Here is a 288,358-nt window from a genome sequence, read left to right on the forward strand (position 1 = left end):
GCATTTTCACATTTTCTCTTCAGGGCCAAATTCAGTTAATATGGTGTGCTGTCAAATAAATATTTTTTTTTATAGATAATGGATCAATAAAACACTGGGCATGGTTAGCTAGTAGATTTCTAAATCAAGAATATTAAATCAAAGAGTAAATATTAAATCAATTCAACCAATCATTTGCATATGAGTAAGTACAGGAAAGCTCATATTATAAGGGGCAATATAAAAGTGAAGATCTAGAGTTCTGATTCATGTCAAATTGCAGAATTAAAACCAAGTCCATTAAAATGTAAAATGCAATCCCAAGCAACCCTTAGGATATGGCTGATGAATTGTTTTTGTTGAGCAGTTCTGCCCTATAGACAAATCCTAGTGAATCCAGGCATGAAAAAAGGAGCATGCTTTTTGAGGTCCTAAGGAACTCTGTGTCAGGGGCAGAAGCCAAAGGGAATCAACACTGGAATAGAATAGGGTGAGTGGGATAGTGAAAACCTCTCATGGAATCTGGGTCTCAGCCTTTCTGTGAATTGAGTGGGATAAAGGGAAGTGAGGACTTTTCAGCATGGCTCAGGGCTTCTGATTGACAGCTAGCCCTAAGTTTCAAATCACCTGACCCATAGGAATCCAAAACTTAGAGCAGCCTGACCCCCCCTCAGCACGAGCCTCACCAAATAAGGATAAAAGTGTTTCTAAGAGTTGGCATTGGCTAAATTAGCGTTTCCTTGTTTCTTGTATCTGGGTTAGATTTCTGTGCTTAGACTGTGAGCCTGAACTCCACCAATGAGAGTAAAGGCCAGTGGTGGGTCGGGGTTGTTTGCACTAGGGTATTTAACTAAGTTCTGCTTTCTAGGCATTGCCTCTCCTTACCGATTGTCTATTGGTTCGGATACCACCCTTTCTTGTGAGATCGTTGTAAATAAAGACTCCTTTTTCTCCTTTTTGCTTCTAGGAGAAGTCTCTGAATATTACTTGAGTTATCCCACACAAGAGCTACCGGGATCAGCAGTTGACCATGGATTTCTACAAATTAAAATATTACCAATAAACCTCTGACATGTTGAAAGTTTTAATAAAAATTCCAGCACTGCAGTTTGTCCAGTTACTGAAGTGTTGTTTCCATCTCCTCATGGTTCATTCTCTGTTTTATAATGTAGACAGAATTATTTTCAATGTTATGGTCACATATATGTGATCCTGGGTGTTCTGGGTTCAATTTGGTCCTCACTACATCTGGGTTGGTTGGTCTTCAGCCTTATAGGCTCATGGATCATAAGGTTGTAGATTTAGAGCCCGAAGAAACCTTCAAGGCTATCCAGTGTGACCATCTTTATTTTGCACCTGAAGAAACCTGAGGGTCAGAGAGTTGGCTTGCCTGGGAGTAAGAAGCAGAGCCAGGATTCTAAACCATATTCTGTGCTAAATCTAATGCTCTTCTTGTCACCCTTACTTCCCCAATTATCAGATATTTCTTGGCTTGCTCCTTCTGTCACTATTAAGACCATCCCTGAAGGAAGGAGACAGCCTTTCCTTCACAGCCAGTAATTTGGGATCTTTACTCAGTGGACAGTTGGGTGCTTGGATAGCTGATCCCCATTGGTTAAGCAGAAACACTTTCTCAAGAAAGAGGGAGAGAGAATTTTAAGGAGGAATAACAAGTACATTAAATTTCTAGCTCAGTATAAACATGTAAACCCTTAAAAACAGAAGTCTGTAAATTGTAGATAGAATTCTTCACTCTTTTTAAATTTATTTAATATATTAAGTTTGTAGCATTGATTTTCACAAGAGTTTGAATTACAAATTTTCTCCCCATTTTTACCCTCCCCCCCACTCCAAGATGGCATATATTCTGGTCGCCACGTTCCCCAGTCAGCCCTCCCTTCTGTCACCCCACTCCCCTCCCATCCCCTTCTCCCTTACTTTCTTGTAGGGCAAGATAAATTTCTATGCCCCATTGCCTGTGTATCTTATTTTCTAGTTGCATGCAAAAACTTTCTTTTTGAACATCTTCTTTTAAAACTTTGAGTTCCAAATTCTCTCCCCTCTTCTCTCCCCACCAACCCTCCCTGAGAAGGCAAGCAATTCAACACAGGACACATGCATATCATTAGGTAAAACCCTTCCACAATACTCATGTTGTGAAAGACTATATTTTGCTTCTTCCTAACCTATCCCCCTTTATTGAATTTTCTCCCTTGACCCTGTCCCTTTTCAAAAGTGTTTGTTTTTGATTACCTCCTCCCCCTATCTGCCCTCCCTTCTATCATTCCCCCCTTTTTATCTTCTTCCTCCTTCTTTCCTGTGGGGTAAGATACCCAACTGAGTTTGTATGTTATTCCCTTCTCAGGTCAAATCTGATGAGAGCAAGATTCACATTTAGTTACCCTAATACTGAGGTCTCATGAATCATACACATGATCTTTCCATGTAGGAATATAAACAAAACAGTTCAACTTTAGTAAGTCCTTTGTGATTTCTCTTTCTTGTTTACCTTCTCTTGATTGAGTGTTTGAAAGTCAAATTTTCCATTCAGCTCTGGTCTTCTCACTGAGAAAGCTTGAAAGTCCTCTATTTTATTGAAAATCCATATTTTGCCTTGGAGCATGATACTCAGTTTTGCTGGGTAGGTGATTCTTGGTTTTAATCCTAGCTCCATTGACCTCCGGAATATCATATTCCAAGCCCTTTGATCCCTTAATGTGGAAGCTGCTAGATACTGTGTTATCCTGATTATGTTTCCACAATACTCAAATTGTTTCTTTCTGGCTGCTTACAGTATTTTCTCCTTGATCTGGGAGCTCTGGAATTTGGCGACAATATTCCTAGGAGTTTTGTTTTTGGGATCTTTTTGAGGAGGTGATTGGTGGATTCTTTCAATTTCTATTTTACCCTCTGCCTCTAGAATATCAGGGCAGTTCTCCTTGATAATTTCTTGAAAGATGATATCTAGGCTCTTTTTTTGATCATGGCTTTTAGGTAGTCCAATAATTTTTAAATGATCTCTCCTGGATCTGTTTTCCAGGTCAGTGGTTTTTCCAATGAGATATTTCACATTGTCTTCCACTTTTTCATTCCTTTGGTTCTGTTTTATAATATCTTGATTTCTCACAAAGTCACTATCTTCCACTTGCTCCAATCTAATTTTTAAGGTAGTATTTTCTTCAGTGGTCTTTTGGACCTCCTTTTCCATTTGGCTAATTCTGCCTTTCAGGGCATTCTTCTCCTCATTGGCTTTTTGGAGTTCTTTTGCCATTTGAGTTAGTCTATTTTTTAAGGTGTTGTTTTCTTCAGTATTTTTTGGGGTCTCCTTTAGCAAGTCATTGACTTGTTTTTCATGGTTTTCTCACATCACTCTTATTTCTCTTCCCAATTTTTCCTCTACTTCTCTAACTTGCTTTTCCAAATCCTTTTTGAGCTCTTCCATGGCCTGAGACCAGTTCATGTTTTTCTTGGAGGTTTTTGATGTAGGCTCTTTGACTTTGTTGCCTTGTTCTGGCTGTATGTTTTGGTCTTCTTTGTCACCAAAGAAAGATTCCAAAGTCTGAGTCTGAATCTGAGTCCATTTTCACTGCCTGGACGTGTTCTTAGCCAACTACTTGACCCTTGAGTTTTTTGTTGCGGTATGACTGTTTGTAGAGTAGAGAGTACTTTGTTCCAAGCTTGAGGGGATGTGCTGTTGTTTTCGGAGCTATTTCTATACAGCCAGCTCTGCCACACCAGCACTCCTCCTCCCCCAAGAACCGTCAACCTGGACTGGACTCAGATCTTAAACAGGCTCTGTACTCCTGCTCTGATCCACCACTTAATTCCTCCCACCAGGTGGGCCTGGGGCCAGAAGAAACTGCAGCTGTAGTTCTGTAGCTGCACCTCCCCTGCTACCCCTGGGCAGTGCCCCCAACTGAGAACTCCTTCACTCTGTCCCCTGCAGCTTTTCCCACTAACCTTCTCTGTTGTCTTTGGCGTTTGTGGGTTTAGAAGTCTGGTAACTGCCACAGCTCACTGATTCAGGGCGCCATTCTGGCCAGTCCCGGTGCAGCCCATGCTGGCCTCTGCTCCCTTCCACTCCCAGCTCTGGGCGATAGACCATACCCAGGAACCATCCAGGCTGTCCTGGGCTGGAGCCCTGCTTCCCTCTGCTATTTCATGGGTTTTGCAGTTCTAGAATATGTTCAGAGCCATTTTTTATAGGTTTTTGGAGGGACGTGGGGGGTAGCTTACGGAAGTCCCTGCTTTCCAGCTACCATCTTGGCTCCACCCTCCATAGATAGAATTCTTTCAAAGAAGTCTAATGCATTGCAATTCATAAGTGTGCTGGAAAATTCAGTGGAATTGGGTTACTTCTCTTGGGACCAGTAGGGCTTTCTGTGACATGAGAACACAGCTTTCCAAGCAACAGAGAAGAGGAGGAACAGGAAGAGAGAAAGGGTGTGCTGAAGCTTATTTCCCCAGTTGTGAAAAAGAGTGGAGAGAGTTTCTTCCTGTAAGAAATGACTGAATTTGGTTTCCACAGAAATTATATGAAACATAATTTGTGAAGCCTATGAAATCATACTGATGGCCAATGTAAGAGATAAACTGATTGCAGAAGAAAGCAGTGGGGGATGTGGCTCAGAAGGTGAGAGCAGACACTTTCTTTGTTCCTGGGTATCAAAAAAACTGCCAGACTAGGTGTGGCTCACCAAGGATGAGGTCCCAGACACAGGCTTAGATAATGGGACTTTTCTTACAGATATCCTGGGCTGAATCCTCAACTCACAACTTTTGATAATTCTCTTAGCAATTGAGAAAATTCTTTCCCTGTGCTATGGAGGTCATAAAATCTGATGCAGACAATCTGGGATGAGATTAAAATTATTTGTGGCTTTGCATTTCCTTTATTAAATAAAGTATAAAGAAAATATGAGATGTAAGCAGGGGTGTAGACCCATGTGGGGGTGGGGCTTAGGTGTTTTCAAATAGGCTGTGAAGCCTGAAATGTATGGCCAATGGGATACAGGGAGGGAAATGCAAATCAGGAAAGGAGATAAAAGGCTTTGTAATTGTCTAAAAGGGCATGTCTCCTTATGGGTCACCCAGTCTCTTGCCATCTCTGGCAAGAGAATGATTGATAAAATCTTTCCCTAACTCATTGAGGGCCATGTAGCGTTTTTTTGGTAAGATTACTATTTCTCACATTCCAGCTACTTTGCCTACTGATAAGAGTTCAAAGAGAGAGTGAACTCTGGAGACCTCTATGTATCTGAGCACTTGACTTTTGATGTAGTCAGGTCATATATAATTTTCTTTCTTCTGGCTAGAACAATCCCTGAGGATAGCTGCTCCTTACTACCCCTCAGTGATCAGAGGCCAAATACCATCTGCATTCCAAACTATGCTGGGCCTGAGGCTCAGAGGAGGCATTTGAGTTTGAATTTGAATTTGAATCAGTTTTGAATTAAGGAGGGCCAGTCCTATTAATAACACTTTCCTAAGACTTATTATACCAGATTCATTTGAGTAGGGAAGAGGGATCGGTGGTGCTTTTATGCATCTCTTTCTTCAGTCCAAATATCTAGAATATGAGGAGTGGTCAGGTGATAATTATATTATCAATTATAACCAAAGAGGCTCCTAACTGTTTCCAATCAGGCATGTTCAGAAATTCACTTACTGTACCATAAAGATTTCTAAAAGATAGTCTATACATGCATAACCTACTAGGTTATACTGGTGGGAAAAGTAGGTTAAGCTATAAATTATTCCCTGGTTCAGAGAAACTTCTTGAGTGTGCTTAGACAACTTACTACTTTCCTCCCAAGCCAATTCCTCCCCTCCACCTGTGCAAGATGGGAGCTTCCCAATCTGCTCACTCCCGCCAAGAGGTATGGCTTTCCCTTTCCAAGCAAATCATTCCCCTCCCTTGAAACCCAGAGCACTAAAAGGCTCTTTCCAGGAAAAAAAGGCAAAAAGAAAATGCCTGCTTTTTGCTCACTTGCAGACTGAGGTCACTACTAGCTCCTGTTTTTTTAAACTAAGGTTATTGTTTAGTTTTTAAACTAAACAATTCAGTTTCTTCTGCCAGTCCCTTAACATTCAATATTGGCTGTCCTAATGGTTACACCATATGTTCATTCAGAACCAAATGTCTCATTTTAAAAACAAGTGATCCTTCTGTCTTTCTCAACTCCATATGTGTAGACCTTAAGTAAAGTTACTACAAATGTTTTCGGTTTTGGTTGATTAACAATTTTCTCATAATTAATGGATCAAGAAATCAAACATTTAAAATCAATGTTTCCTGAGTCCAGCCCAGAGGGAAACTGGAGTTTAAAGTTGTGAGAAATAATCATCTTACCAAGAATTCTATCTGGCCATGAGTGAATTTAGAAAAAAAGTTTTTTATTTCACATCATTTCAGATGGATGACCTGGCCTTTAACCTCTTGTGAAAAATGGTCCCCTAGTAGGTGCAGACATACTTCAAGACAATTACAAAGCCCTTTTATAACCCATCCTGATTTGAATTTCCTGCCCTGCATCCCGTTGGTCAGCATTTCAGGGTTCACAGAGTATCTGAAAACACCTAAATGCTGCCCCCACATGGGCCTACACCCCTGCTTAAGTTAAGTGGGCAGGTTCTGGCCATCAAAACTTACTTTCCTTTGGAGAGCAGAGGGAGAGGGAGAGGGAGAGGAAGAAGGAGACAATGAGCTGAGTTACCCAATTAGCTGGGTCCCCATCGAGGCAGCTGGGGCTATTCACAGGTCGTGTTTGTTCTTCGTTTTTGAAGAGGACCATGACATCAAGGAAATGATGACATGACTTGCAGTTGACTTTGATTTGAGTGAGGGAGGGGTGTACAAGATCACCAGTCTCACTTTCTCTTCCAGAGCCATCTGGATCCAGTGACCAGATGTTCATCCGGATGACTGGAGATGGCCCAGGATGCATTGGGAGACCCTGGCCCTTTTAAGCTAAGGCCTTTTCACGTACTCACTTAGAGTGAGGCAATGCCCACCTTTCTTGAGAGAAGGCAAAAAGGGATTTTATTGCTTTCTCATGAGAAAGGACACCACCCAAGTGGGGGTGCTTTAATTATGTTTTACATTTATTTGGTCTGAATAAATGGGCACATTCCCTGAACAGAGTACAAAGGACTCAGATGGATGCCAGTACTTTTATTGGCTTCACTTCAAATCTCCCGCCAGGCTCTTCATTGGCCAGATACAACCCCCTGACTGCCTACGTCATGCCATCCTCAAATGGCTCACTTAAGCGTGCCTACAAGCCTCTAACCTTTCACCCCAGAGCTTTGATTAGAACTAGTTCTAACCAGTCACCTGACTTACATTCTGCTAAAGCTGATGGGGGAGGGGGAAGAAGAGGAATGCTTTCAACTCTGTGGAACAAAACTGTTCCCCCATCTCTTACAGCAGTCAGCTATATAATTTCTGTGGAAACAAAATTCAATCATCCCTTACAAAGTGAGCAGAGAAACTACAATACATTTGAAAGGGGGGGGGGAGGGAAGGAGGAAGGGAGAGAGAGAGAGAGAGAGAGAGAGAGAGAGAGAGAGAGAGAGAGAGAGAGAGAGAGAGAGAGAGTCAGTCCTGTTACCAAATCTCTTTGCCTCTAGGCTCTGATCAATTTTGCTGATTTCACTGAAGGCAAAATTCATGCTTGGAGCTTAGATAGCTACTGTCTCATCTCAGGACTTATGACTACTGTTCCTGCTAGCTAAACCTTGCCATCTGCATTTTAGCCTCTGCTTTGTCCTTCCTGCTCTCCTTTCCTACTTCTACCTCCAAGCCCTTTTCCAAGGTCTGGGCCAATGTAATTAGAAGGTGTGTGCAATTTGCCTCCATATCAGGTCTGAGGGCCCTGGGAAGTTAGGGACTGGTGGAAAAACTGCTTGCCAGTAGGCAGCTCCCTCTCACTGCTCCAGAGCCAAGCCTTTTGGGAGGGGCCCCAAAGGTAGGGTACACACGTGTATAGTGTGGAAAAGGCTGCATACTGGTCATGTTTGGTGTGTTCAACTGATGGGGATGGGATCTGAACCCTTATAAGGAAAAGACCATGTCTTTGGGTTCTGGACCCCAAAAAGGAAAAGCCCTGACTTTCCCAGGTGACCAAGATCCCTGGCATTCACCTGGGGCACCCGGCCCTTCCCAGTCCTTCACTGCTACCTCCCATTCACCCCAGACTACTTGGCCACTCCTAGATCACATCCAGATCCAGATCTGTTCTTCTGTATGTAAGGACTATCTTGCCTCCATTAAACTGCTCAGATTCCTTAAAAGTCGGTCTGCTTGCATTAGCGATACAAATGCTCAGATTCCTTAAGAGTCTAGGCAAAGGGGAGGATCCTTAAAATCTTGCCCACCCAGACTGATGTTCTAATAAACCTTATCTATGTCTGAAAGGCCAGAGTCATTCAAGGCAGGACCTGCATTGCTTGCCCTTGAATTTTGGGGTCCCAGAACCCCTAGACCTCAACACAACCACATGAGTGTGCATAGGTAACCAGCATTGTCAACTTCTTCTTTGTATATGGATAATAAATCAATATTCTGGGATTAAAAAGAGAATTTATTGCTAAATTCCAACTTAGAGCTTTTTTATTTTCTGATATACCAGAGTTACCCCAGCCATTTTGTGATAATACTCTCTGCCATACCTGCCATCTGTTCTTTTCAGAACGTGGGGGTTACTTGAATTTTCTCACCTTTCTTGGTGACAAACCAAAACCATTCTCCCTTTAATTCCATTGGGAGATGGTAAGAAGATGCATTTTTTTACTTTAGAAACAGGAAAAAGCAATAAAGGAAGAAAGCTAGAAGAATAAGGTACCCTAACCTTATCTATCTCCAAGTCCCAGGCTCCCCCACCTCCCATTCCATAAAGGGAGTGGGATAAAAGGAAGTGGTCACTGTCCTTGGTGCAAAGGGTAGTTTGGGTTCTTTTGTTTCTGGTGCTTTCTGCTAAAAGGGACTTTAGACTTCAGAAGGTTTGACAGCCAGCTGGGCTCAAAAGAGGAAGGAAAGAGTTACAACAGAAAAGTTATTTATTTTCTTGGACAGAAAGACTAATATAGGGCAAATCACTGGATTTGGGGTCAGAAGCCCTGGGTTCCAGGAGCAGCTTGGCCATTTATTAGCTGTGGGTCTGTTGGCATGTGATTTGAACTCACTCCGTTTTCTCTCCTGTAAAATGAGATAATAATACTTTATCTGTGCATTCTCCAAGAGCATTATCCAGTGATGTGGTATGGGGGAAAGAAGATTGGTTTTAGAGACAGGAGAACTTGGGCTTAAATTCTTTCTTGCCCCCAATTTATTTGTTTCTGTTTTCAACATTCACTTCTATAAATTTTAAATTTTCTCCCTCTCCTCCCCAATCCCTCCCCAAGGTGGCATACAATCTGATATGGGCTCTACACATACAATCCTATTAAGCACATTTTTACATCGGTCATGTTACATAGAAGAATTATAATGAATTGAAGAAACCATGAGAAACAGCAAAACAAAACAGAACAAAAGGGAAAAGAGTCTGCTTTGCTCTGTATTCTGACTCCACAGTTCTTTCTCTGGATGTGGATGACATTTTCCATCATGAGTCCTTTGGAAAAGTTTTAGGTCCTTGCATTGCTGAGAAGGGCTAAGTGTATTAAAATCAGGGGCTGTCTGTGTGTACAATGTTCTCCTGGTTCTGCAAGTTGTGGTATATAAATGTAATGGAATGCTATTGTGCTATAAGAAATGATGAGCAGAAGGACTTCAGAAAAACCTGGAAAGACTTATACAAACTGATGAGTTTAAATTCTTATTCTGGTATTTGCTAGCTGTGCAACACAGGACAAACCTTGAACTTCAGTTTTCTCATCTTCGAAACTGGTATAATAATAGTTACACTCCCTACCTGGAAAGGTTGTATGTCAGGGGACAGCAAGGTTTTGCATTGGACAGAACACAGTATAAAATTCGAGGACTTTGTTGCTGGCAGATGTAAGGCAAGGACTACAGACCTTGAGGGTGGAAGGCAAAGACTTTGTCTTATATGCTTCATTTTTGTATTTGCTTAATTTCATTTGAATGCCTTTCAGAGAAGATCTTGGGAGTGAAATGAGCTTGGCCGTAGCCTCCATAGAGTTACCATTGATTTTGGGAGGTGGCGTGGGGGGGTCTGTTATTTGGATTTTGAGATTATAGGATGGCTATAAGGTATTAAAAGGGACAGCTAGATGGCTCAGTGCCTAGCATGCTGGGCCTGGAGTTAGGAAGACATCTTCTTGACTTCACATCTGGTCTCAGACACTAGCTGTGTGACCCTGGGTAAGTCAGTTAACTTGGTTTGCCTCAGTTTCCTCATCTGTAAAATAAGAAAGAGAAGAAAATGGCAAACCACTCCAGTATCTTTGCCGAGAAAATCCCAAATGGGGTCATGGAGTCAGACATGACTGAAAATGACTGAACAAAAAGAACATAAAGGGTTAAATAGTAAGTATAAGGTGCTTCTAAGGTAGTTAGCTATCCAAAGAGCACCAAGCATAGGTCTGGCTCTGGCTACATGTCTGCATGTCCTGGGCACATGCACCTCTCCATGTATGCCCTCCCATGTGTCCTGTCCACACTGGTTCCAGGTCTCTATCCTTTCATGCATATTCTGTGGCCACACATCTGTTATTTCTGTGTGTGTTCCCTGGCCGTGCCTGTTCTCTGTGTGAGTGCCCTATCCCACCAGTGCTGTGGTTACCTAGAGGAGAATAGACCCTAGAGACACATGGAGGATTTTAAAATGGTCACTCTATTCACTCTTTTCTTCGATTCAGTGTTAGTAGTAATCAAATCCATATTGCCATTTACAGAAAAGACACGCCAATAATTTTCCCTACAACTCTAATTCCTACTTCCTCTGATTTACTTCTCCAGAACAACTCCCTGGCCACCATTCTACTTTCTGTGTTGTCTTGCCCTGTTAGTATATAGGTTTCTTGAAGACAGGGACAGCTTTTTGGCTTGTATTTATATTTCTAGTGCTTAGAATAGTGTCTGGTACTTAGCACCTAATAAATGTTTATTTGTTCATTCATTCCTTCATTCATTTATCCATCTATTCTTTTTTTATTTTTTATTTTGAATTAATGCACACCCCTGGCTGCCTGGTAAAATTAAACACATTAGTGAAGCCTCATGAACTGTAGTTTTGAGTAGGTGTTGACTCGCAGAATGCCTCAGACCTGGGGTTTCTTTTTAGGGCCACTCATAGGAAAAGGGGGGGCAGTGTCTCAGTGCTGCATGAAATAAAGCACTTCATAAATTATTAATTGTTATTATCTGAAGGATGGCAGTGCAAACAGGAGTTCAGTTAAAAAGATAAACTAAAGCAGGGGTGGGGAACCTTCAGCCTCAAGGCCACATATGGTCTTCTAAGTCCTTGGGTGCATCCTTTTGACTGAGTCAAGTTTTACAGAATATATCCTTTTACAAAGGGGATATGTTCGGTGAAGTTTGGATTCAGTCAAAGGGCTGCACTCGAGGACCTAGAGGGCCACATGTGGCCTTGAGGCCACAGGTTCCTCACTCCTAGACTAAAGGCTCTTTAGGGAAAGTCTCCGCTGGGAATCTTTCTGGATTAGCCAAGTACCATGGACATGAAGGTCTAGGCCAGGGGTAAACAACTTGAGGCAACCAAGGTTATCATATGGGTCAGAGACAAGAATTATGAATAGGCTTTTAATAAATGATTACTGAATAGCATTAAATTAAACAAAATGGATCCCCATTGCAGGGGATTCAGATCAACAGAATCTCTTGATACACCCGTTGATGCCATGGCCATGATAACCATTGTCTTTAAAGTCCCTTCAAGTTACAAACATGATTTATTTGAGCTACTTGACTCTTATTCATATTTGAAAAAGGGAGAATGACAGAAGGATGTGTCATTCATTTATGTCCCTCTCCATACATTTATCCATGTGCCTATAGATAACATATACTGAATTGTTGACTTGAATGAACTATTTTAAAAAGATACATTATTTTATAAGTAGCTAGGTGGCTCAGTGGGTAGCATGCCAGGCCTGTAGTCAGGAAGATCTGAGTTCAAATGCACCACCCTCAGATGTTTACTAACAGTGTGATCTTGGTTAAGTCATTTAATTTCTGTTTCCATCAGTTTCTTTAACTATAAGATGAGGATGATAATAGCACCTGCTTCTCAGGGCTATTGTGAGGATTAAAGGAAATAATATTTGAAAAACGCTTAGCACAGAGACCGGCACATAGTAGGTACTATACAAATGCTGTTATTATCTTTCCCACCCCTAGCCCTTTCACCAGATTCCTTGTTCACTCCTGTTTTGATGCTTCACATGGCATGGGGGAGATGTTGGGTTTTTGAAGGTGTTGCTGATGGAGTACCAGCTCTGGCCAAGCTGTACAGGTTTCAGTCCAGGACCAGCGACAGACTGTAGGCTTATCCCTGGAGGCCTAGAGGTTGTGTTCAAAGAGGCTCATCACCAAGTTTGTTGCTGGGTGATGAATTTTTTGGCCACCTCAAGGTACAGAGGAGTTCCAGTCTGCATTGGCAAGGAAGAGATTGTTCTCCCTCCCTTCTCCTTCCCTCTCCCTTCCCAATGGAATTATGATTCCTGGAAGCACTATATTCCTAAGTTCTTTGAAGGTCAGGGACCAAGTGTGTGTCGGAAGGAAAAGAGACGTTATCTTAACTGAGCCTCAGCAAAAAGGCAATTATAAAATGCACTACTTATCTCAGGGTTTTTATGAGGACTCAATGAGACAATGTAAGTGAAAATTTTGTATGTAAAGTGTTCTATAAATGTAAGCTCTTATCCTAATTCATCTTTGCATACCACTTCCCCAGTGTTTATCTTGATACTTTGTGCATAGTAGACACCAGTAAGTGTTTATTGAATGGATCTAAAGCAAAACAAAATAAAAAAAGAAGAAAATTAGTCTTTGCAACTCAGTCAGTGTTAGGTGACTTGCCCAGGGTCACCCAGTTAGTTAAGTGTCAAGTGTTTGAGGCCAGATTTGAGCTCAAGTCCTCCCAATTCAAGGCCCAGTGCTCTATCCACTGGTCACCCAGCTGCCCCTACATATAGCTTTAAGTTTGAGGAAGGAGAGTTCTAAAAATGGAGAGCAAACAGAGGAAAATCAAACTTTCATCACTGAGTATTGTAGTGGGGATTTCAAAAGGGGACTGACCAGGATTTTAGGCTGGAGAACTTCCCTTTCAATTCGCCCAGAGAGATAAGGCTGAGGAAGGGTGGAACATAGCCAGACTCATAGGTGTTTTGATATCTTTAAGAAGAAAAACCTGGATGACTACTAGTCACTTAAATTGTAGAGGGGATCCTGAATCAGGTATGAGATGGACTATTTTGCCTCTGAAAATCTGTGATTGATGGAGATTTGGTTATGGCAAATGTTTAGCAAGGATGGGAAGGAGAAAGAGGCTGGTTATGTTAAAGGTCAGCTAGGTAAACTGCTTTTGAATTTTGAAAAACAGGAGGAAACCTTAGAGTTAGGTTGAACATAGAAATAAAATCAAGGAAACTTATTAAAACTGGAAGCAAGGAATACCCAAGCAGCTAGTGCTTTGGCTGTGTTCTACATCACAAAAGGCATATGTATGGTGCATGGATGTGTGTGTAGGCACCTTAAACTCAACATGTCCAAAACAGACTTATTGTCTCCTCATCTTAATTTCCTTATTCATATTGAGGGCATTATCATTCTCCCAAGTCATCCAGGTTCACAACATCCTCAAAGCCGTTCTTTCTCAACTTCCATATGTAATCTATTGCTAAGTTCAGTCATTTCTACCTTCAACATATCTCTTATATACACCCCCTATTTCCACCCTCCCCTCTTCCCAACTTCTCTATTACTGTCAAGGGCATCGACATCTTCCCAGTCATCTGGGCTTTCAATCCACTTGGGTGAATCCCTGGATTACTCACACTCTCTCTCACCCTCCACTATCTTATTAGCCATTAAGTAGTATTGCTTCTACTTTCTAACCATCTCTGTTTCTGTCTCTGTCTCTGTTTCTTTCTCTATCTGTCTCCATCTCTCTCTCTCTGTCTGTCTCCTCTCTCTCTCTCTCTCTCTCTCTCTCTCTCTCTCTCTCTCTCTCTCTCTCTCCCCCTCTCTGTTTCTGTCTCTCTGTCTGTCCCTGTCTCACTCATAACCCTCCTTTTCCCTCTGACATTATTTCCAGGTACAGGCTCTCCTCAACTCATGCCTGGACTTTACAGCTGCCTCCTGGTTTTTCGCTCTGCATCGAGGTTCTCCCCATTCCAGTGCATCCTTCACTCAGATATCAAGTTGATCCTCCTAACGCTCAGGTCTGACCTAACAGTCCCTTTTTCGGCAACTTCAGTGGCTATCTAGTACATTCAGAATCAAATATGAAATCCTCCGTTTGGATTTTAAAGCCCTCCGTAACTGCCTTTCTAGTCTGCTTATGCCTTACTCCTCTTCATGTACTCTGTGATCCAATGACTGCCCCCTTTGCTATTTCTTTCACAAGATGCTCTGTCTCCTGACTCTCTGCATGTTCAGTGTGCCCTCTGTTCCTGAAATGTTCTTTCTGTGTTTGCCTCCCTGCTTTCTCAGACTCCTTCAAATCTCAGCTAAAATCCCGCCTTCTGCAAGAAGCCTTCCTGGCTTCCCCTCAGTCCCAGTGTCATCCTTGTGCTTTTGTCTCCAATTTATCCTGTATATGTCTGGTTTGTACATAGTTGTTTCCATTTTGCCTCCTCCATTAGAATTGAGCTCCTCGAGGGCAGGGAATGTTTTTGCCTTTCCTGTCATCTGAAGCAATGACTACAATGCATTGACACATAGTAGTTGCTTAATAAATGCTTGATGACTTAACCTGACCTGTTTTGATGTGTTTCTTTTTTTTAAAAGATACTTAGAATATCAAGTTTTTAAAATATTATGTTAGGTATATGTTCTAATAAGCTGGTTGAGGAATAAACAACAATACAACATCAGATTTCGTAATAGACAAAACCCCAAGAAAACAAAACTCTTCTGAAAAAAAATCTTTGCCCAGGAAATAATTTATTAAATTAATCTGACTAAGCATTGTTACCATTGCAAAAGCAGCTGTACTGGAAAAGGATTGGAAAATGCATTGTTACATCATCAAGGAACAATATTGATCATGTGAATAAGACTATTGACAAATGTCATTAAAGCTACCGCTATTGTCTTAATAATTTAAATGGAGCAGATGTGTCACCTTAAAAATATAACTGTGTCATAAACAATTTCTTTTCAAACACATTTATAAATACAGTAATAAAGATTCCTGAGCACCCATTTTCTTATACCAGTGTTCACTAACCAATGTACATATATATTTTTATTTGACTGACGTCCCCTAGCCTTTCCATAAAAAATGTGTTCCATTCATAAAAAATTGTCTATGCTTCAAGTCATTATGCTAGCGTGTTGTTTTTTCCCCCAAAATGCAAACGTGATTGAAAAAGAAAAAAAAGAACACATAACATTTTATATCAGCAGATAAGGGTGGGAGAGATCACTGTCGGTAAAAGTCAGCTAGAATTCCAAGTTATACCTAGGGATGTCGACTGTAACTTGAAGGAATACACTACCTAGGGCAAGGGCTTTCCAACTAGCAGATCCGGATCTACTAACAGATATTGAGGCCTTTCTAAGGCTAGTGAGTCTCTAAATTGTGTTTTGTTTCCTGTCATACCTCCTCAAATCTTGGTATTTGCTGAGATTCCCAGGGGAGAAGGGAGTACAATTAGTAGTAATAGCTTCTCTCTTGCTTTGACCTTTTCAAACAATGCTTCCTACCCTTTCACTTTCCCTTACCTCCCACTTGTTTCCCACCTTTGACCTTCTCCCCTAGCTGTTCCATGGCCTTTGCTATTAGCATGCCTCCTGTCATACTTTCCCCTCCCTCCTTGATCTCTGTCCCTGGGTGATTTCAAGCCTTCAGGGTAAAGAAAAAATATAACTCAACCTCACAAAAAAGGCTTGGGATATCATTATAAAAAGAAGTGAATTGAGAGGAACTTCAATGATAAGATTTGGAGAGATTGGTTTGAACTGAGCTTCAAATAGGCTCTGGGCAAGATGGCGGCAGGCCATTCTTTTTAGGAGAGTGCATGCCATAATCTGGGTGACTGAGCCACCGTTCATCCATCACTCATGATTTGTCCATGGAGTTACAAATATGGCTAGATTAAAAAGATGGGAGTCCAGAAGGACAGGTGTAAAGCTTAAACCTAAAGGATAAGCATTTGAGGACCAGAATTTATTTGAGGGAGGCAAAGCTTCAGCCAGTTGTATCCATGCAAGAAAATTTTCTGATTATACGATGAAAAAATGGAGAATTAAAAGGAGGCCAACCTTATCAGCCTATTTTCAGGACCCATGTTTATAACAGGCAAATCAAAGGGTGGTAAAGGAAGTTTAACATTAACAACCCCCAAACTTAAGAAGATTAAGGCTTTTAGTGGGTACTTATAGTACATCTCCAAATTGCAAGGTGATATTTTGGCAGAGAGCAGCAAGTTAATACTATGAGGTGCCATATTGTCCAAATGGATTCCTTTCCTTTTTTAGCCTTTGTTCCTGGTTTTAAGTACATATGCACACGCGCGCGCACACGCACACACGCACACACACACACACACACACACATACACACACACACACCCCAAAATAGACCTTAACAAGCTAGGTATCACACCTTGATTTTTCTTTAGCATCTTCAGAAAAATGATGGAGAGAAGAGGGAGGCTTATAAGAATACAGGGGTTACACTTCGGGGGAAATGTATTTCATGTACACTCTCTGTCCTCAGAAATATCTTCAGGTAGTCATTTTGGGTTGGAGTTTTGAGGAGTTAAAGGCTATCCTATCTTTAAACTATGTTGCCAAGAGAAGGTATGTTGAGGAAAATAGAGCTATTCTGCTATTAAGATTGACTTATTTTCTTTACAGTTGTCACTATATTTGGGGTGTTCAAGTAACTGGTGAAAAAATAATGATGATAAATGATATCTTTGTTCTTGTAATGACTCTAAATTGGAGAAGGCCACGTTAAAACTGTTCATAAATGAAGTGTGGTGGGTGGGGAAATGGGAAGGAGAAAGCACAAGTGTATTCTGACCAGATCATTGTATAATTAAATATGAAATGTAAAATCAGAGGCCTGTAGATAATTAGCTTTTGGACTAGAAGTTTGCCAGATATGTTAATAGGATAAAAAGGGAAAATTAGTCATAGCAAAGATTATAAAGGAGGAGCCTACTTTCCTAAATAAATGAAACTCAAAATGTGGGCAATAACCAACTGAAGGTGACTCTAATAAGTTTGATCCCCAGTTATTTTTTTCCAAGTCAGCAGAACCACCATACATTCCTTCCCGCTCTCATCAGTTGGCAAGCCTTTTGTCATCACAATGTCAAACTGTAAGTAGTGAGTTGGAAGGAATGTCTGTGCATTACAAAAAGAGGACCAAACTATTGCAATGGTTCATTCTAATTTGCTACTAAACACAGGAGGCCGTTGCTTGACATTTTCTAGGGAAAGAAAAAAAAGCAGAGGTAGTGAGTGGTAGCTTTGAAAACATGGAATATTATGCTATTAAATATGCTTCATTTCAATATGGCTTCACAGAGGACATGCGTTATCCAACAAGCTGGTTCTAGGTTGCTTTGGTTTCCACATAAGACTCTGAAATGGTTTCAAATTAACGATCAACACAGAAGCAGGACCTCATAACGTGAACAATGGCTACATATCATCAGAGGCCCAGAAAGCAAAGCTGTGTTAACTTTTAAACAATTGCCGGACTATACTTAAAACAATTAAACAATGCTTTAAAATTAGTGATACAATTGCATTTTCAACTATTGTAGACAAAATAAAAACATTTACTACATTTACTATTTCAACAGAAATATACAATGATTACATTTTCTTTATTGCAGATTTGCTCTAAATACACACAAACACTTTGATATTGGAACTATAGATGACTAGCTTGATACAGTTATTAAATGATTAGTTTCTGCCTTGTTTTGAGATGAGCTGTGCAAGAAAAAGGTGGCAACATTTTAATGGCATGCACAGCTTGGGACCACTTACAGCAATTTAAATCTTATATAATTGTGATTTCTTTTAAGCCAAGAGTTATATACAGCAAATACAGCAAATACATCACTAAGAAAGGCCAAAGCATAAAAATATTACCTTTCAATGCCTAATGTAAGCTGCTTAATCAGAAATAAAGACATTAGGACACAAAGGGGAGGTAGTTCCTTTAAAAAATTTAAAGTTATTTTTAATGTATCTTATAAAACGAATTACTATGCTTTTCAGAGGTATTTTTGCCTTTTAGTTTTTTCAGATTACATGTGATTAAAAAAAACTGTTGTTTCAGATTCTTGTGGATGTTACACAGAAAAAAGCCTCACAAATAGATCTTGAACAGTTTTTAAAGGTGGAAGTTAGTTTGACCATTTTTTTCTGGATCTGCTTATATCACAGTCTCAGAAACTGAAGTGTGTAGAAGCAATGCTATAGAGTTTATCACTTTACAGCAGGTAGAAAATGAATTTGAAATGATAGGCTGTTGATTGATTAGTATAAATTAATACTCCCTGCAAACATTTATCAGATCAGTCAATTTCATTTTTCCATTTACTACATGTAGCAATGTTCTTCACCTTGAATCAGGGTTTGAATCAAAGAAGATAATGTAGATAGAAACAACAAAAACATCTCCCTTCCACACAAATTTAGAAAATCTTCTAGGATTGACTATACACGGACAACATTTGTCCCATCAGACTTGAGCCTAATGGGCAATTCTATGCAATGTAGGCACACTCTGTGGAATACTGGAAGATGCCAATCTCACCATGGCAAATATCTTATAGTTCATGTTCTCTTTGTTGAAATAGATGCTGTGAGTGTTCCAGACCAAAAAAGCAGCTTTCCACTGTTCTAGCAGTTCTTCCCCCTTACTCTTTGATTTATTGAGAAGAGGAAACTCCTGCTTGACTCGGAAAACTGTGAGATGAGTAATGGTAGCCCTGTCTTTTATCTAGACCAGGCTCTATTGCAGAGAACGGTGACATCACAAACTCTCATATTACTAGGAGTCTAATTCTGATGCCAGTTCTCATGGAACATATTCATGCTAGAATTAAAAGTAAAATTCTTTGTTAGGTCAGAAGCCCTGCGGCAGGGATTCTGTATTTTAAAACATCTATTAAAGATTTCTTACCCTTTCTTAATCACTGTCATATCTTGGATTTCTAGGGAGCCTTAGAAGAAAGGAACGAATGGTGGGCAAGATCTCTCAGCATGTACTTGTGATACTTAACCTAGACTGACTGGCAAATGTTGTAATTGGTGCGGCCAAGTTAATCAGTGGCTCATTTCTCCATAGGGCCAGTCATTTAGTAAGAGAAAGTTGGATGCAGGAGGCTCATTAACTCTCTTAGGCTTCTTGATACCCCGCAGGAGCATCTCTTTTACTCCAAGGGATCAATATAAGCACTGGAGAGAATAGAGCAAAGAAAGAGAATAACCTGAAAGCTCCCTAAAGAGCTTATACCAATATGACTCTGTCTCCTGTCATGTTTCAGACACTGAGCACTCTGGACTGAGGAGATATTGGCAAATGCCCTGACTTCTTGCTTCTTTGAAATTCTGCGCCTTGTTAAGCTTAAAGAAGTCTGGAATAATAGAGTTGAAAGGGGCCTCTCAGATGGCTTAGATTGGTCCTCCTCATTTTATAGAGGAGGTAGAGGCCCAGGGGGGATCATGACTCGTCCAAACACATAGCTAGTTAGTGCTAACTTGAGGGCTTCTGACTTTCAATTCAGTTTACTTTCTAAACTATATTTTGTAACCTCTGGAACTCCAGTGCTGTGCTTCAGCAAAGGAGGAAGTGTAGTACATTGAAAAGGGTGCTCTATTTAGAGTCAGTGGGATTGGGTTCCAATTCTGGATCCGATAGTTACTACCCATGTAACCTTTGGCAAGTCACTCCTTATCCTTTGTGGCCCTCAGTTTCTTTATCTGTAAAATAGGGAGGAGGGATTGGACTAGATGGTCTCAGAGGTCCTATTGGGCTCTAGATTCATGATCCTAACATAGGGCAAAAGAAGGAATGGGTTCATTGAGCCACATGTAAGGTTCTCTCGTCAAGAACATCTCTTCTTTGGGAAAAGGGAAGGGAGAATAATGGAGAAATAATTTGTATATCTATGGCAGTATGAACAATTCTAATGAGTATGTAATACCCCTTCCATTCAGGCCAAAGTACTCTATTTAAGTCCATTCCAAAGTGCACCATGACTTTCACATTGAACCGCAGAGTTAGAGCCTCATCTCAAAGAAGACAAATTCTATCCAGAAATAATTCCTTAAAATACAGTGGAAAGTGGGATATTTCCTCATAAAATCTCCACAGTAACTAGAATCATTTAATCAATTGGAAACTCCTGCAGAAGTTTTGGGATTTTTTTTTTAACCTTTATGATTTTCAGTCATTCTGGCTACTCCTCTGTCTCCTTCTATTTTCTGGCTCCTTTCCCTTTCCTCCCAAAGGTTTCTATAAATAGTTAAACATATTTAAGGTAAATTCCATTTTCCGTCTTTGCCCCTTTCTCTACACACCTCCAATAATTCTTAAAAAAGGAAGAAAAAAAGTCACTTTATCGATGGTGTACATATCAGCCCCATCCTTGCCATATATAAGTAGGTTGGAAAGTTTTGAAAGGTAGGGTCTTACAATAAATGATGGACGGATAGATCCTGGTATCTCGGGGAAAGAGCGCCAGGCAGATTCTCTCCGTGGGCTCAGTCATCTCCCAGAAAGCAGATGCCCAGGGCAGTTAATTCTCTTAAACGAGTCTTTTATTTTATCAGGCTATGTGGGGAGAGGTATTTCCCATCAGTGACAAGGGATAGTACAGAGTGAACAATCAACAAGTGACCTGAAATCATGACTGTCTCCTTCAGGAAATGATTTGCTACTGGGAAGGGAGTTAGGCACTTGGGAGAATAGAGTTCCTCGAACATCAGGCAATGCTATGGATAAAATTTTGGGCTCATATCAAAGTTTTCATAAGGTCATAGACTTTAGAGCTAGAAAGGACTTTTGGAGGTTATCTAGTCCAAACTCTTTATTTTCCAGATGAGGAAAATAAGACCCAGAGTGGTAAAATAATTTGCCAAAGTCCTACGTGAAGTAAAAGGTCAAGTGGGGAAATCATCTAACTCCAAGGGTAGGGCTCTTGCTACTGTCCCATTTGCACCTTCCAATCCTCTATTGTCTTCTCTATTTGGTAGAAACAAACTGTTATTTGGAAGGGTTTGCAAGAGCTCCCAATGAAGTATTCATTGGTAATATGTGGTGCTTTGTTTGTAACAAGACTTTGAAGCTTGAGAATGCAACATGGGTATTATTTTGAAAAAAAAACTGACCTTTTCTCCCTTAGAGCTTAGGGCTCTCTTAAGTCAACTACGAAATGCTGGCTCATGATCTGTGGCAAGCCAACAGAAACCAGATAAAACCTCTGATCTGATCCTCACACAAGACCTTCCATCTCCAGACTCTGGGCATTTTCTTTTCTTTCTTTTTTTGCACTCTGGATATTTTCACTGGCTATCCTCCATGCCTGGAATACTCTCCCTCCTCATTTCTACTTCATGGCTTTCTTGGCTTCCTTCAAGTCCAAGCTAAAAAAATTGCCTTTTTCAAATCCCCTAATTTGATTGGCTTCCTTCTGTTGATTATCTCCAATTTATCCTGTAGATAACTTGTTTGTACATAGTCATTTGCATGCTGTCTCCTGTATTAGACTGTGAGCATCTTGAGAGCAGAGACTATATTTTGACTTTCTTTGTATCCCCAGTGCTTGGCACAGTACCTGGCACATAGTAGGTTCTTAGAAAATATTTATTGACTGACTAAAATAAGAAATTTGGGTCTGGTGACTTTGGTGGAGAATGCTCGTAAGATCACCCTTTTTCAGTACTTTGTTTTCCCTCTATCAATGTCTCATATTTCTCTCTACAAATACACATATTTGTGGCACTTAGAGTGTGTATGTATGATGTTCATATGTCTATAACATGGCATACATATCTGTCATAGCTGAAGACCATCAGGGGCTAATGACATAAAGTGGAAATAACAATTAGTTAACGTATTCATTAGGGTCCTGTTTATAGTTGCTTAATGAAGAATAATAGTTAAGTATAATGCTATGCCATGATTTTAATGTTCATCATTGGACTATATACAAGGAGTCCTGATCGCTGCTAAAACACGAGGAAAAATTTTTAAAAAAATGATTATGGTTGATAAAATGTGGAAACTGGACCCTAATTGTTGTCTTTTCTAATGATTCTATTTAGTGACATTAACCCAAGTTGGGTCTTTAGCCCTGATATATGTTATTTACCCCTGATATATGTTATCCAGGGTTGGGGAGCCTGCAGCCTCAAGGCCACATGTTGCCCTCTAGGTCCTCAACTGTGGCCCTTTGACTGAATCTAAACTTCACGGAACAAATCCCGTTAATAAAAGGATTTGTTCTGTAAAACTTGGACTCAGTCAAAAGGCGGCACCTGAGGACCTAGAAGGCCACATGTGGCCTCGAGGCTGCAGGTTCCTCACCCCTGGTATACCCATGCCATAATGCAAATTAAGTTCTTCAAAAAGCTGGTAGCAGAATATATCCTCACCTTGAGGATATGAATTTGGATGGGACACGTTTAATCCAGATTAGTTCTGAAGGCCACCTTTCCTTTGAGGCAATATCTTCCAGGGGAAAAGAAACTCCACGGTACTTTCCAAAGTCATGGGCCCTCTTTCAAGTCATTAGGGTACCATTCTGGAAATTCCTGCCATCAACAAATATTTTTGATCAACTTTCTATTTGCATACGGTGCTGCTGCACTGAAGTAAATTAATCAAATGAACTTGACTTTTGTCATCCTGGAGTTTAGAATTTGAGACAGGTTATTGTTTTCAGGCAAGAGGGAACATGTTGTAGTGGACAGAAGGGTGGCCTTGGAGTCAGAAAGACACGCTTTGAGTCCTTCACCTGACTCATTATAGCTATGTAACTTTCTCTCTCAGTGTCTCACCCAGCCAATCTTTAATCTAAGACCGTAAGTGGCAGATGAGCAGCTTATCTTAATCAGTGGAGATAATTTCTAGCACCTATGAAATCATAGGTCTTTTCACACCTCCCCCCAAATTGTTTTTATGTAGTAAATTAAGGAAACTAGATAAATTCATGAAACCTTCCAAAATGCTTACCTCACTCCTGGGGAGTTGACGTAGAGGGAGAATACAACCTCATATCAATGATTATTTAGCGTTTCCTTAAGTACCATTGATATACTATCTTCTGTAGAGAATAATGGAGCAGGTCTCTGAACTCTATCTTCCATTCTAAGCGCCATGTTGGAGGGGGCTGTTCAGCTCTGTGAGCTGAGTATCCTTGATTATTCTACAGCAGATTATCCTTGAGATGCTAAGAGATGGCTTAGTGGACTAAACTCAGCTTTTACATGCACAGAGGTGCCACCATCATGTAAAGAGGTGAATAGTGGGTGCTGGGATGAGCAGGGGAGGAATGTAGGATAATAAGGCCCATGACTTTTGATAAGCCTGAGAAAGCCTGCACCTTGACTTGACATCGAGATCCTCAGCTTGAAACATTAAAAATGTACTTGCTTTTTTGTTGTTTACCCAGGAAACAAATAATTGACTCCCTAGATTTTTCTCCTTATTTATTATAGGAAGTCCCATCTATTGGAGGGCATCTTGCCCAGGACATCCTCTGTCTAACCTGAAAATTCTGGGTGGATATAATTTTTGGTCCAGGGAGAGTCCTTAAAATCTGCTTCACTTTATTTCTTTAGAAGTATCATGGTGACAAAAAGAACTGAGAACAACTCATGACCCCCTGTTATTATACTATTATACCCCTTCCTGTTCTTCATTAAACTCTGGTCTTATTCTGGTACAGGATTCTCAAAATAGCATCTGCATGTACTACTACCTACTTTAAATTCTTATGATAACTTTGGAGTGGAAAATACTGTACCTATTGAATACGTAAACAGTTGTACTGGGAGGATAGAAAATATTTTCTTTTATTTCATGTAAGGATAGAAAAATAGTCTTCAAAAATACATTGTCAAGCTTGTGGGTATATTAAAGTAGAATTTGTATTATATACAGTAAGGCAATATATCAAATAGCATCCTTCTGTGGTCGTCTTTTAAATTAAAGTGAACATTGCCAAATTTGTTCGTTCTTTCTTTCTTTCTCTCTCTTTCCTTCTCTTTCTCTCTTCTTCCCTTTCTCCCTCCCTCCCTTCCTTCCCTTCCTTCTTTCCTTCCATCCCTCCCTCCTTTTCTTCTTACTAACAAGTATCTTGGGTGCACAAGATATATTCATTGTGCTGAAATGTAATAGGAAAACACTGAGAGGGATTTGTCCCATTAAGAAGAATAACTGCCATAAAAGAAGCTTTAAATTTTCCAATTAAATATTTTTAGAGGCTCTGGGATACTATGAAATTTAGGAAGATCTTTAAGATAGTGTCCAAACTATCTTAAAAAAACAACAACAAGCCAAGGCATTGTTTTTTCTTAGCACATCAGCAATCCATGTGTAAGAAATGGGATGTACCATAGCAAATCAATAAATAGATCATATTTTATAGGATTTTTTTTCTTTTAGTGCATTCAATTTAGGCAATCCTAAGAAAATGAGAGAGGAATGCAAAGCTTAAGGGACTGGTTTGGAGCTTGGGTTTTCATGGCACATAATCTCCTTTCTCCTTCCTCCCTTCAATAGGAATGCATGGATTATGGACTAGACATGCCAGCACAACTGGGAACCCATGGTCCATGCTCTATGTATGCTTAGGCTCCTTTCTTATGGCATTAAACAATTAAGTCTATTTAGTTTACTTTGGTTATGTACTGAGCCATGAATCCTCTATCAAAATAATGTATCTATTGGCATCCCCCACCAAGAAAACTAAGTGATGTGCTTTTATTTTATTGTACATGTTATTTTATACCTATTAGCAGAAATTAAAACTACAAATTACAATTAGAAAACAAAATAATTTGTTCTGGCATCAATTGTTTGAAAGTAGATGACTGGCTAAAAGTGAAGCAAAAGAAGATGTGAACTGTGGATGAGTTTTAGTTAGTGCCATTTCTAAACCACATTCTTGGACATTCTATGTTTGATTGCATTTAACTTATTCTGTAGTGTTACCTGAAGAAAAATCACATTTTAATGAATCAATCAATTAATTAAAGGAGTGCATAAAACAAGTTGGATCCAGGTAATCCAACCCACCAGTCTGGAGTCTGCAGTCACCTGGTGGAGAGGTGCAGTAGGACAGGTTTTTCTCAGTTTGGTTGCGTTGTAGGGGCTGAGGAGTTTCCTTAGCGGGTTCTTCAAATGTCACTGTGGCCTGGGCTCTTGGGTCTTGCATCAGCACCAGGATGTTATTATCTATAACCCTTGATACCTTGGCATACTCCTTACTGGTGTCAGGAGTGCCGGCCCGTTCTGTATTGGCATTGCTTTCTTTCTGTTTTGGTAGCAATGATAATGCGCCATCTTTGTTGACTTTGTGAATCTCCACATAATCCATGGGCCTGGGAGACATAAAAGGCATTTTCTCATTGGGTAGCAGCCATGTTTTTTCTTGGTTGGCCTTGGAATGGAAGTGTTCCAACTCCTTCTGCTTCTCTGTTGTTTCTTCTCCCACAGCATCAATGGTTGCTGAGTAATTTAAAGCATGATTCTCTTCTTTCTTCAGTGAAACAGCTGGAACATTCACAGTGCCCAGGGCCACCTTACAAATGTCAGCAATATTGTGGTAAGAGGATCTTAGGGTGTGGTTACTGGATTGCTGTGGTATAGGCCACGTTGAAGATTTGGACCCAATGGCATTGAAATAGGTGATTTTGCCTTCCAAGTTTATGCTCTTGGGGTCCCAATTGTGGGTTATTTTTGTTCCAGGATCATCTGGCTTCTCACTGACCTCTGGAATGGTGAAGGTTGGTGGAGGAACCCGGGGTTCTTCACACTTCTCAGACAAGAGAGAAGGACTGTCACAGCTCCCCCTGCCAGAGTCACTGTCTGGGTCAAGGTGTGTAGGCTTCATGCTTTGGCTAGGATGATCTTTTTCATGGGTGGGCATCAGCTGCTGGTCCTCACTGTCATCCACTTCCAGAAACTCTACCAGAAGATCCTCACAATCTGAAGTGGGAGGGAAGCCCTGGCACCCCAAGGCACTCAAGAGTTCTTCAGACTTCCCTTTCTATTAAAATAACAACAACAATACGAATCATTAGAATTGCTCTTTTTGTACTGATTGATCTTAATGACTTATATTTTGTTTTTCCTTTCTTATATGGCCTGGGAGTCACTGGCCTGGAAGGTCAGTGATATAGGGTAATCTAGTTGTTTTTTTTTTAATAGGCAGGGTTGATCAGGCAGGGTGAGTAGAACTGTTGTCTAGTTTATTCAAGTCGATGTAAAGGGGCGTGCCAGAGGTAGTACGGTGGTATAGTGCAAAGGGTACTAGGCTACAAGTTGGGAGACCCGGGTCCACTTTTGAACAATGTGACTGTGGACAACCTTTAGAAGCCTTAGATTCCTCAGCTACAAAACAGTTCTAATAATGTTTGCTTTGAGAAGCAGTGTGGTGTAATGGAGAGCTTTGATGTCATGAAGATGTGGGTTTGAGTCCTGCCTCTGATACATATTAGTTGTGTCATCCTGGGCAAAGGACTAAACCTCACAGTGCCATAGTAAAATTCTCTAATATTACGAATTATACTTGAATTGCTGCTCTGCATTGGTGTAGGGAGTTTCCGTACCCAGAATTCCACACTAATGAAACCACAGGCCCAGAGCAGACACGCAGACACACACACACACACACACACACACACACACACACACACCCCTCAAACCTGCTCTGCACCCCTCATAGAATTTTGATGAGAAAGTAATGTACCTGAAAATGCTTTGTGAAGGAAGTGCTATTAAAAGTTTATCAAAACATTATATGAATATAATTTTTTATTATTCTATTGAGGGATAAATTAAAAGCTTAGGTTTTTTTATCTGAAGAACAGCTGAAATTTTTCCAAAGTGGTGTTTTCATTCACTGTACTTCCTTCCTAAGTGATGTGATTTTTACCCCAAGGTTTGTCATTCACCATGAATCTGATGCAAATCACACATTTGTATTAAAATTGAGCAACTGGTATCCATAAATCTGCTTGCAGGGGTCCTGTCTGTGCCCCTTTGTACAACGGAAACTGAGGTGGTGGCTATGGTCACACCTCAGTGGGGACCTTCTGGACAAGAAGTGTTTTTTTCCTTCCTTTGAATTTATCAGATTTCTAAATGCCCACGGTCTCCAGTCAGTGGCAGACTGAAAGAATCTTGCATATAAAACTACATTTTTGGAATATTCTTCCTGGGCTAACCCATATTTCTCTCCTATTCCCGCTTTGATTACTTTCTTTCCTCTCTCCCCAGCTCTCTTGTCACTTTTGTGACATTGACTCATCCTTGCCCCTTCTCATATACACATTCCTGCTGGGCAGTAAGGCTGGCAGGGACACTAAGGAGCCTGTAAGTGCTCAGTTTAGCCTCCTAAGGTAAGGCAGACACTTTATTGAATCTTCATTAGCTAGTCTCTCTTTTCTTTCAAGATGCAGCCCAGACTCCATTTTCTGCATGAAGACTTTTCTATTCCCCCAACTACCTGCATCTTTCCCCTCAAACTACCTTGAACTATATTTAACTACTTTGAATAGATTTGTCTTTATTCACTTTAGATTGATGCTGTACATATTTTCATATGTATTTGTTGTCTCCCCATCAGAATGTTAGCTCTTTCTAAAAAAAATTATATTTCATTTTTTCCAATTATACATAAAAACAATTTTTAACATTCGGTTTTTAAAAATTTGAGTTCCAAATTTTCTCCTTCCCCCCCCCTCACCCTTTCTTGAGAAGGCAAGAAATTCGATATAGATTGTATGTGTACCATGACACAAAAGATAGTTCTATATTAGCCATTTTAGGATGTTAGCTTTTGGTCAGCAGGAACTGCTTCATTCTTTGTATTTGCATACCAATGCATGACATTTCATGAGGATTTAATAAATCCTCATTGATTAACTATTGCTATCTCAGGTTTTAGGTTTGTGAAAGACTCCATTGCTATAAGATAAAGTCTATGTTCACAGGGGTTTTGTTTTGTTGTGTTTTGTTTTTTTTTGGCAGAGGAAAAGCTTACTACAATAATATACTTTACATGTTACTGAGTTATTTTATGTTGTCATTCATTGTCACTCACTTCCAGCAGATGGGTATCAAATCCTTTTATTTTGGGGCCTGGGACAGGTGGCAGGAGGCAGGTGATCATGCTATAAAAACAGCAGAAAATTTGTGAGGTTAGAAAAACATCATCTTTCCTTCTCCACAGGATTCAAATCATTCCCAAATGTACCTACTTTGCATACAGATAAAGGCCTGTAAGCAAAGATGTAAGGTCTGGAGACAGTGTGAGAGCAGACTGTGGCAGGACAGGTTATTATAGAATTAGCAGGCCCTGAGTCGCTTAGGGGCCTGATGAGGGAGTCTGAGGGTTCCTCAGATCCTGTTTCTCCAGTTTTGTCCCATCTCCACACTTAGCATCCTTCTCAGAGAGAAAAGGGGCCAGATTCAAATAAGTCCATCTTGTTACTTGTTGGTAGTTTTGATTAAAAAAAAAGTTTGATAGGGGAAAAAAAGTAGAACTCATGTCTAAAAGGAGGTGTTTGGATTATCTGTGAGTTATCTCTGCCCTCTCTATTCTTGCTATCTCAGAGAATCAAGATCTGGCAGGGTTTTAAGAGACAGAGACACACCTGTAACCCTTCAGAGCCATTGTCCAGACTATAATCAAACAAACGACAGAGGAGAGAACGGCCACGAAGATCCACACTGTGGTGTCTTTCATTTTGATGTCTAGAAACAAACAGGAGAAATGCTTAAGCCAAACAAATCATTCTCCAAACCAATAAGAGACACTCCCTCTAGACACTGGGGATAGATTTACTCCTCTCCTTTTTACCCATTCCTTTGAATGGGAGACTTATAGAAATGGGGCAGATTGGAAAAGACAATGTCCAGAAATTCTATTAATTTTTTTTCCCTAAAGGTAAGGATGGGAAATATCAAAGTGTTGTAAATTGTCACAACTTTTGATTTCCATAGGATTTTGATTCCAACAGGATTCTAAAATCATTGGATATTAGCATTATAGGGGACCTGTGATGGCCTCTACTTTTAATCCTCTCATTTTCCAGATGAACAAATTAAGTCTCAGAGAGATCAAATGACTTTGCCCAAGGACACAAAGTTTAATGGTAGAGCTAGTGTGAGAGCTCAGGTTCTCCTGCCTCTGATCCAATGCTCTTTTTACTACACAAGGCTGATTATAACATCATTATCCTTGTTTCTGTTTCTACACTGCTTTTTGGGGACCATTAAGATGGCAGCTAGGTGGCACAGTGGATAGATCACTGGGTGTGGAATAAGGGCAACTCATTTTCCTAAATTCAAATCTGGTCTCAGACACTTACTAGCTGTGTGACCTTGGGCAAGTCACTTAACCTTGTTTGCCTCAGTTTCTTCATCTGTAAAATGAACTAGAGAAAGAAATGACAAAACACTCCAGTATCTTTGCCCAGAAAACTCCAAATGGGATCATGAAGAGTTGGACATGATGGACTCAACAACAAGAAAGATGGCATTCATAGGAATGCAAACTATTGTCTTGCCTAGCACTTTGCCCATAATTCTAGCCCTGGAAGTGGGTAGCCTGGTTAACTGGGCAGCTGCTTTATGCCTTGTGGCACCTTCTATTAGGGTTGTACAACCTGAGAAATGTTCTTGGCCAGGGTCTTCAGGGATGATGGAATAGCAGGCCTTAATTGGGACATGAAGGTCTGCTTCCATATCTCCCAAACATAGCACTTGTAGGTAGTTTTGCCAGAGAAACCAGGGCTCAGGTTTGATCACACGGGTAGCAATGATGCCATTCAGGTTGTCCCTGTATTGGGTACAGAGAATTTTAGCCCCCTCCTCCACTCTTATTTCCTTTGGTGCTGGTACCTCCAAATTTCTACCTTTATTTTAATTGGTATGACTGACAAAAAGCTCCAAGGTCACTTACCACTGGGTATCAGAATTGAACTTTCAGGGCTCCACTGACTCCAAGAGCCATGGTCTGGTTTACAGCGAACCTCTACAAGATATTTCTGTCCCAGGTACAAGCTGAAGATTTTAAACTGTGTCTGCTGACCAGCAAAATGTGTCTAGGGAAGAACATGGTAAACAGCAGTCACTCCAGCTCTTTGCCAGCAAGAGTTGAAGGCGTTCCTGACTATCTGAGGACTCAGTCCTAGTAATTGGTCTCAGGAAAGGCCTGATGTTGTAAGTCCTAGACCAGGGTTGGGGACCCTGAGGCCTCAAGGCCACATGTGGTCCTTTAGGTCCTCAAGTGTGGCACTTTGAATGAATCCAAACTTCACAGAACAATCCCCTTAATAAAAGGATTTGTTCTGTAAAACTTGGACTCAGTCAAAAGGTGGCACCTGAGGACCTAGAAGGCCACATGTGGCCTCGAGGCAGCAGGTTCCCCATCTCTGCCCTAGACTCACCTTTTCTTGTCACCTTATCTGTCTTTGGTACCCATCCTTCCCTTTCCTCCCCCATTTTAAAATCAGACCCTTAAATTGGTATCAATAGTAGATAAATATAACTGGGAGTCTGAAGACACAAATACGGAACTGGTCTATGTCATCCTGGGTCCTACGGGGAGGTAGGGTTCAGAAGTTAGTAAGGAAGGCTGGGCAGATTAAGAAATGCCCATAGGAGAAGAGCCCAGACTTTTGAGTGGTATTTTCTCATGCAAATCTGCTCATGGAAATGCTAAGATCCATATTGTCATTAAAACTCAATGTTGGACTAAGGTGCTAAACCTAGTTAGTGGTTATGGGCAGCTGCTCAAATGCTAGAACTGGAAGGCCTTGCGAAAAGATGACTCACCTCCCACTCTGCTGCTTTCTCAGGTTTTAGTCGCAATTCATATTGAAGTGTTAGCCAACCAGACCTAACATCAACCAGGACAGGTGGAGACCATTTCAGCCACAGATATGGTTTTCCATCTTCTGGTTGTTTAACTTCCAAAGTTAGGTTCAAAGGAGGGTCCGGTTCAACTGTGGACATTAAAGTAACTCCTTTAGTACTTGCTGGCATAGAACATTCGATATTTTGCTTATTCCCCTTTGCATTGTTAGCTATCTTCCTTGTGCACAGAAGCTCTCCTGTACATAGTATATTGTAAGCCATGGAGGCCAGGGACTGTTTTTGATGCCCATTCCATGGCTAATGCTTGGCAGAGTGATCAATATACAACATTTAACTGTTAACTCTGAAACTCCTACCTCATTGGTACCCTCTCCCCCTGGGGCCTCTCTGTCCTTCTGTTTGGAGAGGGTAGAGAGTAGGGACTGGAGATCTCTTCCCAGATTCTCCATTCAAGGAAGGGGCCCAGGGCAGCCATATCATAATTTCTCAATCAGCTGTAGCACTTCATCTCCCTCCTCCACCACACATTTTCCAGCTTCTTTTTTGTGATGTCTTTCACTGTTATCAATTACGAACTCCTTTAAGGCAGGGGTTATCATTTGCCTTTCTTTGCATCCACAGCAGTTAGCACAATCCTTGGCATAGGAGGTGTTTAATAAATATTTATTGACTGATTGGCTCATGATGACAATGACAAGAAAATGTGGATGAAAAAAAGCTCAGACTTAACTTACCTGTTTGGGTAATCCTAATGCTTCACCACTGCTTGGACCCTTCTCATGCTGTGGTGACAGATGATAGGATTTCCCAAGGCTGAACATCCCAAAGTCATTTCCCAATATAAAATTTGCATGTGCTTTGGATGTGTGTTTAATTGGAATGCAACAGGGTAAATGCTAAAATGCCCAATTCACTTGGCTAGAATTTTTGACTCATGCTTAGTAAACATGTCTCACTGTGATATAGGGATCATCCTGAGTTCTCAAAGACTAAGTGAGTGAAATATAAGGTCTAGGAGGTTCTCTCATTAAGGAAAGTCTTCAAGAAAGGTTCCAGTGTCTGGATGAATTAGTTATGCTCAGGCCAATTTAGCTAAATACAGAGAAGCATATCACCAGTGACTGGCTGATTGCTAGGAAGTGAATTCTGTGGCAAACCATGAAACAAAGGACATTATGTTTAATCATCTGTAGCCCCCTTTGCCTCAGTGGTGACTATGGTGGAAAAAGGGGCAGAGGGTGCTGAGTTTACATGTTTTTAGACTCTCTGTAGACTTTAATTTAATTGTAGGTATGTAAATGTGAGATCACTATCTAAAGACCAAAGAATTGACATATTATTGGAAGAATGGAATCAACATTGATATTGATATTCTTATGATAAACAAAACTATGTAGCCAAAGGAAGTTGTCACTGTCCGGAAGCATATCTCATAGGTTCTCATTGGTGATACAAATAAAAGTATTGGTGGAGTTAGTTGGTTCAATTGTTTATGGAGGAAATAAAAACTATCCTTTCATGGGACACTTGATCATTTCATATTTCAGTGCTCATGATGAGTAAGTAAAAATAGCCAGCATTTATAGAACAGCACATTCACATAGCCTTTGAAGGGTTGTAGAGAGTCGTACATGCGCTATCTCAATGAATCATCACAACAACCTTGGGAAGCAGATGCTATTATTATTCCTATTTTACAGATGAGGAAACTGAGGTTGAGTGTGTAAAACAGCTTACTCGGTATATACAACTAGTAAATGTCTGAGGCAGAATTTACACTCAAGTCTTCCTGACTCCAAGTTCAGCACTCTACCTACCATGTGACCCAGATACTCTAAAAATAGACAATAAAGATAATTGTACTCATGCTGCAACACCTGTTGCAGAGGAAGAAGAGGCAAAAGAATTTTCCAGAAAACACTGACAAGATTCTTGAAACCAATAACACATATTCTTTGATTCTCAGGAACTTCAATGTAGCCTATATGGAATACTCCCATGCCTCTAGCATGAGTACTTTGCCTGAGAAGAGAATTGGGAAGGCACCAGACTTGGAGGGCCCTGGTCATAATTACAACAAAGTAAATGGGCTGTATCTTCATAGACATGAAATAACTGGTTACTGATAAAATATTCATATCAAAATAAATGTGATCATGAGTTGGTTAGAGCAAAAGCCAAAATCCACATGAAATTAGGAGAAAAGATAAAGATAAGATACTGAGAACAGTTGCATCTTCTTTAACCTGATGTACTCGAATGAATTGTTGATGCTGAAAAATTGGAAACAGAAAAAAACCCTACCAAAATATTGATTTTGATTATCACAATGTCCTATAATAATTTAAGTGGACATAAATCAGCGTCCACAAAGACATGGCAAAGAAAGGCCAGAAACCAACTTGGCTGGGCAAATATTTGATTTTGTTGGGGAGGTCAGAGAGATGGCAGTCAAGAACAATGCTGGTTTAGAATGCAAATTCGTTTGTAGAGCACCATGGTAGGATACTCTGAGTAGTATCACTTTATTAAAATGAAAAGCAGCACATATATGTATATAGATAGATAGATAGACTAGCAGACTATTTTACAGAAAACTTGATTTGAAGTCCAGTGAGCCACATCATCCTAAGACTCTTCCCCAATGCCACTGTCAAGATGACAACAAAGAGGTGGGGCAGAGCCAAGATGGCAGCTGGAAAGCAGGGACTAGCATGAGATCCCCGCTGAGTCCCTCCAAAAACCTAAAAAAAATGGCTCTGAACCAATTCTAGAACTGCAGAACCCACAAAACAGCAGAGGGAAGCAGGGCTCCAGCCAAGGACAGCCTGGATGGTCTCTGGATGAGGTCTATCCTGCACAGAGCTGGGAGCAGAGCGGAGTGGAGCAGAGCCCAGCGTGAGTGGCGCAGACCAACCAGACAAGGAGCTGGGTGGAGTGTGCCCTAGTGCCCTGAATCAGTGAGCTGCAGCAGTTACCAGACTTCTCAACCCACAAACACCAAAGACAACAGAGAAGGTTAGTGGGAAAAGCTGCGGGAGTGGAAGGAGTTCCCGGGTTCGGCTACCGGCCCGGGGGCAGTGGAGGTGAGGCAGCTACAGAACTACAGCTGCAGTTGCTTCCGGCCCCAGGCCCACCTGGTGGGAGGAATTAAGTGGCGGATAGTAGCAGGAGTGGAGAGCCTGCGGAAGATCTAAGTCCAGTCTGGGTTGGGGGTTCTTGGGGAAGGAGGAGTCCTGGTGTGGCAGAGCTAGCGCACCCCCCCCCCCCAAGCGTGGAACATAGTTTTCTTAACTCTACAAGCAGTCATACCCCGCTGAAAAACTCAAGGGTCAAGTTAGTTGGCTGGGAACATGGCCAGGCAGTGAAAACGCACCCAGATCCAGTCTCAGACTCTGGAATCTTTCTTTGGTGACAAAGAAGACCAAAACATACAGCCAGAAGAAGGCAACAAAGTCAAAGAGCCTACAACAAAAGCCTCCAAGAAAAACATGAACTGGCCCCAGGCCATGGGAGCTCAAAAAGGATTTGGAAAAGCAAGTTAGAGAAGTAGAGGAAAAATTGGGAAGAGAAATGAGAAGGATGCGAGAAAACCATGAAAAACAAGTCAATGACTTGCTAAAGGAGATCCCAAAAAATATTGAAAAATACACTGAAGAAAACAACACCTTAAAAAATAGACTAACTCAAATGGCAAAAGAGCTCCAAAAAGCCAATGAGGAGAAGAATGCCTTGAAAGGCAGAATTAGCCAAATGGAAAAGGAGGTCCAAAAGACCACTGAAGAAAATACTACCTTAAAAATTAGATTGGAGCAAGTGGAAGCTAGTGACTTTATGAGAAATCAAGATATTATAAAACAGAACCAAAGGAATGAAAAAATGGAAGACAATGTGAAATATCTCATTGGAAAAACCACTGACCTGGAAAATAGATCCAGGAGAGACAATTTGAAAAATATTGGACTACCTGAAAGCCATGATCAAAAAAAGAGCCTAGATATCATCTTTCCAGAAATTATCAAGGAGAACTGCCCTGATATTCTAGAGCCACAGGGCAAAATAGAATTGAAAGAATCCATTGATCACCTCCTCAAATAGATCCCAAAAAGAAATCTCCCAGGAATATTGTTGCCAAGTTCCAGAGCTCCCAGATCAAGGAGAAAATGCTACAAGCAGCCAGAAAGAAACAATTTGAGTATTGTGGAAACCCAATCAGAATAACCCAAGATCTGGCAGCTTCTACATTAAGAGATCGAAGGGCTTGGAATACGATATTCCGGAGGTCAATGGAGCTAGGATTAAAACCAAGAATCACCTACCCAGCAAAACTGAGTATCATGCTCCAAGGCAAAATATGGATTTTCAATAAAATAGGGGACTTTCAAGCTTTCTCAGTGAAAAGATCAGAGCTGAATAGAAAATTTGACTTTCCAACCCAAGAATCCAGAGAAGCATGAAAAGGTAATCAAGAAAAAGAAAAAGAAAAAGAAATTGCAAGGGACTTACTAAAGTTGAACTGTTTTGTTTACATTCTTACATGGAAAGATGATGTGTATGATTCATAAGACCTCAGTATTAGGGTAGCTGAAGGGAATATGCATATATATATGTTTATGTATATATATGTATGAGTGAATGTGTATATATGTATATATGTATGTGTGTGTATATATATATATGTGTATATATATATATATATATATATATATATATATATATATATATATATAGAGAGAGAGAGAGAGAGAGAGAGAGAGTGGGCACAGGGTGAGTTAAAGATGAAGGGAAGATATCTAAAAGAACTAAAATCAAATTAAGGGATGAGAGAGGAATATATTGAGAGAGGGAGATAGGGAGAGATAGAATGGGGTAAATTATCTTGCATAAAAGTGGCAAGAAAAAGCAGTTCTCTAGGAAGAGAAGAGAAGGCAGGTGAGGGGGAATGAGTGAATCTTACTCTCATCAGATTTGACCTGAGGAGGCAATACCATACATACTCAATTGGGTATCTTACCCCACAGGAAAGAAGGAGGAAGAAGATAAAAAAGGGGGGATGATGATAGAAGGGAGGGCAGATGGGGGTGGAGGTAATCAAAAACAAACACTTTCGAAAGGGGACAGGGTCAAGGGAGAAAATTCAATAAAGGGGGATAGGTTAGGAAGGAGCAAAATATAGTTAGTCTTTCACAACATGAGTATTGTTGAAGGGTTATACATAAGGATGCACGTGGCCTATGTTGAATTGCTTGACTTCTTAGGGAGGGTGGTTGGGAGGGAAGAGGGGAGAGAATTTGGAACTCAAAGTTTTAAAAACAGATGTTCAAAAACAAAAAAAAAAGTTTTTGCATGCAACTAGAAAATAAGATACACAGGCAATGGGGCGTAGAAATTTATCTTGCCCTACAAGAAAGGAAAGGAAAAGGGGATGGGAGGGGACTGGGGTGATAGAAGGGAGGGCTGACTGGGGAACAGGGCAACCAGAATATATGACATCTTGGAGTGGGGGGGAGGGTAGAAATGGGAAGAAAATTTGTGATTCAAACTCTTGTGAAAATCAGTGCTGAAAACTAAATATATTAAATAAATAAAAAAATAAAAAAAAGAAAAAAAAAGAAACATAAGATTTGAAAAAAAAGTTGACAACAAATAGAAAGAAAATGGAATGGCTTTTTCCGCATTTCTATAATAATTTTTTTATCATCAGTTATGATAAAAGCAGTGATAAAAGCAACACCAGGTTTGGACTCTAACAATTTGGTTCCCAATGTGTTGTAGAAGAAAGTTGAAATGGCCCTTAAGGAAAATGAAGTTGAAAAGAATGGTTATAGCAGACCAAGTATACACCAAAGAAATCTGGAAGTGATGTCATTTTAAAGCACTAAGGGATCATTAATAAGCAAAGAGGAGAGAAAATGCCAAAAGAAGAGGAAAAAAATTACCCATGATATTATTACCCCTAAAAAGGTAACTGCAAGAATATCAATACTACTAACCTACATGGCTATTTTTTTTTGTTGATTAAAAAAAAGCATGGGTAGAGCAAAATGCAGTCTAAGATCAGATAAGTTTCTTTGCTATAGAGCCTACTACAGGGATAACTATTTTATTACCCTCTTCTTATTGGTATCTTGAAAGCATAACATGGAGCATGTATGGTTCATCAAAAGTGTTCGCTATTTTCCTAGAGTATATCCTGTATACGATCCAAATGGAAGAGAGATTCTCTGTAGGTGATATGGTTCTCTAGATGCTCCCATTTGTGAATGACATTATGGTGAAGTTCCCGAACATTTTAGGACCTCATTGAGATCCATGATTTCTCGGAAGAGAAATGACATGATAATCCACACAGAAAAACTTAAATGTATGAAAAATACTTAGATTTTGACATGCAGTTTGATAGCTACTCTATTGAGTTAGTACATCAATACTTGTATTTGAGACATTACAGACCCAAAATAAGTTGAGCCAAGTAATGATGAGGAAACAGAGCTGACTAGATTGTATTTGTGACATTATGCAGTGATTTTTGAGAAACAATTAAGCTACTCCCTAGTGTGAAAACCAATCATTCATAATAGAAATGCTCTGGGGGGCGGAGCCAAGATGGCGGCTGGTAAGCATGGACTAGAGTGAGCTCTGTACCCGAGTCCCTCCAAAAACCTATAAAAATGGCTCTGAACCAATTCTAGAACAGCAGAACCCACAGAACAGCAGAGGGAAGCAGGGCTCCAGCCCAGGACAGCCTGGATGGTCTCTGGGTGAGGTCTATTCCACACGGAGCTGGGAGCTGGGAACGGAGTGGAGCAGAGCCCAGCCTGAGCGGCGTGGACAATCCAGACCAGAAGCCGGGCGGAGGGGGCCCTAGCGCCCTGAATATGTGAGCTGCGGCAGTTACCAGACCCCTCGACCCACAAACACCAAAGACTGCAGAGAAGGTTAGTGGGAAAAGCTGCGGGAGTGGAAGGAGTTCGCAGTTCGGCTTCCAGCCCCGGGGGCAGCGGAGGTGGGGCAGCTACAGCTGTTGTTACTTCCGGCTCCAGGCCCACCTGGTGGGAGGAATTAAGTGGCGGATCAGAGCAGGAGTGCAACAGCCTGCTGAAGATCTAAGCCCAGTCTGGACTGGGGGTCCTTGGGGAAGGAGGAGTGCGGCTCTGACAGAGCTGGCACCTCCCCCCCAAACGTAGAACATAGAACTCGTAAGTCTACAAGCAGTCATACCCCACTGAAAATCTCAAGGGTCAAGTTAGTTGGTTGGGAATATGGCCAGGCAGCGAAAACGCACCCAGATTCAGTCTCAGACTTTGGATTCTTTCTTTGGTGACAAAGAAGACCAAAACATACAGCCTAAAGAAGACAACAAAGTCATAGAGCCTACAACCAAAGCCTCCAAGAAAAACATGAACTGGCCCCAGGCCATAGAAGAACTCAAAAAGGATTTGGAAAAGCAAGTTAGAGAAGTAGAGGAAAAATTGGGAAGAGAAATGAGAAGGATGCGAGAAAACCATGAAAAACAAGTCAATGACTTGCTAAAGGAGACCCAAAAAAATACTGAAAAATACATTGAAGAAAACAACACCTTAAAAAATAGACTAACTCAAATGGCAAAAGAGCTCCAAAAAGCCAATGAGGAGAAGAATGCCCTGAAAGGCAGAATTAGCCAAATGGAAAAGGAGGTCCAAAAGACCACTGAAGAAAATACTACTTTAAAAATTAGATTGGAGCAAGTGGAAGCTAGTGACTTTATGAGAAATCAGGATATTATAAAACAGAACCAGAGGAATGAAAAAATGGAAGACAATGTGCAATATCTCCTTGGAAAAACCACTGACCTGGAAAATAGATCCAGGAGAGATAATTTAAAAATTATTGGACTACCTGAAAGCCATGATCAAAAAAAGAGCCTAGATACCATCTTTCAGGAAATTATCAAGGAGAACTGCCCTGATATTCTAGAGCCACAGGGCAAAATAGAAATTGAAAGAATCCATCGATCGCCTCCTCAAATAGATCCCAAAAAGAAATCTCCTAGGAATATTGGTGCCAAATTCCAGAGCTCCCAGATCAAGGAGAAAATACTGCAAGCAGCCAGAAAGAAACAATTTGAGTATTGTGGAAACCCAATCAGAATAACCCAAGATCTGGCAGCTTCTACATTAAGAGATCGAAGGGCTTGGAATGCGATATTCCGGAGGTCAATGGAGCTAGGATTAAAACCTAGAATCACCTACCCAGCAAAACTGAGTATCATGCTCCAAGGCAAAATATGGATTTTCAATAAAATAGAGGACTTTCAAGCTTTCTCAGTGAAAAGACCAGAACTGAATAGAAAATTTGACTTTCAAACACAAGAATCAAGAGAAGCATGAAGAGGTAATCAAGAAACGGAAATTGCGAGGGACTTACTAAAGTTGAACTGTTTTGTTTACATTCCTACATGGAAAGATGATGAGTATGATTCATGAGACCTCAGTATTAGGGTAGTTGAAGGGAATATGCATGTATATATACATATATATATGTATATATATACATATATATACACGTATGTATATATGTATATATATGTTTATGTATATATATAAGTGAATGTGTATGTATGTATCTATCTATGTGTATATGTATGTATGTATATGTATGTATATATATGTGTGTTTATGTGTGTGTATATATATATATATATATATATATATATATGTAAAAGAGAGAGAGCAGACACAGGGTGAGTTGAAGATGAAGGGAAGATATCTAAAAGAAATAAAATGAAATTAAGGGATGAGAGAGTAACATACTGAGAGAGGGAGATAGGAAGAGATAGAATGGGGTGGATGATGTCGCATAAAGGTGGCAAGAGGAAGCAGTTCTATGGGAGGAGGGGAGAGGGCAGGTGAGGGGGGAATGAGTGAACTTTGCTCTCATCAGATTTGGCCTGAGGGGGAATACCATACATACTCAGTTGGGTATCTTACCCCACAGGAAAGAAGAGGGAGGAAGATAAAAAAAAAATAAAAGGCGGGGGGATGATGGAGGGGAGGGCAGATGGGGGTGGAGGTAATCAAAACAAACACTTTGGAAAGGGGACAGGGTCAAGGGAGAAAATTCAATAAAGCGGGATGGGTTGGGAAGGAGCAAAATGTAGTTAGCCTTTCACAACATGAGTATTTTGGAAGGGTTATACATAATAATACATGTGTGGCCTAGGTTGAATTGCTCAACTTCTTAGGGAGGGTGGGTGGGAAGGGAAGAGGGAAGAGAATTTGGAACTCAAAGTTTTAAATCAGATGTTCAAAAACAAAAAAAGTTTTTATATGCAACTAAAAAATAAGATACACAGGCAATGGGGTGTAGAAATTTATCTTGCCCTACAAGAAAGGAAGGGAAAAGGGGACGAGAGGGGAGGGGGGTGATAGAGGGGAGGGCTGACTGGGGAACAGGGCAACCAGAATATAAGCCATCTTGGAGTGGGGGGGAGGGTAGAAATGGGGAGAAAATTTGTAATTCAAAATGTTGTGAAAATCAATGCTGAAAACCAAATATGTTAAATAAATAAATTGCATTTAAAAAAAAAATTCTAGCAAACCTGGAAAAAAAAAAGAAATGCTCTGATAATGCTGTATGGTTATGGCTCTTAGAATACCACAATATCTGGAAAATGGAAGTTGTTGCTGATTCAGAAAGCAATGGAGAGATGTATGGTGGGGGAGTGGGTGGTTCAAGGAAGCTGAAGCATATTTGCTATAAACTATGCACAAGAAGTACTGGAGGATAGGGATTAGACCTTTGATTTCATTGGCATGGGGAAATTCCAGGTAAGGAAACTCCTTTTGCCAATGCAGGATGGGAACTTCTATGCAACTTATAGTCTTATAGAGCTATCTAGAGAATTGAGAAGTTAAGTGACTTGTCCAGCATGACACAGGCAATGTATGTTAGAGGCAGGATTTAAATTCATGTCTTCTGGGTGTCAAGGCTACTTCTTTATTCCCCCTACCACAGAAATGGCAGAAGAGAAATGTGTGATCAGGTGGGCTTGTCATGTAGTATGAGTAAGAGGTGAGAGTCAAATAGACCAAGTACTTCACTGGAACCTAGTAAAAGGACCCAGAAGAAGATTTCCAACAAACTGGGCATGTCCTTAGTTCGGTGGAATATCATGGAGGACATGGAGAATGTTGTTGCAGGATAAGAGGGAAACTATACCAGTAGAGGGAATATTTAGATGGATGAGATCACGGATCTGTTAACTATTGAAGAGCTATACTAAATATGTCTAAGATCTTCTATAGGACTAAGACAGGGTGTCCCAAAGTCTTAGTGCAGTTTAATTTTTTTTTCAGAGAGCAGACTAGATTGTAGTTGTGAAATTATGCAATGATTTTTTTGGAAAACAATTACAAGCTGCTCCCTAGTGTGAAAGCCAATTATTTATAACACATTTTTAAATTTGTCGGCAATGCATGAATATCACTTAGTCAATATCATAAGATCATAGATACAGAGCCAGAAGGGGCCTCACAGGTCAGTTAGTCTAACATCTTCATTTTACAGATGATGACACAGGACAAGAGATATTAGATCTAAAAGATTCTTTGACGCACTATTAATGAATAAACGTCAGTTACTTAGAACAAAATGCAAGTCAAGTATACTGCTGGGAAATATTTTAGATTTATGAGAGCAGAGACTACATCTTAATTGAGTTTATCTTCTAGTGCCCTAATGTTTTGTATATAACAGGTGCTTAATGATTGTTGAATTAATGAATCAAACAATATTCCCCTGAAAATTTGAATTGGATGTTCAAACAATAACTTTCATACATTCTATACCAGTCCGAGGGTTGTTAACAAATATTAATTTTTAAAAGGTTATCTAACATATAGAAATACTAACCTAGTTATATTTGTCTCTTGAACAGTGTCAGGTTGAATGGAAAATAAACCAGCTTTTAAAAAATCGTCATCATTGCATTCTTAATAATCTTTCACATACTGTCAGAAACATAGTTTACAATTGGATTATTGAATAATATGTTAACCACTTTTGAAATCTTACTGTGGTTTTTCTAGAATCAACACATTCTTGCACCAATGTACTTACCTTCCCTGGGTCAATAAGAGTTGGAGTAATACACAGTGGTGAATTAATTTCCTTGGCCAAGCTTGCTGCTATTAAAATTCTTTGTTATTAGAGTCCTTCTTTACTAGAACTGTTTGTTGAAATAATCCTTCAATCTAGAATTGATTTTTTTTTCCATTTTAACTTGTTCTAGTCTCAGATGTGCTGAGTTGGATGATATAAAGAAGTCAACCTTGGTAAGTTGTATTTGTCATTCAGTGTTCTGATAGTGGAGGTTCTATTCTTTGTGTTCCTCAAAATACCTTTATTCTCTCACCAGGAAATCATTGGTTCCTTAACTTACTATATGCTAACAATGATGATAACATCAACAGTAGTGATGTATGTTGGAACAGTGCTACAAAGTTTGCAAATTGCCTCAGTGACATGATCTCATTTGTTTCTCACTACAATCCTGTGAGGTTGGTACCACAGGTATTATCTCCATAGTCAGGTCTTACTGACTCTTAGTTTTGCACTATCATTTAAGAAAAAGGGGCTTTTATTCATTCTGTCCTTGCCCATCTTCTTTTGCCTTCATCCCAACTGGTGTGCTTCTTCATTGCTGAGTGGTCTTGTTTTGGTGTACACAGGGGCAAAAGAGATGAGGCCCAAGTACATAAAATTGCAGGTGGACTCTGAATGATATCCAAAGGGCAGGTGGTAGGGTAAAATGTGCCTTTGTGTCATGTGATATCATGACATGGAAGGGCAAGTGACAGCATTTTGAGTAGTATCACAACTCAAAAGCTTTTTACCATTCTGGCTACCATCTAGGCACCTCCCATACTACCCCCCCCCAAGGACCCCAAGACATTGCCTCCAGTGCCCAATGAATTAATCCAAATTGGTTAGTGGTACATAATCCATTTCAAGGACAGCACTGGGTCTCAGTGACCTTTATGAAACATTCACTATTATGATTTTGGAAAAGCATCTTTTTATTTGTCATTATTATCAAGTATAACTTTTGTAATGGGCACGATGACACTTAACGTAGTAACCGATGTTCAGATGACTATGGAGTACTGCCAATTTATGAAGTGCCTCCTGAATCATCATTGGAGGATGAAATTATGTGCAGTACGATTTTAATGTCAAGTATATTTGATTATCTTGTACTTATGGTAATACTTCAAGGATTCAAGTTTTCATCAGTAGGAGAATTCCCTCAAGTGACATAGCACTTCTATATTATTAGTAGATGCTTTTGTGATATGCCCCTGTCATAGTCAAATCATTCATTGTCTAGTGGCCAATGAACCCTTAAGTTTTGCCATCAACTTCTAATAGTAATCAACCTCTTGTGGTAATGAGCTTTTTACCAGGCTGGCCTTTGGATGATAGCTATATAGTTGTCCATTGCCAATTCAGAGTTATAAAATAGCATGGTAAATATTTGGAAATTAGTCATCCATGGATAGTACACATGGGGCATTGGTGGTTCTTCCCTATTAACCAGGCTGCTTGGTGAACCAAAATGGTCCTCTCTCCAACAATGTTGGATAAAAGGAAGAACATTAAAGTCTTGGAACTCATGTTGAAATGCCCTAAATGGAATCATAGAATACCATAGTCTCTGAAGAATTTTGTCCTCAGTTGAGGCTGATTTAAAGGGTGATGGAGGGGCACATGGCAGGTATAACAAAACTGTGATACACTAGTAACCAAGAATTGCACAGGAGAAATAGTGTAAAGGAGAGAGATGCGTGACCAGAAAAGATGGGTACTGGTCATGGGGTGAGAGTAAGGAATAGCCAATGGATAGCCTGTTAACTGGTATCCATACAACACTAAGAGAATTAGAGGACAGCCCCTAGCATGGAGGATGGACTCCCTTTGGAAGACTTAGAGTCTTCAGGCAAGAGTCCCACAAGTTGGATCTGCAATATTAGGGGAGGACTCTTATCAGTGAGGTCACAATCCTGTAGAAGTATTCAAGTAAGTGGCAGCTATAACTACCACATAGATTCATAAGAGAACCAGGATCACATGGTAGAGTGTGGCAGTTTAAGCAAAGGTCAGAACTAGACTGGAAAAAAGTCAAGAGTAGTAACAAAAGGGCATTTTAAGAAAAGAGCTGAGTGGTGCCCATGCCTATTAAAAACACTAGAGACTAGAATAAATGGAGCTTACCTTAAAATCTTAAGTAATTTTCATCTAAAACCCTCAGCAAGCATTATCTGCAATGAGGATAATGTAGAAGTCTTCCCAATACAATCAGGGGTGAAGCAAGGATTATCACCTCTATTATTTACTATTGCACTAGAAATGTTGTATATTTTGTCCTTTGTTTTCGAAGAGGACCATGACATCAGGGAAATGATGACATGACTTGCAGTTGACCTTGATTTGAGTGAGGGAGGGCTGTGCAAGATCACCAGCCTCATGTTCTCCTCCAGGGCCATCTGGATCCAGTGACCAGATATTCATCAGTATAACTGGAGATGACCCAGGATGCAATGGGAGACCCTGGCCCTTTTAGGCATAGGCCTTTTCATGTACTCATTTAGAGTGAGGCAATACTCATTCAGTGAATAGACTTTAAGAAATGAGTCAAGGGATGGCCTCTTTAGTTAGAAAAAAGAAAAAGAAAAAAAAATCAGGTTACGAGAGGAAGACCCTCAGGGTTGCTGTTCCAAAGAGAAACAGTTACCATTGACATTCACTCTAGGCCAGGAGGGCCCAAAATATAGCCATTAAGTGAAGCTTAAGTAAAGGGGGCCTGAGGGCTCTGAAAGAAGAGGGGGCAGGGAATCAGAAGACCTGGGGTATGGGATCACAGGTAGGGTCTGGGAGGAAAACATTCTAACCCAGATCATGGCAAGGAAGTCAGGGACACTGAAGTGAGAGAAGGGCTCCAGGTGGACATTGAGCCTGGGGAAGCAGGGCGACTGTGTCCTGGGATGTAACTAGGAGCTGGGGAGGACTCCTGTTAGCTATAGAGAGAGGATTCTGGGAAGATGGTGGAGTAGGTTGGAAAATTCCAAGTTCTCTAGATTTCCTCCACAAATAAGACAAAATAGCACCTCAGGGTGAACATAGAGCAGTAAAAATAAACAAGAGTTGAGGCGGAACAGTGGTCCTTCTGGGACAACCAGAGAAGATCCAAGATTTGGTCCCTGTGAAATGTAAACACCTACATGCTAGTTCTGCTGAAACAGCAAGTGGCAAGCCCTGGGGCTAGCTGGGTTGGGAGGCAGCCTTGACTGCAGCTGCAGGAATTTTCACTTCCCTGACAATGTGGAGAGCTCGGCATATGAGAAGGGGAAGATTGAGGGAAGCTCTGCTGATAAGGGATGCCAGGCCCAGCTGTGCTACCAACACACAGCCCTGAGTGAGAAGGAACTAGCATATGCCAGTGGGGCAGGGACTACACTGGCTGTGGGTACTTACAGGAGGGTAGAATTCTTGGTTTTGGTTCCAGGCCAGAGAGGAGAACTGAAGGAGGATCTGAGGCAAGAGGCATCATCCCCCATACCCTAGGACTAGAGGTGATTATAATAATAAGATTCTACAAATTTAAAAAAAATGAGCAGGCTAAGGAGAAAGAACTCAACCATAGAAAGTTACTATGGGAATAGAAAAGATCAGGGTTCATCTTCAGAGGAGGATATTGAAGCAAAAAAAAAGTCTCTCCTACCCTGAAGAGTAATGTCAGATAGTCACTTGCCCAAAAAGAATTCATAGAAGATCTCTAAAGAGACTTTAAAAACCAAATGCAAGCGACTTAGGAAAAATTAAAAAAAAAAGACCAATCCAAAAAAACATGAAGATTATGAAAAGAAAGTCAATCAACTAGAAAAGGAGATTCAGAACCTTAAGGAAGAAAATGACTCCTTGAAAATTAGAATTGGGCAAAAAGAAGCTGAAAAGTTATAAGAGACTAAGAAATAATGAAACAAAATATAAAGAATGAAAAAATAGAAGAGAAAGTGAAACATCTCATAAGAAAAACAACTGATCCGGAGAACATATCAAGAAGAGAAAACATAATAATTGGACTATGTAAAAGCTACAATAAAAAAAGAATCTTGATGCAATAATACAAGAAATAATTAAAGAAAATCATCCTCAAGTGTTAGAACAAAAGGAGAAAGAAGAAATGGAAAAAACCCACCCATAACTACCTGAAAGAGATCCTATGAGGAAAACCTACAGGAATATCATAGCTAGATTCCAAAACCCTCAGCTCAAGGAGAAAATATTACAAGCAAAAAGAAAATAATAATTCAAATATGGAAGAGCTACAATTAGAATCACACAAGATCTAGTAGTGTCTACACTAAAAGACCCCAAATCTTGGAACACTATATATTGAAGAGCAAAAGAACTGGGCGTTGTGGCTGAAAATATCACACCCAACTAAGTTAAGCATAATCCTGCTGAAAAAAATGGACATTCAATGAATTGACAGACTCTCAGGATTTTTGTTGCAAAAGACCTGAAATTAATAGAACATTTGACATACAAGATCCAAGAGAAATATAAGGTAAACATCAAAGACTAATTACAAGGGACCAACTTTTTTTTTATACAAGGAAAAGTAAATTGTATTTCTAAGATTGTTATTAGTAATTGGGTAGTTCGAAACAAAGATTGGTGTGGAGCTGAGTATGATGCAATACTAAAAACTGTCTGGGAAAAGGTTAAAAAGAGTAACTGTTTTATACAAATGACCTGCGGGAAGAAGAACCGACACAGGGGAATTAGATGGAGAAGGAGGGCTGGTTGTTCCAGAACCCTACTGTAATCAGGAATGGATTAAAGAGAGAACAGTACATATGTATCTATAAGGGCATAAAAGTCTTCTAAATTTAGAAAGAAATAAAAGGCTAAGGGGATGTGGGGCAGGGAGGATAAGGGAGGCATCTTTGGGGGCAGGGTAGATCAAGTAATAGGAGGGCAAAGTAGCAGGTAGAAGTAAAGTAGAGGAGTCAGGAGGGAGAGGAAGTAGGAGGTAAACACAAATATAAAATAAAGATTGGGAGCCGAATATATTGGGGGAAAAAGCACAGGTAGTAATCATGATCTCAGACAAAGCTAAAATAGATTTAATCAAAAGTGAAAAATTGAGTAACTATGTTATATGTCATCCATATTAATCTATATTGTTTTAGACTATTTAAAATAACCAGACAGTTTAAAGTTGGATGGAATTTTGTTGTGGTATAGGAAACAATGAGTTGGTAGACTTAGAAAAATATTGAAAGACTTGGACCTACAAAGGAAGACATTATCTATCTTCAGAGAAACAGAAGACAAATAAGTATAGTACAGTCTTACACAGATGCATTTGAATGTATATGACTATGATTATAGATATCTAAGTATATGTACGTGTATATGTATGTATAGTTTGTGTGCATACATGTATATGCATGTGTACATATGTATATATGCATGTATATATGTATGTACATATTGTGTACATATGTGTGTGTGTGTGTGTGTGTGTGTGTATGCTTAATTGTAGCCTTCTTGGGGTGGAGGGAAAAAGAAGGAAAAAAAGAACAAAGTAAAAAGTCCACAGCAGAGAACAAAAGAAAACTTCCAAGGAAGCAAAAAAAAAAAAAAAGACAGACAGCTTAGAACACAATGTATAGTATTTATTATATAGACTTTTTTGAAATGGAAATTTGTGGCTGCATATTTTGAATCCTCTCACGTTCTGCTGTGCACATGGCAATGTTTTTTTCTTTTATATTTGTTTTAGTACTTAAGTTTATAATGTTTCTTTTTCTTTTCTTATTGTGTATTTAAGTTTAAAATAAAATTAGTAGCTATAGTAGTAAGAGAAGAAAAAGAAGTTAAAGGAATTAGAATAGGCAATGAGGAAACAAAGCTATCACTCTTTGCAGATGATGTGATTGTATACTGAGAGAATCCTAGAGAATCAACTAAAAAACTACTTGAAATAATTAACGACTTTAGCAAAGTTTCAGGATACAAAATAAACCCACATTCATCAGTGTTTCTATATATTACCAACAAAGTCTAGCACCAAGAGATAGAAAGAGGAATTCCATTTAAAATATCTGTAGACAATATAAAATACTTGGGAGTCTACCTGCCAAGAAATCCAGGAAGTATATGAACACAACTTTAAAACACTTTTCAGATAAAAGAAGTTGAATCTAAACAATTGGAAAAATATTAATTGCTTGTGGGTAGGCCAGACAATGTAATAAAAATGCCAATTCTACCTAAATGTATTTATTTTGTGCCATACCAAACTATCAAAAATATTTTATAGAACTAGAAGAAATAATAACAAAATTCATTTGGAAGAACAAAAGCTCAAGGATATCAATGGAATCAATGAAAAAAATGTAAAAGAAGGTAGGTTAGCTTTACCAGATCTCAAACCGTATTGTAAAATGGTAATTATCAAAACAATCTGGTACTGGCTAAGAAATAGAGTGGTGGATCAGTGGAATAGATTGGGTACAAATTACATTATAGTAAATGATCATAGTAATCTAGTATATGATAAACTTAAAGATCCAAGCTTTTGGAACAAAAACTCATTATTTGACAAAAACTGCTGGAAAAGTTGGAAAGCAGTATAGCAGTAACTAGGTATAGACCAACAACTCACACTACATACCAAGGTAAAGTCAAAATGGGTACATGATTTATACACAAAGGGTGATACCATAAGCAAATTAAGAGAGCATGGAATAGTTTATCTGTCAGATTTATGGATAAGGGAAGAATTTAGGACCAAAGAAGATATAGAGAACATTACAAAATATCAAGTAGATAATTTTGATTATATAAAATTAAAAAGTTTTTACACAAATAAAATCAATGCAACCAAAGTTATAAGGAAAGCAGAAAATGGGAAAATTTTGCAACAAGTATCTCTGATAAAGACTTCATTTCTCAAGTATATAGAGAACTGAGTCAAATTTATAAAAACACAAGTCATTCCACAATTGATAAATAGTCAGAGGATATGAACAGGCAGTTTTCAGATGAAGAAATCAAAGCTATTTACAGTCATATCAAAAAATCCTCTAAATCACTATTGATCAGAGAAATGCAATAAAACAACTCTGAGGTACTACCTCACACATATCAGAATGGCTAATATGACAAAAAGGAAAACGTTGGATGTTGTAGGGGATGTGGGAAAACTTGGACGCTAATGTATGGTTAGAAGAGTTGTGAACTGATCCAACCATTCTGGAGATCACTTTGGAACTATGCCCAAAGGGCTATAAAATTGTGTATACCCTTTGATCCAGCAATACCACTTCTGGGTTTATATCCCAAAGACATCCAAAATAGGGAAAGGGACCTATTTGTACAAAAATATTTATAACGGCTTTTTGTGGTGGCTAAGAATTGGAAATCAAAGGGATACCCATCAATTGGGAAATGGCCAAACAAGCTGTGGTATATGATTGTAATGGCATATTATTGTGCTATAAGAAATGACAAGCAGGATGATTTCAGAAAATCCTGGAAAGACTTATATGAACTGATGCATAGGGAAGTGAACAGAACCAGTTGAACATTGTACACAATAATAGCAATATTATTCCGTGAGGAACTGTGAATAACTTAGCTATTCTCAGAATACAATGATCCAAGGTAATCCCAAAGTACTAATGATGAAGCATACTATCTGCCTCCAGAGAAAGAACTGATATTGATTGAATACAGATTGAAGCTATTATTCTTCACTTTCTTTCTCTCATTTTTTCCCTTTATTCAAGTCTTCTTGTACAAATTACAAATATGGAAATATTTTACATAATTGCACGTGTATCACCTATATCTGATTGCTTACCATCTCAGGGAGGAGGGAGGGAGGGAGGGATAGAATCTGGAACTTAAAACTTTAAATGAAAATGTTTAAAAATTGAAAAAAAAGAAGAGTTGAGTGGGAAAGGGAAGTTATTTCAAAGAGAGGAAATAGCCTTTAAACTATGCCATGTCAAAGGAGGGAGAGGATTCGAAGATTATTTATGAGGGAAAAATTACAAGTAGATTTTCAGTTCTGCCTTAAACGTGCTATGAGTCCTTATTACTCCTTGTCAGATTGCTCCTCACTTGAGACAGTGGCAGGCAAGGTCTGTCTCAGTTTAAAGAGAATCTAGACAGTTTAATAGTCAGCTGTCTATTTCTTCTGTGAACGGGGGCACAGATCATTCAAAGCTATACAATGGACTTTCTGTTTATTTTCCCAGAAGATTTATGTCAATATATTAATATAGCAAGGATCTGCTTTTCACAAGTGTGGGAACTCCCTCCACTGATGTAGATTAAATGCTGTCTCATTATTCCAAGATGAAGTGACTTCCATGTGATCACACCTAGAAATTGTCAAGAAGAGGCATCTGAACTAAAATCCTTTTGATTCCAAGACCAGTACTCTATTTACCAGGTCTTCCTTCCTTCCTTCCTCCTTCTTCTTTTCTCTATTTCTTTCTTTCTTTCTTTCTTTCTTTCTCTCTTTCTTTCTTTCTTTCTTTCTTTCTTTCTTTCTTTCTTTCTTTCTTTCTTTCTTTCTTTCTTTCTTTCTTTCTTTCTTTCTTCCTTCCTTCCTTCCTTCCTTCCTTCCTTCCTTCCTTCCTTCCTTCCTTCCTTCCTTCCTTCCTCTCTCTCTCTCTCTCTCTCTCTCTCTCTCTCTCTCTCTCTCTCTCTCTTTCTTTCTTTCCACCTTTCTTACTCCCTTCCTTCCTTCTTTCTTTTTTTTCTTTCTTTCATTTTCCAGGCCCTCAAAGTAACTGACTTCATATGTTACCAGATTAAAAGCCTGGGTGATGGTAAAGGTCTATGAGGAACATTCATTGAGGGCCTTCATGCTGTTAAGTTTGAATGGTTTAGTCAGGCCTGGCCTCTCTCTGACATTGCGGGAGAACATTCTTTATGTCAAGACCCTTGTATCTCCAACTTGCTTCAGTGCTTCCTCAAGGGCTTGCTGTGGTGCACAAAATTCCTCCTGTAAAGGGCGTGTGCTTGCTCTCTGTCAGGCATTTGCAGTATTGCTAGAATACCTGCTAGATGGGGATGTTTTTCCTTTCCAACCTTGGCATGCATTATTTCACTTCCTATGCTCTGTGGTCCAGTGAAATAGGCCTTCTCTTTGTTCCTTATATATGACATGCTGTCTCTTTGTACCAGCTGTTCCCCATGTCTAGAATGTACTCCTTCCTTACCTCTGTCTCTTAGAACCCCTCGTTTCTTTTAAAACTCAGCTCCAATGCCACCTTTAGCTTGAGGCCTTTCCCAGTTCCCAAAATTTCCCCTCCCTGACCCAGATGACCTTGTATTTATTTTGTATATGTCTATATTTGCATATGATGTATTCTTCCCTGTAAAATATAAGCTCCTTGAGGCCAGGGACTATTTATTTCACTTTTGTCTTTTTCTCTTTAGCACCTAGCACTGTGCCTGGTACTTAGGGAAATTGATAGGTTCTACATCTGTGATTTCACCAGTATAAGCAATTCTCAGATGAGAAAGCTCCCTCTACTAGTGCAGGTCAGCACCTTCTCTATAATTTTTAGTCTTAGAGAGTTTTCTAGATTTGAGGTGTCAAACATGGACAGGTAGGCAGCATATGGTCCAAATCAGATTAAAATGTAATTAGGAAATTTTAAACAAAATAAATTTAAAAAAGCAGAAAACATAGATAACATTACATTTTAAAATTAAGCATGCTGCTGGCAGAGATCCTTATGCACAGATTAGTGGCCCCATTTTCTATTTGAGTTTGACAGAACTGATCTAGAATATCAGGATATTAAGTTACTTGCCCAGGGTCACACAGCCAACAGGTGTCAGAGGAAGGCCTTGAACTCAGTCAGCTCTTCCTGCTTCTAAAACCAGAACTTCGGCCAAAACCTATCTTCTACCAGGGGTGGGGAACCTGTGGCCTCGGGGCCACATGTGGCCTTCTAGGTCACTGGGTGCAGCCTTTTGACTGAGTCCAAGTTTTAGAGAACAAATCCTTTTATTAAGGGGATGTGTTCTGTGAAGTTTGGATTCAGTCAAAGGGCTGCAGTTGAGGACCTAGAGGGCCACATGTGGCCTCGAGGACACAGGTTCCCCACCTCTGCCACACCATGTTACCTCTTAAAAATGTTTGTTGATTGATTAATGTGGGGGCATACCCTGATGTGACTTGGAAAAGGGATAATTCAAACACTGAGTCCATTGCCTATATATGGGCAAATTCAACCATGGGCAAGTATTGGGGCCAGTTCTGCTGTGAATAATTCGCAACAATGCAGGAACTGTTTAATTTCTTGGTTTACCCTCTTTACTTGATTGATAAGTCTGTGGGAGGCATGCTACTGAAGGGAGTAAGTGAACTACTTATTTTTTCTGGTGACACCTCCAGAATTTTGTCATAAATGTGGCCTCCTACCTGGTATTCTGTGTATTAGAAAACCACTTAATCTAACCACATACATATTTTTAAAAGCACCATACTGTTTGGTATAGAGAAAGGAGCTTCAGACATGGGCCCAGACACTCCATTTGCAAGAAATGGTTTAGAGCAGTGAGGGTCATTGTATAAATCCAGGATTGTGGCAGCTCTATCATGAGATCTACTCCTTCTTGGAACCAAGGTTGCAAAGGAGCTATTCAGGGTCATAGCATGTCTGTTGGCTTTCGGCAGGGCTTTTTGGTACACTGGCCCCTCTCACATTAATATCTGATGTCATAGGTTCAGTCTCATAGCGATATGACAGGGGCTCAATTCTCTTATCTGGTCTTCCATAGAAGCCCATTAAAAAGCCATTGCTATATATCCATTTGACCTCCTCTTCACGTTACTAGGGAGGCCACTTGACTGGTAAGATATCATAACCTTGACTTTCTCTGACATTTCAGACACATATTATCCTTGCCTTTCCTCCTGCTCAGGTTCCTCTAGGTCTATGCTACAGAATAATGCACCTTGACCATTAACTGTAACTTTTAATTATAGTGAGTAGCCCTTAGAGGAATTTCCTGGGACATCTTTATTCCCAGTTGAAAATATCCTTGCTTTGGGAAACTACACAAAGTCATGCCCCATTCCATATGAGAGCATATCATAATGATGGCAACTAACCCAGCACCCAGGATATCTATATATCAATTCCTCCCAGAACTATCTGTCCTCTACTGCCTCATGCCTGCCAAAGGAATGGTTTTCAACTGTACTAGACCTACCCCCCAAAACCAACTTTTGCTGGTCAGTACATGCTCAGCTATGCTCTTTTAACTGACAGATATTCCTCATTATTTTTTAAACCAAATTTGCCTACACAGTCCCTCCCTGAGACCCAAAGCATCTTTATGAAGACTGTTCCCAAGGTAGGACAGTTTCCCCTGACCCCTCCCAATTATTGGCAGACTCTGCTCTACTAGCTGATGATTCCTGCCACATTCCCAGTCAATTTCCTGTGTGCATGTGTGTGTGTGCGTGCGTGCGTGCGTGCGTGTGTGTGTGTGTGTGTGTGTGTGTGTGTGGTTTCCTTTCCCTGGTTCCTCCCAGAGGCAAAACAAATCTGTGTTACACTTGATATTTTCACAGCCTGAGTGACATAGGCTTATGGGTTAGCTTCCTGTTGAGTTGGTTCCCAGTGTTTCTTGTTCTTTTTCTGTCTAACTTCTGGACTCTCTGGCAAAACTCTGACCCTTCTTGCATCTCTCTACTCTATGGTTCAGCTGAATCATTCACTAGGTCTAACATCTTTGCTAAATATTTTGATTCCATCTATTCTAATAACCCCGTAGGACAGAGATCCATTCCTGAAAATCTTTATCATTTCCTTCTCCCAGTTCCCAGCCACCTAAATTCATTAAAACCCTGCTTACCTGCACAAGTTCAATTTGAGCAATAGCAGCTACTAACTTGTGGTTGTTGAGAGCAATAGACTTGGAAGTAAAGTATCCTTGGAAACTGTTCTTGTTACAAGTGTGTGCGTGCATGCGTGCATGCGTGTGTGTGTGTGTGTGTGTGTGTGTGTGTGTGTGTGTGTGTGTGTTGAAGAGGGCACAGCAAGCAAATAATAACTAAATGAAAACCGGGTAATGGTGTTCAGATGACAAATATTAGGCATATATTCTGATCTTACTATTTGGAGATATTTACAGCGGCCAAGAGAAGTCAACTCAGTTCTTGTTTGTTAGCTAATGATTTGAAAAGCTTTTCTTTCCTCTTACCTACGTAAGTCACATCCACATAACGTGGCTCTGACATACTCCTTCTCCTCTGGTTAGTGGCATTGACCCAGATGACCATCCATATAGAGGTGTGCTTCTTGTTAAAATAATAGCTAATGATTTGAAAAGCTTTTCTTTCCTCTTACCTATGTAAGTCACATCCACATAACGTGGCTCTGACATACTCCTTCCCATCTGGTTAGTGGCATTGACCCAGATGATGTAGACCATCCATATAGAGGTGTGCTTCTTGTTAAAATAACAGGAATTAGGACCTCCAGTTTTGTAGTCAGGACATTCATGGGTGAGTGACTCTCTGAAAGGAATAACCAAAAAGAAAGTTAAGAAAATAATCCTGGTGTTTCTAATTTTCTTATTGGAAAAGTATTACTGGCTTTAGGGAATCAAATATCCTAAAGGAAGAGCCATAGTAAAACCTATGCTTTCTGGACTGGGGAGAAAGAGTTACAGAATCAGAATTAGAAATAATAAACAGCAAAGTACTAGAGAAGAGATTTGGGAAGAAAGGGAGTGACTGGGGGAGCACATTATGGAAGTGACCACATTGACAAAAGTAAAAATGAGAGTGGTGAGAAAGATAAAGGGGAACTGCCTACAGACACTGATGTGAATACATGGGAAATTTAATGATGAATCTAGATTTAAGAAAGACTATGGAGAAGGAAGCAAAGGAATGAGTATGAAAGAATGGTAAGAGTTGCATTGGGAATGATAAAGACCAGAATGAGCAGAAGCTGATGATAAGTATCAGAAAGAATAAAAACTGGTTGTTGTTTCTTTAAAGTCATGTTGGGGGCAAGAGAAGGATCAAAAAAAGGGAAATAATTTCTTCTTGGGGTAGAGGGAATGAGAATAAGGAGTTACAATAAGTCTGGATTCCTTGACTCATATTTTCTCTTTTTTTCTTCTAAGGTTAATGATGGTTAAATTGGAAAAGAGAGAACAAAAATGGTTAGCAGGAAGCAGAAACCCAATATAAGGGAAGAGATGGTTAAGCAGCATTTAACCATCCTCAGTGAGTTCAAATTACCACCTCTAAACAAACCATTTCTTAGGTATCAAAAGAATTGGTAGGTGTGATTGTGGAGCAGCTATTGGTGATCTCCAAAAGATCCTGGAGACATAGAACTAGAGAAGGGCAGGTGTTCTTTCAGATGTTATAAGAATATGGTAAGAAGGTATACTCTGTAGTCAACAGGTAAATTTGAATTCTACTCCTAGCAAAATTCTGGAACATACTATTGAGAGGATGGTTTGTAAGCACTTAGACAATGAGCACCAACAGCCAGTATAGCTTCAGAGTAATAACAGTAATAATAATGATAGCTAGTATTTATACAGTGCTTTAAGGTTTGCAAAAATATTATATCATTTTATTGAGCTCCAGGAAGAATAGGTCATACCAGACTAGCCTTATTTCTGTTTTTGACAGGATAATTAGACTGGAAAATTAGGGGAAACTGTAGACATTGGATATTGAAGAATTCAGAAAGACATTTGATGCAGTTTCTTATGCTATGCTAGTGAATAATATAGAAAGATATATAAAAGGTGGTAATACAGATAGATGAATTTCAAACTGGCTGAATGACTAGACCAAAAGCATACTCATTAATAGGTTGAAATTAACTTAGAGGGAGGTCTTTACTTCATTGCCCAAAGGATCAGTACTTCATTCTGTGCTGATCAACATTTTTCCCCCATTGATTTGTATTAAGGTATAGAAGCTATTAGATTATGGATTAACATATGGAAGTCAAGTTTACAGATGACCCAAAGCTCAGGTATATAGCTACTATTTGGATCCTAAAAGAGACCAATGGGTTAGAAAAATGAGATCAACAAAATAAGATTAAATTTAATAGGTAGAAATGTAAAGTCTTAAACTTGCATTAAAAAAGTCATCTTTACAAGTGTAAGATTGGACAAGCTTGTCTAGACAATAGTTTGCCGAAAAAGATCTGGGGGTTTCAGTGGACTGCAAGCTTTGGACAAGGCATTTGTGTGATGTGGGGATCAAAAAAACTAATGTCATCCAAGGCTGCATTAAAGGAGGCCAAATGCTTAGAGCAAAGGAAGTACTAGTTTCTCTTCATTCTGCCTTAGGCCGCATTTGTGGCTCTGTGTTGAGTATTGATTAGTGCATTTTAAGGACAAAAGTGAGCTAAAGAATACAGAAGAAGGTAAGAAACCAGGATATAAAGAGGTATGGAGAACATGTATTATAAACATGGAATAGGGTCTCCCAGATTTTAAAATAACAAAATTTCAAATTTTTTTCTCCAACCTTTTCTTACTTCAGGATACTTAAGATTGTGTCAGTTACTATCATGGTGGTGTGACCTCAGAATCTTGTTCACAAACTCAAGCTCCTCATTTGGCAGTTTATACTTAAACTTAGGTATCTAAATAGAAGATGTATCATGTAGGTGACAGAATTTTTCAGCTAAACATATGTTTAGCTGAATAGATGCTTGAAAGGTGAAAACTGGACTCAATGTTCAGATGTAATGTTTGGTAGGAAATTTTGCTCTCTACATGGGAGTGTTTAAATCCTTAAAAATGTCTTTACTAGTTATTCCTGAATTCACTTTCTCCACCAAATTCTTTCTATTATGTGAATTTCCTATTTACTTTCAAAATAACCCCTCATATCCTCCTTTACAAAGTATTTCCTTTCAGAAAACAAAGATCCTACTAGGATCTAGGTAGGCAGGTCATGGAGTGAGCTGGAGGAGGGATAAGTGGTAGACAGCACTTGAGTTCCACTGGTACCTCTATCAGGTCAGAAGAGCTAGGGGAAGGTCCCCTGTATGACAAATGGACTCACTCCCTGTAGACTGAGGACACGGACAAAGGTTCCACAGGATAAGAAGATGTTGATGAGTTGAAATTGGAACTTTTTTTTTCTGTCCCATTTATTTTTAAATTAAAATTCTAATTCAATTAATAAACATTTATTTTCTGCCCCAAGATTAAAAATACATCGAAGTATCGAATTACCTTCTTCATAACCCCCTTTCAGATTTTGAATATAAAGCCACTTTGAAAAAACAAACTCCGTTTATTTTCACGGATAATGTGGGTTGAGTTCTATACACCCAAGCAATATGAAACTAATGATTTTAGGAAATGAGTAGATTCCATAGTGATAAATGGCATGAAGCACCCCAAAGAAGTCCATAGAAGTACAGCAATGTTGGTATCTGGGAGAATCATACTTAAAGCACTGTTACTAAAAATAGTCATCATTAATATAGTTAATTAATATTAATAATAGTCTTCATTAATAATGACAATCAATATTAAATACCAAATGGATCTAAGTCTCAAGAACTTGGGCAGGAGAATATAGATATAGGACATCTGTCAGTTCAGGAAATAGTAGGAAGATTGGCTCTGGCAATCCCACTAACATCAGACTGCATTTGAATTGAGGATGATTAAGTTTAATTAGAATAAATGAGGAGAAAATGTAACTTTTTTACCCTTCTTTTCTGTAAAACAAAGTGTAGTTGGTAGGAATTCCTCCATCTGATCCTGGTTTCCACCAGCAAGTGAATGTTTCTTTTTCAGGAGAACGACATTTTTCAATCTTAGGCTTTCCAGGGGCTGATTGTCCTAGAGAAAGTCAGACACCAACTGGGGTCATTATTATGCCCTGCACAACTCTTCATACCACTTCTATCTTCAGCAGCTCTTGATGGGCTATGGGAGATAGTGGAAAGAGTATTCACTTCATTGGGAGTCAGGAGATATGGGTTTGAATACCTGGCTTTGGTATTTACTACCAATGTAACTATGAGCTTAGCCTCTTAGTGCAGGATCCCTAATGGATCTGTGGGTAGATTTTATGGCATCTGTGAATTATAGTCATCTCTTCCACATCATGGGGGTTAGGGGCACAACACTTGGAAAACATTTTGGCCCTTCCTTTGTACCAGAGAAGAAGTCTGAATTTTTTTCTTTTATGGGGTATTTATAGTACCTTAATAAAATAATTGGTATTTGGTCATGGGCTATATGTATGTCAATGTTAAGTAAAAATATGTTTTCTGTATCGTCTGCTAGCCTCCCAAAAAATTCCCATTTAATTTCTTATGACCCTTGACGTATTGAAACTGCAATGGAGAAAAATCAGAATGTGGAAGGGATTGTATATCACAAATTTTAAAAAATACTGTGATAATATTTCAATATAATTTGTTTCCTTTGTAATCATATGTAAATTATTTTATGCACTTATAACTTTATTCTGAGAAGGGGCTTATAGACTTTATTAAAGTGCCAAAAGGGTCTACGACACAAAAAGTTAAGAACCTCTGCCTTACAGCCTTAGCTTGGTCACATGTAAAATGGTGATGATAACATTCATCAACCTCCCAGGGAGGTTTGTGAAAGAGGTGCTTTAAACCTTAAGGTAAATCAAGTTGACAAGCCTAATTAAGCACTTAACTATGGGTCAGGTACTGTGCTAGGCAACTAGGGTGTGTTAAAAAAAAAAAGAAAAGAGGTAAACAGTATCACCCTCTTCAAGGAGCTCACAATCTAATGTGTGCCCCATACGTACGGGTGATTTGTATTCTACCAGATTCTACCCAATAGAGACAGCTCCATGGGTGCCACTGCCTCACTGATGTAGATCGAGGGGACTATGGAGCTAACGCAGGCACTATGGAGGCTAGAGCTAATATTCCAGGACTCATCTCCAATCTTGTCAGCTCCAGGGCAGACTGGCTTTCAGGCAGCTGGACAGGAATTCCAGGGGTGGAATTCTAGCTAGGGCATGGCACTTCTTAAACTGGGGTGATGGCAATGGCCTACAGAGGTCCTGCAAGGCTCAGTGAATAAATGTAAAACATTGAAAAATGAATAAATGGGGATAAAAATGAAGACATGGTTATTTGTCAAAAGGGGCAGCCACAATAAGAAGTTACATTGTTGAGCGGCAGCATGGGGGAAGTAGGAAGAAGAGCACTGGATTAGCCTTTAAGGGACCAGAGATGCTAGTTGGAAGGCTACCACCGTTCATAGTGTGCTCGTGGGTGATTTGCTTCACATCTCTGGATCTCAGTTTCCTCCTCTGTAAATGAGAACCGTATAAGTCCCTTGCAGCTCTAATATTCTTTGGTAATAGGGAGCACATAAATCCTAAAATCCCTAGGAGCACAAGTGTGATTAATATAATAAAAATTCCTTGGATATTAAGCACCCTGCAGATGCTTGGCTAATTAATTCCAACTTTCCTTTCCCTGACATTAGTCTGCTCTGCCACCCCACCCCTTCTCCAACACTTACTGACTTCCTTCCAAATAGTTCTGATCTCTTACTTCTTCACCACTGACTCCCCCCTCTTCAGAATTGCTCCTCTGATACTTTCTTCTCTTGACTTTTCCTTTCCCCTTTCACTACCTTCCTCATAATATTTTCTCCCCTTTGTTCTCCTTCCTTTCTGGCTCTTCTCCCAGGCCACTTTCTTCAGTTTCTTGGTCCCTATTCCTCTTTCTCCCCAACTCTTCTTCTACCTCTCTTTTCTGAGTCCCTTGTTTTGCTGATGATTTGTACTTCTCTCTGTTCCATCCCCCATCTGAGTTGAATATACAGTTAAGTAAAGAAACAGTGGCCTGGGACCTCTGACATTCTTGAGGCTCAAAATGCCTGCACTTCCCTCTGCCAAAAACTTCATCACTGAGATTACAGATCCACTGAAATATTGAATTATCTTCCTTATGATTCCCATTCTCCCCCTGAGCATAACAAGTCTTTGAAAATCCAATATCCCTTTATCTGTCATGGATAATGCAGTTGAACAACATGGAGCTAATAATTTCAGGAAAGTCATGATTAATGGCATTCCAAAGCATTCCAAAGAAGCCTACACAGACTAAAAAAATTGAACTCTTCCCATATGACATGCGAAAACCCTCTCAGATGGTGGAGATTCTTGGGACTTCATGATTCCTGAATTCCTTGGTTAAATTCCAGGAGTTGATATGTCTGCAGATTGACCCCACCTTCTCCTCATGAGATTTCTGAGTTAAACTGAGGCAAATTAGTCCAGGTTGCTGATAATTTGTTGGTTGGGCTACTTCAAAGACACACATCCAACTAACTTTACAGGATCTATCTTTTACCAGGAAGCATCCTACCTGAAGCCTGGATTAGGAAATTGGGGATAGCAATACATTTTCATCCCTTATCTCAGGATTCCAAACTCCCCCTTTTTGTTGTCTCTCATACTCACCATTTTTGTACCCTGGCTCAGAAAACGCAATTGGAATTTTATTCTCAAGTAGTCCACAGTCTAAGATGTATCACATTAAGTGTATGTTTCACAAATTACTATATTGTTCCAACTATATACTTGTTCCAAGTACCTCCACTGGGACGTAGTGCGGTATGATAGAAAGGGTTATTTCTTTCATCTGTATATCCCTAGTGTCTATACTAGGTGGTGTCCTGGATAGAATGTTCGACTTGGAGTCAGAAGACCTGAGTTTGAATTCTCTTTCAGACACTACTTACTAGATGTATGACCCTGGGTAAGTTCCCTACCCTCTCAGCCTCAATTATCAGTTATTATCTGTAAAATGAGGACAATATTAGCACATATTTCTTGGGGTTGTTAGGATTCAAGTGAGATAATATATGTAAAGAACTTTGTAAATGCTTTTAAACCATCAACATTTAAAATACTATATATATACTAGTTTTGGAATCTAACACAGTATTCCAGGACTTCTCTAGTAGAATATAAGTTCCCTGTGGGTAGGGACTTTGTTATTTGTCTTTTCATCCTCAGTGCCTAAAACCATGAACTTTGAACACAGGAGGTATTTAATTAATACTCATTTAATGAATGAATGTATGCATGAAGGGATACTTCAAAAATCTTCAACTTAGAAGATCAGGTTTTGAGTGCTAGGTCTTCCCTTTACTAGCTTGGGATTGTAAGTCATACCACATCTCTGAGCTTCAGTTTCTCCATCATTACCCAAGTCTAGATTATTGGAAGCAAAAATGCTTTTGAAGCCATCTGGTGCTAGAGAAACATGAGCTGTTACTATCATCATGGCCACCATCATCACGGCTAGATTCATTTTAGAAAAAGATCTGGTAATTTTAGTGGAATGTATGTTCACAAGGAATCAACAGTATTATATACCTGTCAATAGGTACTAATTTGGTTTTAGGCTTATATTACAGAGATATAGTGCCTTTGAAGAAGGAGGATTCAATAGATAGGTAAAACATTTATTATGCACTGAGTATGTGCCAGGCACTCTGCTAAGTACTGGCAGTACAAATATAAGCAAACAAGCCAATCTCTAACTCAAGGAACTTACATTGTAATGGGGAAAGACAAAATATAAAATAAAGATAGGGGTAGAATAGAGAATGGTGAATGGAGAAAAAGGCTGGCAAGGAGATAGAGAAGTCTAGGGAGCAAGTAAAACTGGTTCCCCATTACTTAGGGTCTTCAAATGAAAGTTATGCAGCCACTTGTTGAATGTATTCACAATGCATTCTTTTTTTAGGCATTAGGCATTAGGCATTTAGGCATTAGACAGTCTTGAGCTCCTTCTAGTTTGAAGACTGAATATATAAATTCAGGCTCTGATGGGCCACATTGGTAGTATTTTGTTCAGTTCCAGGTACCACAGTTTGGGGTGGGAGAGGGCAGTGGTAAGCTATAATGTACCCTGAGGAGGGCAGCTAGAATAGTGACTAGTCTTAAGATCATGTCACACGAGTTTTAGTTGAAAGAACTGGGGATACTAAGCCTGGAGAAGAGAAGACTTACAGAGGATATGGTAGCTGCCTCGAAGTATTCGAAAGGTTGTTATAGGGAAGAGAGAGGAGAGTGTTTTACTTGGTCTCTGAGGGAAGAACTAGGAACAATGGGTACAGACTGATGTCAGAAAAGGCTTGACAAAAACTGTCCTGAAATAGATTGGGCTGCCTCTGAAGATGGTGGAAGTCTTCAAGTAAAAACTAGGCAATGGGTATGTTGCAGATAGGATTCTTTTCAGATATGGGTTCAATGACACAGCTACCAAGTTCTTTCCAAATCTCAGACTGTTATTCTGTGAATATTGGCTATACCTTTTAAAATTAGATCTCTTATAAAGGGAAAAAAAATTTCATAAGCAGCCCCTGAAAAATAATCATACAAAATTACCATATAAGCAAACCACTGACCTTTTGAGAGAAACTTTTTTTTTCTAAAAGTAAATAAATAAGCTTCTGCCATGCAAAATAGAACATCAAGTAAAGTTAAAGGGGATTACAAAAGCAGGACAATTTAAAATGTCGAATGAATATGGATCAGCCTGGTATGGTGGTACCGTATCCCAGTTATCAGAGAGCGTGGGATTGGTGGAGCTCTTGAGTTTTGAGTGTCAGTGTGTTAAGCCATTAGGTGTCTATGCTAAGTTTGGTATTAATATGTTGAGCCTCTTGGAATCAGGAAGCCACCAGGTTGCATAATGAGGACCTAACTAGCTCAAGTCAGAAAGAGAGCAGGTAACAGCTCCTGTGCAAATTAATAGTGGGATCAGGACCATGAATAGCTCCTTTACTTCCAACATGGGTGAGACAGGGAGACCTGGTCTTTTTTTTTTTTTTTAAATGAACATGCAACACAGGGTCAAAGATTTAGAGCTGGAATGAACCTTAGAGATCATCTGGGCCATACCCTTCCCCCTTCATTTTACAGGTCATCAATCTGAGGTCCAAAGTAGTTAGATGATTTGCCAAAGGTAGTACAGATGATACAACCAAGATTTGAATCTCAGTCCTATGACTCTGAATCCAGTGCTCTAGGATGTTGAACTTCTCAGATATGAGGAAAGGTTACTTGCTCTCTTTACTACTTTCCCTTCTTTTGCTCTCTGCCTACTATAGCCCCATTTTTAGTCGGAAAATTCTAAAGCCTCCCTACTTAGTGTATTCTACCAATGCTGCCTCCCTCTCCCACCACCTACTTTTCATATCTGTGGAGATCTTCGTCTACAAAGGCAACCATACTTCTGAGGTCAGGTATCTACAAGTGGAAAACAAAATAAAATGCGATCTCTATGGAACAAAGGACTGGGTGGGGGGAGTCCCCTCCCATTGCATACCCTTCTTCTGGTATGGTTGGCACACCACTAAGAACATCTTCTCTAGTCTTGGAGATGTGAATGAGGGAACAAAAGTAAGTGGCTTTTGCAGTGGGAACCTCTATCCCTAAGGGACTTGGATGTAGGGGGTTATTCAGAGGGCACTTAAAGGGGGCATCAGCTTATTTTACCTTGTAGCACTAGCAAAAGGAACATTCAGAACAAGCTTTTTCCAAGGCCACTAGAATAGTGACTGGCCTTAGTGTGTGTGTATACACAAATGTGTATGTATGTGTGTATATATATATATGTATATATATATATGTATGTATATATATATATGTACATACACACACGCACACACACATACACACACACACACACACACACACACACACACACATATATATATATATATATATATACAAGTGTGTGTGTACACAAGTATGTGTATGTGTGTGTATACACAAGTGTGTATGTGTCTCCTCTACTATGCTGTTTCTAGCCAAGACTGTCTTGAATTCTTGAACTGACTCCAAGTGTAAGCTATTTAAAGGCCTGGGGGCAAAGGGCAGGGGAGGCAATTTTTGCTAGACCAAGGGACCAAAGGCCTTGTACCTTATTGTTCAACCAGGGAAAAGAATTCACACTTAGTAAAGAACTAATTGGGCATTAATACCTCCTTAACACATTAGTACCTAGTCTTCAAGTGTTATATAAACTGAGCTGGGGTAAAAATCAACTGGTCTAATGCCCCCTTCCTTTCCCACCCAAAAACAGATTGGAGATAATTTTTTGGGGGGTGTGTGTGTGGATATGTCAAAATTCAGGAAAGACTTCATGTAAATGGTGGTGCTTAAGATAAACCTTATAGGAATCTTGTTGAATCCAAAAGGTACAAAGATGTGGTAAGGCTACACTGTGGATAAGGACAGCACAGTGGCCAATTTGGCCGGACTGGATAGTACAGAAAGAGAAGTAATGTATATCAAAGCTGGAAAGGTAGATTGGGGACAATTTGGAAAGGACTTTTAAAAGCCAGAAGCATTTATATTTTATCCTAAGTTTCTGGAGAGTTAAGGATTATTTCATTCTTTGTGTTTATATATCCAGTGTTTATCACATAGCAAGTGCTTAATAAATTTCTGGTTGAGTGTTTGATGGATGCATCATAGGAGGTAATAGGAAGCCACTGGATTTTATTGAATAGGGGAACAAGATAGTCAGATTGGTGTTTAAAGGCATTTTGTAACTTTGGCAACTGCATGGAGAATGAATTGGAATGGAGAAGGCTAGAGGCACAATCAGATTATTGCATTAGTCCAAGAGAGACATTATGAAGACTTGAATTAGAATAGCTAGGGTACTGTAGATGTGTGATTGCAGAGAGAGAGATAGGTGCAAGAAGGCAGAAGCAACAAGATTTTGGCAACTGGATATGTTGGGGGGGGGGAAGAGAGGGTGAGGAATCATTCCTCCTCCAATTATTATAACCCTTTGCTTGTGCTTTCATTATCTTTCACCATACCCCTCCTTGTTGTCATATTTATTTCTGTATATTTGCATCTTATTAGGCTGCCATTTTCTCAAGAGCATTGACTCTGGAGCAGGGAGGGTTCTCGGTAAGGTTGTTAGTTACAAGCTGGACTAGATGTGTACTTGGAAGGTCCTTTACACCATGAAATCATGTGACTCTGATTCTGAGATGGGCCTGGTAACAGACTATTGTCAGAATTCTCAATTGACACCTTCTAGTTGTCTGGAATGGGGATGGTAAATAATAACTAACCCCATCCACTCATCTCCAGCCAGAACAACAGGTCTTAGGAAAGTGGGGTCCAATGGGCTTTATGAAAGGTTGAGGAGACAGCTTGTTGTTGTTACAAGGACACCTTTTTCTCTTGTCTAAAGTATGATCTCATCCCTTGAAAAGGAAGTCTTAGTATCACCAATCCTGTAGGCAGTTGAGGAGAAAATACAGGTTCTGGCAAGAAGTAACTTGACTATGAATCTGACCATTAATTGATTAGACTGAAAGAAAATGGAGGTGGGTGAGGAGACAAGGTACAAATTAATTATTCTGAGGTCTTCTGGGGAGGCTCTCACCTCTTTATTTACATGACTTTGCACTTTTGCTCTTGGCCCCTTTCTTAGTAAGTGGAGTAATGGTTGGCAGCTGATCTCCTATGATGGGCAGAAGAGAACCCAGACCCAGAGTTCTTTTCTCTGTCTCTGTCTCTGTCTCTCTCATCTTTCTTCTCCAAGGGAAGCCCACCTGACTGTGTCACAGTACACTCACTGGCCTAAGGGAGTTAATCCAATTCCTTCCTATTTGCTGGAATGCTTAAATAATATCTTTAAGGTAACTCTTAAGAATTTTATTCTCTAGCTAGAGGAGAAATATTGATGGATTTGTATGTTTATTACATTAGATTATTACATTACATTACATCAGAAATGTCCTTGAAAAATCCATGTGTCTATTAGTCCTCATTAAATATCTCTCTCTCTCACTTTTGAACAATATCTGTTCATAAAGTGGGGTTTAGCTGGCTAAGTGTCCTGTTGTCCACTGTTAAAAATATCCTAAAGAGAATGTTTGCCTTTAAAAGATGTGATAGAGAAATGGAGCTAGTATTTATAACAAAATATCTTTAGTTCCTGCCTCTGATCTTCATCTGACATGATCTTGAGGTTTTTTACCATCCTGATTGACATCTTTTGGATACATTTCAGCTTATCATCACTTGCTTCCTAAAATGTGGTACTCAGAACTTAATACAGTACTCCAGGTACAACCTGTGCTCAAAGTTTTGCCATCCTGTTGGATCTGCCAAATCTTGTTCTCTGCTACCACATCCCTCAAGATTCCAGGGTCCCTTCCACACCATGATTATGCCTCAAAGTAGGTGGAGCTTTATATAATAGATACTTAATACATTTTTGTGTATTGAATTGAATAAGTGTGTAACTGTGGATAATGCTTAGGTTTTACATAAATCAGATTTGGAAGGGAAAAATATGGCTTATATTTCTACTAATACAGTTTTACTATTACTATTATTATTATATCACTAATAATATAAAACGATTAATACATTAATATTTATGACCAAACCTAGAAATTCCCATCATGCCTGTGGGAATAGAGAGGAAGAAGATGGACACAAACGATATGACATGCTATTAGCAACAGGACTGTGTTTATGCATGATAAGCAGAAGAAGGGGAAAGAAAGGGCTAGAACTAAAGATAGCAACAAGGTTTTGAACATGGGAAGCTAGGTGAATGGGAGTGCCACAGAGACAATGAGTTAAGTCAGAAGGTGAAGTGGGTTTTTGAGGAAAAACGATAAGCTTAGTTTAGGATACATTAAATTTGGAGTGCAGGTAGCACAGCTATGTAAAGATGTCAGTCAGAGGTGTAGGTCTGGAAATCAAGAGAGGTCAGGGCTGGAGATACATAAATGTTAGAGGTCATCTTGTTGAAACCATAGGATAAAATAAGATTGTCAAGTTAATGAGTGCACACAGAAAAGAGAGAAGAGGAGAAAAACGATGTAGCATTGGGGAAGAACACTATGAAGAGAAAGAAACGGGATGAGTATGAGAACCTAGAAAGAGCCAGAGAAAGAGAAGTTAGACAGGTGATAAGAAAATGAGGAATGGATGGATGGAGGAGAGGGTCCAGGAGAAGGATATGGTTAATGGAGCCAAATGCTGCAGAGAAGTCATGGGGGTGTACAATGGTAGTGAAGCAAATATGCACAGGGGACATGTGGTCTTAACAGCTGATGCCTCTGGTGCTGCAGGACCCCAGAGCCTTTTCTCTTTTTGTGGAGCTCTCACATTACTCCCCACTTTATACAGCTTCTCTTCTAGATGGGTCCCTCAGCTGTACTTCTTGGGACTCCTCTCCTGAAGGGCAGCCACTAATGAATGGGGCTAATTCTCTCTTCATTTCATAGTTGAATATATTTATTTTTCCCCCGTAGCTGCTTTCTTCCCTATGTCTGTCTTTCTGTACCTGTATCTGTTTTGTTTCACTCCTCAATAACTCAAACTATTAGTGTCCAGAGCTTGATAGGCTTAGCTTTTAAAGATCTCTGGGGTAATGGCCAATATTTTTTCACCCAATATTTTTTCACTTGTCAGTCAGAGAACTCCTTCAGACTTTGCAATGGGATAACAGAAAGTGGTATGTTGTTAGCACATTAACAACTATGCTATCTGTCCCTTACTTTCTGTGATTACAACAATTAAAAGTGGGGGGTGGGGGAAGGGAAGGAATCTCCTTTTTTACACACATCTACTTTATGGATATTCGGGTTCTTCTTTCTGCCCTCTTCTGCCTGCTTTGCTATTTTTTGAAGCATTTCATTGCTCATTAGCACCTCTCTAAGAAAACAAAAGTTGTAAAATTCAAAGCCACCCAAAGTTTTTTCTTAATGTTGAAGGCATTTGAAGCTATTGGACTTTCTCTCTCTCACCATTTAACTCAGGTGTGGACTCCATTGTATCTATGCCAGGTTAGCACAGAGAACGAGCTCAGAGAAATGGCTCACATTTTTAGAGCCATCAATAATCCTGTGAATTTAGGTAGTTCAAGTATCATCATGTCCATTTTACAAATGAAGAAACTGAGGCTGAGAGTGTTTAAATACCTTATCTAGAATCCCCTGCTCATACCAAAGTGGAGCCAGATCTCAAACCCTTTGATTCCAAATCCATAGTTTTTTCTACTCCCATCAGTCTGCTTTGTTTTCCATCAGTTAATATGGTACCTCATACTGGTTTAATACTTTGTGGTTTAAAAGTACTTAAACAGGCACTATTCTTATAATACCCTCGTAGGGTAGGTAGGATGGGTATTACTGTTCTCATTTTACAGATGTGGAAACTAAAGCTCAAAGGAGTTAGGGGACTTGTCCAAGACCATACAGCTAATGAGTGGCAGACCAAGGTTGGAAGTCATCTAACTTCCAATCCAGGACTCTTTCTACTCTACCACCAATGTGAGGGTGGAATACATGGATAGAACTCCAGAATTTACATATGCAAATGAACAAGTATCAGTTGCACAATTTCCTTCTAATTTCCTAGCACGTAGATGATCTACCAGCAGTGCAAACAGAGTGAATAATTTTAATTTCCACAAATAAGTTCCAAGAGGTCTGTGATGGATTTCAAATCCCTCCTCCCCTCCCCTCCAGTGCCCCAGGAATAATATAAAGCAAGAAGGAGCTCTTACTTACCATTCAGGAGGGTGGTGTGGAGAAAAAGAAGCAAAAGAAAGGCAGTTGCTGATGTCACATTTTCCTTCATGTTTGCTTCCTTCTCTTTCAATAGGAAAGGTATCAGCGGCTCACTGAAAGAGAGGGCAGCAGGCAGCTCTGGTTAAGTGAGAAGGCTAATCAGGCACAGGAACCCCTTCCCTGAATGGGTTTGTACCTCAATCTGGCTCCCTGCTTGAGGTGAATGACAAAAGGAAAGGACAGGAATGTAAAAGAATGTACCATGGTCGAGCTGGGGGGCATGGACTTGGAGGCGTGTGGGAAATCTGGCCACCAGAGGTCACCCAAAGACAACATACAGGGCCTGAGTTAGGAGCATTGGAAGCAGGTTTTTGGTGCGGTTACCCTCCCTGTTCTTTTTGCTTTGTTCACTTGGGAAGTCCTGCACAGCGTTTAAAGCCCTTTGTTGACAGGGTTCGTCCAAATGCCTGACTATAGGGGCAGGGGTGGCCTCCATTTGACTGTAACTTTGGTTGGAACAGACCAAACAAGACAAGTTATTTGTTAAGTGTTTACTATGTGCCAGGGTGACCAGCCATGTTCTATTATCAGCAGTACAGGTGGGATCCATCAGAAAGGCTGGGGCCTGGGCCTGGGCTCATTGGGCCGCTGATTCTGGATTCAAGTGTAAGTTCAAGGTTCCATAAAGGGACCCTCCTTCTGCCAAAAATGGGGCATCTATCATGGAATCTGCATGAGCCTCCCTCCACTTTTGTTTTATTCTTCTCTAAAGTCTTAGTCTAGATGTCCATCACTACAGGCCTGTCTCAGACCTGTGGGACTCACTGTTAAGTTAAGTTTTAACCTTTCAGGGTTTGAAATTTTTTGTATTTAGTATACTATTCTTAATGCTTCTAAATTTTTTCCTAAGGGGGAAAACCCTCCAAAACTTTTATTTTTAAATTAAAAAAAGTTTTAAAATTTATTCTGACCTTAAATACAAAATACACAGCAGAACATGAGAGGAGTCAATATAAAGCAATAAATTTCCATTTCAATAAAACCTATACAATAAATACTACACACTGTTTTCAAAGATGTCTAGCTTTTCTTTGCTTCCTTGTAGGTTTTCTTTTGTTCTCTGCTGTGGACTTTTTACTTTGTTTTTTTTTCACCTTCCCTTCCCCTCTCCCCCAAGGAGGCCACAATTAAGTGCAGAGATAGATATATACATATAGATATCTGCACTTAATTGTGTGTGCATATATATACATATATACACACATATTTGCATATATACACATATACATATATGTAGACACATATACATATGCACAGATATCTATAAACATACCCATATATATAAATATAGACACATATATGTAAGACTACTATGTTTATTTCCACTTGTCATCTGTGTCTCTGAAGGTGGACAGCATCTTCCTTTGTAAGTCCACATCTTTCCATGTTTTTCTAACTCAATCAGGTCACCATTTCCTATACAAAAGCAATATTCCAACCCAATTACATTCTATCTGAGAGATTGTCTATGAAAGATTTTTCCCCAATTTTCTGCATTACTTCTATTCTTGGCTACATAGGTTTTATTTCTACAAGAAAATTTTAATTTAAAATAATCAAAATTATCCATTTTACACTTCAATAATGCTTATAAAAACCTTATAATATGGTTTTAGATCTGATACTACTGAATCTGCTTCCTTTACATCTTTTTTTCCCCTCTGGTTTCTTTGAAGTTCCTGACCTTTTATTCTTCCAAATGAACTTTGTTATTATTTTTTCTAACTCAGTAAAATAATTTTTTAGCAATTTAATTGGGATGGCATTACATATATAGATTAGGTAAAATTGTCATTTTAAAAATTATATTGGCTTTACCTACCCATGAACAATAAATATTACTTCAATTATTTAGATCTAACTTTATTTGTATAAAAATTGTTTTATGTTTATATTTGTATAGTTCCTGTGTCTATTTTGGCAGGTATACTCTCAGGTATTTTATACTGTCTGGTTATTTAAAATGTTCCAAAACAATATTGAATAATATGGCTGACACATAGTGTAGTTTCCCTATTTTTCTCTTTTGATTAAATCCATTTTAGCTTTAACTTTGTGTTAGGTCATGACTACTATCCCTACTTTTTTACATAATAAATTCTACTCCTGACCTTTATTTTATATTTGTGTGTATTTCTCATTTTTATAGCATTTCCTGAAAGGAATATATTGTTGAAATCTAATTTTTAATCTGCTATGAGTTTCCATTTTGGAGGTAAATTAATCTCATTCATATTCTAAGCTATAATTACTCATTGTATATTTTCCTCCTTCCTATTTTTCCATACTATCCTTCTTATGCTATTCCTATCTCTCCTCACTCCTCTGCTTTACTTCTACTCACTACCTTGCCGTCCAATTTCTTAACCTACCTGCCCTTCCAAAAATCCCTCCCTTATCCTCTCCCTCCACCCTGTCCCTTTGCCCTCGTTTCTTTCTGAATTTAGAAGATTTTTGTACCTTTCTAGATATATATGTTGTTCTCTCTTTAACCCATTCCTGATGAGAATAAGGTTTCAGCACTATACCCCCTACCCCCTACTAGTTTCTTCTGTATCATTCTTTCCTTTTTTGCCTCATTTGTATGAGATAATTGCTCCTTTTTATCTCTCTCTACAGTTTTAATTTTTTTTTAGAATCACCCCATCTTACTTAGCTCAGCCCAAGCCTTTCTTTCAAACTACCCCAGTAAAAATGACAGTCATAAAAGAACTAATATTTTCACGTATGAGAAGCAAACAATTTCACCTTATTGCATCCCTTAAAATTGGTCCTTAATGTTTACTTATATTTTGATGTCATAGGTAGAACTTTCCTTTAAGTTATGCTGTTTTTGTCACAAGTACCTGAAAGTCTTTCAGTTCATTAAATGTCCATTTTTTAAATTCAGGATTATACTTACCTTTGCTGGGTAAGTTACCCTTGGTCATAACCCCAGCTTTTTTGCTCTATGAAACATAGTATTCCAAGACCTATGGTTCTTCAATGTAGTAGCTGCTAGGTCTTATGTAATCCTTATTGTAGCTCTATATAGTTAAATGTTTTTTCTTGTTGTTTCCAATATTTTCTCTTTAATTTGGGAGCTTTGAAATGATATTCCTGTAAGGCTAAGATTTTCCTGTAAGTTTCTCTCCTGGGATCACTTTCAGGTGATTGGTGGATTTTTTTCTATTTCTGCTTTGCCTTCTTATTCTAGAACTTCAGGGCAATTTTCCTTGATTATTTCTTGTAATATTGTATCAAGATTCTTTTCTTTTTATCATAATTTGCAGGCAGTCTGATTATTCTTATATTATTTCTTCTCTATTTGTTCTCTAGATCAGTCGTTTTTCTGATGAGATATTTTACATTCTCTTCTATTTTTTCATTCTTTTGATTTTCTTTTATTATTTCTTTGGGTTTTAGAATGTCATTAGCTTCAATTTGCCCAATTCTAAGTTTCAAAAAATTATTTTCTTCCTTAAGTTTTTGATTCTTTATTTCAAGTTGGTTGACTCTCTTTTCATAATTTTCTTGGATTGCTCTTTTTTCCCTAGTTTTTCCTCAATCTCTCTAATTTGATTTTTAAAGTCCTTTTAAAGTTCTTCCAAGGACTCTGTTTTTTTTGCATTTGGGACCATTTGACATTTCTCATTGAAAAAGGAGTGGCTTTTTTTTTTAGCTCTACTATCTTCCTCTGAAGATCTTCTCTATCCCCATAGTTGTTACCTATGGTTGGGTTCTTTCTCCTTTGCTGGCTCATTTTTTAAATTTTGTTTTGCTTTTAGTAGCTATTAGTGTGATCAAGTTCTAGTCCTGAGATATGGGGAATAATGCCCCATGCCTCAGGTCCTTCTTACTGTTATTTTCTGAGGTCTGTCTCAGAGCTCTACCTTGGGCTCTCCTCTCTACTCCTAAACCATGTTAGAGCTCTCAGTAATACAGTCCCACAAATGATCTTACTCTCTATTTGCTTGCTCCCTTTAGTCCCTTGGTGGCTACAGTTATCCTTTCTTCCCTGGAACTGAAACCAGGGACTCTGCTCTCCTGCAAGTGCCCACAGCCAGCAGGGTCTCTGAGCCTCTTGCTACTACACTCACCAGGTGCTCCAACAGTGGCAGCACAGTCTGGGGCATGTCTGATCAGCACAGCTCTTCTTGGGAGTGGGAAGGTCCTTCAATCTCCTATCAGCCCTCAGATCCTATACTGCCTGTGAGATGAAAGCTTCTAAGGCTGAGGCTGCCTCTCAAATACAGCTGCTTTGGGCTTGTTGTTTGTTGATTCCTCAGAGTTGGCCTGGAGGTGTTTGCACTTGACTCTGGCCTACCCTTTGCCCTGGACGTCAGATCTTTCCTGTGGTCTTCTTAGGTTGTCTTAGGAGAACAATCACTTTACCTGACAAACTGGGACCTGGGAAGGACCTTAGCTTAAAAAGGGCAAGGTCTCCCACTGCACTGAGGCCATCTCTACTTGTCCTGATCTATATCTTGACACTGGACCCAGATGGCTCCGGAAGAGAAAGTGAGGCTGATGATTTTGCACAGCTCTTCTTTGCTTAAATCCAATTTACTTGCAAGTCATGATATCACCTTCCCAATGACATGGTCCTTTTTGAGAATGAACAACAAAAAACAACAATTTTTGATGAAATTACAGGGGAAGGGATGAGTTGCTTTCTCTATTGTTTTTCCTTCTCATCCATCCTCTTCTCTAGAGTTACAACAACCTGTGGTTTGAGACCATAGTTGACATAGACTAGCATTATGCTACTCTGCTTTCAGCTGTAAGCCTTTCTCTCTTTCTAATATAGTACTGTTGTTTTTAAGTTAGGAGAATATACCTATGTAGCACAGCAGATAGAGTGCTGGACTTAGAGTCAGGAAGACTTGAGTGTGAATTCTGCCTCAGACACTTAATAGCTGTTTGACATCCACAGCTGCCTATCAGATATCTGACACTGGATGTGTCCAAAACTGAACTCATTATCTTTCTTCCCAACTGCCCCCCATCTGAAATGCCCTCTTATTGCCAGGGGCATTGCCATCCTCCTCATTACCCAGGATCACACCCTAGTTGTCACCCTTGACTCTTCACTCTCCACCCTCACCTTCATCCAATTTGTTGTCAAGTCCTGTCAATCTTATCTTTGCATCACCTCTTGCATATGCCATTTTCTCTCCCTTGACATTGCCACCATGCTGGTGTGGTCCCTCTTCAGCTCATACCTAAACTATTGCAGTAGCTTGCTGATTGGTTTCCCTGCCTCAGCTCTCTTTCCCCATTCCAATCCATCTTCCACTCAGCAGTCAAAATAATGTTCCTAAAGCATAGCTCTAACCACGTCACTCCCTAATTTATAAGCTCCAGTGGTTCCCTCTAACCTCTAGGATAAAAAGACAAAAAAAGAAATCACCCCTGGCCTTAAGGAGCTCATACTCTATTGTCCATATTTATACATATGTATGTATGTATGTATATAAAATATACCCAAAGTGGATATGAGGTACAAAGGGATTGATTTGTTTAGAATGATGATTTCTCTTTCTTCTTACAACCCTGAAATGCTATGATTCTTATACTCTAAATATTTAAAAGAAATTTTTAGTATCCCAGTGTGGATCTGCTCTCCCTAAGTCTTGAACACATTCATATTTCCAGCCTGTACCTTCTCTTGGAACAACAAGTTCCATCAGCTGACAACCCACTCATGTAGGACATGTTGTTCTTACTTCCATTCATTTGTCCTAAAACTGCCTGTTTGGAGTTTCAAAGGGGGCCTTCTAGTTCTGATGTGCCCAAATGTTTTGTGAATAAGTCTACCTTTGTCCTCTCTTTATTTGCTATTGTTTTGTGAACTCTGATCCTAAATATATCCTTTTTATCTACATTTTTTTTCCAGATAGAATAAAGAGCTTCCATTTTCTCAGCCCTTCTCTTTGTTTATTTTGTTCTCATCAGTGTCTTCATTCATTCATTCATTCATTCAACACGCATTTATTAAAGTGCCCACTATGTTATCAAGCTCTGTGTGATACTGGGGATACATATATGTATAGTACAGTATAGTATAGTATAATATAGATGCATACATACATACATATAAATATATAAAAGACCATGCCTTTAAGAAGCTTACATTCTATAGTTGTAATCTCAATCCACCTACATATATACAGACATGCTTATATATGTACATACATACATACACACATACGTATACAGATATACCTCAAATTTTTTAACTCTAGTTCTGCATCTCCGATTGTTTCCTGGATACCTGTGCTTTCAAGTCTTAGCAATGAAAACATGTTTACTCATGACCATGGGTATTTGTGAAGGAAAACCTCTTTGCTTTCTTAGGGAAAACTTTATGCTTTCTTAACCATTCATTGGGGTCACATTTGACACTTTTTCATTCAGAAATTGCTCACTAAATCTTTTCAATCTTACTGATTTCAGATGCCCTTTGTTGGGAAATACCTGGATATTCCCACAAAGGAAATTATTCATAATAATAATAATATTTATGTAGCACTTTAAGTTTTGCAAAACACTTTACATACACTATGTCACATTATTCCAATTTTTCAGATGAGAAATCTGGAGCTCCAATAAGTTGAACAACTTTTTCATGGCCATACATCTAGTAAGTGTTAGATGCTAACTTTGAAATAAGGTCTTCCTGACTCCCAATCTAGCATTCTTGTCCACTAGGCCACACTCTTTCAATAGCATTTGTCACCAAGACAAAGAATGTTGGTTCTGGGAGGAACTTTTGGGATCATCTAGTCCAATCCTCCATTTTACAGATGAGGAAACTGAGACCCAGAGCCAGAGGATTGAGGTAACTTGCCCAAGTTCAGTGGTAGAAATGAGTGTAGAGATGAGTCCACAAGCTGGCTGCCTGACACTCAATCAGGTGTGGTTTCCATGATTTTCCAGAATTTTATTATCCCATTAGTGGCTGGCAGTATCACATTTGGGCTGTGTTATGTAACTATGAAAATCATTGCCACTGGTCAAGAGAATGGACGTCAGACTCTATCTCTTCACACGTTGAGTCACTATATGAAAACTTCAGGAGAAATAAAAGGTCCATTAGCTTCTAAACTCATTAGAATAAATGGTAGTACCATCTTTTTTTTTAATTGGAAAATAATCTTCAATGCTAAGAGTTTATTAATTCAGGTTTAATTTATATTTTTATTTTAATTTTTTTTAATTTCTTTATTTATTTTTAGTTTACCACATACGGTTCTACATAGTTTTGAGTTCCAGATTTTCTCCCCTCCCTCCCCCCTCCCTCCCCAAGACGGCATGGAATCTTATATAACTGTCATGTATAACTTTGCATTGAATTAATTTATGCATTAGTCAAGTTGTGGAGAAGAATTTTGACCAATGGAATGAATCATGAGAAAGAAGAAACAGAACCAAAAAAAAAACAACCCAAAAACAAAAACAAGAGAGAAGCAAAAAAGGCGAGCATGTAGTGCACCTCGATCTGTATTCAAACTTCACAGTTCTTTTTCTGGATGAAGACAGCATTCTCCATCTTGAGTCCCCTGGAGTTGTCCTTGCTCCATCTTACTGGTGTTTCTTAAGCAAAGGTTTTCTAGGCCAATGTACCTCCCTCTCTCCCTGCCCTCCTTCCTCTCTCTCTCTCTCTCTCTCTCTCTCTCTCTCTCTCTCTCTCTTTCTCTCCCTCTCTCTTTCTCTATTTAAATTTTTGTATAGTGACTCAACATGGGAAGCGATAAAGTATTTCTGAGGCAAATGGGGTTAAGTGACTTGCCTAGGGACATATAGCTATTAAGTGTCTGAAGCCAGATTTGAACTCAAGAAGGTGAATCTTCCTGACTCCAAACCCAGCAGTCTATCCACTGTGCCACTTAGATTCAATACAGCTTCAATACAAATGCTTCAGCTCCAGTACAAATACTTAATCTAACAAAGGCATTAAATATAGAACAACAAGTTCTTCCCTCGGATGGGTCTTTGTGGTCCTTCAGTCAACAGCAGCTCCCTTGTGCTGGTCTACATCTCTCAGAACATCCAGGGACAGGATCCTCAGTCCAGTCTGGGTCCACTCTCACTCTCACAATCTGTTGGCACAGCTTTTCATCTCTTAGCATGCTACTGGCAGTAAACTCCCTGTTCCCTTCTTTGTGGTCCCAGACCTTGTCTCTTCCTCACCCTCATCCCACACTTCTCTTCTCCTGAAGCTTCTGTTCTGTGTTGTTTGTACCTATGTCTTCAGACTATCTCTTTATCCCATGCAAAGGCTAGGATGAGGGGAAGGAAGGGATGGCTCAAGTTCTATGGCATATGCCTGTTATACAAGCCAAGGATAAAACTCTTAAACACTACAGAGTGAAGGACAGATTTCTGGGAGATACATCAGAGACCCCCCTTCCAGGTGACCTGTTAAAGACTGACTACTCCTAGGTTCCAGTCATTCAACAAGTTCCAAATCCAGCTAACTGTACTCTAATTCTCTTGATTAGTAGGAGAAATTCTGTCAAATGCTCTGCTGAAATCTGAGCACACTGTGCCCACAGCACCCCCCTGATCCATCTGTCTGGCAATGCTAGGGTTGGGGGTGGGGCAGAGAAGATGAGCTTAGTCAAGCATTACTTGTTCTTGCTGTAATTGTGCTCTTAGTCATCACTGCTTTCCCTTTTAAATGCTCACAAAGTACTTCTTTAATAATGTTCTATATCAATATCAAAGGGATGCCCATCAATATCAAAGGGATGCCCATCAATTGGGGAATGACTAAAGAAGCTGGGGTATATGATTGTAACGGAATATTATCATACTATAAGAAATGACAAGTAGGATGATTTTAGAAAAACCTGGAAAGGCTTACATGAACTGATGCAGAGTGAAGTGAAAAGAACCAGTAGAACATTATATACAGTAACAGAATATTGTTCGATGGAGAATTGTGAATGGCTTAGCTATTTTCAGCAATACAATGATCCAAGACAACCCCAAAGGACTAATGACGAAGCATTCTATCAACCTTCAAAGAAAGACCTGATATTGATAGAATACAGACTGAAGCATGCTATTTTTCACTTTGCTTCATTTTTTTTCCTTTTATTCAAGTCTTCTTGTACAAAATGACTAATATGAAAATGTTATACATAATTGCACATGTGAAACCTATATCTGATTGCTTACCATCTCAGGGGGTGGAGGGAGGGAACAATAGAATTTGGAACTCAAAACTTGAAATAAAAATGTTAAAAAAAATTTAAAAGTCCTAGAATTTTGCCAGGAATCAATGTCAAACTCACCAGCCTGCACTTTGTAGCCTCCCCTGTCCTTTCTCTCCCTCTGTCTCTCTGGAAAATGCAGACATCTTTGTCTTTATCCAGGCTTGTGACACTTGTCCTATTCTCTGTGCTCATTCAAAGATCATCAATTGTAGTTCAACAGATATTTTCCAGTTTGGTATCCCAACACATAACTTGTTTGTCACTGGTAAATTGAACTCATCAAAGTATTTTCTTAAAATTTTCTCATTTACACTAGATTTCAATTGCCTGTTAAGACAAGGGAGTTGAAATCCAAAGAGCTGAAATTGTTCTCTAAGTCAATTTTTCTATCTTTTTCACTTGCTTTCATATTAAGCCTTGACCTCATAATTCAGGGATGTTGTGGAGTGTTTTCCCCCTAGTTTTCTAATATATATAGGGTAGTTGTAAAAACTCAAATAAGATTATATATGTAAAGGGCTTTGCAAATCTTAAGGCATTAAAGATAGGCTTTATTTTTATTATTATATTATGGTAATCTGTGTTTCTGTCTTAGCCCTTACTTGACTCCGAGCTCCTTGTGGCCAAAGACTACGTCTGCTTTAAACTTTGCTTTTCCCCTGCGCCTAACACAGTGCTTTGCATGTTTATTAAATGTTTACTAAATATTTTTGAGTGAATGGATAGGTTAAGATTAAATGAGCTCTCTCCTTACAAGTGCATTAATGAACCAATCAATTAAGCTAAAGTATTTTTTGAAAAGCTTACTATTTACTTGTTAGTGCATTATGGTCAAGTATAGGGTCTTGGAGGGAGATGTGCTTGGGAGAAACAGCATAACATTAGTAGAACTACTTAGCTGTTAATTCTGGCTCTGTCTTTTGTGTCAAAGAAAAAGTCTTCTTCAGACTGAGAAGGGTGGAAGAAATAAGGATGACTAAGTGGGAATTGAAGATCAAGACAGATAATAAGAGAACACCTAGCTGCTTGAAATGATTTCAAGTATCCTGGCCCAGACAAATTATTTTCCAGGGTACAGAAAGAACATGTAAGTGTGATCACTGAGCTACTGTTAGTAACTTGTAGAAGAGGGAGGTGGGTGATCAACTAGAAACCAAAATGAGTCTCCCTTCTCTTCCCTTTCCCCTTCCCTTTGGATTACTAGTCTAGTCGATCAAGGAAATGTGGACAGAGAATAACAATCCCAGAGTGACAAGAATAGCGATAAGACGCAAAGCCATGTCATTTAACACAGCATGTTACAGTTGACAGAGCTCAAGTCAGAGGCTCTGGGTTCATATCCTCCCTTCCACAATAACTGCCAATGTGGGCAAGTCATTTAACTCCCCCAAGTCATCAGCTTCTTCATCTGTAAAATGAGAGGATTGGACCCAATGGCTTCTTAGGTCTCTTTCAGCTTTAGAATGATCCTATTATCATAGAAGCAGCCACATGGTATAATGGATCAAGTTCTGGACTTGAAACCAGGGTTCAAATTTTATGTCAGACACTCAGGAGCTGCATGACTAGGCATCCACCACTTAACCTGTATTTGCCCCAGTTTCCTCAACTCTAAAATGGAGATATTAATAGCACCGACCTGGCAGGGTTGTTACAAGGATCAGATGGGATAACATTTGTAAAAATGCCTGGCACATAGCAAGTCCTATATAAATGCTTATCCCTTCCTCTTCCATTCTGCATTTAACCTCTCTCAGCCTCATTGTCCTCATTTCCAAAATGAAGATAATAATAAATAAATCCTACCTTATGGGGTTGTTGAGGATGAAATGAGATAACACATGTAAAACACTCAGTAGTCCTCCAAAGCACCATATGAATGCTAGTTATGAACTGGGAGTGTCTAACATGGCGAAGACAGGACTTAGTGGAGAAATGATTGTTATCTTCAAGTAATTGCAGGGGATGATGCAAAAGAGGCAGCAAATATATTTTTGTGGCAATGAGAATAAACCCACAACCAAACAATGGGTGGAAGTTAAAGAGAAAGAAATTTTGGTTCAGTATGAGGAAGAACTTCCCAATAGTTGGAGCTGTTAGAAATGCAGTGAGGTGGTTGCTGACTTCATGAGTGTTGTTTCTTTAGAGCCTACAAGCAGAAGCTGGGGGACTGCTTAGGGGTGGGAGTGGGATGCTGTTGAGGGTCTTCATACTTCAGATATGGAGTTTGATGAGATTAAGGCAGTTTGGTGGCTCAGGGATAGAGCCCTGGGCCTGGAGTCAGGAAGACTCATCGTCTTGAGTTCAAATCTGGCCTCAAACACTTACTAGCTGTTTGACCCTAAGCAAGTCATGTAACTCTGTTTGCCTCAGTTTCCTCATCTGTCAAATGAGCTGGAGAAGGAAATGGCAAACCACTCCAGTATCTTTGCCAAGAAAACTCCAAATGTGGTCATGGAGAGTCTGACACAACTACAACAACAACAGTCATTGGAGGAGATTAACTCTAGGTTCTTTTCAACCCTGAAGGCCTGGAAGCCCATCAGATCTATATTCTGCAGGGTGTCTTATGGTTGTTGCGGTTTGTCCTTCATTAGAAGAGGACCATGACCTCAGGGAGGTGATGCCATGACATGCAAGTGAATTGGATTTAAATGAGGGAGGGCTGTGCAAACTCTACAGCCTCACCTTCTCCTCCAGAGCCATCTGGGTCCAGTGGCCAGATATAGGTCAGGATGATTGGAGATGGCCCAGGATGCAATGGAGGACCTTGGCCTTTTAAAGCTAAGGCCTTTTCAGGTTCTCACTTTGAGTGAGGCAATGCCCATTCAGTGAACAGGCCTCTTTAAGAAGTGAGTCAAGGGATGGCTTTCACCAGAAGCTATGAGAATACAGAAGCAAGTTTCCTTACCTCCTTCATCTGTGTCTATATCTAGGTTGAAGGGACAGTATAAGGTGAAGTGGGAGGTAGGGAGAGGCTACTCTTCTCCCCAGGGAGAGACCTGTTCCAGAGAGGAAAACTTGAACCATTTCCCAGATTCTGAGAATAGGTAATGATATCTAGGATAATACAAACAGAGAATGATACCCAGCCACTTCCCTGAATGAATAAACCAAAATATCCCTTTGAATAAAGAGCATAATAATCACATTCTTCATTTTGAATGACCTCCAAATTGGACATGAATGAATTCATAAACTATATAAATGTATTGTTAAAAATATTAGCTCTTTGCTTACTCACATAGGGGATATTCCTGTGAGACATCTGTAGAGCACCCTCCCTGTCCTTCTTGCTTTTCTTTTTCTTTTCACTGAGACTCTTCCCTTTGCTTTCCTCTCATTTTACTCTTCTACAGTTTTCTGCACTGAAGTAAATTAGCTCCCTCCTACTGCTCTTAGCTTGGCCAGACCCGGATTGAGTACTCACTGGAATTCTCTCCCTTAGTCTGGTTTATATACACATAAAGGCAGTCTATAATCAATGCTGGTTTTCAGTGTGTATGTATACATTGTTTTTCTTTAGAGAGATCTCATTTTAGGGGTGAGGATTATACCTGAGTGAGGTTAATACTGAGATCAATACTGTGCTTATTATCTATGTGAGTACTGGTAGATAATGTTATTTCCTGCCTTCAAAACTAGTAAGGTTCATGAAGTCAAATAACTGCCCGATGAATTAGTTCTTTGAATGCTGCAAACATAAGAACAATAGCAAAACAAGTGTTTCTTCCTCTGCTGCTCCTCCTCCTCCTCCTTCCTACCCATTCTCCTCAAATGTGGCTGGCTGTACCTCTGTGGTAGTCCACGGACTCCAGCAGAGCAGGTTTCCCATTTCTCCAATCTGATGCATTACTTAAAAAAGTTTTTTTTCTGGGTAACAGGAGAGGAAGTGAGGTGTCCTCCTTTATGGCCCCAGAGGTTTGATAAAGGAAATCCCAAGGAATCAATAGACTGCTTAACATAAACTCTGTTTAATTTGTCTGGCTTCAAGTACTCAGTGTCTGCATTTGGCCTACATCCTTTTAGGCCAAAACAACTCAGTCTTGTCTCTTGTTGATTCATATTAAAACAACAACCCACAAATCAAAACCAAAAGCCCTCAGAGAAGAAACCATGAGAACCACACTCAAACAACCACCACTTGACCACTGCACAGTCACAGCCTATAGCATTAAATCAGAAATACAAGGTCCTTAAGTGGCTGCCTGGTGTTATGTCCTGATTCCATTACAGTTTTTGACTGGACTCAATTTCATTGGTGTGGGGAGCTCCCTCTATTAATGCAGATTGGCACATGCTTTACAACCAATGGTCTTAGAGAGTTGCTCTGGGCATTGAGGGGTTAAGTGGTTTTCTCTGGTCCAAAGAGTCAGCATTTGTCAGGGGTAGGATTTGAACTCAAGTCTTCCTCGCTCTGAGGCCAATTCTTTATCCACTATCTGAGGTTGACACTATTAACCTTTAGCTAATTATTAGAAGGAAAGAAACAGGGACCATATGAACCACAGAATAGCTGCTGGGCTAGGAATGAGGAGCTTTGCTTCAGCCCCTTAGGAATGCTCAGGCTAATTATTCCTGAGTCCTTGGTAGGGTTGTATTTCTGAGCTCTGCCCAAGGTCTGACCTGGGCACAACTGTGAAGTTTGTCTTTGGAGTCGTTCCCTCTTTCATCTATCTCCCCAGACATTTTGTCTTCTTTCATCTATTCCTTTCCTCATAGGTGTCCAGCGATCTGATCAGAGGCATAATTATGAATTTTTTACTCTTAGGGTGAGTACCACAAATCTCACCTGGGGCAAGCAGGATCTCAAGTGAAGTGGGGGAGACTAAGACTGCAGGACGCTGGTAGGAGGCTCCTGGGATCAGTATGGTGATCAATACAGGAAGGCTTGCTGGATGTGGCAATATCTCATTCTTTGGCAGGGATGCCAGGGAGATAGAGTGGGGTAGGGCAGGTCCTTACTCCAGCCTCCCATCTGATATCTGCCTATTTTAACTAATTATCCTAGCTCACTAGGTGCTAGAAACTAACAGCAGTAGGGTATGGACGTTATGTCACTCAAAGTGCAAACTTGAAAAGGCCTGAGCCTAAAAGGGCCAGGGTCTCCCATTGCATCCTGAGTCATTTCCAGTCCTCCTGGTGAATATCTGGCCACTGGACCCACATGGCTCTGGAGGAGAAAGTGAGGCTGGTGACCTTGCGCAGCCCTCCCTCACTCAAATCCAAGTCAACTACAAGTCATGTCATCATCTCCCTGATGTCATGGTCCTCACCGAGAACGAAGGACGAACACAACAACAACAAGTAGGGTATACAGAGCTGACCTCAAAGTCAGGAAGTCTTGTGTCATACATGGGGCAGCTAGGTGGCCCAGTGCATAGAGCGCTGGGCCTGGGGTCAAGAAGACTCATCGGCCTGAGTTCAAATCCAGCCTCAGATACTTACTTGCTGTGATGACCCTGAGCAAGTCACTTAACCCTGTTTACCTCAGTTTTCTCATCTGTAAAATGAGCTGGAGAAGGATAAGGCAACTCATGCCAGTGTCTTTGCTAAGAAAACTCTACATAGGGTTGCAGAGAGTCGGACATGACCAACACTACTGAACAACAATGAATAGCAAAGTGGTTGATCTGCATTGGTAGAGTGAGTTTCTTCATTGGGAATTCACTTCATCAATAAAATCACTGTCTAGTCTAAAACAACAATTCATTGCTAATGTCCATTGTTTTTAGCTGCTGAAGGACTTTTGATGTTTTCACTGCTGTCATCTAAATCTGGTGCTGTGGCCACATCCATTGTCCCACCCGAGTTACGGCTGTGGCTCTCATGCTGTCCCTGGCTCATTTGTCATGGAGGAAAACAAATTTATTCATACTCAGTATTAGTGACTTAATAGATTATCCCACTCCAGGTGTATCTCTTCTTTGTGAAAGAACTGGGGAGAGGGTAATAATAGTGGAATTTCAAGAATCAGTGGGGATAATTAATCATTACACTAGGCCATAGTCTAGTCTATATTTTCTGGATCCTCCAACCAATTCTTCATCATTTATAGGTGGAAATGGAAGAGTTGGATCAGCTTTCTTCAATAAAAGAAACATACAGTATTTATGGTGAATCATAGAATTTCTGATTTGGAAGGTACTTTAGAGGCCACCTATAGGAATGCCCTCTAATACAAGGTTTCTTAACCTGGAATCTAGATCTGTGGATAGATTTTTTTTGGCAGGAGGAGGAATGAGGAAAAAAAATCATCTTTACTTTTATTAACCTCTAACTGAAATTTGTTATTTCTTTAAATTATTTTAAACCATGATTCTCAGGAGGAGTCCACAGGCTTCCCCAGCCTGCCAAAAGAGTCCAGGACACAAAAAGGGTAAAGATCCCCCAATCTGGTACATCCTGACAAATGCCCATCCAGCTTCTGTTTGGAAACTGTCTCTTCAATGTATACTATATGCTTTTCCAATTTCACTGGAAAAGGGGCTTTGAGAGACTCATGAATATACAAACAAGAGAGACTGACTCCTCCCCTCCCTCTTCCCCTGGGGGCAGTGTGAATGGTTTTTATTACAAATAAAAAAAAAGAGTTCAATTTTTTTTCCTTCTTCGTATTAGTCACATAGGTTTGCCAACTGTGCACAGAGCAGTTGCTAGAGAATTGTGAGGGTGGGCAGAGGAATGAAATCATTATTTAATTGACTGCCCATGCCCATGTCTGTTCTTTCCCTTCACCCCCAAAACACTCTCTGATAGGAAAGAGATAGGATTGGTTTTCAGTGAGTATTAGAATGTTAACACTACGACAAACTAGAGCTAGGAAAGGGTTCTTACAGATCCTCTGGTCTAATCTCCTCAATTTATATATGAAAACACTGGAGCCCAGAAAGGGCAAAGGCTATCCCCAAAGTCACTGGCATTATTGCGGTGGCATTGAGCAAACGCCTGCTGGGTTCCGGGAAAGTCATGCAAATCTGGAAAATTTGGCAGGCAGAATGAGCAATGAGCAGTAACAGGAGTTAAATATACTTAGTCAAATATCTTTCCTTTCCTGCGTCTTGTTTTCTCCTACAACCTCATCACAGGATCATGTGATTATAGATTTAGAACTGTTTCAGAGACCATCTAGTCCAATCCCCTTACTTTGCAGATGTGGAAACTGAGGCCAAGTAAGGTGAAGTGATTGAAGGTTATACAGTTACCAAGTAGCAAAGTCAGGATTTGAACTCAGGGTCTTTGACTTCGAGTCTAGCACTTTTTTCCATGGAAGCCCTGGAACATTAGGAGGCAATTCGTGGCTTTTAGGGCCAATCACTGGTCTCTAAAATACAACCTAGAAATGCAAAGGGGGTGCTGGGACAGGGGGAAGGTTAGATATAGTATTTAACTAAGTACATTAGTAAAGTCATAATTAGATTGCTATCACCTTCCTCAAACAATTGGCTTATTGCCATTGACAACACCCTTATCATGGTCCTAGGGTGACTTCACACACACGTACACACACACACACACACACACACACACACACACACACACACACAGTAGCAAGCTACAATGGCTATAGAGGGCCATCCCCTTTAAACAGAGCAGGCATTCAATCAATATTTGTTGAATAAATAAATAAATGCATGGTTTTTTATAAGGCAATACCGAGTATATATCATTCTTATCAAAGTTCTTCTCTGTTTACTAAAGAGAACCTGTTTTGCAGCTTCTGGCATTTATCTTCTAGTTAGTAGCACAGAATCTCAATATAACACTGCTCACTATTTCATGGATTGACAGATACAGCATCCAAATTTATTTATTCAAAACTGGAATATCCCACACGTTGCCTATTTGGTCCATGATGCTTTTACAGTATGATTCCTACAGTATCAAAATTTCCCCAAAGTAATTTCCTGTACAGTTCCCTTAATGTGGGGTTAAAAATTTAACCCCAAATTAAGTTGTTCACAGAACCAAATCACAATGTTAGGAAGAGTGTGACAGTATCAATAGAGAATAGTATACTCCACATAAAGTATATTTTCCAGATAACCAAAACTTGTTACTCTCAGTGCCCCAACTTTGAAAATTTTATGTAAACATTTTGAGCAAACTTCAGCTATTATCTAGTTAATTCTGTATCTGAACAGGAATCCCCTCCATGACGTAGCTCAAAGGTGGTCATCTGACTCTCACTTGATGATATCCAGGGAGGGAGGACCCACTCCTCCTTTAGGAAGTCCACCCCGCTCTTCAAAATCCTAATTGTGAGGAAGTTTTGCATGACATCAAGCCAAAATTTGCACCTTTGCAACTGCTACCTGTATTGTTCCTGGCTTTGCCCATAGGACTAAGTCATAAAAGATTAGTCCCTCTTCCACAGGATAGCTCTTCAAATACTTGAAAAAGACTTTGATGTCCCCCCTGAGATTTCTCATGTTCAGATGATACAACCCCACTCTTTCAGCTGGCCCTCATGGCATCATTTTGAAGGCTCTCACTAGCCCGGCTGCCTTCTTCTGGACATTCTACAGTTTAGCAACAGCATTCCGATGCCTACAACAAAACATTTCTCTAGGTGTCCTCGCTCATATTCTGAACTCTGAGTGTCTCTCACTGCAACTAAATTAACCTTTTTGGCTGACACGTTACAGTGCCGATTCATAGTTAGCTTTGAGCCCACTAAAAACTCCAGAGATTTTTCAGATGAACTGTCTTAAAACCATCTTAGACTTTAATCTTCTTAATCCAAGTACAAAACTTTACATCTCTCCCTATTTGCTCCCATTTTTTTAGATCTGTTTCAAGGCACTAGCCTGTTAGGATATGTGTCAATGCTGACTGAACCATTTAGTGTGTTAGTTTTCTCTCCCAGCTTTGTATCATCTTTCATTGGATAAGGATACCATTTAGGCCTTGATCCAAATAAATGATAAAAATATTAAATAACAGAAGGTTAAGCATGTTTCCCTAGGGGACTTCACTGGAGGACTTTTTCCAAATTAACATCAAGGCATTATTTTCTTTGGCCTTGCCAATCAACCAATTCTCAATCCACCTATGGCACTATCTCACTCACATCTCTCCATCTTTTCCATAAGAATAACATGATAATTTAAATGCTAAAATCTAGATAAACTGCTTCTATAGTATTAACATGATGTACTAGGTGGCACAATGAATAGTGCGCTGGGCCTAGAGTCAGGAAGACTCATCTTCCTGAGTTCAAGTCTGGCCTTAGACACTTACTAGCTGTGTGACCCTGGGCAAGTCACTTAACCCTGTTTGCCTCAGTTTTCTCATCTGTCAAATGAGCTAGAGAAGGAAATGGCAAACTACCACAGTATCTTTGCCAAGAAAGTCCCAAATGGGGTCACAAAGAATCAGATAGGAGTGAAATGAATGAACAACAACTAGTCTAGCATATCCCTGTTCTTTTGATGAATCCATGTAGTCTTTTCTAATCACTGCTTCCTTTTCTGAATGCTTGTTAATAATTATTTTAAATTAATAATTAAATTTAATAATAATAAGGTTTATACTATGCTTTACATGTATGATCTCAGGTGGTCCTTACAACAATGCAATGAGGTAGGTGCTACAGACATTGTCATCCCCATTTTACACATGATGAGAAAACTGAGCCTTTGACGCCTCGCCCATGGTCACACAGCTATTAAGGTGTCTGAGGCCAGACTTGAACTCAGGAAGATGAGTCTTCCTGACTCTAGGTCCAGCATACCAGCCACAACATCATGTTGCCTCCCAATAGAACTCTACAAGCCAATCATCCTGAAGAGACACCAGGACCCTCAAGACAGCAAACCATGGGTTGAATTCTCATCTTAGTCCCTGGGGATCCCTTACTTATCTATTCGGTAGCCACAGAAGTGGTGATACACACAGAAGTCCCTACAAGTTTGGTGCTAACTTTGGCTAATAGAGCCAGGGACATAGGTCTTCAATTAGCCTCTTACAATAAAAATGATGCCATTCTGACCAATGGTGCATTTTCTAGACAGCTCTCCCTGTGACCACTGACACAAAGGGGGAGCATGGGACTTAATAATGAAGAGGATTGGCTGTCTCTTGGCAAACTCCTTGCTCTGCATATCCATGGCAATGTTTAATTCCTCAGCAGACTGCCTGACACTCTGACTGCTTCCCAGAACCAAGGCATGGTCTCATGGTCTTAGACCACTCAGCTCAGACCAGCCAAGTCCAGGCCAGTCCAGGCCAATCCAGCTCAGCTCACCCAAGTTTTTTCACCAGAGGGCTCCAGGATCAGAAATCCAGGATGTGCAGGCTGCATGGACTATGATTTCAGTATTTTCACAAAAGAGAACAGACACTGGCAGAGAGAGACAGACTCATACACCTGCCCAGAGTTAGGCCAGACATTTAAAGGTCCACTGGCATAGTAAGTTCGTTGTGCAGTAGAATGCAATCTCCTTGAGGACAGGGACTGCTTGGTTTTTGTCTTTGTACTCCTAGCACTGAACACAATGTCTGACATGTAGGCACTTAAAAATATTTGCTGTATAGAATTGAATGTGTTCTAGCTAATTAGATAAAATCCCAGGTTTTGGTGGACTTTGTGTTATTTACCCAGAGCTTAAAGAATGCAGAATTTTACTACGGACCCAAATACAACATATTAATGTTTTTACCTTAATTTCTACAGCATTATCATACCCATTATTTCATTTGATTCTCTCAATGATCCAGTGAAATAATTAGGGCTGATGTTAATAGTTCCCTGTTACATATATAAGTAAACAGACTCAGAAAAGTGAAATGATTGGCCCAAGACCTCCCAGCCTGTAAGTGACAGAGTGGCAACTTGGAACCCATGTATTTTGACTTTAGGTGCAATCACTGTGCCCTGTGTATAGCATGATGCCCACCCAAGGTTAGGAAGGTAAATCACTGGTTTTTGCATAGAAAAACAAAGCAAGACAAAAAAGACAAAAACCAATTCCAACAACCGCATTTCCACCCCTGCCCCTCAATCAAATAGAAGTGGGTTTTGGATTATCTGGTGTCTTGGAATATCTGCACTACTATCCATCCTCCCCAACACCGCCCCCCCCCGACACCATTAGCCCTGATGAAAAGAGAGGAACTGTATCACATGAATTTCTGAATAATAAAAGTCAGTCAACATGGTGTACACCCTGGGTACTACCGAGGCTTTGGCACTGGCCATGGAGTAGAAGGGATGAATATTTAGGTGGTGGGGTGTCTGATATAATGTGAACTTTTGGATTGCCCTCCCATGTCTGTCTCATTCTTTCTTTCCCTCTATCTCTGTCTCTTTCTCTCTCTCTCTCTGTTTGAGAAGTTGCTTATGTAGGTTTTTCTCAGAACACAGTAGGTATATAACTATCTAATGGATGGATGAGGAAATAATCTAGGGAGTAGTGAACATTTTTTTTAATGCTTGCTAAATTGGAAGGAAGGAAATGAATGAATGAATGAATAAATAAATAAAAGGGCATATATTAAGCACTTACTGTGTATGTGGAATGGGTTACATTGGCAGGGAGAGAGACTGCGGTTAATTCTAAAGGGTGCCATTGTAGATCATTAAATACTGTGACAGGTAAAAAGGAGAGAGATGTTGAATTCTCCTTATAAAGTATTCATTACTGGCCAGATTCTTTCCTGCTTAGGATGAAAGAGGTAGGGATACATTTTGAAATGCAGGACTTTCCAAGGTACCTTTCTGGCACATAGTAGTTGCTTAATAAATGCTTGTTGATTATATTGAATGATTTCTACCAAATGATTAATTGTTGTTCCAGCAGAACGTAAATTCCTTCAGGGCAGAGGTTGTCTCATTTGTATTTTTGTAACACTGGTACCTAGAGCAATGTCTATTGCATAGTGGGGCCTGATATATGTTTGCTGAGCTTTCTCTGCTGCTGGTCATTTTAGTAACAAGTTAGGTGTTTACGAAGTGAACTAGCTTTTTCAGTCCCCAAAAGAACCATTTAGTTTATTACATCATAAAGAGGTGCTTAATCTTTAAAATGAGATTGAATGTGGTGGGAAAAATAGCTCATGTTTGTATAATACGAATGCAACATTTGATGAATATGTAGAGAATAATATTTCTTTATACATTTTTTTCTCATTTGGTTGGCATTGGAAATGTGCCCTTAGAACAGTTTAGCACAAGATGACCTTAACTCCTGGTTTTGTCATGTTGGCAACTGTCCTATGGAAGGTCTTCTCAGGCCATGTAAGGGGCCCAAGGGGATCTTGTGTGTATTTATGGTTTGACTGTGAAGGGCAATCTGCTAGTTTATGAATCTACCTAAGCTGATGGGGGTATTTTGTGAAACTGACATGTAAGGTCATATGATCATAGATTTAGGGTCGGATGATACCTTAGAGGTCACTGAGTCCGACCACCTGCTTTTATATGGGAAGAAATTGAGGCCAGGAGAGGTTAAGTGGGCACATAAACTGGTAGCGACAACAACAACCCGGAACAAAATACCAACACCCTGGTTCTATTATTTATCACTGTATGGTTAGAAATGCAGTCTCTTTATTATATGAAACATGGAAAAATCTGGAACATGTCATGGAAAAGGAGCTGTGCTGCATCGAACACCAATAATAACAACAAGAAGAAGCCAGTTATATGTTTATGTACTTTATACCAAGATTTCATAGCTTGTATCAAAAAAAAAATCCACCAACACAAGAAAGCAATATTTTGGCCCAAAAAGTTAAAAAAAAGTGCCTTAAAGTCCCATGGGCATAAAGTGCAATTTATCAATTTGGTAATTATTGAAAGAACCACACAAAAATGCCACAGCATTTTTCCTTTCTTTTAATTATTGTAAAGACTTGAACCAAATTTTGTCCTTGTGGTGTATTCATGTTATGAAACTGCATACAATCGACTCTTTTAGAGTGAAAACAGTAAGTATCTGATGTCCACATTGAAAATTGTCCTATATTTAATCCATGTCACTAGCATAAGGTCAAGACCAACTGATATAAGTATATCATTGCATAGGAAGACAGTTTAAGCCCATTATGGTTCTGCCTAGCCTTAACGTCATGATTGTTTCTCTTAAATAGAATTAAATGACTTTCAGAACCAAGAGAAAGTTAAAAAACATCTTAATCACTTGATGTATGTGGATAACATCAAGCTGTGGATATAGGGCTCCTCTTAAAAACAATTTAAAGCAGCTCCTTCACCCCCATCTTCCCAATTTATCTTTTTTTTTTAAAACTTCTTCCCTAAGGTTCAGTTGCTAAAACTTTATCGATCATTCCCTACCTCTTTTGGATGGAGATTTAATTTCCAATATTTCTGACCACAGCACATCAGTTTTTTTTAAATGTCTAGCCAAAATCTTCTATGTTGGATGCTGAAATATATGAAAATGATTTCCACTAGGTAGGAAATTATAAACTGCCCTAAACATGAGGAGATGGGTCCTTGAGAGGCTACGGACAGCTCTTGAGCTAACCAGCCTGGGTGGGGGTGGAGTGGGGAGTGAGAGTGGGGTCGTGGTGGGGGCTTATTCTCTACAGTAACATCAAGTCAAACCATTTCAACAGTTTCATGTTTCACAGACTGGTGACATACTGAAAAAGACTGTTTAAAACGCCATGGGGACTGTGACCTATTATTTGACATTTAGCTTGTGACATCAGGCTGAAAGAGATTTCACAGAAAGACTCCTTTCCATGGAAAGAAAGTCCTCAGCGAAGGAAGGGTTGGCCCTGGCTGACTAGGAAAGGGTTTAATAAGCAGTAAGTTCCAGGCGCTCCTTGATGCTGCAGTGTTACCTGTTACAAATGTTCAGCTGTTCAACAGAGGTCTGGATACTGTACTGGTTTCCCTCTGGTCCTGTACAAAACATACGTGTCCGTGTGCGTGTGCGTGTGTGTGTGGAGGGTGCAGGAAATTCGGCAGGATGGGCTGATGGCCCCAGGGAGAAATAAGGTGACTGAAAGCCTGAGACGCCGCACCCCGGGCAGTTGAGTGCACAACTTCCGGAAATCCTTCCACCTCCTTACCTTGAACCTTTTTCTCGGTACAAACACATCTTGTATCTGCCCAGTTCGGATCCCTTTCCCACTCAAGCACAGTGTGTTCTTCTGGTCCCTGCATTCAAAAACATCTCAGCCTACTTATCTAGGAAGATAATTGCTTCTCTTTTTCAAGTACTGGCTTAAACCCACTCTCTTTTTTTTCTTCCTTCCTCTTTCTCTCCTCAGAAGCCCTTAATGCAGGAAAAACTCCCCACCTAATAGAAGATATACTGGTCAGGGTCTTTAGGGTGAAATAAATATACACTTGGAAAAGACCTGGGACTTCTTCAGGTTGAATAATCCTACTCAGACAGGTAGTATAAAAGTAAAGAGCCATCTCCACAGGGGTCATCCTGCACCCATTTGCATACAAAGCCTTTCTAGCGTCGCAGGAATGGCCATAGTGTACGTGCTCTGCTATGGCTCTTAAGAACTCAGGTGCTCCTAAACTTCATGAGGGAGCGGAATAAGACTCTAGTGGTCAGACTTATTGGCACTAGTCCCTCTCACGCAACAGTTCATCTACCCCAGTACTGGGAAGGCACTTTCTTCTCACCTGTGCCTGATGAAATACCTGATTACCTTCAAAGTTCGACTCAATGACCACATCCTGCCTCAAGCCTTTCCTGATTTCCACCTCCCAACTACTTGTATCTCTTCCCTAATAGATTATTTTTAGTGTTCTACTGATGTGGGTTCTAGGTAAAGGTGGAAATTTACTTAAGAATGTTGGGATACCACAATAAAGACAAGTAAGAATGAACATCACAAGAATGCTGATATAACAGGCTCTTTGTGTCTCAATCCTAATAGTTTTATCTGTTTGTCTTAATTCAATTCAAAAGGCATTTATTAAGCACCTAAAGTGTACCAGGTATTTTATATATACGTGTGTGTGTGCGTGAACATATACACACATAAAGATAAAACTAACATAGTCTCTGCCCTAAAGCAATTGCATTGTATTAGGAGATGAGGGCAGGAACAACATAAACTCAGGTAAGTAAAAATAAATATTCTACAAAAACCCAGATTTTTATCTAGCTAGCTATCTATGTATATGTATGTATGTATATGTATATGTAGTCTGGACCTGTGGCTTTACTGATATAGGGAAGTCTCAAAATTCTCAAAAGAGGGAATTCCCCCTATCAATGCAGGCCAGTACCTTCTCTGCAATTTCAGTCTTAAAGAATTACTTAGAACACTGAGAGGTCACATAGTAAGTTAGTTTCTGAAGTAGGACTTAACCAAGCTGTTTCTGACCCTGAGGCCAACTCCATCTATTATGTTGTGTTGCCTTTACAAAATATATGCAAACTAGGAAAACTAATTCTAGAGTTGGAGGAAACACTAATAACTGGGGAATCAGGAAAAGCCTCATTTCAGAGTTAGAGCTGGGTAATTTATATTGGGGCTTATCAGAAAGCCTAAAATTGAATCAGTCTCTCTCTCTCTCTCTCCCTCTCTCTCTCAAATATACATATGTGTATGTATATTCATGTATATATATATACACACATATTATATATGCATATACAATATTATATATGTATATATGTATACACACATAAGTATATATGTATACACACACTATATACACACACCTATGTATATGTACATATTATATATACACAATATATTACATATACATATATGCACACACATATTCTATATGCATATACACATTATATATGTATATACATATATTATATGTGTATTCTATGCACATATATGTATATAACATATATACATGTAGAGGCACACACACATATATACATATTATGTATGTATATGCATGCATATACATATATATACATGTTATATACAAACACACACGTATATGATATGATATATGCCAAGTATAAACAAGGACATTTATGCTGCCTACGTAACCACGTACGTTAAGTACCTCTCACAAAAATAAGTTTCAAGTTAAAAAATAGTCCACAAATGCTTGCTCAAAGCAAGAAAGAGGTACTTAGGCTAAAATGAGTTGAGTATCCCAACTGGCTGATCAAGCTGAGGATTTTATGAATCATCTGAACAATGACAAAAGCTGGCTGCGTGTTTATAGGTCATCCACTTGTATCTGAGTCAATGTTAGGAGAGGCAGCTGAAGCGGATCCCCCTTAGTGGCCATCCTACAAAAGCAGAAGAGTCAATGGATTTCCATGTAAACACTGTTATGAGCTCCCTTGCCTCTCTCCCCCATTTTCAGGATATGGGCAGTTGTCTAGAACAAGGATACTCAGAAGCCAGAGCAATTTTCAGAGAAAATTCATATCCTGAACAATACCTGCCAGGTCCTAGCCGCAGCGTGGCTGCCCTCCCACCTTCTTATGCTTGGTGAGTCACTTTGTAAGGAAGGACACTACCATGAAGGAATCAGTAGGGCTCAAACTGAATTCAGGTCCCAGTGTGGTCTTAATGGACATGACTGTGGGACTGAAAGACTTATGGATACTAATCTCCTTATTGGTTGTATTTCTTTTCAACCTTGTCACTGTTTGAAGCTTTTCACAGCCTTTAAAAAAACAAAACAAAACAAAACAACCTGGATGCAGGCCCAGTTCCAAATGGAGTGACTGTACTTTGCCCATCACAGAATTCCCTATGGTTTCAGAGAGTTGTAGCTGTGATCACCTTGTTCTAAGTGGCCCCTTTTGAATACCACACAGCTAACAAAACCTGCCCTGGGCCACCATAGTGCTTCAAAGAGAAGTCATTCCATCTCAGAGTAGAAAGACCTTAGAGATCAATTTGCCCATTCCATACCTGAAGCCAGAATGTCAATTTTGTCAAGTGGTCATTCAGACTATGCTTGAAAACTTTTAATGACAGGGGATTTACCACTCCCTGAGGCAGCCCATTCCATTTTGGAAGAGCTTTGATTATTAGGGATTTTTTCCTTAGAGTGAGCCAAAATCTGACTTTTAGTACCTCCCACCCATGGGTCCTGGTTCTGTTCTCTGGGGCCAAGTAAAACAAATATCATCCAACTGCCACATAGAGAACAACACGGTCATTCTTGTGTTTGAACAGAGCTTTGGGGACCTGCTGCATTGGGGCTTTATGCACAATAGTTCCCTCTCTCTAACCTTGCTATGCAGTTCCTGTTTTGTGGAGGAAATATGCCTATGGCATTAATCTTTTGAGGTCTCATTGCCAGTCCAAGGTACCAGGTTGGATATAAAGTTGGTCTGATTAGGGGCATTGGTAACTGAAGTTTCTATGCTTTAAAGAGCTAGCTCTAGGCAAAGTTGAAGAATAGGTTTTTCTTTAATAAAAAATCAAGCATTTATTAAGCACTGGCAATGTGTCCAGTATTATGCTAAGTGCTGGAGATACAAACACAACAATAAAAGAGGCTCTGCTCTCAAGGATCATCATGGAAGACAACATGTACAGAAATAAGTGTATAGAATATATACGAAATTAATAGAAAGTCATTTTGGGAGGGAGGGAGGGCACAAGGAACTGGGAGGGAAGTAGCATCAAGAAAAGGTTCAGGTGAAAAGGTAGTGCTTAAGCTGAGAGCTGAAGGAAATAAGAGAGCCTACAAGCTGGATCTTGGGAGGGAGTGCATTCCAGCCATGGGGAATGGGGAAAGCCAACGCAAAGAGTATTGTATGTGAGAAACAGCAAGAAAACCAGTTTTAGTACCCTCTTCCCTTCCCTTCTGGTGCTAGGTCACCATGCAACCTTCTTCAAGGCTCCCTGCTTCCAGCAATCCATTCAGGTATCCTCATCTTGGGTAGTATTCCATGTTCTAGGACTCCATCCTCTCTCTATCTCTACCCAAATTCACATGTCCTGTGATTCATTCCATAATTTACCATGCAGAATCCCTGCTCCCAAATAGTAGGCAACTGCTGTCAGGGTACTCTACTCACTCTACTCACCCCTGAGTAGCAGAGGACCCGAAGTTATACATGTAGAGGATATCTCCCAAAGCCCTAAAAACAGCCTTCTGCTGTTTGACTCAGAAGGCAGTATGATATCTCAATGAATCAATCAATCGACAAATATTTGTTAAATAGGACTTGCTATATGCCAGACAACTTGTTGGGGAGTGAACATACAAAGACAAAAATGAAATAGTCCCTCCTTATCAAAGAGCTTTCACTCCATGGGATATAGTAGAAAGAATAACAGATCTAGAGTAGGGGTTCTTGATCTTTGGGTCATAGAACCCTTTGGCAGTTGAATGAATCCTATTGACCCCTTCTCAGAGCAGTGCTTTTAATTGTATAAAATAAAATGCACAAGATTATAAAGGAAACCAATTCTATTGAAATACAGATATTAACATATTTTTAAAAGTTCAGGGACCCTAGGTAAAGAACTCCTGAGAGAGTCAAATAACCCGAGTTCAATTCTTAGCTTTTCTAGTTATTAACTCTGCAACCTTGGACAGGTTACTAATTTTCCCTAGGTCTGAGGGTCCTCATCTGTAAAACCTAGGTTTGATCTTAAGGTCCCTTCCAGCTCTCAACCTGTAATGTTATGGCATGTAGGGTGGAGAAGTCATGATGTCGTAAAGTGCTGAGGTAGAAGGGGCCTTAAAGATTGTCATTTTAGTCCAATTCACTCATTTCACAGATGAGTAAACCCAGACCCAGAGAGCACAAGGCTACGTAAATAGTAAGAGACAGAGTCGGACTGTCACACAGAAATGAGAAGAGTTATGGGAACATGAGAATATTTGGATGAGTAGAGAAAGCTGAGAAATAACCAGAAGTTGGCAACACTACCCAGGGGGCCTTAGAGTTCTGCCTTTGGGCATAGGTGCCAGTTATTCCCATACCTCTGCTACATCTTCATTTCATTATTTTTGCTGCTATTATCCTGTGACTATGGATCTATTATTATCATTGGATTGTTTAGCAGAGTTAGCGTTCAGGACCAGGAAATTAGTCATCAAAGGACTTAAGATAACTATGTACCACTTAGGATTGGCCATCTCTCTCTCTTTCTCTCTCTCTCTCTCTCAATATAAATTAATTTATTTTTAGTTTTCAATATTCACTTCCATGAGTTTTAAATTTTTTCTTCTCTCCCTTCTCCTCTCCCCAAAACAGCATGCAATCTGATATAGGCTCTACATATATATTCTTATTAAACATATTTTCACATTACTCATATTGTATTGAAGAATTAGAACAAATGGGAGGAACCATGAGAAAGAAAAACAAAACAAAAAAAGACAGCAAATAGTACTCCTTGATCTGCATTCAGACTCCTTATTTCTTTCTCTGGATATGGATGGCATTTTCCATCATCAGTCTTTGGAATTGTTTTAGGTCATTGCATTGCTGAGAAGTGCTAAGTCTATCAAAGTCAGTCATTGCACACTGGTTTTTTATTCTTTTTTTTCCTGGTCATGTCTTATACGTTTTTTTCCCTTTCATTTTCTTTTAATTCCTTTCCAACATGATCCTTACATTGACTTCTTAAAGGTGATTTTATATCACCAATCCTCCATGGACTTCTGTCTAACCCTGGAACCCAGCTGGATTTCTGTTTCTCTTGAAAGGTCATATAGCCAAGTTCAACTGCCTGAGTTTCAGCAACCACCACTGGCACTAGAATCACCCCTGAAAAGTGAAGCTCAGCCTTGGGGGTGAGGGAAGGGAGTGCAAGCCAAGCCAAGCAAGCCTTAGGGCAGAAGGAAAGGGCCTCTGGGCTAATCTGGAAATGGGTGAGCTGACGCCAACACCATGTGATGGCTGCTATCCAGTAGAAGGTGCTCAGTCCCAGACCTGGACCTTTTCAGACACTCAGAAGACCATAATGTAAAGGTAGGAGGGATTTAAAAAATTCTCTCCATCTTCATATCTGTCTCCTGGCTTCTATGGTCCCCTTCAAGTCCCAGCTAAATTCCACCTTCTACAAGAAACCTTTCTCAATCTTTAACACTAGCGCCTTCCCTCTTTTGATTATCTTCAAGTTATCCTGTATATGTCTTGTTTGTACATAATTGCATAATTGTTTGCACACTGTCTCCTCGGTTAGAATGTGAGCTTCTTGAGACTGGGAACCATCTTTTGCCATTCTTTGTATACCCAGTTCTTACCATGTTGCCTAGCACAAGATAGGTACTTAATAAATGCTTGTTAACTGCCTGAATAAGTCACCTGGTCCTGTCTCCTTATTTTACAGATAAAGAAAAGGGAGGCCCATGAATGTTAAATGACTTGTCCAAGGTCACACAGATTGTAAGTGGCAGAGCTGGGATGTGAGACCAGGTGATTTGCTTTCACCATTGGTTACCTCACACTTTACCACTGTACTTCCCATCCTACTTTCTTGAAACCTTTATAAGGCACTAGGCAGAGATTCTGAGCTAAGCCAATGGTCACATCTCTGGTGGAGCCACTTGAAGACAACTCAATGAGCCCATTACAAGAGGATTCGTTGTTTTTAGAAACATTTACCTTTATCTAGTGAGGTCCACTATACTTTAATCCTTCACAGGTCTGAGGTTTCCTCATCACGGATGCTCTCTCCCTCCACACAATTTACCACCCTCTGTGACTTGGTAAAAGTAGTGTTGTGGCCAAACAAAATCATCATTCTTCGGCCAGCCTGGAGGTGAGCCTCTGAAAATTCACAGAAGCTTGTCCCCTGATGACAGAATTCCAGTTTGTGGCTTCCATCCTTTAAGCCTTCCCAACTTGGAAGAACCTACCAGAGCTTGTGCTCCACTCTCATAGCTTTCGAAAACCTCTGTCTCCAAGGAAGAAGTGGCCTGTCTCCTTGACAAGGCCAACCTCTCTTCTTGTGCCCTTGATCCAATCCTCTACTGTCTTCTTCAGGAGTTTGCCCACACCCCAGTCCCTTTCTTTCTGTCTTTCATCCTTATCTTCTTGTTCAGTGATTTCCTTCATGTCTGATTCTTTGTTGACTCCATTTGTAGTTTTCTTAGTAGAGATACTGGAGTGGTTTGCAATTTCCTTCTCCAGCTCATTTTACAGATGAGGAAACTGAGGCAAACAGGGTTACGTGACTTGCCCAGGGTCACACAGCTAGTAAGTGTCTGAGGCTACATCTGAACTCAGGTCTTCTTGACTCCAGGCCTGGCACTCTAACCACTGTACCACCTAATCAATCCTGATCTTCAGTCTCCCTCTATTCTTGGTTCTATTTCTGATGCCTACAAATGTGATCAGGTTCTCTCAATTAAAAAAATAAAAACAAACAAAAAAACCCCAACCCAAAAAACAATGCCAAAAAACCCGTTCCATTAACCCTTCTATCCCTTCATGCTGTCATCCCATATCTAGACTTCTATATTCTATCTCTATAGCCTCACATCTCACTCACATATCTGGTAATTAGCCTCACCCTTTGATTTAAACTGCTCTCTCTCTCTCTAAGGCTACCAGCAGCATCCCACTGCATCCAGGCTATCATCAGTTATCTTGACCTATGAAGAGAGAGAGGCTGATGACTTTGTACAGCTCTGCCTCACTTAAATCAAACTCACTTGCAAGTCGAGATAACACCCTCCTGATGTCATTGGTCTTCTTCGAGAATGTAGGATGAACAATAACAATCCCATAATAGCTGAATGTGATTGGCGTCACTCAGACTTCATCCTCCTTGATCTCTTGGTAGCTTTAGATACTGTTGACCATCTCCACCCACTGGACACTCTTTCCTCCCTCAGTTTCCATGACACCACTCTCTTCTGGTTCTCCTCTCCTTTTCATTCTTATTTTTTACTTGGTTCATGATCATAATACAGTTTTAAGTTTAATCTGTATCACTGACATTTTATTCATCACTTTCTTAAGTCTAGACAATCAACAGAACAATAAATCGGGCCCTGATTTGTAGCATTTGCTCATTTCTCAGGTATAAATGTCCACACTAAAAATTTAACAATCAGCTCTCTAGAATCAGTACAATAAAGTCCAGCACAGCCCTGCTCATAATCTACCTCATATTGCCTTAACATAGGCAGTCTCCAGGATTTTCTCATAAGGAATCTTGTTTGTACACTCTCTGCCTTGAGGAGCGCCTTAGCTTTCATAAGGTCTCTATGCAGTTGACTCCCAAATCTATGTATTCAGCCCTAATAGTTCTTCAGAATTCCAGTCTTATAGCATCAGCTATAAGCTGAATTTCGCCTCTTGGATGTCCCATGGACACCTTAAGCTCAAGTTCCAAATGATACTCATTATTTTCATGATTGAAACTTGTCGCTCCTTCAACTAAGGTCACCTTCAATATTATGTATTTGGGCTAAGGTCACCAACATCCTTCCACTCACCCACATTTGCAATCTTGGAGTCATTGTTAACTTTTCCCCCTTCCTCACGTGCTATATTCAACTTTTTAACCAAGTTTGCTTGTTTCTGCCTCCAGATCTCTTGAATATTAAATAAAATTTATTATTAAATATAATCCTACCAATTTTAGTCTATTATTCTATCCTCTTCTTTAGATCTCTGTAAAATCCTGTACCAAATTCAAAAACACAGTCTTAAAAATACAGAATGAATGCGGCATGGCAGAAAGGTTTCTGGGGTGATTAGTGAAATACCAGCTGAATAGGAATTAGCTGAGTGCCCTGGCAGTCCCCAAAGCTAAATGTCATCCTAGGCTGTGCTGACACAATGTCCCAAATAATGGAGGTGATAAGTCTGTTATTCTCTCTCCTTTTCAAGCCCTTAGCCTCTGGAGTATTATGTACCAGACTAAGCACCTGATTTTAGCAAAGAATTAGATAAGCTGGAATGTGCCCCATACTCTGTGGACCAGTGACAATGACCTCTTTGCTGTTGCTTGAAGAAGATACTCATCTCCTGGTGCAGAGCATTTTATCTGACTGTTCCCCATGCCTGGGATTCATTCTCTCTCTCTCTCTCTCTCTCTCTCTCTCTCTCTCTCTCTCTCTCTCTCTCTCTCTCTCTCTCCCTCTCCCTCTCCCTCTCCCTCTCCCTCTCTCCCCTTATCCTCTTCCTCCTGGCTTCCTTCAAGTCCCAGCTTAAATTCCACCTTCTATAGGAAGCTTTTCTCAATCCCTCTTAATTGTAGTGCCTCCCCTCTGTTGAATTATTTCCAATATATCCTGTATATAACTTCATTGTATGTAGTTGTTTGTGTTGGTTTATTTGCATTCTCTTTAAGCTGAGGCTCAATGACCATTTCTTGGGGATGTTATAGCAACGGATATTGGTCAGATACAGCTTGGATCAGACAGCTTTTGAGCTTCTTTCTGGCTTTTAGTGTCAAATCCTTTGAAAATAGGATTCCACTTTTCTACCACCTTTTAAGATCATACCCAGTGTGTACAGGCTGGCACACCAAAGATGGCATGTTACAGCTTCATCACTATCCAACTCTCCAATTTTCACTTTTCCTTTAACCAAGTAATGCTGGGCACTGAGCAATAAGATGGAGAAGTACAGAAAGGGAGTAAAAGGCAGAAGCAACGTCTGGTTCATCAGTTCCATTATTACTGTTTTGGGATCCAGATATTGTGCTCCAGGAGAGTGCTATTTCTTCTTCTGTGCCCATCTTGTCATGAGCATCTCATCCTATATCTCAGACATGATATAATATCCTTGCTAATGTTGAGTTAAATTTTTGCCCATCTTAGCCCACTGAGATTTGGTGATTGCAAATAAATATTCAGCTTCAAGATAACTTGGGGACCAAGACCCTGGAAGGTTACTCAGGCTTTAACTGTGAATGCCCCCACGGCAAATCACCACCAGAAATCATTTAGTTAGTATCCATGGAACCCTGTAAAGACTGAAAGGGCTTCAGGAAAACTTGGAATTTATTTTGGCTGGACCTTTCCTTAATTTTGACTCCCTGATCTGTCTTACTTCTCAATGACTTTTCATGATTTCCAAAAGAGAAGTATCACTTTATGATTATAGATGTTACTCCACAATCAAAAGTTACAAATTTCATTTTGTTGGATAACAGATGGACAAGCTATGGGCCTCAGTTTTCCTACCTGTAAAATGAGAATAACACTTGTAACTTACCTCCTAGCTAATTAGGGGAGGGGTATAGTGAGGCATGTATGTCAACACATCTATCTTATGAAGCAGTGGGATTTTGTGGGGGGTGGGGTGGGCAAAAGAAATTAACTGAGGGAGTTTGGGGTCCAGCTAGAGATGGCATCAGGATTGGAATCCCTGAAATTTTTCCCTTTTCACCTCAGTCCTTGGAAACCCTCATTCTTTTCAAGGCTCAGCAGAAGTGCTACCTCATAGAAGAGGCCTTGCTTGATTCCTCCAGTTGTTAGTGCCTTGTGAAATTACTTTGTATGTGCATTTATTTTGTATTTACATATCTGTGTGCATGTCCCCTCCCCTTCCCTAATGCAACCGAGGCTACTTGAAGGCAGAGGCTATTTGATTTCTGTCTCTGTATCATCAGTGCAGTGCCTGACCCAAAGCTGGCTCTTTAGAATATGCTTGTTGAATTGAATTAAATTAAATGGAGTTCACAGCAAGAGAAGACAAGGAGGTTATAGTTATTAAGTAGTCCTGGTTAGAGGACTGTTGGAAGTGGTAGAAGGATTGGGGCTGACACCAGATAAAGAAGGGGATACATAATGGAAATTCATGTTTTCATATGCAATTTGTTTTTCATTCTTTGTATATTTAAATAGTAGTGTTTCTTGAAATTTATAACAAAAAGGATTTTTTTAAAGAAGGGGATAAAATACCTAGATTTCATAGTGGGGCCAAAGATCAGAGTTTAAGTTTGGGCTTCCTTATCTGACTGAGAGGAAGGAGACACAGGTTATGGTGATTTTTCATCAAATTTTCCTAGAGCATTTGGTCTGGATCTCTCCTCTGTACCTGCTATTCCTTTCTTTGTATTATACATTTATATTACACATGGCATCAGCGCCTCACCTTCCTCCCTCTCCACTCCCCTCTCCCAGGCATGGAAGCTCTTTCAAGGCAGGGGAAGTTCTGTCTCTCTCTCTCTCTCTCTCTCTCTCTCTCCCTCCCCTCCCCTCCCCCAATGCTCAGCAGAGTGTCTTACACATGGAGAGCCTTAATCAATATTCGTTGAAAAAAGCTTTGAAAGACTTCTGATCAGCACAGTGACCAAACACAATTCCAGAGTACTTATGATGAACTATGCTACGCATCAGACAGAATGGTGATGGCCTCATGGCGTCAACTGAGACATTTACTATTTGGACAAGGACTGTGTGGGAATTTGCTTTGTTTGACTATGCGTATTTGTTACAAGGGTTTTGTTTTGTTTTAATTGGTGTGGGGGAGGAGGTGGAGACAAAGTAGACTTTCATTAATGGAAAAAATAAAATTAAAGTTAAAAAAACCTAAATGTTTGTTGAACTGAACGACCACTTGAGTGTGTCTTAGGGGGGTTGTTGCTCAGGTACGGGTTGGATGGGATGGCCTCTGAGCCTCTTTCTACCCTGAGAGTCTGTGTTTCTATTATTCCATGAATTGAAATGGGAGACAATGGGGCATCACAGGTGTCAACAGCAGGGGTTTATTAGAAGTTGCCCAAGAGAAGGGTAGGAGGACATTATGAAGGCCAGAGGAAGATTACATAGGTCAGACTTTCTGAGGTAAAACAGGCTGTGAAGATGGTGAACACCCTGGAGAATTGCAAGAAGAGCTGTAGAGGATGTTTTGGGGACTGTACGTAACATCAGCACTTGCGATATTGCCAGTCTCTAGCCTGGATAGAAAGGTGGTCTGTCAGGCAGATGGACAAAGACAGGATGGAAAGGAATGCATGATCTAATGACAGAAGGGGGCAGGGAAGAAGGAGAAGAAGAGTGCACACCTTACCTTCTGAGTTGGCTTGTGTAGCATCCTTGGTGTTCTCCTCCATGAACAGGAGATCAGCCAGTTAGCTGTAAGAGGAAAGGGCTCATTTTAGCACAAACAGAAAGCCTTTGCATCAATAGCTTTCATACAGGTTGGTATCTGCAGCATTGTGGAGTCAGGTAGGTGCATCATGGTTTTCCCAGGTCTCTCACTCATGAGAGGAGAATGAGAACTCTTTGAGGACTCGAATGGTTTTTGTCTTTTTATTTTTAGTTTTGACACACTGCCTGGCACACAGGAAACACTTTATAGATGCTTGTGGAAAAGAGACTGGGTTCAGTGATAAAGTTTAACAATATTCTTCTTACAGAACACATCTGAAAGAAATTTGGTGTTGGTGGGTCTTTGATAAAATTAATCGACCAGATTAAGTTCGGGTCCAAAGCAGGCCAAAGGGCATGCCATTTTACAAGAGACCCCTGATTTGATACTACTGTGGTATTACATGTCCTTTGTGGCAAAACAATTTCCAAGTTGTAAATATTGGTGGGGGAGGAACTGGCTGTAATCTGGAGCTGACCTTTGGGAGTTCTGAGTCTTGTTGTATTTCAGCTGCTCTCAGACTCCTCCTCTCAGGAAGGTTTTAGTCTTTTCATTCATTAAGTAGTTATCTATTCACTGCGTTCTTTGAGCTTATCATTTTTCATGGTCTCAAAGGCATTTAACATCTACACTAATATTTCTACTCTCAAATGCATATTTATTCTTCACCTACTTCAAGAACTATAAGATAATAATATTAGCAACAATTCAAATGTATACAATGCTCTAAGGTTCATAGAGTGTGAGGTTGCTCTTTTACAATATCATAAAGCCCAAATTAGCTAGTGTATCTGCAATGCTTAGTGTATTTTAACTTGCTACACCAACAGCAGTTATCAATTACTATTATGGCTATTACATAGCACAAGCAATTTTGCTTCAGTTTCACAGGAGAGGAAAAAAGAGTCTAAGAAAGGATAAAGACCTTGCCATTGGTCAAATACTCACCTCTCTTCCAAACTTCCCTAATTTTGGTAGAGGACACTACCACTTATCACCCAGGATCATCACCCAGGAGTCATCCTCCCTTCCTTCTCGGTCACCCCTACATTCCCTCGGTTGTTATATACTTATTTACTTGTCTACAGCCTTTCTCCTGAATCTCTTTTCCCCCTTCTTTCAATAAACATGGGGACTACTCTGATTCAGACCCTCATTGACTTTTGTCTAGACTATTAATTTTAAGAACCATCTAACTGGGCTCCTTGCCTTACGCCTTTCCTCTTTCCAATTCATCCTCAGCTGCCAAATTGATATTTCTAAAATCAAAGTCTGACCATGACACTCTCCTGCTCTAGAAACTCTTTGTTCCCTCTAGGATAAAATGTGAATTCTTCTGTTTGATACTCAAGTCCTTCAAAATCTAGCTCTGACCTACTTTTTTTTGGTTAATGGTGAATACACCCACAATTTATTGAATTTCTTTTTAAAATTTTTTTTTCACATTTAATTTATTTATTTTTAGTTTTCAACATTCATTTCCACAAGATTTTGAGTTCCAAATTTTCTCCCCATCTCTCCCCCTCCCCACGACCCCCTTTTACAAGCTTATTGCATATTATTCCTCTCCGTATACTCAGCAGTCCAGCCAAACCAACCTACTTACTGTTCCCCATTCATTTTCCACCTCTTTCTCTGTGTATAGACTTGACCCTCAATGCCCTCCTTACCTCTGACTCTTAGAACCCTGAGCCTCTTTCCAGGCTCAGCTTTTCAGTGCCCCCTTCAATGCTAGGTTTTTCCCTATCCTTTTGGTAGGTCCCCCAAGTTCCTTTGTATATAGTTTATATTTGTCTGAGTGCATGTTATTTCCAATGCAAACTCCTTGATGGCAGGGATTCTTTGATTTTTGCCTCTATTGTTAGCATAGTGCGGGCACATAATAGGCACCTAGTAATTCTTGTTGAATCGAATTGAAAGTGACAGAACTGATATTCGAACCAAGGTCTTTTCTGAATCTAAGTTCAATGTTTCAGCATGACACCAGCAAGCATGAAAATATACTTGTATTTAAAAATATCATTTTTTTCAGCCTGCATTTAGATGTGTCTGAAACTGCTTATTGAAAAAGTCAACACCAGGGTACTGTAGCTGTATGTGGTTATCCTTAAATATGCATTTGGAAATAACATACAGGTCTTTTAAACCAATAGTCCTTAAATATGACAAGTATTCCCTTAGCAAATTCATTAAATAGGATTATTTTAACTCTCTGTTTAAGCTGGGCTCCCATGCACTTATTAAAAACAACAGTTTGACACTTGATTATACACTAGCTTGTTCTTGATCTTCCCAACAGATTTTTAAATTGAGGGCAAAGAGGGTGACTTTTGTTTCTTTTGTATTCTCTATACCAGAGATGACAAATACTCCGCCTGACCCTAGCCCACAACACTCTGGAGTGGAGCTTGAAACAGATTAAAAGGGTTCAAGTTTGATAAAAGTAAAAATTTTAAAAAAGGTAATTGGAAAATATAAAAAAAATAAACAAAAATACAACAGGACATAGATAATGCTAATCTGTGGTCTTCTAAGTCAATATGTGGCAGCAGGGATCTTTATGTAAGGTTTAGTCCCCACCATTTCTATTTGAGTTTGACACCACTTTTCTATACGATAATGGAGCTACAGATTGCCTCCATATATAATATATATACACATATGTATATATATATATGTATATACACATACTTATCTATTAACTGATTAATCAGTGGTTTGAACCAAGTAGAAAGGTGGAGAAGCACCAAATCATAGATTTGGAGCTGGAAAGGATCCTAGAGATCATCTCATCCAATTGGCATGATGAAGACAGGACCATGATGTTGCTTGCCCACGTGGCAGAGCTAGGATTGGGACAAAGTCCTGTTCTTAGAACTGTGAATCAGTCAAGCCATTCTGAAAAACAATTTGGAATTAAGTTCCCAAAGTCACTAAACTGCATACTTTTTGACTCAGCAATACCATCACTAGATCTATACTCCAAAGAGATCAAAGAGAGAGAAAAAGGACCCAAATGTACAAACATATATACGGCAGCTTTTTTTTTTGTAGTAGCAAAAACCAAAGGGAATGCCAATCTGTTGGGGAATGGCTAGACAAATCATATGAATATTACTACACCACAAGAAACTACAAAATATACAGTTTCAAAGGAAACTGGAAAGACCTCTATGAAATAATGCAGACTGAAATGAGCAGGAGAAGAATTTATACAATGACAACAATATTATAAAGAAAAAACACTTTGAAAGACTTTAGAACTCTGTTTAATACAACGAGGAGCCATAATTACAGAGGCCTGAAGATGAAGCTTGGTACCCACTTCCTGACAGAGAGGTGACAGACTCAAAATGCAGAATGAGACATACATTTTGGGAAATAGCCAGAGGGAATTTGTTTTGTTGGACTACACATGTTTGATGTGAGGCTTTTCTTCTCTTTTCTTTTTTTAAATTGTTTAGTGGAGTGGGAGGGAGAGAAAATAAATGCTTGTTAATTAGAAAAAAATAATAAAATTAAATTTGGGGAAAATGCTTGTTGAACTGAATTCATGGGAAATCTGACAATATTCTATTTGCTAAAATGCTAGAAGGGAAGCAGTTAGAATTCATTCTTCATGATATAAGCATCACATATATTGTCAAGTCTACTCTAGTGTTTCATCAATGTATAGAAGTGATTGTGAGTTTTCAGGGGATTTGTTAGTAGAACATAAGCTCTGACAGGTCCTACCACTATCGGGATGGCTTCTGTCCCAGGATGGGACCTTTCATGAACTGTGTATCTGTCCTCTGAGGACCAGCCTATTGAAGAGAGGATCATTGGTTGGTTTCAGGCTTATAAATACTGTGTCCAAGAAGGGCTGAGATCTTCATTGCTGGAGGAAATACCCGTCCAATACATATGAAATCATAAATCCTTGAAGTATAACATAGCATCCCAAGTGACTTTTTGTAGAATTAGGTTTTTCAATTTTTTTTTTTGCATTTTGAGAATTCTTTTCCTTTATGTTTAGTGCTTTTGATTATTCTTGTTCTCCCCTTCACCTCAATTTCCCTAAAATAAAAATATTTCTTGTAAACACCGATATTCATTGAGGGATATTATGAAGTTGTGAATCATAATATACTGCCATGCATGTCCAAAGAAGCAAAAATGGTAGGTCACTCCAAGAGCTTTGGAGAGACATATAATAGGGGTGAAAAGGAAGCATCATATTGCTAATATAAAAAAAAGTTGTGTGATGGGAAAAAGGGTTAGGCTCATCAGAAGGAGAGTGAGGGAGAAGAGAGGAATGTTTTATGTGCTGAATAGCATTAAGAATTATAGAGGAAGATCCCTTGCATGTTGGCTAGCCCCACTTTGGAAGGTATCATGGGAGTACGTAGATAAGCACTACACAGGATGAAGTTGCAATCTGAAACACGAAAAGGAATATTCACTTTGCTAAAATCACAACTCCATCAAAGGGCTGGGATAAAATGAATTACAAAGCATTTTTTGGATGTTAGTGGGTATATCCTTATAACACAGCAGAATACTGCCCAAGAGCATTTATTATGTGCCAGGCACTTTTGTAGGCATTGGGGACACAAATACAAAATTGAGATAGTCTCCTCTTCGAGGACTTTATACAGGAATTGGAAAATATTCTAAGAAAAATGGGAAAATATAGATAACCTTTGAATTAAGTGGTTGGCTAGGAGTCCAATTATAATTGATTATAAACTGTAGTGGGCAAACATTTGTCTATTTTGAAATAAAAAAAATCTACTATATTACCAATCAAGATCGATTACTATCAGATCATTTTGATAGTTGGTAGGCAGTGGCCTGCAAAAGGTCAGATGATATAGAATAGATCGTGTACTATTGATGTCGTCAAGAAGCCAATATGGGCAAATTACTACTTTTCTTCCCTTCTTCTGAAGAAGTGCTTTCTAATGCTGTAAGTGAAGGAAGAGATGGCTGGACATGAATAGAGAGGAAGATTTTTCTAATCAAGGGGAAGGCAATAAATAGGAAGTTATGAAAGGAAGTCAACAGAAACTTCACTGGATGAAAACACAAGGAACGGAAGGGAACTAGGAGGGAGAAGGAGTTAGGATGGATAATAGTGGACTGTGGTAAAGCTTTAAAACCATGAGTGAATGGAGCAAATTTGATATTGAGACTCTCCTTTGGAGGATGGAAAAAGTGGGAAAAAAATAAAGGGAAGTTCTCAGCTATACAGATACAGGGCCCTGAAGCAGGACCAAATTCATGGACCACAGGTTAGATGAAACTTGAGCTAGGTCTTAATGGACCATAGTTCTGGGTGTGGGAAAAGGGAGGAAAAATGAAGCCTTGGAGAGATGATAGAGGAAGGAGTAGCATCACTTGGTGGTTGTATGACTGAGGTGGTACAGATAAAAGAGTACAAATGATTGATTTAGAGTGTCTGGGTGTAGAGGGAAGTCAGAGATGATAGGCTGAAGAGTTAACATTTATATTTAAATGGTAAGCTATTACTTCCAACTTAATTAATTCCTACAGGAATCTACTGAGAAAATTTGGGAATCCCATGCTATTATTAACATTCAACCCCAAACTTCTCCAGTCCTCAGTGGTATACATTACCTGACCTTAGGTCTATGGCATTTCTGATGGCCAATTCTTGATGAATATACAACATGGGGTGTTCTCTGGAGGGGAGAGTTAAAACTAAAGCTGGATCAGGGGACTGAAAACTCCAATAGTTACTGATCACAACCAACATTTACAGAGCACTTTAAGATTTGCAAATCAATTTGTACACATTATCTGCTTTGGTCTTCACAGTAGTCCTGAGAGGTTGGGACTATTATCATGCTTGTTTTATAGGATTTTCTATTTTAAGTCACTTGCCCTTGGTCACACAGTAATTAGTGTTGATGTTAGGATTCAAACATAGGTCTCTCCTAAGTATGGCTGCCAAGTGTCCCTCCCACTACATGATATAATTCTTTGAATTAACTGATTAAGAGCAACTGTTGACCTTGCATTTAGATGGTGGCTTTTGCTTTTTAAAGCACAATTTTATAAAGGGGAATAGGGAATAAGCATTTATAAAGCACCTACTATATGCCAGGTATTGTGCTAAGTGCTTTTCAAATATTATCTTATTTGATCTTCACGATAACCCTAGGAAGTAGATACTATTATTATCCCCATTTAACAGTTGAGAAAACTGAGGCATACAGAAGTTAAATGACTTGCCCAGAGTCACATAGCTCAGGCAGTAAGTGTCTGGGGCCAGTTTTGATCTCAGGTCTTCCTGACTCCAGGACCAGAGCTCTGTCTACTCTACCACCTAACTGCCTCTACTGCTACTATAACTCACTATAATGTAAGTCAACACGTCATTTTGTGAACTTTGGCTTTAGTTTTCTTAGCTATAAAATGGTCTCTATATTTCCTTCTAGCCTTATCATTCCAGAACTGTCTGGTCTTCTCAATAGTAGGGAGGGGCAGGTAGGGCATTTTCAGAGTGACAAGGCACTGGCAGAACCAGGACTATAGCCCAGTTCTCATAATTCCCAGCTCCTCATTATTCTTTTGGCTCAAATTGACTGCCTGAGAATTATTCTCCATAATTGGAGCAGGGATCTTGTTTGTACTTCTCCAGATGGGAAAGGGTTTCTAATGCATCTTATTATATGGCCCTGAGTCTTTTCCATAAGCCATAGCCCCTCTCCACATTTGCCTGATAACACTTGGTATATATGGAAAGGAAATGTATTCCTGATCACATAAAAGGATGAGAATCTTTCCAGGCTGGATTTTCCATGCTTGGTAGTAGACAGGAATGATCAAATGGTGAGGTCATTCCAGTCTGTTGCTATAGCCAGGGACTAGTGGTCACCAAAGGATGCCTATGGCTCTGGCTCTGGCTAAATACAGTACCAAGATTTTTTTTTGAGGGGGGAAGGCAAGGCAATTGGGGTTAAGTGACTTGTCCAAGGTCACACAGCTAGTAAGTGTGTCAAGTGTCTGAGGCTGGATTTGAACTCAGGTCCTCCTGATTCCGGGGCCAGTGCTCTACTCACTGTGCCACCTAGCTGCCCCACCAAGATGTTTCTATCCGATGGTCCTAAACAATCAAAGTTTTTGATTATGCAGGCTTTGCTGTCATGAACTCAACTCCACTTCACAAGAGAGGTCAGGAGGCATGGCAACAGGAAATACTTTACTTGTTTAAAAGAAAACTCTTTTTCTCCTAAGAAAGAAACTGTCCAAGATTCTTAAGGTTTTTTTTTTTAAAGTAATTCCCAGTTGATTGCAGTAGCAAGTACTTTCTTTAAAGCTACCCTAACCTTGATCCTCAAATCCTCATAAAACAGTTTCAATAAAAGCATATAATTAAGCACATGAGGTCACTAATGCTGTAAGAAAGTCAAATAGCATAGTTTTAATTAAAATAGCAGATTATTATGTTCTCAGTAATCTGAAGTCAGGAATACCTTTCAACATGTAAAAATGGAAAAATGGAATAGTTCCTGGTCTTAGTATCCAGGGTTGAAGGCTAATTAATATATCAAGTTCAAAATACTCGTATTCCAAGAAAAATAAGAAAATGTAGATAATTTTGAATTAGGTGGTATAGACCCCTCCCCAAAACATTTTGAGCCCCCCAAGACCTGAGAAAGGCATAGAACCTGTATTGTCTAATCAGGTGAGGCATTTTGGTCCACTCTGAGCTTAACCTACCATGGTGCTTTGTGTGCTCTGGTATAGCAGATATGCTTTGCTCTCTGAGCTAACTCAAAATGCCCTTTCTTGTGTCAACAAGTATAAGGCCTGATGAAGCTGACCAGGAGCATTCTTCTGTTTATGACTACCAAGGACAAGGCACCTTGAACCAGACACTATCTTGAACAATGGGACTTTTCTTGTGTTTTCTTATTTTATATTATGTCATGTTAATAGTAAAAGAAACACAGATATCCTGGATCTATAATTTCAACTGACACTTTGATATTCTCCTATCTTACTGCATTTAAAATCTATTCACTTAAGAAATTTCTTTCTCATATCATGGTTAACTATTATTCTGGCTGACAAAGACATCCTGAGCCAGGAAGGAAGGGAGGGAGGGGTGAGAGGAAATTGCTCTCAAGATATCAGGTCTGCTTTGTCTGTCCATCCTTGTTCTCATTTACACAGTGAGCTCCCATGCGTATCTCTATATGTATGTTCTGCAAGCTTTGAGAGAAATAAACCCTCAAATTCAGCCTAATTTTGATTGTCTTTTTAAGAGTGAATTTAGTAATGGTAGACAGTGGCTGGCTAGGAGACTAATTTAAAATGATTATAAACTATAATAGATAAACATTTGTCTAACTTGAAGTAAAAAATATCATGGAAGCCAGACAAATATTGAAGGTTAAAGAATCCGTTATCTCCTTTCTGCATCTAGTCGGTCATCTTCTAAAAGTTAGAAATACTTTTTTGGACCCACAACTGCTCTTGTTTACCCTCTCTTGAGAAAGCACAGCTTCTGCCTATCAATGCTTAGCAAATGAGTAGAAGGAGCTCATGGCGATGGCCATTTGTGTTCTCAACTTGTGTTTTCAACAAATACATTTGTGTCTTGCACATTTGCTTATTTAATAACAGCTATTCACATTAGGAACAACTGAGCTCTTAAATGGATTCCTTTTGCTTGTGTTCTTTAGTTCCCAAAGATAATTTAAAAGCACTCAGCAATATTCTTGCCTTGGATGTGCTATGAAGATAGCTAAAACCTTACATTAAAAACAGCTTAAAGGATCTCTAGGGATACAACATACTAATTTTTGGATTGATGAAGATCAGCCAATTCAATCTTTAGCTCGAGGTAACACAGTTATAGTTTGTGCTGGCCCCTGAAGCAGCCAGAATATTTTACCCACAGCTAGATGACAAATGATTTTACTTTAATGTTCCTCAATCTCCTCATTTATTTTATCAGCTTTGCTTGTCACACACTTTTCTATTTTTGGGGGGGCATTGGTTCCGATTATGTTTCAAATAAAGGGGCAAGTCAAAATCAATTGCTAATATGTAGCAAATAGCTGAATTTCTGATCTGTTGGTCAAAATTTGTTAGCCTGTTATTATGGCTCTATTCGAGTACCTTGTGCTTCTAGAAAACAGCAAACTAATTTGGTCATAGAACATTTTAGAGCTTGGAAAAGAAAGAAAGAAAGAGAAAGGAGGGAGGGAGGAAGGGAAGGAAGGAAGGAGAGAGAAAGCAAGAAAGAAAGAGAGAGAGAGAGAGGGAGGGAGGGAGAGAGAGAAAGAGAGGAAGGAAGGAAGGAAGGAAGGAAGGAAAGAAAGCAGGAAGGAAAGCCTGGGTTTGGCCAATTTGTTCCAAGTTCTATACACTTCTCCATTCTGCCTTTGCATCCATTGACTGACTTGCTGACTTGTATATGTTATGCACAAAACCAATATCAGGACAGCAGGGTGGTGCAGTGGATAGAGTGCTAAGCCTGGAGTCAGGAAGACTTGAGTTCGGACGTAGCCTCAGACACTTATTAGCTTAACATCCTGGGCCAGTCCCTTAACCCTGTTTGCCTCAGTTTCCTCATCTGCAAAATGAGCTGGAGAAGGAAATGGCAAACCACTCCAGTATCTTTTCCAAGAAAACCCCAAAAGGGGTCACAAAGAATCAGACAGGATTGAAAGAAGACTAAACAACACCAAAAATACAAGCAATTTCACAGATGGTGAGGACAGCACTAACATCTGGGGGAGGGTGCGTTGAGATCAGGAAATGTCTCTTAAAGAAAGCAACAATTCAACTGTGGTTTGAAGGAAGCTAGGGATGCTAGTTGAGTTGAGGAGGGATAACATTCCAGTCATGAAGGAAACAGCTTTCATTAAGGCCCTAAGGTGGGAGATGGAATGTTGTCAAATGAGATAACATTTATAAAGCACTTAGCACAGTGCTTGACAACATAATAGGTGCTATATAAATGCTAAGTATTATTATTTTTTTCATGTGTATTAGGAGTTTCACTGGCATCTACATTTTCCCATGAAGGCTTTATTTATAGGGTATGGAGTCCCAGATTTCTCAGAAAACAGTAGAGGAAACAGCCCTTGAAAACACTTTTAGGTTCATCTTTAGGCAAGATTGGAATAGGTTTGGCTACCCTGAGTAGGTGCTGACTAAACTTTAGCCCCAGGGCTTATTCTACAACCCACATTGCCATCTTTCCAATTCTTTTCCCTTTCCCTCTGCCCTGCTGTTCTCCACCCCATGAAATTGTACATAAATACTCTTAATCAAAGATCTGAATGAGAAGGCATGAGTCAGTAAGGATGCTGAAGCAGTGGGTAATGGCATTTTAATTAGAAGTTTCATTCAATGGAAATCATTGCATATTAGCTGCGGGGATCTATGTTCTGCCTGCCTCTTGAAACTGTTGCTTTTTGGAAATTTGGAGATTACATTCTTGGTGCTTTTCATAATAATGATAGTAATAGTAGTAACAATAACAGCAACACAATAATAACCCAGCTTTCTATGGCTATTTAAGATTTGCCAAAGTGCTTTCCTCACAATAACCCTTTGAGGTAGGTAGGTGAATACTCTTAATCAAAGACTAAAGGAGAAGGTATGAGTCAGTAAGGATGCTGAAGCAGCGGGGCGTGGCCCTTTGAAAAGAAGGTTCATTCAATGGAAACCATTGCATACTAGCTGTGGAGATCCATGTTCTCAACCCTGTTTGCCTCTCTAAACTGCTGATCTTTGGAAATTTAGAGACTGTGTTCTTGGTTCTTGACATTGTAAGGTCAATGGGGAATAAGATCTTCCCTGTCCATCAATAGGCCTCATGTGGAGCCCATTAAGAGAAGCTTGCTTGCTTGTAGGAAGGTTTACACACCTTTTGTTAATTTCTAATTAAGCACTGAGTCTATATTCTGAGAGGTGAGCTTTTTCTTTGGGGGCTCACTTACAAGAAGGATCTTGTGACTCCCCTGGTTGAGATCCTGAGTGGTGGTATGTTCAGAACTTTCCTGCTTCTCAGAGGTAAAGGTTCTTGTGATCCAGTGGTGAATGTGAAGGATATGTAGCAGTTTTGCTTTGACTCAGGCAGTAGAGTCCTTTATTTCTCTTCTCTGTATTTTTTCTACTTAATTAAAGAAGAATGGTGACCCCTGAAACAGCTGTCTTTCCTGGTAAAGCGGATAAAAGAACCCACACTAGCTGCCATCCTGGGTGTGCCAGTGCGGTTGCTGTTACAGATATAATAATAACAACAACAACTCAGTTTTTAGAGCTATTTAAGGTTTACAAAGCACCTTCTTTACAATGACCCTTTGAGGTAGGTAACACAAGTATGCCCAATTCCTCCATTCAAAACCAATGAAACTAAGACTCGATCAAGACAAGTGACTTGCCCAGCTTCCCAGGCAGTCGATTCCTGGAATCAAGATTCGAACCCAGACCTCTCCTGATTCCAGGTCCAACCCTCTCTTTCCTCTATGGCCTAATCTCTTGACCAAAACTCCAGTTTCGCGGCTTTGCTATCATCGTTCTGATTTTCCTTCTTCTACATTTTGGAGCAGTTAATCAATAAAAGGGCAGAACCAAGGTGGGAAGGGAGGGAGTTCTGATCCTTTGAACTTTTAAAAGAAACTGGAGGAAGAGTGCTTTGAAAACTGAAAAAGTATTATGTAAGTGCTAAGTATTGTTATCATCATTATTCATCCAACCAGTAATTATAATAATAATACAAATTGTTACAGTGCCAGTAATACCCCATCATCAGCTTCGCCATCTCAATAAATAATAATAAACAGCCAAGACATTCTTTCCCTCCATTCTCTTTTGTCTTTCCCTTTCCTTTACTCTCCACAAATTCTCTTCTGTCTCTGTTTCGTTATTTTTCTTTTGCTCTCTATTTTTCCCAAATAGATCTGGTTTGATCATCTTAAGCTTACTTCCCTAGATTCCTATTCACTAAATACTTGGCAACTTGACAGTGTATGTTTCTGATGTGTTCCTTGGTGAGTAACTCTCTATAGCTTCAAATAGAGTGCCATGGACAGACCCTCCAAAACTGTTTCAATCTTTGACCCATTTGCCTTGGAAAAAAGTGACAGATGAGGATGGATGGTTCTGGATCGAAGAGTAGATATATGAAATAATCACTTTTGCACGTCATGTCATCATGTTTTGAAGGAAGCTATGGTCAATTGTCAATAAAAAAATTTACTGTGGGAGCCAAAGAACTAATAGATAATATTCATTTATTTTCTGATCATGGGTCTTATTTTTTTTTAATGAATAAAGACTCTGAAGCAACCAGACTGAAATATGGAAAGCTAGCAAATATAGAAAACTCAGAGTTATGAGGAGCAGTTTTAGTAATCAGAAGGCCCCTTCACCATGAACATAGTGAAGAGATGAGACCATTGAACTGAAATCACAATTCAGCTCCTGAACTTAGAGAGTGATTCTCATTCTTAACTAGACTTTTCTGCCTCTCATCTGACATTTGCTCTTCCTCAAATTAAGTGCCAGAAAATTTATTTTGGCATCAGGGAATCCCAGCATTGGGTAGTGTGGGCAGAATCCTTAGAACTCTTACTCAGCTATCTTTGTATTCAGGCCAAGAGAATTAAAGAGGAATGACATGAAGGTAATTGGATCTGGGCTGTGGCCACTGATAAATGTGAGGGTTTGGGAGTTCCATTTATTCTAGGCAAGAATAAGAGGATTTGGAACTGGAAGCCCAGAAATCATGGTAGATTTCTAGGCAGCTTGACCATAGTTGAAGCCTCTGTCATTCAGAGGTAAGAGTGATTCTGACAGAGTCAGTAAGATGTGTCTCCATTTTCTAGGTGCCTAGTCATAGATGTAGAGCTGAAAAGAACCTTAAAGACAATTAGATTAAAAAAAACCTTCTTTTACTGAATGGGCACTGAAGATTAGTGGCTTGCCCAGCATCACACAGCTGGTAAATGTCTGAGGCTAGATTTGAACCAGGTCTTCTGGGAACAAGTTTGGTGCCTGCCGAAACAAACAAAGCCTAGCAAAGATATCTGTTCAAATTTTCCTCCCACTCCCCACCTCCTTTTACCCATCCAAACTTGGCTTTGGATCAGAAAAGTAAGAGGCACCCAAAATGCAAGGGATGGGGATTGGGGCTTAATTCTTCATACAAATAGTATCCCCCTCCTGAAGAAACTCTTCCTGATGAGGGCCTGGCACTCACCCAGAAAGATGCTGGACCCGAGATCCAGAGAAATCTTGCTCAGTTTCCAGTCAGGGCACACAAAAATATGATGATTTCCCCTGGGGCAGACAGTAAAGCCTGAGGCAGCTGTGCCACCTGTGTTCTTGCCTGCACTCAGAAGAGCAGGGGGTTGAATTTGCCAGGCTCTCTGTCTGTGCCTGGTGGGGCTCGTGCTTGGCTCTGAACATTGTCAGTGGCCAGTTTGTGCAGCATTAATGAGTAGCAACGTGTTTGCTGATTATCCCTTGGCAAGCAGGCAGACTAATATTTGCCTTGTGACATAGAAGAGGAGCCTCTCTTAAAAACAAAACAAATGCATGTATGTACACTTCATTTTCCCCCAGCTGCTAAACCACATCCATGGGAGCTGGGGGTATACTTTGCGGTTGTAGGAGTTATTTGTTTGTGGGTTTTGTTTTGTATTTTGTTTTGCGGCTCACCTGAAACAAGCAAAGAACCATATTGGAAACAGCTGTGCTTTCAGCAGAGCAAAAATTATGGGGAGCAGGTGTGGGGAAAGGAACCCAGGAGTCCCTATTCCTTGCTTAGTGAGTGTCATGTATGATGGTCATCTGTTCTTAATGAACATTTATTCCCACACTTGCTGGGGCTCCAGGACCTCATTAGCATTGGGCTGTTTCTCCTCCTGGGTAATATGCTTTCCATCTCCTCACTCCCCTCAGCCAGGATCTGTCTCTTTGAAGGGGTGGGGGCAGAAAGTCAACACTTGTGCTGTAGGGTCCCTGCTGCTTGTCTATATTCTACACAAATTCAAGGGAACAAATTTGTATCTCAAAAGTTCTGTAGAGTGAGAAGTCTGGTTACAGTATCAAGGCAAAGTTAATGGGGCTTTCTTCAGTTCAAGTGGACAGTGGATTTGTCCCTGAATGTGACTTTTTGGGGTGGGTGGGTTGAGTGACCTCGTTCCTATTCCTCTTACCCCCTTCCGATCTACACATATTCTCCACACGTCACAACAAATGAGAAACGCTTTCCTGGTTCTCATATTGGATAAAGAAAAGAAGAATAGAAGAAACTGAGTCTTCAGTGAGCTCCTAAGGTCACTACAAAATGAAAAACTTTCTACCTTCAAGCTGTACCTACTTTGGAAGATGACTGGACTCTTGAAACCTGGAGAGTGTTACAGAAGAAATTGACCAGAATGGGGGAAGGTTCTTGTGGTCATGCCCCATGATGATTGGTTGGAATTAGAGATGTTGACCCCAAGAAGAGGAGACTTGTGTATAGGGTTGCGGGGAGGATCCTGATAGTGGATCTTAAGTTTCTGAAAGGTTTTCATGTAGAACATGGATTCAACTTTTTTTTTTTGGCCCAAGGAGGAAGAGCTGGGAGAAGTGGGTGGTGAAGAAGCTTCAGGAGGTAGATTTCAGTCTGATATAAGAGAAAATTTCCTAACAATTAGAATTGTTTAAAAGAAAAATGGGCCACCTTAGGAGGGGATTCCTCCTTATTGGAGAGCTTTGCCTGAAGGCTAAATGACCACTTGTTAAGGGGGCTGGGTATTTTAGAGGATATTCCTACTTGGGTGAAGGTTGAGTGAGATGTATGGACTCTGTGGTCACTTCAAAACTGAGATTCTCTGATGCTCTGCCTGAGTTCTATTTTTTTTTTTCAATTTAGGTCCTTTTAAAATTTCCTAGTCTTTGGTTGGTAGCTTATAACAGCCTTTGTTTTAAAATGGTGGCAACTTAAACATTTTTTGAATCAATTTGGTCGCATAATCTTATAGCATGGTGTAGTTGATTAAGGTGTAGACTAGAGGTCAGAAAGACCTGGGTTCAAATGATACCTCTTACACATAAGTACAAGTCACTCCCCTTTTTAGGACCTCCATCAATATTCCAAAATGATCTTATAGAAAAGTTGCCAATTGTATCATGGGAGAGGCTTACAATAAAGGAGCTGCCCACATCAATAAGATGATGCGCACATGTGTATATATCTATATGTATATGTATATGTGTATATGCATAGATGTATGTGTCCATATATAAGATTATAGGTATGTATAAGTGAGTGTGTGTATATGTATGTGTAAATGTGTGATTACAGTTATGTATGTGTATATATAAATATATATATGCTCACATTGCATGTACTCATATTATTTATCAAGAAAAATAATTTACATAATTTATGCTTCTGGCCTTGGGGCATTCCCCTATCTACCACCCCACCTACTATGACCCCTGACTTCTCTGACTCTCCATCACCTGGGAACTCTGGAGGACACAATATTATACTTCCAATTGGAAAATTTTAAATGAGTCCTAAAAATATGATGTGACAAATAACCTGATTTGTTATATTCAGCTGTTTAATAATAATAATAGCTAATATTTATGTAGTGTTTGCCATATGTCAGATATATGCTAAGTATAATTATACATAATATATGATTATAATTATATTTATTATATAAGTTTATTATATTTATTATCTCATTTAATCCTCACAACAGTCCTGGGAGGTAGGTGTGATTATCATCCTTATTTTATAGATGAAGAAACTTTGACAAGCAGAGGGTAAGTGACTTCCCCCGGGTCATATGGGGAAGTAATTAAGACTGGATTTGAATGCAAGTCTTCATGACTCCAGACCCAGTGCCCTCTCCACTAGCTGCAAAGCCAAAGTCATCTGCCATAAGCTATCATCTGATGATATCAGTAATTCCCACAAGTGTCAGAGGACAAAAGAGATTTGATCATTTCTTAGTACATTTGCCAAACATATGAATTCCCTTCTAATTTTCCCAACAGAGGTAGTGTAGCTAGAAAGCTGGTCTTGGGGCCAGAAAGATCTAGATTTAAGACTTGACTCTGCCATATACTGGCAATGTGACTGTGGGTAAGCCTCCTAACCTTTTGGTGCTTGAGGTGACTGTAAGACTATGAGCTTCAGAGTCATCTGCATTGGTAGAGGGAATTTTCTCACTGGGCATTCTCTACACCATTGAAATTACAGGTCCAGACTAGAACTTACAATTTTTCTGAGCACTATGGTTCCTTTTTCCTGTCTCCCCAATATCAGAGCCAAACAAAACAACAACTGATATCCATGCCATCAGGTTTTTGACTCTTCAAAAACAATAGGAACCATTGAAGAAGGCATCTGGATTAAATATTGGGACATTCCATTCAAAAGCTTACAGATATATGTGTACATGGAATATTCCATGCTCATATAAAGGCAAATGCCTCCAATTGTGGTAGTGGAAAATCATCTTGCTCACAGGATTGGGTACAGGGCCAAATCTTTCATTTTTTTTTGACCTGAGAATATAAACTTTGCAAACACATAGCTTTTCTGATTTTGCACTATGGCGCTACATCTTGAAATTTGATGGTCATCATTACATCTCAGGGTAAATGGACCTGAAGGGGAAATGTCCCTAGTGAGGCACATTAACACAGAATTTCTTTGTTTTTGATCTAAGGGGGGAAAAAACTTTGAGTGGGAGGAGTGAGAAGGAGAATAGTTAGTCTCAGATAATGTAAGGCCAGTTAAGGTGAGATGTACCTTAGTGTTCTTCCACTGGGTGGGAGGGATTGATTGGCTGGGAATTCTGGAGTTTACATGGACTATTTTGTGGTGGCATGCTAATTCCAGACCTGGCTTTGCTGATATAAACTGATACAACAAAGTCATTTAACTATTTAGTTCTGTTCCTTCCTTCCTGCCCCTTATGAACAGTCATACTTGCTCATAAATCATGGAGATAATTATTCCAATCTCAGTATATTAGACTGCCAGGTCCTTGGAGATGATCTAGTCTGACCCAGATCTAATCCTCTTTACAAAGCTCCTGACAGAGGGTCATTTAGCTTCTACCTGAAGCCCTCCATATTGACTGTTTACACTTTGGGACAGGTTTAACTACTGGGATTTTTTTTCCTTTCCACATATCAAGCTAAAACTTGCCTCTGTGACTTTTCCTCATTGGTTCTAATTTGTCCCCCTTGGGATCATGTCTAATCTTTGTTCCACATGAAAATCCTTTAAACTCAGGAAGACAGCTAAATCTTTAATTCTCCAAACTAAACATCCTGGTTTCTTGGCCATCTTGGCCAGCCTTTCTCTGGTCACAAGCCAGTTTATTAATATGCTTCCAAAAATGTGGTGCCCAAAAATGAATACAATGCTCTATCCACTTGCTGCCAAGTCAAAGTTGGGGTCTGACCAGAGCAGAGCACAGCAGGACTGTCACCTTTTAGCAACCTGTACAATACATGGCTGTTAATGGGGGGTACTAGCTCATGAGGTCTTTTAGCTGCTACCTCCCACTGCAGTTTCATATTAAGTTGTGTAGCTCACAAGTCTCAGGCATATTCATGTCAACTCTTGTCTAGATGTATCTTCTCTGAACGTGTTTTTTAAACCAAAATGTAGGACCTTACTCCCTATTAAATTTGTTTTTTTTTAATTAGAAACTAGACAGACATCAACAAAATGATCGTTTTCACATGAAAAGAATATGAAGCCATGAATCTCTATTAACATGCAACTCGCTTTAAAATATATATATTAAACTTTACACCTTATCACCAATACTTCCCTGCTTGTCTAGGTTCCCTCCCAAACTTTCTTCTGTTCTTTTCTGTGTACTGTATTTAAAAATGTTTCATTGATACTCTTTTCGTTTTTCTGGGGGGAACAGCCATCACTATCATTTCCTCCCCTGTTCCCCCATAACTCTCTCCCACATCCTGATTGAATTTCATCTTATTAGATTCAGACTACTTTTCCAGTCTGTCAAGATCTTTTTGGATCCCATTTCTGTCATCCAATGTACCAGATACTCCTCTGAGTTTGTCATCAATAGATTTATCTAAGTCACTAAAGTCGCTTCTAGGTTGATATCAATCAATTAATTGCCACTTTGGGGACCATTTATTTGGTCAATTCTAATTAAACCTAACTCTACTGTAATCCAGCTTATACATCTTTGTCCTGTCCCTAAAGTTATTTTAAGAAATTTTGTCAAATGCTTCACTGAAAGCTTGTTTTATGTTCCCCTTGATCTAATAATCTAGAAACCCTCCTTTAAAAAAATGGAAATGAGGTTAGTCTGGCATGACCTGTTTTTGATGAAAGTGTTCTGGCTCTTTGCAATCACTTTGCAATCTTTGCTTCCTTGTCTAAACTTTCACAAACCATCTTTTCAATAATGCATTCTAGAATTTTGCCAAGAATTGAAATCAGGCTCACTAGACTATTGTTAGAACAATTTACCTTTGTTCCTTTTAAAAGAATCAGGGTGATATTTTTTCTTTTCCAGTCTTGATATACCATAACTATTCTCTAAAATTATTTAAAAATTCAGTGATTGTGGGTCAGCTATAACACCCACAATTTTTACCCCTTAGCTGAAGTTGTAGCTTATTTGGGTCTGGTAACAGGAGAGCTAAGTACTTTCTTGAGTTTGTATTGTCTGGTAGTTATTTTTTGTTCTGTCCTTCACAATCTGAAGATCATTATCCTTTGGTAGAGAAAACAGAAACAAATTGAATAGTTCTGCTTTCTCTTTTCCTATAATAATCTTCTCCTATTCTTACCAACCAGAAGTCAAACTCTGTGATCTTTCTCCTACCCCAACCACAGCTTTACAAAATCTTTTAATTATTTAAGGGCTTTTTGGGACACTGTTCTTATAAGATCTTGTCAATCTCTTGTATTCATTCTCAGGTTCCTGTCCTCCCTTTTATCTCTTATACATGGCCTTTTCAAATCTGAGTTTCTCTGTGAACTCCCTAGACAACAAATCAACAAACATTTATTAAATGACTACTATGTATCAGGCATCTAGTCACTTTTCTTCCTACTTGTAATTAATTGTGACTACCTTACCAGAATTTCGTTCTTGAGAGCCTCTCATGACTCTTTAGCCAACTTTCTTTTTAGAGTCTCTTTAACCTATCTCAAAACTTTTCAAAATTCTCTCTTCTAAAGTATAGTTACATGTCTGATTATGCCAGGCATTAACTAGCACAAATCCTGAGATGGCGTGATCACTTTTCCTTCAAAGGTTCTTGTCTTTTCCACAGTAGTAAACAATTTTTCCTTGGTCAAAATTAAGTCAAGAAACAGCAAGTCTGCCTTGTTACTTCTTCCACCTCCTGAAAAATGAAATTATCAGCAAAGAAAGCCGAAATTCATCAACTATTCTGATTTTTTCAAAGATAGCTTCAATAAATGTACAGGTAGTTATATATCTGTAATAGATATGAGATCTATGTTAGGAATGTATCATCCAATATCTCCGGCTGACCTGGTGGGCTAGCGAATGCTCTTACAACACTATAACTTCTGTTTTTTCCCTCTTCTAACTCTCAGTATGTGCTTACTATCACATTTCTCTCTTCCCCCTTTTCTAAGTTCATGAATCTTTGCACTGGTGAATGAATAGCTTCTTGTTGTTCAATGATACCCTACCACTTTTTTAAAAAAAAAATTCTTCCTTTTTAACTAGGTATGTTCTTTCATTCCTGAAGCCCAGTCATGAGTTATATCCTATCACAGCTAGGGATACCTATAAGAATGCATTTCCCTTGTCATGTTACTATATCTATCACATCTATCTCACTTTATTACCTGTACTCCATGTAACATGTAAGTATTGTTTCTGCCCTTCATCCTCATCATTATTTTCTAGGAATTACTGAGTACTTTTATTGCTATTATAAGTAAAGGGGAATGTGATTTTTTTTCTTAGTTAAGAAAGGAATTTAAGACAGGCAAAACTGCTATTCTGCTTTTCAATTAAGACTAGAGAATATATCATTCTATTCAATAAAAACAACAAATAACTACAGTTTTTTTTATTAGAATCAGTTGAGGGAGAAAGAAGAGCAAGAAAAGGGAGAAAAAAGAAGAAAGGAAAAGGAAAAAAGAGTGAGAGGAACAAAGAAATTGACAAAGTTGGCCACCAGGAACTTCTCTCATTTCCCATATTCCTCATGGAATTGTGGTCTGCTACTCTACAGACTGGTCTCACCGAAGAATGGGTTGCCACAGGAACATGAAAGAATTAAAGAAATCTAAAACTGGGACAGCACAAAGCCTTAACTTAAGGCTCACTTAATTCTAAGACTTTTTTTTTCTGTCCTGCTTGCCAACCTTCTGGCTTTTGACCACTTGCTTGGATTTTGGATGACTCTACCCAGGTGAACCTGTGGTCATACTTGCAGGCAGCCAAGGTACTTTCCAGGCCCTGACTTGTTGCTGGTCTTGTTTGTTCTGAAGCAGACACTTACAAGGATTGAACACTATGTTACTGACCTCCAGTTCTCCAAAAGATGCTGGAATTCAGCCATGCTGCCAGCCTCCTACTGTGGCTAATTTGGCCAATGTACCTGACATCTAGGGCTGTTGGTTGCCTATAGGCTATGGAGACAGTGATAACTGGACAAAGCAAGACAAAGAAATAGGCAGAGAAAGACTGTTCTGTGAAAAACCATATTCTGAAGAACAACCCCGGATGATTCACTGTTAGACCCTCAAAAATTTTTAAAAAATCGATTATAAATACTCCATTGACTAAAGCATGAAAGCAGATATAATAGGGATGGTGTTCTCTTTGAAACCAGAAGACCTGGGTTCAAATTCTGCTTCTGATACTATCTGGGTAACCTTTGGCATGGTATCATCTCTTTGGTCCTCAGTTTCTTTATCTGTTGAAATGGGGGAGAGGTGAACTATGTGATATCCAGAATCTCTTCTAAAAGTCTTGGGATAATCTGAATTACCCACAAAACAAAATTAAGAAGATAGTTCTATTCTCTTGTCCCCTCTCTTCCCGTTCTGAAGGGCACCTGGAGCAAAGGTTTGATTGTAGATGCTTAGGTGCATTTACTCCTTCCAGCCACTAGGGGACTACATAAGCTCATTCAAGAAATAATCCTTTATGAGTCGTTACAGCAATGGGGAGAAACTGGCTCATTAATCTTCTGATTCAATCAAATAAGCAGGAAGAATTATTCTGAATCTCTATTACTGTGAATGCTTTTAGTTTCAATTCATGATCCTCTTGCTGCTCAGCTAGAACAATCCTTTTAAACAGTTATGAGAAGTATGAATGGCCTTTCTAAGTCTAGTACCAATTTGTTGATATCATGAATTTGCAATGGAATTTGGACTAAAGGGTCAGTCATCCCTAAGGAAACAGAACTGAGCAGTTCCTCCAACCATCTGAATCATCAGTGGATAATACTAGCCATATCTATTATAATTGAATGAAAAGGTCTCTTCGACCTGATTGTTCAGTTCACATTTTTTCTATTTGTTCTACATTACTTTTGAGTGAGTTTACTGATTTGGACAGAACTGTGCATGTTACTAAAATGTATCAAGCTATGCCTTGAGTTCACTTCATGGTTTAGACCATTTGAAAACAAAATGGTGGCATTTCAAAATTCTAGAAGATAACACCTTTTGGGAAACATTTAATGGATTTCAATGAGGTTTGGTTGGTGGATGGTTGGTGGACAGTGACAGAGACATGTAGGTAGATGGTAGTTAAAGTGCTAGTTACTGTCCTAATTATTACATTGAGGAAGGGACAGCATGCTTGACAGAACCAATAGTAATACTATATATGCTCATATTTGAAATTCAGTTCAATTTGACATTTATAAAATAGCTATCATGTGCAAGCCACTGTGCTAAGTTACTTTTACTTAGAAGCATCAGTAGTAGTGATATATATATAGTATACATATATATATATATATGTATGTAGATAGACAGATATAGATAGATAAGTAAATAAATACAAGGAAATTTGTGGAGGGAGAGAGAGAACTTCACAAGTAATGGGACCAGGAAGACTTCTCTTGGAAAATGACATCTGAACTGAGTCTTGAAAGAAGCAAAGACTTTTTGGAGGTAGATATAAGGAATCCTTTCAGGCATGGGGGACAGCATGTTTGAGAACACAAAGATGAAGCTAGAATGCTGTGTTTGGAACAAAACTGGTAGTCCAATTTGGCTGGAAAATGGACTCATGAAGGAAAGTAATATAAAATAAATCTGGAAAGGTCAATGGGAGTCAGATTGTGGAGGTCTTTAAATGCCATACTGAGCAATTTGTATTCCATCCAACAGACAACTGAGAGCCACTGAAGGTTTTTGAGGAGGACAGTGAGCATGTCAGACCCAAACCCTAGGAATATAATAATCTTGGCAAAAATATGGTAGATGGATTGGAGAGTGGAGGGAGTAGAAGTTGGGAGAAAAATTGGAGGCTAGCATAGTAGTCTAAGCGAAAAATATTGAGGGCCTGAATGAGGGTGGTGGCCCTTAAAGTATAGAGAATGGGACAGATGCAAGAGATGTAGAGACAGAATTGACAAGAGTTGGCAATGGATTAGATGGGGATAGTGGCAGTGATGGAATGGGTAGGGTTGGGGATGACTCTAGGATGGTAAACCTAGGTGACTAGAAGAGTAGTGGTGTCTTAATGGAAAGAAGAAAGTGTGGAGGAGGGACAGGTTGAGTGATAGAAATAGAAAATGAATTCAGTTTGGGACATACTAAGTTTGAGGTGCCAGAGGAACATCTGTGTACATGTACCCATCAGGCAGCTAGCCACATGGGACTGGGGTTCAAGAGAGCAATTAGGGGTGGAATTAATAAAGGTCAGCACTCTACTACTTAGTTCTTTCACTTTTGGTAAGTGATCAAGTTCAGATGTTTTTATTGGAGAACTTAGTTCAACCCATGGCAAACCTATTTAGGCCTGGAAAAGATCAGGCTGGGGGGAAAAGACTTCTTCACAAGTGAGATTTCTTGGGAGAATTGTAGTGCTAAGTACACTGAAAAAATAGCATGTTGACCCAAAGAAGATGAAATGATGTCTCTGTCCTTTAGTGTTTTCTCTCATAGCCAAAGTTAGTTGGTTAATGTGACATTAGTGTTTAAAATGTTTAAAAATTGGGATATGACAAACTGGCAGAAAGATCCAAAAGCACAATCCTTCTTTCCTCAGTTTATGGCTGGAGGATAAAACTTCTTGTGGGCCTTCCCTTCTGATTGAAAGACCTTTTTGGATGGAAGAAAATGGTGGGATGAGGCCCTGGGCAAGCCCTATGTGTTTTGAGAAGCAAACTCAGCCAAGCAGCTGGGTCATTTGGGGCAACTATTACGCCACCTATTACTGTGGGACAATTAGCATTGGGTGGATCTCAACCAAGTTTCTCAGACAACCATGAAGTCTTGAATGGCTGCCTGGACCTTAGGAGTCTATAAGGAACACAATTAAATGAGGGGAAGTAATATGATTGGTGAAATTCAAGTTGGTGACAATCAGATCTTGGTTTTTATTTTATGTTGACCTGTCTTTTTTTTGGAGATGGGGAAATTATTGATTTTACTCTGAAACATGTGATGTTCTCATCTTCACTAAAAACATGGTGGTTTAAACACATATGTAAAGATATGAAGATAGAAATAGCCATTATCTCATCTATCTATCTATCTATTATCTGTCTGTCATCAATTTCTTGGTCCAGAATTATGAATTATGATCTTACTAATTTAAGAATCTCCTTATGTGGAAACTAACCCCACAAATACAGATTGATATGCCATTTATAACTTAAAGCCTTAGAAAATTACCTGGGGTACTGAGAGGTTAAGTGACTTTTTCCAAGATCACACAATCAGTATGTATCAGAGGCAGGGCAGAAACTCAACTTTTTTCTGACTCTAAAGATGGCCTTCTAACCCACCATATCATGCTGCCTCCCTAAAAAATATTTTTTAGAAATTTGAAATCTGTTATCAGTAGAAACTCAAATTCATTTATTTTTTGTAGAAGACTGCCTTTGCTCCTTCTTTAATACATTAATACTTTAATACAATAATAATACATTAAGACCCTAAACATCCACAAGCCTTGTCCTCAACAGATCAAGAATAGGTTGATAGAAAAGAATGTTTGAGACAGCCAAACAAAGGCTATTTATGAAAAGAGGTGATAGTTAACAAACTGTTAATAACTACATAAAGAGTTGCTGAAATTCTCTAATCATAGAAGTGCCACTCAGGATATGATATTATAGATAGATTATAGATTACATTATAGATATATAGATATATACACTACATACATGTAAAACCCAAATGTTTAAATCTAATGTTAATGGGAATTTTGGGAAAAGAGATTTAGTGCATTCTTGCTGGTACTACAGACAAGTGCAGACACTTTAGAGAGTTATGGTAATATTCAATGAGTCAGAAAAAGTGATCACATCTTTCAAACCAGAAGTTCCATTGCTGGGATTTTATCATCAAAATGTTATTAAAAGGCAGGGGGAGGGGCAGAAGATGGGAAAGGGCCTTTTTCTAACAAAAAATTCACTACTGCTTTCTAGCAAAAAAAAATAATAAACACATATTGCTCAAAAATTGCCTGATTTAATTATGTTAGGTTGATGAATACCACAGAAGCCAAAGAATTAACATGGTGCATCACCCAAAAAATACTTGAACAGTGAATGGTGGGCATGAGAAGGTTGTACCATATCACCAAGGCTGAATCGTGCAGGAGAAGCTGTGTGAAGAATATCATCAGACAGATACATGAGTCTAGTGAAGGCAGGGGATGACAGATGGACAGCACCTGTTCTCCATTATTGTCCACACAGTGTTAAGAGTTCTAGAGCAAGACCCCTAGCATGTTGAAGAAACTCCTGTCCTCCCATGAAGGATTTATGGAAGCACACAGGTAAGAGCCACACAGTATGAATAGGCACAGATTGATTAGGATTTATTTCATTGATGGAATACCTACATTGACAATATCACACATCCGTTGAAATAGCAGAATATATTAATGCAGTAGAATAATATGGCATAATAAAAACAATAAAATTCATACTATTGCTAAACAATTAATGATGAAGTCAATAGAACCATAACATGTAGATTGAGTAGCACACATATACAGTGCATACAGACACATGCACACATATACACATATACACATAACTGTATAATACACGTTGAGTAGCATGCATACATATACACATGCTGAAAGAAAGAGAAAGCAAGCAACCAAACTAAGCTGTAGGAAGTAGAACTTCAGGTATACATAGAAGGGAACAGAAGCATTTTTTTATTTATTTGTTTGGTCATTCATTGGTTCTATCTTGTTAGATACCTAAGGCTTTATAAAAATTTTTTTTCCTATTTTCGATATTTGTTTGTTTCTTTTTATATCTATTAAATTCATAATATATTTTAAATATTCTTATTTACATAAATATAAGTTTTCAGTCATCTGTGTAAATATAACTACATTTATAACATATTTATGCACTTGCTTAAAAAAGAAGGGCGTGTGTGTTGCCTATATGTTATCCTTTTCCATGGACGGAGAACACACCAGTGGCATCTAGTGAGCTTTTTAGTCTTGCTTTGTCCATGAACAGCCCACTTTTATTCAAGGTTGCCCTTGGCATTGCACTATTGCTTTGTTCTCAACTGATTTCAATAATATTGTACACCCAGATGAAGCATCTGACCCATCACTCAATTATCCAGATGCCTCAAAATTCCAAATGTCTGAGCCTGTGCTGTAGAGAACATCAATACGTTTGACTAGAATTTGTTCCTGTCCGTTTTTATCCAGATACTCAGCATCAGGTAGGGACAGCTTCCAACTACTCAGATCTAGAATGTGCTATGATAAAAGACATTAGTTCAATGGACCTTATATACATTTCAGTTCCCAAGCCAAAACTGAAGTGAATACAATATATGTATGTGTCAGGGCTTAAAGCCCAGGAAAAAGAAACAGGAGGAATATAAAATTGAGTAAAGGTAATTTTCTCTTTGTTTTTCAGAGGCCACAAAGGAGGAGCTAGAGTTCTAAAGAACAAACCAAAACAGAAAAAGAGCAATGGGAACATTGAGTCTCTCAAATGACATACGTATATTCTTTACTAGCCTAGTAGGGAAACAGTAAAGAAAATATTAGAAGAATATCCTTCATGCCTTTTGGATTCACAATAAAATATGCAGCATATCAAATCTGTTACAGTCAGGAGCTCTGGAGGAAAAACAAACAAATGAACCAAAAAATAAACCAGCTACTTGGGCCTTATCTGATGGTCATATGAAATTGGTATCATGAACATTTGATGCTGTTACTGAGAGCTCCTTTATCTGACAGCTTGTAATATGTCTGTCTGTTTTTTCAATACCAGGAACTGGAATATCCAACTGACCCAAGGGTCATTCAGCAAGGGAAGTAACAAAATTGGGAAGAAAAGAGGAATTTTCTTCCTTAGCTCCTTTTCCACTACCATCGTTGGCAAAAGCTGGAAGCATCTAATCTAAGTTAGTAGCGATATTGGACCGCAGCATAATTTTCAGGTTAAAATTATATATGTATGTATGTATGCCTCTCTCCCAATTAATATTTACTTTTGGAAACGACATTAAGCAATTGGTTAAGAGATAAGAAATATGCATTAATATTCTACTGTAACACAGCTCGTAATTTGTATGGATGTAAGTAAGCCCGGGGACAAATCTTGTCCCTCCCAAACATAACTGTATAGAGTAAAGGCCTGATGTGATGTTACCATCCTCTAATGGAGCTCCATAGTTTGGCCTCCTTACAGCTGCCAGAGTTAGAGAAAGCTGCTGTTTGTGCTTCCTTAATTTAGGCATTAATATTTTCTTCTCTAGATGATAAAAGCTGATGAATAAAGATTGAATGGAAAGGGCCCTATTTCAATGGGAAGAGTCAGTATTTTGGCTAAAGAAAACTGGTTTCTTTGTTTAGTATATGTTTGTGTAGTCTTTAGACCGTAAGAGCATTACTGTTTTGAGTGCCTACTATTCACCCCTCTGACAAGGTACTTGGAAGAGCCAAGATCTGCCAGGATAATGGGCAATCAAGGTTTGAAGCCTGGTAGCCAGGGCTGCACCTAGATTCTAATTGATTTTGAAGACCATGCTTTCTAAAAGTGGATAAAAACTTTCCGTAATGAACCAGAAATTTAAAAAAAATGGAAAGGCAGCAGGCATCATTGGGAAAGTCATTTTATTGCTTAGTTTCTTCCCCCAAGTATAGTTAGCAGGGCAAGTCAGGAGCCTTGAATTTTGTCCATGCTTAGTAAGCATGTGATAATGATGATGTGAGACAGCTTGCCACCCTAGGAAGATCACTGGATGCATAGTCACAAGGCCTTGGTCTTAATCACAGTAAGACTTAACTATTTATGTGATCTTAGTTTCAAAGAGCCTCAGCTGCTTCATCTTTAGAATGGCGAAAATGATACTTGTGCTCCATACCTCACTGGCTTGATGTGAGAAGGTAAGATCACATATATAAACATTTTGCAAACTATCAAACTTTCTATTAGTGAGAGATGATGAAGAGATAATAGTAATAACATTAGCTAGCAATTATACGGCACTTTAATGTTTCCACAATGCTTTACAAATAGCATCTCATTTGATCCTTACAACAACCCTGGAGATGCGGGGTGGGGTTATTATCTGTATTTTATGTAGGAGGAAGCAGAGATGGATGGAGGTTAAGTGACTTGAACAGGATCCCACAATGCTATGTGCCCATGGCTAGATGTGAAGTCTTTGGAGTCTTTTTGACTCCAGGTCCAGGCCTCATTATCCTCTCCATCAAACCAGAGCCTGCAGATTGACCTGGAGTTAGGTGATGCAGGCTTTCTACCAAAAGAAGGTCATTTTTATTTTTTCGCCTACACAGCCAGTTCATATGACTTTTGAAGTCTGTTGAATTGAAAGACATTTTCCAAAAGACCGGATCTCTGTTTCTAACCAAGAACGTAGCTGCGTAAAGCAGATTGAATGGGACTGAATGAGGTTTCCTGGAGTCACTTCCAGCTCACAGATCTATGCTTCTCTAGCATAGGCCAAAGTCCCCAGCAATGGAAACCTTTTATGGCCTTGGGAAGACATTCCTCACCTCTAGACACCTACATTCCTAAGGAAAACAGCATGTAGGCTTGGGCAGTATAATAAGGCCCTCAGCCAAACATTGTATATCCTCCTGAGAAGAGTTGGGAGAAAATTTGAGACAAATACTATGTTGCCTATGGTTTAAGTGCTTTTAAAACCATAAAATAGTAGAATAATTTGAGTTCTTGAAGTATGGTGGGCACTACACTGAATTTTGAGACAGAGGACCTGGGTTTGAATCCTGATTCTGTCACATTACCTGTGTGGCCCTGGACAAGTCAATTCTGGGCTTTGTTTTTCACAACTGTAAAATAGTGCAGTGGGACTAGATGATCTCTTATGGTCTTTCTAACTGTAGGTCTATGATGTTTGAGCATTTCATTTTGGATTAGACCTGTGATAACCCATGCAGATTAGCACCTTCTCTGAAACTAATAGTCTTAGAGAATTTCTTGGAGCACTGAGAAGTGACTTATCCAGGGTCACCCAGCCAGTAAGTGACAGAAGGCAGGACTTTATATATACATATATATATATGTGTGTATGTATGTATGTGTACATATATGTATGTATGTGTGTGTGTATATATATGTGTATGTGTATATCTATCTATCTATCTATCTATCTATCTATCTATCTATCTATCCATATATATATATTTATAAATTTGGTAGGGACAGAACACTAATAGTGGCAGGAAGTGGGTTTAGAAAAGGGCTCCTGTAGATCCTCATGCTCTGAAGAAACCTAGGGATTCCAAGAGCCTGGGGTGAGGAAGGAGAGTGTTCCATGCATGTGTGACAGCCTGTACAAACACAAGGAATTGGGACTTGGAATATCACATACAGGGATTAAACACTAGCAGGCCAGTTTGGCTGGTGTGTCAAACCTGTGGGTGGGACTCATGTGGAATCAGCCTGGGAAAAGAGGTGGGAGCCAGATTGTGTAAGACTTTAAATGCCAAATCAATTTTATCCTAGATGCAGCAGGGAGCCATTGAACCTTCTTGAGCTTCGTTTTCAGATATGAATTACAATGACCAGATGGCCTCTGAAGTGCCTTCGATTTCTGAAAATCTATGATTCTGTTCTAGGCAAGAACACAGTCTGTGCCCTCATGGACCTCAGAGTCCAATAGTCTGTGGGTTCAAAATAATTCATTCTCCCTCTTCTTTGGGAGGTGGGGTGGGTTGGGGTTAAGTTTAAAGGATCCATAATTTTAAAAAGAATGTTCTTTTGTAAGCCAAAATTAAATTCAGGCAAACTTCATCTATTTTTTCTTGAAGGGGATGTCAACAACCGAAGAAGCTAGGTTTTAGCATTTTTTTCTCAAGTGGAGGCTGAATGGGTAACAAGACTCGATTTAGTTGAGAGCTTTTGTCTACAAGGCATATTCAAGGTCAACTGAGGAAAGTGCTTTTCTTCAAATGGTAACAAAAAGAGTGATAAAACCAAAAATTAGGATGGAAAAAATTATAACATTCTTTTTGCAAGCACAGAAGAAATTAAAATTATTATGTGACTTTCTGGAAAGGAGGCTCGGTTTATATTTAAATATATATTAGCTATTAAGAAAAACCAAAAAACCAAATGTATCTCATTTAGGAGGAAGACTGGAGAAATAGGGAGAATTCATTAGAAATTTAATTTGTCAGTTCAAGGATTTTGGGGGGGGGAGTGTAGATGAGGTTCCAGTTCTATAGGTTCCAGATGTTTTGGTTAAGTACTATGTAAATTAAGTGGTCAATGGAACATTCACTCAGCTAATCTAATGAACACTGAAATTCATCATAGTCCATTTAGAGCCTCCACAGTCTTGCAAAAATTGTTTTCTCTTGAGTAATTATTCTGACTTTTAATGAAATAGAACATTGATCCAATTTTCTGCTTTGCTTCATGTAACACAATCTCTAGAATGTCTGGGAATTGGTACTATCCTATATGATATCCTTCCTTCCTTCCTTCCTTCATTCCTTCCTTCCTTCCTTCTTTTCTTCTTTCCTTCCTTCCTTCCTTCCTTCCTTCCTTCCTTCCTTCCTTCCTTCCTTCCTTCCTTCCTTCCTTCTTTTCTTCTTTCCTTCCTTCCTTCCTTCATTTCATTTATATAATATATGTATATAATATGATATATGCATATATTGTCACTGAAGCAGTAGATGATTAATTTCTTCCTCTCATATGTGGAATAGTGTTGGCTATTCTACAAGTTGTCATGATAATGGTCCGGGGTAGGGTAGGTTGATTCCTTGAACATCATTACTGATAACAGCAAAAGAAGAGATTGTGTTAATTTGCATTTCACCATAACCATTTTCTGGAGGTTTTAGCTTGTCTGCAAAGACACAAATTTAGCTTCAATTTAGGTAAAACTTGTAAAGAATTTAAGCTATCCAAAAGTAGAAAGAGCTGTTTTGGGTTGCACTCAGTTCTCCCTCATCAGAGGTATTCAGGAATTGACTAGATGGCCATATGTCAAGCATGTTGTAATGAGGACTCTTTTGGGGGTAAAATTTGTATAGATGGCTGCTGAGGTGACTTCTAACTTTGAAACCATGATATGGAAATATTCTTATTTTAAAATCATCACAATTATATTCAAGAAGCCAAAATGTTTTAGGATATTGAAATACAAGTTATAAATGTTTGTATCTATTTACATAAATAGATCATATATACAAAAATGCATATGTGCACACATGTATAAAAATTTACATATGTGTAAATTTGTTTGGCCTTCATTTGTGAGGGTGACCCTACGCGTAACGTTTAGGACTTTTCTAGAAAGGTGCTTGTTAAAAGACCAACACTGAATCACATTAGTCTTCAGATTGAGTATGTAAAATGTATAATCTTTATAGACTGGCTACAAAATAACTATAATTTTTAGAAAGCAGAACTTTGTATCGACATTTTGCATACTGGTTAGTTTACGTCTGGTTTACCTCAAAAGACCCAGATACTCAGTCTTTTGGATCTTGAGTTATCTGTTCTGTGTCTACTGACATGTGTACTTGTAGCATCAGAAAAGTTTGCCTTTGGCCTCCTTTTGGCAAAGGTATCATTGGCTTACTCAGCAAACTAAAAACAGTGATAACAATGATATGAACATGATTTTTTTTCCTCCTGAATTTACCTTGCATTTGCTTTGTATGCACTTTTGTTTATGTTTATTTTTCACCAGTAGAACATAAGCTCATTGAGGGCAGGGACTATTTCATTTTTGCGTCCTTATCTCTGGTGGCACCCAGAACAGGGCCTGGCAATGGGGCTTAAAATGTTGACGTTAACAAGTGTTTGTTGATTGGCTGATTGAATGATCTGGCTTTTCCCTGGCATTCGAATTTGATATATAAAAGATATGCCATGTCAGTAGACTGTCTTTGATGATCACCTCAAGGAAGGCAATTTTGCCCTCTGTGATGTCACCTAAAAAGGTGTGGGATGGGGGGGTGGTGATGATGATGATTCTCTTAGCATATGATGATACTATTATCTATAGATTTATCTAAGCCCTCTGGAAGCTTTTATCATAGGTTTTTCAATGTGTTTCATGGGTAGTGTTTTCTTTTATTTGTCTTAGGACTAATTGCAAACATTGAACTGCCCCTAACTCTTAGCCCAATTTAGCAAATACCCCAGAGAAATGAATGAATGAGCCAACGGACTGCTGCATGGCCAAAGTCACCCATTAAACCCACTGCCAAGTCAAACACGCTGACCTGGATTCTGTTTATTATGATCATCATTTGTGCTTTTCTACTGGTCTTTCTCAGCAGGAACTGATGATTGTTCTAGGGTTCCCTAATTGTAATATAATTTTCAAATAGAATTTCTAATGAAATGGGAACTGTCCAGAAATACCATTCCTATTGCTTTTATGGTTTGTTTCACCATCTTTCCTCCCTTCCTTCCTTCCTTCCTCCCTCCCTCCTTTCCTTTCTTCTTTTCTTCCTTCCTTCCTTCTTTCCTTTCTTCCTTCCATCCTTTCATATATGTATATAATATAATACATACATATATTATATATGCAACATAGAATAGATTATATATATATTTCATATATAATTACAAATTTTATACATAATATATACAAATCAGCTATTATTACAAAAGACATCAAAAGCATGAATGATTGGATAACAATGATGGTGATAAAATGATGAATTAGTTTAAAAAAAAAGACTGATCCCTGGCTAGATCCTTTAAGGGAAAAAATGTAGATAAGGAATACACAGAGTGAGAATAGATTGCAATTTGCATTTTTGGAGAGGAGAATGCCCACACTGACAGATTCATAGAATCAAGCACCAACTTTCTGAGAGAACTCAGCCAGAAACAGTTTTCAGCTTATTTGTTTACTTTGGAGGAAAAGAAGTTTCTGTGAGCAGCCAAGTAACAACCATCAACCACTCAATCTACTGATTGAGTTTTATATTATTTTCTATGTCTTAGCTAGAAAAATAACATCACTAGCCTTCCAGGGCACAGCTACTCAGATTCAATCTCCAATGGGGTGGATAACCAAGCAAATGATTTGTTACTTGGTAATTTTCTGGAAGAGCTGTGCTTCAGGTTGAGATAAAGGGTTTGAAGGGGGCATTCCTGGGGAGTTACTTTGAATTTTGGATATTCTTTCATCTCATAGAACCACAACTCCAGAGGCCAGCCTGTTAGGGTTTTCTCCACTGCAGGTGTCTGTCAACCAGCTCACTGCTTCTCTCAAGATTAAGAGATGAAGGGAATCTCTGAAGAAAATTAGCTTTAAGAGAAAGTGGTGAATGCAAAATTGCCCAACCAGAAGTTATGGAATTTATTACTAGGTGACCTCAAGGATAAGATTCTAATTATACGAGCCCCCCAAAAGAGGTATGATTTTTGTTTTAGTGGCACAGTTTGATCTTGATGCTTGCCAGCTGTCTCATCCTGAGAATTTCTATGCTCTTTAGAGGATAGATTGTTGGTTTAGTGATTTCTTTTTCTTTTCCCTATGTTCCTGCCCGTGTTGCTCTGGGTATTGTTAGCCAGTGTTTTATGGCACAGGAGACACCTTGTCCCGGTGGGTGGCCAGTGCCATACTCTGTGCCCTGTTTTCCTAATCTGCCCTGTGAGCTTGCTCTATTCACAAGAAAGGCAACTGATAATGAGATCCTTAGCTTCCAGAAAGGAGTCTGGCTGGGAAATTTTAGAATCAATCACAATGGTAGAAGAGCCAGAGATATTTTTTTTTATTGGTTTTGGTGACATATTGTGAAGATCTCTTGGGACAAATTATTGCACTCAGACTTCCTGAAGGAAAAGAAAAAGTTTGAGCTCCAAGTCTAGGATAATAAAAACACCACATTGCCCAGACTGGCTGAAAGCAATAGTTCTAGAATGGAAAGATAACAAAAAAGGGAGACTCAAATGGTCCAAGTGTTACTGACTCTTACAGACCTAGAAAGGAACCAATGTGGTCTCCTGTCAACAGTTTGGCATCCAAAGATTTGAAATGTTTTATTCTAGTTTCATTTCTATGGAGGGTGATTAATCTAGAGCTGGAATGGAACTCAGGCCATCTCTTCCAACTCCCCATTTCACAGATGAAGAGACTAAGGCCTGGAGATAATAAGTAACTTAAGGTCACACAAATGATAAGCATGAAAGGAAGGATGTGAACTCCGATCCTCTGACTCCAAAGCTAGTGCCTTTTCTTCTATACCAGGATGCCTCCTTACATCTAAAGAGACCATGTAGCATTTAACATATGAAAAGGATGCTAATGAATCACCATTAGCAAGATATGTTTTTTGCTTTGAGCATCTGTGTGACATGGCAGCCAGAGAATGCTAATAGGATCTTTGGCAAGAGATAGTACTGAGAGACAGAATGTCTAGGTCGGCTTAGAGAAGTACTAGTCCCCGTCTGCTCTGCCCTGGTCACTATATCTGAAGGATTCTGTCCAATTCTAGCTGTCACACTTTAGGAAGAGCTATTGACAAACTGAAGTATGACCAGGATAGTGAGGGGATAGTAAACCATGCCATCTGAGGCATCTAGGTGGTGCAGCATATAGAGCATTCGATGTGGAGTTAAGAAGTCCTGACTTCAAATCTGTCTTCATACACTTATTAGCTTTGTGATCCCTGGGCAAGTTACTGAACCCCTCTGTGCCTCAGTGATCTCATCTGTAAAATGAGGATAATAATAGCTCCTATATCCCAGAGGTGTTGTGAAGATCCCATAAGATAACATTGTAAAGCACGTAAATATTTGGTATTCTTGTCATTATTGTGAAAATCATCTGAAAGATATCGGCTTGGAGAAGAGTTTAGAAATGATAGCTATGTTCAGGAATTTGAAGACACGTAAAAGAGGTATCAGTCATGCTCTGCTTGGTCCAAAAGAACAGAACAACAAACAATAGGCAAAAGTTTGATAGAGGTAGGTTTTTTGTTCCAATGTAAGAAAAATAACATATGTAAAATGTATATTTTGCAAACCTTAAAGGGATACATAGATGGCTGTTTTTGTATTTAATGAATGCTAACTAGAAATGGAATGAGTTATTCATTGCTGTATATTATTCTCTGTCTAGAAGGACATCATCAATAAGCTTTCCAGAGCACAGCTACTTGGAACTTATATGAAGGGGACTCTCCATTGCAGGAGGTCTTTAAATGGAGGCTGAAGGACAGCTTGCAAGAGTACTTTAGAGAGAAGCACTGTTTAGTTATGAGTTGGACTAGATAATATCTGAGGTCACTTTCAACTGAGTTTCTGTGGTTTTCTGTGTTTTTCAAATTATGTGATAGGTTTACACTGATTCACCCACACTCCTACTGATTCTTGTGACTGGTGCACATATGAAGTCCAGTGGGACTGGCCAATTCGGAGAGTCCTCAGGTTAGAGCCTCAAGCTCTAACTGATTCAAACAACTGGCCTCACAACTAGATTAATAAATTCATATAGCTAAAAACCAAAGCAAAATCACTTTCAGATATTCACATGAGGGAACAACAGTAACTGAATTAGTGAATTAAAGTTATACTTGTGTTATTCATACTAGTTTCTTAGCAAATTGAAACTATGCCCAAAGGGCTATAAAACTGTGCATACCCTTTGATCCAGCAATACTTCTACTAGGTCTGTATCCCAAAGACAAAAAAAGGAGGGGAAAGGACCTATTTGTACAAAAATCTTTATAGCAGCTCTTTTTGTGGTGGCTAAAAATTGGAGATTGAAGGGATGCCCATCTATTAGGGAATGGCTGAACAAGTTGTGGTATGATTAGGATGGAATATTATTATGCTGGAATATTATGTAAGAAATGATAAGCAGAATGATTTCAGAAAAACCTGGAAATACTTATATCATCTGATGCAAAGTGAAGTAAGCAGAGCCAGGAGAACATTGTACAGAGTAATAGCAACATTGTGCAATGAAAGCTGTGAATGACATAGATGTTCTCAGCAATACAATGGTACAAGACAATCCCAAAGGAGTACTGATGAAACATATTATCTACCTCCAGAGAAAGAACTGATATTGTCTGAATATGTACTGAAGCATGCTCTCTCTCTCTCTCTCTCTCTCTCTCTCTCTCTCTCTCTCTCTCTCTCTCTCTGTCTTCTTGTATAAAATGAGTAATATGGAAATGTTTTACATGGTTGCACATGTATAACCTATATCTGATTCCTTATAGGGAGGGGGCATGGGAGGGAGGGAAGGAGGAATGGAATTTGGAACACAAAAGTTAAAAAAAATCAAATGTTGAAAAGTTATTTTAACATGTAATTGGGGAAAAATAACATATATATTTAAAAATTTACAGGAGATTAAAACACAGATGTATATGAAAAAAAATACTAGTTTCTTCTTTAGTAAAAGTTTCCCTCTTGTTGAGGGCCTTTCCTGAATTAAAATAATTTAAAAGAAAATTCCACACTAGATTTCATAGGCGGCATGGCATAAGAGACAAAGGGGTGACCTAGTCACCTCTAGACTAGGAAAGACCTATTCCTATCTTGATTCATTTTGACTGTGTGATCCTGAGTAGTAATTTAATCTCTTAGTACCCTAGGTAGCTTTTTAAGACCATTATGCTAATGCTAATAATAATGAAATAACAGCGGTCATCTATATTTTGCTTTAAGTTTTGAAAAGTACTTTACACATATTATCTCAGCTTACCCTGATCTGCTTAGTGGAGAGCAGCTCAGAACTTTTTGGTTCAAGAGACCCACAAGCCTCAGCCTCCCCGGATAGCAGGGATTATAGATGTTTGCTACCCATTCAACCCATCTTTTTTTTTATGCCAATATTCTATCAGCATCACTGTATAGCTATAGTAACACTTCAAAAATATCATTCCTGTGTGGCTGTAGTAATCAGGAACAAGCTTAGTTGCTTTAATCCTCCTAACATATTTTATTAGATTATAGCCATGCAAGGGTTATGGTTGGCTAGGTCTTTCCACTTGTTGCTAAAGTGACTCAAGCATGACCAAGACATAGAACCTCTCCTTTTCTCCTAGGCTGTTCTCATTGAAATGCTGCCAACTGCTCAGGCAGCTGTGGTTCATGCTTCAAAAACAAACAAAAAACCAAAACAAAAAATCAAAACAAAACCAAACAAAAAAATACCATCTAAAGAAAAGGCTGGTCATATTCCCTAGTATAGTTCAGGACTAGGGGCAGAGGAAAGCTTAGTTTATGACTGCTCTAATCTAGCTTTGACATTATCCCCTTTTTACTTTGACTTATGCTGGTATAAAGCCCTCAGTCTCTGACAGATTTGAAAGATATCCCATTGCCCAGCTTCTCAGTGTCCTTTTCCGGGATAAATTTTGGTTTGCTGTGCCATCCCTATGTGCTTCTTATACTGTAGAGCACATTTCAAACTGTCCCTCCAGGATTTTCATCTTGTCTCAGTCCCTTGGTTTCAGGTGAGATAAGGGCACACCTTGGAGAAGCTCTCTCTCCTATGACCTAGGGGAGATGGGTTGTAGGGGATATGACGGTGACAGAGGAAGCTCGTTGCCTGACCTTACAGTTCCAGAGACTTAGTGCTTGAAGTAAGTTAGTCTTACATTTTTGTTGAAATTGTCAGGGTTAATTAATCCCATTGTGCTTCTGAAATCTGTGAAATTGAACTCTGTGAGGTTGGCTCAGCCCCTGTGTACTTAAACAAAAGCTTGCAAATTCAAGGTCTGGGTTCCTGAATCAGTCTTTTCTTATCGGAGCCAAGGACAGAACTCCCTGAGTGCTCTAATTTTCATTTCCACTGAGTCTTCTGTGACCTTGACTTCTACCAGGCTTCCCTAGCAGACCACCTTGCCTTCTGCCTGCCAGGGGCCATTTGGAACTCTGGGAAACTGAGCAGGCCTGAACAATTATCTCCTTGACTGTACCCTAGGGTTAGGGGAGGCTTTCCTTGTTCTCAGTTAGAGCTGAATTCGGGCTAGTTTTTCCTTACATTTGCACCAGAGAATCGTTATTTACATTCATGCTGAGTCATCAAAACCCAAAAACAGTGAGCAAGTAAGGCTTTAGCTGGGATCTATTATTGGCCAATCGGTGAGAACCAAAGTGATTTGGGTTTAAAGGCATAGTCAAGTAAGCTCCATTTGAATCCTAATGGGTTTTATCAAAGCCTGGTTTTTCAGAGCTGTATTTCAAGAAATCATAAATGAAAACTATATGAAACTAAAGAGTTAATTGTCCCAGTTGTAAATAGCAATCATTTCTGTTCTGGCCAGAAACTCTGAGGGTTTTCCCCTCCAAGACTGATTCTTTTGTGAAGGCAAACTAGACCATCTTTTGCCTTAATTTTTACCTAGCCTTTAACTAGTGAATGGGTGCGGCCTCAGACAAGCTGAGACCTGGGAAAGACCTTAGTTTAGAAAGGCCAAGGTCTCACAATGGATCCAGGGTCATTATTAGTCATCCTGACCTGTGTCTTGGACTGGAGGAGAGAGTGAGGGTGGTGACTTTGCACAGCTCTGCCACACTTAAATCCAATTCACTTGCAAGTAAAGACGTCACTTTCCTGATGTCATTGGTCCTCTTTGAGAATGAAGGACCACCACCACCATCATCACCACCACCACCGCCACCAACAACAACCAAAGGGAAGGTCGCCTGCTCCCCAGCAGTGTCAGATGTAGAATCTCAGCTTTGATGTATATCACTGGATATGTATCAGGAACACTAAGTATTGAAATGCTACTACAATGCCCTAACAAAGTAAGGAAACTGGCAAGACAATGATTAAATATGGGCTAGTTGAGACAAAATTGTGATGGTCAAGTGCCCTTTCTGCCTTATAATATTTCAGCCCAAGAAGATCACATTCTGTTGACTGTGAACTCCTTCTCAGGAACATCATGTTTCCTGGTGCACTCTCTCTCTGTCTCTCTCTGCCTCTGTCTCTCTGTATATGTGTATGCATGTGTATTTGTGTGCATGTATATGTATATACACATATTACATATGTGCATATGTATAGGCACATATAGATATATGTATGTATATACACATACACGTACATACATATGTATATATCATTTATGTCATTGGCAACATAACTGAGTGGAAAAACCATTGGATTTGGAAGTCAAAAGATGTGAGTTCAAAGCCCAACTTTGCCACTTTTTACCTGTTTGAACACAGAACAGCCTTTTCCTCTTTCTGTGACTCAGTTTCCTCATTTTTAAAATGAAGGACTTAAATCCAAAGACCCTTTTAGTTCTAACTCTGATATCCTATGATATGATCCCCTATCCTATGGGAAAACCTCTTTTTACCCTCCCTACCTCCCAAAATACCTTTTTTGTAACAAAGAAAAACCATTAAGCAAAAATACCCAATTAACTGATACATTTTACAACTTCGGTGTTATTCTGAAAGTTATTTGTCCTCACTTGAAGCCTCACTTGGAGCTTTACAATAGATTTGGGAAGGCATTAAAAGATGTTAAAGTAGTCTTTTTTTTTGGCTCTACTCAACTTTAACCCTCACTTCTATCACCTATAGCATTCACTAATTAATTATCTTCTGTAATGGTGATAATTTTAAAAATGAAATTTTTAACATAGATTCTCATTACATTTTGAGGTTCCCTAAGATAAAAGGTTTATTACTTTAAAACTTTGAATTTGCAACTCTTTATGCACAAAAAACAAGTGGGATATAGCGGAAATGGCCTCTGACTCTCATATCTAAGCTCCAGTGGCTGGAATTTGTTTCTGTGGAAAGATGTGAGCTAACCAGACCTTGGAGGTTTTCTTTGTTCTCAGCTAAATCCTCATGTTTTCTAAGTTCTCACTGTAGAACAGTGAGATAAGAATACCTCCAACAAGTCTGCAATATAACTTTCTCTGAATAATAATAAATAACATACTTATCTCACATGACAAAAGTACTTTATTCATAACAGTGTTGTGAGTTAGTGAAAATATTAATGTCTACATATTATAGATGGGGAAGCCAAGGCTTCAAGAGATTAAGTAACTTGCCCAGTATCACAAAATATTAACTGTTGGAGCCAAGACTGAACTCTGATTTTCTTACTCAAAATATATTTTCCTTTATAGTATACCATAGCGTTACATGCCCTGACATTTTTGCTCAGTGGCAGAGGTTGCATAAGGGACAAGTGAATGTCTCAATTTAATGGATTAATGATTATAATTTTAACTATCATCAGAGTGCATTATATATTTGTAAGGTTTAATACAGACCAGAGAAAAAGTGGTCAAGGTTAGAGTGACCATCTGCAGAGACTGAAAAAAACCTGTATAGGGATTGAATCAAAGACTTAGGTTCATCAGCACAATATTCTGACTCATGGAGCTAACTAGTCAGTCACTATAGCAACAACAAAAAGGATGATAATTGTTATTATTCTTTTTCTCCTTCTTATCTTTCCTCGTCCTATTTCTCCTAGAGGAGTAGCACCCTAACTGGGATCTCCCAACATGTGTCTACATAATTACAATTTCATAAAATTTCAGAATTAGATAAAGAATATCTAGTATAGACCTTACCCAAATCATGGGTCTTATCTACACCATCCCTGACAAGTGGCCATCTAGTCTCTGCTTAAACACCTTACTATATCTCCTCCAATCCTTCATTTTATCCCAAGACAACCCTCTTTTAAATAATAACCATATTAGTAATAATAATCATTTATATTTATTTCATTTTACAAAGTACTATTTTTTTACTACTGTAATGCTGTGAGTTAGGTAGCCCCACTTTGCAGATGAAGAAAGAGAGGCTCCAAGAGATTAAGTGACTGACTCATAATCACAAAGAGAGTAACTCTCAGTGCCTTTGAAAACATATTGTCAAGTGCTTTGCAAACCTTAAGTGCTACCTAAATGCGTTATTATTGTTATTATTAATTATTGTTACTAAATGGAGGAAAGACTCAACTATGGATGGAGCATCCAATGTGGGAGGACCCAAGATGGCCTTTTGATCATGATGCATCTTGACAATGGTCAAACCCTGAGAGTAATGGCAGAAGGCTTAGCCACACACTGAGCAAAGAGACAGTCAATTTACTATATAAACCACTCTTGCCCTTAGATGATTTCTAAATAATTATCATGGCTTAATAGTATGCTCTGTCTGTGGCCATAAAAGCAAAGAGCAAAAAAGGAAACACATGCATTGAGAAAAATAAGCAGATTAGGCTTCTGAATTGGTTAATTTCTGAGATTCTGAAAGAGATTATGGAAATAAAAGGTGGAGCTGGTGAATGGACCTACCAAATCAGGCCCATTCTAACACCCAGGAGGAATTGATGATCATTCTTTGGTTTTGTGAGGGTTGTTGTACTGAAATTGCTTTGTTTAACCACAAATTGTTATAAAAATATGAATTACTGAGAAGTTCTGCTAGGCCTCTCCCTGCTTCTACATAGCTTTTCTGTTATTAAGAGACTTGAGAAAAAAGCTTTATTAAAAGTTTGTTATTGAATATCAATACAACCAACTAAACTTGTTTGGGAAAAAAATTGCATTTAAATTAATTTAAATGCATGTGGTATCATAATTTTTAGTATTTCCTCTAAGTTCAGTGAGGACACTATACAGTCTACGTGTCCTGAAATTCTTGCCATTAGTCACCAAAGGGTTGTAGACCATTTAGATTTAAAATGTCATCCAGTCCCACACTTTCCTTTTACAGATGAGGAACCTAGTCTCCAGGCTGGTTGAATAAACTAGCTCAAGGATTAAAAGGGATAGGAAAAGGCAAAGTCAGCATTTTTGAATTCAGATCCTCCAATTCCCAACCTACTATTCTTTATACTACACCACACTGCCTCAAGATCACATTAGCATTTTTAGTAATTATATTGAAGATTCTTTTAAAAACGGAAAACAAATTGTTCAGAAAATGTAATAGAAAGTCACCAGCAACCATCAATGGTTCAATATTAATATTAAATACTAGTTTGTCAGATTAACCTTTCAGTCATCTAATGGGATCCTGAAGGAGCTCAGGATTGGTAGGGGGAGGACAGATTATAAAAGTTCCATAGCATAGGACCTGGTGTAGGCAGGTCAAAGTGGGATGTTGTAGCGAGAGCGAGGGGACTGTGAGTATGTATGGAGCCGAATCTGAACACTGGTTACTGCACCGGGGTTGGAAACTAGAAAGGAACATGAGGTTCCTATAAAGGAGTAGAAGGGACAACCAAATCCTACTACTCGATTTTATCTTTGACTCCTACAGACATTCTCTGTTGGTGTTTGGGCTGCCTTCATTCTGGCCTTCCTGGAGGCCGTGAAGGTGAAGCGGGCCTTCCACCAGCGAGAAAGCAAGCTTTCCGGCCCTGGCTTCTGAAAGACGGAGGCTTAATACCCCCAGTCCTTAGAAGAGCCTTTCTCTGGGGCACGTACTTCATTCAAGAGAGAAAAACGAAAAGAAAAACTAGCCCCTTTTTTTTTCTGGTGGTTTTTTCCCCATTGTCATCCAAGTCAGAAAACACCAAAACTGCATCTGCTTGCATTAAAACTAGAACACTAGAGGGTTGCTTCTGCCCCCCAGACACAAACAAACAATGTTAGCAGGAGAGGAAGCCCTTGTTCTTGAGGGAATTCTTGGCTGTTACCTTCGGTGGGAAAACAAATCAGGTTTGTCTAAAGAACAGGCTCATCGGAACTCCAACCCAAAGAATGTGGTGTAGTTTTTCACCACATGAATGTGAAATTATTTGTATACAGATTCAAATATTTCCTTTCATTGCAACAATGCAGTCAGTAATCTTAGCATGGGGATTTTGGCATTCTCAGTGTTTTCCCCTTAAACCATGTTAACAAGCAACGCTCTCTCACCCATTATAACTGAGGGCAACGGAAGTTATCAAAACATAGAGATGACAGACATTCACACCCAGGGCTGTGTCTGAGTTTGCCAGCAAGACGTTTCCTACTTAGTTGTTTTCAAAGACAACTTAAGCTGAATCTAGGATGACCCATATTGAATGGATCCTATTAAGGTTGCACTGCAAAAGTGACCTCATTTTACAAGCAGTGGTACGAGACGCAACGGATGGACAGAGTAAGGATTGAATCTACAGCTATGAGAAAATTCAGATGTACATCACTGAGATTAAGGATGGTCATTGATGGAGTCAGAGTTCTTTTGGTAATTGAAATATAACCAAGGAAGGGAGGACTAACCAGAAAATGGAGTCACCCATAAAATTGCCTTAGAAAGTGATCATCTCAGGGCTGTAGTTGACAAGTAGTTGTAATTTTCAGTGCACAGGGAAGGAGAGAAACAATTAAAATCAGAGGTTCTGGACCATGAAGTTTTAAAAAACATTTTTGATAACTGGATTTTAACGTAACTGATTTTCTTTGTATCTTGTATATTTTGTTGATGCACTTAAAATACTATTATGAGAAGGGAATAATAATTTTCATGAGATTGCCAAAGGGATCTGGTGTGAAAAATGTTAACCACTCTTGAATTAGAAGGAAAGAAATGGGACATGGTGAAATAAAATGTCAGTACTTGAAATATACTTCATCCAGAGGATCAAGAAGCTGAAGTCTAGGTTATCCTTTTTAATGGAAGATGTTTACTCACCTGACAAAGCAGTGTTTCCTTAGCACCTTTATAATCATAGGTTTTTAGAGGGCTTAACAAACAAATCATACTCTTCCTCCTTTATCAGTAGGCCAATGGGCTCACAGTATTTAACATCATGGAGTGTGCAGTTGGCAGAGGTGGGAAGGACATTTGGGACTTTCGAAGTTGAGGCATCTATTCTATTCTAATGAGTCAACCTACCCACAGAGATAAGTCTATAAGCATACATGGACATGTACAATCAGTTACAGGGTAGCACATTTGGCCACATCTGTCCCAATGGATGTGTGTGTACATAAATGTAGTGTTCTACATTTCTACATTCTAACTACGTGTTAGTGTTCCATCTGGGCTAGTTAGATCACTGTTTTCCAGCATGGTCCCTTAATAAGGTCAAAGTTGCAAGCTCACTTCATCTCTTATGGGCTAGTTAGTTTTACTCCCAGAATGTTGCTATGAACGACTAAACCTAGAATTGGCTTTGAGGAAGGCAATTGTGATATAAAGAAAGAACAGCCTCAGACACTTCCTAACTATATGACTCTGGGCTTGAATTTTGCCTGCCTCATTTTCCTCAACTGTAAAATGAGAATAGTAAAAGCATTTACTTCAGAGGGTTGTTATGAGAGTCAAATGAGAAAATATCTGTAATATCCACAGCACACTTAAATGCTTATTCCTTTTCCTTATTCCTGTACTTCTATTAACCAACTAAGTGATGAAGTTAGCTGTGTTTAGTCCTTGCTCTGTGCCTTACTTTCCACATCTGTACAATATGGAGGTTGTCTTTGATAATGTCCAAGTTCCCTCCTAGCTGGAACATTCAATGACCTTGAAAATACATGTTGTTGGTCAGAAGGGAATAGGGCAGTAAAGCCCAGATGGCTGGGTACAAATCCATCACCCCTGAGAATAACATGTCAAAGCAGTTAGCCTGCAGATGTGAGGTCAACCTCCCCCTATGAAGCCCAAGGCTCTACTCATCCTCCAGTTTCCTTAACACATTTTGTTAATTTTTAACACTTACATTCACTTTCTCACTTACATTATTAATGAGCATTAATGAGCTGATCCTAGGAACCCAACATGTAGAATGATTGTAGGATCCTTGACTAGACTTACACTATCAAAGTAAAGTAAAGAATTGAAGCAGCTATTGGAATGATTCAGCCCTGCAAATGCCCAAGAAGGCCTAAGCTTCTTGTTTTGAAGTTTGTCTCTTTGTTCATGCTGAGGGGAGAGTTGGTTGGACTTGGATGAATAAATGCCTCAACCCTCTGCTTGGCTTCACTAATGAAAAGTTGGCCACAGTCAAAACATTTGGCATGGGTAAAAGATGCTCTTTTCAAAGCCTTTGAAACTTTCAAACTGGTGACAATTTTGGAAATGGTAGATGCTGTGCATGCCCAGACACTTTGTTATGCTCAAGTATTTCTCCAAAATGTGGGTAAAAAAGGTAAAACTTAGAATTTTGCTTAATATTTCATTTTTCATGGCTCCATTTTAAAAACTAGCAGTTGTTTGAGATTTGGCATCAGAAATTGGTGGTTGCAGTTAATGTGTGTCACTTACCCACTGAAGGATGTGCCCAAAGAATTCCTGTAAACTTGAATTTAATATGTCTCCAGACTCAATAGCTCATGCTTTCTATAGTGCTTTAAGGTTTGTAAAGCATTTTATACAGATTATTTCACTGGATCCTAACAATAATCCTGGGAGAGAAGTGCTATTATTTCCATTTAACAGATGAGAAAACTGAGGTGAAATGACTTGTTCACGGTCACACAGCTACTAAGTGTCTGAGGCAGGATTTGAACTCACTCACTCCAATCTATATTTTCCAGCCCTCTATCCATTATGGCAGGCTTGTTAATGACTTCAACGAACGAAACTCTAGTTGTAATTCAAGGATATTGTATGTGTTGTATATATATGCATATATTTCAAATACATAATACTTATGCTAATAAGAATATCATGATTTTAAGAATTTTCTCATCTTTCCCTAAATCTCATAGGGTCTGAAATACAATATGGGCTTCAACAACACACCACAAAACCTTTGGTTTGGTTTCAACCAAAAGAGTCTGCCATTCAGGTGTACCCATTCTTCATACCTTTCATGTTCTGGAGAGTTCATTATGTGGGGTTTCTCCCACTGCAAACAAGTAGGTATATCTATATCTATATCTATCTATATATATAGAGAGAGTATATGTAGCAGCAAAATTTAAGAAACTTGAGAGTACTAAATGTTTAGCTGTGAATTGATCAGTGCCCTGGTTGCTGATCCTAGGAACCCAACATGTAGAATGATTGTAATGTTTGGAAGAGACTTCAGAAGCCATCTCACTAACCTCACTTTACAAATGATGACACACACTCAGAAGGGTTGAAGTACCCCAATATCATCTCGACTCACTCCCCGGTTCAGAGCTCTTTCCATTGCTCCTCCTCTCCCCTCCCCCCCGATCTAATCCCTAATTCAGAGTGTGTGTTGGCCACTTTGGTATTTCTTCCATGCTGCCTTATAGCATTATTTGACAGCAGTTGTTCTGGTTATTGCTTTGCATGTATGTTCTGTTTCTCCAGCTAAGAATCATAGAGTACTTGAGAGAAGGGATGATCTTCAACTTCTTTCTTTCTTTCCCAGTAGCTTAGCGCTGAGCACTCTGTAGACTTTCAGCAAATATTTGTTGCAATGAATTGAATTTCTTAGCTCAGTAGGAAGAGAGAACAGCCCATATGCTTAAAGATCTGAAATACCCAATTATTGTTTACCAATGGAAGCTGTTTCTGGGACATCCAGAAACTAGCTGATATTTCATTACAATCAGTCTTCTGCTGATCATTCTGTTTATTTAACTGATGGCTATTGTCCTTCGCTGGAGCTGTTAGCACATGGGGTCATAGGTAGCAAGATGAAGTGGAAATAAGACTGGGCTTGGAGTTGGGAGATAGTGTATAGCAATGCCAGGACTGAACTTAGCTTCCCTGGCTCCAAGTTCAACACTCTTTCTTATACTGCCTTGTCTCTGGGGTTTGAAATGGCAAAATAGTGTGGAATGATTCCCCCTACCCACCCCCACCCCTTCTTTTGGTTTTAGAATAGCAATGCACTAAATAGTCCCTTTCTGGTCTCAATGATAAAAGCATTTTCCAAGCACAGGTTTGGGACTCTACCAGTAGAATACAGGCATCGGTAGGTTCTACTCTCCTGTTAAGGCTCCAGGTATGTGGCAGGTAACAGACAGTGCCTGTCGTCCAAGGGGCAGCCCGGATAAGTGCACAGAAGTTCATTATGTGAGACTTGATAAACAAGTGGTGAATTTGTATTGGCCATGGTAAGCCATAAATTGGACTAAAATACAAAATGGCACCCAGTCCTATGCAGAGCTCCCTTGAATATGCAGTCACAGATTAGTGGAATAGAAGAAAAGGGGACAACAATTACTAAGACTCGCAAGTTTCTTATATCACCTACAGAAATACATTAAATTGCTGACACTCAATGTTCAATGTTCATCTAAAGACCAGTGAGATGACAGCACAAGAGAAGGAGCTGAACTGTCCATTCTGACATTGTTACATTAACTGAAACAAGGGACAAGAGGAAGGCTCATAGATTTCCCTTAAAGAAGTGAATAAAGGAATTGGTAGGGTCGTTTCCATTCCATGCCCAAAGGTGTCAAGAAACAGCATTTTAAAAAAAAAATTGTTTTGCTTTTTGGAGGGGAGAAGGGAAGGCAATTGGGGTTAAGTGACTTGCCCAAGGTCACACTGCTAGTAAGTGTGTCAAGTGTCTGAGGCCAGATTTGAACTCAGGTCCTCCTGACTCCAGGGCTGGTGCTCTACTCACTGCGCCACCTAGAGGCCCCAAGAAACATCATTTTATGGGACTCTTGGTCGTCTCATGATGCAGTATCATCATGTGCACAAGCAGACATACTGTCATAATGATAAATGTCGCTTACGCACCAATGTGCTTTGCATGAAAGGATAAAGGAGAAAAAAACAGTTCCATGAGGAACTTGAAAAGATTTACTAACCTAAGTCACCCTTTATCTTTATGCTTAGTGACTAAGGAAATGATGGATACAAGATCAATAGTGAAAAATAACTTAGAAAATATGGTTCAGGATTAAGAATGATAGAGAACGAATGCAAGCAGACTGCATTAGAAGATTTATACCTCTTCATCAAGGATATTTGATACTTTAATCAGTAAGAGAATTAAGGACACAGGATGTGGGGAGTATCCAATGGCACGAATAAAAAATGAAATTGGTTATATCTTAACACACAGGAAACGACGGGTTAAGGATGTAGCAGAAATCTTTGCAGACTCCCCTGCCTGTGTGTAGTCAGATCATCAACTCTTTATAGCAAACATGGAGCACAAAAAGACGGCTACACACTGATAGAAACAAACTCTCCACTCCATAAAATGGGAAATGGAGAAGTGTATGACTCAGACAGAAATATTTTATGTCTTTATCAAGTGGCAAGGACAGCCATGACAGCCAAGGGCAATATGAGTTTAGAGTACATGGTCATTTCCAAAACAACCTGTGGAAGGACAATGAAAGATGCAGTTTTGCCTCACCGAAAAACAAACAAACCTAAAAAACAAAAGAACAAACCCCAAATAGCTGAGAACAAAATGCGCCTGAAGGGAGTTTGGAATAATATAAGCTAAGCCAGGTCAGTTCAAAAACACTTATAGATCAAAACAAAAGGAGGGCACCAAATAGATTCAGAATGGATCAAATCTGCCAACAAATCTACTAATGGTGCAGGGTTCAAACAGAAGGAGGACTCCCTACTGACGGTGAGGTTTTTCAAATGCTCCTGTTTTCAGGTGATGTGGTGCTCAATGTCAATGAAGTTTACAGAATTACAAAGCTCCTTCGCTGAAACTTTTACTTTTGGACCACCTTGATACTCAATGTACTATGTAAGAAAATGTCAATGATGCTTAAGAAGATGAAGTCAGGTAAAATGGTTGGGTTTAATTAAATACTTAGAGAAGAAAAACATGCTAGAGAGGCTTTTAAAAGTACTTGGGAATCAATTTTTATGTTTTCTTAAAGAAGAGTCCAAACAAATGGAAAAGATCATAGATTATTTTTTTAACCAAGTTTTTAAAAAAAAATCTAAGAACACACCAGCAAATATATATTTATATCACTGCTTTTTCATCTATATAAAAATCTTTATGAGAATGTCCCAGGAATACATTGAGATATTCTTGATGAAAGCATGAGAAGGAAACTGGCAGGATTTCACAGCAGGTTTTTGAAAGCATGCCAGATTTTTATAGACACATAACTAGAGGGAGGTGTAGATAGTATAATGTTCCATTGGGTTTATTGTTTACTGATTTCTGAAAGTGTTTGACTTGGTAGAACAAAAAGCCTTTCTAAGAAGCTCTTGGTTTCTCTCAAATATGTGTCAAAGTATTTAAGATTCTACGACAGGACTACAGAGATAACTTTGTTTGGTGAGCTGTGAATACTAACTAGGCATTAAAAAGGGCGGGAGAAGCTGGTATAAAGTGTTTTCCAGTCATGGTGGGTGTCCTATGAAGGGTTCAAATAAATGAATGACTCTCTAGTGATGGTGATACTCTTTAAATGCTCTTATTAACATTGAACACCAGAACACTGGAAAAGGAAGGAAGGGATTTGATAGTAGAGGATTATGTGGAGATGTTGACTTGGGCCACTTGGAAATTGAGGAGAGTGTAACCAGAATTACCCCATTGAAGTTGATTTAGAGAAAACTGGAAGGTTGGATTGAACTCATAAAACCAACTGAAAAGACCCATGGGTCTCTAGGGGAAAAAAAGCAGTAAATTGTGTGAATGTGTTGTGAAATGAAGACCCTTGGGTTATTTTAGCATCAAAGCCTTCTGTCCTAGACCACCCTCCTCTCCACCCCCCAACCCCAACCAAAAATCTGTACTCAGTCCTGGGATTCTGTTTGATCTCCTTATTCATTCCTATTTCTGATCCATTTGCAAACTTCTATCTTAATCCCTTCTATCTCACCACTGATTCCAACTCTGTATGACTAGCCCCACACTTCCAATCCTCTCCATGTGGGCATCTTCTAGTTTGGGGCTTTACTTGTTTCCCAGTCCTGGAAGCTTTAGCCCTTGTTGTATGGAGCCTTTAGCCCATGGAAGAAAGGAAAAGAAGGAAGGAAGGAAGCATTTATTAAGCACCTTCTATTTGCCAGTCACTGTACTAGGTGCTTTCCAAATATTACCTTATTCGATCCTCACAACAACCCTGCAAGGTTGCTAACCTAAATCCTCCATTACCTTCATGCTTGGTAACTAGGGCAATGAAGGATATGAGGCATGTTAGTGGAGCTAATGTTATCCTCATTTTATAGGTGAAGAAACTGAAGCAAGCAGAGGTTAAAAGGCTTGCCCAGTGTCCCTCAGTTAGGATGTGCCTGACGCAGGGATAGAATACAAGGTTTCCTGAGTCTAGACCCAACACTCTAACCACTTACCACCTATAGGCTCAAGAGAAATGGTAACCCTGCAATCTAGAGCTAGAGACACTGAAGTAAAGATACCACTAATTATATTTAAAGTCACACAGCAGCAAGAGTTCTATCCAGGAAACAATGCTTCTGAATATTAGAACCATGTGCTCACTCCTCCCCCTGGCTCTATTCCCACCTACCCACCCCCACCCCACCCCAGGTTGTTTCATGTTAATGCTAATGATTAGATTTCTTCCTAGACAGATGTAGCTGCAAGTGTTGCAAGACAGTATTGGACAAGAAAATAAAGAACATGAAAGAAAGAAGAAGAAGAAGAAACAACCGGTAATCCAGAGCAGCAAAATTCTGTCTCACACTTGGAAGTTCTGGTCCGTGTTTTCCACCCACATCAGATTTCTGAGTAGGAAAGAGGCACAAATAGGAAGAGTCCTCAGAGAAAACCATATGAAGATGATTAGAAGAGTCCCTTCAGTACATATTGCCCAAGCAACCCAATTGTACCCTGAAGCACAGAACTGACGCATGGCATTTCTTAGTGTTCAAAAAAATAAAGTTCAGGTTTTATAGATGATCCAAGGGGAAAGAAAGCAATTTAAATGCTCATACTTGGCATCCCCAAGTCTCCACAGAGGCCATATGCAGTTGCTTGCTGTCTCACTGCCACATTTATTGGGGCTGTGAAGAATAAGCTCATTTTGTCATATGAAAATGGATCATTTAATGCTTATGGCAGTGGTGTTTTCATTTCATGTGCAAAAAAGATGATGCAATTCCACTGGACATTTAGAAAATGTTTTGCTCAGGGCAGCTAGGTGGTGCAGGGAGTACAGCACCAGCCCTGGAGTCAGGAGGACCTGAGTTTAAACCCGGCCTCAGACACTTGACACACTTACTAGCTGTGTGACCTTGGGCAAGTTGCTTAACCTCAATTGCCTTGCCTTCCCCCCTCCAAAAAAAAAAAACTTAGAAAATGTTTTGCTCAATAAGCAAGTGATTTTACTTCTACTATTTCCTGAGCGATGGTTTCATTGAAACAAACTTGACAGGGGTGGGGAACCTGTGGCCTCAAGGCTCCATGTGGCCCTCTAAGAGGTCCTCGAGTGTGGCCCTTTGGGGATTTGTTCTGTGAAGTTTGGATTCAGTCAAAGGGCTTCACTTGAGGACCTAGAAGGCCACATGTGGCCCCACCCCTATGTCCAGGGCTAGCTTTTTTCACTTTATATGACATATTCTCCCATTTACTTTTGTGGGTCTCTATTTCCTAATGAAAGGGTTGGATTAGAAGACCCCTAAGGAATTTTCCAATGATGGAACTATGAGGTTATTATTGAGAGCTAGATGAAACCTTAGTGATTATCTGGTTCAATTCCCACATTTTACAGATGAGGAAACTGAGGGCCAGGAAAATTAAACAACTGCTTAGGTTGTACAATTAATATGTAATAATGCCCAGATTTAAACTCAGGTTCCCTGACTCCAATTTCTACAGCTTTTCTCATACTGCAATGTCTCTGCGGTTTGACATGGTGGAATACTGCAAAATGACTCTTGTCCTTTTTTTTTTCCCTCCTGGGAGCAGTGATACACTAACTAGTCCTTTTGTGGTCTCAATGGTGAAATCATCTTCCTAGCACAGGGTTGGGACAGGGATTATATTCTGGGGACAGGTTCAGGGAATCCCTAACATACAGGAAAACTTCAGTAAAGTTCACTAGTTCAGAATTTGTGGTCATCCTGGCAAGGACTGACCTGAAGTTTACCTTTGTACTATCTATGAAGAGAGGACAGGCTGGATCTGTGCTTTCAATGGTCCAGGCAAATCTAGGGGTGATGAAACTCCTTCTCTCAATGCAGATCAGAACCTTCTCTGTAATTCCTGGTCTTAGAGAGTTCTCTAGAGTACTGATTAAGTGACTTGCCCAGAGCCATCCAGCCAGCATGTATCAGGTGGGACTTCAACCCATGTCATTCTTGTTTCAAGGGCAATTTTCTAGTTGCCCTCTTGAAGAAAAGATTTACAAAGTAAATTAATAATTGCAATAAAATTTTAACTGCCTCCTTCCCTTCTGCCCTTCTTGCTTAAATGATTTCAGATACTATTTACAGGTACATGTGAAAAGGCAGAAAGTTTCATGAATGAACGAGTGAAAAAGCATTTATAAGCATTTAGGATAGCTAGGTGGTGGGAGGGATAGAGTGCTAGACCTGAAAGTCAGGGAGACCTGAGTTCAAATCTGGCCTCAGACACTAGTTGAGTGACCATGGGCAAGTCACTTAACCCTGTTTGCCTCAGTTTTCTCATCTGTAAAATGATTTGGAGAAGGAAATGGCAAATCACTCCAGTATCTCTACCAAAAAACCCCCGAAATGGGGTCATGAAGAATATGACACAATTGAAAGTGACTAAGCAACAAAAATAGCAAGTACTAACCATGTGCAAAGTTCTATGCTAAGGGCTGGAGATACAAATGGAAAAGCAAGAAGGTCCCTGCCACAGACTGGCAGTCAGAAGGCCTGGGTTCTGGTCCCGTCTCTGCCACTAACTAGGTGTGTGACCTTGGGTAAGTCATTTCACTTTTCTGAACCTCATTTTCTTTGACTGCAAAACTCATGCTTATCTATTCATTAAAACACATGAGTATTGTTATCCTTTTAACAGCTATTTCATTGATTTGAGGGCAATCAGATAATCAGTGATCTAGGCTACCTTTTCCCTACTTAATCCAATTTAGTTAAGTTTTCCTGTACCTGCAGAATAAAGTAAACTGGAAATGTTCTCTGTATTGAGAAGCCCTTCCAACAGTGTTTGCTAAGTTTATCCAGACTTACAGAAGGGGTCAAAGTCCAAAGTGGCAACAGGGGAAGCAGTTTCAGAGGAATCACAGTCAGCCCCCAAAGCATTGTTTGTTCTACCTCTTCAGGCAGGGGATTCTCTTACAGACTGGATCTGGCCTACCTGGCAAGGAGTGAAATCTCTGAAATTCAAAATCCTTTTAGAAATATGCCTCTGGAGGTGTCTAAACTTCTATGCAAAATGTAATCCTGGTGTGCTTGGTGGTTAATAATCAGTCCCTCAGTTATCTGGCAATAGCTATAATGCCAGTTACGAGGAGGCTTGTATGACCCAACAAAGGATCTTAGGAGCTTAGCTATCAGGGTTATGGGGTTCAACTTTCTCTTTTCATATACAAAACAAGGGTAAATAAGAATGAGGTAGATAAACCAGGCTGAAGTTCCTAGGAGATTAACCTCTAAGGGAAGAGAGCAGGTGGGGTGCAGTGAGGTCAAGCAAAATCAAATACCAAGACATCTGGAAAGCACTGTCTGGACTGCTCTTTCGACTGGTCTTGAGCTCTACGTTTTATGGGTTGATGGGCACTGTCTTTTTCATTGGGGTAAGAGGATGAGGCAATGCACACTTCACCAAATTACCAGGTCAATACAAGGCCAATACAAGGGGCTTATCTGTTGTTGAATGAGTATGGAGGGTCAGTCAGATTTGAGGCTGGCCAAGGATTTGAAGCAGATGTAATTGCAGTAGCAGGATTTGAACTCAAGGTGTTCTATCCACTGCACCACTTAGCTGCCCTTGGGAGATAAGTTACAGGGGACTATAGATCTTGAGCTGAAAGGGACCTCAGAGACCATTTGTCCAAACTTTTTCCTTTTAAAGATGAGGAAATTAAGGCCTAGGTCTAGGAAGATTAAGTGACTTGCCTAAGGTCACACAGGCAGTAATTATCAACAAAAGGATTTTAACCCAGTTCTCTCCATTCTATAAGTATGTTATACACTAGGCACTATGCTAGATACAGCAAATACAAATACAAAAATGAAAACTCTCCTAGTCTCCTGGAGCTTACCTTCTCTTAGATCTCCATCCCTCATAAGAATATAAAGCTACTCTCCAGCATCAGCCTCTCCCTTGGAAAGCAGGAATTTCTGATAGCCATTCGGAACCTGAGCAGTAGGCTTCAGTCCAAGGTACACGTGCCAGATACCAATCTGTATTACCCTTGTAACTGACCTCTAGAACTTCAGGACTGGATGTTAAAGAAATGTAGCTAAAGAGATTGTAGCCCCATCCAAACCTCACCTTGAATAAAGTGTTCACTTGGCCAGCTCTTCTCTGTCAGCTCATGGTTTATCACTCCAGCTAAGTATCACATGGAGCACAAAATGTAGCACTATTTGCCACATAGGTGAATACCACTGCGGTCTCTTCAGGTAACCACCAAAAGTCATTAGTTGCCCAGCCAAGTGGAAAAGAAGCTGTGTCAGCCCTGTTCAGACCCTGCTTAGTTTTTCAACACCCTGCCCTGTAAATATCATCAATGTGCCTTCTGTTGTTTTAACTCCTTATCTTTTACCTGGAATTCATTCTCAACCACCTGTTCTATTTAACTGGACAGGCTCAAGATTAACATTGCATATTTATTTTTGAAAGGACTTGATATAAAGGTGAATTAATGTGAACTAATTCCTTTATCTCAGTCAATGGCTGCTCCCCAAGCAGCCTGGCATTAAGCTGTCCTCCTGCCTTTGTGCTGATTACCTGGGTTTGAGAAAGCCAGAAGGAAGGAAAATGAGAGAAAAGCAGAAAATAAGTGTAGAGATAAAAAAGGGAGAGGGAAATGGGTGAGGGTATAGGAATACGCATGCCAGGTCAAAATGACAGAAGATTGCTCTTTCTTCAAACTACGCTTCCATACGTTTCCCTGAACTACTCTGCTTTACTATACCAAATGCAAAATGATGCGCTTAATTTTTATAGGCAACCCTGTGTACTAAGCAAAAACCAAATGAATAAGGAAATGAGATGGAAATTCTATTCTGCACTATACCCAAACAGCAAATTCACTGGGAATTAGGCAGGCTGTTTTCTTGTGAAGGCAGAGGGACATCTTTCTCCCTAAGTTTTGGACTCAGAGAACAACATAGATGGAGTTCTTTCCTCTTTGGAAATACTCTAGAAACAAGCATGTTGTAGTAGAAGTGGTCTGATGCCACTGTATTGTGAAAGATCAGCTATCTCCTTAGCCCCAAGTGCTGTGGTCTGTGTCTGACCCTTCCCTCCTGGGGGATGCCTTTGGTTGGGTGCACAGTAGCATCCTGCAGTGTCCAATACTTGGGAGTCACCCCCAGTAGAACAATGGGGCAGGTACCTCAGAAAGTCTGTCATGTAACTGTCAGAAAGTTCCATTTCTCCAGACCATGAGGAAGAGTTGTACGTATAACTCTGGCCAGTTGTGGACAGACATTGAATGTGGTTAATGTACTGTGCCCACGGTTGAATAGGGGGTTAGAAGTAGGAAGAAGGAAAGGAATAAGGCAGAAAAAAAGGAAGGAAGGAAATAACTATTTACTAGGTGCCTACTATGTGCTAGGCACTGTCAAATGCTTTACAAATGTGAATTCATTTGATCCTCACAACAACTCTGTGAGAAAGGTGCTACTATAGACCTTATTTTATAGGTGGAGTAAATGAGGCAAACAGGGTTAAGTGACTTGCCCAGAGTCACAAATCTAGTAAATGTCTGGGGCAGGATTTAAACTCAGACCTTCCTGACTCCAGACCCAGCTCTCCTTCCACTGTGCTATTTAGCTGCCTCAACTTACAGCCTTATTGGCTCCAGGTAAATACTGATTATCATTCAAGAAGTTTGATGCTGAGGGCATCTATTCACCCCTAACCCCTGCCTGCATATCCATCTCAACACCTACTCTAACATTAGCTCTTTTGCTCTTCTCCCCAGATTTCCCAGCATAACTTTCCTGATTTTGTTAGCTGCCCTGGCAGATAAATGCTGAGAAAGGAAAGAATCCTGAGCTAAAAAATAAAGCAGAGAGTGGCACCTGAGGTAATTCCACCAACTCCCTAGAAGCCTCTGCATTTCACTTTGGCATAAAATTCTTATTAATATTCTCTCTCTCCCTCTCCCTCTCCCTCTCTCTCTCTCTGTTTCTCCTTCCCCTCTGTCTGTCTGTCTCTGTCTTTCTCATAAACAGCATCCTTAATTTATTAGGAGACAAATTATATTATGGCCACTAATGCCATAATGTCATTTTATCATAGATTTAAAGCCAGAATGGACTTTAGAATTCAGTTAGTCCAACTGCCTATTTTTATAGATGAAACTATGTCTCAGAAAGGTTAAGTGATTTGAGGAGAATCATGTATGTAGTAAGTGGCAGATAGAGGATTTGAACTCAGGGTCTCTGACTACAAATCTAGTGTTCTTTCTACTGTATCAGGTCCTGTGCCATGGTGTAGAGGTGACACTGGTCACTGGAAGACCATGTCAGCTGAATACAAAGTCTGGTATGGTGTACCATGTTGAAAAGGTTTCAAGTATAGAACCAATGACAACCTGTGTCTTCTTTCTGGGGACCATTATAGCTAAGTACTAAGAGAATTTTTTTGGTGGTCTGTAGATACTGAATCCTTTGGCTATGGCAACCCACAAAACAAAGAAAATGTCAAACATTTTTGTAATGATTGTGGCAGAGTAGTGGAAAATGGCAGGAAAGGATTCAGAGGGTGCTAAGATTCACTCAGTTTTTAGACAGTCTATAATTATGAACTAACTGTTGGTTTGCTAAATGTGAAATCCTTGTTGAATGACCAACAAGTCAACATCTCATTGGAGAAAATGAGTCGTATGAAGGTTGACATTCTTGCTAGAAATCAAGCCAAAAGTAAGTTGTAGATAAACAGAAGGAAGACTGACAGGTTTTCGGTGGGAAGGCAAGTAAAGTAGTTGGCAAAGGTAGTTTTATTTTCGAGTTCAATGGCAACAAAAATCTTCGTGAGTTAACTGGTTAGTTTGCTTTGTGGTGGTGAGCAAAAACAAAAAAGACTGACATTTATGTATCAATATCTCTTGCAGAAGTTTGAGTATAGAAGTTTTATGAAGAATTCAATAAGATTCTCCCAATTAAAAATAACATAATTATCCATTTATGCTGATAAAATGCTTTGGAAATGTTGAAGTTCTCTATAAATTATAGTTATCTATTTTAATGCAATGTGAAGGTAGGAATAATGAGAGCAGTCAAAAAAAAAGCTGGAAAACATGATTCAGGGTCAAGAAATGAAAGAGACTTGTAAACTACTCAGCAGTCTTACCTATATAGAATGAATACTTCAAATCAGGAGACATTGGATGTTGTAGACATCACACATACAAAAAATGATACTGACTATACTTTAATGTACAGGAAATAACTGATTAGCAATGTGGGAATTATTTCCAAATCAGTTTTCTCTGTAAAGTCAAACCACTGATTTGTTTTTAGGATAAAAGATATGATGCAAATTAAAAACAGCAATGAATTGGGGGGGGGGATAATACAAATGACAAGATATGGCCTGAGATGAAAACAACCCAAGTTTGCCTATTTAAACAAGCTAACCACTCAGAAAAAAAAATGGAAAATGGATAAAGTAACAGACATTGACATGAATTCTTGCCATTTTCTATAGATACTTAACAATTGCCATGATGAGGTAGTTATTAAAATCTTTCCAAGTGAAGAGAAAGGGCAACACTGGCATTAAATATAATCTGATATGTAAAATCTTAAGGAGGAAGAATTGTACATGTATATGTGTGGGGTGTGCGTGTAGAGACTGTATTATATCATAAAACCGAAGAGGTAGAGAAAAGAAAATCATTTTATGGGGCATGAAATCCAAATAAGCCAAATCATCCCAAGTTCCATTAAGCATGAAACTGGAAGGAAGATGATGAATAAAAAAATTGGAAAAGATCTCTGCAGTTTTCTGTAACATGCTATTTTCTCCATTGCAGATAGTGGAACCCACCTGTTTAAACTCTGACATCCTCAAAGCACTACATACAGAAATATAAATGGCATTAAAAAGAGCTTATATGGGAAGAGTAGCTGGACCACATAGAGTATACACAAAGGAGATCTGCACTATAAGTGATACCATTTTGAAGGTGTTAAGGAACGAATTCTCAATATGAGAGACAACATTTGGAATGATTTGAAAAATCATGGAAATTATTACTGCCCAGAAATGGGGTATTGAGAAAGTACCAATAGCTACTTGACAACAGCCTACTTTTTCTATAAAATTTTCATGAGAATAACATACATAGGGAATACTTTTTTGTTTTTGTTGTTTTCAGTGAGGCAAAGGTCCTACGACTTCATTAGTATAGGGAATCTCCAATGAAGAAAATGCCTCTACCCATGCAAATCAGCAAGTATTTTGCAACTTAATAAATTGTCTGAATACATTGAGAAATTCAATGACTTGCTCAGGGTAACATAAATAGTATCTATTAATACAGGACTTGAATCCACAGCTTCCTAAGGATGTCCCTCTGTCTACCCTGTTAGGTGGTCTCTCATACTTAGTGGAAACATAAAAAACCCCAAAATAAGCAGGCTTATGTAAATGATGTTCTATAACATTTTAACAGTCACACAATTGATTCCTGTGCTTTTTGTTTGCTGACTATAAAAAAGTATTTGCTTCAATAGACCAAAATGTTGTCTTAGAGGGCATTTCCCAACATGGTGTCTCCCATTCATATGTTGAGATCATGCAAGGTTCCATGACAGACATAATGTGAAGATAATGTGGATGATTTCCTAATTATTAATAACAAGTGAGGCAGAAAACAGGGAGACAAATGCCTGCTGGTGGTTAATTGCCATGGCATTGTCATATAGTATGTTTGGCACATCATCCAAACAGACAAGGAAGTGAGGCCCTTCATATGATCCTGTTTGAGGATGACATTGTGATGACTGCATCAAAGTCTGGATCATTGCAGAGTCTCTAAATGAGAAGCAAAAATACTTAAAAGAGTATGGATTAGCTATGCTAAAAAAAAAGCCAGGTAGATGGAGAATACCTATTGTCCAACTGGGTGGATCATCCATAGGATTAGACCAGATGAGGCAGATGAATAATGAATTGGGCATAGGATTGAATAGGAGAAAGAGATTGGGGTGAATTACATTTAGGACATGCTCAGTGTTGTTAATGAACTCACTCTTCTCCCTGAAACTAAACCCTATATTTTTAACAGCAATGTTCTATTGTTGTTATACGACTATGAAGCAAGGAATATGAAATCTCAAATAAACTGGAGATCAAAGTATCATAGATGTTGAGCTGGAAGATACCCCAAAAGCCATCTAGTCAAACCCCCTTCTTTTGCAGAAAAGGAGAAAGAGTCCTAGGAAGATTAAATAACTTGCTAGCAATTGCACAGGTAGTAAGTGGCATAGGTGGGATTTTTAACCTTGGACCTCAAAATCCAGAGCAAGTACGAATTGCAAGTCCCTAGGGGCAATGGAGTGACTTAAAATGACTATGAATTCTATATTACCAAGAGTGAATTGCATGAAATAGCAGAAACTACATTGTCAGAGAGATGCATGAGAGTAAAAAGAGATGAGTTGCTCATGTAAGGGGAATGAGGGAACAGCATATGGACCCCTCATGTGCTGCCTTGAGAGATCAAGGAAGCTTCCTAACCAGTTGGTTGAACTCCTGTGGAGGAGGATTGAAGGGAGGACATAGACAACAGTCACGCAAAAAGAGAAGGTCTAAACAGGCTGTGATGTACCACATCAGGGTGATTATAGAGTCATCAAAATAAGATATACACTGATTCTAAAGAACATTGCTATCTGACCTTAGTATAGGTCCTTTCTACAAGGCACATACCCTTTCATCCATACACAATCCTTCCTGGTTACTTCTAAAATGATAGCTAAGAAAAAAAACTCTTTTTCAGTGGAATGTTGTAGGAAGGGGCTGGGAGAAGAAGGGAGAATGAACTAAATTCAACAAATATTAAGTAGCTACTGTTATAAGGCCCTTAATCTTCATCTTTACCAAAACAGCCACTGGTTATTTGTTTTCTTAGTTAACTGAGGGGAGAGACACCTTTCATCGTTGAGGCTGAAGTCTCTGTTTACCTGCTCCCTTGGATCAGCATGGATTTTTCTCTCACCTTTCATCTTCTAGGCTGGCTATGACACAGCTCTTGGCTCTGAACCGATCTACACTGAGGCACCCAGAGCAAATGTTGAGCTTTGCAAGAGAGGTGAGCTGTATTGGGTATGCTCCCCACAGGATGGAGGTAGGTAGGGGAAAGAGGATTTACAGGGATCTGGCGGGCTGCATCTGGACAACAGGCTATGTTTGCCAGAGGCAGCCACCGAGGGGAGAGAGGGACAGTGGCAGTCCATAAAATTTCTATATGGGTCTTTACCAATTCCTCTTCCTGGAGATGATTCCCCCTTCCCTCACTCTCGAAGGAGGCATGGGTGGGGGAAAAAATCAGCATGATGAGTAACATGCTATGTCAGTGGGCAGAGGGAAACAGGAGAGTTTCACCAGCTTTCAGCTGACTACAATTTCAAGGTGCTGAGAGCTCCCATCGGCCACAAGCCTGTGCCAAGAGAAGAGGGGTTGCTTCCCTCAACTAGAACATCCTTATTCTTTACTCTTTAGTCCTTGTCCTGATTCTCCAGGCTCTCTTCCTCCCTCTTGCCTTGATGATGGCCTGGCATGCCTGCAGCCTTGGTCTCTGACCATGACCCATCCTCATCATCTTTCTTCTTTCCTGCCCATTCAAAATACTTCCTCCTCTCTTCCCATGGGGGTGGGCTGGGCTGCTTCTCTCACTTGCTCTGGCTGGCTTCTCTTCCGATTTGATTTTAGAGCTTTCCCTGTATCCGTGCCTCCTCAGCTTTATCTCCCAACTCACTCTTTGCCTTGCACTGATTGGTCATGCTGCAGCTCCTGCTTATCAGGCTGCCCTTTTGGTCTTCAGTACAAATACTGGGCTATAATGTTTTCTTTCTTAAACTCCCAATGCCTGGAATAGAGTCCCATGTCTAGTCACCCAGGCTCAAAAGTCTCCATTCTAAAATCCCTCCTTAAGATCCGAGACTGCCACAAAGGCATCCATAAGCACAGCTGTCCCTTTTCTACAGTCTCACCCTTCCTCACCCCTACGGTCTCCCAGCCTCAGTGATGGAAGAGGAAAAGAGGAAGGTGGGAACTCACAAAGAAAAGTGAAACAAGGAAAACCATTTCTCACCTGAGGGGCTCTTGCATTTCCTCACTTCTCCAGTTTCCCTGGCCCTGGATTGCCACATCACTTTTACCTGAATCCTGTGCTTAGAGATCACACTTTCTTTTCTACATTTTGTGCAGTAAGATTCTGAATGCTCCAACTCTAATGCGGCGTTCCTTTACAACCTGATTGCAGGCACAGCCTTTGTTAATTATTCATCTTACCTCCAGCCCTGGAATGATTGCTGAGTTTAGAGTTAGAGAACCAGGGTTCAAATCCCAACTCTGCCATTTATTTCCTGTTTGACCTTGGGTAAGTCACTCAGCCCCTTTGGGCCTCAGCTTCTTCATTGGTAAAAGGAGGGGGCTAGACTAGGCAGCCTCTGAGGTCTCTTCCAGCTCTCTATGTATGAAACAGAAGCCACCTCACATCTACAGGGTTAGAGTACACTGTTTGTTTAGCATAAACATGAGTATCACTTTTATACAGTCTGAGAAGTGAGAAATGCCAATTAATGCAGAAGTTTGTGTGTGGGGCTAGGAGAAGGGGGTGTATGTGTGAAAGATGTCTTTATAAGGTCTTTATTTTTAATAAGCTAAAGGGAGAAAGGAAGTATAGTTGCTTGTGTTATCAAAGTCCTCCAGTATGTAAATTCCCTCCATGTTTGCATATTGACAACTTAAGTTACTATTTTAGAGCTGTGAAAAGCAGGACTTGAACCTGGGTCTTCCTTACTCCAAGACTGGCCCGGTATCCACCATGACTGGCTACATTGTGTTATGTAGTAGCAATACAAAGGGAAGGATGAATATAACTCTGAGATATTCCATCCTAAAAATCACAGTGGCATGTGACTGTAGAAACGTAGAGGGTTAAAAAATCCAGTTCTAATATACTCAAAACACCAATACAGGCAACATGATCTCTGGCACATGAACATAATAACATTCTACTTACTTAACACAACCCTTTAACCAGCGATGAAATTTACTTTTATGGGACCGATTCTGTCTTTGACAAATAGGAGTCAAAATCCACATCTCTGCTTCAGCAGTTACATTGGTGAGAAAAGTTTAACTTCTGTTCAACAAGCACTTATTAAACACTTTCTGTACACAGCACACTACGCTAGGCAGAGGTTAGTTATTTAGAGATAAAAATGAAAAAGTTCCTGGTCTTAGAGAGCTTACTTCTTTCGCTCTGTGGTGCTGGTGAGTCTTTAGAATCTGTACTTTGCTTATTAACAGCAGCAACAACAAACTATAGGAGAATCTTGGGATGGTTCTACTGCTACCAACTCACCATAAGAGAAATGTCAACTTGGATGTGACAATGTCATTAAGACCCATCTACATTCAGGATCTTGTATCACTCAGGTGATCTGAGAGTGATTACAGCCGTAGGATCTTGCCTCAGGACAAATGTATAACTTTCCCATATAGTGAAGTTTTTGGCGTTTGCCTGAGGCAACCCAGTAATCCTCTCAACTAGCCTTTCATTGTGGCCTACACCCAATCTCCCAATTTTCTGTTGCCTAGCCCTCCATTCTGTGTTACCTCCTGGATCAGTCTCCCCAACTCCTTCCCACCCCTGATGCTATCTGGACCTCATTATCCCTTGGCCATGTGGTCTAGGTTCCTGGTGTTTCTGGCCCTTCTCTGTTACCTCCTAGTCATCCCAGACTACTTAGCCATCCTAGGTCCTTCCCACAGTCTTTCTGTATATAAGATCCATCTTGCCTCCATTAAGATGTTCAGATTCCTTAAGAGTCTGGCCAATATGGTGGACTTTTAGAATCAACCCACCCAGTCAGTGTTCTAATAAACCTTGTCTTTGGCTGAAAGAAGGCTTGGATTGAATTTGTCTGGGCAGGACCTGCATGTTGCTATTTCAGGATCTCAGCATCCCTAAACCTCAACATTAAAACAAAAAAAAGAGTGGTGAGTAGGTTTAGACAGCGTAGCCTTCAGAATGCGTTGTAGTTTATCAAATGAAAGTTCATATAAGATTGGATATAGATAGTTGAGGCAAATCTTAAGACATTGCCTAATTAGTGAATTTGGCAGGACTGGCTCATATTATTTAATATTAGAACAGCATGTTGAATAGTGAGAAAGAAACCTCACATATATTTTTGACCAATATCCTCTAACTATCCACTTCAGGGCATTTTTAGTGGTCTGTACCATAATTTGCTTGAGGAAGATGAAACAGGATGGTGCTAATTTGGATAATGTTCCTATCCACAACTTTTTCAGTTGTTTCAATTATGTCCAACTCTTTTGACCCCATTTGAGGTTGCCATTTCCTTCTTTAGCTCATTTTACAGATGAGGAAATTGAGACAAATAGGGTTAAGTGACTTGCCTAGGGTCAAACAGCTAGTAAGTGTCTGAGACTGGATTTGAACTCAGGAAGATAAGTCTTCCTGATTCCAAACCCAGTGCTCTATGTACTGCACTAGTTAGCTGCCCTATCACAAATTCTTTTAACTCAAAGAGAGTGAATACACGCTCATTTTCAGAAAATGTAATCTTGCAAACAATGACATAGATCTATGATTATTGCAGTAGAAGGTTGGAATAGAACTGAGATGCCTTTAAGTCAATTTAGGATTATGTCTTTACAATTCTAGAGATGAAAGGGACCTCAGAGGTGATGACCTCACCAAAGCCCTTCATTTTATAGATGAGGAAGCTAAGATCTAGAGAGGTTAAGTGATTTGTCCAAGTTCACACAGATAGCAAACAACAGAGGTGGAATGAGAATTATGAAGGAGTCTATTAGCATCAAGAAATTCTTCCCTTGAAATGGCTTTGCAGGGTTAACATGGATTTTTGACCAAAGCTTCTTGGTTACTCATGGAAAAGTAGGTAGGCACCCTTGCTGGGGTATGCTTTGAAGTCTGGTATGTGTCACACCACTTTATAGAAATTTCAAAATTAGGATCAATTCCAGGCCACCAGACATCACTCCTAGCCAGGATTTTCATATAAACAATTTCCAGATGTGCTTCATGTATTATGGCCAAGATATGGAAAGACTGCTTTCTGGAGCAAAAATATTTACCTATAAGAGGCATCCTTTATTAGAAGAGAACTCATGTTGACAGCTCTGGAAGACCTGAATTCCTCAAGCAGTTTCTCTACTTGCTTCCTCTTCCATATCCAGTTAACACCTAGGCTAATATCAGATTCCATGTAGTTAACCATTAGATAACCATTAGCCTAAAGAGATGAGTCTAGACGGGTCTTTCAACATTAATACTCTCAGTGGATATGCTACAACATGATCTATAAGGTACTGTGGCAAACAAAATGACTTGTCTCTAAAATAAAAGGACCAAACTGAATGGCATCTAAGGTTCCATCCATGTCTAAAGTCTATGAAAGAAGGGAAGGGAATAAGTATTTATTACATACCTACTATGTGCTAGGCACACCCTGAGCTAAGTGCTTTACGGACATTTCCTCATTTGATCTTCACGACAATCCTGTGAAGTAGGCACTGTTATCATCTCCATCTAACAGTTGAGGAAACTGAAGCAAACAGCAGCTAAGTAGGTTGCCCAGAATCCCAAAGCTAGTAAACATCTAAGGCTGGTTGTAAACTTAGGTCTCCCTGAAACCACTCCATGGACCCCACAGGACTGGACAACAACAATTAATACAAATAGGTAGAAATAAATCCTCATTAAACAAACAAACAAACAAAAAACAACAACAGAGAAAATAAAAAACTCAGTTTGACTCCTACCTAGGTGCCTTCTCCTAAATGAGTGACCATGGGTAAACCATTTCACCTCTCTGAAGTTCAGACAACTTTGTACCATTCTATGCTGGACATCTGCCAGGGTGGAAGGAGTACCTACGTCAAAGAAAACACAGGGGCATCTAGGTGGTACAATGGATAGGGCACCTGCCCTGAAGTCAGGAGAACCTCAGTTCAAATCTGGCCTCAGACACTTGACACTTATTAGTTGTGTGACCCTGGGTAAGTCACTTAACCCTGATTACCTTGCCAAAAATAAAAACCAAACAAACTCAAAACAAAAAAACACCCAGGTCCTGGACACGTCATTCCCCTCTACATACTACATGGTCTAGAAAAACTGTCCTTGTTGTTCCTTACACTTAATGCTCAATTTACATTTTGCACTGGCTGGCCCCATGCTTGGAATATTCACCGTCCTCACCTCTGCCTCTTAGAACGACTAGTTTCCTCACCACACCTTCTGCCTGAAGCCCTTTCTGGTTCTCTAAGCTGCTCTTATGCTTTCCCTGTCCCTGTTCCCATGCATTTGTTTTACACATACCTATTTATACATATATTCTACCCCACTAGGCTGTAAGCTCTTTGAGGACAATGGCTCTTTCTTTTTTGTCTTGTTTCCCCAGCACCAAGTATGGTGCTTGGCATATAGTAGGCACTTAATAAATGCTTATCGATTGCTTGATATTATTGAAAAAAAATAAGAATTCCTATAACCTCGTGAATCTTTCTTATTTTGGTTCCATGGTGATACAATCATTAAGCTATGGTACCACAACTAGAACCACAAATCAAGTTTTTCATGACACATTAGAATATTCTGGGGGCAACAGAAATACCAGTGCAGGTGCTTAATTGGAATGCCACCAGGGAGGGCTTATAGTTCAAATATCTTCAGTAGGATCACTAGTGTTCAGCTTTTGATAAGGTCTGGTAGAGCATAATTTTGCAAGCACCTTGTCCCTACATGTAATGTCGAGGGAAATTTGATTGTTAGACTACAAACAGTGGAGATGAATACCTTAGGTAAAGTATAGTAGCAACAAGCAGATCTGAGGTCAGCTCACCCAGCCTGGCTAAAGAAGGACACAGAGCAGTGCCAGAGACAGCATGACCTGATGAGAGCCCTTGGAGGGCTGGGAAGTCCACTCCAGTGGGAGTGGTAATTATCCCTAGGATGTTGAAGGCAGGCTTCAGCAGCAGGAAGTCTCTGGTAAATGGAAACTAGCTTAGTGCCATTCTGCAGAGCTGGAGAGCCTGGAGCTCAGCAGTCCCCACGTGACAAAGGTGGGTAAAGGGTCTCCTCTTCTCACAGCTGCGTAGGTGGTCATGGTGATATCAGCAAAGCACAGAATCTCACACCGGAAGGGACCTCAGAGGTCATCCCAGTCCAACCGAAACCTGAACAAGAATCTTACAACACATCCAACAAATAGAGATCAGATTCTGCTAGAGAACCTCCAATGCAGAGAGCTTAATACCTCTTGAATAGCGCTAGAACTAGGGATGTTTGCTCCTGGAAGAGGCATCACAAACAAGTCTCAGGATAACGTAAGAGGTCCTTAACTAGAGCTGGCTATCAGTCCTGATTAGATACAAAGTAGACCTGCCAAACAAAATGCAATTTCCTTCCTAGAATGAGGTCTCCTGTTGCCATAATTGACTTTTTAAAATTTAAATTTAAATTTTTTCCCCAGTTACATGTTAAAAACAATTTATAACATTTGTTTTTAAAACTTTGAGTTCCAAATTCTCTCCCTTCCTCCTTCTTCCCTACCCTATGGGTTATGCATGTGTAGTCATGCAAAACATATCCATAATAGTCACGTTGTGAAAGAAAACACAGACAAAAAAAATCAAAAGTAAAGTTTAAAAAAGTACGCTTCAGTCTGTATTCAGACACCATCAGTTCTTTGTCTGGGGATGGATAGCATTTTTCATCAACAGTCCTTCAGAGTTGTCTTGGATCATGGTATTGCTGAGAATACCTTAATTCTTTCACATCTGATCATCTTTTAATATTGCTGTTACTTTGTACACAGTACATTTCACTTTGCATCAACCCATACAAGTCTTTCCAGGTTTTTCTGAGGGCATCCTGCTCATCTTTTCTTACAGTACAATAGTATTCCATCAAAATCACATACTACAGCTTGTTCAGCCATTCCCCAATTGATGGGCATCCCCTCAGTTTCTAATTCTTTACCCCAGGAAAAGAGCTGCTATAAATATTTTTGTGCCTATAGGTCCTTTTCCTTTTTTAAAATCTCTTTTGGGATACAAACCTAGTAGTGGTATTGTTAGGTCAAAGGGTATGCATGGTTTTATAGCCCTTTGGCCATAGTTCCAAACTTCTCTACAGAATGGTTGAACCAGTTCACAACTCCACCAACAAGTCACATAATTGATTCTCAAAGATAGAAAGCCATTTAGCTTCTCTTCCCACTCAGTTCCGGAGTCCCCCTCAACAGATGGCCATTCGAGACAATGCTTGAATATTTACAGTGACAGAGAGCTTACTAATTACCTAAAGAGGCAACTAGTTCTATTGCAGGAAAGCTCTGAAAGAGCTGAGTTGAACAAAGATACCTCCTTATGATTTGGACAGAAGGCAGCAAAGCCACTCTCAGATGGGAAGGGGTGCAGGCATCTCTTCATGAAAGGGAGACAGAGATGCCATGATACCACCCTCTACAATGTCTCTGCTGAAGAGGACAGGCTGTGCCTCAGGAGAAGAAGCACATTATCTGGCAGTGTTTCACTTCAACTAAATAAGCTTGAAAACTAGGTTCTAAAGTCAATCTTTTAAACTTGGAATCCAAGAAACTTGGTTACTGAGGGATGGAGGGAAGTATAATTGAGACAACCATTCAAATATCTGGAGACAACCCTTGTGTGTCCTCTCTCTTTCCTTCCTCCTTCCCCCAGCTCATTATAGGCTGAACATATCCAGTTACTTCAAAGGATCTTTATATGGCATGGGCCTGAAGCCTTTCACTATTCCAGTTGCCCTCCTTTATGTGCTTTCCAGCTTAACAAAATCCTTCCTAAAAGTGTAGTGTCAAGCAAGAACTTAACTTATTACTCCAGATGTGGCTGACAAGGGTAGAATCTAGAGGGATGATTACCTCTTCATTTCTGGATACTCTGCTTCTCAATGTAGTCCAAAATCTCATTAGCTCTTTTTGGCTGCCATGTTGATTCATGCTAAGCTTGTGGTTCACTGAAACTCCTAGACATTTTTCAGACAAATTGCTATCTAGCCGTACCTACTTTCAATGTGTACTTGTGAGTACAAGTATAAGACTCTATTTACTCTCATATGCTGGAAAACTCCTAGTGCCTAGAAAAATCTGGGCGACATGTGTTGATGATATTCTTTCCTCAGGCTGTTCTTGCAGTATTAGTGCCTTGGATGTTAACCACTGGCGAGCTGAACCAGTTCCTTCCCCAAAATCTTTGTGGTTACACCTCCCCCTCCCCCTTGTCATAATAGATGGAAACTTCTCCATGAAACAGCCACACCATCCATCCTTAGCACAGCCTTCAGCAATATCAGCTGGGTGGTGATTGCAACCTTGAGGAATGTATGGTGGCCCCAAGTCTTTGAGAAACGATCCCTGGGAAACTACTGCCAAAGATATATCTCCTGATTGTTGATCCGCCATGGTCTGATCTGACCTCTATCTTGCACTTCCATCCATCCATTTATGAGCATTTTGGAAAATACTGCAATATTTTCAGGAATTTGAAATGCAAAATCCCTGAGTTTTGCTGTCACGTCAACATTGCCTCACACTCAACAATGTGAGCTGCAGTGAAAATTCTCGGGCTTCATTTGGATGTATTATCGCTGGCATGTTCTCTCAGGGTGGAACTTTACGTTGCAGTATCTGCCCACAGCATTCCTCAGATCTGCAGTCAGAGGATTGTTGTGCCCATGCAGAACCTTGTGAAGCCAGGTAATCAATTGGCTGTAGAGACATTCACCCATTGGGTGCTGTTGACCCTGTTGCTAAGAGGATTTTACCTTCATTGGTATTAGAAACTATTACTTTAAATTCTGGGCATTTTAATAGCTCAGAAGTAGCTAACAGCATTTTAAATTCTGTAGAGAGCTTTTCATACATTTTCTAATTTGATTCTTACAACAGCCTTATGAGGTAGGTGCTATAATTATTCCACTTTTACAGATGAAGAAACTGAGGATCTAGAGGTAAGTGACTTGCCTTAGGGTCACATGGTTGGCAAGTGTCTGAGGTGGGATTCAAACCCAGTTCTTCTTGACTTTGGAGTATGGCCTCTTCCCACTAAGCCGTGCTGCTCCTCTCAGTAGCTAGGGCATATTCTTGAGTTGTTATAAAGATCAAATGTAATCCAGTTAAGATGTGTGGTCCCACACATAAAGAACATGGTCCTACAATGTCATTCGCAAAATTCTGCTGACACAGATGGTGCAGCTCGGAAATATGAACAGCAAGGCCTTCATCTAGTTGTTGAGTCCTTTTGGGAAGCATGCATTTTTCAAAACAACATCTGATGATCCCTGCTTGAATTCTTTCGATAAGCTCTCGAGTTCATAAGACATCTCAGTCCAAGGTAAAACAGATGTGGTGAGAGAGTTTATTTTGATGTTTATGCATATCCACAGACTTCTTTTTAAATGTTTTTTAGCTTTATCGATGACTTGTTTTTACATTACAAACATTTACATATTACTCCTTCATCAGAACATCATGAACAACACACATGTGGTTATTCAGGCTTCTCTGTTATAGTCTTCTCTATGTATGGTTCCCAGAATCTGACTGACATCAAGCTCTGACATTCCCCAAGCAGTCATTTCATGTATAAATGATCATTACAGCTTTGCTCAGGTTCCACCATGGAAAGTTGCATTAAATCATTTCATAGCAGCATCGGAGCAGATTTATATTGTCTTCTGTTGTCCAGCTTTATCAGAATGACATCCTCACCACCAGAAGATATTATAGAAAGGAAGCAGTAATAAATCAGCAAGGAAGCAGACGACTGACTCATCAAGATAGTACAACCCTTCTTGAGACTAACCCTGTTTTAAAAGCACTGAGACATTCAACTACAGTAATTCAAGAGCTACAATTGAACCACAGTGTCTCTTGGCAGAATAATGGTACTAACCCTTAGGCTTCCAGGAAAAATAGCTATCAGAGAGTAGAGAGACAATGATGCTGAGGGAATTATTCATCCTGATGTTGGATTCAGTGCAAGTATTTCATTGCATATACATTGGGTACTATGGGGGGATTAAAACACAAAAAAGATCAAGACATAATCCCTACCCTCAAGAAATGTCGCAATCTATTTGGAGAAAACAAGATGAACTAATAAGAAACAATTAATTAACAATGTAAGACAGTATGTGATAAAGGGCCAAATGATTGGTACAGATGATAAATGTTAGAGGAATAGGCATGAAAGGTGGAGTGATATAGAAGATGGAATGCTGGGAGATAGGAAAAAGTGGATTAAAGTCACGCTTCTAATACTAGTTCTGTGACTGAGTAAATCATTGTTACTGACACTTAGGAAGCACTATGAAGATTTGCAAAATTCTCATTTGGGCCTCCCCATAACAGCCTAGTGAGGTTGGTGCTCTAAGTATCACCATTTTATAGCTGAGGAAACTCACTTAATCTATCTGAGGTTCACTTTCCTCACCTCTAATAGGGGGATAATAATATCAGTAGTGCCTCCCTTACAGATACATGCAGTCTGGCTTCTGGTTCTACCACCTGATGAATCATCCACCAGCCTCCTACACTTGAGTGTGCTCCAAGGCTCTGTCCTGGTCCTTCTTCTTTCTCTGCATTCTCTCTAATTTCATTTGTTCCTATGGGTTCAGTTATCATCTCTGTGTGGAGAACTAACAAATCTACATATCCAGCTCTTCTTGCAATCTCTCTCTGTCTCTGTGTGTCTGTGTCTCTATCTGTCTCTCTCTGTCTCTGTCTCTCTCTGTCTCTCTTTCCATCTCTCTCCTTCCCTTTTTTTCTGTCCTCTTTGTCTGTCTGTCTCAGTGTCTCTGTCTCTCTCTGTCTCTGTGTCTTTCTCTCTGTCTCTGTCTGTCTCTCTCTCACCTCTCTTTCCTTCTCCCTCCCCCCACCACCTCAACCTCCAATTCTCCATGACCTTTTGGACATCACTACTTGGATCTTCAATAACCGTCTTAAACTCAGCAGGTCCAAAATGGAAATCATTATCTTTACCCCCAGCCTAGCCCCTTCTTTTGGATTCCCTATTTCTGTTGCAGATGTGGCTCACCTTCCCACTCACTCGAGTTTGGCAATCACAGTCATACCTGACTCCTCACTTCACCTTACTGCCATCTACCCCATATGCTCTCATTTCCCAAGCTTCGTTGATTTTATCTCCACAATATCTCTCTTATTAATCACTTGCTCTACACCCATGTAGCTACCACTCTAGGCCCAGTGTTTTATCTTCTCTCACCTGGATTATTGCAATAACCTCTTACCTGGTCACCTTTACTCCAGTCTTCCCTTCTGTGATACATCTTCCACACAGCTACCTGTGTGGAATTCCTCATCTAGGAAATGGCATTCTGAGTGTCCATGTCTGACCATAAACTCCTCATCTCAGGAAGTTTCAGTGGCATCAGTACATACTTTATGAACTCCTCTGCTAGACATTTTAAGTCCTTCAGGACCTGACTTCTGCCTGTCTCTCCACACATTTCCATGACCCTCAGTTCCCAGCACACTGGCCTGCTAGCACTTGCCTGTGTGTTACATTCTCTGTCTTCTATGATAAGAATGCTCTTCTCCCTAATCTTGGCCCCCTTGAATCCCTAGCTCCTTTCCAAGCTGAGCTCAAGCCCCTCCTCTTCCATAAATCTCTTCTGATCTCCCTAATTACTGGCACTCTCTTCCCTCCCAAAGGACTTGGTGTTTGCTTCCATGTGTACCCACTCATGCCCCCGGGATAATATAAGTTCCTTGATGTCAGATTTTTTTTCATTTTTGTCCTTTTATCTCTAGCACATTGTACAGTGCCTTGCAATAATAGATAATAAATCCTTGTTTAATTTAATAGAACTGAAATGACCTAATCCATGTGAAGCCCTTTGCACATTTTAAATCATATCTAAATGCTGGTTCTTATTAGAGGAACTGAAGGAGGAAGGACTGATCTAGAGAAGTCAGAGTTGTCACTGTGGAGGGGCTAGAACTTTCGAAGGGTGGAGAGTGCTTGGAGAGTCAGAGAAATCAGAGGAGGATGTTGGAGGGAGGATTAGGAGGATATTGTGAGCAAATATCAGTAGGGAGGAGGGAATCAGAATATCCAATGACAGTGAAGAAATGTGCAGTCTGGACTAAGGTTTGTTCTGGAGTGGTGGGAAATATATTTGGGGGTGAGAGCAGGAAAGCTACATCGAGGGGCCTTGAATTCTGGGCTGTAGAGGTCATACTTCAGCCTGGAGGCAATAGGCAGAGATTGAGGGTTTAGAGCAAAGGAATGAACTTTGCTAGGCACAAGGACAGAAAAGGTAGGGCAAAAAGATGAAAACCCCTAAGCAATTTTTTTTAAAAAAGGAATCATCGCTTGCATTTATATAGTCCTTTAAGATTTGCAAAGCACATTACATGCTATATCATGCTTGATCTGAGGACATATTTTTTAATGCATGGCAAAAAGCATTCTATAGGCTATCAGGATAGGGACACCCATGAGCCCATTTATACTGAGACATTTATAGTGGAAATTACATGGCAGACAGCCAAGTCACCCCAGGACCTATCAGAATGCACATAAAAGGAGACTTGAAGCATTTGAAACCGAGCTGCAGGGCCATCAAAGAAGAGCAGGTATTTGCACTTTGCCTGCCTCTCCCCTCCTGAGTCTCTGGTAGCAGACCCAGCATTCCTAGACCACTTGGCACAGTTTCAGAACCCTCCCCCAAGTCTAGCTGGAAGGTGCTGTAGGGAGGATTTGTAGTAGCACAGGAGATGGCAGGGGCTGGGAAACATCCACCCACAGGGAACCATCCCTACAGCCTTGGGTGCCAGCTTCTCTGGGCTCTCAAAGACAGTCAGCTCCTCCTGACAAAAGCCTGCCCTCCTCTCAGCAATACTAAGAAAAATAACATTTTCCTTTTGTATCTAGACCTATATTTTCAGAGATGGAGAGAATTCCTGGGTGAGGAAACTCCATCTACTAATACAGATCAGCGACTGATCTGTAACTTATAGTCTTAGAAAATGGCCCAGGGCACTGAGAGGAGTTAAGTGACAAGACCGGGCAGCATGTGTTAGAAGAGGCAGGATTTGAATCCAGGTCATCTTGATTCTGAGGCAGCTCTGTATCCACTAAATTGCTATGTTGCATCTCCTAATCATCCACCATCATCACTATCTGCAGACAAGATGCTAGAGGCACAAAGTGGTCAAGAAAGCTATAGCTATACATGTTAGGAGACCGGCATCCTGAAATTCACGTTCAATGGGAACAACCTGCTTGGACAGATGAACACCTTTGTATTTCCAGCTGGCGTATGCTCCTGGAACAGTAAAATGGATGACAGTGGATTTGGAAAGCATTTAATCCAAAACCTCCTATGGTGCTAATAAAACACAGGGCCCATCACACCAAGGCAGCTTTAGAAAGATGAGTATATCTTGGCCAAAAAAGATGAAAAGATTGATTGCTGTTCTCAGAGCACACGATCAATAGTTTGAAACCTTGCAGAGTTATGTCTAGAACAAACAAATACCATTTTATACTATCGAGCCCTATTCAACAAATCCCCTTCCTCTGATTGGCTGGTTCCTCCCAGAACCTGCATTTTAAGGTGATGCCCAGGCCAGCTGTGTCTTCTCATCTCTTTGAGCTTCAGTGCTGACTCGCTGGACTTTCTCTGTCATGTAGTACAGGAAATTACATTCTTTCAAAGTTTTCTTCTCTTCTCTCCCTCAACTCCCCGCAGACCTTTCACCTTCCTTTTATGTACTGACCTGCTCCATTAGAAGGTTACCTCTTGGGGAGGAGCCAAGATGGCAGCGGGAAAGCAGGGACTTGCTTAAGCTCCCTGCCCAAATCCTTCCAAACACCTGTAAAAACAGCTTTGAACAAATTCTAGAGCTGTGGAACACACGAAATAGCAGAGGGAAACAGATCTCCAGCCCAGGTGAGCCTGGATGGTCGCCAGGAAGGGTCTATCGCATGGTGCTGAGAGTGGAGGGCAGCCCAGCATGGGTCATGCCAGGACAGACCAGACCCAAAATCAGCCAGCTGGAAGAGGCCTTGGGGCCATGAAACAGTGAGCTGCGGCAGTTACCAGACTTCTCAACCCACAAACACCAAAGACAATAGAGATTAGTGGGAAAAGCTGCAGGGGACAGAGTGAAAGGAGTTTGTGGTTCCGCCACTATCCCAGGGGTAGCAGGGGTGGTGCAGCTACAGAAGTACAGCTGCAGTTGCTTCCGGCCCCAGGCCCAACTGGTGGGAGGAATTAAGTGGCAGATCAGAGCAGGAGTGCACAGCCTGCTTAAGATCTGAGTCAGGTCCAGGTTGGTGGCTCTTGGGGGAGGAGGAGTGCTGGTGTGGCAGAGCTGGCTGTATAGAAGTAGATCTGAAAACAACAGTGCATCCCCTCAAGCTTGGAAGAAAGTACTCTCTACTCTACAAGCAGTCACACCCCGATGAAAAACTCAAGGGTCAAGTAAGTTGGCTGGGAACATGGCCAAGCAGTGAAAACAGACTCAGATTCAGTCTCAGACTTTGGAATCTTTCTTTGGTGACAAAGAAGACCAAAATATACAGCCAGAAGAAGTCAACAAAGTCAAAGAGCCTACATCAAAAGCCTCCAAGAAAAACATGAACTGGTCTCAGGCTATGGAAGAGCTCAAAAAGCATTTGGAAAAGCAAGTTAGAGAAGTAGAGGAAAAATTGGGAAGAGAAATGAGAAGGATGCGAGAAAACCATGAAAAACAAGTCAATGACTTGCTAAAGGAGACCCCCCAAAAATACTAAAAAATATACTGAGGAAAACAACACCTTAAAAAATAGACTAACTCAAATGGCAAAAGAGCTCCAAAAAGCCAATGAGGGGAAGAATGCCTTGAAAGACAGAATTACCCAAATGGAAAACGAGGTCCAAAAGACCAATGAAGAAAATACTACCTTAAAAATTAGATTGGAGCAAGTGGAAGCTAGTGACTTTATGAGAAATCAAGATATTATAAAACAGAACCAAAGGAATAAAAAAGTGGAAGACAATGTGAAATATCTCATTGGAAAAACCACTGACCTGGAAAATAGATCCAAGAGAGATAACTTAAAAATTTAAAAATTATTGGACTACCTGAAAGCCATGATGAAAAAAAAAAGAGCCTAGATATCATCTTTCAAGAAATTATCAAGGAGAACTACCCTGATATTCTAGAGCCAGAGGGTAAAATAGAAATTGAAAGAATCCACAGATCGCCTCCTCGAAAAGATCCCCAAAAGAAAACTCCTAGGAATATTGTCGCCAAATTCCAGAGCTCCCAAATCAAGGAGAAAATACTGCAACCAGCCAGAAAGAAACCGTTTGAGTATCGTGGCAACACAATCAGAATAACACAAGATCTAGCAGCTTCTACATTAAGAGATCGAAGGGCTTGGAATATGATATTCTGGAGGTCAATGGAGCTAGGATTAAAACCAAGAATCACCTACCCAGCAAAACTGAGTATCATGCTCCAAGGCAAAATATGGATTTTCAATAAAATAGAGGACTTTCAAGATTTCTCAGTGAAAAGACCAGAGCTGAATAGAAAATTTGACTTTCAAACACAAGAATCCAGAGAAGCATGAAAAAGTAAACAAGAAAGAGAAATCACAAGGAACTTACTAAAGTTGAACTATTTTGTTTACATTCCTACATGGGAAGATGATGTGTATGATTCATGAGACTTCAGTATTAGGGTAGCTGAAGGGAATATTCATATATATGTATATGTGTATATATATATATATATTTGTGTGTGTGTGTGTTTATACATATATATATATGTGTGTGTGTGTGTGTGTGTGTTTATGTATATATATATATATATATATAGAGAGAGAGAGAGAGAGAGAGGGCACAGAGTGAGTTGAATATGAAGGGATGATATCTTAAAAATAAAATAAAATTAAGGGATGGGAGAGGAATATATTGAGAGAGGGAGAAAGGGAGAGATAGAATGGGGTAAATTTTCTCACATACAAGTGACAAGAAAAAGCTGTTCTGTAGGAAGGGAAGAGGGGGCAGGTGAGGGGGAGTGAGTGAATCTTGCTCTCATCAGATTTGACCTGAAGAGGGAATACCATACACACTCAGTTGGGTATCTTATCCCACAGGAAAGAAGGAGGAAGAAGATAGAAAAGGGGAGACGATAGAAGGGAGGGCAGATGGGGGAGGAGGTAATCAAAAACAAAGATTTTTGAAAAGGGACATGGTCAAAGGAGAAAATTCAATAAAGGGGGATAGGTTAGGAAGGAGCAAAATATAGTTAGTCTTTCATAACATGAATATTGTGGAAGGGTTTTACATAATGATACACATATGGCCTATGTTGAATTGCTTGCCTTCTTAGGGAGGGTGGGTGGGGAGGGAAGAGGGGAGAGAATTTGGAACTCACAGTTTTAAAAACAGACATTCAAAAAGAAACAAAAAAAGGTTTTGCATGCAACTAGGAAATAAAGATACACAGGCAATGGGGCATAGAAATTGCCTTACAAGAGAGGAAGGGAAGAGGGGATGGGAGGGGAGTGGGGTGACAGAAGGGAGGGCTGACTGGGGAATGGGGCAACCAGAATATATGCCATCTTGGAGTGGGTGGGAGGGTAGAAATGGGGAGAAAATTCATAATTCAAACTCTTGTGAAAATCAATGCTGAAAACTAAATATATTAAGTAATTTAAATAAATACATTTAAAAAAGGGAAAAAAAAGAAAAACAAGTCAATGACCTGCTAAAGGAGACCCAAAAAATACTGAAGAAAATAACACCTTAAAGGATAGACTAACCCAAAGGACAAAAGAGCTTCAAAAAGCCAATGAGGAGAAGAATGCCTTGAAAGGCAGAATTACCCAAATGGAAAAGGAGGTCCAAAAGACCACTGAAGAAAATACCACCTTAAAAATCAGATTGAAGCAAGTGGAAGCTAGTGACTTTATGAGAAATCAAGAAATTATAAAACAGAATCAAAGGAATGAAAAAATGGAAGACAATGTGAAATATCTCATTGGAAAAACCACTGACCTGGAAAATAGTTCCAGCAGAGATAATTTAAAATTATTGGACTACCTGAAAGCCATGTTCAAAAAAAGAGCCTAGATATCATCTTTCAAGAAATTATCAAGGACAACTGCCCTGATGTTCTAGAACCATAGGGTTAAATGGAAATTGAAAGATTCCACCAATTGCTTTTTGAAAAAGATCCCAAAAAGAAAACTCCTAGGAATATTGTTGCCAAATTCCAGAGTTTCCAGGTCAAGGAGAAAATACTGCAAGCAGCCATAAAGAAACAATTTGAATATTGTGGAAACACAATCAGAATGATACAAGATCTAGCAGCTTCTACATTAAGGGATCGAAGGGCTTGGAATATGATATTCTGGAGGTCAATGGAGCTAGGATTAAAACCAAGAATCACCTACCCAGCAAAACTGAGTATCATGCTCCAAGGCAAAATATGGATTTTCAATAAAATAGAGGACTTTCAAGCTTTCTCAGTGAAAAGACCAGAGCTGAAAAGAAAATTTGACTTTTAAATACAAGAATCAAGAGAAGCATGAAAAGGTAAACAAGAAAGAGAATTCATAGGGGACTTACTAAAGTTGAACCGTTATGTTTACATTCCTATATGGTAAGGTGATGTGTGTAATTCATGAGACCTTTCTCAGTATTAGGGGAGTTGAAGGGAATATAGACAGAGGGCACAGGGTGAGTTGAATATGAAGGGATGATATCTAAAAAAATGAAACAAAATTAAGGGATGGGAGAGGAATATATTGAGAGAGGGAGAAAGGGAAAGATAGAAAGGGGTAAATTATCTCACATAAAAGTGGCAAGAAAAAGCAGTTCTATTGGAAGGGAACAGGGGGCAGGTGAGGGTGAATGAGCGAATCTTACACTCATTGAATTCAACTTGAGAAGCGAATAACATACACACACAATTGGATATCTTACTCCACAGGAAAGTAAGAGGAAGGGGATAAAAAAGTGGGGTTGATAGAAGGGAGGGCAGATAGGGGGAGGAGGTAATCGAAAGCAAACACATTTGAAAAGGGACAGGGTCAAGGGAGAAAATTGAATAAAGGGGGACAGGATAGGATGGAAGGAAATATAGTTAGCCTTTCACAACATGAGCATTGTGGAAGTGTTTTGCATAATGATACATATGTGATCTATGTTGAATTGCTTGCCTTCCTAGCAGGGTGGGTGGGAAGGTAAGAGGGGAGAGAATTTGGAACTCAAAGCTTTAAAAGCAGATGCTTAAAAAAAATTAAAAAAATTTTTTTGCGTGCAGCTGGGAAACAAGATATATTGGGAATGGGGCATAGAAATCTACCCTGCCCTACAAGAAAGTAAGGGGAAAGGGAATGGGGAGGGCGAATGGGGTGAAAGAGGGGAGGGCTGACAGGGGAATGAGGCAATCAGAATATACACCATGTTGGATTGGGGGGAGGGTTGAAACGGGGAGAAAATTTCTACCTCAAAATCTTGTGGAAATCGATGTTGAAAACTAAAATATTAAATAAAATATACACTAAAAAGAAGAATGTTACCTCTTTGAGACTATCTTTCTGCTGGTATTTGTATTCCCAGCCTTTAGCTCGATGGAGAGATATGCACATGAAACTCAGCTAGGAGGTGCAGTGAATAGACTGCTGGGCCTAGAGTCGGGAAGATGAGTCTTCCTGAGTTCAAATATGGCCTCAGACACTTACTAGCTGTGTGACCCTGGGCAAGTCACTTCACCCTGTTTGCCTCAGTTTCCTCATCTATAAATTTATGGAAGAGGAGGGGCTTGAGCTCAGCTTTGATAGGAGCCAGGAATTCAAGGGGGCCAAGACTAGGGAGGAGAGCGTTCCTATCACAGAAGACAGAGAGGTAAAAAGGAATGTAACACACAGGCAACAGTGTGCTGGGAACTTGGGGTCATGGAAATAAATGTATGGAAAGATAGGCTGAAGACAGGTCCTGAAGGACTTAAAATGCCTAGCAGTGGAGCTCATAAAGTATGCATTGATGCCACTGAAGCTTTAAATGTTTGTTGACTTAATTTGATTGGTGGAAACTGAGAAATAGTAGATGATCTGCCTTTTTAACACAACAATAGGATCTCAAGTCTTCCTGACTCCAAGACCAGCAGGTGATCATTTGTCAGTTGATTGAGAATAGTAGGCAGTCTTTCTCTTTTCTACCTACTCACCAGCCTCTAACTCCTTTGCTCCCCCTCCCTCCCTACTTTCCTTAAATATAACCTAGGTATATGCACAGAGGATACTTAGGGCATAGCCTGGCTCCGCAGATTCCTAAAGGGGGCTGCGCGGGTTCTGATGGCACATGCTACCCTATTCTACTTTCTTGTGGAAACAACCAGAAAGCAAAACTCAGGTTTCTTTTTATTTGTTTTCTTTTCTTTCATTTTGTTTTGTTTTGCTGGTCAAAGCTGCATTGAACGGATGATTTTGGCTGCCTCCAGCTCTTGTAGAATGACATAACAGTACAATGCAGTTTCTACATAGAGGACTCCATTACTTCTTATGGAAGGTTATCTGAGACAGACATAGTTTGGGGCCCTTGCAAAATCATATTTTGAAACATGAACTGGACTTGGCATTGATTCGTTTAATACCCTAGAGGTAAAGCACTCTCTGCCCAGGAGAAGAACAACATTATTCTTTTGTTAACTGACCAGGAGTTTGGGGTTGAATAAGAAAGGGAATACTGGCCAAAAGGAAGACAGGGGCTACTGTAAGAAAAAATAGAACAGGAAACTTATCTAATAAGTTTCCACTTCCTCTGCTATACTATTCCCTGGCTCTCTACAGCAACTCTGCTTCTCTCAGATCTGAATGCCAATGTTGATACACAGAGGATAGGCCAGGAACTCCCACAGGCAGTTGGCCAGCAGCCAGAAGCCATTGAGGCAATCACTCCAGCATGTTTACAAACCTCTTTCTCTTTAATGCTCTGAACCTTTTTTATTGCCACATGACTATCCCTAGGGGATGGAGGGGAGGGGTACAGAGGGGCCCAGTAACATGCTTTAGCAGCATGTGGGCTCTGGAATACTTTCCCATCTTAATGTTTTAAATATTGGTGGTCAGGCTAAAATGAACATCAGATATGATCCAAGAGCTCCAGATCTCTACTCAGAGGACTTAGGCTCAAATTCTGGGCTCTATCACTAGAAACCTAGGTGACTGAGAAAGTCATTCAAACAATTTGAGGTTCAATATCTTCATCTTTGAGACAAATGTCCCTGTCAGAGCCTAGATGATTTTTAAGGTTCCTTCCAGTTCTGAATCTGTGATCCTATATAAGGAAAAAGGTATCTTCAAAGGGCAGTTGTAGGCTGAAGGGAATGAATGGATCTAATCAATTAACCTATAAATATTTATTAAGTACCTATTAGCTGCCAGGGACAGCTAGGTGGTGCAGCGGATAGACTGCTGGGCCTGGAGTCAGGAAGATGAGTCTTCCTGAGTTCAAATATGGCCTCAGACACTTACTAGCTCTATGATCCTGGGCAAGTCACTTCACCCTGTTTGCCTCAGTTTCCTCATCTGTAAAATGAGCTGGAGGAGGAAATGGCAAAACACTCCAGTATCTTTGCCAAGAAAAATGGGGTCACAGAGAGTTAGATACGACTGAAAAATGACTGAACAACGATTACCTGCCAGACTCCCTAAGGGCTGATACAAAAAACAAAATGAAATAGTCCCTACCCTCAAAGAATTTACATTCTATGGAAGCCAGAAGGATCTGTTCCACCCACTTAGCCAGAAAAGTAGGAAAACCGTGGGTTAATCATATGCACATGAGCTCAGCCATTTTTTGAGGTTCGCCTGGCAAAGCCACCTTCTTTGGCACCTCCCACGCAGCCCTAAAGCTGTCTCCCTGAATCACTACCTACCTGCCTGAATCCCAACTCTACCCCTCAGTTGTCGGAACTTATGGGATTGCTTGGATTTCCCATTCTCTCAGAAAAGCTCTTCTAGACGATTTTCCTTGAGAACTCCTCTCTGCTCACTCATCTCCAACAGGTCTTAACATGCAGGTATCATATGGATTCCATTTGTAAAATAAGGAGGTTGGACTTTGTATAACTGTGAAGATTCTCACTTAACTGTTAATTCCTATGATCTGATCAGTCTAACTAATTCAGCCTGTATTCCAGCACTTACCCTCACTGTCTGTTGTTCGAAGGTGAAGCTAGGAAGGGTTAAGTCTTAATGTTTCATAGGAAAGTAAGGTTAACTTTTTTTGAAGCCAACTTGTTTTACTTCCTGAGAAAATACTGATACATCTATGATGCGTTTGTGCTGCTGATTAAACAATACTCTAAGAAGCTGAGGTCATGGGTCCAATCTCTCTTCTAAACCCCTTATTGACACCAGAACCTGGTTCATAGAAGCATAGGTTTAGAGATGAAAGGACTCTAAGACATTACCTTATCCACCCCATCTCTGGTTGTACAGATGAGGAAACTGAGATCCAATTAGGTAAAGTGACTTGCACAAGGTAACATAGTACTAAGTAGCAGAGTCAAGGTTCAAGCCTCAAATCTAGCATGATTCTTCTCTAGAGTGACATATACCCACAACGTTGGCTGACAATTTTGTGAAGGCATGCTGTTTGCCACAAGAAGGAGCCCAAGAGTGTGGATTGGGTGGGTATACAATGATGAAAACTATAGAATGCTATTTGAAATGTCTGCCTTGATGGTGGAGAATCAATGCTGCCATCTTTATCTATGAAAGTCAAAATGATCCATTTAATTAATTTGGAAGCTGTTTCCCATCCTAGAATGCCCTCTTCTTCCTCACTTCTACCCCTTGGAGCACTACAACTTCCTTCAAGGTTTGATTCTAGGAGAGACCTCTTAGGAGAGACTTTTTCTCAGTGGTCCAGTTGTTAATCCTCACCTCTCACCACCTCATTTTTTTGTATTTGTTTTTTAATATATTTTGCATTTGCCCATTGGTGTCCTATTGTTTTCCCAGTAGAATTCAAATTCCTGGTATGCAGGACTGTCTTATTTTGTTTTTTTGTATACCCAGTGCCTATCACAGCGCCTGACACATAGTTGGTGCTTAATAAATGTTTGTTGAATTAAATTTAATATAATTCTGCTCCTTGCAGGTGATCTTGTTTCTCAGCACGGATTAGAGTAATAGTAGGTAGTGGGGGCTTTGCCCCTATGACTCTACTGCTCTTCTCACACAGGGCTGGCATTGGCTTGTCTAAGGCAGACTATTATCAGGTATTCAGGTCCACTTGACATGTCAACTCAAATGCTCAGAACCCTTTACCATCCAGTGTCTTGGATTGAACAGGGCCTTTCCCCCACTTACTTGTAGAGCTGCAAATCTGATAACTTAGAGTGGTTTTCCTGGACATTAGAATCAAGCTCTGCTCCTGTGTGGCATTTACAGAGGAGTCTCTTCATCTAGCCTGTCCTTCCTTTCCTTCTCTTAAGCCAATTTTGATCCTTGTCCCCTATTTCCCTGCAATCTTTGTTGGGAGACTGCTCTTTAATTATTTTTTAAACTATATTTGTTAATTGTGGTCAAGTTAGAGAAACCCATTTTCTAAATTGGAAAGTATTTTGACTGTTGAAAGAACCCTTGTTTTCATTTCCTGTTTTGTTTTCATTAGTAAATTCCACCTCCTCTTTGTGTTCTTCACATCACCTCCCCCTCAGTCACTGAAAAAAAAAGCATAACCATGTTTGATTTAGTTTATAAATCGGGTCACTTTGAGCAGGTTCTCAGAGCAGCTCTGGTCCAGAATCAGACATGTGGCGTTACTGAGTTCTGAAAACTTTTGTACCAATTTGACGGCCCAGTGACCTATTTACAGAAGGAAAAACTGATGAGCTAGCCACCTCTAAGGGCAGTCCTTTGCTAGCTTTGCCGCTCAACAGGCACCGAAACCATTTTGTCCCTTTTTAAAACCTGTTTCCTTCAACAGCAAGGGTAAAAAAAAATCCCATATGCTTAAGTGAGATAAGCGTATGTCAGCTGTCTGTTAAGGTGTTTCTCAGCCAGTCTGGAGCTGTCCCTAGAGTGTCTAGCCTTGAAGCAGTCATCTCTGAGGAAGATATTGTTTCTGAGCATAGGATCAGTGCTGCTTAGTTACCCTGTCTATTCTTTCCTCTGCTAATAGCAGAGGTGAAAACAAGAGAAAGCCCTCTCCTTCCACCCTGTCTTTGCCTCCTCCTTCCTCCTGCCGTTGCTCTGTACTCCAACCCCATCGCTCTGCAAGGGACACCGGCAGGATTCTTAATCTACATCATTTCTATTTCCTAAGGGTAATGGTTGAATTGAAACAGTTTTAGAGTGGCTAGTAATGGTTGCTACTCCACTGAGAATTTGCAGAATTTTACTACTTCATCTCCACATCCCTTTGCTCACCTTCTTCCCTCTCTCTCTTCCTCCCTTCCCCGCCCCCCCCCCTCCTTCCCACCCTCTCTTGCCTATCCCCTACAGCCTTTCTTCTTGTTCAAAACCACCTTGGACAAAGTGGAGACGTGAGTGGAAGTCCTAGCAGTTCTGGCTAGTGCTGGGTCTTACGCATGGTTGATATAGAAACTTGCCCAGAGAATATCAAATGACTGTGAAGCTTATTTTAACCCTGCCTAGAAGCTGGGCTTACATGACACCTGGAGGTCTTTCTAGTATAACGGCTGGCAGTCAATGGTGTGAAGTGGTTTCAGTTACAAGGATCACTTCCTTCTCCTTTTTATCCCCTCAGAAATACGTACCCTACTCAGCTTGTTACTGCCTGAAATGTGATTTCAAATACAGTGCCCCAATTAGGGCCTCATCCCTGTGCCCCTTAAGTTCTATTGAAAATAGCTTTGGGAGAAAAAAAGAATAATACACATTTCAGTGTGAGTGAACTTGTGATACTTTCCTAAAAGCTAGTTTTGGGAGGGAACAGTGGGGAGAGCTTGAAGGTATTGGGAAACCAGTAGATTAGGGGACTTCTGAAGAAAGGACCAAAGGGCATGAAAGGGAGAGGTTGGAGACCCCACAGACAACCTCGGTTGCTTCACAATTTAACCTGCTTAAGAGTATATGATGCTAACTGACTTGGTACTAACTTATTATAGGGTTTCCCCCCACCAGGAGATTGAGAGAGAGGGAAGGATGGAGGGAGTGGGGGGGGAAAAAGATAGGTAGGCTTGGGACAATATCCCAAGGAGTCCCACCATTCATATTTGTTGGCAGCTATTTCTGCCCAACTTCTTCCACTTCATCCTCATGTCAGTGTTCATGGCTTCTCTGTACCTCAGCTTCCTTCAGATCTTTCCTTTTGAATGGATAAGGATACAGATTATGATACAGGTGCAAACAAAACTTCGGTAGGCTGAATAAAAGAGTGTGCTGGTAACTCACATGTCTGTAAGTGCTGCTTTTTTCCCAAATGTGTGCAGATGCTGTTGTGATTAATGGCAAGGCAATTTCATTTCAAAGCATTACTAAGGTCACCATAGCTTTTTTGACATCTTGCATTTTGTCAATCATTAGATGACCCTGGGCTGGTCACTTAACGTCTATTTCCTCATCTGTAAAATGAGGATAATGATAGCATCTACATCTAGACCTCCTTGTCAAGATAAAATGAGATGATGTGTGTAAATTGCTTTGTAAACCTTATAATACATACACGACATTAATAACAATATAGTAATTTCATGTATCAGGTGTGTGAATAGATATGTAGGCTCAGGTTGTAAGTGACGCTTGAGCTGGCCCATCTTTTACACAGAGCAAGGCACACACCGATATTCAACAAGCAAAGTTTGTGTGGTGTGCAAACTACTCTCCAGTTGTGAGGAGTCGTCAGAATTTATGTCGACTCTTCTCATCCTCTAGGATGTTCATGTGCACACACATATCTAGCTACATAGTAGTATACATACTAAATATACAACTATAAATGTTACCTACTTTATTATTGTTACTACTGCTGCTGCTGCTGCTACTACTGCTACCACCGGAGATCTCTGAATGGTTTTCTATTAAAAAAGAAGTCCTCCTATTTGAGGACTTCCCCCCCCCCCCACCAAATCAGTGACATTAGCCTCCCCATCATCATCAGATCATCATTACCCAGATCAGGCTTTATTATCATAATACAACTTAATCTGTTGAACACACACACACACACACACACACGCCCCCAAACAAAAAACAAATAAAGAACTTTGTCCTTGTGTTTCTAGAGGAGCATAATAACTCACTTTCCTTCTTTTCTCTATGACAACAAAAACCAGACTTGTTTAAGTTCATAGGGAGACTAAGTGTGCTTTGAATGATATCCAAGTTTAGGTGAGAGTTGAAACAAGATCTAGACTTCTTTCCTCCACTCAACAGATTTCTTCTAGTAAGTGTTGACTCCAACTCTGAGCAAGTATTCTGAGATTACAAGTGAGTCTTGTTTTAATGAAAACACATACCTACAAAACTTACATGTTAAAGGATCAACCCCGTTATGAGCTCTGGGCTCTGTTAAAAGCTGGAAACACAAGTACAAAAATAGAAAGATTCCTTGCTCTCAAAGGATGCTTATTTCCTTAATGAAAGAGTTTGTCTCAGGGATCTTCTAAATTGTAAGATGCCTTGGGGCATTTAAAATATAATTCAATTCCCCTTTTCCCTCCTTCCTTCTCTTATACTCCCCCACCCCCCACTGATGAACACAAAACTTCGCAAGAACCAGTCACTGGGTATTCATCGGGTGCTTGTGGAGCTCTGAATGTCAGATCCTGGAGACACCCAGACTGAAGGACAAACTATCTGTGCCCCCTGGTTTGTGCCAGAATACAGTTGTCTCCAATTTTGCAGTCATATTTGATAAACTTCTCTTGATGCTGGTACTTGAGAGGGTTCGGTGGTAGATGCTAGTACCTGTGCATGTAAAGTCCATGTATGGGTAGAGAGATTTGTTGTTTTTGAGGAGGATCATGGGGTAGATGTGGAGCATAGCAGTGTGGATGAGAGGGAGTGGGAGAACAGAGCATACCTGTGCATTAATGTGGCAAGTATGAGGGTATCTGGGAGCCTGGAGCCCCAGTTCTGATTTTGTGAATAGAAGAATCTGAGTCAGTGTATCTAGTGTATCCAGTGTATCAGAAATTTGTGTGTAAATGAATAGTGGACTGGAGGGCAGAAAATGTGAAGACTAGAACCAGCATGAACGTTGAGTCCTAAAAGACCGTGTACAAACTCTGGGCCCTAGTCCCTTGCTATGAAGTAATGATGGTTTTGGGGACAGTGATGAGAGGCCAATCAGATTATATATTTGACTGGCCTATTTTTCAGCTTCCTATAATTTTTCTCCATTCATGACTGAATAACAACAACAACCAGGCCCTCTGCTATATAGTTACACTGACCAACTTACTGTTCGTCATTCTTGACACTCCACTTCCCAAACACCTCCTGGGTCTTTGCACTGGCTGTCTCCCATGGCTGGAATATCTTCTCTCCTCTCTTCTGCCTTCTATCTTCCCTAACTTGTTTCAAGATTCAGCTCAAATCCCACCTTATAGGATGCTTTTCTTTGTCCTCTAGCTGATGGTGCCTTTGCTCTGACATAGTCCTCTATACTGTATATCTCTTATGTGTACATAGTTATATTATCTCCCTCATGAGAATATGAACTTCCTGAGGATGGAGATCATATTTTTGCCTTTTTTTATATCCCCAGAAATTAGCATAGTGCCTGGCACATAGTGCCCTTAATAAATGTTTGTTGACTGACTGGTCCTACTTGTCTTACTGCACACACTTATCTGCACAGCGGGTCCAGAAGATGCCTAGGGCTGAGGGCAACCGCTGGGCATCGGACCCATGAAGTTCTTTGCATCTGTTTGGAATATGGCATTCAGGGTGACAATTATGAACTAACAGGAATTAAAGGCGGATTTCCCAATCCTGAATGAGAGAGGGGCTTGGGACAGGGACTTTGATTCTTCTAGAAGAAGGAAGTCAGTTTAAAAGATAGGCAAAGAAATGATGATCTGGTTGATTTTAGAAAAACATGGAAAGACTTGCATGAAATAATGAGGAGTGAAGTGAGCAGAACCAAGAGAATGTTATATATAGTAATAGCAATATTGTTCAAAGAATAACTGTGAATGACTAGGTCATTGTGAATATTGAATATGGTTGATGAGCAAGCAAAGTAACTCTTTGTAGAGAGTTGGGTTTCTGTTGAGTAAAAGAATATAAGAAGATTACTGGAAGAAGAGATCTAAGACAAACGAAGCCTGCTAATTCCCTAAGGAAGTTGAAAATAAATAAATAGGACAGATGAAGAGAATGAGGTTAGGTCTGGGTATGACCCTAGAAAGTTCTAATATGACTAAATGGATGGAGAAAACTGGGAGATAATGCCATCTTAACCAAGTGCATTGCTATAGTCACTTGGGCCGCAGAAAAGCCTCAATTCAACACTCATCATGAGTTGCTCTGAGCATGCATTCTCCTCTGACAGCCCCAGTTGTCGTGTTGGTAAGGAAAATGTCATTCTCAGCATATTAAAACCCTAAGGATAAGTGACGAGCTTTTTGTTTGGTGTCTAAATATTGTCTTGCCCAATACGCACCAAAAGTGCACTGTGTTCTCTATTCTTTGGAAGAGAACACTTAATATCATTTAATGAGCTCCTAGACCACAGAGAAGGACATTGAAACCTCAATAAACCAATCCAAAGATAATTTGAAAAAAGTCATCCTGGGTGTGGACAGGATGGGGGATGTTCTAATCTTATAAGCACTGAGTCACTGCTAGCATTGGATAAAGAGGATGAGAAAAAGAACTTGGGAGCTGAGTTCAAGTCTCAACACTGCCATCTATTAGCTGTGTGACTATGGGGAAGTTGGTTGATCTCTATGAGCTTCAGCTACCTCTCCTGTTAAAATGGGGATGAGGTTAACACTTATATAGGCCCTTAAGGTTTGCAAAGCATCTAATAATAACATCCGTACAGAGTTTACTATGTGCCAGGCACTGTGCTAAATGCTTTTAATTATTATCTCATTTGATCCTTATGGCAACTCTGAAAGGTGGGGGCTATTGTTATCTACATTTTACAGATGAGGGAACTGAGGAAAACCAAGCTAAAAGTGACTTGCCCAACTCTGAGGCTAGATTTGAACTCAGGTCTTCTTCATTTCATCTTCTAGGCACTTTGTTGAGTCCCGGTGATACAAAGAAAGGCAAAGGACAGTCTTGCTCTCAAAAAGCTTATACTCTCATGGGGAAAGACACCACACAGAAGGAAGCTGAGAAAAGGGGAGAGGGAGAATGGAAGATACCTAGCAGTTGGTGGGTAACTGAGAGAGAGCACAGAGGAATGCAACTGGATGAGAAATGAAGAGATGGCTGGTATTGGTGACCTCTTTGTTCTGGGAGGACCCTTCCACCCTTCAATCAGAGGGAGGGGCCCTGGGGGCAGAGGGTACCGATGAGACATGGGTTCTCAGGCTGAAGTGATCTTCCAGGATAAAGTGGCTCCTATTTCCCATCATATAAATGTCAAGGTGGCAGTACTGCTGGGCTGTCATAATCGTTGAATAGAGAGCACTGTGAAGCAGCAGGTGGCAATGGCCAGTCAGTGGGTCATGCAGGAGAATTAAACTAATGATAGTTAACATTTATCACACTCTACTTATTGAATGTTTTCCTTACAGCAATCCTGCTTGCTATACAGGTTTTGTTTTTTACATAAAACCTGTGATTTTCATGGCATAGGAAGCTCTGGCTAAAGGAAACTCCTCTTACCAATGAAAATCTGAAACCGTATTTGTCATTTATTATCTTAAAGAGTTGCTTAGGAAACTGAGAGGTTAAGGGACTTGTCCCTACTATCACATAGCCAGTATGCATCAGAGAATTGAAACCAGGTCATTTCTTTAGTCACCTAGATAGGTCCTGTTCCTATCTCGGTGGTACGGGTGAAAGCCCATTGTAATGTGCTTGATGATTGGAGGTTTTTAGAATTGAGTTGTCAGAAAGTATGGATGCATTCTCTCTTCTATTGCTTAAAAGGTTGGGGCAATTCTACAGTGTTAGGATTCAAGTCAATAACTAAATTTATTCAATTTAATTCAACAAGTATTTATTAATCACCTTCTACATTTGAGGCCCTAGAGATGCAAAACCAAAATGAAACAGTCCCTACTCTTAAGGAACTCAATTCTACTGGGAATTATTAGATGCTGACTCAGAATTTATAAAAGAAATAGGAGCCATAGTCCTTGTCCCTGTCCTTGGTGGGCTTCCAGTCTACTTGGGATTACAGGATTATTCATACTTGAAGTCAATTTCAATGATTCATTGTGAGCAGATATGTGATCAAACATCATGGGAACACTGTGTTTCTCCATTTCGTCAACTAGAAAACGAGCCCAATAATATCTCCTCATCAACCCCACAAACATGTTGAGAGTGTTAATGAAATTCTACCAGTAAAAACTCTGAATTAAAGAAGATAAGTCTGAGATGTTAGTATTTTATATTATCTTTGTTGTATAGTTGAATGGCCTAGAAGATAGAGCGCCGGATTTGGTGTCAGAAAACCTTGGGTTCAGATTGCACTTTGGACACTTAGCTGTTTAATTCTGGACAGGTCATTTAAACGCTCAGTCCCTCAGAAAACTCCCTAGGACTTAGCCACTAAATACAAATTCTGATCTTCATTGGTGGAGGGAATGTCCACACTGGAGTTCCTCATGGTGATGAAACCACAGATCTTTTTTGTATTCCTTTGCATATTCCCATTTTAGCATCATCACTTCCTCTTCTACTTCTCTCATCCAGTCTAATCCAGCAGGTATTTCCCCATATCTACCATATGCAAAGTACTGTGATATGTTCTGGGGATTAACAGACAAATCAAAAACTATTCTCTGCCCTCAGTTAGTTTACCATCTACTAAGAAAGGGGACCAGGAAGCAGAGAGAATCATAATTTTGCAAGAACACAGTGGTATATGATCAAAGGTCACACAGTGAATCATTTGCAATACTGAAAACTGAATTCAAGTCTCTAGTTCCAGATGTAGTGGTCTTTCTCCTATACCAAATCATTCCTAGTTGCTTCCTTTGGCAAAGGCTTCACTGAGGAGGTGGCACTTGGGCTAAGTCTTGAGGAAAGCCTTTGTACATGCATGGTGACAGATTGCCCTGGAGGGATTGGGTCATGGTAGTTGGCTGGAACGTAGAGGAAGTGAAACATGGTTCTTGAAAGTAGATGGGGAACAGATCCACTTTGAGTACCTGCCTAAGAGTCTGTGTTTTGTCTTATTGGCAATGGGAATCCACTGAAGGTTTTTTGAGTCAGGAGTCACATGACTAGATTTGTGCTTCAGTGAAATTATCTTAATGGTTTTTATTTATAGTTCTCCATATTTTTAAAGATTGGAGAGGGGATGGGCCTAAAATCAGGGAGAATAGGTATGGAAGCTATTATAAAATTCTTAGGCAGGAGGTAATGAGGACCTGGACTAGAATGGTAACAGTGGCAGTGGAAAGGAGATGAAAGATTTAAGAAATGCTACAAAGTCAACAGGACTTGGAAACTAATTGTATATGGAGGGTGAGAGAGATGGATACATCTAAGGTAATTCTGTAGTTTGAAGACTGGGTGTTTGGGAGGATGATACCCTTAGCAGAAATAAGGAAGTAATGATGAAGGGCAAGATGATGAATTCTGGTAGAGGCATACTGCATTCCAGATACCAGTGAGACAGCAAGAATCTCTGTAAAAGGTAGCTGAAAGGCAGAATTGAAGCTCAAGGGAAATATCTGATGTACAGACTATGGATAATAAAGGGAACTTGGAAATCTAAATGAAAAAGGGCAAATACAACCTCATGGGTTTCACCAAGACTGGATAGAATTGAACTTATGACTGGAATATGGAAATGGAAGACTTTCTGTTTCAAAAGAAAGGATATCATAGAGCTATAGAGTTGCACTCTACATGAAATATATACAACCCTTCTCAGTCTCTAACTCTATCTCAATCTCTAGATATATAAAGACAGCCACATCTATATACATATTTATATTGTCTACATCTATAATTTATTTTAGTTTAATTCCATCTATTTGGTCAGAGAACTCTGGGGCTGAAAGGCAGTTCAGAGTTACTCTACTATAACCTCCACCTAAAACATAACTCATTATATCGACTCCCCAGAATCTGTTGCTGCCTTTACCGACAAAGAACTCATTACCTAATGAGGCAGTCCTTTTCAGTTTTGAAGAGCTAAGACTGTAGTTTTTGGCAACTGGGTAGTGCAGTAGGCAGAACACTGGAACTGGAGTCAGGAAGACCTGAGTTCAAATCCTGCCTCAGAAATATACTAGCAGTGTGACCCTGGACAAGTCACATACCCTGTTTGCCTCAATTTCCTCAACTGTAAAATGAACTGGGGAAGGAGATGACCAAGCACTCCAGTCTCTTTGCCAAGAAAACCCCAAATGGGGTCACAAAGAGTTGGACATGATTGAACAATAACAAGAAGATTGTAGTTTATTTTCTTATTGTGGAAAATCAGAGTGGTGCAATGAAGGACTTATGGTAGGTATAAAGTTCAGGAGGGGGAATAAAGTAGAATAAAGGAGATTCTTCAGGTTAAAGGCTGGTTAGCCTGCCACTTATTCCTGGAAAAGTACTAGACAGATTTTTAAAGGGGTGTTATTGTTATCCTCCTTTTATAGATAAGGAAACTGAAGCATATCTATGGTTACACAAATACCAAGTGTCCAAGGCAGGATTTGAACCAATGTCTTTCCTAACTGTACTTACCATTACATCACAGGACTTCAGAACATTCCTTTCAGAGAACTAACACTGAGTAGGAGGAAGAAGACTGGACAAGGCAATAGCTGACCCAGGCTTCTCTTCCTTGCCCTGCCACTAATTATCTGTGTGAATTTAAGAAAGTCACTTTGCCTCCATTAGTTCAACTTCTTTATTTGTAATATGAGAGGGTTGACTAGAGAATATAAGGCTGTTTTTCAGTCCCCAACATTCTATGATCTGCTCTCTAGGAATGTTCTAGAAGCAGGGGAGGGCTGTAAACCTGGCTGTGACTGTGTAGGAGAAGAGGCAGCTCTCAAACTGTGATAGTGGAGTTGATAATCACAAGCCTCATTAAGAATTACATGGAGGGTATGTCTTCTGGGGACCTGTGTTGTTGGATGAATGATGGTACTATGAAGACAGATCTTAGATTAAAGGATCAGAATTGTAGAAATTGTTCTGTATTCACTTCACAGAAATTGATTATACTCCTCTGTGTTCACATTTGCCTTCTGAAAGGGTGGACATGAAAGGTAGGAATAGCACATATATAGTTATTTATTTGGGGGGGCTCTATGGGTATAATGGTGCTGTGTTATCTAGACACCTAAGAATTCTTGTCTTTCCATGTACCTCCTATGGCATCCCCACTCCTACCCCCTGCCAAAGTACCTTAGCCTTACCAATAAATCAGATGGTTGCCTATGTGTAAGATATCTCCATCGTCTGGTCACAAACACATGAAATCTCCATTGTAAGAGGCATATTCCTTAAGAGTTAAGGTATTGTATATTCAGATACTGTAGGGTAGTAGAATCAACATTGGTCTTATCAAGAGCTGGAGCTGGATTCTAGTACTGTCTCTGCAATTTATATATGTAGTCTTAGAGGGGTCATGTTCCTAGATTATTAATAAATGTTTGATGAATAAATGGGCTCTATGCCCTAGTCTGCAAAATGAAGAGTGTAGAAGATCCCTTATGGCTTTAAAATTCTGTGACTTCTCTGTCTACAGAGCTTGTCTATTACATGAACACATTCCTGGATGGATAATGCATCAAGTCATTGTGAACTATTCACACCCAAGTGTGAATTAGTTCATCAACTGGTATGAGAAAGTAACTAATTGAGAAGATTGGGGTTTTAACCCAGGACAGACACCAACCTAGGGGAAAGGCATTGGAGTAGGACTGGGGGTGGTGAGAAGGGTTTAAAGGGTCCAGGTCCACCGAGGGGTGACCTCTCTCTGTATCAAGATACTAACCACAAACTTCTAGGGTGCAATGAGCGTTGCATTATTCTCCTGTCACACACCTTTCTGCAATCTTCTAAGAGAACAAGGGCTTGATTCTCTTGGAGACAAGGCCACCCATCTAGTTGTCACTATACTCAAGGTAGGATTGTTCCCTGCACGATCATAGAGAAGGTCTTCCTTCCTTCTCCTTCTAACCCAAATAGATTTGCCCCAGCTAGAGTTGCTCTTGGTTACAACTCTGTTTTCCCTTTTGCTTTTAACTGAAAAGATTACTGAATTTGGACGTAAAAGGCCTGGATTCAAATGTGACCTCTGACATCTCCCTGTGTAACAATGTGACAACTTTTTACATGTAACACTGTGCTAACTTTTCTAGGTCTTGGTTTCCACGTATGGAAAATGAGGGGGTTTGGACTACAAGGATCTTCAAGGTTTCTTTCAGTTATAATTCTTAAGATAAAAGCCCTGGAAGGTAAATTTGGAAGAGGAAGGCTTAGAGTGGTGTATTGGAGATTTTTTTTTGGAGGTAGGGCAATGAAAAGGCAGGAAGATATGCAGAAAAAAGGAGGGAGAAAAAAAGATCAACTGTGCCTGCTCAAGTCTTGCCAGTAGTTGGCCATATACATACACACCCATGATATTCCAAGGGTTTTTTTTTTGGGGGGGGGAGGAGTGGAAGGTTTTCCCACTTCCTTTCCTCTTTCTTCAGCAGAGAAACACTCAGGATTAATTTAAATCATGCTGGAAACTTCTCTTTGCATCCTTCTTAAGGAGACAGGATAGAGACATTTCCAAGGTTTGTTAGAGCAGGAACCTGACTTCTTTAAAGCTGATTCCTTTTATGGCTGCAAATACTAGACTTTTTCATATGTTTTTACTGGCAACACAAGAAACAGATAAACACACAGACATAGTTTTAAGAGCCTAAGACTTACTTCATTATTTCTATTGGACCCTATGGATTCCAAACAGGAGAATCTATTGAGCACGAATTTACAAAGTTCCTACAAAATTTATGAAGTGCCAAGCATTATGCTAAGTACTGAGAATACAAAGAACAGCAAAAACATGGTCTGGCTTTAAGAGCTCAAGTTCAGATGGAGTGACAGCATGTAAATGACTGTGTACCTATAAGATATATACACAGTAGAAGGAAGACAATCTCAGAGGGAATGCACTAGAAGTGGGGTGTGTGGGGAGGAAGATTATCAGGAAAGGGATATTGTAGACAGTGGGATTTGAATTTGAGTTGAGTCTTGAAGGAAGCTAGGAGAGTCTGGAGACAAGGAGAGAGAACTTCCAAGTAGGAAGAAAAGCCAATGAAAAGGCACAGAGTTGGGAAATAGAGCTTCCTGTATGAGAGAAACCAAGATGGCAGGTCAACCAATCAATCAGTAAACATTTATGAAGTTCCTGCTATATACCAGGCACTGTGTAGGGGGTCATCACTTGGTGATCTCATCAATTCCCATGGATTTAAGTACTATCTTTTAAAAAAATTTAAACATTTTTATTTAAAGTTTTGAGTTCCAAATTCTATCCCTCCCTCCTTTCCCTCCTTCCTGAGACAGTAAGCAATCAGATGTAGGTTATACATGTGCAATCATGTAAAACATTTCCATATTAGTAATTTTGCACAAGAAAACTCAAAAGAAAAAATGAAAGAAAGTGAAAAATAGCATGCTTCAGTCTGTACTCAATCAATATCAGTTCTTTCTTTGGAGGTGGGTAGTATGCTTCATCATTTGTCCTTTGGGATTGTCTTGGGAACATTGTGTTGTTGAGAATAGCTAAGTTATTCATAGTTCTTCATTGAACAATGTTGCTGTTACTACGTACAATGTTCTCCTGGATCTGTTCACTTCACTTATGCTTCAGTTCATGTAAGTCTTTCTAGGATTTTCTGATATCATCCTGCTTGTCATTTCTTACAACACAATAATATATTCTATGACAATCATACACCACAGCTTGTTTAGACATTCCTCAGTTGATGGATATTGCTTTGATTTCCAATTCTTAGCCACCACAAAAAGAGTTGCTATAAATATTTTTGTACAACTAGGTCCTTTTCCCCCTTTTTGTCTTTGAGATATAGACCTAGCAGTGGTATTGCTGGATCAAAGGGTATACACAGTTGTATAGCCCTTTGTGCATAGTTTCAAACTGCTCTGCAGAATTGGTTGGATCAGTTCACAAGTTCACCAAAAGCACATTAGTGTCCCAGTTTTCCCACATCCCCGCCAAAATCCAACTTTTTCCTTTATTGGCATATTGGCCACTCTGATAGGAGTGAGATGGTACCTGAGAGTTGTTTTAATTTGCATTTCTCTGATCAATAGTGATTTAGAGCATTTTTTCATATGACTATAGATAGCTTTGATTTCTGCATTTGAAAACTGCCTGTTCATATCCTTTGACTATTTATCAGTTGGGAAATAACTTGCACTTTTATAAAACTGACTCAGTTCTCTACATATTTTAAAAAAATGAAGCCTTTATCAGAGATACTTGTTGCAAAAATCTCCAGTTTTCTACTTCACTTATAATTTTGGTTGCATTGGTTTTGTTTATGCAAAAACTTTTTAACTTTATATAATCAAAATTATCTATTTGACATTTTGAAGTGCTCTCTATACCTTCTTTGGTCCGAAATTCCTCTTATACCCATAAATCTGACAGATAAACTAAGCTATCCCATTCTCCCTTAATTTGCTTATGGTATTACCCTTTATGGTACCAACCGTGAACCCATTTTGACCTTATCTTGGTATACAGTGTGAGATGTTGATATATACCTAGTTTCTGCCATACTGTTTTCCAGTTTTCCCAGCGGTTTTTGTCAAATAATGAGTTTTTGTTCCAAAAGCTTAGATACTAGATTACTGTGGTCATTTACTATAATGTAATTTACTATAATGTAATGTACCTAATCTATTCCACTGATCCATCACTTTATTTCTTAATTAGTATCAGATTGTTTAGAAAATTACTGCTTTATAATACAGTTTGAGATCTGGTACAGCTAGACCACCGTTCACATTTTTTTCATTGATTCCCTTGATATCCTCGAGCTTTTATTCTTCCAGAAGAATTTTATTATTATTTTTTCTAGGTCTACAAAGCATTTTTGATAGTTTGATTGATATGGCACTGAATAAATAAATTTAGGTAGAATTGTCATTCTTATTATATTGTCTCAGCCTACCCATAAACAATAAATATTTTTCCAATTGTTTAGATCTGACTTTATTTGTGTGAACAGTGTTTTATAGTTGTGTTCATATAGTTCCTGGGTTTTTCTCAGCAGGTAGATTCCCAAGCATTTTATATTGTCTACAGTTACCTTAAATGGGATTTCTTTCTATCTCTTGCTTCTAGACTTTGTTGGTAATATATAGAAATGCTGATGATTTATGTGGGTTTATTTTGCATCCTACAACTTTGCTAAAGTTGTTCATTGTTTCAAGTAGTTTTTTAGTTGATTCTCTATACCATAATATCTTCTGCAAAGAGTGATAGTTTTGTTTCTTCATTGCCTATTCTAATTCCTTCAATTTCTTTGTCTTCTCTTATTACTAAAGCTAACATTTCTAGTACAATATTGAATAATAGCAGGATTGAAGGGCATCCTTGTTTCACCCCTGATTTGTGGGGGAATGCTTCTAGCTTATCCCCATTATAGATAATGCTTTCTGATGGTTTTAGATAAAGATGACTGATCATTTTAAGGTAAGCTCCATTTATTCCTGTGTTCTCTAATGTTTTTAGTAGGAATGGGTGCTGTATTTTGTCTAAAGCCTTTTCTGTATCTATTGAGATAATCATCTGATGTCTGTTGCTTTTCTTATTAATATAGTCAATTATGCTAATAGTGTTCCTAATATTGAACCAGCCCTGCATTCTTTTTTTTTTTATTTTGGCAGGGCAATTGGGGTTAAGTGACTTGCCCAAGGTCACACAGCTAGTACATGTGTCAAGTGTCTGAGGCCGGATTTGAACTCAGGTCCTCCTGACTCCAGGGCCGGTGCTCCACTCACTGAGCCACCTAGCTGCCCCAACGATCAGCCCTGCATTCTTAATATAAATACCACCTGGCCATAGTGTATGATCCTTGTGCTATGTTGTTGTAATTTCTTTGCTAGTATTTTATTTAAATTTTTTACATCAATATTCATTAGGAAAATTGGTCTATAGTTTTCTTTCTCTTTTTTGGCTCTTCCATATTTGTGTCATAAAAGGAATTTGGTAGGACTCCTTCTTTGCCTACTTTTCCAAATAGTTTACATAGTATTGGGATTAATTGTTTTTTAAATGTTTGGTAGAATTCACTTGTGAATCCACCTTGTCCTGGGGATTTTTTCTTAAGAAGTTCATGGATGACTTATTCAATTTCTTTTTCTAAGATTGGGTTGTTTAGGTATTTTATTTCTTCTTCTGTTAACCTGGGTAATTTAAATTTTTGTAGATATTCATACATTTCATTTAGATTGTCAAATTTATCAGTATATAATTCAGCAAAATACCTCCTAACAATTGTCTTAATTTCCTCTTCATTGGTGGTGAGTTTACTCCTTTCATTTTTGATACCTGTAATTTGGTTTTCTTCTTTCCTTTTCTTAATCAAATTAACTGAAAAGTGCTATTGAGTCAAGGAGAGGCAAACAACATAGATAAAGTATCTTGGAGGCCACCAGGTTCAACCCCCTTATTTTGAAATGATGAGGAAACCAAGGTCCAGACATATGAAGTGATATGTCCAAGGTTACATAAATAGCAAGTGAATAGGCTGGGCTTCAAGCCCAGATCCTCTGATTCCAAAATCAGGGCTTTTCCCACTGTACCATTCATTGTCAAGGGTGAACCTGGATTAAGAAATACCCAGGTTCACATCCTGCCCCTTCCACTTCCTGATATAAGTCACCAAATGTCTCTGAGCTTCCAGGAACTAGATCAGACATTTCTACTAAGTTATAGACAGTTGAAATCACATAGCCTTGAAGTGCTGACTCAGTCTATGATAGCTTTTTGCCATTCATTATTTTCTCAACCACTGCATACTAATAGTAAAACTATTGGCCTATGGAGGACTATGAAATTTTTCAATGTTAAAAAGTGGACTCAACTTGAACAAGTTGGGAGTCACTAAGGTAGCCCAAATTCCAAATTCCTAACTGCTTTGGGCTTTAATGTTTCAGAGGTAAGAAGGATAATAATTCCCTTCACTCTGCCTTGTAGCAATTTTATGAAGATAAAGTGATATATAGAATATGGGAAATAAAGGAGCTGTATGGATATAAGCCAGTAAATAACTGCTGACTACAGATAAAGGAAATAAAGCCTCATCTATGACCTCCCCCAGTTTCAGAAAGACTAAGAATTTGTTTATTTTAAGAGACCCCAAAGAGGTTAGATTTAATTACTCCACTAACTGAAGTAATCATCCTCAAATGTTTGGATAGGAGGCATTGCTCAATGAATACATTCTTCATTTTATCATCACTCATGTGATAGAATTTCTAAGACTTTTCTCAGCCTGTCTCTTCCTGGTAGCTGGGTTTCCAAAGGGCAATATGTCTGTGGAAAGCTTGAAGACAGCCACTTCCTTCCCAGCAAGCACATGCTTGTAATGTCATGTGCAAGATGGAGGCACCAAATCGGATACATTGCTTCAAGCATATCCCCGGAGGAGAAATTACTTCTTTAGGAAGACTGACCCATTGAATTGCTCAAGCCAAAAACCATTGAATTCTGTAAAGGAAAAAACAACCAAGGCATCAAGGCTGGAGCCCTGTACAGCAGTCACTAGTAACTGGGCTTTTGTCTCATCTATTGTGTCTAAGTCCTATATTATTTCACAGTCTCAAATACTGGGTGTTTAGGATCAATCATTCCAGTAACAATCCACACGAGGGAAATAGGGAAGATAATGATGAAATCACCTTTTCCTATAATTGCTATTTTCAGAAGCCAGAAGATGGTATACCATGATGTCTTAGGCAGGAGGCTCCTCTTTTCTTCCTTGAACTATTCAATCTTCTCTTACTCACTGTTGTGCAGTCAGGATGAGAAAGTCAAGGTTGATGTGTTTTTGAGGGCCCTCATGGTCAGTTGCTTCTCACCAAAGAGAAAAACACAGCTATCATTTGCATTTTGTTGATAAGTAAAATCACCAGTGAGAAGGACAAATGTATTTCTTGGAAAAGTTGTGGTATGGGGCAACTTTGAATCATTGTCCCTTAGGGAATACGTATTTCAAAGGCTATGTCGTATGACATTGACCTTTCTTGTGAGGACTGAAATTTAGTTCTTTACCTTTATCCCTTTACTTAAGAAAAAAATGTTGACCTCAGAAAGCGTTGCTATTAAAAACATGAGTATTATATCATTTACTCAAGGGACTGACAGGTTTTGTGATTTCCCACAGAATGCAGTGACTTGGAGTCCTACTTGGACCTGCTGTAGCCCTGTTCTAGATCAATTGTTGCTGTGTTCCGAAGGCCCTGACCCTGCAGCCCCTGACCCCAATTGATAATTCAACATAATTCTTTTCTGAAGAATTTTAAGAGAATTCTGGGTGGTTGGAGGAGAGGAAGAGCAAGGAGGAGAGGAGGTCCAAGAAAAAAATATTCAGATGATTCTGGGAGATTTCCTTTGAGTCTGTGAAAATCATGGAGCTTATCTCAGTTCCAGGAACCATAGAGCCAGATTTGGAGAGAGGAGACTTGAGTAACATCTCTGAGGTTGATTACTAGCTACTAGTACTCTAGGACCCACTAACTCATACCTCCTAGTTACTAGGTAACTATGATAGGCCTTTTTCAGCTCCATGACCACTTTGAAAAATGAATAAGACGACTATGGGCTCCCAAGTTTAAAACAAAACAAAATGAAACAAAAGCTTTAAGCAGGCTTCTCAGATTCATCGTGTCTCAAACAGAACTTATTCTCTTTGCCATTGTCAAATATTGTCATTTCTACCTTTGTAACAGCTCTCATATACAGCCCCTTCTCTCCACTTGGTCACAGTCTTAGTTCAGGCCCTTTTCACATCTTGCAAGGACTATTGCAATCACCTTCCAATTGATTTTGCTTCAACCAGTGTCTCCCCATTCCAGTGCATGCTCCACTCACCCAATCAATAAACATTTATTAAGTGTATACCATGCTCCATGCAATGTGTTAGCCACTGGAGATACACATACAAAGAATGAAATAATTTCTACTCACAAAGCAACAACATGTACATACATATATGAGTACGTTCAGAATAAACCTATACAGAGTAAACACAAAATGAACACAAAGCAGTTAAATGCAAGATATTTCAGGAAAGGGTTGGTGTTGGCAGAATCAGGAATGACTTAATATAGAAGGAGGTCCTTGAGCTGTGCCTTGAGGAAAGTGACTGATTCTTTGAGGTAGAGGTGAGAAGGCTGTGTACTCTAAGTGGGTGGCACAGCCAAGGCAAAGACCTAGTGATGAGAAATGGAGCTCCATGCGTGAGGAACAGAAAGAAGGCCAGTTTGGCTGGATTATAGAATTCAGGGAGTAAAGTGTAACAAAGATAACAAGGTAGATATGAGTCAGATTGTGAAGAGCTTTAAAAGCCAAAACAGAGTTTATATTTTCTCCTAGAGGCAGTAGGCTCTAGACTTGGCCTGTCTAGGGCTGACTCACTAGCACTTTGTCTCCTGATTGTGAAGGTCTGTTCTCACTTTGTCACCTCTCATTCCCCTCTTCTCACGAAGACAGAAAGTCCTAAGACAAACCCAGGGCACTGGCAAAGTGCCTTCAGCTGTTCTTAATATGGCATGAAACCAAGGTCTTTTAGTCTCTTGGTTGCCTGCTTATGAATGTTCTCCAACTTATCAACATCTTTCGTAAAATGTGCCACCTGGAGAACTGAATATGATGTCCCAGATATGCTCTGACAAAAGAATGTTACAGAACTCTTACCTTCCTAATCCTGGTCACTATGTCTCTCCTAAGACAGCTTAATCCATCCCTCACTCAGCTCTTTTGGCTCCCTATTATCTGTAGGATCAGCAGGCCTCTGCCATTTAAAGTTCTTCATAATCTGACCTTTCATACCTTTCCCATCTTTCTACACTTTCCTCCTCTTTAGGGTTTCTACAATCCAGGACACTGTTCCTCAAACACAACATTCCATCTTTCATCTCTGGGCCTTTCCATTGGTCATCCACCATGTCTGAAATGCACTGCCTGTGTCTAAGTGTCTTTGAGCTCAAATCCTACCTTCTAAAGGAGGCCTTTCCTGGTTAGCTCTGCTATTAATGCCTTCCAACCTCATATCGCCTTTCATCTACTCTTTATATATCTTGTATGTACCTAGTTATTTACATGCTTTCTACTCCGTTAGAATGTGAGCTCCGTGAGGTCAGAGATGGTCATGTCTTCCTTTGTATCACATACAGTGTCTGGCACACAGTGTTTAATATGTTTTGTTTACTGAGTAACTGGGACATGATGAAAGGAATGTATTAGTATAACTGCTTCTGAACAATCTATCCTGCTATCAACTTTAATAAAAAGGTGTTTTCATTTCCATTCTGTCTATAAAGGCATACTTCATCTGCTTCTATAAATTTGTCCTTTGAACTTGAGGGGCTCAGCAGGGCTCCTGGTAGCTACTTACACACAATGAATTTGCTTACCTTTTCAAAATGCCGGTTTTGAACTAACATTTAAAAACAACAGCACATCGATGAGAGTGAGGATTCTTTTATATTGTGAAATGACTATAGTTGGGTGACATGATCTTTGAGGACCAACAGGGGCCTCATAATGCATTGTTCGAAACAGACTGATCCTGAGGCAAAGAAACAGGGGAAGAATATCAGTAGGCTTATTGATAGGTGTGATTAATAGCGATTAATAGAGGTCAATAAAAGAACATTTGAGTAGTGAAGTTGTGCAAATCATGGAAAGTGACTCAATCTGCTGCTTCATCAGCCTTTTAAGTATATGATGAAATAACATTCCATCACTAAAATGTGAGTTCTCCCTTATTACCAAAAGAAAGGCTGGATCACCACTTTCTAGGTATGTTATAGATGGGGTGTGTGTGATGTCAAAGTGTCTTTTTCAGCTCTAATATTCAATAAATCTGATTTTTTCCTTTCTCCAAATTAGCCCTTTCTTACCATTTTTGACAGCACTGACACACAAGTCAAAATCTTACAGTTATATCTGACTCCTCTATAACTAGTCTGCTACCAAGACCTATTGACTCTTCTTTTTTATTGTCTTAGAATTGCTATCCCTCTTTTCTGTTCCCTCTTGCATCCTGAAGGATGGACTGGAAAGAAAGAACTTTGGCTTTGCAGTCAAATGCCATTACTTTCTGAGGAAGGCCATTCCATACTTGAACATCAAATTGTTAGGAAATTTTCCCTTACATTAAGTCCAGCTCTCTCTCTTTGTAACTTTTACCTGTTGTTTCTAGTTATTTCCTCTCAGAAGCAAACATAAAAAGTCAGATTCCTCTTCCATCTTATAGTGCTTCAGATACCTAAAGGCAGCTTCCATAGTCTCCTTAAATTTTCTCTTCTTTAGGCTGAATGTTCTCAGTTGATTGATTGATTATTTCACAGTCATTTCACCTCATCTGTACATGCTTAGATCAGAATTTGCAATTGGCTTAATCCTAGGCACCTAAGGGACTTGCTGTTGGTATGTGGAATTAAACACTACCCTTGAAATTCATCAAAAGTCAAGAATTGCTTGTTGCTCTGCTTGTAGGAGAGATTCATATGCATGAGACTGAACAGTGGAAAAAATGACTTCTAAGATTCCTTGCAGCTCTGAGATTATTTCTCTGACCACATCCCAATCATAGCCCTTGGGTGTCGCACCATATAGGAATTTCTAAGTGAAGCAGGATGCTGGTTTTGTTCTTTTGCATGTCAACACTCTACTGTCCTCTACTGTGGTCACAGCCAAAATTTAAGAAGTTATTAGAAACATGAGCTGCCAGCACCATGGGCTATTGTGGAAGTCAAAGTTTCCCTTTCACAAAGTGAGTTTCTTAATTCTGACAGTCTCCAATCTTACCCTTTTCCTCTCGTCACTTTCTCCCTTCTGACTCAGCCCAGTGTTGCATGTTGCATCGCAAAAGATCAGCACCCAGAATTCTGGTCATCATTAGGGAAGAGAATTGAGATCATAATGGTGGGGGGAAAACTCTTTGTGCTAAAGTATGGCATGCCCAAATTTGGGATGCCATGAATATCACCGGACACTATACCTTCAGAAAGCCATGACAGAACTGGAGAAAGTCCAGAGAAGTGAATTTAAACTAAGTAGAGTCCTGCAAAGCATAGGAGTTGTTGGCATTACCTTATGAAGAGACAAACAAAGGACTGGAAACAAAAAAGATTGCAACTCCAATTTAGAAAGATAAAAACGGAGATTTTTGATCAAAACCTCCAAAAAGTATAGAATGAATACAGACTTGGTATCAAACTTAGAGATACCATAATTAGGGGGAATCCCTTGCAATTGAAAGAGCTAAATTTAGCATAGATAAAATGAAACACAGGTAGCTAGGTAGCACAGTGGACAGAGCACTGGGCTTGGGATCAGGAAGACTCCTCTTCATGGTTCAAATCTGGCCTCAGATACTTACTAGCTGTGTGACCCTGGGCAAGTCACTTAACCCTGTTTGCCTCAGTTCCTCAACCGTCAAATGAGCTGGAGAAGGAACTGGCAAACTACTCTAGGACGTTTGACAAGAAAATCCCCTAAAATGAGGTCACAAAGAGTTGGACACTACTGAAGATCAGGAAAAGGAAGCACATTGACTTTATTCAATTGAGAATAAATTTCTAGAATTTGCTTTATCTGTTAGGCTGAAATTATGAAAGGGTTTTTTTTTGAATTAGGCTTTATATGATTATAATAATCAAGTTTAGCCTTGAAGGAGAGATGAGAAATGTATCACCTTCTTTTCTTTGCAGAGATTTACTCAGTTGAAATATTGTGCAATTTCATGGATTTTTTTCTTTTTTTAAAAAAATTCCATGTTACAAAGGAAGACTCTCCAAGGCAGAGAGGATTGTGTTTGGAAATAAAGGTGATATAAAAATGAAAGCTATCAATACATTTCAATAGGAAGGGATAGAGAAATTAATAAATCACAGATACACAATGGAGTTCTAGGGAAGCTAATCCTAGTTTGAGCACTTAAATAATTCTTGACACTGACCTCACAGAGAATTGACATGGCTTCCATAAAGTGTTTCTTGGAGCCCAGACTACCAGGTTAGAAGGCATTTCTGGTGTTCTTTCACGATGCTGACAAAAAACATGTGTTCCCCAGTGGTGATACAATCAGTACACTTCTGGAACTTTGGCAATGTGCGTAAGGCATGGCTCTAGATGGATTCTGGGAACAGACATAATGAAAAGAGCTTTGGACTGGGAGGGAGGAGACAGGGATTAGTTCTCTGTTGCTAACTCAATGTACAATTGTGGGATGTCTATCTTTGTTTTCCTTATATACAAAACGAGAAGGTTAAAATGAATAGCTTCTAAACTTCCTTCCAACTTTAACATCTTGGGATTCTAGGTAAACGATCAGGCTTTAGAATGTACTTTTTGCTGTTGTTGTTTTGGGGAGAGGCAATGGGGTAAAGGGACTTGCCCAGGGTCACACAGCTAGTAAGTGTTAAGTATCTGAGCCAGATTTGAACTCAGGTCCTCCTGACTCCAAGGCTAGTGCTCTATCCACTGTGCCACCTAGCTACCCCAGAATGTATTTCTAATATCCTTCCAGAGGCATTCTTCTCATGAACTTCTTACCTACTTAGAATCATAGGATCAAAGATTGTTAGAGCCAGAAGAGAGCAACCCTCTAATCCCCTTATTTTTAGAGATGAGAAAAAGAAGCTCAGAAAGACTAGTTGACTGGGTAGCGACAGAGGTATGATGAAGATTCATCTGTCCTGTCTCCTAAGTCATTGCTTTTTTAGGTGTACTATTTATTTCAAAAGGCAGCTAAGTAGTTCAGTGGGTAGAGTGTCAGGCCTGGAATCAGGAAGACCTGAGTTCAAATCTGGCTTCAGATATTTACTAGCTGTGTGACCCTGGGAAAATTGCTTAACCCTGTTTGCCCCAGTTCCCTCATCTGTAAAGTGATCTGGAGAAAGAAATGACAAAACACTCCAGTATCTTTGCCAAGAAAGCACAAGTCATGAAGAGTAAGACTGGACCGAAAATGACAACAACTGAATAACAGCAATTTGGTTAAAAGGCACATTCCTCACAGTCAAATACAAATAGGATCAAAGATTTCAGAAATGACAATCTCTCTGTCTCTCTGTCTCTGCCTCCCTGTCTCTGTCTCTCTGTCTCTCTTCCAAAAAGCCTTTCCATATTCCCCTTTCTGTTAACGGCTTCCTCCTGAGATTATCTCCATTTCACCCTGTGGATAACTTGTTTGCAAGTAATTTTCATCTCCCCTATTAGACTGTGAGGTCCTTGATAGCAAAGCCTTTAAATTTTTTCCTTTCTTTGTATCCCTGGTGCTTAGCACAGTGCCTGGCACATAGTAGGCACTTAATAAATGCTTGTGATTTGACATGACTTCTTAATCAACCCCCTCTCCATCAAATCCAACAATTCCTAAACCTACGTGAAAAATACCCTTAGTAGCTAATATGTATATATGCTTCAAAGCTTTTAAAGACCTTTATTTACGACCAATGTGTGCCTCAGAACTTCTTTCTTTATCAAAACTAGACAAAAATACATTAAGAAATGAGCCATAGCTAATGGTCAAACTCTGCATTTCATAACATTGAGATGGCTCTATCACCAGAAAGGTGCCGTGACTCAGCCCCAAAGTCAAAATAGAAGATTTATTAGAGCACTTCATCTTCCCTGTTGTCAACCTTAATATGCATCAGACCCTCAAAACACAGTATTTACCACTTAGGGGGCAACTCATTCGGCAAAGACAAAGTCTCACTTGCCAGTGCCAGACTTAGAAGGAGTAAGATCACCTACCTTGACAATGCTTCTTATTTCCTGGCTATGTAGCACTTGTTGATGCCACTGAGGGACTGATTATAACTAGACACAGCTCTCATTTTGTGCAATATCAGACTCTCTGAAATCCTGGGCCTAGTGCCAAGGCAGGCAGATGAGAAAAATCCAGTCCATCTACACTTTAGAAAGGGGAAGCTGGTTGTATTTCCTCTGAGCAGGGTGGCTGTGAGGGGTGGAAGCATTATATTCAACAGGTCTTTATAAAAGCCCTGATATTTCCAAGACCGTTATTCCAGGGATTGCCTCAGTGGGAATCTGTCAGTGTCCAGAACAGTGGAAATCAGCCTTTCTGTCTAAAAAGAAGTCCACAAACCTTTGAAGGGATAGAGCTTTTGCTGTAACTTAGATTTCCAGGTATGACACACATTTATTGATTCTCACTTCAAACATGAGATCCAGGATAATAAGGACCTGAAGCTATAGCCAGTCTTTCACAGAATTACAGAACCTCAGAAGTAAAAGGCACCTCAGAAGCCATCTAGCCCAACCTGTTCCTGACCAAGCATCTCTCTATAATAGTAGAAACAAATGATAGCATTTATATAGTGCTTTAAGACTCAAGGAGTACTTCATGAATATTTATTCATTTGATCCTTACAGCAACCCTGGGAGGGAGGTGCTATTATTATCCCTATTTTACAGATGAGAAAGCTGAGGCAGACAGAGGTTGTATGGCTTGTCCAGGGTCATCCAGCTAATAAGTGTCTTAAGCTGAATTTGAACTCGTATCTTCCTGACTTCAGGTCTGGTGCTCTATCCTTTGTGCTACCTGGCTACATTGCTGACAAGTGGCCATATAGCTTCTGAAGATCTCCAGTGACAGGCAACTTGCTACCTCTGAAGACAGCTAATTCTACTATAGTGGTCCTAGTACATCTTTCATATTGAGCTGCTATGTCCTACTCCATTCACAGAGGAGTTTTCATCCAGGCCCAGAAAAGTCTTTGAACATTTGGTAAGAGAAGTTCTCATAAAGATGAAGGTAGAAAAAGACACTGCACTGGAAGGCAGGAGGAAACATGGGTTCTATTGAGCCTCTGACTGGAGGTAGGACTTGATTCACATATTACCCACGTGAATCTTTACATACTGCCCCTGGCTGTCACTAAACCAGCAAACATTGCTGGCACTCAACCAAATCACGGAGACCTTTCTGAGTCAGAAATGATCTGATGGAGTTAAATCTGATTCTTAGTGGGGTCAAAGTGACTCCAAACCTCAAGACAGAGAATCAACATATAAGCCCAAAACACAGCTTCCATATTGGGTGCAGTCAGTTAGCATGAATAGCACCACTTATGGCTCCGTACAGGCATGTTCATGACTATGTGGTAGGGTAGGAAGAGACCTGGACTGGGAGTCACAGGCCTGAGCTCAAGTCCCAGGACTGGGCATTCACAAGCTGGGCAACCTTGGACAAATCCCTTAATTTTTATGCATCTCACTTTATCATCTACAAGATGAAAGGGTTTGATGAGATGTTCCATGGTTGTCTTTTCTCCATTGCCCCTCCCCCACAACAGCTCAGACTGTTTGCAGCTAATGTTATGGCAGAAAGACATCATTTTACATCTCCTATGTACAAATGGTTTATGGTATGTTATAGTGATTTGTGTATCCATTTTCTCCCACTAATGCAATGTCAGCCCCACTGAAAGCATCTTCATATCTGTTTTTGGTACCCAGCACACATTCGTCTTTGTGCATGTCTTTCTTTCCTCCTTCCTTCCTTCCTTTTTCCTTCCTTCTTTCCTTCCTCTTTCCTTCTCTCTCTCTCTCTCTCTCTCTCTCTCTCTCTCTCTCCTAATTTGAAATCATTTCCATCATTTATTTTTGTCTTTCCATTTTACTATCTGGACCCAGACAGTTACTTGGTTTACCTAGGCTTGTGTCTCTGGTTCAGGCAGTAAATAGGAGCGTTTCTTCTGGGAGCAGGCTCTCATTCACCATCACTGACTTTTGCTACTGGTTCTTACTATAACCAATCTGTGCCATTTACCTTGGCTTTGTTTTAGGAGGAACAGGAATTTCTCCTCCTGACTCTCCCTCCTGCAAAAAGCAAATTATCCAGCCAGTACTAGTTCAGCTACTGGCACTGAGGCACTGAAAGTGGGGCATGTGGTAGGGAGAGATGTGGTTCACTTTTTGGCTCAGTCATCTTTGGGGAGCTTTCCTGTCCACTCATCCAATTTGGGATCCTAGCATTTTAATATACTCAGCTCTCCAGATCAGTTTCTGGTGAGAGTGAAGAAACCCCTGGCACACGCTACTGCTAGCCTCTTCTATAACCCTCCCAATGAAGAAGTGCTTTGTTGGAAACCTAGAGTGACATTTTTTGTGACATTCTCCTATAACATTCAGCTTTCTACCACATCTCAATCTGCAAAGGAGCTTACAAAAGTACTGACAACATTGACACAGGCCAAAATGGGGATCTGAGCTGCTGATAGTGCTTTAATTCTATGCCATTGTTGGCAGCCTTGAACCATAATATAGTTGGAAACCAAAGTAATAAGACTAGTTTTCTTATGTGACTCATAAAATGGCCTTGAAAGCAACTTCCAAAGTGGAGTTCCAGAAGTGAGTGCTCTGATCTATCACAAGTTAGCTGGAATAAGTGCACAGCCTTCCAATGGGACTGTTTGGGAGGGGTCAATGTTGATTGGAATGTATAAGTTCTGATATGTTTGTTTAAAAAAAGCAGGTGCATTAATTTTTAGTACTATATCCCATGTAGTTGATGTAGTGGTGGAATCCTAGTCCACAATTTATCTTATTTATCACTGTGGTCAACAAAAGTTGAGTCAATATTTGTTTTTTTTTTTTGTTAAAGAAATATTATGCTTTCATGAAGTTGTTATAAAACATCAGGACTCCTACATACAAAATAATTGATGTATATATAAATTTAAAATGATCTGTGTATTAATTTTACTTGTTAGCTTGACTTTCTAATCTTTAGCTTAATTGATTTTGGCTGCTATATAAGGAGGTTCCCCCTTGTCTGCATAGTTTAAAAGCATAATTCGTTGATGAGTGTCCCTAATTTTCCCTTCCTTGGCTGTAGGATTTACTCCTAATATTAGTGCTGCTTCTCACTTTGTCCTCTTGGGTTCAAACCCGCCTCTATAACAGACACCACTGAAGGCCTGCAAATCCTGCAGCAGCAATTGTCGGTCGGACCTCTACCATTGTGCTGGCTGTGGTTCTGCGGGCATTGCCCCGAGCCTGCAAAGTCACCGCTCATCCCAGCCCAGAACCAGGCTTGGTTCCAGCCCTGAAGACACTGCCTCAGATGAGGCACAGAGAATAGGGAGCACTTGAGTGCCAAGTGACAGTGGCTGCTGCTCAATATTTGTTAATAGATTAGTATATACACACTGGAGTTATAAAAATGAAATTAATGTTAAAACCTTTTCTCTTAACAATGTGACAATGAAACAAGACAATAACCATGACAATTTAGAAAATGTTTCTCAGGCATGACTAATCCACTGATTTATATTGCTGGATTCTACATATTTGTTACAAAAAAGACTTTCTATCCCAGGGTGGGGGTATGTTAATGAGTAGAAACATATCTGTGGTCATACCACCCTGAACACTGATCCTGGAAGTTAAGCAGGGTTGGAGCTGGTAAATAGTTGGATGGGAGATCACCTGGGAATACCAAGTGTATGGTACTTAAAATTTTTCCCCTCCTGGATCATTGCCTTGTCATGCTGGAGGGGTTTGAGAACCTCAATGACACTATGAGCTGTGCCATTTAGGGTTACCCAAGAGAGACAGGTCATAGCGGAGAGTTCAGAGAAAAGCTGATCCATTGGAGAAGAAAATGGCAAACAACTCTTGTATCTTCACCACAAGATATTAAATTATTAAAATGATTATTAAATTAATTAATTTAATTTAATTAATGATTATTAAAATGATAAGAGAAATGACACTGGAAGATGAGCCCCTATGTTGGAAGGTATTTAACACACCACTGGGGAAGAGTGGAGGACAACTACAAGTAGCTAAAAATGAAGGAGCTGGGCAAAAGCCAAAAGAAAACTCAGCTGTGGTTGTGTCTGGTGATGAAAGGAAAGTCTGATGCTATAAAGATCAATATTGCCTAGGAACTTGGAAGATAAGATCTATGAACCAAGGTAAGCTGGATGTGATCAAACAGGAGATGGAAAGTTTAAATATCAGCATCTTTGCAGGTCAGTGATCTTAAGGGGATGGGAATGAGTGGATTTAATTCAGATTATCATTACACATACTACTGTGGGCAAGAATCCCTTAGAAGAAATGAAAGAGCCCTCATAGGCAATAAAAGGGTGAGGAAAGCAGTAATGGGGTATAATCTCAAAAATGACATAATGATATCTTTATGAATCCATAGTAAACCATGGAACATCACAGTAATACAGTAAGTCTATGCTCCAACCACTGATGCCAAAGAGGCCAATTTTTGCTCAATGCTATGAAGACCTACAGCGTCTTCAAGAAATAGCACAAAAAAATTATCAAATTCATCATAAGAGATTGGAATGTCAAAGCAGGAAATCAAAAAATAATTGGAATAACAGGCAAATTTGGCCTCAGAATACAAAATGAAGCAGGGCAGGGCCTAATAGAATTTTGTCGAGATAACTTGCCGGTTGTAGCAAATACTCTTTTCCAACAACCTAAAAAGTGACTCTGCACAGGAACATCACCTGATGGTCACTATAAAAGTCAGATTGATCGTATACTTTGTAGTCAAAGTGAAGAACCTCTATACCATCCATTAAAACAAGACGTGGAGCTAACTGTGGCTCAGATCATGGGTTTCTTATTGCAAAATTTAGACTTAAACTGAAGTAGGTAGGGAAAACTATCAGACTGTATAGGTATGACTTAAATTACATCCCTAAGGAATATGAAGTGGAGGTGATAAATTTAAGAGATTAGATCTGGTAGGTAGAATGCTTGAAGAGCTATGGTCAGAGGTTTGCAATATTGTACAGAAGGCAGCAACAAAAAACATCACCAAGAAAAAGAAGAGCAAGAAAGCAAAATGGCTGTCTAATGAATCTTTATAAGTAGGGAGGAAAAAGGAGAGTGAAAAGGAAAGGAGAAAGGGAAAGATATACCCAACTGAATGCAGAATTCCAGGGAACAACGGAAGTAATAAAATTCTCTTAAATGAGCAATGCAAAGAAATAGAAAAAAATAATATGATGGGAAAGACAAGAGTTCTCTTCTAGAAAATTAGAGATATTAAAGGAAAATTTTATGCAAAAATGGCCATGACAAAAGACAAAAATGGTAGGGACTTAACAGAAGTAGAAGACATTAAGAAGAGGTAGTAAAATTATACAGAAGAACTGGAGGGAACAACCTTAACATCACTGATAACCACTAACTACATTGGTGTTGTTACTGATCTAGAGCCATACATCCTGGAGAATAAAGTTAAGTGGGCCTTAGGAGACATTGCTAACAGTAGTGCTAATGGAGATGATAGAATTCCAGTTGAGCTATTTAAAATCCTAAAAGATAATGCTGTTAAAGTGCTGCACTTCATATGCCAGCAAATTTGGAAAACTCACAGTGGCCACAGGATTGGGAAAGATCAGTTTACATTCCATTCCTTAAGAAAGGTAAGGCCAAAGAATGTTCAAATTACCGAACAACTGCAACCCTTTCGCACACCAGCAAGATCATGCTTTAGATTCTGCAAGGTAGGCATCTGTAGCAATATGTGAACAGAGAATTACCAGAAGAGCAGGCTGGGTTTTGAAAAGGCAGAGGAGCAAATTGCCAAGATTCACTGGATTATGGAGAAAGCAAGGGAATTCCAGAAAGAAAAAAAAAATCTACTTCTGCTTCATTTGTTGCAATAAAGCCTTGGATCACAACAAAATGTGGCAAGTTCTCAAAGATGGGAGCACCAGATCACCTAGTCGTCTCTTCAAAAACCTGCATGTGGGTCAAAAACAACTGAACAATGGGGACATAAACCCTTCCCCATGAAAGAGAACATCAAAAAACATTCTTTAATGCAAAATGAAAATAAAAAAGAAGTGAGGGAGACACAAAGAGAGCAATTCTGTTACTTCCTTGTTACATTTAATATATGGAGAGGGATACTTCTTAAAAAAGCAAACTGTATGTAATAGTCCAATTTTTTTCCAATGCTATTTTATTCTTTGTATATGGAAATATTTGGATTTGATTATGATTAAATTTATGTTTAGAAAGAAAATGTAAAAATTAAAGAAAAGGATTAAGTCCAATACAAAGGTCAAACACAGGGATATAACAAGAATAGGATCCTTCTGGCATGGGGGGATGGGCAGAGTGGGGACATAAACCAGAGAAGGCCTCATGTAGGTGGAACCTGACCTGAATGCATAAAGCAATGTGTCTCAGACTGTATAGATGTTTAGCACATTTTTGCTGGATAAATGAATTAGAATGAATGACTTCTCAACAGATATGTTTGGATGTATGGAAGAGTATGATTAATTGATATTTTAAAGGCTAACCAAGTTTTAATCTCTAGAGCAGGGGTAGGGCTTGACAGGACTGGGTCAAAGGGCCACACCTGAGGACCTAGAGGGCCACATGTGGCCTTGAAGCCTCAGGTTCCCCACCCCTGCAGTGGTTTATCTTAATTATTTTAGATAAATTTTTTTTCCCTTAAAATCCAGCTCAATGTGTTGATGGAATCATCAGCTCCTTGTGGGTATTTAGTGTTGACAATAGACTTTAGGGAATTTCATTCTTTAAATTTATGTTCTACATGTTGCATAAAAAAACCATACATTTTAACTTCCTATTTTAGTTTGCCAAATAATAACATCACTATCGAATGTATGACATAATTAGCATAATATGATAATAAATAAACCAAAACAAAAACCTGAAAAACACATATACCTCCATTGCTACTACTAGTTTATGCCTCCCTGTAGTGGGGTCATATAGTACATGATTAGAACCTTACAATAGTCCAGTAGGAATTGGTTTATCACCTCAGCTAGCTAGTCGCTTAAGTTTCTTGAGTGATTGTTATGCTGATAGGTGCTTGAGGGGAGGAGATGAAGTTAAGCAAAAGAAAGATTCTGGAGCACCCCATGAATGACTGTTAGTAACTTGTTCCAGTTTAAGGGTAATTTAGTATCATGAGGTGTATTAGGAGGGCAGAGTTTATAATCTCAAAGAGGATCATAAACATGTCTGAAAGGTTCAGAACCGCCGGATATAAGAAACTCTCAAAGTAGAAGGCAGAAGAATCAAAACATATATTTAGGCTCCACAGTAACCAACCCATGAACCAGCAACCCCATTTTGATATATTGATCAAAAGCTTCCAGGCCCAATAAGTACTCCTTGAAAGAGTAACCAGGAGGCTACAGAGAAGCATGATTGCATAAAGCAAAATCATGCTTCCCCCTCTATGGTAAAAAGATTACCCACCGGCCTGAAGTCTTTGTTCAGCTTCCTCCCATAGGTCAGCTCTGCTACTGGCAGCTCCTGCTTCAGCTGTGGCTGTGGCTGTAGCAGCCTCTGGCTCCAACGGGAGCTGCTTTTAACCATCCAGCTTCTGCGGGGGTGTAAGGTACGCCGGGGAAAGCACAGGTTCTTTCAATCTGCTTAAGCAAGGTGAAGGGGTTGACTGGGAAAGCACAGGTTCTTTCCATCAGCTGAAGCAAGGGAAGCAAGGTGAAGGGGCCGACAAGCTTACTCCAGTCCAACATACAAACAGCATTCAGTTCAGGGGAAAAAGCCAAACTAGTCAAGGGCACTTGTTGACTAAGTGCTAAGGAGCCCATTTTTGGTTGCCAATACTATCATGGATTTAGCACTGGAAGAGACTTTCATGGTCCTCTTGTCCAACTTCTTCATTTTACATTTGAAGAACCTGGGTCCCAGAGAGGTTAAGCAGTTTGCTCGTAGGTTCCCAAAGTGCACCCACTTATAATGCCCACTTATGCCCACTCTGCCTCCTGCAGAGGGCTGGAATGATTCAGGGGGGGTGTAACAAAATGTTGCTAGTAGCTACTGTGGCTGTGTAAGACCAACAACAAAAGCACACAGAAGGGCTGCCAGCACAAATTCTTTGATCTGCTTTTCTAAGGAAAGCAACTTTAAGGGGTTTACAATCTCACTTTAATCAAACATACATATATAATTCACTTAGTTCAGGGGGAAAATCCAGCACCCTGAACTTCAGAGCAAATACAAACAAAAATAACAAACAGAAAATATTAACAGATCAAATAACACAAACTAGTAGACAGGCTTCTAGCTTTCTGTACAACATCTCAGAACATAGTTACCAGGGAAGCACCAACGTCTGGGTTTTCAAGCGGCAGGGGGGGAGGGGGTCCGACTCACACAACACTCTTCAGTGAGTGAGAGCCCCAAACAGAATGCTAACCTCTGAGTTTATATACCCTTCTTAGGGCTTGAATGCTTCATGCCTAGTCAGCAAAAGGATGTGGGCCTGGGGCTTAGCACCTAGCAAGACTTAATCAAAAGTACTTGATTAGTTTAGCATTCTAAAAGAGAAAACAGTAAAAACAAAACAAAACAAAAAAAAACCAAAAAAAAACCAGTCCCACCTTAATTACCATTACAGGGAGTGGTAGTAGTCTAGGGTACAGCTGGGGGTCATTGAATAAAAATAAAGGGGCAGTGGAAACATAAAGAAAGAAGAGAAGAAAATTTTGAAAAACCGTTTGTACATGTTTCGTCTGTCATGTAACAGAGTTAAAATTGTAGTGATTATATTATTTTCCAAATAAACACAGAAAATGCAAATTTTAACCCATTAGTGACCAAGTTCACCAACAGATCTTAATAAATAAATGTTGACAAGCAAGCATGTTGTGCATTATGGAGAAGCCTAGCATGCATTTGTAGGAATATGTGTTTAAAATACAATACTGTTGGGTACATGATGCAATATTGTATCATCAAAATTTCAATGCAGGAAAAGACCCACAAATTTACAATAAATTATTAAATTTAAAATGCATTATTTAAAAAAATTTTGAAATGACACATCTTTCTAAAAACAACAACAACCATTAAAGGGTTAAAGAAAGTAGATTTCTGGGGAGTGCTGAGTAGTTTTTTTTTGAAAAGGGGGAGGTAGGCCAAATAAGTTTGGGAACCTCTGGGCCCTAGAGTCATACAAGTGGTAATTGACAGAACTATGATTTGAACTTAGGTCCTTTGACTCTCCCCACATTCTTTCTATCTCACTAGGCTACCTCCTCTCCTCAGGGACACGTTAAACAAGGAGAGTCAGGGACTTTGAAAATTAACTTTTTCTAATTTTTCCTAGGGCTATCCCTATTCAAGTCTGTATTTTGGAATGAATTTTTCTATACGTTGCTAAATTATTTAACTGCATGATGCTGTTTCTTTCAGGGATGCTCAAGAACAGTTCTTGGCACTGGGTGAAACCAAAAGAACTCATTTTCTAAGGCCTAAGCCTTAGAGTCTATGCCTACATCAATTTATGGTGCAAATAATTATCCAGTGTGTCTGACTAAATAAATAAGCAACTAATTGCTAGCATTCATTTTAGATCACGTTGACATAGCCTCTGCCAGGTATGTACTGCCTTCTTTGGGGTATCTTTGGCCATCAGGAATAGGGAGATCCCACATACAACAAAATTTCAAGTGAATCCACATTTAGACTTCCTGTTTCCATTTTTGTCTCACCCCTTCCTCTCCACCACAGCTTTACAAGGGCAGCCAACAAGCAGTCAGCTTGTCTGATCATCCATTTCACTCACATAGCTCCTGTGGGTTGAACATTCCTTGCCTCTGCTGGGTAGCTCAAAGTGGGCTTGCTATTGTCTGGAGGGGCCACTTACTTGTCTTCCCTTTCAGTGATGCTGTGCCCTGCTAAAAACCCATATTCTGGTACCCTTGAAGGAGGAGAAACTGAGCCCTATCCTGCTATGATTTGATAGAACCTATCCTAGTATGTAAGTATGAAGATGGCATGATAATCCGTTTCTTGAAAGCATGAATGTGTAAATCCATACACATTGTACCCTGCTAGTTTTCTTTCCCACACCTCTAGGATCTCCATTTCCTCTCATTTCTTTTTCTGTCCTTGGCAGCTGATTCTGCCCTGTTCTGTTCTGCTGTATTACTGCCACGTACCCTTCTAACCACCACTCTGACTACTAAGCCGATTGTTAGCTTAGAGAGCTCTGTGGGAGCCGAAACATCAGAGCAGGGAGTGCTCAGGACCATACATTACCAAAGCAACGTTCTGTGAAATGTGTTTGGGTTTATGCATAGTTTGGCTATGCTATTCAGAGTCCTAGATTTTTTAAGCTGGTACCTACCACCAAATATAGCTGGAATTTTCTTACTTATTGAATATTTACCCAAAACTATTTCATAAAGACCTTATATTTTTGAGTTGCAGATAGTTTGGAGTTGGGTTTTTCTTTTTCTTGGGGGGTGGAGAATGCAATTCTGAGCTATTTGTAGACCATCTGGAGAAGGAAACTGGTTTTTCCACTTGTCCTGATTAACTGATACTATCAAGGTTGGTTCAGTGAACAGATTCAAGTTATATTCTGGCAGCAACTACTTCTGTATCTTCTTGTTTTCCTTCTCAGGTTTTTAGTTTAGAAATTGACAAGAGGTACCTGCTTTACATTTCCATGTAGGAAATGAATGCTTTCCTGGAAAATCAATTACTAAATAAATGATTTGGTCAGATCAGGGAAATGAGTTAGCCCCTTTCAATTAATCTAAACCAACTTCCATAGATAGTTATAAAAGAGTGAACTATTTAAAAAACCACTTTCATTTTGTCGTAGTGCACCCCAACTTTAGAGAATGCAATTAGGCAATTAATTAACTCCATTTCAAGTTTTGCACTCCCATGGCTGAAGACTCTATGTATGAAGTGAAAGGAAAAGAGACTTCTTTTCTTAACATAAATATCGCCTCTCATAAATTGGTCATTGTCATTAGTATAACTGAAGAATGTGGGTAGAGGAAGGTCACTTTGACTCATTTTATGAGATGCTTATAATTTAAATCCAAAGCATCTTGATGATATTTTTAAGACACTAATGAGAACTGGTCTGTGGATTGCTGTTAGAGTTATTAGGCTACTTGGAGCAATTAGGTTAAAAAGAAACTTTAAAAATATTTCTCCACATAATTGGGATGACAAATCAGACAATGCCTTTTTTTTTCTGGTCAGTTGCCTTGCTTCTAGCCCCCTCCATAGGGAAGAACAGGCCTGCATTTTAAAGACCAGGGCTGGAGAACCTGAATGAGGGAGCTGGGATTTGTCCCACAACTTGGGCAGCAACTTTCACTGATTTTCCAAGTTGAGAAGATGGGGGTGGTGGGAGAGATGAAAAGTCCCAACAAAAAGGAGTGGAGTTCTTATTTGACCCTGGAAAGTCTTTCCTGCTCTGGGGATTTATTCAGCTTACTTGATGGGGCCTTCCAACTCTGCTGAGGTCTTTAATTCTTTCTTAGTAGCCAGGTTATACAGTAGATAGTGTGCAGGATGTCAGGAAGACCTGAGTCCAAATCTGGCCTTACACACTTATAAGCTGTGTGACCTTGGGCAAGTCATTTAACCTCTGCCAGCATAAATTTCCTCATCTATAAAATGGGGGTGGTAAAGAGTTGTGAGGATCAAATGAGAAAATTTATACAATGCTCGGCAAAGGTTAAAGTGTTGTATCAATGTCATTGTTGAGTGGAGTAGTCATGTCTGACTCTTTGTGACCCCATGGACCATACCGTCCATGGGGTTTTCCTGGTGAAGACACTGGAGTGGTTTGACGTTTCCCTCACTGCTGGATTAAGGCAAACAGAGGTTAAGTGACTTGGCCATGATCACATAGCTAGGGAAGGTGTGAGGCCAGATTTGAACTCAGGTCTTCCTGATTCCAGACCCAGTGCTCTATCCACTGAGCCACCCAGCTGCCTTCATATAAATAGTAGCTCTTATTTTAATCTTTAGGAATGTTAGAGTTGAAATGGGCCTCAGCGTCCTTCTAGTCTAATCCCTACCCAAAAGGAATACATACGTGGTCATCGAGCATCTCCTTGAAAACCTCCAATGTGGGGAAAGCCACTGTGGTCCAGATAACACATTCCTTCTTTACACCAGTCAATCAGCAAATGTTTAGCAAATACGTCTTATGTGCCAGGGACTGTGGTAAGTACTGGGAATTCAGGTACAAAGAAGGAAACTATGACTATTCCCAAGGAGCTCTCATTGCGATGGAGGAGACAGTAAGTCCATATATGAAGACTTACAGAATCAGTCTAAGTGGAATAAATACAAACAAATAAAAAGTGCTTTCTAGCTAAGGCGATTAGGAAGGCATGGAACCAGCAATTGGGGGGATCAGCTGAGGCTGTCAAAGGGAATTAAGGGCCAACAAAAAGGGTGTTTCTCAAAGCTCTATTGAGAGAAGAAAGGAGTATCAAAGTTGGCATAAAATCTTTTTTGGGGGAGGGGCAGGTGAGATTTTAATAATTTGCCAAAGATAGAAGATAAAGCTGCTTAACTCTTAGTTTGCTTCTCATTTCTCTCCTAAGGAGAGTTATTTTCCCGCTGGATGTGACATAACAAAATGACAAAGAGAGTTTCTTGATAAATTTCTGGCCAAGATGAACCCCATCCTTGGACCTGAACGTACCGTCAGCTGTGATGGCTGAACTATTGCCAATGATATTTGGGATGGAATGGAATGATCATGGAAAATGTACCACAAGATTAGGGAATAGCAAATGTGATCATGATTTTTAAAAAAAGAGTGGGAAGAGAAGAGAATCTCCAGTCAGTGAGCTTCTCTTTTGACAGGTTTGTTAAAGTTGCATTTAAAAGGAATAATGTGGATATAATTTACCTAGACTATAGGAAAGCTTTTGGTAAAGTGTCCCATACTATTACTGTGGAGAAGATGGAGAGAAGTAAATTAGACAATAATACAGAATCAGATGGATTTAGGAGTGATTGGAACGGTTGGACTCAAAGATTAGCTGTTAATGGTCCAATGTCAATATTCCAGTGGAGTATCCCAAAGGTGTGTGCTTGGCCCTTTGCCACTTAACATTTTTATCAGTTGTATGAGAAATGATTATTAATAACCTATATTTTGGGTAGATTCAGAGCTCTCTCCCTCTTGTTCCAAAGTCCTGACTTTAAGTTCAGTTTTATTGTAGGACATTACTGATAATAATAACAATATATGATAATAATAATAATAATAATAAGATTGCATTAACTCTCCCCAATCTTGGTCAGACCCCACCCAACCTTACAAGGAATTTAAGGTGGGCAAGCCCATTGTCTTCTGCTCAGGCTTAAGTGGGGTATACATTCTTTGAATTGATAGCTTAAAGCTATGGGTGGTCTGGTATAGAGATACTTTCCCCATCAAAGAGATACTCAGCCCTTTATTTTAATATGACCCCCCCATCATATTAACCAATTAGATTTGATTGCTATTTGATGGACCACCTACTGTTTTTGAAGGGTACATAAGCTGTGAGTCTGCTGCCATGATTGTCTTTGGTCTAAGAGGATGGCCAAATGACCATTCTTTTATTAATGATCTGCTGGTCTTATTAATAAAATGATTGAATTTACCCAGAAACTATCTCTTGAACCTTTGTAAACATCATAGTTTGTTGGCCCAAAGTACAGCAGATATGCTCATAAAATTTGCAGTTGACAGATAGCTAATGATCTGGTTGATAGAATAAAGATCCAAAAGGATGTTAACAGGTACATTGGATCAAATTTAATAAGTTGAAATTCAATAGAGATCAACATAAAGTCTTACACTTGGGTAAAAAACAAAATTAACTTTCCAAGTACAAGATAAGGGAGTCATAGATAGTCAGTATTTCTTCTGAAAGAAGATTGAGGGCTTTTTGTGGACTACAAACTCAATAGGAGTTAGGAGGGTGGCACAGCAGCCACAAAAACTAATATGATCTTGGGATGCATTGTGAGAGGCATAGCAAGTCCTCAGGAAAAGAGAAGTGATCATTCCACTGGACTATGCCCTTTTCAGTTTTTGTGTGAAGTATTGTTTTCCTTTTGGGTCAACACCATTTGAGAATGACATTGGGAGGCCAAATAGTGTTGAGGAGGGCAATCAGGATTTCAAAGGGTCTTTAGTCCAGATAATAACAGGATCAGTGGAAGGAAATTGGGATGTTTAGAGTGAAGAGAAAACTCAGAGGGAACATGATAGCTGTCTTCGAATATATGGAAGAATATTATGTAGAGAAGCAATTAGATTGGTTTTGTTTAGCCCCTGTAGTATGAACCAGGAGAAATGGGTAGAAGTTGCAAAGAGGTCAATTTAGGCATGCTATCAAGAAATACTTTCTAACAATTAGAGGTGTCAAGCAATGGAATGGCTTGCCACCAGAGAAGGTTGGTATACCCTCTTTGAAGGTCTTCAAGCAAAAGGCAGTATGCTTTGGTGGAGATACCTTTTATATGAGTTGATTTAGATGGTCACTGAGATCCCTTCCAATTCTCAAATGATACGATATTATTATTAATAGTTGTCTGTTCTTAAACTAGCCTCTCTGCTGATTTCCAAAGATAGTGCATATGATGGGGATTAAGATTATTAAAGTACAGCCTATCCAAATAATTCCTAGATGCCCAATTTTTTCCCTGTGGGTTGGATTTGGGAGTGCATTGCTGATAGAGTGAAGTTGAAGGATGTTAATAATTTTAGAGGGAGGAGGACAACTTTTGAAAGAGGTCAAAAGGGGGTGTAAGGGGCTTTAAATCATACCCTTGAACTGTTCAGAAAATACCTGCAAGTTACAGAGAAGAGTTTTGGTAGCAGGAACCTATGGCACAACCAGTCAGTTCTAACCTTTATACAGTCATGATCAGATGATTGGGATCCCCTGTTATCTTGAATGATTAGATTGTGGCATTGGTCCTAGATCTTCTGCATTGAAATAGAAAGAGAAAGCTAATTTAGGTCTCCTTTGTGGGCTAGGAGATCATTCTACTTCTTTGCATTCCAATATCTGGTCTGGAAACCTTGTCCCTTGGATGTCTTGCCCCACTTATTTACCTGGAATAATGAGAATTTACTCAAAATAGTGAGTCTGATTCTGAAAATGAGGGTAGCAATGATATTAGGAAGGGTAAAAAGTATCTCTAGTATCATAGGAAAAAATACCTTTCCAAATATCTCTACAAATAGACATGACACATAAATCCTGCACAACCAGTATGTATCAGAAGTGGTAATGGATCCCAGGTTTTCTGGATTTCTGAATTCTTTTCCCCAACTCTGTATTTACTAGGCCAGACAGTATCTCAGTTCATGCAAAAGTAACACTTTAGGCAAACAAAAATCAGTTCCTTAACTGTACAAAGCAATTTACCTTCCTCAGGCCATTTAGGATGTTAATCTCTATGAAAACAATTTAGAATGTGCCTAGTTGACAAGTCCTAAACGTGCTGATTCTTTGGTAGATAACAACAGCTAGACAGTCTGTTGGTCCTCTAGTAGAGCCTTCCCACCTTCTCCATTGTAATCATATCATCATCATCACCATCATCATCATCACTAGCATTTATACATCTCTTTAAGGTTTATAAAGTGCTTTACAAATAGTATCTCATTTGATTCTTACATCAACCTTGGGAGGCAGGTGTTATTATTATCCTTATTTTACAGAATAAAAAACTGAGGCAGATAAAGGTGAAGTCACTTGCTCAAAGTCACATAGCTAATAAGTGTGTGAGGCTGTATTTGAACTCAGGACTTCTTGTTTCTAGATCCAATTCTCTATACATTGCGCCACCTGGCTGCCTATAGAAACTGACTCAGGTCTAGGTTAGCATTATGAAGGGTAGAGTTGTACTAGGTTTACACATGGCTGTTCTAACCAGTCTTAGGAGATCATCCATGGTGTACGCCCACCACCTAAATGCTTGGATCCTGTCCAAGCATGGCCCCTTTACAGGCAATGTTGGACAATCCATGCTAGGTGGCTGGCCAAACTCCTATCATACTTGGTCACTAAGCTCCTTTCTCCCATCTGCCTGTGATCTTTCTCCCAACTCTTGCTCCACAAGCATGGAAGAAGTAGAGGTTACTCAATGGGCTCTGAGAAAAATACCCAAGTTCCCTGAGGTCATGTATACACAGTAGGTAGATTAGGGAACTTAAACCAATTTGCATTGTAGGCATCTCCTGACTGAACCACCCTGGTTCTCTGATTCTACCATATCAAGTAGAACTTGGGTTCAAATTCTGGTTCTTCCCCTTACTACCTGTGTGATCTGGGAGACGTCTCTTAAACACTCTAAGTCTATTTGTTTGTCTCTCTGTTGGAGTTGGACTAGATTTCTAAGACCCCTTCCAACTCTAAATCCTATGGATCTCTGATTATATGATGAGGGTCTTTTCCAAAACAGAGAAAACCTCTTTATCTCAGCTCTTTCTGGACCACCCCCCTCCCCACCTCAACCATTTTATAATCAAAATGGCTCCTTGGGGTTGAGAGAGCTCCAGACAGCATGAGCAAACTTAGTTAAGATGCCTTAGTGAAGTTTATCTGATACTGGCCCCTGTAGAATATGATTGTATTAATATATTTATTATGTTATTATGCTATAATATTGTAAAATATAGGTATATATGTATGTATATATACATATACATATACATACACACACATACATACACACACCCACACACACACCCACACACACATATATATTTACAAGGGTATGAACAGGAACAGAGATAATTGCTTTTAAAATGAATGAGACAGGAAAGCAGTACATTGGTTAACCAAAGGATATACTGTGTAATTGGGAAATTTAATACAGGGATGGCAGTGAAGCTTAACCTTTATCTTTTCATCTCATGATTATACAAGCTGTTGGCAACCTGCTTTCCTACTGTCTACAGTGAGATTTCAGGAGCAAAATGGCAGGAGCATGGAGTGTCTGGGGGGTTTCTGACCAAGCTACCAAACCTCCATCTTAGTTGAAATCTATTTGATGGCAGACATAAATAATAACATAATTACTTTGGATTGTTTTCTTTGGTCTTATGGCCATAAGACAGATGCTTAGCTGGGCCTGAATAGAGAGTCACTTCTCAGCCACCATAAAACCTCTGGGGGAATTGCTCTTCAAGTAAATAGTGGACTCAGAGACTGAGGGATTGAAATTGGGATGAGATTGATATAATCTGCTTCATTTTAAACCAATGACCCATCATGGCATCCCCTTTTTCCTAGAGTCTGGCAGAACTCAACTACTCTTTACCCATGGAAGAGATATAGATCTTCTCTAATAAACCAAGCAAACAATTTATTTTAGAATGTTATCTCAAAACAAACACATAGCACTGAGTTTTCTCCTCCTTCGTGTACAGGAGACAGAAAGCTATAACCTCATTTTTATGACTTGTACAAACATAGATTTAGATCTGGAGAGGACCTTAAAGGACCTCTACTCTCCTCCCAAGTTCCAATATTGTAGAGAAGGGCACTGAGGTCCAGAGGAGCTTAGTCACTTGTCTGAATGACCCCAGCAGATGTCTTTCATTGTGACTTGTGGCTTGGTCTGAGTTGGAACATGCAGAAGATCTAGGACCAATGCCACAGTCTAATCATTCAAGATAACAGGGGATCCCAATCATCTGATCATGACTGTATAAAGGTTAGAACTGACTGAGTTGGATTGTTGCCGGGATCAAAGAGGGGCTGGCTGGAATGCATCAACAGAAGTAACAGGAAGAGTTATCCACACCCTGAAAGGGATGGTATGATTTTGTATGACTTTCTTGTTGTCTTTTTAGGTCACAAGTAATTAAGATGCTCTTCAAGTGGAGGCTTTAAAACAGGTCCATGTAGAACATATATATATCATGCTGATTTAGGTACCTAATCAATGAACATTAGCAACATCAATCATAGAGACCACCAACAAACCAACCAACCAATCAATCAAAGGGCTTACTATAGCTAGACATATGTTAAATGCCCAGGATACAACCAAATTAGAAAGGCTGGTCTCATCTCTTGATTTCCCTATAGATATTGCCACACAAGGAATACAGTATTTAGTTACAAACAATCAGACCAAGGGCATCAATCGGTGGCTGAGTTCTAACTCAATTCACTTTCAGCCACTAACTTGCTTCATGGACAGAAACTATTAATTAAACGCCTTTAGCTTACTAATTTATTAAATGTGCGTGTGTATGTGTGTGTGTGAATGTGTGGCTTTGTGTAGGGGTGGCAGTGAAGGGTGGCGGTGGTGTGGGAAATATGGGTTATTACAAAACATTAGTTGCCAGGTCTAATAGAAATGAATAAAGTCCCTTTGCCATCACATATATGCAGGGCATGGAAGGGATTATGTGCCTTTTCAGTTATATCTATTCATCAGCAGCAATTTCCTTTGAATCACAATGCATAAGTAAACTCGTATGTGCTATAAACTTTCAGGTGATCCTCACTGCCCTCAGAATAAAGTCTAAAAGTTTGGCATTACAGCCCCTCCCCCTCTCCCTACCCACACCAGCTCTACCTTACTTTAAGACCTTAGACTTGGCATAGGTTACATGGCATGGCTAGCATTTATAAAGCTCTTAAAGGTCTGTAAAGCGTTTTACCAATATTATCTCATTTTTATCCTCAAGACATCCCTATTTTACAGATGAGGGAACTGACACAAGTAGTGGTTAAGTGACTCACTCAGGGTCACATAGTGTCTGAGGCTGGCTTTGAACACAGGTGTTCTTGATTTCAGGTCCAGATCTTTATCCACTGCTCCACCAATGACTATGGGAGAAATGATTATTTCTCTCTTTTATTAATAACTAATTATTGAATCAGAACCAAAGTTTTCCCCCTTTTCTATGACCTCATCCAGAAATCAACCAGGATGGGAAATCTTTCTCAAAGACTATTCCTGCTCATTGTGTTTACTTTGACAGGTCTGGGAAAATGTGGATTCTCACTTTTATCAGACAGGTGATATGGAAATTGATGTCTCTTTGACCAAGGCTTCGGTGATCCAAGTCCCACACCCTCAAGACCCTCATTGGAATATAGCCCAGCTCCTCATTGTAATATTAATTTTCTCATTGATTGTTAACCAATTAGAGTTCATCGCCATCCTCAGGAAGACCTGCTCTTCTAAGGGCGTATAAACTGTGAGAGCACTGCCATGAAACTTCTTTGGCATTCGAAAGTGCCACAGAACTCTTTTTTATTAATAAACATGCTAGCCTTATTAATTATTAATAAACATGCTAGCCTTATTAATAAGATGATTAAATTACCTAGAAACTATGTCTGTCAAACTATTTAAACATCACAGCTCCCTTGGACTTTAGTAATTATCTAGACTAACTCACAGTGCAGATGAGGAAACCAAAGCATAGAGAGAGTTTTCTGTGACTTTTCTGAACTCACAAGGTGGTAAGTGACAGAGCTGGGATCGAAAGCCAGATTCTGAATCTTCTTGCCCGCAGCTCTTGCCAACCTTATCTCCCACTACATCTTTTCACAAATCTCTGCTTGGACCAAATGGCTCTGAGGGATTTGTTTCTCAGAACACCAAGTGTATTTCCTGCTTCCATGTACTTGCTCATGCCATGCCCTCTTGGCCCATTGCCCCATGCCATATTTCCTTCTTTCTGAAGGCCCACATCCTCCCCTTCATAAAGTCTTCACTGGCCTACCTGCCCTGGATGCTCACTCTCTTCTCTAAACTTTTAATCCTTATTGTCGGGACCACTCCCTTGGCACTAAACACACGCTTCCTTGTAATGTTAGTCGTCTTTTTATGTACATACTCTGCTTCCTTTACATTGCAAGCCTCTCCAGGGCAATGATTTTTTTCCCTTTCGCATCCCTCAAGCCTAGCAGCACACCTTGGATATAGCAAGGGTTCAACAAAGGTTGAATAATGATGATGATGACAATGGTGATAATGCAGGCATGATGTTTTTATTCCATAGTTTCCAGAGTCAAACTCTTCATGGAAATGACCAAGATTATATAAATATAATAACCATTACCACTTGTACTAATGGTAGTGCACTTCCCATGGGGCATTACTGTAGCTAGTTAAATTTGCACTTGGAGGCTCCTGTAGAGCCTGTAGAAGCTCTCAACATGAACGCATCGACAATCAGAACTGGAGTCAATGGAGCACCTTCTCTGCCTGAGTCTAAAGACACACCATCTCTCTAACCCTCCACACATCGCTGGGCAAGGAGTTGGGAAGAGCCGCGGTATAAAGAAACATACAGAACAATACCATAGGACATAAAAATCCTAGATTTAGGGTTGTAAGGGGCCTTAGATGTCATTTGGCCCTAACCACCTCATTCATAGATGAGGAAATAGGCCTAGAGAGAGGAAAATGACATAGAGCAAGATAGATAGTTGTTCCCATAATCTCTAGAATGAAACATAAACTCTTTAACCTGGCATTCAAAGCTTTCTAAAACATTGCAAGCCCTATTTTACCCTTCTCCTTTTATATATTCTTTTTGTCGTTCAGTTGTTTTTTCAGTCGTGTCTGACTCTTTGCGATCCCCATTTGGAGTTTTCTTGGCAAAGACACTGGGAGTGGTTTTTTCATTTCTTCTCCAGCTCGTTTTACAGATGAGGAAATTGAGGCTAACAAGTTTTGCAACTTGCCCGGGTTCACACATCTAATAAGTATCTGAGGTGGAATCTGAATTCAGGTCCTCCTGACTCTAAGGTCAATGCTCTATCCACTTCATCACCTAGCTGCCTGCCTCTAAATTTTTATCATTCTTTATCTGAATGCCTTCTTTCCTCTTATCACCCCTTACCATATATTATACTTGAGAGGCAGTATGAAGTAGTGGGTGGAGCACTATATATGAACTTGAGAAGATCTGGTGGTTCAAATCTTTCCCAAGGTACTTACTACCTATGGAGCCTTAGATAAATCACTTAATTTTTCTGAACCACTGTTTTCTCGTCTGTAAAATGTGGATAATCAAATCTATTGCACTGGCTTCACAGGTTTCTCCTAGCACCGTAAATCTAGAGCTGTGAGGAAAATTAATATTATGCCGAATCATTTAATAACTAGTATAACTCCATAATCCATCCTGTTCCCCATTTGGTCAAACCCCATTTCTTTGTCTAGCTCAAAATCCAGTTCCTCCCAGTCTGAAGGAAAGGCTGCTTGAATAAAGTGTTCACTCCTATCCCTGGGGACATTTGCTAGCTAACAGGTTTAAAGTGGGACCCTCGTTTTGTCTACAGGTAAACAAAGAACCAGCTTGGGATGGTTCGCTGCTCACCAGTTCTCCCCTTACCTTATCAAAGTCAGGGGTGATTGGTCTCCAAGGGGAAGGCTAAGGGGTGAGGGTCGGAGAGAATCCTGATGGAGGTGGTTGTGATTTTCCAGCCAAGATTATTAGAGGCAGCTGAGGCCCATAAAGCAATTGGCATTCCTTAATTGTCAGGGACGGGCATGATCAGTCACACCTGAGGGGTAAAGGCCAACCCACTTCCCCAGCTGCAGCTAATCTAAAGGCTTTTTAACTATACATACCTCTCTCCGTCTTTTGGGGCTCAATAGGATCTCATTAAATATGGTATTTTTAGTCCCTTCATGGTTGCTGACCCAACTAAGGCAGGGAGAGGGGAAACAGTCTGAACTACTTTATTATTATTTTTTTTTAAAATTTATTTATTTAACATATTTGGTTTTCAGCATTGATTTTCACAACAGTTTGAATTACAAATTTTCTCCCCATTTCTACCCTCCCCCCACTCCAAGATGGCATATATTCTGGTTGCCCTGTTCCCCAGTCAGCCCTCCCCTCTATCACCTCCCTCCCCTCTCATCCCCTTTTCCCTTCCTTTCTTGTAAGGGAAGATAAATTTCTACACCCCATTGCCTGTGTATCTTATTTTTTAGTTGCATGAAAAAACTTTTTTTTTTGTTTTTGAAGATCTGTTTTTAAAACTTTGAGTTCCAAATTCTCTCCCCTCTTCCCTTCCCACCCACCCTCCCTAAGAAGTTGAGCACTTCAACCTAGGCCACGCATGTATCATTATGTATAACCCTTCCACAATACTCATGTTGTGAAAGGCTAACTACATTTTGCTCCTTCCCAACCCATCCCGCTTTATTGAATTTTCTCCCTTGACCCTGTACCCTTTCCAAAGTGTTTGTTTTGATTACCTCCACCCCCATCTGCCTGACCCTCCATAATCCCCCCCCTTTTATTTTTTTTTATCTTCCTCCCTCTTCTTTCCTGTGGGGTAAGATACCCAACTGAGTATGTATGGTATTCCCTCCTCAGGCCGAATCTGATGAGAGCAAGGTTCACTCATTCCCCCCTCACCTGCCCTCTCCCCTCCTCCCACAGAACTGCTTCCTCTTGCCACCTTTATGCGAGATAATCCACCCCATTCTATCTCTCCCTATCTCCCTCTCTCAGTATGTTGCTCTCTCATCCCTTAATTTCATTTTATTTCTTTTAGATATCTTCCCTTCATCTTCAACTCACCCTGTGTCTGTTCTCTCTCTTTTACATATATATACATACACATATATACATATATAAAAGCACACACATATATATATATACCCACATACACATGCATACATATACACATAGATACATACATACACATTCACTTATATATATACACAAACATATATATATATACATATATATATATATATGCATATTCCCTTCAACTACCCTAATACTGAGGTCTCATGAATCATACACGTCATCTTTCCATGTAGGAATGTAAACAAAACAGTTCAACTTTAGTAAGTGCCTTGCAATTTCCGTTTCTTGATTACCTTTTCATGCTTCTCTTGATTTTTGTGTTTGAAAGTCAAATTTTCTATTCAGTTCTGGTCTTTTCACTGAGAAAGCTTGAAAGTCCTCTATTTTATTGAAAATCCATATTTTGCCTTGGAACATAATACTCAGTTTTGCTGGGTAGGTGATTCTAGGTTATAATCCTAGCTCTATTGACCTCCGGAATATCGCATTCCAAGCCCTTCGATCTCTTAACGTAGAAGCTGCCAGATCTTGGGTTATTCTGATTGGGTTTCCACAATACTCAAATTGTTTCTTTCTGGCTGCTTGCAGTATTTTCTCCTTGATCTGGGAGCTCTGGAATTTGGCAACAATATTCCTAGGAGATTTCTTTTTGGGATCTCTTTGAGGAGGCGATCGATGGATTCTTTTAATTTCTATTTTGCCCTGTGGCTCTAGAATATCAGGGCAGTTCTCCTTGATAATTTCTTGAAAGATGGTATCTAGGCTCTTTTTTTGATCATGGCTTTCAGGTAGTCCAATAATTTTTAAATTATCTCTCCTGGATCTATTTTCCAGGTCAGTGGTTTTTCCAAGGAGATATTTCACATTGTCTTCCATTTTTTCATTCCTTTGGTTCTGTTTTACAATATCCTGATTTCTCATAAAGTCACTAGCTTCCACTTGCTCCAATCTAATTTTTAAAGTAGTATTTTCTTCAGTGGTCTTTTGGACCTCCTTTTCCATTTGGCTAATTCTGCCTTTCAAGGCATTCTTCTCCTCATTGGCTTTTTGGAGCTCTTTTGCCATTTGACTTAGTCTATTTTTTAAGGTGTTGTTTTCTTCAGTATTTTTTTCAGTATTTTTTTGGGTCTCCTTTAGCAAGTCATTGACTTGTTTTTCATGGTTTTCTCGCATCCTCATTTCTCTTCCCAATTTTTCCTCTACTTCTCTAACTTGCTTTTCCAAATCCTTTTTGAGTTCTTCTATGGCCTGGGGCCAGTTCATGTTTTTCTTGGAGGCTTTGGTTGTAGGCTCTATGACTTTGTTGTCTTCTTTAGGCTCTATGTTTTGGTCTTCTTTGTCACCAAAGAAAGAATCCAAAGTCTGAGACTGAATCTGGGTGCGTTTTCGCTGCCTGGCCATATTCCCAACCAACTAACTTGACCCTTGAGTTTTTCAGTGGGGTATGACTGCTTGCAGACTAACGAGTTCTATGTTCCACGTTTGGGGGGGAGGTGCCAGCTCTGTCAGACCCGCACTACTCCTTCCCCAAGAACCCCCAGTCCAGACTGGGCTTAGATCTTCAGCAGGCTGTTGCACTCCTGCTCTGATCCGCCACTTAATTCCTCCCACCAGGTGGGCCTGGAGCCGGAAGTAACAACAGCTGTAGCTGCCCCACCTCCGCTGCCCCCCCCCCGGGGCTGGAAGCCGAACCGGGAACTCCTTCCACTCCCGCAGCTTTTCCCACTAACCTTCTCTGCTGTCTTTGGTGTTTGTGGGTTGAGAAGTCTCGTAACTGCCGCAGCTCACATATTCAGGGCGCTAGGGCCCCCTCCGCCCGGCTTCTGGTCTGGATAGTCCATGCCGCTCAAGCTGGGCTCTGCTCCACTCCGTTCCCAGCTCCCAGCTCCGAGCTCGTGTGGGATAGACCTCACCCAGAGACCATCCAGGCTGTCCTGGGCTGGAGCCCTGCTTCCCTCTGCTGTTCTGTGGGTTCTGCTGTTCTAGAATTGGTTCAGAGCCATTTTTATAGGTTTTTGGAGGGACTCGGGTACGGAGCTCACATTATTGCCTGCTTACCAGCCGCCATCTTGGCTCCGCCCCCCCTGAACTACTTTATTAACATCTATATCTATCACTGTTAATAAACTGTAATCTTGCTGTAGAGAAAATCCTGCTTCAATTTGCCTCAGTGTCATTTAACTTGCCACAGCTGGAAAGGACCTCAAGGCCATACACAGTATTCCAACCAGTTCACCGTATGAATGAAGTGAGGCCCAGAAATATTAAGCAATTTGCAGAAGGTCATATAAGTAGTAATTGACAGTAATGGGATTTGAAGCCAGATCCTTTGAGTACAGGGCCCGTGCTCTTTCTATGTAAAGCACTCTGCAGTCTTTAAGGTGCTATGTAAAATTTGAGTTATTATTATAGTTTTTGTGTATTTTATGCTCTTCCACTTAATAATAATAGCGTTTACATGGTACTTTCAGATTTGCAAAGCCCTTTACAAATATTATCTCATTTTTTTCCCTCACAACAACCTTGGGAGATGGGTACTATCATTACTCCTTTTTATACAGATGGGGAAACTGAAGGCAGCAGAGGTTAAGTGGCCTGCCTGGGTTCATAGAGCTAGTTGGCAACTGAGACTGGATTTGGATTCATGTCTTTGTGACTCTGAAGCCCAGCACTCTATCTACTGTGCCAACTAGTTATTTGATAGTCAGAGCCTTGTGAGCAGGGCCTAAGTCATACCTATCTTTATGTCTTCAGCATTTAGCAACCCATTTTATATACAGTGGGCACTTCATAAATGTTTGTAGAATTAAATTGAAGTCCCAATGCAGAGCTTGCCTCTTTTAGTTCCAGCATCTGAGTGTTCTGCCCTTCTGAAAAATAAATTGTCTAAGTAAATAATATAGTGTTTCAGACTATTAGACTCGAGGATCGCTTTCTCTTGTGCCCAGAAGTCATCAGAGATGTCATCTCCATTTTCTGTGGTGTTTGTTTGCCTGAGGGATCCCTTCTACAAACTCTGCCTGCCAGATGTTGTACCTGCTTCTGGCAGAAAGTGACACGAGAGGGAGAAATATTTCTCATGAGGGTGAAATAGGGGATCCTGAGAAGCTAGGAATGGGGGGAACATTGACTAGTCCTCCTCCTCTTATTCAATAAAGAACCAGGAATAGCAGAGATATTGTCTTAAGAAAGAAGTAATTTTAGAGGTTGAAATCATAAGTATGGACCTTTTTCAGCAAGCATTTCTTATGCATCTATTCTGTGCTAGATGAGGCAGCTAGGTGGGGCAGTGGATAGCGCCAGGTCTGGAGTCAGGAATAACTGAATTCATATTTAGCCTCAGACCTTACTAGCTGTTTGACCCTGGGCAAGTCATTTAAACCTGTTTGCCTCAGTTTCCCCGACTGTAGAATGAGCTGGAGAAGGAAATGGCAAAACCACTCCAGTATCTTTGCCAAGAAAATCCCAAGTGGGGTCAGGAAGAGTGGGACATGGCTGAAATGACTGAATAACAATAAAAATTCTATGCCTGGCACTGGACTACAAACAGAGCATAGGATGATAAAAAATAATGAAGTAGTCTCTACCCTCAAGAAGCCTACATTGTGCTGGGGAGAGGTAAATAGTAAAGTAAATGTAACACATATACAAAGTAATCTGGGGCCCCAGATCTTCCTGAGTATGAATTCAGTGTACTATCCACTACTCCATACTGCCTCTTAAGTGTAACATATGGTAAAGTGTGCATATGAAACCACACAGTCAAGTTGCCAAATCTTGTCATTTCTACCTTCAGGGCCATACCTCATACGCATCCCTTTCCCTTTGTGCCTAAGCCACCACTCTGGCTGAGGTCCTCCCTCATCACCTCTGGACAATTGCAATAATATTCTAATTCATCTTCCTGTCTCTTCTTATTCCAATCCATCTTCTGCCCAGCTACCAAACTGACTATTGAAAATGTAGCTTTGACTATAGCATCACTGTTCGATAAATCCGAGGCCTACCACCAGAATCAAATAGAAATTCCTCTCTTTGGATCTGTCCCTAGCCTTGTCTTCTCATGCTTCATTTTCTTCCAGACACTCTAGTGATACTGACCCATGTGCTTTTCCTCATACACTCCTCTCTACCTTCATGCCTTTGCACAGGAGGCTCCCCATGCCTGGAATGCTGTCTTTCTTCATGTCTACCCCTTGGCATCCCTGGCTTCTTTCAAGACTCAGTTCAAATGCCGCTTTCTTTGGGAAACCTTCCCAGTCTTTACCCCTCCATGTCCTGTTCCCCTCGCCCTCCTCACTTGAGTCTTCCCTTCTTTCTATTCTGCATCTATCGGGTAAGTCCTTATTTATTTACATGAGGCTCCCCCACCTCCACTTCCACTATGTAGAATCCTTGAGAACAGGGATTGTTTTTGTGTTTTTGGCTTTCTTTGTATCTCTTAGCACAATGCCTGGCACATAATACATGGATAATAAGTGTTTGATGGTCTGACAGACTCAGTCTATCTCTATCTTTCTATCTATCTCTTTGTGTAGCTCTCAATCTCTCATCTATCTATCTATCTATCTATCTATCTATCTATCTATCTATCTATCTATCTACCTCCCCTCCCTCTCTAATGTTTTTTTTCACTGCAAATGTGTTAATGGATTTTAAAGTACCTTCAAAATCCAAGGCATTATTCTTGTATCCAGTAAGATGGAGTTGTCATGAGCTAGCTCTCTCTCTCTCTCTCTCTCTCTCTCTCTCTCACTCTCTCTCTCTCTCTCTCTCTCTCTCTCTCTCTCTCTCTCTCTCTCTCTCCTTCTCCCTCTCCCCCTTTCCCTTCCCTTTCCTCCCTCCCCCTTTCTCTCTTCCTCCCCTCCTCTCTCTTCCTCCCTCCCTTTCCCCCTCCCCCATCTAGTGCCTGGCACATAGTAGGTGCTTCCTAAATGTTTATTGATTAACAATAGCATATAGTTAGTGTTGATAAAGCGCTTGAAGGTTCTTATAAGGTAACTCATTTCACTGATGTGATATTGAACATGGGAGCGAGTGGATGAATACTGTTCTGTACTTTGCAAGGCTCTACTTTGCCCCTTCCTGGTGAGAAAGAATCAAGCTGCTGAGCTCATTATTTAATAAGCGTTTATTCTGGAGGACTAGGACCAATGGGGCTTTCATCTCTGTGAGGTGAGTCTTATTTATCTCAGACGGCTATTGGGAGAAAAGGGCTTCTTAAATCAAGTAACTAAATTAAATTATCAGGTCACAAAGGGGGTTAGTGGCAAGACTGTGTCCATCCAGGATACTGTGCCTGAGGCCACATCTCTAGGTTTTTGCCCTCCGAAGATAGGGGACTTACTAGCTCTCCTCACTGTGCTGTTTGTTGCCTTTGGGCCCCAGTTTCAGGCTGGTATAGACTGCATACATTCTGGGCTCATTCTTGGCTGCGCTTTCTCATTCTTTGTGTGGCTGCTGGGGATTCCTAACTGAAGATCATTTCAACTAGGTAACAAGTAGTTATGGAAACCTTTGTTTCCATAACTACTAACGACCACCACGGATTTAGGATCAAGAAGTAAATGTTTAAGCCAGGAAAACAAGACTGTTCTTCTGTTTCTCTCCCTTTCTAAGGTGTCAGGGCTAAGTCATCTATAGGGAAACGTGCAGACTGTACAGGGAGTAGCTGGGGGTACAGTAGGCCTAGAGTTAGGAAAACCTGGGTTCAAATACTGCCTCAGACACTTAGTAGCTGTGAGACTCTCACTTTGTCTTTGTCTGCCTGAGTTTCCACATCTGTAAAATGGAGATAATAATAACACCTCCCTAATAGGGAAATTAGTTGTAAGGATCAAATGAGATAATATTTGTAAAATACTTGGCAAATCTTAAAATGCTATGTAAATTTTAGTTATTATTATTATTATCAATATTATATCAGTCAGGGATTTAGTGCTAAGGGCTCAACGAATTCCAAGGCTGGGTCTCTCTATTCCCCACTCCACAAGGCCTTTCTGTGTTGTTATTTTCTCTCTGTCTCTGTCTTTCTCTGTCTCTGTCTCTGTCTCTCCCCTGCCCCATTCCCCCTGCCCCTTCCCTTCCTCCCCCCATCTATCTATCTATCTAGTTGCAGAGACAGTGCCAACCTCCATTAGGACAAGGAGTTTCTTCATTTGAGAGTTCTATACTATATAAATGAGACTATATTCTAGTTTCTATACTAATGAAATTACAGGTCCCCAAAATTATATATCCTTATAGTTTTAAACAGTTTCCTGGTGGCACCAAGAATTTAAGGGTCATTCTTAGGCTGAGACAGTCAGTATGTGTCAGAGGCTACACTTGAACCTGGGTCTCCCTGACCTCAAGGCTTGCTCTCTATCCACTATACCATAATATTTCTCAGTAATATATAATTATAACGAATAATAGCAATGATGCTTGTGCTACCCCTTTCATAGGGTTGCAGAGAAAAGAATACTTCTAAGGTACTATATGAATGTGAGCTGTTATTTGCTTGAGGTTTAGAAAGAACCTAGCAATGTTTGCTTAAATTTATTGACCCTCCCCACAATATTTTTTTAGCATGCACCAAATGCCCAAGGCCTCATGTACACAACTGAAATACACACTGACCTTTGAAAATAAATAGAGTTTATAATTAAATTTCTTTCGGTGCCTCAAAGCAGTTGGACCTGAGATTTCTTGATTGGGCAAAGGGGCAGCTTTGGGTCATGGGGGTTGGGGAGGGGTGTGGGGGTTCCAATTCTGGCTTGGTTGCTGGACCCTTTAATCCACTAGGACACACTGAACCTCTGTGCACGTTGTTGAATTCCTTCATGACAAAAATGGAGCGGATGCTACAGTTCTATCTACCTAAAGCGATAATAGTGCCTTGAATTTTAAGGTTACTGTGAAATCCATGATCTTATTTGCAGCAAGGAAAATTGAAGAAAACAGCAAAAAGACACGTGGTTAAAAGGGTGCTGACCAGTCTTTCTGTTCTATAGTATGTATATATATATACATGTATATCTATTACACATTTGTATATATCCATATACATACATATATAATGCGTGTATGTAGACACACATCTATAGCACATATATGCACAAAGACACATACATTATAGTACTGTGTATACACACATACACACCCATAGCATGCATATATGAACATATATATATACATGTATATACACATATATAATATTATACATTACTATATATAATAATGTATGTTACATATATAGTAATATATACACACATATCTATAGTACATATATATCCACATCTTTAGTACATGTATATATACACATGAATCAATAGAACATGTATATATAAATATAATACACACATCTACAGAAAATGTCTATATAAACAATACACATATATCTATAGTACATCTGTGTATATATGCACATGACAATAAGTACATATGCGTAGGTTGTTGTTCAGTCATGCCCAAAGTGAATATATATGTACATGTGCATATAACTTAACTATCTCTATCTCTATCTCTGTCTCTGTCTCTGTCTCTATCTCTATCTTCACTTAGGTTTAGAAAGTAGAATCATAATTAAAAAGATATGGAAAAACCTGATTCAGTAGCCGTTCATTTGGAAACACTTTGAGCAGAATGTCAGTTTAATATAAACCTCAGTACATGGGTCTGGTTAAAGAAAAGCTGCTGCCATTTTAGGCTCTGTGAGTAGAACAATCGTATGAAGAACCAGAAAAGTACAGGATCCAGAGCAAGAGGAATGTGTTGTGATGGTAAGAGGTCTAGCCTTTGAGTCCATAGGCCTCAGTTCCACTACTGGTTCTCCTACTTAGTAGCCAAGATGTTTAACTTCATGGAAACTCCTTCTCCTCTATGTAAACAGGGAGGGAATAATGACTCATATTTATGTAATGATTCTTCTTCCACCCAATCTGTGAAGTAGGCAATTCAAGTCTCATCTCCATGTTATAGATCACACAGGCCTCACAAGGTTGGTGGGAAGCTTCATTGATATGACATAACAAAAAGTTCCTTGTAAACCTTGCTTAGAGAACTCTGACTCTTCTCATCCCTGCCTCCCATCATTTACAATGCCAGCCATGCTATGAACAGATTCTCAAGAGGAAAATTACAAATGATTTGACGCTCATTTTAAAATGCTCAATTTTACTAATAAAGGGATGCCAATTAAAGCAACTTTGAGGCCTTATCCATCAGATTGGCAAAAATAACTAAAAGCAACAAAATTCATTGGTGGTAGGGTTATGGAGAAATAGATACATTCACTCATTGCTCGTAAATTATGAACTGGAAGAGTTTGTTGGAGAATAACTCGCTGGAATCATACAGAAGACACAAAAACAGAGGTAACTGGTAGTGCAGTGGATGAAAGGCTGGGCCTGGAGTCAGGAAGGCCTGAGATTCACCTCCCCTCTCAGACACTTACTATTTATGTGACTGTTTGCCTCACTTTTCTTAACTGTGAAATTAGGATAATAATAGCACCTACCTCCTAGAGTCGCTGTGAGGATCAGATAGGATGCTATTTGTAAAAAAGTGGTTAGCACAGTGCCTGGCACATAGAATCATAAAAAATAATTATTCCTTTCCTTTCCCACTAAAACAATCATTTCATTTCACCCAATAATTCTACCGCTGGTAATAACTTAAAATTGTATTAAGAACAGAAAGGCTTCTGTTCGGATTTTCATAACAGCATTAAATGTAATTAAAAAAAAAACAACAACCAAGAAGCCACCTAAAATTTCAACAGGGAAATGCCTAGGTGAATTAAGATCTTTTATGAAACGGAATGTAAAAATACAACTCAGAACAATGAATCTGACAAATACAAAGAAATCTGGAAACATGTAAGAAATAAAGCAAATTTTAGAAAGGCAGAAGAATGGAGATTACAAAAAAGCAAAGCGAATGAGGGTGAATGAACAAAACATTCTGGTAGACACTTGGAATGACTCAAACTTTTTTATACTTTATGTGCTGAAGTTAATTTAAATGTAAAAAAAATTACCAACCCAGGCAGCTAGGTGGCACAGTGGATAGAGTGCCAGGCCTGGAGTCCGGAAGACCTGAGTTCAAGTCCAGCCTTAGACACTAGCTGTGTGACCCTGAGCAAGTCACTTAATCTCTGTTTGCCTCAGTTTCCTCATTTGTAAAATGAGATGGAAAAGGAAATGAAAAACCATTACAATATCTTTGCCAAGAAAATTATAAATGGGGTCACAGAGAGTCAGAAATGACTGAAATGACTGAACATCAATTACCAATCAAATTTGGTTGTTTGTATTGACATTTAATGTTAATTTTTAAATTGAATATTTAATAAAAATGTCACCCGTTATTATTATTTCTCCACTATTCAAATCACATTTTGAATGTTATGCTTAGTCCTGGCCAACACTTTGTAGGAGGGATGCTGATAAGTTGGGGTACATACAGAATGGAAGGCAACTAGAAAGGGAAGGGTACCATGAAAAATCAAATATGAAGAGTGACTGAATGTTGTTGTTCCATTGTTTCAGTCATATCGGACTCTCTATGACCCCATTTGGGGTTTTCTCGGCAAAGATACTAAAGGTGCCTGCCATTTCCTTCTCTAGCTCATTCCACAGAGGAGGAGACTGAGGCGAACCAGGTTAAGTGACTTGCCCAGAGTCACACAGCTGGTGTTTGAGGTCATATTTGAATTCAAGTGAGTCTTCCTAACTCTAGGTCTGGTATTCTATCCACAATGCCACACCGCTGCCCTTAGCGATCTTTAACCTGTAAAAAAGAAGACAGGAAGAATGTGATAGCTTTCTTCAAATATTCTAAGGCTGCCAAGTTAGAGGCGCTTCATTTATTCTACATACATCTAGAGGGCAGATCTATATCAAATGAGTGGGAGTTAGGGGAAGGCAGATTTTGGCTCAATACAGAACCAAATTTTAAAGTTACCTAAAAATGGAATAGGCTGACTGATGAAATAGTGAACACCTTGTTAAGTGTTCAGGCAAAGCCTGGAGGACCATACTAGTCCCAGATTTTGTAAATAGGTTTTCTGTCCTGATAGGCAGCTCTGACTATTAGATGACTCTTCTAAGCTTGAGATTCTAGGAAATAGAAAATTTGAGCATGTGTTTACACTCAATTATTACAGATAATGGAGAGAAGCCATAGTTGAATAATCCAAAAGCAACATATTTGGGTGTTTACTAGGCCAATTTTACTTCACTATTTAGGTTAACATTAAAATTACATGGCTACCTCCTTGTTTTGAAGCTACATGCTAAAGACAGGGATACAGTGTGACATGGATCCTCTTTGTACCTCATTCAAGGGGCCTTAATTACTGAAGTGATCAAAGGGTGTCCTTCCTGGAAAGATTCACCCATAAAAGTAGTAGAGTAAAGTAATATCAGAAAACTCGATTTTAATCTTAACTCTATCAGTGTGATCTCCTGGGCCTCACTTTCCTCATCAGTAAAATGAAAGGGATGGTCATTCCCTAACTGATAAATGGTCAAAGGAAATGGACAGGCAGTTTTCAGAAAAAGAAATAATGCCATCTATCACTTGAAAAAATGCTCTAAATCACTGTTGATTAGAGAAATACGCATTAAAATTACTCTTTGGTACCACCTCACACCTGTTAGATAGGCTAACATTAAGGAAAAGGAAAATGACAAATACTGGAGACCCTAATGCACTGTTGATGGTTGTGAATTTGATCCAACCATTCTGGAGAACAATTTGGAACTATGCCCAAAGGGCTATAAAACTGTGTATAACCTTTGACCCAACAATACCACTACTAGGTCTGTCTCCCAGAGGTCAAAGAAAAGGGAAAGACTTACATGTACAAAAATGTTTATACCAGCTCTTTTTGTGGTAGCAAAGAATTGGAAATTCAAGGGATGCCCGTCAATTGGGGAATGGGTGCAGTAGTTGGGGTATATAGTTGTTATGGAATACTGTTGCACTATAATAAAGGATGAACGGGATGGTTCCAGAAAAAAACTTAGGAAGACTTATTGATGCAAAGTGAAGTGAGTAGAACCAGAACATTATACACAGTATCAGCAATATTATACAATGATCAACTTCAAATGATTTAACAGCTAATAACATCCTTAATAAAGTTTGGATTCAGTCAAAAGGCTGCCCTTGAGGACCTAGAGGGCCACACATGACCTCGAGGCTATAGGTTCCCCAGCCCTGATACTATTCTCAGTAATACAATGATCCAAAACAATTCCAAAGGATTTAATGATGGATAATGCTCTCCACCTCTAGAGAAAGAACTGATGAGTTCTGAATGTATACTTTTTAAAACTTTCTTTATTTTTCTTGGGTTTTTGGTTTTGATTTTTTTGGGTGGGTTGGTGTTCTCTTTTGCAACATGGCTAATATGAAAATATGTTTTGCATGACTGCACATGTATAATCTATATAAAAGTCCTTGCCTTCTCAAGGAGGGGGAAGGGAGAGAGGGAATTTGAAACTCAAAAATTATTTTAAAAAGCATAATGTTAAAAATTGTTTTTACATGTAATTGAGAAAAAAAATTTAAAATTCTTAAAAAAAAAAGGGAAGGACAAGTTGACCCCCAAAGTTCCTTCCAGCTCGGAATCCTAGGTTAGTGATATAAATCTGGAATCAGTCAGTCAACAAGCAGTTACTAAGTACTTAGTATGTGCCAGGCACTATGCCAGAGAACGGAGGACAAACCACATCAGAGAATCTAAGAAACTGGAGTGACTATTCTAGTCATTGGTTACCAGCGCATCGTTCAGGCTGTTCATTTTTTGTTTTTGTTCTTTCCTTTCTTTGTGTCTCCAGTGCTTAGCACAGTGCTTGGTATATAGTAAGTTCTTAATAAGTGCTTGTAGATTGATTGATTAATCCATCTGTTATTCTTTACTTCTGTTACACAGTGAGCCAACTTCTTTTTCCAATCATAGATTTCCCTAATGATATCCCTTAGACTTATATGTACCATGCATGGCTCTGCATCTAGAGGAGCGGTCTTAGAGTCAGGAAGACCTAGATTCTTCCTGCATCTGATATATATTAGTTATATGACCTTGGGCAAGCCTCTTAACCTCTCAGTGCCCCAGGCAATGCTCTAATATTATAACACATGAGAGGAGGGAATTTCTACAATGGAATGTTTCCACACTGATTAATTACATAACCAAACCAAGATAAACATCCCTAACACCAAGCCACTTTACTCTTTTGGATCATTGTTGGTTATATGCTTCAGCATATTTGCACCTGCTCTATCACTTCGTTGTCCTTTGGGTCACATTCAACTTGAATTATTCAGAAATTGTTGGTTTCCAAGATACGTCATACAATTGGATGGCCAGTTCGTTGAAACAGTCCAGATATATCTATACCTGGGACATATGGATCCCAGATCAACAGATCCCTTTTGATTACATATCAACAATGAGTTACATCCAGAAAATGCATTTGAGAAATTCTGTGATTGCCTTCCATAATTCCAAATTGCTTGCTGTTATATACAAATCCATTTAAAAAGTACCAGTGTTCTGATGATGCTATATGTTTGTGAAGCTTGAAATACTACCATTTCTGAGGAATCCATGAAAAGAAATCACATAGGAAATCATTTTATAGAACTTCAACAGTTTATTTACAAAATGCTTTCTCTAAAAACTCTGTCTAAATATCCTTCAAAATCCATTAGAAATAGAAGGCATCTACAAGAAAGGAAGGGAAAAGGGGGTGGGAGGGGAGTGGGGTGACAGAAGGGAGGGCTGAACGGGGAACAGGGCAACCAGAATATACGTCATCTTGGAGTGGGGGGGAGGGTAGAAATGGGGAGAAAATTTGTAATTCAAACTCTTGTGAAAATCAATGCTGAAAACTAAATATGTTAAATAAATAAATCTAAAAAGAAAAAAAAAAGAAATAGAAGGCATAGTACTAATAACATGTGAAAGGCAATCCCTGGCCCAAGGCAACCTTGTAGTCTCATCTTTGGGTTCAAGAACTAAAATTTCCAGTTGTAGCAGGAGGCATCCTACCTTCAGCCCAAGGGCTCACAACTAAATTCCAAATTCGGATTCAATTAACACATTTAAGAGCTTATTGTGCTAGCCACTATACAGTATCAACTTTACATAAGACATAGTCTCTGTTCCTATGGAACTTTCAACAGTTTAGTACAAGAATATGACACAAATGTGGATAATGATAATTCAAAATATTACATTATAAGTACAGTAGCACAAACTGGAGTCCTTTTATGCTATCAACAAAAAGAAAAGCTTCCTGGAGGAGGTAGGAACAGAACTGCAACAGGGTGGAATAGGTGAGGCTTTTTCCCAGATACTGTTGAATTTAAAGGGCTCTCCAATAGTCGGTTCCATGCTGTATCTCCTTCCTGACATGTACCCACAAGAGTTCATGGAAGGTGATAGTAGGAGGGGTAAGAGGAGTAAGTTTCTCAGGAGAGTTCAGTTTGCCTAGCCACTGAATTGGCCCTATTGTAGGCCACCATTGCCTTTCACCAAGGTCTGTGGAAGTTAGAGTCAGGCATCTCCTCTTCCCTCCAAGGTCTGCCATTGTTCCTACAAACTGGGCACTTCCCACCCAAGTAAAGCCTGGAAAGGAATGGAAATAATGGCAAGTCCCAATTTTTAAGCTAGGGCTGGGCTATGGACATGGACAGGGGAGTGGAGAGGAAGCATGGAGTTACCTATTCTGGATTAAACTTTGGATTTGGGTAGAATCTGTCCATTCTGACCCTAGACTGGTCCAGGAGCTTCTTTAGCACTAGAGTGCCTAAGCAGGGTGGTGAGGCCAAGACCAGAGGACCCTCACAGCAGTGGCTCCTCAGTGTCAAGTTTCCACAAGGTTGGGCAAGAGAGAGCTTCCAATCAGTATCAGGGACTCTACCATCTTTAGTTTCCATTCCTCCTACCTTGAGAAAGTCTTGTCTCTGTCTCCAGCAATTGGGCTTTTCTGAAGGTTGGAAAGAAGACAGAGGTACCTATGGTCACATCTGCATATGGAGGACAAGGGAAGATGAGAGTTCTTGCTTTTTGCTACCCAATGCTTGGGTCTAATCTCAACAGCACAAAAAAGAAGTCAGTGACTGGAGTCACAACTCTGTGCTGATGATGGTGATAGAAAGGAGAGGTAGGTGGGTAGAAATGCATGTTGGACTTCCCACTATCTCCATGTCCACCGTCCCAGGTCCCCTGAATTCGCCATTCCTGTTCTAACTAGAAACTACTAGATCAACCGCAGGTGGGAGCTCTATGTTTCCCCTTACTCTTGCATGAATGCAACTGTGGGTGCCTGTTTCTGTCCCCCTCCTTTCATCTACCTTCCCATGCCCTTATCCAACATAAAGCACCCTTCTTTCCTGCCTGTTGTTCTAGGGGCAAAAATTCCTAGTTATCACAGCTGTTGCACTGAATAGGAAGACAACAAAGGTAGAGAAGGAAGACATTCCAGGCAGAGGAAATCAAGGGAGCAAAAAATTGAGCAGGAAAGCCCAGAAAATATGTGGGAAAATTCAGGATTTCTAAGCAGTATGTGTATGTAAGTACACATAAGTACTTACACTAATATATATATATATATATATATATATATACACACACACACATATATATATACATATATATATAATTAGTTCTCAATCCATTTAATAAGTGGCAACTATGTTTACAGCCCTGAAAATATTAAGCTAAAAGCAAAATCAGTCCCTCCTTCTAAGGTGTTTGCATTGTGTATGTGTGTGGAGGGTGGAGGGAATAGAACATATAAACAGATAAATTAGTGCCAGACAGATTGAGGAGGGAGAGTACCTGTCAATTGGAAGAATATATACAGGTAGAGGATTCTCAACTGAGCCTTGAAGATTTTATGAGGTGAAGGTGAGAAAGGAATATCCACAGACTTGGGAGTTAGTGTGAGCAAAGGTATGGAGGTAGAAGATAGAATGTCAAGCTCAAGAAACATTTAGTAGTTCAATTTGGCAGGAATGGAGAGTTTATGAAGGGAAGCAGTATGTGATAAGTCTGGAAAGATCAATACAAGTCAGATTGTGGATGGATGGCCTTAAGTGCTAAGACAGAGAATTTATCTTTTATTATAAGGACAATGGAGAACCAATTGAAAATTTTTGATAGAGTAGCATTATTAGACTTTTGTCAGAAATATTAATTTGGCATCTGTGTGGTAGATAGATTGGATAAAGGAGAGATTGGGAAACTAGACTGTAGAGAAACTATAATCTGGGTGAGAGGTGATGGCCAGAACTAGGGTATTAGTTTCAGAAATGAAGAGGAGACAGATGTGAGGGGTGTTGTGGAGGAAAGATCAGTAAGATTTGACAATATTTGAACTTGGTAGGTGAAGGAGTGGGGAGAGATGACAAACCTTGGTAAGAATAAAAATGGTAGTATCCTCAAAAATACAACAGTTTGGAGGAGGGGAAGGTCTAGGACATGACAATGAGTTTTATTTTGGTTGTGTTGAGTTTGGGATGTTTACATGAAATCCAATGGAAATATGAGATGGACATTTGGTGACATGGGTTCAGGAGAAATGTTATTCTTGGTTATATAGATTCAGGAGTCATTTGCGTAAAATTATAATTGAATCTCTGGACACTGATGAGCTCAGTAAGAGAAAAGTTGTAGATATGAGAGAGTCCAGGACAGAGCCTCGGTGGGCACCCATGATCCAGCAAAAAAGGCTGAGAAGGGGTGGCCAGGCAGGTAGGTGAAGAAATAGGAAAGCAGTGCCCTGAAAACTGATAGCCAGGAGGAGAGGTGATCTGGGAAGTGAAGGATGGTTAACGCTGTCAAAAGCTGCAAAGGCCAGGGGCAAGTGCAAATGGTTATTTGGTAAGGGTGGCGTGACTGAGAGTCCCATGGTATAGTGGGTATAGTGGGAAGAGCATCAGATCTGAGATCTATCGAACTGTTTCCTTGCTATGTGACTATTACTTAACATTCCTCTCTTTCCACTTCTGTAAATTGGGGGGTGATAATAATGCATTTACTTCATACAGATTGCTAAGAAATTACTTTGTAAGCTTTAGAGCACTATGTAAATATTAATTATTACTATTATCAATAATAATACCAATGATATTTATGTAACAATTTTTTTGGAGGGGAGGGTGGGAGTCCAGACTTGTGATTTCAGTGTTGCAGGGAGCTTCCAGTGAAGAAACACCCACTATAATGCAGATTGATATCTGCTCTGCAACCTACGAACTTAGAGCATTGTCAGAGGGCACCAAGAAGGTAAATGGCTTACCTATGGTCACGCAGAGAATTTATATCACAGGCACAAGCTGAACCCAGGCCTTCCTGACTCCAAGGCCAGCTTGTTATGTACTATACCTTGTGCACAGATTTGGAAAACACTTTCATCAATTGTCAGTGGTTAGTTTTTCTGGGTAGAATTCGAAAGAGTAGGGTAGTTAGGGTCATAGAGCCTGAAGGAACAAGGGAGAATTTAGCACTGGAATCCATCCCCAAGATGGTAAAACTTGAAGCCAGGAGGTAGATACATTTGTAGGATCAGCCTTTGGATGGCTACAAATTTGGCCTTGAGCCAGGATCCTCTTCCTGTTTCCTGAACTGGCATCTGGGCTTTAGACACAAGACAATAAGACTGCAAACACAGTGAGAAGTCGGAGCTTTGATGACAATAGAGGCTCATTTTAACTGCAGGTAACAACAAATCCCCATTTCATGGCAAAGGGGATGTGGTACAGCATCAGCATCAGCATTTCCTACGTTCCTGTCTGCCCACCTACCTGCCCAGGAATAATAATGCTATATGCTAAGGGAATCATTCAGGATGCTAATTTCATTCACTCTGCTCTCAAAATGAGAGGAGCAGGGCAGGCTGATAAAAATATATATATATACAAAATGACCATTGTTTGATAATTATGTATAGTACACAACAGTGGTATAACTTATTACAGAGCAGGGACCCACTAAACAGAGTCCCAGAGATTGCCCGCATACAATTTATAGAGGTCCAAAGGGAGGTTGTTATCTGTGTACACCCTACCCTCCAGCTGTTAGACCCTGGCTCCTGCTCTAACATGGCAAAGTGAAACAGAATGCCGTTCAGTCGTTTTTCAGTTGTGTCCGACTCTGTGACCCCATTTGGGGTTTTACTGGCAAAGATACTGGAAGTGATTTGCCATTTCCTTCTCCAACTCACTTTGCAGATGAGGAAACTGAGGCAAACAGGGGTTCAGGGTCACACATCTAGTAACTGTCTGAGGCAGGATTTGAACTCGGGTCTTCCTGACTCCAGCCCCAGCACTCTATGCATTGAGCTGTCTAGCTATCTACTAGATTCCTCATTTTCTCTCCTTCCTATCCTGTCTCCTTCTAGTCTTTACTTATGCTGTCAAATATGATAGTCTAGGTGACTGGCAGTTCTTCTGTCCCTCCTCCTAGCCACCTTGGTGATTTTCTGGCTTCCTTGCATAAAACGCACTTCTCCCCAGCAACTCTTCTTGTTGAAATGCATCTCTTCCTTCAGGGCACTACTTGAGTCCTGGCTGCTCCTGGAAGCCTTTCAGCTGAGAGAGATTTCTCCTTCCACAGTTTTTTCGTGGCACTTCTTTTTGACTATCTGCCCTTACAGGTCGTAGGTCTAAAAGTGGTGCAAGAAGCCATCCAGTATAATTCACTCATTTTACAGATAGGGAAACTGAGGCCCAGGAGGTTAAGTGACTTGAGATCACATACGTAGTAACTGGAAGAGGGAAGATTGATCCTTGACATCCAGAGACAGTTTTCTTTCCATTATACCTTATCATCTCTATCTATCATGTTCTATCTTAAATAATAATAATGATGATGATGATAACTAACATTTATATAACACTACGTGCCAGGCATTGCCCTACATGTTTTATAATTATAATCTCATTTGATCCTTAGAACAACCCTGCAACAACAATTGTGTGCATGTCTTATCTCCTTTTCTTGACATTGGGGTTTGTTTTCATCTTTGTATTCTCAGTATAGATGCACATTAAAGATGCCTAAGTACAGAGTTAAAATGTTTTTGTTGGATTAAATTAAAGAGAAATACCAGGGTGTGTGGTAGACAGAGCTGTAATCTGGGAGGTCAGGAGGACTCTAATCGAGACTGAGCTCTGCAGCAACTCCCATTGGGCAAGTCACTTCCCTTTTGATGAGACCCACTTTTTCCATCTGTAAAACAGGAAGGTCAGACTAGATAACCCTTTTCAGCTAGATTCTTTGATCCTATCAATAACCTTGAGGAGCTGTGAAAAACTCATAGCCTAGCTTAGCTGTGTCAGAGGCAGAGTGGTTTAGGGGGAGAAAGAGCTGGCTTCCAAGTCAGAAAGACCTAGAAAGACATTTCTTACATAAATTGATTGGAACACCCTCTCAGGGCTTCTGACAGTTCCCTGTAAGTGGGAAAATGGATACTGATATGCTCTGGTAGAAGGATTTTCCTAACTAGGAATTCCCTATGCCAATGAACTTACAAGTCCAGTTTTTTTTTTAAATAGCTAGTATTGATATAGAGCTTTTAACAACTTTATATACATTCTCTCATTTGATTATTGGTAGGCAGAGATTGCCATGGCTCCTCCAGGAGTAAATCACTTACTATCAACAGGCTTAGGCATTAGAGGCAGCACCCCTTGCTCATCCCTCTCTCTCTCTCTTTCTCTCTCTCTCTCTCTCTCTCTCTCTCTCTCTCTCTCTCTCTCTCTCTCTATGTCTCTGTTTCTCTACCTATGTCTCTGTCTCTCTGTCTCCCTCTCTCTCCCTCCTCTCCCCTCCCCCCATGATGCCTTGAATAGCCAACAAAGCAATGAATCAATCAATAAAATGAAGTCATCTGCTGGATGGCTGGACTAGTATGTCACTTCCAATGGAAGGTAGAAGTTTCAGACAGCTTCTCCATCTCCAATCACTCCTTTCTCCCCACAGAGTCATATAATTTAACATGTGGAAAAGCCCTTGAAAATCATATGGTCCAACACTCTCATCTTACAGAAGAGGAAACTGAGACTGGGGGAAGTAAAGCCACTTGTCTAAGATCCCACAACTCATAGGGTCGCCTTGCTAGGATTAGAACGAATCCCCAGGGATGACGGCAGCGAGAATGAGCGCAGGGCTCTCTGCCAGACAGTGGGATGAATGGAGATGAATGAATCCATCTGGACTCACCTCGCACGGTGCTTGTTGTCGGGTTTTTTTATGAATTATTGTTTTGCCACATACTTTCAGACCCTGGCATGGAAAACCCTAAGTTGAGACTGTCTGTTATTTAGACAATGCGGATTGTTTGCCCTTGGATACAGGTAGAGGTCAGTAAAAGGATATTTTCCTGAGGAGAGAACTCCTACAATCCCTCAGCCGCCGCCGCTGCTGCTGCTGCCGCTGCTGCTCCTGCTCTCTGGCTTTCTGGCCAAGTGTGTTTGTTTTCCCTTTCTGCCCTCCCTTTTCCTTGGCCTCTCCCCTGTTCACTCACAACGTACTATCCCACTTTTTGCTTCTTTACTTTGTCAGTCTTCTCCTTAGCGTTTGCAAGATCCTTTGCAATCGATTTGCAAATCGATACCTTTCCCTTCACCTGCCGCTCCTCTCTTACACACACACACACACACACACACACACACACACACACACACACACACACATTGTATTTCTCAGGTAGCAATCCTCAAGCATGTAAGTCCAGGTAACTAAACTTTTTGTAGTTAGCCAAATGATGGGACTTCCTACAGGTAGGTACTCTGCACTCACTGCCTGCCCAATGACACTTGGGACTGTAGTGGTCCTGGAAGTCAGTCTGTCACTGCCAATCAGCCTTATGTTATTGGACCCCTTCTCCTCCCCCTTTCCTTTTCATTTTGACATAAATAATTTACATACTGAAAAGCTCACAATTGCAACAGAAATTCCTTTTCCAGGGTGCATCTGAAGACACCTTTTAAAAGGCTAATGCATCTGTGTGCAGCTGTAAAGCCCTTTGTGTGTGTCCAAGGGGGAACCAAACCCTCTCAATTGCAGGTTATTTTTAGTGCCTTAGCATAAGGGATGATTCCCAGCCTGTGGTCAGAACTCTTGTTTTCCCCACATGCTCTTTGGAGAATTAATTGCATCAAGCATGCATTTGCTAGGACCTTGATCCCTTTTGGCTTTTTTTTTTTAACTTCAATAGCCCTTGACCCTTTACCGCCTTCCCATCCTTTCCCCACCCTACACACATGCAGACAGGAAAACCTACAGCCCAATTTACAGCCCGACACATTTTAGCAGCACTAAGCCGGGTCAACACAGCTTTCCAAACAGGTTTAGCCACACGGTACTCACTTGTGCCAGAGAACCAAGTCAGGCAGGAGACATGTCAATCCAGGGACACTTCCTGAAAAAGGACGTGAAAATCCATTGTGGGTAAAAACTGTTTCACCAACAGTCGGTAAATCTTGAGAGAAGATATGAGAGAGAGAGAGAGAGAGAGAGAGAGAGAGAGAGAGAGAGAGAGAGAGAGAGAGAGAGAGAGAGAGAAAGAGAGAGAGAGAGAGAGAGAGAGAGACTGTCTATAGACTACAGAGCTGACTCCACTGGATTCAGCCTGACAGCTCTGTGAGAAATACTACTCTTATGCACTTGTTCACTCTTTCTCCATTAGAGGAGGAGTCAGTGTTGCAACATTTATGTTCCTTGCTTGAGGCAAAACACTGATTTTCTTCAGCATGGAAAATGTCCAGAGCCTGCCAAGGTTACGGAGGTAGTTAGGAGAGGAGGAATGCAGTAGACATAGAGAAGAAATAACTGATTCTCCCCAAATCGGTTTTGTATCCTTAATACCGTGGATCAGTTGCTTAAGTCTGTACTGGGAAAATACACACACGCGCACGCACAAACACACACACACATACACTCCTCAATCATTTCTTAATAAACCTAATAAGCTCTAAGAGGCAATTTCTTTGGGCAGCCAAGTCTCGGAACAGCAGGGTGTCAAATTGCCTTTCTTTCAGAGTGATTTGTGGGCAGCTACAAATATTCGTGTCTGAGGGGAATAACGGGGAGTCAGCTCTCAGGGAACCCTAATAAGGTGGTTAGAGTAAAAAGTGGATTAAAAACAACAGCAACAACAAACAGATGAGAGCTCAAAGAGCTTTTTCGTTTCTCCCTGGCTGCCTAACGGGGACAACAGCTAGAAGACAGCACAACAAATATTCTGTGTTTTGGTGTAAAGATGCTCTTGGTTTTTCCAAAGATCTGAAATGCAGTTTTTCAAAAAGAGCTTTGTGACCTGGACTCTCATCTCCCTATATTTCTGAAGTGGATAAATCAGGACCCTTTGTCTTGTGTCAAATCTATACAGAACCTACTTATGTCTTTCCCCACATTAAACTCTAAGCTCACTGAGAGCAGAGTCTGCTTGGGCTGTCTCTCTTTTGTATCTGGACCTTAGTCTAGATTCTTGCATTTGGTACAAGCTTAATAAATGTTTAATGATTTGAAATAAAAAAAAAGGAGTTTCATGATTTGGCTTTTTTTTTTTTAACTTGAGAACAAGGACAACACAAAAGAGGGAGTTGCTGTAGGCAAATGTTTCTCTTTCTGTATTTAAAGTTGCCAGTGTCTGTCTGTCTGATGCCATTTATTTCGTATTATATCTGATTGTTACATATTGGAGAAGCACACTCCAAAGTTATTTTAAATAAAGGATATTGGGTTTCAAGAAAATTATAGGAATGCCAAGCTTTACCATTTTGAATCCATTGCTTCTGGGGAATGGCTGGCAAGTCTCCCTGGCAGGGGCCACTCACTGTTCAACACTCAGGGAGCCAGTGAAAAATCCCATGATGCACTGAGCGTCTAATGCTGTGGAGAGCGGAGATCTTCTTGTGCCAGAAGCCCAGGGGCAGCTACAGAGGCATAACCTGCTCCTTGTAATGTCCCTGCCCCTATTCCTAGACTCTGCCTGGCTCTATGGGCCAGGAAGTAGTGTTCCAAGCCTGTCAGAGACCAATGGTAGAATCAATGCTTATTCTCTTTCTTTTCCATGAGTTACAGAGAACGTTCATTCACCAAGCACACATTAGATTAAAAAATATAATAAAAATGTACATATGGATCACATCTTCCTATTAGACTGCAAGCTGAAGAGAGAAGGTTCCATGTTTTGCATCTTCCCCAAGACACAGTAAAGTTCTCATCTTCTCATTTCTCATTGATTAAACACCTTTTATGTGCCAGGATCTAAATGTTTTAAAAATACAATCTCATTTAGATATTCACACAATCCTGGGATGTGGGTGCTGTTATGATCCTCATTTTAGAGTTTAGGAAAGTGAGGTAGACAGAAGTTAAGTGACTTGTCCAGGGTCACCCAGTTAGTAAGTATCAGAGGCTAGATTTGATCTGAGGTCTTTCTGACTCCAGAGCAAGTGATCTATCCACTCTGTCAGCTACCATTGAGCCTTATGGTTTTCAGTGTTGTCTTGGGCACTGAGAAATGAAATAACTTTCCAGGGTTACAGGGATAGGACTTGATTCTAGATCTTCCTAATGCCTAAGTCAAGTTCTCTATCTACTACAATGCAATGCCTCACCCAAGATGTAATACAAGTAATACATGGCAAGGGTAGTAGTTCCTAAGCCCATAACACATTAGGTAATAAGTCCAAATATGGCGATTCTGGTGTTATCAGTAATGAGGATAGATGGCTATACAAATGCTGGAAAATCTGCTCCATTTTCCATCTTTTAAAAAATTTAGTTTCATCTATTATTGCTCCTGGGATGATCCGGTTTAGTTGGCCCTGCTGCCAATCTTTCTAGAAACCCATTTTCCCCTTCACTGCTTTTCACTGTTTTTATTAGGAGATACTGATTGTAATCTTTACCTCCATTACATTGTACAAAGGGTTTTGTACTTTCACTGTGTTTATTCTTGGATTACACATCTCTACCATCTCTACAATCGCTGACTGACAAAGGCCTCCTCTTTACGGTGACTATTTTATGTAAAATTATGATCATAATTTTTGATCCTTGTCTTTGCCTTTATCCATTTCCTATTTTTCAGCATCAGCCATATTGCAAATGGACAATGAACTAGGCTCATAATTAATCAAGAAAAAGGGAGTACGCTGGTTTGAATCTGGGAAACTGCAGGGCTTTCAACTGCTCCCTAATACAAACTGTCTTTTTAACACAAACATAATCTCAGGGATGTCTGTGAATTGTGGAACACCACAATCTCTAAAAGTGGTGGGTCAGTCAGAAGCCAATGGAGAGATGAAGCATGATAGATATAAGTAGGCTTTATTATATTACCATGGACAACTTACAAATAATACTTAGCCTAAAACATATTCCTCCAGGAAATGTACGTTAGAAAAAAAGGTGAGTCAGTCACGTTGCAAAAACAGGGGATAAGATGTAGGGCCTGAGGGCTGTACTGGGACCCATGCAGTGTACCAAGGTTTAAGGCTAAGTGAGGTGCCCAGAGCATGGGGCAAACAGGCAGTGGAAGACATGAATGGAAATGATAGAGGAGGGATTGTTGTCTGCACAGCTTAGACTTGGAGAGTACCCACAAGGCAAGACCACAGAACCTCTGAAGTAGACACAGGGGTGTTTAGATCGGGGCAAGACAAAGCAGCTTGAAAGGTTTATTGTATGTGTATATATGTATTACATATACATATATATATATATGTGGAAAGCACTAGAATGCTAATTCTTTAAGGTGTGAGTCCATGTCCTAGGTTTCTTTGCATTTCCTACGACAATCCTACAGTACCTTTTCACTTGGGGAAGCTCCCAAATATTCATCAGTGAATGCCATCTCATGGGGGGCACTAATCCCTGCTGATTCACTTCGATTACTAAATAATATCCTTTTATTTGTCTTAGCGCAGGACTTAGAGTCAGGAGAGAGCTAGGTTCAGATCCCCCTTTGGACCCTTACTAGCTGTTCGACCATGAGCAAGTCCTTTAACCCCTCAGAAGTCCTGTGTCTTTTTCTAAGTGGACATAATAATAGATTTATATTGGATTTATTATGGATTGGATTGGATTGTATATGGACATAACAGAGGCTACATCTCAGAATTGTTTTGAGGTGGAAAAGAGGTATTTAATGGATGAAAAAATACTTTATACACCCATATGGTCTAGGCCTGATTATATTGCTTCAGTGATCTCCTGTAAAATTCTAACCACTTTGCCCGGCATCCAAGCTCTCCACCTCCTGATGCCCCCTGATCTTTCTAGACAGTCGTCATACCACTCCCTTCCAGACACTTTTCCCTTCAGCCAAGTTGACTAACTCTATGCCATTGTACATAGCCTGCAGTTTTTTCAACCTTGGCGCCTTCTCCTACATTGTTCTGTACATTTGGAATACTCTTGCTGTCCTCTTCCTCACCCCTCAGGCTTGTGCTCTCGCATCTTTACCCATCTTCGAAAGTCCAATTCAAATGTCATCACCTTTGTGAAGCTTGCTGTAGCCAGAATGGCCTTTGTTTTCTTTGAATGACTCAGCTTACCTCATTGAGCCTCTGGACACTGTGGCTTGCTCTTCCGGGGCAGGAAGCCCAAAGAGCATTCCAGGAAGCAGACAACTTCCTGTGTGATGAGTCATGGGGCTGGCTGAGGGGAGGTGTTAACGGCTACACTAGGGGGAGGGGCCAAGTCAAGAACCAATCGGCCCTGGTCGTTCAGGCGGTGCTTGATGATGTCAAAAAACTCTATAAGAGGGGAGAGGACAGCTTGAAGATCCTCTTTTCCTTTTCCGGTTGGAGCCAGAGACAGTTACAACGACAGTTACAGCGACAGTTACAGCGACAGTTACAGCGACAGTTACGGCAGTTACGTCAGTTACAGCCACAGCCACAGACACAGCTGAAACAGGAGCTGCCAGTAGCAGAGCTGACCTACGGGAGGAAGCTGAACAAAGACTTCAGGCCAGTGGATTGGGGGAGCCTGTGTTTTCCCCGGCGTACCTTACACCCCCGCAGAAGCTGGATGGTTAAAAGCAGCTTCCGTTGGAACCAGAGGCAGTTACAGCGACAGTTACAGCGACAGTTACGACAGTTACGTCAGTTACAGCCACAGCCACAGACACAGCTGAAGCAGGAGCTGCCAGTAGCAGAGCTAACCTACGGGAGAAAGCTGAACAAAGACTTCAGGCCATTACAGCGACAGTTACAGCGACAGTTGGAGCCAGAGGCAGTTACAGAGGCAGTTACGACAGTTACGTCAGTTACAGCCACAGCCACAGACACAGCTGAAGCAGGAGCTGCCAGTAGCAGAGCTGACCTACGGGAGAAAGCTGAACAAAGACTTCAGGCCAGTGGGTAATCTTATTACCATAGAGGGGGAAACATGATTTTGCTTTACGCAATCATGCTTCTCTGTAGCCTCCTGGTTACTCTTTCAAGGCGTACTTATTGGGCCTGGAAGCTTTTGATCAACATATCAAAATGGGGTTGCTGGTTCATGGGTTGGTTACTGTGGAGCCTAAATAAATGTTTTGATTCTTCTGCCTTCTACTTTGAGAGTTTCTTATATCCGGCGGTTCCGAACGTTTCAGACATGTTTATGATCCTCTTTGAGATTATAAACTCTGCCCTCCTAATACATTTGGCGACCAGGATGGGATCGCTAGGTATAAGATCTCTATTTAGAAGCAGAACAATTCCAGAGGAAGAGATGAATATCCCAGGATGGGAGGATCCATTTTATTCCTCCCTAGCAAAAGAATTGGCTAAAAAAGCTGGACCCTGTGAAAACTGGGAACCAAGGCTACGGAGAGGAGATCCTAGGGATTTGGAAAAGTGTTTACGAGAAGTTGGGATTCAGTCAGGGGCATCACTATCTAGGCAAAGCTGGATAGTATTATCAGTCTACCGGCTAGTATACGAAAGATTGAGATTAAGTGAAAGACATGGGGGCACTCCTACCCCACAGGAAGAAGGGGAATCTCAGATAGCAGGAGACCAAACTGACTCAAATGAGAACTTTTCTATTAATGTGGCTAAGAGCAACAGGAGACCAAAAAAGCCCAGAGTGCATTTCAACCCAGCCCAGAAAGAGCCTGACTGCCTGCTTCGTCCTAGCCATGGTGGCAGAGGAAGTGAGTGGGGAGAGAATGAGACAATGTTAGGGGCTGAGGCACAAAACACTACTGGGGTTCAGGATGTGCCTCACACAGAGAATAGGAGATGGTTAAATGATCAGACAAGGGCTCGACCCATACAAAGGAGGAAGACAGAAACCCGAGGTGAAGATTCAGTTACAAGGGAAATTCAGGAAGATTTCTCACCGCAAGAGGTCACAGATATTTTGAGCAGATTCAGCCAAAGAATAGGAGAACCATTGATATCTTGGATGGTAAGACTCAGTGATCAAGGGGCCAGTGGAATATCAGTAGATAGGACAGACTGCATGAGATTCATAGGTATCAGCCATGATCCTCTAGTTCAACAAGCTTTTAGGGAACATCATCAGCAAGGAGATGGTGATAGCAGGACTACTCTGTTGGCATTAGCCGCTGTGGGATGCAATAAGAGATATGCTACTGATTCTATGTGGCCCACTGAGCACAGACCCTGGTATTCACTTAGAGATTGTATCATGAGACTAAAGGAGGAGGTAATGAAGACTGCCATTATGATAGGAACTGCAGACAAATATTACAATGATCCAATGGAACTGCCTCATAGGAATTTAATAATTAGGACAGCTCCCCCTGCTTATAAACAACTAATTTTGAATTTATTACTTGGAGAAGTAGGGAGCCGTCTTACAACAGTGATAAATAAGATTTTACAGTTATATGACTTAGGTGACTGGGGAAGGGATAGATCTCCTCGAGAGAGAAGGGTGAATAACCAGCAAACTTGGCGCCAAAGGAGAGTAACAAGGAAAGAAATGTTTACTGCTTTATTGAGAGCAGGGGTAGGTTTTGAAATGATAGATGGAATTCCAACCAATGAATTATATAGAATGTACAGAGATAAAGGCCTTGATAACAGGAGAGATAGGGAAATAAGAACTGCTCCTGCAAATACTACAGATGTTGAACCTTCAAACCCAAGTGAATCATATGAAAGGGAATACTAGGGAACAGGCCGAGCCCCAGTCCAAATTAAGGAAATACACAGGCTGGATTGTAGACCTCACATTAACTTGACCATATATTGGAAAAATGGGTCAAGTACGGTAACTGAGGCATTAATAGATACTGGGGCCGAGGCCACCCTTATTTATGGAAATCCAGACAAGTTCAGCCATGGAACTCCTATTACCATTACAGGACTAGGAGGGACTGAAATATCAGCCAGGCAAGTTAAATTAATGATGAAAATTGGACAGTTGCCCAAGAAAGAATATAGTGTGGTTATTGTGCCTATTCCCGAATACATCATTGGAATAGACATATTGAAGGGTATGACCTTAAATTTACCCGAAGGGAAATACCAATTTGCTGTGAGGAAAATGGGCATTAATGCAGTCTTAGTGGGGAAAATCAAGATGGATCCAATCACTTTGCCCGAACCTTCTAAAATAATTACTTTGAGGCAATATCGTGTGCCAGGTGGGCAAGATGAAATTGCCAACACTATAAGAGAATGTGTTGAGGCAGGAGTGTTAGTCCCTACAACTACTCAATGGAACAACCCTGTCTGGCCAGTCCGAAAGTCAGATGGAACATGGAGGATGACAGTAGATTATAGACAGCTGAACAAAGTGACTCCTCCCTTGTATGCTGCTGTCCCAGACACGGTTACTTTAATAGAGAGAATACAAAAACGTGAAGGGACTTGGTATGCAGTTATTGATTTGGCCAATGCCTTCTTTACAATCCCAATAGACCCCAAGCAATGGAATCAGTTTGCTTTTACTTGGCAAGGCCGACAGTATACATTTACACGCCTGCCGCAAGGATATATTCATAGCCCAACTATTTGCCACAGGATTGTAGCTGAACATTTGGATGAATTAAAGTTACCTGGTGTACAGCTTACACATTACATAGATGACATCATGATACAGGGAAAGAATATAAAGGAGGTGGAGGAGAGTTTAGTATTATTAATTGACCATATGAAAAGCAAAGGATGGGAAATCAACCCCGCAAAGGTTCAAGGGCCAGCTCAAACTGTAAAATTCTTGGGGATACAGTGGAATAGAGGACTGCGAGAAATTCTCCCACAAGCTCGACAAAAAATCCAGGATTTTCCCACCCCTACCAATAAGAAAGAGGCCCAAAAGTTCATAGGGCTGTTTGGTTATTGGAGACACCACATCCCACATTTGGGACAGATTTTAAAACCCTTGTATAAAGTCACCAGAAAGAAATATGAATTTGACTGGGGACTTGAACAAAGTAGAGCTTTTGAGGAAGCAAAGGCTGCTATTCAATTAGCTCTAGACTTATGGCCTATGCAAAATGGGCCAGTGGAGTTACAAGTGACTGTACAAGATGACTATGCAAATTGGAGTCTGTGGCAAAAACAACAAAGCCGAAGTATACCTTTAGGCTTTTGGTCAAGGAAACTGCCCTCATCTGGAGTGCAATATACACCTTTTGAGAAGCAGCTGTTAGCTGCATATTGGGCTTTAGTAGAAACTGAACAACTAACTCTGGGTCATGAAGTGGTATTAAGGCCTGGAATTCCAATTATGACTTGGGTAATGAGTACCCCAGCTTCTCACAGAATTGGACATGCACAAGAGGCAAGCATAATCAAATGGAAGTGGTATATTCAGAATAGGTCCAGAGCAGGCAAAAATGGAGTTTCTGCTCTACATGAATCTGTGGCGAACATTGATACTGAGAGCAATGAAAAGCCCCTTGAATCTAAGCAACAGATGGTACCATCCTTAGTGAAATGGAATAATGGATATGACGGACTAAATGAAGAACAGAAGAAACATGCTTGGTTTACTGATGGGATAGCAAAATATTTAGGACAGAAGAGACATTGGAAAGCAGTAGCCTATAACCCCTGTACAAGGAGAACTCTGGAAAGTTCTGGGATAGGTGGAAGTAGCCAATATGCTGAACTGATGGCAGTGCATCAGGCCATCAGAGCAGAGAAAGGAGGACAGTGTCATATATTTACTGACTCGTGGGCGGTAGCTAATGGATTAGCTACGTGGATGCCTATATGGAGGAATCAGAATTGGGAGATTCATGGCAAACAAGTTTGGGGTAAAGAGTTATGGGAAAATATATGGGACATGTCTTTGGTTACAGATCTGTCAGTTTTTCATGTTGATGCTCATGCAACCCTGACCACACCAGAACGTGAGTACAATGCACATGCGGATCGACTAGCAAAGATTGCTACTGAATGTATTGTCCCTACTCCGACTCCAACTGATGACCCAGCCTTAGCAAGATGGGTCCACCAGACTGCTGGCCATTTAGGGGTCCAGGCCACCCATCGATGGGCACAGGATCGAGGTATCAGTATTTCTCATGCGTTGTTAAAACAAATAACAGAGGAGTGTTGTATATGCCAATTAGAAAAAGAACGAACTCTTCCTAGGATAGTTACTGGAGAAATAGCAAGGGGAAAAGTTCCAGCCCAAATTTGGCAGATAGATTATATTGGCCCACTACCCCAGGATAAAGGATGTAAATATGTATGTACATGTGTTGACACCTATTCAGGTGTACTAGTGGCTTGTCCTTATAAAGACGCAACTCAGAAAAACACCTGTAAAACTTTAGATATTGTAAGTTTATATTATGGAACCCCAATGCAGATTCAAAGTGACAATGGGTCACATTTCAAGGGCAAAGAAGTGAAAAGATATTGTGTGTTGAATAATATAGAATGGATATATCATATTCCATATTACCCACAAGCATCTGGGCTAATTGAAAGAATGAATGGATTGTTGAAAGAACAGCTGAGAAAATTAAGCTCAAATAATTCATATCGACATTGGAAGGATAATTTGTCTATTGCCTTACGTAATTTGAATAATAGGCCCTTAGGGGGGAGTACACCTCTAGCCAGAATGATGACCCCAAATCTGCAGATCAGAGAACAGCAAACATGTGAGATCCAAAACATTGAATTTTGGACTGTGAGGGAAGATGTCCCACTACCAAGTCCAGGAACACCTGGTTCAGCAGGATATGATTTACATTGTATAGAGAATTTTAGGTTAAATAGGAAAGAGATAAGAAAAACCCCTACTGGAGTATGTATGAGAATCCCCAAGAATCATCTTGGACGGATATTACCTAAACCAGGATTAGCGGCTCAAGGAATACATGTATTGGCTGGAGTGATAGATTCTAATTATCAAAAAGAAATTGTTGTGACACTCCAGAATATGGGTAAAAAACCTGTACAATTTTGTAGAAATGATAGGATGGTTCAAGTCATTATTATCCCCTGTGAAAAAATACCCTTTGTGAAAACTGACCCTCCTCCCAAAATAACTACTAGAGGGGCAAAAGGGTCTTGCTCCATTGATAGAATAAAGTCAGGAGCTAAGGTATGGGTAAAACGGAAGCCAGATGATATTCCAAAGGCTGCAGAAGTTATAGCCCATGGGAAGGACAACACTGTAACAGTTGTCTATTCAGGGGAAAATAATTACCAAATCGTACCCCTGAACCATATATTTTACCGTGAATAGGTTATCATAATAGATTCACAGACTCCACAGGTATGGCTGATGCTGGTAAATGCCATAAGCCACTCAGAGGAAAGGTAACTTTGTGTGATTAACGGATGAAAACCTGTACATTTGGGGAAAGGCTGGGAGGACAATCCTAGTCTCTGTCTCATTTCCCACCTGAGTTTGGCTCTGATGTTGGATCTTTGCATAACTGAAATCTCAACCAAACTTGAGATGATTTTATTTGAAGAATTATAGTCCATACTTGTCTATTCTTTTTGGCCTTTGTTTTGGCTAACCTTGTTGCTAGTTTTGTTTCCTTCAGGCTTAAGCACCCTGCACTTTCCGGTGACTGCCTAAGCATGTAGCATTCTTGGAATTCCTGCCAGCTCGTTAAAGAAATGACCTCTGGAATGGGACTTTTTGGGGGCAGGGCCATCTCTACATCCAATTTCAGCATGAAGAAGCTATGGAAAATGAGACCTTCACCCCTCACCCCAAGATTTTGAGCCCCAATCGTTCAAGGGGGGTGGAAATGATGACAGTGTTCTGTTTACTTATTTTGTGTTATCCTTGCTGTGTTGTTTTATTGTTATGATATTATTGATCCTATGTAATGGATACAAGGATTTAGGGGTGGACATTTGAATTATTAATAATTATTTTGGGGATGATTAATTGAAGAGATTATCTTGCTGGGACCTAGGGGTGGATCACATTTGAATCGTAAACCAATATTTAGGAATGTCACCAAATGATATGTTTTGCTTTATAATGAATGATATGTTTTAGTTTCCTTTGTAATTGGATCACAATGTATGTTCTAGGATACATGGCTGATTAGATTATGTATCCTATAACAAGGGGTGGAGTGTAGCCAGAATGGCCTTTGTTTTCTTTGAATGACTCAGCTTACCTCATTGAGCCTCTGGACACTGTGGCTTGCTCTTCCGGGGCAGGAAGCCCAAAGAGCATTCCAGGAAGCAGACAACTTCCTGTGTGATGAGTCATGGGGCTGGCTGAGGGGAGGTGTTAACGGCTACACTAGGGGGAGGGGCCAAGTCAAGAACCAATCGGCCCTGGTCGTTCAGGCGGTGCTTGATGATGTCAAAAAACTCTATAAGAGGGGAGAGGACAGCTTGAAGATCCTCTTTTCCTTTTCCGGTTGGAGCCAGAGACAGTTACAACGACAGTTACAGCGACAGTTACAGCGACAGTTACAGCGACAGTTACGGCAGTTACGTCAGTTACAGCCACAGCCACAGACACAGCTGAAACAGGAGCTGCCAGTAGCAGAGCTGACCTACGGGAGGAAGCTGAACAAAGACTTCAGGCCAGTGGATTGGGGGAGCCTGTGTTTTCCCCGGCGTACCTTACACCCCCGCAGAAGCTGGATGGTTAAAAGCAGCTTCCGTTGGAACCAGAGGCAGTTACAGCGACAGTTACAGCGACAGTTACGACAGTTACGTCAGTTACAGCCACAGCCACAGACACAGCTGAAGCAGGAGCTGCCAGTAGCAGAGCTAACCTACGGGAGAAAGCTGAACAAAGACTTCAGGCCATTACAGCGACAGTTACAGCGACAGTTGGAGCCAGAGGCAGTTACAGAGGCAGTTACGACAGTTACGTCAGTTACAGCCACAGCCACAGACACAGCTGAAGCAGGAGCTGCCAGTAGCAGAGCTGACCTACGGGAGAAAGCTGAACAAAGACTTCAGGCCAGTGGGTAATCTTATTACCATAGAGGGGGAAACATGATTTTGCTTTACGCAATCATGCTTCTCTGTAGCCTCCTGGTTACTCTTTCAAGGCGTACTTATTGGGCCTGGAAGCTTTTGATCAACATATCAAAATGGGGTTGCTGGTTCATGGGTTGGTTACTGTGGAGCCTAAATAAATGTTTTGATTCTTCTGCCTTCTACTTTGAGAGTTTCTTATATCCGGCGGTTCCGAACGTTTCAGACATGTTTATGATCCTCTTTGAGATTATAAACTCTGCCCTCCTAATACACTTGCTTGTCCTGATCCCTTCCTATGGTGATAGCAATATGGTAGAAAATACATTGGATTTGGACCCAGAGGACAGGGATTCTAACTCAAGCCAGCGGTGTAATGTTAAGCAAGTCATTTCACCCCTCTAGACCTCATTTTCCTTCTGTATAAAGTTAGACTAGATGGGCTCCAAGGTCCCTTTTGGTTCTAAGTCTATGAACCCTGACTCTTTGGTTTTTACTTCTCTAATGTAGAATTACATACTTTCTCTGATTTTGTGTTATAGTTACTTGTGGATGTATCCTATCTCATTACTACTCTATAAACTCCATGAGAGAAGGAGCTATGTCTTATATGAATTTGGCATCTCTTCTAGTGTCAAGGGAAGTATACATGGAAGGAGCGTAAAAAACATTTGCTGAGTAAACTTCTGCCTCTCATACTTATGCTTAATGCCATTTGTTTTTCTCGGCTCCTTCTTTCAGACCACTGATCTTTGTGGAAGAAAATTAGAAAAGTCAGTTGATTCAGTATCCAATGAATTTATGCTATCTAATTTCACTTGTACCCTTGTTGATGCTCAATTCATTTCCTTGTTAATTCCCTATCAAATTTCACATAGTGGCCATTCAAAATCTTTTCTGCTCCCCTTCAGCCTCACTCATGGTATCTCCTAGCAGAAATTATTATGCCTTCTTTTTAATTGAGACAAAGTCTACTCTGTCCACCTTACAATACCGTCCTCCCCCATCTTAATAGTTCATGGTCTTCACAATCTGAGGTGACATATAATTCCTCCTATCTATAACCCCCTCCCCCACTAGTGTTCTTAACCCCATTCCTTCCTTTCTTTCTTGGGGCTTAGTTTCACTAGTTTTTTCTTATCTTTCTTGAATCTTCAGTCTCTCCTTCAGTCAGTCAGTCAACAGACATTTATTAAGCATCTCTTATTGCAAGGCACTATGCTAAATCCTTTATCACAAGTTCCTTCCTAAAGAATCCTAACTCTTCTACTAAAAACTTCCTTTAATTTTGCTTTCCCCGGGAGCCCCAGTCCTTGCTTTGAACTTAATTCCCTCCCAACTCACTGACAGGTTTGAGCCCTGTTGGTTACCCTCAACCTGGTTTAGTACATCTGCCACAACAGTTTATGGGATGTAGCCACACATGCTACACTTTCTTGGAGCCACAGGTGAGCGGTAGTGAAGGTGTGGATTGGCAGCCCTGAAAAGGGCTCAGCAAGCCCTCACACCAGAGGTGCTAATCCTCCCTAAACACCCCATACACCAGTCCCTATGACTATAATTAGAATAGATGCTAATCAGACAGTGGTAGAAGTGGTTTCCTCATCTGGAGTTTCCTATATAACCAAAATCACAGGTCTCGACTCCTTTCTCTTCCCCCCTCCCCCAGCCTCCTTTGATGGTCAAGGATCTCATGACTATAACCTTTTGCTTCTATGTAGGTTTCAGCCAACTATAAATTTCCAACCAAATAGTCACTGTCCCAAGTTATTTATTTTTACTTGCCTGCTGGACATTTATACCTGCATTTTTGCAAATCTTAATCTGAACTAATCAGCTTGTCCTCCAAAAACGCTTTCTTTCTGACTTTCTTATCTCTGTCCATAGCAGAGTTCTCCAAGTCAACCACACTTTTAACCTTGAAGCTTCACTCCTGTTTTCTTTGCTTTCCCAAATCACACGCTTGCCAAGTCCTAGTCATTCTTCCTTTCTACTGTCTTTTAGATGCTGTTTCCCATTAAGGAAATGGGGTTAAGGAACGATTCCAACTTTGTTCCCTTTCAACCAGCTTCTCCCTCTTCCCACCTTAGAGTCAAGTTCCACAGCCACAGTCATTTGGAATAAGCCCTCTAATTGGAGAATGATGATTATACAATGGAAAGTCAATGAATAAGTCCACTCATTCTTTCATAGACATTTACTTGCTGTGCAAGCAGGTGTATACACCTTCATTACTAGGTCATATAACTTCCAAATCATAAAATTGGAAACCTTTTTGTTCATGCTTCTCAAATAATACTCTTTAAGGTTATGATCAAGTTTATCTTAATTAATAATCCACCCTTCTAGAACCAAAAGCATTTCAGAACCACACACATCCTTTCTCTTGAGGAGCCTGAAGCATGGGCTTCACTCTTATGACTAAGAAAGTATCAAAGAAAGAAGAGGCACTCCTCTCCTCCATTTCTAGTATCCTCAAGTTCATTCAGACTTGAGTTTCCTGATCCTCCCCTTGCCACCCCCACCAATCTATCCCGTTCCACCTTTCCCTACCTTGTAGCCATACTCCAGGACGAATAACAAGGAGCCTTCTTTTATATAACCAAATGGCATATCAAAACCCCAAACTCTCCCTTGAGTCTAAGGGAATGACCATTCCCTAAGAAAGAGAGTCATCACTGGTCCACAACTGGTTGCCGGTCCCATTAGACACAATCTTGTTCTCTTTCATTTCATAACTCCCTCATGTAAGCAGGTAACTGCCTGGGTGTGAGCACTGCAAGGCAGACAGGCAGAGAACACTACTTCTGCAAGGGAATGGGTACAATCCTTCCCAGATGAACATGTAGTACAAAGATACCATGGGGACCTACGGATCAGTTGATTCTTAAGAGTCCACTTTTTCCTCAGCCCAAAGGAGAGAGAAGTGGGCATATTGAATATTATGCTATAGGCATTAGGATGCATATTAACTCTCTATGATATCCTGTGTATCTCTTAAGTTGGTGATACTATAGTATCATGATTCCTGATTCTCAGGTGATTGAGTCTGGGCAATCCAACTTTGCCAAAAGATTTGCAAAGAATAGTTTATACTATTTCTGCAGCACTTTGTCAATACCTAACCCATAGGATAGATAGCAGTTACAGGTATATATTGCAAATTCTACTTTATTGATATTAAAACCGAGGTACACAGAAGTTAAATTATTTCCCCATCATTCTGATGTGAGTCAGCAATGGAGGGGGGCAGATCTCTTTGCTTTTCATATTGCAGAATAATATTAATTAGAAACATATCTTGAACAGAATTGCCTACCAGACAGATGATACCTAGCAGCTCTACTTAAGTCACATAGGAGTGGAGATTTGACCATAACATGTTTAAGATCTTATTCCAAGAAGCTCCTGGGTTACCATAAATGTGAAAGGGAGATGGGTGAGAAGAAAATGGTTGGGTGGTAATCTTAGAAAAAACATTTTGATAGTTTTGTGAGTGTTGCAGTTTGGCAAAGACACAGAATATTAGAGGTTGAGGAGATTGTACAGATTGTTGAGTCCTATCTTCTCATTTTGCAGAAAACCAAGTTGAGACTCTAAGTGAAGAAATAACCATGCATAAAAGTAATGGCAGGGTAAGGAATAGACCCTGTGTCTCTTATAGTTTGGCATGGTAGAACAAATGTTGGGTCTGGAGTCAGAGGACATGAGTTCAGATCCTGGCTTGACACTTGCTGCCTGTGTGAACTGGGATAAGTCATTTAAATTCTTTGAGCCTCAGTTTCTTCATTTGTTGAATAAGCATGAAATGATTTTTAAGGTCTCTCCTAGTCTTGGACCCTGTAATCTCAGTTCCATGTTCCAACAAATGAACCAAGTCTTGTTTGTTATTGCTTTGTTCTTCCTCCACCCTCCATTTATTTTTCAATCATAACACTGCTTGTTAATTTGATTTTAAAAGCTTCACTTTTCCCTTTCAAAATGATATTTTTACCCTTTTAAATAAATTGTGTTGTCAATGAACATAAAGAAGATTTTAGAACAGTGTATTGATAACCCATACCCTTTAACCCAGCAACACCACTATTAGGTCTGTTTCTCAAGACGATCAAGGAAAAAAGGAAAAGAGCCTATATGTTCTAAAATATTTATAGCAACTCTCTTTGTGGTGGCAATTTGTGGTGGAAATTGTAGAATTGCCCATCAATTGGGGAATGGCTAAAGAAGTTGTGGTATGTGATTGCGATGGAATACTGCTGTGCCATAAGAAATAGGCTGGTTGATTTTATGGAAAGACTTATATGAAATAATGAAAAGTGAAATGAGCAGAACCAAAGGAATCTGGATACAGTGACAGCAACATTGTTTGAACAATAACTATGAAACACTAAGCTATTTTGAGTATTATAAATATTCAAATCATCTACAAAGAATCTATGAAGGAAGATGGTATTCAACTCCAGCGAAAGAACTAATAAATAAAAATATGCATAGTATGGTTTTACATCTACATCTACATATATTTACATATATACACATATATATACATATACTATGCATAAATATGTTTACAAATATATACACATATACGTATGTATTTGTGTCAAATGGTGGCCCCTCTAGTGTGGGTTGCGGAGGGAAGGAGGAAGACAGTTTGGAACTTAAAATGTAACAAAAATAAATAAAATTAAATTTAAAAAAAGAATAGCATGTTAAATTATTTTTTGCCATCTACTAATACATCCTAAGGCTAAGAATGGAGAATGGAGGGATCAATGACCCAAATCTCTGTGTTGTCAGACAAACAAACCAAGACGCCACTTAAGATGCTTCATTATTTTAATGTTTTTGTGTCCATTTGATCTATATAGATTCCCTGAACATTTTTCCCTATGTCCCTTACATCCCTCTTATCTCATTACCTAAATAAGGCCCATCAACTATTGGCATTTTATTCCTTCTTTCAAGTATCTGTCACTGTCTTAGATACTGGATCGAGGGGAGCTGAAGCTGGTACTAATGTGGGAGTCAGGTGGGAGGTGTTGGGAAAAGCCCCAAGGGAAGGATCTGAGAGGATGACATGGCCACACTTCACCTTAACTTGATGAAGAATGATGTAGTTGGGTACCCTTTGGGCAGAGGTTATGGCTAATTTTTTTTGGAGGGGGGAAGGCAAGGCATTGGGGTTAAGTGACTTGCCCAAGGTTACATGGCTAGTAAGTGTGTCAAGTGTCTGAGGTCACATTTGAACTCAGGTCCCCTGACTCCAGGGCCGGTGCTGTACTCACGGTGCCACCTAGCATCCCCATGGCTAAGGTTTTAAGATAAAATGAGATCACCACAGATTTCAGTGGCAACTTAGAATGAACTCTAAGGGGAAGGATCTCATCCCCTGAAATGCTGTTAAGTTGTCATGGCGAGAAAGTGATTGGGAAAGAAAAGATGAACAAGTAGCCAGAAGAGTAAGAGGAAGCCAGTGGCTTGAGAGCCAAGGCATAAGAGTGTGGTAGAAAGTAAATCACGGGATTTCTGCCTTCCATTTTACTTTTGGTGATGGCATGAATGCTTGCATGGCATATAGAGTAACAACAAAGACTTCCCTATCCATGTTCAATATGAATGAATTTTCAGTTAAGAGAAGGTTTAGCGACTTTCTTGGATTGCATGGCAAATTAGCCACAAAGCACTTTCATGTTGGTTATATTGTGCCTCCAGCTGCGGAGAAGGGTGTTATAGGCCAACCAAAGTGAAAGTTGGGAAAGAAGATTCATCATCCACTGAATTTGTAGAAAAAAGGAGAGGAGCCCTGGAGGGGTATCTTCAGCGTACAGTGAAACATCCAACATTTCTTCAATATCCTGATTTAAGGCAATTCTTAGAGAGCTCGGAGCTGCCGAGAGCACTTAACCCTCGGGATCTGAGTGAAGCAGGAATATTGAGGATGGTGAACAAGGCTGCTGACGCTGTCAATAAAATGACAATCAAGAGGAATGCATGGGATGAATGACTTGAGGAAAAGCAGCAGCAATTGGAGAATTTGGATCAGCGGCTTAGGAAACTTCTTCATGCCAGTGCTGAAGCCCTGGTTCTGTCACAGAAAAGAACTTTCAGCCAACACAGCCAACTTTGCAAAAGCGCCTCCATGTTAGGTAATCCTGAGCCTCTACTGCTCTATCTAGAGCTTTGTCTCAGATTGCCGAGGTTGAAGAGAAGATCGACCAATTACATCAAGAACAAGCTTTTGCTGGATTTTATGTGTTTTTGTAACTACTTAGTGACTACGTTTGTCTCATTGCAGCAGTAAAAAGTGTTTGGTCATCTAATGAAATGTTGGCAGAAATGGGATGATGCTCAGATTTCTTTGCAGAAAAAAAAAAACAATGTGAAGCTGAAGCAAAAATGCTGATGAACAGCAACCCAGATAAAATACTGCAGGCTAAAAATGAAATCAGAGACTGGGAAGCCAAAGGTCAGCAAGGAGAGAGAGATTTGAACAAATCTCCAAAACCATTGGAAAGGAAGTTGGAAGATCTGAGAAGGAATGAGTGAAAGACTTTAAAACTATTGTCATCAAGCACTTGGAATCACTAGTCCAAACACAACAGCAGACGACAAAGTACTGGGAGGCATTCCTACCTGAAGCCAAAGCCATTGCCTAGCAAGGCAACTTCAAATCAGAAGATTCTCTGAGTGGTTTTTCTCAGTTATGCTAAATTCCACAATGAGATCACTTTAAAGTCCTCTAAACAAACCATGATACATTTTATGAATCAACATGTGGCTTTTTTTGTATTCTCTACCATTTTACTAACAAGCTGCCTGTCCTGACGCTCTTAGAATCAAGTGGACTATGGCATGACATTCTGCAGTACTTTGTTGAACTGAACGCTATTGTTTCTTAATGGTTGCACTAAAAAGTGCGTTGCAAGACCAGCCAAGTTACACATTATTTTTTCTTTACAATGTGTTCTGCTATTACTATTACTGTCATCTGACCTCTTTATATCAAATCACAATAGCATTGATTAATGTTCACTTATACATTCACTTATACAGTTACACAATATTCACTTATACACTTATACTCATGATTTTGTGATTATAATAGAAAAGGTTGTACCTTGTGAAAAAAAATGTGGGCAGCTAGGTGGCGCAGTGGATATGGTGCTGGACCTGGACTCAGGCAGACTCCTCTTCATGACTTCAAATCCAGCCTCAGACACTTACTAGCTGTGTGCCCCTGGGCAAGTCACTTAACCCTGTTTGCCTCAGTTTCCTCATCTGTAAAATGAGCCAGAGAAGGAAATAGCAAACCATTCCAGTATCTTTTCCAGGAAAACCCCACAATGGGGTCATGAAGAGTCAGACCTGACTGAAAAAAAAATTGTGGTTACATCGAACAAGCAGATGAAGTCTAAATCTACAAATAACCTTGGTCTCCATCAAGCGAGACACATCAAGCATAAAAATTACAGAATGTTGACTATGACTGAACACTTTTTGGGGCAGTGGATAGAGCACCAGCACTGGAGTCAGAGGCCCTGAGTTCAAATCTGGACTCAGACACTTACTAGTTATGTGAACCTGGGTAAGTCACTTAACCCCGATTGTGTGTGTGTATGTGAGAGAATAAATATGAAAATATTTAAATATCAAATAAATTGATGATTAAATATTAGGTAAGTATAAAAAATAGAACGAGGCTAATGCATGAGACAGAGTCCTGATGTGTGGATAAAGAGAAAGGACTGATTTGGAAGGTATTGGGCAGTGTGGTACAGTGGGGAAAGCCCTGGATTTGGAACCAGAAGGACCTGGGTTTAAGCCCTTTCTCTGTCACTTACTACCTGTATGACCTTGGCCATAGTAAGTGAGGCCTCAGTGCTTTACATGTAAAGGGAGTAGGTTAGACTAGCTGAAGGGACAGGGTGGTGACGTGGACAGACTGCCACTTAGGGTCAAATTCAGCCTCAGATACTTCCTAGCCCTGTGACTCTGGCAAGTCACATCTTCACCTCTCTGGGCCTCAGCTCCTCCTTTGTAAAAGGATAGGGTTGGACTGAACGACTGCCAAGGTCCCTGCCGGCTCTAAATCAATTGTCCTGTAATCCCTCTAGCTCACTAAATCTATTATCTTGTGAATGATAAAGAGAACACACTCAACATTTAACCTTTATTCCGTGATACCTTGTGCCAGCAGAAACATGTGGAAAAGCTGCATTAGGAGAAACTTCTTCCATGTGGTGGCAGCATTTATGTTATTCAGTCTTTTCAGTCATATTCAACTCTTTTTGACTCCATCTGGGGTTTTCTTGGCAGAGATACTGGAGTGGTTTGCCATTTCCTTCTCCAGCTCATTTTATACATGAGGAAACTGAGGCAAACAGGGTTAAGTGACTTGCCCAGGGTCACACAGCTAGGAAGTATCTGAGGTCAGATCTCAACTCGGGAAGATGAGTTTTCCTGACTTTAGGCCTGGCACTCTATCCACTGCAACATCAAGCTGCCCACTACAGCATTTAGCCAGGTCATTTAAGGAGAAGGAGGAGCCATTTTTGCCAGAGGATTATGAAGCTAACTTTAATTCTAGTTCCTTTGGGTGGCTTTGGTGAGTTTTCTAATATGGCTAAATCTGGGATGAGAAAGATTTCATATTCAGCCAAAACCTACCTTTCTGATACTGTGATTATTCTGGGCCTCTGCTCTATCACTCTAACAGAGTTTTTGAGAGCCACACATATAACACATTCATAGAGGAGGAAGATACTCCTCTTTCATTTTTGCTTTATTTTTTAAAAATAAATTTTTATTGATATCTCCAGAAACAACTGGATTATAATTTTAGTATTCAATGTGGTCAGGGAGAATGAGCCCAGAAAGGATGCCAATACCTCTGAAGAACCTTCATCCTTGTGGTTTTCAGGGTATAAGCCATGAGGGATTTCCCAAGGTATCAAATCCCAGTTTTGTTTTTCAGAAGCATAAGGGGAAAGGGTTAGAAAACAGGCCTCTAGCTTTCCTCTCTGGTTCCAGCTTCTGGCTTTCTTCCACAGTCACCTTTCCAAGAGCTGGCTCTTTCTTCTCTGGGAAATCCTTCCCTGAAATGTTCCCTTTTTGGGTGGAGGGCTCCCCTTCTAGAGGGAGATTTGGTACTCAAGTCTCCTTCCTCAGGGGGAAAAACAAAACCACTGCACAAAGGAAGTATTTAATATTAGTTGGTGGCCTTTTTGAGTCCCTCATCTCAAGGAACTTGCTAAATTCTAATGGGGGTAACAGTACACCTTCAGAGTAGTGCCCAGGGATAATTTGGAAAGTTACAGATATGGTACATGGTGCCATAGCCATGGTGGCAGTGATTTCATTATGTGTCTTGAAATGGAGAAACAGGAGGGCATGGCATGGAGGTGGCATGCATGGTGGAAGGGCAGCTGGTGAGAAGATAGGTAGGGTGTAAAGTGAAGCACGGTTGGGGCTGCCCAAATAATGGCAGGCTAGGTAAGGCATTCACCTGTCCGGAAGACAAGACAAGTCAGAGGTCTGGAGCTGCAGGGGCATGGTCTCTAGTTGTCTGAGGCTTTATGTAGGGCAGGCTGGGGCAGGCTGGCTGCGAAGAAGAGAGTGAGGATTCATAGATGTGTGTGATGCTTATCTCCAGTTTCCCTACTACTTTGTTCCAAATTTATTCTGCCAATAGTCAGGATAGCTTAGCATAGAAGAAAAAGCCCAGGACTCAAAGTCAGGAGACCCAGGTGCCATTCTGATTCTGAAGCTAAATTATTATGTGCCCTTTGACACATTATTTATCTTCTCCTTATCTGTCATAATTAATTGATTAATAATTAATTAGAGGAAGAGGGAGGGGAAAGGGTTTTAAAAACCCATCACATAAAGGTGCGAGGGGCTGAGCATTTTAGTTTGGAATCAATCAATAAGAGGTTGCCATTTATTAGGCACCTAATATGAGCCATGATGAGGTAGCTAGGTGGTTCAGTGGATAGAGCACTGGAGCTGGAGTCAAGGAGATCTGAGGTCAAATCTGACCTCAGACACTTATTAGCTGTATGACCTGGGGCAAGTAGCTTAACTTCTATTTGCCTCATTTCCTTATCTGTGAAATAGGGACACCCTGGAGAAGGAAATGTCAAACCACTCCAGTATCTTTGCCAAGAACCTCATGGACTTGTTCATGGGGTCATGAAAAGTCAGATGCTACAGAACAACAACAACTGAATCAGGCACTGTGCTCAGTGGAGGCCATAGAGACTGGACCTGCTATTCCTCCACAAGGAGACTCTCTCTGCAAATGCCCAACAACACCTTTTCTGCCACTTACTGCCTTAGAGAGCTGCCTAGAGCATTGAGAAATTAAATGACTTGCCCTGGGTCACACAGCTAGTAAGTGTCTGAGGCAGGATTTGAACCCAGTTCTTTTTGGCTTCATGGTCACCCCTCTACAGATTCTGCCATGCTGCCTCTGGGTAGTAAAGACACAAAGACAAAAGTGCAACAGTACTTCTCCTCAAGAAGCTTGACATTCTCTTAGGGGAGACATGCATTATTAACGTTTTCTAAGTCTAAAACACAGGTGTCAGATACAGGCCCAGGATGATAGGCCACATGTGGGCTACTCCCAGCCACAACACTCTCAGTGTGGCCTGAACCCAATTAAAATGTAACTAGGAAATATTTAACAAAATAAACAAAAACACAGCACAACATAATGTTGATTTGTGGTTTTCTAAGTCAAAAAAAAATGCAACCCACCGGAAATTGTTTCTATTCGAATTTGATAGCGCTGGCCCTGACAATCAACAAAAAATTTTTTTTTAAATATTTAAAAAAATCTGTTTTTGCATGACCTTAGTGGATTTAGCAAGTAGAGCTATCAGAAATCCACCAGGCCAATGGTTTCACATGGTCTCTTTTCAGAAGGGGAATTTTAGTGTAAGTAAGGTGGGTTTTAGTGTGTGTAAAGTAGATTTTTGTTATTATTTCTTAGAGTTCAGTTTCCCAGTGTCTATGGCCGTAACAACCTCAGTTTCCCAGAATCTGTGGCCATAACAACCTCAGTTTCCCAAGATTGGTGGCCATAACAATCTCTGTTTCTCAAGTATTAGATATGAGTTCCCAGGCTCATGGTTCAAAACATCTACACCATGTTTGCGCAGCATTATGAAAGATTAATAATACAAACATGTGTTGAAATTGTAAACATCCACTGTGACTGCACAGTGAGATACAGGGATGAGGTGATGTAAACTTGCGAGGCTATTGCTGGCAATATGCCTTCTTTGTCTGATGCCCTATAAAAAAAGGTGGGCATTGGTCAGTGAGTTGGGGAACCTTTATGATTGAATGCACAAGCTGGAATGCTGTGTGCCTTGACTGGCCCCCATCAAGGTTTGGGAGGGGGGAATCTGTGTTTGCCTCAACTGGCCCCCATTGAGACTTGAGGGGATTTAGGGGAACCCTTTGGTGTTGAATGCGCAATTGGTGCCTGTGTCAATTGACCCCATCGAGATGTAGGGGTAGTTGTCCCCACTTCTTGCCAGCCCCTGCAAGATGGGTGATTAGAGAGTCCTGTAGGAGTCTGTAGTGCTTCTGTTACCAGCAATACTGTGTTAGAGAAAACTAGACTAGAATAAAGCTTATTAACCTCTTTGAAGCTGTCTTTCCTGTCTGACCAGATCAAGAGTGAACCTGTTAGAGGCTGGAGTCCAAACCTCCAGTGCCTCCCATGTGTTATTTGTCTAACAATTGGCATAGTCAGTAGGATTTGTGCAGACTAAAGGAAAGTATGGGGTTCTGTGGGAATGGGATAGTTGTCCGTTATTTACTAGTTATTGTGTTACTTTTTGTAGCTATGGTCGCTATGGTTCTATGGAGCCCTCCCCGGGGATGGGAGGATGTACACCTTCCCAGGAGTGGGAGGATATGCCCCCTACTGCTAGAGACTTTGAGAAAGTTTTGATGAAAATTGGGGGTACTCTTGATAAGAAGGGAGCTAGAAAAGCTGCAGGAGTTGTAGAAATGTTGTGAGAGACCCAATCTGACTTAGCCCCAAAGGTATGGGAGAGTCAGTATTCATTGACAGACACAGCAATGTTCCAGACCAGTCCAGAATGACCTCGATCCAGTGGTGGAAGCAGTGACTGTAGAGCAGAAGCAGCAGCCAAGCAAGGAGCAGCAGAAGCTGCAGAAGCAGCAGAAGTAGCAGCAGCAGTGGAAACAGTTTTCCTGGTGCGTGGCTGCAGGAGAAAAAGATGACCTTAGGAGGTGGGGGAGCTGAGTGGGCAATTCAGTTTCTTGTGTTGTAGTTTGGTTAAAGTCAACTATTGTGTGAAAAAATACTGACAAGCTGTCAGTGGAAGCCCTGTTACAGGAGGTTCAGGCTGATTTATCCCAAGGATGGGAGGAAAAAGAGGCATGTGGGAAAGCCCATGAAGGGTTAGAGACTGAGACCCAAATACTCAGGGCTTGGATGTTTATTATTCCCTCTGCTCAAGAGAGAGAGTCATCTGATGAGCTGGAGGAGATCTTTGGATGTATTATAGTAAAGGGAAAGAGTGTATGGGAGAAGTTCCTCTTAAACCTCCCAGGATTGTTAGAGACTGTCTCAGAGGCACAGCCCTTTGAGAAGTGGGAGCAGAAGCTCTTTTTGAATTTCCCTGAGCTAAAGGAAAAGCCTGGAGTACAGGAAAGGGTAACAGCTCCTATAGAGATAATGGAGCCAGAGGAGAAGTTTCTTTTGAACTTCTCCGAGCTAAGAGCATGACCAGAGCCAGGGTAGTGTGAGGGAGATTCTGCTAGAGAGGGTCCAGGTTGGAGTAGCCCTTCCCTTAGTTGCACCAGAAGAGTGGAGGCCCTGGAATTGTGTCATGCCCAGAGCCCAGGCTGGAGCGGCCTCTCCCCATGTGAGGCTGGAGGAGGATGAGCTGCCCCAGAGTTGGGGCTATGTGGGCCAGAAACAGAAGCTGAGGGCAAAGGCCCCTGGAGCCCTGAGTATGCTGGAGGGGTGGGAGCCCTGAAAATGTGTTGGGGCAGTCCCTCTCCCTGTGAGGTGAGACATATAGCAGGAGCAGAGAGCTGCCTATGTCCAGACCCTGGCAAGAGCAGGGAGAGCTGGGAATGGAGCATTCCCTCACCTTGTAAGGCAAGACCTAGAGGAGGAAGAGGTGGAGAAAATGCTGTGCTTGGGACTCAGCCCCAGGTCAAGATGAAAACTTTTCAGAAAGGCAAGAGCACTGAGTATTCTTTTCTGCCACATCCTCCTAGGTTAGGTTGGGATTCAGGGATGGAGTTGTGCATGGTGGAATGGGGGAAGTATCATAATCCCCAGGGACCCACCCTGTTGGCTCTGTTGCCCATCTGCCCCCCAGACCTTGTGGTGGGGGCTGGAGCAGTGTCAGGACTTGGACTCTTTGGCTCACTCAAGCATGTGTGTATCTGAGAGTGCCAGGGAGAAGCTTGCCATGGCAGTTTGGAAAGAAGACAACCCCAAGAGGACTTTCAGGATTTGGACCCTCTGCTTTGATTGAGGGGATAGTAGCCTATTTTGGCCCAGGAGTGGAGTGTGTTGTGTTCTTTGCTACCCCTGGGGATGTGCTGTGTTAAGGGGAGTCTCTGACTTGAGGTGGAGGTGGGTGCAGTTTCAGTAACCCCAGCAATTGTAGTCTGGGCATGAGGGTAGCCATCCACTGAGAATGCAGCCCTGCAGGAGTGGGGAGTATTTCAGATGTTGGCCTGAGACCCCCCCCCCACCCCTTCCGATGTGTAAGCAGTATCTTGGACAGTACCTGAGTGAGGAGGAGCTGGCTACTCACTCTCCAAAGATTTTGGCCCCCAAAGAATGTATAAGTGGCGAGTATGCTATGTTATATACTGTGTGATGTCACATACTGACCGTTATGTTATATACTGAATGCAATGTTAGATACTGTATGCCATGGAACATACTGAGTGTTACGTTATGTACTGAATGATATGCTTTGTTTTAGGCCTTGTGGCCATACCAAGTCACTTTTGTGTCTGTTCGAGGCATGTGGCCACTCTGGTAATATGCTATGTTTGTATAAGTGATGCCCAATACAATGTTTATGTTATTGCAGTATACTGTTGTTGCCCAACACGATATCTGTGTTGCTGTAATCTCTATATTGTTGTTATTGTAGCATGTATATTGTCACAGTTTATATTATTGTTGTTATATTGTTATGGATTGTAAATGTTATGCTTCAGTTCCTTGGCTTGAGGACTCCAAAAGGTGTTACTTGTATAGCTTGTAAGGGCCAAGTGTCATCTGTATAGATTGTGAGAGTCAAATGTCACTTGTTTAGATTGGAAAGGCCAGGATCCTGGAGGGGTGGAGTATCAGTAAGGTGAATTTTAGTGTAAGTAAGGTGGATTTTAGTGTGTGTAAAGTGGATTTTTGTTATTATTTCTTAGAGTTTAGTTTCCCAGGATCTGTGGCCATAACAATCTCTGTTTTGCAGGTATTAGATATGAGTTCCCAGGCTCATGGTTCAAAATATCTCCACCATGTTTGTACAGCATTATATAAGGATAAATAATATAAACATGTTTGCTGAAATTGTAAACATCCACTGTGACTGCGCAATGAGATACAGGGACGAGGTGATGTAAACTTGTGAGGCTGTTGCTGGCAATATGCCTTCTTTGTCTGATGCCCTATAAAAACAGGTAGTCAGTGGTCAGTGAGTTGAGGAATTTTGTGGTTGAATTTACAAGCTGAAACGCTGTGTGCCTTGACTGGCCCCCATCAAGGCTTGGGAGGGGGGAATCTGTGTTTGCCTCAACTGGCCCCCATTGAGACTTGAGGAGATTTAGGGTAACCCTTTAGTATTGAATGCACAAGTTGTGCCTGTCTCAATTGATCCAACTGAGATGTAGGGGTAGTTGTCCCTCCTTCTCGTTGGCCCCTGTGAGGTGGGTGATTAGGGAGTTCTGTAGGAGTTTGTAGTGCTTCTGTTATCAGAAATACTGTGTTAGAGAAGACTAGACTAGAATAAAGCTTATTAACCTCTTTGAAGCTGTCTTTCCTGTCTGACCAGACCAAGAGTGAACCTGTTAGAGGCTGGAGTCCAAACCTCCAGTGCCTCCCATGTGTTATTTGTCTAACATCTCTACATCCAGATATTTACCCGGACTGAAGGAGCCCAGAGTTCTTGACAAATATTCAGAATCTAACCTAACATCAGGTTAATCCTTCTGAGTGTCACTATGTGTGTGTGAGAATTAAAGACAGAGACACAGAGATAGAGAGTAACCCAGAGAGACAAAGGCAGAGAGAAAGAAAACGACATAAAGACACAGTGGGGAGGGGGGGTGTATCTGAACAGGAACTCATATAATGGAATCTGTGTTCTAGATTTTCTGCTTTCTGTACATTTACATTTAGTTTCTTTCTGTATCATGTCTTGACCTGATAGAATCCACAGATTCCTCAGATCCTGAAGGCTTGCCTGGTCTAACAGCACCCATTTCAACAGCCCAGCAACCTCCATGGCAGTTATAAAAATAAATATATTTGACAAGAAGGAAATCTGAAAAGGGGGATTTTCTTAGCATTATTTTTATTATTGCAAAACTCTCTTTTAAAGTCTGTAAACAAGTTTATTATCCCTTCTTGTTCTTCCCTCTCCTCTTCCTCTCCTCCCCCTCCCCTTTTGTTTTTCTTTCATAGGAAGCATAAGGGTACAACATTTCTTGGATCATAGGGCCATCAAATTACAAAAGACCTTAGAAATCTTCCAGTACAACTATTTTTTACAGATGAAGAAACTGAGACCCAGTAAGGTTAAGTGACTAGTCACCTAGGTAGTTAGGTATGATTTGAACCCAAGGACTTTGACTCCAAATGCAGATCTGCCGTGCATGATTTTTATATGGCTCTGTGTGTGTGTGTGTGTGTGTGTGTGTGTGTGTGTGTCTGTGTGTGTGCGTCCGTGTGCAAGTAAGCAATACTTCCAGTTATGGATTAGAGAATATTGTATGTTTTCACAATAATCTGAGATTGTTTGGTAGTAGTCCAGATGCTGGGCAAGCAATAATGAGCATGATGGTGGTGGTGGGGATAGTAATAAGAGCTCACATTTGAAAATTGCTTTAAGGAGCATAAAGGCTTTCTCCATTAAGCCTTCTCTCATCTGCCCAGCTGAAAGTCATTTCTCTCTTTTCAAATGTTCTATTTAGCACTTTAATGGAATCTCTCCCATTGCCTTTATAACATTTTCTACCTTACATCATATTTTATTATGGTTATAGCTCATATCTACCCATTAGATTGCAAGCTTTTTGAGGGAAGGTATGATGTCATTTTTCAGATTTGTATCCTAGCATCTGGCACAGGTGCCTTGAACATAATAAATGTCTAACAATATCTGTTAAGTTTGAATTGAATAATGATAATACTATTTCACATTTTTTGCATAGCCCCTTACAGTTTATCAAAGTGTTTCCCCTATTTGATCTCATTCCATCTTCACACCAAAATCTATTTAATGAAAAGGAAATTGAGGTTCATGGAGGCTACGTGGCAGGGCCAAGACTAGAACCAAGTTTCCTGACTTCTAGGTCAATGCTATTTCTACTACATCAGGTTCCATTGTTTCCACTGCAGGGTCCTAATGATTGTTCTCCTTGCATAATTTATATCAAGAAAGAAGCATTTGGGTTCTGAGTAAGTTTATTTCCCACAAAGTTCCAAAAAGCTTAAAGTCAATACCCTCCAGTAAAATTCCATGGCAGAAGGAGGCTAGTAGAGAGGCTTTAGTTTATGGGAAATAATCAGCATGTGGTAAATATAGATAGAAAGGGGAGGATTGGAAGAAAAATAAAACGCTCCTCCTTCAACATTCAACGTCCCAGCCAAAGCTAATCTAATGTGAGATGACCAAAAAAAAAAAGACATGGAATACATTATTAAACACCTTCAACTGTACCAGACTATAGCCCTTTCTCCTCTTCTCCATTACAGTTGGGTTTCTGCCAGGCTGAACAAACAGACTAACATTACCATATGCGCCCACTAGCAGACACACCATGCCTATAATTGTGGCCATCTATCCAAGCTGGAATCAGGTTTCTCTTGTGGTGAGGTGGGTGAAGAGGGAAGGGGGAGAAAGCCTAGGAGGAGGATTAGGGGAGGGGAGGAATAGTAAAAGCATTTTGAGAGACCCTCAAACCAAGTCACTCACCCTCTGAATAAATCATCAGCATCTCTGTCTGTGCCTTTGCTGACAGCTAAAAGGGAATAGATGGAGCCTGGGAAATTTTCCTTTTATCTCTTTTTAAAAAGAGAACGGAAATTCTCTCTGTCCAACATGTGGTACATTGAACAGAATGCTTCCATCTGAAGTAAGCAATGTCTTTTGCAGTGCAGAGATGAGCAGGGCAGCAGCTGGGATACTTGGCAGGCTAGGGGAGTGAACATCAGTTTCTGCCAAAGAAGGATGTGGCTGGCTGCTTGCTTTCCCATTGGAACAAAGGTCCTTATCACACACCTGTACGCATTTCTTCATGGACAAAACAGCAAGATTACTTTTTATCCATGCAAAAGGAGCAAGGGAGAGCAGACTAGGCTTCCCCTCCACTCCTCTAGAATTTAGGAAAAGGACTAATTAATTGGGTGGACTGGGACAGTTACTTCTCACTTTCCCCTCTCCCTCTCATTCTATACATGTAAGACTGGTTCAGGGGATTCGCAGAGATTCTGCAAGCCAAGGCCGGGCACACAGAATATGCGAGGAAGCTTTTGCCAAGATAAATCGAGTCTGTTCATTGGGTTTAAAGGGTAAATTGTCTCTACGATAAGAGAAAGCCGTTTCTTTGGTCTGCTCAAAGAGACTGATGGACCCAATTATAAGCCATATTGCCAAGCTAAATTTAGAAGCCACATTTCTGTCCAAGAGCTACAATCACCAATAGGATCATAAGTTTAGGCAAGTTTGTGTTATGAACACCTTTGGCCCTCTGGTGATGCCTATGCATACTTTCTTCTCAGAAGAATGTTTTTAAGGAATTGAAGGAAATGAAAAATTAAAGGCTAGATTTCAGTTTGAGGATAAGACAAGAAAGATATAATTTTTTCCATCCATATTCATAGACCCCCTAAAATCTTGGGAGTCTGAGACACCAGATTAAGAACCCCCAGACCATAATGATATAATGAAATGATGAAGAGTAAAATGAGTAGAACCAAGAGAACACTGTATACAGTAACAGCAATGTTGTTTTAAGAATGACTTTGAATGAAAAAGTTATTTTGACTATTATAAATACTCAAAATAAGTGGAAGGAACATATGAAGAAAGATACTACCTACATCGAGATAAATAGATGTATAGAATAATTTTACATACATACATACATACATATATACATACATACATATATATGCACATACGCATGCACACCTATTTGTGTCTAATGGTAGCCATCTGTATGATGGGGGAGGGGGGAGAAAAAAGGGAAATTTACATGATAACTTTATTATATATTTGAAGGGAATAGCAAGTTGTACATAATGAATTTGAAGTTTCATGTACAATCATCTTTTTTATCGTACCATATTATGGAAATGCTTGTTTTATTCTACAAATTGAAAAAAGAACCCCCAGAGCAGCAGCCCTTAAAATGTGGTCCTCAAACCTCTGAGGCTCCCTGAGGCCTTTTCAGGGGGTCATCAGGGTGAAAACTAGTTTCATAATAACACTAATATGTTATTTGCATATTAAAATATTCCTCCTTTTTTCAACTACATATCTAGGTGAAGCCATATTTTTTGATATACTTTACCAAAATAATATATTAGAAGAGAGCAAATTTAGACATGTAGGAGAATTAAGCTGTCTTCTTTAAAGAAATTTGCAAAAATTTGTAAAACACCATATCTTTCATCTTTTTTGTTTAGGAAAATATGTATATATATTATATATATTTTCATAAACATATGTTGCTTATGTTCACATGTAATGAATAGATTTATTATTTCAAAATAAATTAGTGAATAAATATTTCAAAATTTTTTTATCAATTTTAATTTCAAATGTGATAAATAAATGTTTATAAGTATAATCCACATGCTGTTTCAGTTTCAGTTGTGTCTACTCCATTTGGGGTTTTCTTGACAAAGATACTGGAGTGATGTGCCAAATTCTTCTCTAACTCATTTTACAGATGAGGAAACTGATGTGAACAAGGTTAAGTGACTTGCCCAGGGTCACACAGCTAGTGTCTGAGGTTGGATTTTGAACTCAGGTCTTCCTTACTCCAGTCCCAGCATTATATCCACTGTGCCACCTAGCTGCCCGTAACCCACATAAATGAATGCTTTTTGGGGTTCTCCAAAATTTTTGAGTCCTGAGACTAAAAAGTTTGGTTTTAACCAAGAAAGGTCTGAAGACATTCTCCTATTCAAGGTTTGATCCCCACTGAGAACAAGCATTTATTGAGTGCCTCCTCTTTCCCAGGCACTGTGCTAGGTTCTGGGATGTAAATACAGAAAAGAAATAATCCCTTCCCTCAGGAAACTTATATTCTATTTTGGAGGGAGGGGAATGACACAACATGTACATGTATAAGTCAAACATTGATGATAGCTTTTTGACGGAGCGTGGACCAGGTATGCATCCCAAGTGTTCCCTGTGCAACTCCACAGGCTGCATTAGGGACTCATTGGTCCTCTCTAAGCATAGTCCCTCAGTTCTGATCTCTGCCTGACTTGTGGTCTGGCTCAGCCTCACAATAAAATCTAAGAGATGGGTAAGGAGGTATCATTGCTATTCCTGTTCTACAGGTGACAAAACAGAAGTACAGGCAACAGTGAATTGCCCAAGGGCTGGAGGTGGAGTTTGAACCCATTTCCATGCTGAGTTAGTCTAGTGCTCTCTCCTCTATATAGCACTTCCCTATTACTTAATTCAATTGGGATAGTCATACCTCATATAAAGAGACATTTTCAGGTTCCTCTTGATCCCACCCTGGATGTAGGATTGAAGTTTGGAAAAGAACCTTAGGGGTCATTTAGTCCAGTCTCTTTCCCCAACACTCAAAATTTGAATATGAGGAAACTGAGGCTCAGAGACGTCAAACCATTTTCCTAAGGTCACAGGATCCTCTGATTTCATGTCCTTTCCACCATACCACACTTCCTTAGAATGGCTTCATTTATCCTACCACAGACCCCCAATGTGCTTTTGTATTTCTACCATCAATGGAAATTTACTGAACACCTCCCTAGGTGCATGAGGCTGTGATAGCTGCTTTTATGTTGAGATTAATTCTAGGGAAAGATTTTGGGGAGCTTTTCAATAGGGAGGCTAAGACCTTTACTGTGTATGTTGCAAATGGAGAACATGAAGCACAAAATCATTGATCTATAAACAGTAAAATCATTTGAAGAAAAATGGTGAAGAAGAGACTAGATCCCTAGTCTCTGTTAATAGTCTATTGATAGAGCCTGTTCTCTTGACCCTTATGAATAAGCATGCTTCCCAAATTTCTCTCGAATAACTTCTAAAGCCTTTATATGTCCCCAAGGTGCCAAAGGAAAACCCTCCAAGTAAATTTATACCAGATGTAACAAGGGCAGGGGACTGTTGTGTGTTGCTCTCAAGGAGTCAGGAATAGACAACTCTAGCACCTCTTCCCCAAGGGACACTTGAATTCCTGCCAGGAGGGTAAGGCTAGAGGTCAGCTACTCTGTTCTCCTCAGAGAGAAGGGTCGCCAGGTTTGAATTATATCCATTTCCTCAAATATCATTAGTCATAGGGAAGTGATTTTTAGGTTCAAGATAAACTTCTAATCACTGTTCCAAAATATGGAAAAGGGAGATCCTAAGCTTTATATGCAAAGCTTGACTTCCTTCCCACCAAATAGCAGTTCCACAATGAACATATGTAGCAAATAGCAAAAACAAAACAAAACAAAATTTACCTGAGTTGATAGCAAAACAGAAATTGGAGAAAATATACATATGAAAGTACATAGTGGACAAAACAGACTGAAAAAGTTTTCTCACTGAGAGTGAGATAGCTCCATTCTACCAAGAAAGAGAATCTCAGATCTCACCTGAAGTGGGAATCACTGAAGTATTTAGCGTAGCAGACTAAGTATAAAGACATAATCAAAATTCTACATGTAGCCTTCTTGCTGATCTTTCTCCCTTCATGGCCTTGAAGAAAGATTATCTTTGCTCATGCCTTCTCTCTTGACGGGAAACTAGAAGTATCCTAACAGCTTGAAGAGACCAGATCTCTTCCCCACCATACCCCAATTTTTGCCAGTTTTACCCTACCCCTCACATAAATGCAGGTCATTGATCTTCACAAAAGAGGAGAGAGTCCCATACCAATGGGCTTTCAGGCTTGGGTTACCTAGATATAATCCCTGATGGTAACTGTGAATTAATCAAGCTTCTGTATATTACGACTTTCTTCATCAGAATAGTGTGACACTGGGGGCAGAGCCAAGATGGCAGCTGGAAAGCAGGGACTTGCATGAGTTCCCTGCCAGGTCCCTCCAAAAACCTATAAAAATGGCTCGGAACAAATTCTAGAACTGCAGAACCCACAAAATAGCAGAGGGAAACAGGGATCGAGCCCAGGACAGCCTGGATGGTCGCTGGGTGACGTCTATCGCGCACAGAGCTGGGAGCGGAGGGGAGCAGAGCCCAGCGTGGGTGGCAGCAGGACCAACCAGACCAGGAGCCAGGTGGAACAGGTCCTAGCACCCTGAATCAGTGAGCTGTGGCAGTTACCGGACTTCTCAACCCACAAACAAAAAAGACAACAGAGGCTAGTGGGGAAAGCTGCGGGGGACAGAGTGAAAGTTCCCAGTTTGGCCACCACCCTGGAGGCAGCAGGGGGTGGTGCAGCTACAAAACTTCAGCTGCAGTTGCTTCCTGGTCCCAGGCCCACCTGGTGGGAGGAATTCAGTGGCGGATCAGAGCAGGAGTGCAGAGCCTGTTCAGATCTCAGTCACGGTTCGTGGGGGAGGAAGAGTGCTGGTGTGGCAGAACTGGCTGTATAGAAATAGCCCTGAAAACAACAGCCCATCCCCTCAAGCTTGGAACAAAATACTCTTTACTCTACAAGCAGTCATACCCTGACAAAAAACTCAAGGGTCAAGTAAGTTGGCTGGGAACATGGCCAGGCAGCAAAAACGCACTCAGATTCAGTCTCAGACTTTGGAATCTTTCTTTGGTGACAAAGAAGACCAAAACATACAGCCAGAAGAAGTCAACAAAGTCAAAGAGCCTACATCAAAAGCCTCCAAGAAAAACATGAACTGGTCTCAGACCATGGAAGAGCTCAAAAAGGATTTGGAAAAGCCAGTTAGAGAAGTAGAGGAAAAATTGGGAAGAGAAATGAGAATGGTGTAAGAAACCCATGAAAAACAAGTCAATGAATTGCTAAAGGAGATCCAAAAGAATATGGAAAACATACTGAAGAAAACAACACCTTAAAAACAGACTAACTCAAATGGCAAAAGAGCTTCAAAAAGCCAATGAGGAGAAGAATGCCTTGAAAGGCAGAATTAGCCAAATGGAGAAGGAGGTCCAAACGACCAGTGAAGAAAATACTACCTTAAAAATTAGATTGGAGCAAGTGGACGCTAGTGACTTGATGAGAAATCAAGACATTATAAAACAGAACCAAAGGAATGAAAAAGTGGAAGACAATGTGAACTATCGCATTGGAAAAACCACTGATCTGGAAAATAGATCCAGGAGAGATAATTTAAAAATTATTGGACTACCTGAAAGCCACGATCAAAAAAGAGCCTAGATATCATCTTTCAAGAAATTATCAAGGAGAATTGCCCTGATATTCTCGAGCCAGAGGGTAAAATAGAAATTGAAAGAATCCAATGATCACCTCCTCAAAAAAGATCCCAAAAAGAAAACTCCTAGCAATATTGTCACCAAATTCCAGAGCTCCCAGATCGAGGAGAAAATACTGCAAGCAGCCAGAAAGAAACAACCTGAATATTGTGGAAACACAAGATCTAGCAGCTTCTACACTAAGGAATCAAAGGGCTTGGAATATGATATTCCACAGGTCAATGGAGCTAGGATTAAAACCAAGAATCACCTACCCAGCAAAACTGAGTATC

General features: G+C 40.0%; 1 protein-coding gene and 1 pseudogene across 2 annotated transcripts; one reads left to right on the forward strand and one right to left on the reverse strand.

Moving 5' to 3' along the window:
* Nucleotides 1-24,160: 24,160 nt before the first annotated feature.
* Nucleotides 24,161-165,177, reverse strand: PRLR (prolactin receptor). Of its 2 annotated transcripts, none has more exons than XM_036741255.1 (10): nucleotides 165,057-165,177; nucleotides 104,035-104,099; nucleotides 68,898-69,010; nucleotides 58,028-58,160; nucleotides 54,665-54,834; nucleotides 31,182-31,351; nucleotides 30,307-30,448; nucleotides 28,997-29,096; nucleotides 28,444-28,513; nucleotides 24,161-26,385 (listed from the first exon to the last, which is right to left on the reverse strand). In XM_036741255.1, exons 3-10 carry the CDS (start codon nucleotides 68,965-68,967, stop codon nucleotides 25,363-25,365), a joined length of 1,878 nt encoding a protein of 625 aa, XP_036597150.1. In that variant the 5' UTR covers nucleotides 68,968-69,010; nucleotides 104,035-104,099; nucleotides 165,057-165,177; the 3' UTR covers nucleotides 24,161-25,362. The 2 variants fall into 2 exon arrangements, with proteins under 2 accessions (XP_036597150.1, XP_036597151.1); XM_036741256.1 differs by lacking the exon at nucleotides 165,057-165,177 and adding an exon at nucleotides 157,821-157,876.
* An 83,857-nt stretch (nucleotides 165,178-249,034) lies between these two features.
* LOC118838994 lies at nucleotides 249,035-271,880 on the forward strand (annotated as a pseudogene).
* The last annotated feature ends 16,478 nt before the right edge of the window (nucleotides 271,881-288,358 follow it).

The sequence above is a fragment of the Trichosurus vulpecula genome, chromosome 1 (assembly GCF_011100635.1).
Source record: "Trichosurus vulpecula isolate mTriVul1 chromosome 1, mTriVul1.pri, whole genome shotgun sequence".
Lineage (NCBI taxonomy): Eukaryota > Metazoa > Chordata > Mammalia > Diprotodontia > Phalangeridae > Trichosurus > Trichosurus vulpecula.

Excerpts from the sequence above, each read along its gene's own strand:
- PRLR (XM_036741255.1), bottom strand. The coding sequence starts at position 68,967 with ATGAAGGAAAATGTGACATCAGCAACTGCCTTTCTTTTGCTTCTTTTT. Across the intron at positions 54,835-58,027 it reads TTGTTTTACAGAAAAGAAGG|AGAGTCACTCACCCATGAAT; the intron begins GTAAAAAAGTTA and ends TATTCCTTTCAG. Across the intron at positions 31,352-54,664 it reads TGTGGATGTGACTTACATAG|TTGAACCGGACCCTCCTTTG; the intron begins GTAAGAGGAAAG and ends TAATGTCCACAG.